The sequence below is a fragment of the Cucumis melo genome, chromosome 1 (genome assembly GCF_025177605.1).
Source record: "Cucumis melo cultivar AY chromosome 1, USDA_Cmelo_AY_1.0, whole genome shotgun sequence".
In the NCBI taxonomy this organism is placed as follows: domain Eukaryota; kingdom Viridiplantae; phylum Streptophyta; class Magnoliopsida; order Cucurbitales; family Cucurbitaceae; genus Cucumis; species Cucumis melo.
In genome coordinates, this window is record NC_066857.1 from 31,162,886 (window position 1) to 31,451,243 (window position 288,358).

General features: G+C 32.3%; 22 protein-coding genes and 1 non-coding gene across 38 annotated transcripts in view; 11 read left to right on the plus strand and 12 right to left on the minus strand.

Moving 5' to 3' along the window:
- The first annotated feature begins 3,981 nt into the window (after window positions 1-3,981).
- On the plus strand, window positions 3,982-6,074 carry LOC103492670 (probable inactive patatin-like protein 9). The gene is made up of 2 exons (XM_008453135.2): window positions 3,982-5,188; window positions 5,669-6,074. The coding sequence occupies exons 1-2, from the start codon at window positions 4,271-4,273 to the stop codon at window positions 5,873-5,875; spliced, it is 1,125 nt and encodes a 374-aa protein (XP_008451357.2). The 5' UTR covers window positions 3,982-4,270; the 3' UTR covers window positions 5,876-6,074.
- An 18,712-nt stretch (window positions 6,075-24,786) lies between these two features.
- Window positions 24,787-27,911, minus strand: LOC103492671 (cyclin-P3-1). Its single transcript, XM_008453136.3, has 3 exons — window positions 27,539-27,911; window positions 25,387-25,794; window positions 24,787-25,303 (listed from the first exon to the last, which is right to left on the minus strand). Exons 2-3 carry the CDS (start codon window positions 25,785-25,787, stop codon window positions 25,048-25,050), a joined length of 657 nt encoding a protein of 218 aa, XP_008451358.1. The 5' UTR covers window positions 25,788-25,794; window positions 27,539-27,911; the 3' UTR covers window positions 24,787-25,047.
- A 2,747-nt stretch (window positions 27,912-30,658) lies between these two features.
- On the minus strand, window positions 30,659-40,842 carry LOC103492673 (uncharacterized). 2 transcript variants are annotated; one of them, XM_008453138.3, is made up of 5 exons: window positions 40,500-40,842; window positions 37,951-38,340; window positions 37,796-37,879; window positions 37,615-37,686; window positions 30,659-31,126 (listed from the first exon to the last, which is right to left on the minus strand). In XM_008453138.3, exons 1-5 carry the CDS (start codon window positions 40,548-40,550, stop codon window positions 30,935-30,937), a joined length of 789 nt encoding a protein of 262 aa, XP_008451360.1. In that variant the 5' UTR covers window positions 40,551-40,842; the 3' UTR covers window positions 30,659-30,934. The 2 variants fall into 2 exon arrangements, with proteins under 2 accessions (XP_008451360.1, XP_008451361.1); XM_008453139.3 differs by lacking the exon at window positions 40,500-40,842 and adding an exon at window positions 39,644-39,737.
- Window positions 34,805-35,050, minus strand: MIR845 (microRNA MIR845). Its single transcript, NR_120703.1, has one exon. It is a non-coding gene; the product is annotated as a microRNA MIR845 (primary transcript).
- A 6,188-nt stretch (window positions 40,843-47,030) lies between the features above and the next one.
- Window positions 47,031-51,233, minus strand: LOC103492674 (probable glycosyltransferase At5g03795). Of its 3 annotated transcripts, none has more exons than XM_008453143.3 (5): window positions 50,817-51,233; window positions 48,774-49,763; window positions 48,546-48,676; window positions 48,119-48,467; window positions 47,031-47,907 (listed from the first exon to the last, which is right to left on the minus strand). In XM_008453143.3, the coding sequence occupies exons 2-5, from the start codon at window positions 49,665-49,667 to the stop codon at window positions 47,239-47,241; spliced, it is 2,043 nt and encodes a 680-aa protein (XP_008451365.1). In that variant the 5' UTR covers window positions 49,668-49,763; window positions 50,817-51,233; the 3' UTR covers window positions 47,031-47,238. The 3 variants fall into 3 exon arrangements, with proteins under 3 accessions (XP_008451365.1, XP_008451364.1, XP_008451363.1); XM_008453142.3 differs by having other exon boundaries at window positions 50,795-51,233; XM_008453141.3 differs by having other exon boundaries at window positions 50,771-51,233.
- A 10,195-nt stretch (window positions 51,234-61,428) lies between these two features.
- On the plus strand, window positions 61,429-62,898 carry LOC103492675 (protein FANTASTIC FOUR 3). Its single transcript, XM_008453144.3, has 2 exons — window positions 61,429-62,178; window positions 62,297-62,898. The coding sequence occupies exons 1-2, from the start codon at window positions 61,652-61,654 to the stop codon at window positions 62,628-62,630; spliced, it is 861 nt and encodes a 286-aa protein (XP_008451366.1). The 5' UTR covers window positions 61,429-61,651; the 3' UTR covers window positions 62,631-62,898.
- Window positions 62,899-76,591: 13,693 nt separating this feature from the next.
- LOC103492676 (mitochondrial Rho GTPase 2) lies at window positions 76,592-86,856 on the minus strand. Its single transcript, XM_008453145.3, has 13 exons — window positions 86,538-86,856; window positions 85,272-85,554; window positions 84,503-84,679; window positions 84,143-84,394; window positions 83,309-83,377; window positions 83,125-83,180; window positions 82,647-82,728; window positions 78,688-78,899; window positions 78,475-78,544; window positions 78,136-78,248; window positions 77,449-77,599; window positions 77,157-77,343; window positions 76,592-77,032 (listed from the first exon to the last, which is right to left on the minus strand). Exons 1-13 carry the CDS (start codon window positions 86,735-86,737, stop codon window positions 76,959-76,961), a joined length of 1,926 nt encoding a protein of 641 aa, XP_008451367.1. The 5' UTR covers window positions 86,738-86,856; the 3' UTR covers window positions 76,592-76,958.
- Window positions 86,857-87,527: 671 nt separating this feature from the next.
- On the plus strand, window positions 87,528-90,572 carry LOC103492678 (pentatricopeptide repeat-containing protein At4g02820, mitochondrial). The gene is made up of 2 exons (XM_008453146.3): window positions 87,528-87,871; window positions 88,746-90,572. The coding sequence occupies exons 1-2, from the start codon at window positions 87,569-87,571 to the stop codon at window positions 90,036-90,038; spliced, it is 1,596 nt and encodes a 531-aa protein (XP_008451368.1). The 5' UTR covers window positions 87,528-87,568; the 3' UTR covers window positions 90,039-90,572.
- A 4,843-nt stretch (window positions 90,573-95,415) lies between these two features.
- LOC103492679 (40S ribosomal protein S19-3-like) lies at window positions 95,416-97,273 on the plus strand. Its single transcript, XM_008453147.3, has 4 exons — window positions 95,416-95,630; window positions 96,471-96,561; window positions 96,698-96,881; window positions 97,065-97,273. Exons 1-4 carry the CDS (start codon window positions 95,547-95,549, stop codon window positions 97,135-97,137), a joined length of 432 nt encoding a protein of 143 aa, XP_008451369.1. The 5' UTR covers window positions 95,416-95,546; the 3' UTR covers window positions 97,138-97,273.
- Window positions 97,274-102,326: 5,053 nt separating this feature from the next.
- Window positions 102,327-105,932, plus strand: LOC103492680 (uncharacterized). The gene is made up of 5 exons (XM_008453148.3): window positions 102,327-102,491; window positions 102,644-102,757; window positions 102,869-103,061; window positions 104,791-104,880; window positions 105,603-105,932. Exons 1-5 carry the CDS (start codon window positions 102,411-102,413, stop codon window positions 105,758-105,760), a joined length of 636 nt encoding a protein of 211 aa, XP_008451370.1. The 5' UTR covers window positions 102,327-102,410; the 3' UTR covers window positions 105,761-105,932.
- A 1,980-nt stretch (window positions 105,933-107,912) lies between these two features.
- On the plus strand, window positions 107,913-111,192 carry LOC103492681 (uncharacterized). Of its 3 annotated transcripts, none has more exons than XR_538305.3 (7): window positions 107,913-108,088; window positions 109,143-109,200; window positions 109,282-109,587; window positions 109,657-109,705; window positions 109,792-109,886; window positions 110,364-110,490; window positions 110,775-110,797. XR_538305.3 is itself a non-coding variant. In XM_008453149.3 (7 exons), exons 1-7 carry the CDS (start codon window positions 107,952-107,954, stop codon window positions 110,830-110,832), a joined length of 834 nt encoding a protein of 277 aa, XP_008451371.1. In that variant the 5' UTR covers window positions 107,913-107,951; the 3' UTR covers window positions 110,833-111,192. The 3 variants fall into 3 exon arrangements, 2 of the variants coding, with proteins under 2 accessions (XP_008451371.1, XP_008451373.1); XM_008453149.3 differs by having other exon boundaries at window positions 110,360-110,490; window positions 110,775-111,192; XM_008453151.3 differs by lacking the exon at window positions 109,792-109,886 and having other exon boundaries at window positions 110,775-111,192.
- Window positions 111,193-112,676: 1,484 nt separating this feature from the next.
- Window positions 112,677-121,357, plus strand: LOC103492682 (general transcription and DNA repair factor IIH helicase subunit XPD). Of its 3 annotated transcripts, XR_007821961.1 has the most exons (13): window positions 112,677-113,418; window positions 113,858-114,138; window positions 114,376-114,458; window positions 114,552-114,955; window positions 115,676-115,869; window positions 116,029-116,209; window positions 116,303-116,427; window positions 119,215-119,304; window positions 119,600-119,678; window positions 119,755-119,831; window positions 119,964-120,258; window positions 120,565-120,673; window positions 120,913-120,953. XR_007821961.1 is itself a non-coding variant. In XM_017045611.2 (12 exons), exons 1-12 carry the CDS (start codon window positions 112,885-112,887, stop codon window positions 121,030-121,032), a joined length of 2,298 nt encoding a protein of 765 aa, XP_016901100.1. In that variant the 5' UTR covers window positions 112,677-112,884; the 3' UTR covers window positions 121,033-121,357. The 3 variants fall into 3 exon arrangements, 2 of the variants coding, with proteins under 2 accessions (XP_016901100.1, XP_008451374.1); XM_017045611.2 differs by lacking the exon at window positions 119,964-120,258 and having other exon boundaries at window positions 120,892-121,357; XM_008453152.3 differs by lacking the exon at window positions 119,964-120,258 and having other exon boundaries at window positions 112,679-113,418; window positions 120,913-121,357.
- Window positions 121,358-123,417: 2,060 nt separating this feature from the next.
- On the minus strand, window positions 123,418-124,875 carry LOC103492684 (probable aspartic proteinase GIP1). The gene has a single exon (XM_008453153.3). It carries the CDS (start codon window positions 124,873-124,875, stop codon window positions 123,466-123,468), a length of 1,410 nt encoding a protein of 469 aa, XP_008451375.3. The 3' UTR covers window positions 123,418-123,465.
- Window positions 124,876-141,394: 16,519 nt separating this feature from the next.
- LOC103492688 (uncharacterized) lies at window positions 141,395-146,234 on the minus strand. The gene is made up of 6 exons (XM_008453159.3): window positions 145,996-146,234; window positions 145,661-145,873; window positions 144,265-144,585; window positions 143,564-143,725; window positions 142,031-142,114; window positions 141,395-141,800 (listed from the first exon to the last, which is right to left on the minus strand). The coding sequence occupies exons 1-6, from the start codon at window positions 146,023-146,025 to the stop codon at window positions 141,693-141,695; spliced, it is 918 nt and encodes a 305-aa protein (XP_008451381.1). The 5' UTR covers window positions 146,026-146,234; the 3' UTR covers window positions 141,395-141,692.
- Window positions 146,235-149,872: 3,638 nt separating this feature from the next.
- Window positions 149,873-150,910, plus strand: LOC127148544 (serine/threonine-protein phosphatase 7 long form homolog). The gene is made up of 6 exons (XM_051082620.1): window positions 149,873-149,954; window positions 150,063-150,186; window positions 150,265-150,417; window positions 150,504-150,591; window positions 150,681-150,820; window positions 150,907-150,910. Exons 1-6 carry the CDS (start codon window positions 149,873-149,875, stop codon window positions 150,908-150,910), a joined length of 591 nt encoding a protein of 196 aa, XP_050938577.1.
- Window positions 150,911-156,642: 5,732 nt separating this feature from the next.
- LOC103492687 (uncharacterized) lies at window positions 156,643-164,416 on the minus strand. 2 transcript variants are annotated; one of them, XM_051086748.1, is made up of 6 exons: window positions 164,211-164,349; window positions 163,863-164,090; window positions 158,223-158,549; window positions 157,723-157,884; window positions 157,363-157,446; window positions 156,691-156,934 (listed from the first exon to the last, which is right to left on the minus strand). In XM_051086748.1, the coding sequence occupies exons 1-6, from the start codon at window positions 164,238-164,240 to the stop codon at window positions 156,827-156,829; spliced, it is 939 nt and encodes a 312-aa protein (XP_050942705.1). In that variant the 5' UTR covers window positions 164,241-164,349; the 3' UTR covers window positions 156,691-156,826. The 2 variants fall into 2 exon arrangements, with proteins under 2 accessions (XP_050942697.1, XP_050942705.1); XM_051086740.1 differs by lacking the exon at window positions 157,723-157,884 and having other exon boundaries at window positions 156,643-156,934; window positions 164,211-164,416.
- Window positions 164,417-165,708: 1,292 nt separating this feature from the next.
- On the minus strand, window positions 165,709-185,006 carry LOC103492685 (uncharacterized). 3 transcript variants are annotated; one of them, XM_051086727.1, is made up of 12 exons: window positions 183,937-184,384; window positions 183,739-183,806; window positions 183,000-183,108; window positions 182,139-182,221; window positions 181,843-182,001; window positions 181,510-181,611; window positions 175,404-175,616; window positions 174,406-174,587; window positions 168,754-168,892; window positions 167,392-167,556; window positions 166,942-167,025; window positions 165,709-166,193 (listed from the first exon to the last, which is right to left on the minus strand). In XM_051086727.1, exons 1-12 carry the CDS (start codon window positions 184,007-184,009, stop codon window positions 166,086-166,088), a joined length of 1,485 nt encoding a protein of 494 aa, XP_050942684.1. In that variant the 5' UTR covers window positions 184,010-184,384; the 3' UTR covers window positions 165,709-166,085. The 3 variants fall into 3 exon arrangements, with proteins under 3 accessions (XP_050942684.1, XP_050942679.1, XP_008451376.1); XM_051086722.1 differs by lacking the exons at window positions 181,510-181,611; window positions 181,843-182,001; window positions 182,139-182,221; ... (1 more) ...; window positions 183,739-183,806; window positions 183,937-184,384 and adding an exon at window positions 175,699-175,872; XM_008453154.3 differs by lacking the exons at window positions 165,709-166,193; window positions 166,942-167,025; window positions 167,392-167,556; ... (1 more) ...; window positions 174,406-174,587; window positions 175,404-175,616 and adding an exon at window positions 180,389-180,779 and having other exon boundaries at window positions 183,937-185,006.
- A 13,307-nt stretch (window positions 185,007-198,313) lies between these two features.
- On the plus strand, window positions 198,314-200,141 carry LOC103492689 (adenylate isopentenyltransferase 3, chloroplastic). The gene is made up of 2 exons (XM_008453160.3): window positions 198,314-198,573; window positions 198,729-200,141. Exon 2 carries the CDS (start codon window positions 198,737-198,739, stop codon window positions 199,727-199,729), a length of 993 nt encoding a protein of 330 aa, XP_008451382.1. The 5' UTR covers window positions 198,314-198,573; window positions 198,729-198,736; the 3' UTR covers window positions 199,730-200,141.
- A 9,635-nt stretch (window positions 200,142-209,776) lies between these two features.
- On the minus strand, window positions 209,777-210,877 carry LOC127148546 (uncharacterized). Its single transcript, XM_051082622.1, has 3 exons — window positions 210,328-210,877; window positions 210,122-210,252; window positions 209,777-209,789 (listed from the first exon to the last, which is right to left on the minus strand). Exons 1-3 carry the CDS (start codon window positions 210,508-210,510, stop codon window positions 209,777-209,779), a joined length of 327 nt encoding a protein of 108 aa, XP_050938579.1. The 5' UTR covers window positions 210,511-210,877.
- An 18,320-nt stretch (window positions 210,878-229,197) lies between these two features.
- LOC103492691 (protein WHAT'S THIS FACTOR 1 homolog, chloroplastic) lies at window positions 229,198-234,303 on the minus strand. 2 transcript variants are annotated; one of them, XM_008453162.3, is made up of 2 exons: window positions 232,949-234,303; window positions 229,198-230,157 (listed from the first exon to the last, which is right to left on the minus strand). In XM_008453162.3, the coding sequence occupies exon 1, from the start codon at window positions 234,186-234,188 to the stop codon at window positions 232,980-232,982; it is 1,209 nt and encodes a 402-aa protein (XP_008451384.1). In that variant the 5' UTR covers window positions 234,189-234,303; the 3' UTR covers window positions 229,198-230,157; window positions 232,949-232,979. The 2 variants fall into 2 exon arrangements, with proteins under 2 accessions (XP_008451384.1, XP_050942723.1); XM_051086766.1 differs by lacking the exon at window positions 229,198-230,157 and adding an exon at window positions 230,164-232,681.
- Window positions 234,304-235,240: 937 nt separating this feature from the next.
- On the plus strand, window positions 235,241-240,588 carry LOC103492692 (uncharacterized). 4 transcript variants are annotated; one of them, XM_051086778.1, is made up of 10 exons: window positions 235,241-235,532; window positions 235,870-235,934; window positions 236,085-236,244; window positions 236,621-236,913; window positions 237,004-237,273; window positions 238,046-238,219; window positions 238,309-238,425; window positions 239,215-239,394; window positions 239,590-239,636; window positions 239,887-240,588. In XM_051086778.1, the coding sequence occupies exons 2-10, from the start codon at window positions 235,887-235,889 to the stop codon at window positions 240,302-240,304; spliced, it is 1,707 nt and encodes a 568-aa protein (XP_050942735.1). In that variant the 5' UTR covers window positions 235,241-235,532; window positions 235,870-235,886; the 3' UTR covers window positions 240,305-240,588. The 4 variants fall into 4 exon arrangements, with proteins under 4 accessions (XP_050942735.1, XP_008451387.1, XP_008451388.1 ...); XM_051086776.1 differs by lacking the exon at window positions 235,241-235,532 and adding an exon at window positions 235,648-235,771; XM_008453165.3 differs by having other exon boundaries at window positions 235,307-235,532; window positions 236,621-237,273.
- Window positions 240,589-248,112: 7,524 nt separating this feature from the next.
- On the minus strand, window positions 248,113-272,607 carry LOC103492878 (protein HUA2-LIKE 2). The gene is made up of 17 exons (XM_008453424.3): window positions 272,149-272,607; window positions 271,432-271,508; window positions 258,734-260,848; window positions 257,631-258,030; window positions 255,715-255,823; window positions 255,502-255,614; window positions 255,218-255,405; window positions 254,661-255,120; window positions 254,069-254,567; window positions 253,762-253,938; window positions 253,360-253,456; window positions 250,611-250,710; window positions 250,385-250,461; window positions 250,217-250,278; window positions 249,233-249,351; window positions 248,549-248,716; window positions 248,113-248,448 (listed from the first exon to the last, which is right to left on the minus strand). The coding sequence occupies exons 1-17, from the start codon at window positions 272,269-272,271 to the stop codon at window positions 248,398-248,400; spliced, it is 4,935 nt and encodes a 1,644-aa protein (XP_008451646.1). The 5' UTR covers window positions 272,272-272,607; the 3' UTR covers window positions 248,113-248,397.
- An 11,577-nt stretch (window positions 272,608-284,184) lies between these two features.
- Window positions 284,185-288,358, plus strand: part of LOC103492693 (CSC1-like protein At4g02900) — a 9,515-nt gene continuing 5,341 nt past the window's right edge. For both annotated transcript variants that reach the window (XM_051086785.1, XM_017045549.2), the window contains exons 1-7: window positions 284,185-284,357; window positions 286,175-286,511; window positions 286,683-286,832; window positions 287,331-287,466; window positions 287,711-287,812; window positions 288,037-288,156; window positions 288,253-288,333. In XM_051086785.1, the coding sequence (XP_050942742.1) occupies window positions 286,201-286,511; window positions 286,683-286,832; window positions 287,331-287,466; window positions 287,711-287,812; window positions 288,037-288,156; window positions 288,253-288,333 (900 nt within the window). In that variant the 5' untranslated portion in view covers window positions 284,185-284,357; window positions 286,175-286,200. The remainder of the gene's footprint in view (window positions 284,358-286,174; window positions 286,512-286,682; window positions 286,833-287,330; window positions 287,467-287,710; window positions 287,813-288,036; window positions 288,157-288,252; window positions 288,334-288,358) is intronic.

Consider the following 288,358-nt stretch of genomic DNA (forward strand, 5'->3'; position numbering starts at 1 on the left):
CCTTTCCCCCCCCCCCCCCCCCCCCATTATTCACCTATAAAGCTAATCTTTCAATTAATATTATTATCCTCTCTCTTCATTTTTTGGGTTTTATTTATCTAATTAGGTAAATTTACCCTTTGAATTAGATTTTCGTTTAGTTGTTTAAACATGAAGGTCATGTTAGATACAATCAGCTAATAGTCTTAACTTATTGAATTTATCAAAATATACTTTTTTTAATCAATAGATCTCCTAAACAAGCAAAAATCTATATAATAATAAAATCATTTTTAACTTGGTGTGAATACTTGATTTTGATTTAACTAATCAATCAATACATTATTAACTCCACCTATAGTTCTTGCATGAATTTAAATTTTTGTATCCTCTGAATAGATGTGATAATCTAAAAGAAAATGTAAATCAAATCTATTGTAAAAAAAAAAAAAAAAAAAAAAGAAGTAAAAAGAAAAATTGACTTTGGAATAGAAATAAAAACGTTAAATTACCATTCCAATCCTAACGATAAAAGAGAAATTTAAAATTTGTTAGAATGTAGTGTTTATAATTTGATAAAACCTCGTCAATAGTTCACACTAGACTAAGTTTATAAATCACGGTATTTATACTAACTTTTAACTTTTTCCAAACCGTATTTATAATTTATTTCATGAGAAAAAGAGAATACCCATTTACCCAAGGGAAGAAAAAAAAGGGTAAAGAAGTGTAATAATATGATAAAATGTTATAGAGAGGAATTAGGTAGGTTAGGTTTAGTGTGTTTAGGCTATGATTGTAGCTAGATGCCCTGTTGTCTATATTGGGCAAATAAAAGAGTCAATATTGTTCAATGCTCAATGTGCATTATAATATTGTAATAAAAAAGAAGACACCCACATTCAATTGGCTGCATTATATAGCTCAAGGAAAGTGTTATATTTATGACCAAAACAAACTTTAATGGGCTTTTCTTTTGAGCAAAGGGATAACCCCCCAACCAAATTCAATCCTTTTTTGGGTCTTTTGCAACAACAACAAAGTGATGGCAAAGTTTTCTTTAGGATACTCTCAGAGTAGGTTTTTGTTAGATTACACATGTCTATAATCTAATTAACACGCCCAATGCATTCTCTTAATTTAATTGTAGGTTAGTAATTAAGAATTGTATTTATATTGAATTTGTAAAAGTGAAGATTTGAATTAATAGTTTGTTGAAAAAGTTACAAATGGCTTAACCTTTGAGTCAAAGTGAAATTTTAGAACGTTGGAAATGTAATCGGTAAAATGACGGATATTAATAATGAAAAGTAGATTTATTAAACCGATTAAAATTGACCATCGATATTCAGAAAGGGAAACAATTTTCTAAATACAATTACTCACACATCAAAATTAATTATGAAAGGAAAGGTTACCATTTTTGTTAGAGGGAAAGAAATGGGAAACTAAATAAAAGGATTTGAATGTTCTAACAAAAACTCTTATATGGGTTCTCTTTTAAAGCAAGAAAGTTGGATATCTAACAACTTTTTATGGAAACTTGATAAGTGTTTTTCGGATTTTGGTGGTTAAACTCAGTTATCATCTAGATCTTTTTTCTTATGCCGAACTGTATCTATTTTGCACGTTTACTTCAATCACATATTAACAATAGTTCGAAAATATTTTTAAAAAGAAGAAACAAGAGTTTAACCATATGATAAATATTATGGTTAAAGAATCCATTAAACCTCACAAGAATATATGTAGTCGAAGATTCATTAACTATTTTATAAACACAAAAAACGACCCTATTAAATGTTGTGTAGATTTCTTTTATATATAAAAAACAACCTACTAAATACAAAATTCAATAACCTACAAGACATAAACTAGTAAGTTTTTCTCTGTTATAAAGAGTTTAGTTCAACAAAAATTGATATATATTTGTTGTGAAGTCGAAAATTTATATATTCATTTATCATGTTTAATTTATTTGAGAAAACAATATGTTTTTTCTCACGTACTAACTCTATGTATATATACAATCTTTGGGACGACATAACCATAAATATTTATTAATGATAATAATCTTAGAATTTTCAATCTCAAATGAAATATACGAGTTAATTATGTTCCATCTTTAGAACGAATTTTTAAATGGAAGAAGATGAATATACGTATTTTAATGTAAACATTGAAAATTATATAATTTTGATCCATTTAAAATTGATAAAAGAGGGGGGAATTATTTACTTCATCTGCTCCCATTTGAGTCATTAATTGATTGTGTGATGGTATTTTGGTCCTTTTAATTGTTGAAATCTTAAATTTAAAGTTGGTTTTACAACTATCATCCATCTTTTTAATTAAACACAAATGGGTCATTCACATTAATGCCATTACATATATATAAATTTCATTTCTTAAAATAAAATTAATTTTAATACCCATAATGTCATTTAGGTTTGTTTCCAACTCTTTTTCTAATTCCATTTCCCCCAACCATATGCCTTCTTTACCACTTCATTGCTTTTCTTTAACATTTATTTGGAATTCATTTCCTTTCTCAATTTATTATTCACTTAATTATACCTTTCCCTTCCGTTTCCATTCCATAACGATAAATAATATTCAAATTTACTTATTCATCTTTCGAAAGAATTAGTAAAGATATTTTAACCACACACAGTTGTGTTCATATCGACACTTATTTCTACTCAAAATGGAATTTGGTAGAATGACAAAATAAAATGATTACTTGTGGAATAACATACTTTTATTTTTGTAGATCATACCCATGAAACATTTTTTACAGTTGTCTTATCTTTTTTTTTTTTTTTTTTTGACATACGTTTATGATCAATGCTATGTTATATATATCATTAAAGTTAATGATGTGTGACGTTAAAAATTAATTGATATAATCTAATGTGGTGCCATTCTAAAGGAACTATAATAATTTGTCGAAGTATACTACTTTAATATACCTACTTGGGAGTGTTCATATAGTAGAATAGAAAGCACACTTCTAATATTATTACTCTACACCACATCAACAACACCCTAAAGCAAAATTAACATAAAATTACAATTAAAGATTTTAAGGATAATTGTAAATAACAAAAAAAAAAATAAAAAAAAATTTAATAATGATAAAAACAAAAATATTCTTTAAAGATTAAAACATATAAAATTATAAGCTACTGCTCACTCCTCAAGTGGGCTGTTTGGCTGTTTCTTTGTTGTTTCTATTCCATTTAAATTATTCAATTAAAAAAAAAAACTATAAACAAAAGAAAAGAAAAAGGAAAAGAAAAAGAAAAAGAAAAAGAAAAAGAAAAATCAATAATCCATACCCATAAATTTTGAGAGTTATTCCGACTAAAACATTAAATGAACAATTATGCCGAAATTTATTTTACACATTCTTTTAAATTTCGTTAAACAAAGATTATATGAAACTTAGATTAATCAAATTCCTAATTTATCACAAACAAAACAACTTAAAATTAGATTACCTTCCAATTCATTATAATTTATCTTTAAAAAATAATCATCCTTACACTAATTTTGGGATGTATATAGATTATGACAAAATAAACAATTCTGAGAAGAAATTGAAGTAAAAATCTAAATTGTTTCAATATTGATATAAACATAAATAACTTGGGGAGTAATGAAGTTATTGATAGTTTAAATTGATTTCGAAGAAAATGAAGGAAATAAAATTGAAAATGTAGGTAATAAAAATGAGATATATATATATATATATATAAAAAAGAAGGAAGCGGGAGCCGAGCCGGCTAAAAAGCCGAGATTCTCGCGTAGTTAACTAAAACAAAACACACGCCGAACACCACGTTTTAAGCCACTCCCCACTCCCCACTGCCTCCCTTCCCTTCCCTTCCCTTCCCTTCCTATTATTATTATTATTATTATTATTATTATTATTAAATAAAAGAGAGAGTTAAAATATGTATATATAAATAGGCAATAAAAGGAAGAATATCCCGTCCTCCCCTCTTCTCCTCTCCTCTCTTTTTTAACTTTCATCTCTCTCTCTCTCTCTCTCTAAGAACCAATTAGGGCTTTTTTCTCTCTCTCTCTCTAAGAACCAATTAGGGCTTTTCTCTCTCTCTCTCTCTCTCTCTCTCTCTGTTACTAAAAAAACTCACACACCTTCTTCCTTCCTCCATTAATGGCTTCCACCTCCAAATCTTAAACCTCAATCCACCATTTCTTCTCAATTCCTCCCTTTCCTCTCACTAATTCCTCTCCATTTCTTCTCCTCTTCCCCTTCCCTATCATGGAGTTAAGCAAAGTCACCTTAGAGATCTTTACCAAGCTCGAACAGCAATGGCTCTCTCATCAATGCGACTCCGTCAAGAAGATTCGCATTCTCAGCATCGACGGAGGTGGAACCACTCCTACTGTTGCTGCTGCTTCACTTATTCACCTCGAAGACCAGATCCGCTTCAGGACTGGCGATCCTCACGCTCGCATTGCTGATTTCTTCGACCTCATTGCTGGTACTGGCATTGGAGCTATTCTCGCTTCCATGATTCTCGCGGATGATGGTTCTGGTCGTCCTCTGTTCTCTGCTAGGGATGCTGTCAGTGCGATTTCCTCTAGGAATTCGGAGATGTTTAGAGTCAAATTCGGTAGTGGAATTTGTCGACGGAGGAGGTTTTCTGGTAGGTCCATGGATGGAGTGTTGAAGGAACTTTTTAAGGATTTATCGCTGAAAGATACTTGCAAACCTCTTTTAGTTCCTTGTTTTGATCTCAAGAGTTCTGCTCCTTTTGTTTTCTCTCGTGCTGATGCTTCTGAATCGCCGAGTTTCAACTTCGAGCTTTGGAAAGTTTGTCGTGCTACGGCCGCGACGCCGAGTTCTTTTAAGCCGTTTCATCTTACTTCTGTTGATGGAAAGACCTCTTGTACCGCCGTTGATGGCGGCTTGGTTATGAACAATCCGACTGCCGCTGCCGTCACTCACGTGCTTCATAATAAACGCGATTTTCCGTCTGTCAATGGCGTTGAGGATTTGCTTGTTCTGTCGTTAGGTAATGGATCGGCTAGTGGTGGCAACGTTAAGGTCCGGCGCAACGGTGAGTGCTCGACGTCCGTCGTCGTCGGCATTGTGCTGGACGGTGTCTCCGATACCGTCGATCAAATGCTCGGAAATGCTTTTTGCTGGAATCGGACGGACTATGTGAGAATTCAGGTATATGATTTGAAATTGTTGTGGTCTTTTCTTTTTCTACTTTCTCCGACACGCAAAGATTTTGTTTGTTTGGTTGCTGAGAAAATCCAAGAAAATAGACCCCCAAAGTCAGGACCGGTGTTTACTTTTTTGACCTCTTAACTTTTTTTTTTTTTTCTTCAATCACCAAATCATTCTTTATATTTATTTCTCGATCCTTTTAACATCTTCAATTCACATTGAACTAGTTGTATTTAATCTCTAGGTTATTTATTGAGTATGTTTATAAAGTTTTATACATAATGAGGACTAAATTCGTAAGTATTGTAATAATAATATGTGAGATTTAACTAAATGGAAGCTTTTTTAAAAAGCTCAAACCATAGTAGAATGCACTTAAAAAATTAACTAAAAAGAAAACTATAATAACATAACACGGGAAATTGGTGAATTTATTTAATTGTTTGTTCTTACTATAACGGCGTTAAAATTAACGTGCAGGCAAACGGGTTAGTGGACGAAGAAGGGGAAGTGTTAAAGGAGAGAGGGGTCGAAACGTTGCCGTTTGGCGGGAAACGGTTACTAACGGAGAGTAACGGAGAGAGAATTGAGAGCTTCGTGCAACGGTTGGTGGCTTCAGGGCGGAGCAGCCTGCCGCCGAGTCCGTGCAAAAATCTTGCCGCCGTCAGCCCGCTTTCCGGCCGTTGAGTTTAAATGTTATGAATATATTTTTTTTTTCTTTTTTTGGAGGGGAAGGAAGAAATGTTGTTATTATTATTTATTCCATCTTTTTTTTTTTATTTTATTTTAAAATTTAACATGCAATGTAACCTATCTCAGGTTCACATTTTAACCCTTTTGTTCGGTTTGAGTTAGTTATGGGAGTTAAGCCGCTAATTGGAATTAACTGTGCTTTCTATTGTTAATTACTTTTCGTAATTATTAAAAACCCAATGTTTAATCTTTACTCCTCAACTTTTGCAAATTCAGTAACTTCTCTACATGGTTGGTTATACACTCTCAAACCAAATTTAGGTTAATTCCTTCAAACCACCCTTCCTTATTTCCAAAATAAAACAAACACAAACCATATTTCCCATTTTACTTTTAAAAATATATGTACACTAAATCAACTTTCTTTCCTTATGATTCAAGGAAATAAATGATTTGAATGTGAGATCTCTTGACCTATGTAACCATGGCTGGCTACAAATTTTAAATACCTACTAAATATTTACATTAAGATATTTAAAAAAGGAAAAAAAAAAAGAAAAAAAAAGGGGTTTATGGGAAAATAGAAAGAGAAGAATAAAAAGAGAAAATGTCGGTGGGGGATTGAAGTGTTTGAGTCGACAATTTGATTTGCCGGAGAAGTGGGATATGATACGAATTCCCACTTCCTCTTTCTCTCTCTCCCTTCTATTTTCCTTTTCATTTTTTCTTCAATTTAAAAGGTTAATTAAACTCATTTTTAACCTTTTAATTACGAAATTGTTCATGCACTATTTACAAAAACATAAATAAAAATTTAAGTAGAAAAGAAAGAGTATAATTTATTAATTATTTAAAATAGAAGTATAAAATTATACGACAGATTTTTTAAAAATAAACTTGGGTCTAAAAAGTAAATTTTAAAAATCTAAGAATTGAACAAATCTATTCTTATATGAGTTAAAAAAGACACATATTTAAAGTTTAGGGACTAAACACGCCTATTCTTCAAATATTTGATGTCTAAAAAGATAATTTTTTTTTTTGAAATTGTGTTTATTTAAGTTCTTAGACGATGGTTTGACCATTTAATATTCTTTTGTACACTTCTCTACTAAAATTATTACGTGAGACCTACACAATGATATGATAACGTTCACTTTTAGATATAAGTCTCGTAGCAACAGAAATAATCATCATCAATTTTATACTATATAAGCTTCTTCCTTTCTTCTAATGGTCATCAACTAAAACCAACTTTTTAATGGCAACTTTCAAGTTCTAATAATTGAATTAAAAAAAAATGAAATAGACACAGATATGGACCAAAATTAACACAGGGTTAGAAAATTGGATAACCAAAATAATATTGAAATGACAATTAAAAATAATTGAAACCATATGAAAAATGTCAATAAGAATATCATAGATTTCTTTATTAGAAAAAAAAAAAAAGAAGAAGAAAGAAAATAGGAATATATCACTAATACCCAATAATATATATTGAGAATTATTATTATGATATAAATGTATATATTTTGATAAAGACAATTATGAGATTTCACAACTTATTTAACATGTGCAATACATTTATTTTATTAATTGAAATACTTAATTATAATTGTGTCTAAGGCATGGATGGATACATACTTTTTTATGTTAATATCTATAATTATTTAGAGATTTGATATGCATAAATAATCAAAACATTGGTAAAATATTTAACTTATATTCAACCAAAAAAATTATAGTTTCTAATTATGATCATATCCCATGATCTTTTCCAAGTGTATATCAATTTTTTAATTTAGAAGGTTCAACATTATATTATATATTAAACATTGAAATTATTGTAGCATTATAATAAACTTTTACTTGTTTAAGTTTTCTTTACACTAATTACAAAATTTATTGATTGAAACTCCAACTATTAATAAAGAAATACATGTCCATTATTACCGTGTTGTTATCATTTATAAGTTTTGAAATGCAATTCGTTAAATAAAATTTCAATAAAGTAACTTATAGTAAAGTATCGATAGTTAAGATTTCTAATATTATATCATTAAAACAATCCTAATCTTCAAGTAAATTCCTAAAGAATCATCAAAACCAACTCAAAATTGAAAAATCCTTTCGTTAGTTAAATTATGTTTATTTTAGCAGATTTAACATATTTTAACGAATAATTAAAGATAACATGAAAAATTAAAAGGTAATGAAGATGTCTCACAACGCATTAATAAATATGATACGATATATTTTTTAAATAAAATAAATGATATGAATTTTTTTTTAAAAAAAAATTATGAGATCAATTTTTTTCCAAAAAAATATGGAAAAGAAGAAAAAGAATTATATAGAGAGAGGAAGATTTGATTTTGAATGATGGCCATCTTGTCCAATTTAATATAACCTTTTTATATCTCTTGAACAATATAATTGTGTCATTATTATTGATATTAATTTTAGATATATTCCAACAATTATACAACTTTCATTATACCATTTAATCATCTATCATCTCACATTGTTGGATCTAGAAAAGATGTTCAAATATTATAAATGTATTTATTAGCGTAGGTTCGAGATGAATCGATCATCAAGATATATAAATGAAAAGAATTACTTAAAAGCATTTTTATTTTCTTAAAAGGTGTCTCAAAATTCATCCTCCATCATCGCTAGATTTTTTTTTTTTTAATTTTCCAGATGACAATTACGCTAGATGCTACCCAACTTCCAATTATTTAACTCCATAACCAACTATAGAAAAAACATTTACTCCATATATTAAATGCATTTCATCTTTGTATAATTCTACGAACTTGTCAATTACATTTCGTTTATGTATAAATTTTATTGGTCCCTACCCAAATAAATGTTATTAAATTTAGCATAAGATTTACAAGTCTAGAAGATTTGATGAATATGTTATATTAATTTAGTCAACAATATTTTAATATCATATGCATGAAATTAAATTATAGAATGAAAGAGATATGTCACTCATATATACATGAAAAATATTTCAACCATGCATTTTGCACATAATAATAATAATTAATAATGTGACCTTAAATCAATTAAATGTTCATATTATAATTATTTGGCCACTTGATTCTCATATAATTTTCCCTCCTACTTTTAAATTGAAAAAAAAAAAGAAAAAGAAAAAAGAAAAGGAGAGATTTGGAAGCATTGGAACAAGTTGGTTAAATTTAAAATAATGAATTTGAATGTTAAATTTAAGTTGGAAGAAATATATATATATATGTATGTATATGTTTTTGAGTAAAGACAAGATTTTAAAACATTAAGAAAATGAATGTATCTTTCATGTGAGTCTCTATCACTGACCTTTGATTAATTATCCAACCTGGTTGATATGGACAACCTCTTGCAAAATCCTTTGTTACAAGAATCCTATGAGCATATATGTTTTCTACTTCTATATATATATATATATATATGTATATATGCATACAATCCTCTACATATACAATGTTGGTTTGGTTCCAATTTTGCATGCAGTAGTTAAATGTTATTAACGAGATAGTGAGTAATATTTTCATTTTCTTAATACAACAATTATAGAACAAAAATTAAAACTTGGGTTACATTGATTATCATTCATTTAAATGAGTTGGGTTTGACAATAATACCTTTGTTAATTTATATATGTAGATTTCAATCATATTCTTACTAAGATGAGAAATAAATCAATTTGATGATTTTTTAAAAATATATATATATATTAATTAGTTCACATGCATACATTTTACATAGAACATGGCATTGAAAAGGAATAATGTATTTTTAAAAAAAGAATATATATATATATATATAGGCATTTCTATATCTTCACATTATATTTTGCATATTGTTTCTTTTTTTAGGCATTACAATTGAGATGTTTTTGGCTTATTTTCCAATTTGCATTTTGTCATGTTTCTTAAATTTATATTAAAAAATTGATTGGTACTTTTATTATATATACCATGCTATTTTTACGATCATTGTGGTTAAATGTATAGTTTCATTCCTCATATTTTTCAACACCTAAAGTTCATTAGCTAATTAATGATATTGCACATTTACTTCATTTGTTAATAACTTATTGAAATTCAAACGATTTGTCACTGTCAACGTAAAATAGACTAGTACATTATTAAATTAAAATAATATTATTGTACTAACAACCACTTTCACATCCTTGAAGAAAAAAAAACATCGTTTTAATATGTAATTTGTTAAATGTATCATAGACTTCTATCATATTGTTACAAGATATACACACAAAATATCAAATTGAAACTTTGATGAAATTATAGACATAAGAAGAAGTAGTTGCTTTTTATTTACTTAAAATATTAAAGTGGGCTAAACATGATTAAAATATGTTAAACTAACTTTTAAATTTTATTCTAAAGTTGGCAAAATGAAAGCAATTCCCATAGAAATAAAAAAAAAAAAAAAAAAGGTAGATTCTATAGTTAGATAAAGCTCCAAGCTTTATTAAATTAATTAAGCTTAATGTAGGCTTTATCCTTGCTTGTTTTAAATAGAATAATAATTCCCTATAATGAATGGTAAAGTGGTCAATAAAGCAAACCTCAATAATATCAATTAGACCAAAGCAAGAAAAAAAAAATTAACATTTTTTAATTGTTTTCTTTTTTTTTCTTTTAATATATGGTAGTTGACATTTAATAGTGGATATTAAATTGTTTGCTTTTTACTTGTGAGACTCTGAATTTTGGATCTAATTTCTATTTCATTCTGTTTGATTTTGATTTACATATTTATGTATTTACGTTTCTAGAATATTCATAAATACATTTATGTTTTAATTTAAGGTAAAATATAGATTTAGTCATTTTATTTTGAAATTTGTTCAATTTTAATATTTTCGTATTAGATTTAGTTTGTTAGTTTTTTTTTTTTTTTTTGTTATTTTTTGACTTTTTTTATCTATCAATATTTTAATCAATTTTATTAATTTAATTAATTTATTCAATTTTTATTAATTTAATCAATTTCAATAAATTTTAATTTTGAGAAAATATATTTAAAATATGATATTTTTATGTATAGTAAAAAAATTAAAATTATTTACAAAATATAACAAAATCGATCTAATTCTACTAGGTAGTCCATTTAAATTATTTTGTTTGTACTAGTTTCATTTTTTTTTTTTTGTCTATAGAAATTTCTTTTCAAAATATAGGGATTGAAATGGTATTTTTAACTTTTTAGTCTTTGTATAGCATTATCTTTTTTTTTGTTTTCTAAAAATTAATATGTCTTTAACAATTAATATTTATTTGAGTGAACATTTCTGGAATGACTATATTATATTAAAATAAATATTTATAATTAAGAAAAAATAATAAAGATAACATTCTATATATTTGAACCATACAAATTAAAAAAAATAAATGACTGGAAAAATTTGCAAAAATTACTTGTAAAATATGATGGTAGTTGTAATTTTGCTTTTTAACTTTTAAAATAAAAAATCAAACCCTCCAATTTAAAATAAAAGCTTCAAAACTTACATAAATGGTATAAATTGTAATGATTATATAAGTTTGAAGATTCGATATTTATTATTTATAGGTTCAATTTTTAAATTTGAGAATCCAATTTTAATAATTTAAAAGTTTATTTGAAGTGTTGATTTGTTATTACTTTAGTGACAATATTTACGATTTATCTTAATAATTTGAAACGTGAGTTTGTTGTTATATTATATTCAAAGGACATATCAATACTGTGGGTAACGTTTATGGTAGGTGTAAATATTAAAGTTGTATTTATCTAAAAAAAAAAGAGTTTCTCATATAAAAATCAAAATTCAATATTCTCATGAAGACATTAGAAGCAAGAATAATTGGGTGAAAAAAAAAAAGAAGAAGAAGAGGAGAGAAATATTTGTGAGCCAAAAAGTGTTGTTCTTTTTCTCTAAAACAAGCATTAATAACATCATTTTATTTCTATTTATTGATCCCTTACTTGAAGAAGAAAAAAAAAAAAGAGTGATTAAATGGATCTATCAAATGAATTATAAGATAAAGTTTTAAGAGTATGATGGAATTTTATGTGTGTTTGTTTAAAGACAATACCTTTGAGTATGCTCAAATGCAAGAACCTATATATCTTACATTTCTCCTTTTTTAATTGTTGTTTTTCTTTCTTAGTTTTTAAGATTTGTTTGATAAAAATTTCAGTTTTCGATTTTTAAATTCTATTTTAAATTGTGTGTTTATTAAAAACAAAAGCCTATACGTTTTTGTAAGGGTTTCAAAAACAATTTTTTTTTTTTTTTTTTTTTTTTTTAAATACATTCTTATTTTTAGTTTTTCTTTATAATTTAAAACAAATTTCTTGTTTTTTCTTGTTTTACTTATAAATATGTATCAAACATACCTATTTTTTAAAAGTTAAAATGTAAAAAACTAAAAACAGTAAATGAATGGATTACCAAATCAGACTCTTTATTATTTGCTTTTTGTTTTTGAAAATTAAGCCTATAAACATTACCCTAATCTCTAAATTTCATTATATGTTTATCTATTTTTACCTATATTTTCTTGAAAAAAATTAAACAAAATTAAAAAAAAAAAACATAGTTTCTAAAATTTATAATTTGACTAAGGATTTAGCTGGGTACTTAAAAAAAAAGATACAAATAAAAATAAGAAATACATAAAATATATATATATATATATATATATATATATATATATATAATTTTGAATAAAAAGAGGAGTAAGGTTGTTTGTTTTCTCGAAGATGTTGGAAAAGTTTTTTCTTTGATACGAGTCTTTGTTGTTTCCAAATTGCAATATTAATGGTTATTCATTTATATACATATAATTATATAATATATTTTATGAAGTTTAGCTATGGCCTTTGTGTTTTAATGATTTGCACATTATTAGTTTATAATTAATAATATACACTATCGTTAATTGTGTCCACTACTACTTTGTCTAAACAATAAAATTTAAAATAGAATTACTCATATTTATACCAAACCCTTTACCCCAATAACAAATGTTCGGATAAATGTGTAAATCTCTCCGCTTAAACCATATTTGTGGTTCAATAAAATGAATTTAAATCGAGTGAATGATAGAATTTTTTAGATGAGAATTAAAATATCTCTTAACTAAAAAAATAAATAGAGCCTTTAATTTAGAAATTCAAAGTAGGTAAAGATTAAAAATGATATTTTACCACAAATCTATTTGTTTATTTATATCAAGTAAATTGATTTTCACACGGTTCAAAAGTAATTATTTTTCTAAAAATATATATTCATTCAAACTTCGAATAATGACCATTTCTTTTATAGATATTAATTATATCTTTTATGATACAAATACATCGTTACATTAGAGAATTTAGTTCAATCTTAATTGACTTGCACTTTTTTCGGTTGTTAATTCAAATCTCTAAACTAATTAAATCGTTAAATTGTTAACTACAACCCTAAATTATATTAGAGAAAGAAAGAAAAAAGTAGAGAATTAAAATAAAGATATTTGTAACAAGGAATCTAAATGGCTAAACTATTATTTAAAATAATGGTTAAAAATACAGTAAAATCCAAATAATTTAACATAATAAGAAAAAGAATAAGAAAGTTGAAGTCAATTAATCTAAAATAGCGTACCTATTGGTTAAAAGATAAAAATCCAAATAAATACTAAAATTATAGAGGTATTAAATTAGATTATCAAATTTAGAAGTCGAAATTGATTTGAAAACAATAAAAATTGAATACTAAAGTTTTGATAATTAGGTAAATTTGATGGTCTAGTTTTAACACAAATTTAAATGCTTTCACAGTATAATTTTGCAATATAATTAAAACGTAGAATGGAATTTTTCTTTTTTTACTTAGAGAAAAAGCTATGAGCATAAACACACGTGTGTGTCTGTTTCAAAGAGACACACACGTGCTTTCTCTCTCTCTCTCTCTCTCTCACATGTGTGTGTATATATATTATATATTTGTGAAAAGTAATATTATAAAATAAAGATTATGTAAAGATCCTGTCTGGTTTTGTATTTTTCTACTTGTTGTTCTTCATTTTCTCAAATCCCACTAATATATACTACACACACACACACTCACTCACTCACTCACTCACATGTCTTAGTGACTGACCATTATTTTATATATATATATATATATATATTATATGCATATAGCTATAGATTTATTTTCTTTTATTATCATCATATGACCCCTTCACACCTTGTAACCTTCCTCCTTTATTTCTCTATTCTAACATTAATTCTTACCATTAATTGCCCCACTAATTAATAACTTATACTTCAATTCTCATTTATATATACTTCAACACCACACAAATCTTAAATTTCAAATCTTCCCTCTCCAATTCAAACTAATATATATATATATATATATTAGTATTTACCTTTTTTTTTTTTTAATCTAATGTAATTAAGTTTAAGAGAATAAAGGGTTAACTAAACTAGGTTGATCACTTTTAATTTTAAATTGATATCTTTTTTAACTATTAATTATATATAAAGGACAAGGAGATGTATTGCCTCTATGGTCGAAGTTTAGAAACTCATTGAATAACAATTTTTGAAAAAACTCCTACATTTTTTGTAGTCTCAATATTAAAATGCTATACTTTTAATCCTTAAGTCTTGAGTTTGACATGGATTTAATTTATAAGTTTCAAAATTAGTACATTTAAATTAAAATAAAACTCAAACTTCTAGAAAAAATTGTTACCTTTTGAAACTTAGGAGCTCGATTAAAATTACTCTAAAAAACTTAAAAAATAAAATAAAAAATGCAACATTTTGAAACATGGACATCAAATAGAAACTATACTCAAAATCAAAAGGAAAAAAAAAAGATATTTCCATTTTATTATTTTTAGAATAATTATTTTAAATGACAAAATTTTTGGAAATGTTTTCATAAATCAATAATAGTTATCATTAGATATTATATTTGTTTTCACTCGACAACTTAATCTTTTGAGTTGAATAGAAGATTTAAGAATACAATGTCTATCATTGATAGATAAGAGTATTTAATATGTATATGTTAGGATAGTTGTAAATATTGGAGGAAGATGCAGGTGAGGGGGGTCACGTGCAGAGGGTTGAGAAAATTGAGTGATGTATGTGTGATGTGTGTGTACATTAGTGGTAAAAAGGGTTGAGAATATTGCATTGTACTTTTAATCACATCCCTCTTGGTCTTTTACTATTTTACCATTTCCACGTTCAAAATTACCTTTTTTATTTTTTTTTTCTCTCCATATTATTACCCCTTTTTGTACCTTCAACTCTAAACATTAACATTTCCTTCTACTCCACATAACCTAAATAAAATAATATGATACAAAGTTGTTTTTTTTTTTTTTTTTTTTATATATATATATAAAATATTAGAAGTGTAATTATCTTCTAGTCACGAGCTCTAGAGACTATAAGAAAAAGTTTATGTCTTTTGTTTCAAGTTGTTTCATAGTTAGAAATATTTTAGTCTTGATCTACTGACTTTAATTAAGTTTCTTTTGTATTATCTAGTTTGAAGTGGAAAAAGATGTATGAATAGTCAAAAGTTTTTTAGATAATATTATTGCAATTGGGTTGGATAGAAAATTATTCTTTGTAACGGTAGAAATTTTTATTTGTTTTTTCTTGGTTTGTGGTTAGATTTTTTTATTTTTTTTTTTGGTAAATTTGGGTGTTTTCATATTTTTTTCAGTTTTTTACTTCTTTAAATATAGTAATTTAGACAATGATTGTTTTTTAAACTTTTGAAAAACACAAAAAGTGATTATATTTTACCATTTTTAGAAACTACTTGTACCTAAATTTGGAATAAGTGATAGTAAGAGTAATGCAACTAAAATTGCTTTTGTGTAAAGTGTTTAATTATAATGTTTTATTTTCATTTGATTAAAAAGTGTTTCGATTTTAAGATTAACGCTTACTCTTTCTTTCTTTTTTTTCATTAGAATTCATTTTAGAATAATCAATTTATTAGAAAGGCATGATTAGTACAGAAAACTTGCGATTATATTTCGTTGTTACAAACTTTCTATGAGCTTTTTTGTTGACCTACTTTTCTTAGTCGAATTTTCATTTTTTAAGTTGATATGCTTATAGTTTCTTATATTATTGTGCTACAATGAGCATATCATATTTCGATGCCTAAGTTAGTATAAGAATTATATAGTTCAATTAATAATAAAAGTATAAAAAGTAGGGTTAAAACTCTTCTATGAAAATTGTTGGAAATGTGCCAAAGTCCAACATTGGTTAGATAAGAGAGGACGATTATCACAAGTATACAAGTGAGGACAATCATATCCAATTGATTGGGGTATTTTGAGGTGAAACCAAAAGCAAAGTTATGAAAGTGTATGTCTAAAGTGGACAATATCATACCACATTATGAAGATATTTTAAGGTTCGTCGTTCATAATAGATATTGCTTACTTTTTTTCCCTAAAATTTTAAATGTGGGTGTCTACAATAATACTCTTCCTATAAGTGACAATATATAACTTTAGTAATATTAGGTTATATGCATCATTTGGCTGCTAGGCACAGTCCAACACGATTATTTCTTAATTGATATTTATCAGTTTTTTCTTTACTTGGTCAACTAGAAAATTATATATATATATATATATATATATATTAGAGAGCATTAATTGTTATCACATAAAAATAAGAAGTATCTATTTGCAATATATAGATCTTTTTTTGTAAGACTTTGACTATTATTGTTATGACCAAAAACATTTCCCACTAAAAACTAAACCAACAAAAAGCTGTGTTTAAAAAAAAAAAAAATCAAAAGCATTTTAAAGTACTTTGACACTTAACTTTTCTCTCAAATACTTGATTCTAAAGTTATCAAAAGAATAATTCTTTAAAAAAAAAATAGAATCAACTATAAAAATGATTTAATATTATGCACTTCTCATTAAAGTGATTATATTCAAAGTTCTTTTTTTTTTTTTTTTCCCTAAAACTACTCCCAACACATTATTTATATAAGTAGGAAGTAGTGTTCATTCTCTCACTATAGTTTAAATAATAATAAAGTTAGATTATATAACATATGGAAAAAAGAAAATAAATGTAAAATTATTTAATTAAATATGTCACACATATTGGTTTCATGTAGATTTGAGAGTAGTACAAAACTATATTATTCTTAGAATGAAAATTTGGAGAATGAAAATTTAATTAACTAAGGGTTCAAATAACTATTTAAAATTAATTTGAGTTATTAATTCAAATTAGGAAGGTGCTAAGATCATTCTAAACTTCTATTTTGAATTTTTTTTTTCCTTTCTTGTAGTAGTAGTAGTGACATTTATTAATTTATTTATGTTTGCTTACGGATTGTACAATTGAGCCGACCACATTAAATTTGACAAGCAAAAAACATTATTAAAAAAATCTCCACGTACACTCTTTAATTAATTAAACTTGCGTACTCAAAAAGATAATTTTCTATTGTATTTTATTAAACCATTCACGAAATTTAAAAACGCTAGAATTTGAGGTTTTATCTCGAACTAATAATTCTTGAGTCTTCCAATTTTGGAGCTTTTTTAAAAAAGAAAAAAAAAAAGGATTTATTATTTTATTAAAAAATATACTCTTATGAAAAACTCTTAAAAATTATTCTATAAGTGAACCAATTTAATTTACATTCTTTCTTAAGATAGTGAAAAGGACAATTAGAATTGTTAGGATTTATAATCAAAGGTTTAGATTGATTTGTCTATGAATTTTTTTTCTTGTTTATAAAATTACTTATGAAAATCGAGAAGGGAAAAACGCGTGGCGAATGAATATGAAATGAAAGGGAAATTGTACGTAAGTATTAGTTTAAAACGACGTCGGTTCCGAGGGGTTATGGGTACGAACACGTGGCGTCCATGCGAAAAGATATAGCCCACGTGTGCATGTATTTAATAGTGGGATCCGACGGCTGAGATTCGGTTTTTGACTTTTTTTGTAAAACAAAAGAGACAACTGGCATTGGGTCAAACGCGTTTCCATGTAATCTAGAAATCGTAAAACTCAAAAACCATTTTTTTTTCATTACTTTAATTTCATTTCCCTATAAATCTAATTAATTAGCATTCATTAAAACTGATTCCCAACAAAATCATGCCTCTACTTTTTTAAACAATACAATAAAAATTAAATAAAAATGTTGCTTAAATTCATTTTTTTTAAAATAAAATTAAAAAAAAAAAAAAAAACTTCATGTTTAACAAAACATTGTCATCTATTTGGTTTAGTGTTGCTAAGTCAACTTATTAATAAATTTATTAAACAGTGAAATTGATTGATCTATAAATAATGGGTTATAATTTCAAACTTATTTGATTTAAAGCAACACTTTAATTGATTTACCCAACATTTTTCATTTATTTGATTTAGTGGTGAAGTACCTAAAATATGTATTTATATTCATATAAATGTAATTATTATTTCGATTAAAAGTTATATGACGAAATTATGGTGAATGATATATATATATATATATATATATATATATATATATATATATAATTGTGATTGTCTCTATTGTTTCAAATAACCAACTAAAATGATGATGCCATTTTAACCACAAAATTTGTCAAGTAGAAAGAAGAATCATAATTTCAAATATCTATAATAATATATATATATATATATATGTTAATAAGAGTGAGAGGAGGCCTCTTATTAAGATGGTGGGTAAGAGGGAGTGGCAGAGGTACACAGTAAGAACCCAGTGCATCACGTGGCCACTTCATTTTTCTCTTCCTTTTTTCCCTAATGCCAAATTCCTATGACGTGGAATTTTCTCATTTTATATATTATTAAACATTTCTCCATCCTTTTTCTTTTTCTTTTTTTAATTAATTAACATCTGATCTCGTGAAACTTTTGTTTGTTTCTTCTTCTTCTTCATTTTTCAATTACAATTTTTAATTAATCCATCTCTAATTTTAAAGCAAACAAACATTGTATATATATATATATATATATATATATATATTATAGATTTTGGTTGACTATAAAGTTCCCACCAACACCAAAACGTGCAAGGAAACCCAACACGTACCTTCTAAGTTCAAGATCTTTTCGTTTATTCAATCTAATTCCAAATTGTGTTTTTCTCAACTCCCTTTGTTTGTTTATTTATTTATCTATGAGTTCAAGTTGGATCTACTCTATCACATGAGTTAGTAGTTTAATTGGTGATTTAACAGTCAATTGAGTTATATGAGAGGCTTAATTAAATCACATTAATTATATCTTTATGCTTCATATACTACTACTCGAATTGAGTGAAAGGAATCGTCGTTTTTGATCTCGAAAGATAGTTGTCGAGGTGTTAGAATGATCTTTCCATACGATAATCAAGAAAACATGTGTTTATGTAACCTAGTACGTAAAAGTGCAAACACACACACGCACGCTTTACATGGTTGTGAAGATTTCTAAACATGTTATTATTTGTTTAAAGATTGAGTATTACTAAGTTTATTTGATTACTTTCTATCAATTAAGATGTAAGATACGATTATTTTCATCTTTTATAGAATATGAAAAAACTCGTGGATTGCACTTTTTGCTTTGCAACTATCGTTATTATGCACTTTAATTTAAGACTATGTATTCTTGTGTTAAAAGCCATCAACTTATTGTTTTGTCCAACTCTATAAATATATAAATATATCTTTACTTTAATTAAAAGCTTCAAATCAACTAATGCTTATATATATAACAAACACATCTTATATATAACTTAACCACATACAATCTAACTTAGTCCTTATAATTATGTAAATTTTGTACTCTCTTTTTTCTTTCTTTCATTATATATACATACTTTATTACTTATTAAAAAAAAAAAGAGAGAGAGAGAGAGAGAGAGAATAGTGAAATTAAATAAGAGCAATGAAAAGTGAACCTTGGATTCTTTAATTTTTACATTTTGGGTACATTTATGTTAAATAATGAAATAAGACAATTTAGTTTTGGTGTTTCTTGAGAAATGGGGTTAGGAGTGTTGGTCACTACAACACAACCAAACAACCAATAAAACGAAGTACAAAAACAAAAGGATATCCAATATAGACACACACACAATATCCATCAACCCAATTATTGAACTTCATAACTTCAATTATTTAGTTGCTATATTCCCCAAGCAAAATATTGCCAGATATATATCAATTATAAGTTTAAATACATTAATTTCATTCAATATTTGCATAACTCATTGATGGGTTTAATTCTTATTTATTTTGTTAATTTGTATTGAAAAATATTTAGTTATGTTTAATTTTGATTTGGTTTCTATCTAGAGATTTAGTCCATGCTTTCCCATGTATTTGTTTTTAGATATAATCTTATTTTGATAGATATGTATATAATTTTTGAAATAATTATCCAGCAAATAAAAGAATTATTCGATGTTAAAAATTAATTTTAGTCTATATAGAATGACAATCTAATTTTTAAACTTTACTTTATAACGATCCGGTTTTTATAAATTTAAATTTGTAACTATTTAATCCTTGAGTATAATAATTGAATGATTTGTAATGATTTAGTTCTTAGACATATAAATTAGTTTTTAAATTTAATGAGATTTGTTAAATAAATAAAATGGTAAATCAATTAAAGACTCAATATTTTTATAAAACATATAATTTATATCATAAAATAATAAAAAGTGACATCTAATTTCGTTACGAATTTTTTAAACTACAAGAATTAAAGTACATGAATTAAATAGTTGAAAAATACAAGAACAGTTTATAATTTAATAGTTGTTAATATAATTACATTTCAAACCTTCCCTAATTTTACATTCTTAATTTACTTTTTTTAAGAACCATTAAACTTAAACTTTTAATTCTTTTCATTATTATATATATATATATATATATATATATATATATATATATATATTTACAAAGTACATTATTGTATTTAAGGTTATACAATAATCAATCTTGGGTACGATCTTTCACTTTTTTCACCATCTTAATTTGGAAAACTAAAACATTCTTTTAAAATTAAGAATTATATAATAATAATAATAATAATACTTTTCATTTTAAGAAAAAGATTTAAGTTTTAATAGATCCTTATAGCTCAATGCTAAAAGAAGAAATTGTAAATTATTTATTTTTAGCTCAATTTTTAGAATATGTAATATTTATTTTGAATCCCCCTAGCTTGATTTTGTCTTATAATGACCACATTGCCCCTGAATACCAACTAAAAGCCCACTGAGTTTCAAAGCATTGGCCCAATTACTTGAGGCCTATTTCCAACTTTTCATTTCTTAACCACTCCTTTTAGGTTTATATTCAATAAATTCTAAACTACTTTTATTGTGGATTAAAAATCACAATTAGTTCGGTATTTTTCACAAAATGCAACAATTTGGTCTCTAGACTTTAAAAAAAAAAATGATATGTTAGTCTACATACGTTGAAAATGGTTATGATTTAATTCCTACAATTTTTAAAGTATAAAGACTAAAATGTTACTTTTAAAAGTTTAGGGATCAAATTGTTACTTTACGTGAAAAATACGTAACCAAATGTGATTTTAAACCTTGTGTTTTATCAAAAAAAAAAAAATACAAAACTATTCAAAACATGTCTATTTTAATTATTATATCTATGACACCATTATTTAATATTCATTTACCAAATACATGTGATCAATTTGTTCAAGTTATATATATGTGTGTGTATATTTTTTAGAGTAATTTTTTCTTAACTAAAAGAGTATGATTGCTTTGTAAAACAAAACAAATCAAATTTGGCTATTTTTAAAAAGTCTAATACTTAGTTTTGTTTTTGTTGGTTTTCCATTGCTTAATTATAATTAAAGTTAACCATATAAATCGAGTTTATAATTAAAAAATTCCAAATGATTTACATAAAAGAAAAGGGACATTGTCATTGTCTCATAAAGAATGAAAACGTTTAGTTATTCAATTAATTAATTAATTAATTAATTAAATTTTAATCTTAATCTTAATCAATTTTATTATTAAAACCAATCTAAACACACTCTTACAACTCATAAATACTTTTGACATATTATTCTCAAACCCACATTGTCGTACCTATTATTCAAACTGATATTTTTCTTCATCTTGGAAATTATTCTAATCAGGATACGAATTCGTTGGGTTTCAAATGAATTTTCAAATACTAGAAGAGTTTGAACTATTTCGAAGGAAAAAATTGTTTTAGACATTCGATCATATTTCGAACCATTCATATGAAATTAAAATTTATTTATTTATTTATTTTTACCTTGCTTGGGTATGACTTAAGACGGCGTATGGAGGAAAGAAATGAATAAGGAGGGAAAAGTTAAAGAAAAAGAAAGGGTTATGATAATCCTTGTTTGAGAAAAGAATATAACGGAAGATTATGTGGAAAGGATTATGGCAAAAAAAAATTCTTATTTCTTGTTTTTTAAATTCATACAAATGTATTTTTTTTAATTCTTATTGTAAATCAAATACACAAATATTCGTATTTTATTTACCGAAATTTGAAATTGTTATTGGAAAACATGTTCCATTAACTTTTGTAAATACGATGTCTATTTTGAACTTTTCGTATGCAAGCTTTTCATGCCAAAAAATTAATTGATGCGTTACATGCGAAAGAAATTATATTTATTTTCTTTAAATTGATGTTCTAAGTGCAATACCAGGAAATTGTGTACAATCGATTTAAAAAAACAACGATCAACATAATAGCATTAAAACAAAATTACATTTAATTTTCTGAATGCAGTTAAACGGTAAACGTCAATTACGTCGTATATCAAGATAATGCAAAATAATAATAATAATAAATAACTAAAAACAATAAAAACAATGAAAACAAAAACAAAAATAGGTCATGCAGCATATGGACAATCACTGGTTATCATGCAGAATAATCGCAGTAGATGAACTTTATTTTATACGATAGCTCTATTTTGAAATATAGTATTAAAATAGTAACAATAAATTTTTTATTTAATATATCAATTTTAGTATAAATTTGTTCGAAGATTTGTGCCAATTTGAAATTATATAAAGGCATGCATATCTTTTAGTGGAAAATGGCTTCAGCGTTACTCTATCATTGTTGTGTTGTTGTCTATGTCTTAATCTAATATTAATATTCTTAATTATAATATTCAATATTGTTTATTCTATTTAATTTATTCTTTTAATATTTTATATACAAATTAAAACTCGTATTATCATAATGTATTAATGTTTATTTGTTATTTACATTACAACATGTTCTAACCATTTTTTCTCTAAAAAAAAATTAATTAAGTTTCTTTAAAATTTATAGTATGAAAAAGGTAAAAATAAATTTATTTGTAAAAATGACTATGAATTTGGGGAAAAGAAATAGTTGATGTGATTGAAATTTAGGAGGAAAAGAAATAAAAATAGGTATTGTCATTTATAAATGGGCCTAAAATGTCGTTAAAGTAAAAAAGGAACGTGAGCCGTTCCCCTGCTGGCGAGCCGTTAACCAATCGAGAATCTGAGCCGCTAGCCGTACCCCTCGAGCCGCTAGTCGCGCCTCCTTCACTCCGAGCCGTAAGCCGTGCTCCTACTGCCGATCCCTGAGCCGTACCCCTTCGAGCCGCGCCACCTTCCTTCCGAGCCGTGAACTGCGCCCCTTCTTCCGAGACGTGAGCCACGCCACTTACGCCTGAGCCGTGAGCCGCACCACTTTCTCTGCCGGGGCGGTTTTCCGTTGCCCAGGCGAGCCAGGTGTTCCATTTCAATTGGTTTATTTGAGGCGTTTTTTAACTTCCTTTGAATTCGTTTCCTTTTAAATATTAAATATATATTTAATTTAATTTGTTGAGACATTTTCTTTTGTTTTCCGGCCATAACTCTATTTGTATTAAACATAAATGTCGAGTGAGAAATGAAGATACATTTGTTTAAATACTGTTTTTCTAAAAATTTATTATTTTAAAATGAGGTTGTTTTTCAACTTATTATAGATTTATTGTAGTTATTAAGGAGGAATTTTACAAACTCGTCCAGAGAATAATTAGAAAAATCTCTTGCCATCTCTCCTTAAGTCATAATTACAAACTCGTTCAAAAATAAACATTTTCTACCTTTTTTTTTTTTTTTTTTGTCTTATTTTCTCATTTATTTTCTACATTTCTCATATGCTTTCCAACTGTATTGATATTCAAATTTTAATTTACCTTTAATTATTTTTCAATTACTAGAAATACAACCGTAAATTTTCTTAAAAAAGATATCAATATATTATCTAGTATTTATTCTTATGCACTTTATCTATCCACACAAAACACTCAAATCAACATTTTTACTCAAATCGACATTTTAATTAAAAAATTAGCTTGGTGAAACAAATATCAATACATTTAGTAATATTTTACTTGACGTAGTATGAAATCCAAAACTACTTAGATAACACATTATTTACTTTAGGATAATTGTGATTTTAGATTTTTTTATTTTTATTTTTATTGTTCTTCTTTAATTTATTTAAGAAAATTTGGAAATTTTAAAAATAAATTGGTGTAAGATCAGATCAAATGTTTAACCTTCTGCCATCTAAAAAGCAAATTGATTTTTTTTAAACTGACACATGATCATATCAAACCTATTTATACCATTCATCACATATCAAAGTGTATCTAACAAATTGTTGCTAGAATGAATATTAAAAGAAAAGAAAAACAAGTTAGCAACTATCTAAAAAAAAACAAAACGAAATGGTCCTAAAAACTGGAAAAAGAAAAACAAATTAGAACCTTCTAAGAATAGGGGAAGAAAATTGAAAACAAGAAGAACAATGGACTGAGTGTTCAACACTAATTGCCCATTCAATTTATATAGAAAGAATATATTTTTTCAAACAGGTGTTCTTCTACTTCTCCCATGAACTCTCACCGATGCTTACATGAAGACAAAGTCACAAGAAAATGAAATTTTTAAAAAGAAAATCCATCGGAAAAAATGGCCAACTTTATCAACAATGCAAACTTTCTAAATGAATCATATATGATTTTACATACAGTGGTTTGTGGTAAAAAAATCATCTGGCTGTTGTGGAAGCACAAGATTTCTCATCTTTATTTGACCAGCTCTCCTTAATCCTACAGGCTCGAATCGACCGTTCAATCTGACGTGTTTCGGTGCCTTCTTTTTCCAACTGATAACAGTATCGACCGAATGTCTGTATATTCACCTGAAGTCTAAAGTCGATACTAAACAAAAACTTCATCTCCAGTTTGTTTAACTCCGCCGTGCTTACTCCCCCAACTTTCGCATAATAGGCATTGTTGAAGAACCTGCAAAATCGAGTAAATCAAGTTGACAAAGTATCACAAGATAGAAAAATCAGGAGTGCAAATTCTGTATGATTGGCACTTACGAGTCGTCAATGAACTTTGCAGCCAGCATTATGCTCGTTATCAGCAGTCGATGAACGTTGAGGGAAGTTAACTGAATCTCTGTGCACTTGAGGAATCGATCGACATAAATATTAGCAATGACAAAGCATGATGGACTGCAGCCAAAATACTTGAAGATGCGGTCCATGTAACATCGAATACTCAGGGTAGGAGCTCGTAGACCATGAAACATTGTGCGAGCATCTTTGACTTGTGTGGCCTCCATTAGTAATTCATTTTTTTTGACAGATCTTTCTAGAAGTGAAGAAAGAAGCGTAAGAACCCGAGGATTTTTCCGGATTCCTTTGTGCAATGACTTAAGGCCCAGGTTAACGTAGATATCCGAGCAAACATCTTCGACTTCGAGTTCTGAAGCTGCCATCTCCAATCTGCATAGTAAAAGTTTTGTTAAATTTAGTGATAAAAGTAAGCCAAAGACAGCAGTGCAAGTCCAGAAGCGAGTTCATTTATATACATTTGAATGATTATAAACAGAAGAAAGGCTAATCAAAGACAAGGACAGGGCAGATTGACGTTCAAGTTTTTGGTTTTCTAAACACAAGTGGCAGAAAAACTGCTAAAGTTATCGGTTAAACGCCTCAAGTATCCCACGATTTCAGGGCCTGGGTGAAATTTTTTTGCAAAGAGTTCACACAAGTTTCAGTAACCTTTTCAACTGAGAACGACTTGAAACTAAATAAACTGTCATATATTCGGTGTAAGCTCAAGTTAAAATGGAACAGGTTTCCTGGAATCACAGGAAAACTCGGTACATTCAAGAATCTAAGTAGATGACCCTTCTGTATACGAACTATTCATCAAAAGTAAATGATTTTCCTTTCAATCCCAATTTCCGGAACTCACTCCTTGCATTATGCTCATGCCCTACCCTTACTAATTTCACATGAAACTCCACCAACTCCAAATTCAACTTCTTTGATAATTCCTTCATTTATTGATAAGATGAGGCTAGGAAACATTGCAAAAGAAATTACAAAAGAAAAAAAGAACTTTTGCAATGGATAGATAGTAAGAGATTGTATGACTGTAGTAGCGAAAATAAAATGTGAATGTACAACATGAGAGAGTGATGTAAGTTAAGTATTAAGAAAAAGGAGGAAAAACTGTATCGTTGTTTTTGAATATAAGCCGAGTCCATTCGAACTATATGGACCAAAGGAAAGCTCTATATTCAGCTTCAAGACACAGCAAGCATATTAAGTAACTAAGTTCCCAACACAAAGGTCACATCCACCCTAAATCGACATTGAGAAACACCGAGGATGTTGTTAGTTCATTAAGGTCTTGTTTGATAAGAATTTCGTTTTTAGTTGTATGTTTTCTAAAATTTATGCTCATTTCCTTCCAATATCTTAATTATGGTCTTCACCTTCGTCAAGGAAACACTCGAAGTTCCTACTCAAATTCTAAAAACAAAAACAACCTTTTTTGAAACTATTATCTTTCGGCTTTCAAAACTTTGCTTAAACACTAGTAAATAGATGACGAAACATAAAAGATTAGGAGACTGAAGTGCCTATAAGCTTAATTTTCAAGAACCCAAAACTAAAAATAAATAGTTATCAGAAGGAGACTAAGTTTTTCAACCTAGAGGTTTCAAGTTCTTTTCTTTCATGTTCTCAAGTTTAGCCAACAGGAATTTCAGGTTCCTTCAAGTTTTAATCTGAGATATAATTTCACTTTCAATTCAACTTAGAATGACCAGAAATCCCAAGTTCTTATCCAAAAACACCCTAGAACAAGTCAAATCTAACCTCCATCATCAAGTATAATAACAAAAAAGAAAAACAGGGAAACAAATCATTTTCAGTATTCTCTCTAGTACTAGATGAGATTTGAATATTACAACACAACTCAAGTTCATAAAGTTAACAAGAACCAACATACAACTCAAGAAGCCAAAAGAAACAAACCCCAAATCCTAGTACCAACAGAGTAAGCTAATCCCTAAAAAGTTGAAAACAAGTTCAAATTTTCACCCAAATCCCAGATCCCGAAAACAGAAACTTCAATGAATCCAACAATTTCCAGTAAAACCCAAATCAAATATCAAAAACATAAGAAAAAAAGAAGAAGAAGAAGAAGAAGAAGAAGAAGAAAGAAGAAACTTACAGAAGAGGGAATAATAATGGGAGACAGTAAATGGGATGGTTGTTTGAGCTACATTAGAGGCAAAAAGGGGGAAGGAGAAGAGAATCTGAATGAGATGGAAGAAGAAGGATTAAGAAATTGTAATGAAGCTTGTTATGTGCTCTACCTTCCATGTTCCTTCCCCCTTTTGCTTTTTTTGCTCAAACTTTTGGATTTAGAGAAATATTGGGTTTTCAAGGATTCTTCTTCATCTTCTCTCTCTATATATCCTCACATGGGAACTTGGGAAGTTCTGAGAACAACTTTTTCTTAACTATTTTTTTTTTTTTTTTTTAAAAAAAAAGACAAACTTTATAGATTAGAAGGAAGATGAAAGAAATAATGCAAAGGGTCAAATTATGTCAAAAAGAAAATAAGAAAAAAAAAAAAGAGCAAAGGGCAATTATTTTAATTTTCTTGTCTTATCTCTTAGCGTAGAGGTGGTGGGAGGCGGAATTTAGTGGCCCCAACTATTTCTTCTAATATCCACGATGACATATTAAATATCACATTCCAACTTTACTCTCACAATTTCATTGATGAATCTGAGGACTTTCAATTTGATTGTGTTTAAGAACTATGTCCTATTCTTATCCTTATTGTACACTTTTATCATTTTTTACCATCCCTATTTCTAATAGTTAAGACAACGTCTGATTTATATTAAATTTTAAAACTTTTTTGGCTACTTAAATTTATGGTTAAGTTTTAAGTTACTTTTAAAAAATAGATCTTGAAGTTTAAACACATAAAATTCATTGCCAAAATAGAAAAAAAAAAATCATTCCTTAACAAACAAATTGATTTGTTACCAAATGCAGGTTAAGGTTTTTTTTTTTTTTTTTTTTTTTTTAATTGTTATTATTAACTATAATAAATAATAATCAATATTCCACTTCTTCAAAATGATTAATGTGATTTGGATAAATAAATGGTGGTCAACTCATTAATTAATAATTATTTATAGCTTTATTAATGAATTTTGGTTGATTCATATCACATCCAACTGATCTCTTTGTAATTTCTACATTTACTTTCATATTAAAGGAAAACCAATAAGTTATACTATATAGTTTCTTTTAAACATTCTTAACACAATTTATTCATAGGATAAATTATTTGTAAGACTAATAGCTTTTAATAAACAAGACAATAAAATAAACACCATTAGAAGCATACTATGTATCAATAATTATATTTACGATTATAGAACTCTATGTAGTTTAAATTATAAATTATAATATTTAGATAGTAATTTCATAATATTAAATTTCTATTGACACCTCGATACTTCCATCTATATTTCTACATTTGTATGAATTTGATATTGATACAAGGAACGAGTCGATATTTTAATAATATCTTGTAAAATTTTACGAAATACAAAAAATAAAACATTAAAATGTCATTGATATAAATATAATATAAACAAATGAAAAAGTAATAAAATGTTTATTTATAATTTAATCTTATTTCTTAAACTTCGTTTTTCCTAATTCATCAATCGAAACTAACATTCTCGTAAAAAAAACTTTGAAAAATTAATATTTAAATATCTCTATGGAGGTTGATATTTCAATGTAAAAAATGGTAAATTTGATAAAATATTTACAAAACATACATATCAATTCTATTAATGATAGATAATGATATAGTTTATTTTAATATTTTTCAAAAAGGAGAAAATGAGAAGTGGGGATGAGTTGTGATGATTACTAATACTAACTATGGTTGATTAAAATAAAATAAGTTACTAAATGTTTCCGCAACTTAGGCCACTATTACTGCCTCTCTTTTGCATTAACATTTGCTTCATAACCTAACTTTTATTTTGCTAAAGTTTCTTTTCCTTTTTCTTTTTGGAAAAACAAATAATTACTTTCACTTTTTCTTTTAATACTCACAATATAATTTTTATTGTCGAATTAATTAAAGAATTAGATTGAGACTGACATTGAGCCAACAATAAAGAAAACAAAAATCCACCCCATATAAATAATTATATTCTTTTTCTAATATATATGCAATTATTGTACAACAGCACTGATAATTATCCAGTGAGCCTTCTATTTAATAAATATATAAAAAAATTTGTCTTCAACAACCTCTTTTATTTAATCAATTGAGTAATATAAGGCACAAATTAAATAAGATTAACGTATACTCAATTTTAGTTCAATTAAATATGATACATACTTCGGTTTAAATCCTCACTCGTATGATGTTGAACAGAAAAAATGAATGAAGGATCTTTTTCCTTTTCCAATTTGTAAACATTAATTATATTTTCTTTTTTAAAAATAATGTCAACGTAGTTCTTCACGAACAAATGAATAATGTGACTTTTAATACGTTTATTGGTTTATTTTAGTTGATATAAGCTCATTTAAATAAATATTAGATGAGTGAATGAGTATTACTTATTAGGTCCGTAATGACTAAAAACATCATTTTCGTTATAAATAATAACACGTTATTAACATTAATGGATAAAGATAAAACAAGTTTATTACTCTTTTGATTTTTTATCTTTAAATTTGGTTTCTCTATTTAATTCTTAAATTTTTAAATTGACTTTTAATCCATGTTTAGAATTTGAAATTTATTTTTAACAAGTCAATTTATTGTATATAGCATATTAAAAAAACACATTATCAAAGTCTAATCAGCATATATTATAACAAATAAACTTTAGCTCTAGAAATACGTTAATTTTGGGGAAAAAAACTAAAAATTTAGGGTAAAAGTTACCAAATAAAATAGAAATATATGAAAAAAGAGTTGGACATAATGAACCAAAAGAAAATATAAAGAATGAAGAAAAAAAAAAAAAGAAAAAAAAGAAAAAAGAAAGTGAAGCCGCCACGGTGGCGGTAATAGTTATATAAAAGAAACCACTGTAGGCACAGCTGGCAAGTAGTGTCGGCACCGACACCACAACAACTAGGTGCCACCTCATTCATTTTGGCTCAATATCATTTTAGATTTGAAGATGCTTTAATAACTCATCTAGATTTTGAATTGGAATTTATCCTCCCCCTACATATACTTTGTATTTCTCAACTGTTCTTTAAGATTAGTCCATCATAGATACAAGTTTTTAACATGAAAGCAAAAAACCTATTTTTTCTTAAAATCTAATTTCCAAAATGATTATATACCTTTTAAGAAAAACTTCTCCCAATTCCAAATTTAACATTTTTCATTCACTTTTCATGGCTAATGAAAGGGCTTTCTGTACTGCTATGGTCTAACTCACCCCTCCAAAAAAAAAAAAAAAAAAAAAAAATCTACGAAAACTAATGAGCAAGTCTACTAACTAAAGAGCAACTAAGTCAGAGTTGCAACACCATAAGGAGTGAACCCACATATTCTACTTCAATTTTGTTTGTTGAGCTTCTTTCTCTTACTTGGAGGGGGAACACCACCGGGGTCGAGAGGTATAGTCTTGTCCAGTTCTGCTTGAGAAGTAGCTTGAATTGATTCCGAAACTCTCAAACCCTTCGGGATCACAATCACATCCTTTAACTTCTCCAACATTTCAAATGCATCATGATTCCCATTCTTGTACTGCACAATTTTAGAGCTAAATAAGTACTGTTATGTTGAGGTTAGGTGAGCAGGTTTGCTTACCTCCAAGCTATAAATTTGTTGAGCTCACATAAAAAAAAAAAAAAAATGAATAAAGATATTCTAACTCTATATGCCTTGTCATTTTCTTGCGTAATTTGAACGAATTATAATTGCGAGCCAAATACTCTCTTGGTAATAGTTTTCAAAAGTGGCCCTTGATGATTGGCACCTTTATAACCACTAAACAACACTTGCTTAAAGATAACAAAGTTCACAACTTAAAAAGTCAGGGACATGACATCATTTAGATATGGACATAACAAAACATAGACCATTAAAAATGGCAACAAATCATTTTCAGAAACTAATAAATGTATATTAACAACATAAAATGCTCGATCACATCATATTCTTGATAATATATTGACATATTAAGACCTATTTCAACAAATTATTTTGTTAATCACCATTTAGTTTTCTCACATCACATTTCCCATCTCCAGTTATGTCTTTGGACTTGATATATATAACCTAAGGAAACTGTTGTGTTCTTGTAGCAATCATTGCAACCTTAACATCTACTACTAACAAACATTTAAATCTTATCATTCCTGAGGTTTAATGGGTACCTTAAATAATGGCAATTCTTAAGCATTACTATTCTTCAAACTTTAGTAAGAATTGTGATGGAACCCGGTTCCAACACAAGTATGTGATAGAATGAAATCTGAATCTTTATTGATTATCAAATTACTTTGTTACGATCTCAGGAAAACCAAATTGAAGAATGCCTTCAATTCGCAAGAACAATATCTCTCCCTCACTAATATGTAACCTATCTCTCAAGGTTGAACAGAATTACCACTCAAAGGTTTCCTATCTCCTCTCCTCTATGAGTTCCCTATTTATAACTTCCTATTCTACCCTGTGGTCCCCCTCAATTCTTTTACATTTTCAACCGACTTCTCTAACTACCCCTATAACTACTTATTCTTTTTTCTTCTACTATATTGATGAGTTATTGGTGAACTATCATTGCATTCCCGCTCCAAATTCACCTTGAGCCAGGAAGACTGTTGAAAGTCATCATACTTCTCCCATGTTGCTTCCTGCCGTGGTAGTCCTTTCCAACTCATCAGAACTTCCCATTCTCCTTTGTCATTCTTTGTATAACCACAAGCTTCATCAGGTACGGCCACCCATTCATGATTTTCTGTCAAGTAAGGTACCACTTCTTGCTTTTCCTTGCATTCACCGAAGGCTCTTTTCAACTGAGAAATATGGAAAACAGGATGGATGGTGGCTGAGACCAGTAGTTCCAGTTTATAAGCCACAAATCCAATTCTTTTGAGAATGCAGTATGGGCCAAAGTACTCAGGAGATAGTTTTTCATTTCGCCTCTTCCTCATTGATACTTGTCTATATGGCTGGATTTCCAAGTATACCATCTCTCCTTCTTCAAACTCTATTTGTCCCCGCTTAATGTCAGCATAGCTTTTCATTTTCTCTTGAGCTACACGAAGATGATCTTTCAACGCTGCTAGAGCTATGTCTCTCTCCTTCAGTTGTTCATCTAGTGTTGAGTTTGGAGTTTCTCTATCTCCATAGTAAATAAGAGGCGGTGGTGATCTACCATTCACAGCTTTGAAAGGAGATACTCCTCGTGATCTTTGTTACGTAGTGTTGTATCAATATTCAACCCAATGGATCCAATTTAACCCATTCTTTCGGTCTTTCGCCACAAAAACAACGTAGGTAGATTTCCACTGATCTATTCACTACCTTCGTTTGGCCATCCGTTTGTGGATGGTATGCTGTACTTCTATTTAGTTTGGTTCCAACCAGGCGAAATAGTTTCTTCCAAAAGTAACTCAGGAAAATCTTATCTCTATCTAAGACAATGGATTGTGAGAATCCATGTAATCTTACTATTTCTTTAATGGAGGGATCTGCCACTGTTTTAGCATCAAATGGGTGTTTGAGCGTTAGGAAATGAGCATATTTGCTGAACCAATCTACCACTACTAAGATTACTTCATATCCGACTGATTTGGACAAACCTTCAATGAAATCCATCGAGATATCATTCCATATTCTATCTGGAATCTCCAATGGCATTAGTAAACCGGCAGGAGTTGGGGCTAAAGATTTATTTCTTTGACAAACCGTGCATTCTTCACAATACTTCTGAATGTCATGCTTCATTCCTTCCAAAAATATCTCTCCTGTCAATCTTTTATAGGTTCTTAAGAACCCTAAGTGCCCTCCAAAGACAGAGTCATGGTAAGTGTGCATTATCGTAGGTATCAAGGAGGAAGTCTTTGCAATCACTATCCTTCCCTTGTATCGAAGCATATCATGCTGTATAGAATAGTTCTTCACTTCTTCACCACACTGCAGCTTAGCAATCACTTCTTTCAATCGTTCATCTCTTTTCACTTCTTTTATGACCTTCAGATCAATCAATGTAGGGGCTGTTAAATTGTAAAGATGTAATGTGGGTGGCATTCGTGATAGGGCATCTGCTGCCTTGTTTTCTAACCTGGGTTTATACACCACTTCAAACGAGTATCCGAGTAGCTTGGCTATCCACTTTTGACACTATGGTTGTATTACTATTTGCTCAAGTAAGAACTTCAATGAAGTTGACTAAGAATTTCCTACCTAAAAGATAGGGTCTCCAATGTTGTACTGCTAACACCAACGCCAATGTAGAACTTTCCGAAAATGGCCTCCGATGTTGTGCCCAATAAATTGCTCTACTTTTTCTTGCACATTGATATTGAAGAACATGGAGAGAAATGGCATTCCTCATTGCCATGATACAAGGTACACTTAGAGAGGGACAATGGGTTCCTGCTTTGCATTTCATTAGCCATGTTAAACTCACTCAGCAGAAGAGTTAATATGAAAATCTTCACTTTCTAGATTTTAGCCTTCCAAACCAACTCCAGGTTTCCCTTAGAACAATGTTACTCGAAAAAAAAATATGTTGAAGCAATTTCCAGTGTATCGTGAACGATGTTACTCAAGAACTGTCCAGTTTCCAGTGTTGCTAAAGAGCCACTTCTCAGGTTTGTAATTCTCTTATCTGATGGGAAGAAAGTCATCAGCCCTTACATGTCCTGGTGGAAAAGGATGTCCATTGTCCTAGGATTTAGCAAGTTTCTTTAGCAACCTTATAGTAGGGTCTGCAGTTGTACCATGAACATTGTCGAGGTACATGCAAGTTTGGATACAGACAAAAAGAAGAGGAGCTAGATCCCTCTTCTAGTGTAACACTGAGGAAGAAGCTAGATTTCTATGTTGCAACAAAGAATGTTGTATTTTGGGAACAATTTGATAGACCACCAATAATTTAATATAGTAGAAGGAAAAAGAATAAGTAGTTATAGGGGTAGTTAGAGAAGTCAGTTGAAAATGTAACAGAGTTGAGGGGGACCACGGGGTAGAATAGGAAGTCATAAATAGGGAACTCATAGAGGAGAGGAGATAGGAAACCTTTGAGTGGTAATTCTGTTCAACCTTGAGAGATAGGTTACAGATTAGTGAGGGAGAGATACTGTTCTTATGAATTGAAGGCATTCTTCAATTCGGTTTCCTGAGATTGTAACAAAGTAATTCGATGATCAATAAAGATTCATATTTTCATTCTATCACAAACTTGTGTTAGAACCGGGTTCCATCATATTGGTATCAGAGCGAAAATCCTGGTAAAGCAGAAGAAGATGGCGAAGAAGCACGAAGAAAGATTTGAAGCACTATAACAGAAAGTTTCTGAGATGAAAGTGGATTTGCAGAAGCTACCATATCTTCGATAGTGAAAAACATAGAGCGATTGAGTATTCAAGCAGAAAAACAACAACAGCAACAAATGCTGATGAAGAATTTAGATCGTCTGAGTACGCAAAGTGATAAGCAGCAACATCAGGTACTAATGAAATATATCGAGATTCTAGTCAACGATAAGTCAACAACTACTTCCGATACAGAAGGATCAACTAGCAAATAAAAAACGAATGGGAGTAAGAAGGAAGAAAATGAAACAACAATCGACGAATCACTCGATGAGTCGAAGAAGAAAGCGAAGGCAGAACAAGCACAGGCTGCCAATCGGAGTAAATTTAAAAAGGTGGAGATGCCCGTTTTCAGTGGAACTGATACCGACTCTTGGTTATTCAGAGCAAATCAATATTTCCAAATCCACAAACTTAGTGATTCGGAGAAACTAACGGTATCCGTGATTAGTTTCGATGGGTCGGCACTCGACTAGTACCGGTCTCAAGAAGAAAGGAGAGAAATTTAAAGATTGGAGTGATTTGAAACGAAGATTGTTAGAGAGATTTTGCTCCAATGGAACAGGCTGCTGTGGATCAGGGCTGAGGTGGAATTCTCATAACCCATTGGGTTGGCACAAATGATGAGATTGGCCCAAAGAGCGGAAGTAAGGGAGATCATTTGAAGAGAGGCAAATTTGAGCAGATATTCATGTAACAAATATCCCTTATATCCACCAAATCCTAATAAAACTTACTCCTTAATTTCAAATGAAATGAAAGGGAGAACAACTTTTCCAATGAGGACGATTACCTTGAGAGGGGCATCAACGGGAGAAAATAAGAAGAAGGGCCGTCTAATAGACTCTCTGATGTAGAATTTCAAGCAAAGAGAGAAAAAGGATTATGCTTCAAGTGTGATGAAAAATATCACTCTGGCCATAAATGTAAGGAAAGAGAATTGAGAGAATTGTGGATGTTTGTGGTAAGACCCGATAATACAGAGGAAGAGATTGTTGAAGAAGATGATTATGGGCAGAAAGAGTTAAACACCATGGAATTGAGAGAAGAATTGGGAACAGTAGCCGAATTATGCATTAATTCAGTGGTTAGGCTGACCAATCTAGGCACAATGAAAGTGAGAGGAAAAATCCATGGAGAAGAAGTTGTCGTGCTCATTGATTATGGAGCAGCAACAATTTCGGAAAAGTTAGTTACCTCATTAAAGCTACACACAAAGGAAACCTCCAACTATGGAGTGATCCTTGGATTTGGTGCTGCTGTCAACGAAAAGGGTGTGTGTGAGAAGGTAGAAATCATGCTGAATGATTGGCTGGTTGTGGAAAATTTCCTACCATTGGAGCTAGGAGGAGTTGATGTAATACTAGGGATGCTATGGCTCTATTCATTAGGAGTCACAGAAATGGACTGGAATTCAGTCATGACCTTTTTCCACAACAGTAAGAAGATCGTAATTAAAGGAGATCCAAGTTTAACCAAGACTCAAGTCAGTTTGAAAAGTCTGGTATTGTTGGTGAAGAAAAAGGATGGTAGCCGGAGATTTTGTGTTGATTATAGAGCTCTCAACAACTTGACCATTCCAAATAAGTTTCCCATTCCCGTTATTGAAGAGCTTTTTGATGAACTGAATGGTGCAAACTTATTTTCTAAAATTGATCTAAAAGTTGGATATCATCAAATAAGAATGTGCAAATAAGATAGGAAAAACAGCATTTAGAAATTATGAAGGGCATTATGAATTCTAAGTTATGCCCTTTGGGTTGACCAACGCCCAGCAACATTTCAATCCTTGATGAATAATATTTTCCGCTCTTACTTAAGGAAGTTTGTCCTAGTTTTTTTTTATGATATCCTCATATATAGTAGGGGCTAGAAGAACATTTGCAGCATATAGAGTTAGTTTTGGAAGTGTTGAGGGAAAACAAACTCTAAGCTAACAAAAACAAGTGTAGTTTTGCCTACTCAAAAGTGGAATATCTAGGCCATATCTTGTCTAAAAGAGGAGTAGAGGTAGATCCGGAAAAAAATGGAGCAATCAAACAATGGCCAATTCCTACTAATGTGCGTGAGGTCAGAGGCTTCCTAGGATTAACCGGATATTTACAGACGTTTTGTACAACACTACGGATCCATGGCTGCCCCCTTAACCCAATTACTAAATTGGGAGCATTCATGTGGAATGAAGAAGCTGAGGAAGCCTTCCGAGAATTACAACACACCATGATGATATTACCTGTCCTTGCTTACCTAATTTCAACATATGATTTAAAGTGGAGACCGGAGCATCTAAGTATGGAATTGGGGCAGTTCTAATGCAGAACAAGAGACCTATAGCATTCTACAGCCATACATTGGCAATGAGAGATCGTGCCAAACCATAGAATTCCTTTTATAGCAAGGAGAGGTTGTTACTTTATTGGAAAGAGATAAGGATTTGAGTTCTAGAGCAAGTTTTTTTTATCCCTTCTTTTGTAGGCAGGTTATGAAATGATATCTTTCTAATTCTTATGACCAAGCTCAGGCGCTTTTTTACGAATTCTAGAGCTCTTTAGGAGATTTCTTATGTACATTTTTATTCTATCAACACAAAGCTTCTTTGTTTCCTTTCCAAAGGAAAAATGTAAAGAACAGAAACGTCCATGCAGACCTCATAGCTATGGCACCATAAGTGAAATTTGATATACATACTGCTTCGTATCGGTCAAGAGCATTCTCCAATTTCTGAGTAAGCACTCGATTTTCTTCAGCTAATTCTTCAATCTGCACATAAGCAATTAGTTGTCAAAATAAAACAGTTCTTTGATGAACTCAAGTTGGCCTTATAAAAGCTTGAAGAAAAGAATGAGAAGATGGAAATGACTTATATAACCTTCTTCTGGGATGCTATATACATGTTCTTGTAATTCATTTCAGGTGTAGGTATCGTTTCCATCGGGAAGGATCTTTTGATAACCTGTTGATTCACTAATTAATGAGCATGATCATTCCACTTAAAAACACAACAGAAAAACAAATGCTCTATACCTCAGTCTTTATTGAGTCTAAAGTCTGGCCATGTGCTTCAAATAGTTTCAAAATATAGTCAAGTTTCCCTTCAAATTTCCTTTCCTTCATCATTAACTCTGGGCGATCTTTCTCTTGTTTGAGAGGTGGCAAACTTTTCTCATGGTTAGTCGGCATCTCATTTTCTTCATCACTTTCACTAAGAGTAATCTCTTCAATGACATTCTGTATTTTGACGCTACGAGATGTAGAATTTTGGATACGTTCAGATCGACGGATAGAGAACCTATTCACTTTCTTTTTAGAAGTACTTTGGCTGTTCAATGGTGATTTTATCTTCTTCGAGGATATATTGGTACTTTCTGGTCTCTCAGAGGCAGTCATTGAGCTTTCTTGTGCTGCTTCTGTGATCTGCAAAAACAAATCATCTTTTCAGGCTTTGATTTTGAAGTGTACAACACCAGCAAATAGATTCAAAACTTATAATTCATTCTACCATTTCTACTGTTTCAAAATTTACTCGAAAGAAGGAAAGGTCACAAGACCACAAAAAAAGGAAAAGAAAAGAAAACTTGAAGCGAGCGCTAGAAAACATTAAGACTGCATGAACACATTGAACCTTTTTAACTCGATAGAATTTGATATCACGAATTGATCAGAAATAAAATGCTAATAAATTATCAATAAACAAAAATACATTAATTAAAGGCATTCTAGCAGCCTAGGTGACCACAAGTGATGAACAGAATATACATGAAGACGTCCCAATTAAACAGAAGTACGTAACAAGAGCACCAATCACAAACACAACCAACTCAGGGACTGGAAAAGGAAAATTATATAAACGAACTCCATTTTTTAGTGATAAAAAATGAAAGAAAATTTCCATAAGAGGAATTCGTCTCAAAAAGAAGAACTTAGCACAACTTCCTCTAGCATTGCCCACAAACTTGAGCATTGAGCAACAGAGACATCAAAACTCAAAAGTATGTCAAATACAACACTACACCTTAAAAGCATAGAAGTATAGCCACGACAGGCGGTCTAAATCCTCATAAGCAGGCTATTGATGCAACATGCTCGAACAAAGAATATCCATATAATGAAAATTTTGCATACTTCTAAGGGACAAGTTTTTCTTTTCTCAGAAAAAAAGGTTGAAGAAAAAATGGGCAAAGTGAGGAGCACTAGTGAGTCTATAATTAGTTATCGTGTTATATAGTTATCAACTTGGTAAAAGAGGTAAAATCTAGAAGAGGAAATTTTAATAATATGAGAAAATAAGAAAAATAGAAGGCTGCCTTTACTAGTTGACAAGGTGAACACCCTTAAAGGGTGTTTGCCATGGCCTGACAACATGTCTTCTCATTTGTAAATATACAAAAATGTGTCTTGTAAACCCAGCTGATAACCTGACATCAGTATCAATCTTTGCATTAAAGATAAGATGGGCTAACTTTGGTCCTCAACTTATTACTTATCGATTGATATTACGTTACATATGACCCTTTAGACTCGATGAATAGAAACACAGTTGAGATTGGCTTTTTCTTTTAGTGAATGAAATCTGTCTCTCAATGTGAGAGGAGAACTTTATTTATTGAGGAAAACTTAATACAAGTTAGTTATTTAGTAACTAACTAATCGATTTTAACAAACTATAACAGTAAAATAGTAAAACAGTAGCTTTAGTTGTTTAGGCTGTTTGAATTACATCGCTCAAGAATCAAGGAACATTCAGCAGAAATGTGATGCTTTCGTTGAAAAATGCTCCACTCAACCTTTGTTCCAATCTACACACAAAACACAAAATCCCCACATAAACAATTCAGTTTGGAGATACCTCTCCAAGGGTTTCAAGCTCTTGAATTTAACTTAGTGCTCATTTAATAACCCTTTGGTTTTTGGTTTTTGAAGGATAAGCCAACTCCCTCTCAATTTGTGACTGGATTCTTAGCCAAATTTTCAAAAGAAGAAAAAATAGTAATAAGCTACTTTTTTTAGTGTTCAAAATTTAAATTGGTTTTCGAAACATTAGTAAAAAAAATAGATAATAATGCAAGAAATTAAACTTAAATCCCTTATTCAACCTCAACGAGTAGAGGTAGGCAAAACCTCCTCATGATAAGTGAGATAGATAGCTAATAAGCATGATGCAATAGAAATTAGGAACGATGAAGCAAATAAGTGAACTATAAAAAAATATATATATGTTTGGAAGACGATCAAAGTCTTCCCATTGACTGCCAGATAAGAAGAAGACAACAGGTTTATAAACGAGGGGCAAATACAACTTAGATTTTAAAAGGAAGAGATCACGAGGAGATCATTACTTTCATATTATAATCCATCTTGAAATTTTCACCACTACAAGAATAATTTACCTAAAAAGCAAAAGATAACTATAAAATACTTATCTGAAGACCTAAAACTAGTAAAACAAGTTTTCTATTAACAACCTCAAATTTAAACAAGTACTTTTTTTTTTTTTAAAAAAAAAACAGATTAAGAGTTGGAAACAAAAAAGAATGCAAGAAACAGAACACGAATATGAGTTAAAATCACATTACCAATGCAGCATTTGCCTCAGATTTTGCAGCCTGAGATGGTTTCTTCCTCATTTTATGGACGTAAAGAGAAAACCCTTTTGAAAAAAAAAAAAAAAGAAAAAAAAAAGATCAAAACATAAAAAACTCCCACCAATGTTTACGTTTCAATCGAATGGGAACAACCCCATTTGAGAAATTGGGAAAAAGAAGGAGGGCTAATTTATTATGGAGGATTTAAAAAACCAATTTCGATTATGATCCAATTTATTACAGAAGAGAATAAAAAAGAGCGTCATTAAGAACCACTTTGCTGAAAATGGAATCTTTCAAATTTCAGAAGGTCTGAGCATTCGGAGTTCACAATTATGGTGCCTCCAACTCCATCAATATTATTCCCTTCAAAATTTTGGGTGGGTTTTTGTTTGAAGAAATAAATAGAAAAGGATTTTGTGATTAATTAAGAAAATTACTTAATGATTTTCAAAGTTACTAATTATGAATCATCAATGGCATAACCGTTCAAAAAAAAATTAATCAATGGGATAAATTTTGGAAACAGTAAGAAACGCTTTTTCATGTGAAAACTCTACTTCCTTTTTTTTCAGTCCATCTCGAACATTTACTTTTCCAACTTACTCACTGTTCTTAGGTAATCGAAAAAACTCAAACGTATAGAATCTCGATGTTATCTGTTTGGAGTTAACAACAAGATCTACATTGAATCTCTCCAAATTTTACACTAACTCTTACCTCTTCATGATTTTCTCCATGCAATATTTTTCAAATCTTATATGGAATCTTAGTTACAACCTATATTTACAATTACACTTAAAAGACGAATTTCTAAATTGATTTACTAATTATCTTTTCAAAATTTTGGTAATATTATTTTTTAATTTTGGAAAAATTACATGACATTTTGAACTTTTTGTTTAGTATGTAATATGGGTGAGATATATGTGAAAGGCCTAACATAAGATAAACTAGAAAAAATAATATTGATCTCCTAGAAAGAAGGAGAAAAAAAAGGCATTTGAGGGAATTTGTTTTCTTTTTTCTTTTTTTTTTTACAATTCCCACGTAAAAATACGCGTGTAATCTAAACTATCTTATATTCAAATCATAAAAATCAAATTTTCTTAAGATTGAAAAAAAAAATATTGATTCTTTCCTTGTTTCAATGTTGAATACATAGAAATACGAAATTACCTTACAAATATCGACATATCTAACAAAAATTTAATATTGTGAATATATTATAACAACAAGGATTTGATCATTAAGGAAATATATATTTTTAAGCCTTATTATAAAGATATTATCTTTTCTATCTATTAGGTTGAAAATAACTTTTGGTTTGTGATTCATTTTTGTGTTTGTTTTTTAAAAAACAAAAAAAATACAAAGAAAACAATTAAAGCGTGTTTCATATGCTTATTTTTAAAAATAAAACCCTCGAAATAGTTCATTTTAAGCCTTACTTTCTATGTTTCATGAATTTTCGGATGAAAATATGGATTCTCGAATTTAGTCGATAAGAAAAGATATATATATTCAAGCCTTACTATAAAGATATTATGAAAAAAAAAAAACTTTATTTTATGAAAATGTATGTCTTACTAGATACAAATAAGAAAATAGAATATTCAAATTAAGACCAAAGAAGAATTTATAAACTATGAAAAAGCATATGCTTTTAAAAAAAATGTTTTTCTAAAAATTCATTTTTGTTTGAATTTATTTGCGTAGAAATGGTGAATTTATTTTCGTGAAAATGGTTTAAAATATATCTAAAATAGTTTTGAGTACCTCTTAAATACTCTAATTTTGTTCACAATAATTTATTTTAATAATTAAACATTTGAAAGTATAATCCAAACATAGTGTTAGTATAAAACAATTTGATTTGTTCATTTCTTTTTTCTTTCATAGACTACTTTTGAAAATAAAGAAAACTTTTACGAAAATAAAATTTTGAAGTTGAAATTGTTCCACCAAGAAAAGCGTGCAACAAAATTATCATAAACTAACACAAATGAGATTTTGTTTAACAAAATCACATCATCTTTTTAAAAGTCAGTTCAAACAATTTTTTTCGGTTGCGAAATCGAGCGTTAAGATTTAGCTAAAATATTAAAGTTTTCCAAATAGAGTAGGATATTACACTAAAATTCTAACATATTTTCAAATCTTCCAAAATTTTATAATAAATTTTAGGGGTTTTAACAGCTATGACCTAAAATAGAATGACTTATTACAAGTTTGATCTATTATCAAATTTTTCATAAATATCTCAATGAAAGACCATCCAAAAATGAAAGAAGGAAAGTAGACCAAGATTTGCATTTATTAGATATCATAAGTAATTATGGTATGTAATTCTATTATGGTAAATATTATAATCAAAATTAACCCATAATTAATTTTTTTTTGTGATTTTGTTAAAAAATTATTCATCCTTTCATCTCTCTCCTTTCATCTCTCTCCTTCCATTATTTCTTATTCTGTTCATCTTCTTCAAATTTTTGGTGAATAAGGGTTTATGGTTATATACAAAATTTGTTAAAGTATATGAAAAATATATAGTATATTACGTAGTTCATACTTTCGAAATTTTATAGGGTATATGAAACATATAGTATATTATGTAATTCATGTTTCGAAAACTTTTTAGGGTATATGAAAAATATATAGCATATTATGTAGTTTCCAATCAACAAATTAGAGTATATGAAAAAATATATAATATATTACGAAAAATATATAGTATACTATGTAGGTATATGAAAAATATAAAACGTGGAAAGAAAATGTAAAAAAATTAAATGAAATTTTGAGATATTTATTTAAAATTTTCTTTAAAGTAGGTAATTTTTTTAAATATTTCTTAATCTTATTATTATTTTGTCATAATTAATTTTAAAACATAGAATAATTCTTCTTATTATTATTTCAACACAACCTCCATTCTCACCGTTTGATCTTCATTTCCGACCATGATCCCGAACGTCTCATCTCGAAAGGCGATAATAGAATTTCACTCGTTGATTTTGGCTTACGTGATAACTCCCACATTTACATCTTTTTCTGTCCCCTCGATGTCAATTGAAGCTCGTCGATTCTTCTTTACTTCTTCTTTTAGCGTCGGATGAAAATTGATGATGTTTTACGTGATGAAAATAATATTGATGATTTATTATATGTTAAACTTAATAATTATGATAGTTTATAATTATTCTAAAAATATACTAAATTCTAATAAATCCTAAACAAGGTAATAAATTTTATTTTAGGACGTTAATGAAATTTTCTAACCAAATTAGGTCTTTTTTCTAAATGTTTATAAATTTTAACTTTTTTTTAATACCATTTAGAAAACTTTTGAAAAATTGGTTAAAAATTTGAAAGACTTATATCAAACTTTCAAATTTGATTAGGTTAACTATAACTTTCTTGAATTTTTCTTCAAATTTTATATAATTTTTTAATAAAATTTCTCAAATCTTCATCCCAATTAATTTGTTTCATAATTGTATAAACTTTCAAATAAATTTGCGACAACATTTTTATATAAAATTTGGGAACATTATGGTAGAAAATTTAGCTATCGGTAAAAGATCTAGAAAGATCGTCTAATATTTGAAAAAAATATTGTATTCATTTTGTTTATCCCGACGAGATTAAAGTGAGGAAAATTCAAAATTATCAAAATTTTAAGTTTTCTCATATAATTTTACCCTAAACCAAACTCCATATAAACCTTTTTCCCCAAATATCGGTATCCCCATATAGTTTATAAAAAAAAAAAAAAAAAAAAACTAGTTAGGATTTGAGAAGATTTAAAATTTTGTAGAATTTCAATGTAATTTCCACGAAAAAGACCCAAAATAATTTGAAAAATTTTAATCTGTTAGCAAAATTTTATTCGTCAATCTCATATGAGATGTACTTCACACTACACTCATCCTATACATCCTCTTCAAGAAAAAGTATTAGAGAAAAATATATTTTAAAAAGAAAAAATAAAAACAAAATTTATAATGCCCAAGTTGTATTCGCACCACGGGGGAAACCAATCTTTTTATTTTGGTGAGGTCAAGTAACCTAATCATCATACTAAATTTGTCTAAAAGGCGCACAAAAGATAAGATTTAATTATCTCACCCTTCCGAACTCTTTCACCACTTAAATATTAGAGTATGTATAACAAACATCATACTAGCGTACAAGTTTTATCTTTTGCAAACTATGTTCTTTATTTGTTTATAAAGAGTTTGGTGTCACGTGAATGTCATATCTATTTGGTATCAACATAGTAAATCATTTAATGAGTTTCTAAATATTGAATTAAGGAGGATAGAGTTTAACATAATTGAAAATAAGTCAGTTAAACGATTTAAATCCCCTTGCTACGTTTTATATTGTTTATTAAAATAGTTAAAGAAAGTATTCCAAAAGCTTCTAGGAGTAGTTGGTGGCCATTTTGAAGAACACCCATAATATTATTCTCATTATTCCCAATTAATTCAATTCAAGAACACCCAAGATGGTTTCTAGGGGTAGTACATTAACATTATTGTCTTTTCTTAGGATTGTTTCAGAATCTTTAACATTATTCTTCTCTGGTGGCTAAATTCAATAACTAGGGTGGTTTTTCCTATTTAGGAAGAAAAAGGGCAAATTTCTTTTATGGAATATGGTTTCCATTCTTTTGCTACCATAAGAATTGCATAAGATAGACAAAAAGATCTAGAAAAAAACAGTTCATAACACTTTTTTTTTTTTTTTTTTTTCATATTGCGAATATGACGAATATGACAAATTAGACGGCTATCAGAAACTTATTGTAGGGCTATTAGAGAGTTATCTACTCCTAAATTTGTTATTTTTGCAATTAAGAAAATGTAGTGAAATGTGCTTTATTTTCGTAATTTCTTTTGGTATTTTTGCAAAACCCCATTTCTCTTTTGTTTATATTTTCTATATTTTTTAAAAAATTGTTATAATAAAATATTTAAATTAAACAAAAATTATAATGTTAAAATATAATTTGATATCCAATTTTCTTATAACAATATTAGATATAGAAAATCATAATATGTGATTTTATGATGAGTTAAATACTAAAAAATGACGTCTTACAGTTGACTTAAATAAAATATAATTTGAATACTAAAATATCATTCATTTTAAATATTAACTTTATAAACTAAACAACGTTTTTTTTTTATAATGTTATTTTAAAAATTATTGTAAAAAATGAGGTAAAAGTGAAACAATTGACAAAAAAAATAGTTAGAGAAGTCGTGGACACCGTCATGACTAGGCAAAGTCGTAGATGGGGTCTACGACTTCGCTGACGTGTCCACTAAAGTCGTGGACCACGGGTTCATGAGCCATTCTTTTTTTTTTTTGTCTCTTTATATATAATAAATCTCAACGTCCTAAAAATATCATTCCTTAATTATTAAATTAAAATATTTAATTATTTCCTTTCTAGAAATCTTAATGGTGAGTTTAAAAAATTTATTTAAAAATTTCCTTATTAAATTAAAATTTTAAATATTAAAAATAGAAAGAGAAAAAAATAGAAATTATAACTTATTGAAAAATAAATAGTATAATTATACTAAAATAAATATTAAATATCGTTGATATTTTTATCAAAATAAATACCTTATCGTTTGTTGATATTAAATAGTATAATTATACCAAAATAAATATTAGTATAATTATATTTATTTTGGTATAATTATACTGTTTATTTTTTAATAAGGTATAATTTCTATTCCTTTCTCTTTTTATTTTTAATATTTAATTTTTTTTATTGAATTATGGAAATATTTTAATTTTGAATTTGATTAATAAGGGATTTTGTTAATAATTCAATAAAGAAAATTTTAAATAATTTTTTTTTAAATTTATAATTAATATTTTTAGAAAGAAAATAATCAAATATTTTAATTTAATAATTAAGAAATAATATTTTTAGGAGGTTGAGATTTAATAATGGTACAATTTTAGAATGTTGAGACTTATATTTTTTGGAGGTTGAAATTTATTAAGGGTGATTATATATAAAGAAAATAAAAATAATAATAAAATAAGAGGACGTGGATGGGGTCCAGTGAGCGAAGTCGAGGACCCCGTCTACTACTTTGCCTAGTCGTGGATCGTGCACGACTTCCTTACCCTATTTTTGTTAATTGTTTCACTCGTATCTCATTTTTGACAATAAATAATATTATTAAAAAAGAAGTTCTAAACTAAATTCATATATGTTTAGATAAGCCATGTTAATCACATGACAAATTGACTATAATATTCCATTTATTTTCTGAGATAATTCAAAGCATTCTCGTGAGAAAAAAATTGATCCTCTATTAGCCATAATTAATGTGTATCAATTTAGTTGAGATTGGACGGCCAAAGTTTTACAAAAAAATATTGCTACAGTTCCAACAGCACTTACAATTTTTTATGTCAAATAATTAAAAAATAGCAACACTGAATTGATTTTTTTAACCCAAAAATCTAATGTATAAAAGCAAATAAAAAAGAAAAAAACTCATTGATTAAAACAAAAAAAAAATACAAGAATAAGGTATATATCTGTGTAGACAACTACAAATTAATAAAATAATACAGAACCTACCTCTATACAAAGAAACTTTGCTCACTAAAACCATTTTCAAAAAAATGAAATTATATTTAGACTAAAACTTCCCAACACCTTCTTAGAGAAGAATGAAAGAAAAAATCACATTTTTGGTGTTATTTGGTATAGTCTGTTGTACCAAATGGAGTGTAATATCATATGAAACATATCATACTTTTGAGGCTTTGCATGCCATAGAAAATGAGGCTGCAACTTCTTCACCCTCATTTGCATCTCCCTATACCTTTTCTCTGGTATTGAAAGGAGGATTTTCTTCAGATTCGGAATGTCTTTCTCTGCTACGAAAACCGCAAACGATTCCCAGTTAAGAACCTCAAACAGCGGAGGCACAAAGTTATCTGAAATGATCACGGGAACACATTCGTACAATATGGATTCAACGACTCGGGGGCTGTTCACTTCGTAACCTTTGGCACAGATGCAGTATTTGCTGTTCTTCATGTGCCACAGGTAGTTCTTGGAACCTTTGACCTTTGGCATCCGGCCAGAAATTTTCATGTCGGGATCTTTCCCTTCCCAATATTCTAGGAGAATTGACCGTAAGTAGCCGTGCATGCTTCCTGCAAAGAAGGCGAGGATTGGTCTCTTCGATGAAGGATTGCCACCAACATCTCTTAGAGGATTACGAGCAATGCGGACAAATGTTTCGGGAAGGGATACATCCTTGCCAAAAACGAAACCTTCTTTGACATCAGAGTTGCACAAAGCTCTTATGCACTTCGCCATGTATTTCCTGGTTTCTGCAGGCGCCTGAGGTCATCGCATATATACATTAGCAAATCAAATTAACAGTATTCTAATTCATGGTGATTGAGGGCTCCGAACACACATTACAAAAAAAATGCATAGCAGTCTTCTCTTGTCCTAGCATATGCAAAATTTAAAAACTGCAACATATGAAATGGAATTTGTGTTTAGGAAAGGATATGAGCGTAAATGACCAGAATGAAGAGGGAAGTACCCAATCGTGACATGCAACGAGAAAATGATCGGCTCCTCCGGTTCTGTTCCAGTAAGGATATTTTGCAGCAATGAAGTCCAAGTAGTTCTTGAGGTGTTGTATGAGGTTCTTATGGCTGTGTGAGTCGCGCACGTATAAGACCTCTTCCAATTGTCGAGAGCTGAACGGCAAGTAAAATAGATGAGCTTTTCTTGGGTTCTTTGTAACGAATTTTTTGTTCGATTCTAGTATCTTCATAAACCACCCCTCGGAAGCATAGATACTCTGGAGCGGACCCTGGTGAAATATTGGTCTCTCTCCTTCTCTATAAATATACACTTTGAGAGTACTCTCCATTAGTTCATAGCTCCTGCAAAATAGGATGCTACATAAATAAACAACATCTAGCTATTTGCAAAACTGAGTCCATGCAGGAATTATAGGGAACCTTTTGAAAAGAGAAATATTTCGAAACAGAGGAGCGTAAAGATTTGGGTCGTTTTCTATCACGGGTGCGTTCTCTATCTGTAATTTTGCTTGCAGCAGTTCTTGATCAGCAGTTGAAGACCAACTTGGTACCTGTAAATAATTAAAGTGGTACACCAGAGAATTGTTTAATCCGACCTCGATTTTGAGAGAGACATTCCATTAAGACAGAAAATGTTTCAGCACTTACAAGTGGACTGTTTGACCGACTTTCTACCAACAAATTGTCCATATCAGCTATTGTATATACTCCTGAGAAAGGTACTTTAGGCACTTTCTTCTCCTCAGAGACTGACTTGTTTTTCGATGTACTGCTATCACTGTGCAATTGCTCAGTTTTCACACTCTTATCAGGTTTATCAGAAGTGTTGGGAGCATTTGATCCAACAAACACGTCGTGGCTTGATGTATTCGAAGCAATATTACTTGTATTCTCCATTATCAATGAAGATGAACTAATTGGTGGAACTGCAGGCAATGCTGCAAAGTTATCGGCCCTCGATATATTCATAGCGATATTACTTGTATCCCTCACTATCCATGAAGACGAACTTGTTGGTGGAACTGCAGGTGAGGTTGCAAAGTTATCACCTGAGTGATTATTATACCCTAACGTTGAAACATAGCTTTCCGTCCCATCTATTCCCATTGAATCATTTCCTAAAGACTTGTCTTTCCCATCGAAGCTTTGATTATGTCCTTGCAAATCTCCATATATAGATTCCTCATCAACATGCTCCATTAAATCTCCGGATGAGGAAGTATTGTTACCATCACCATCTATGTCCAATTCTAACGACTCTTTCAGGGTATGATCTTGTTCTGGTACAAATTCATTATCTCTTTGTTCTTCAAGGGGGGAATCAGCAACAATCTCAGTCTTCAATTTTGGTTCACCAACAGGGGATTGAGAGCTGCCTTCTTCGATAACCGAAACCTTACCAGCAGAAAGTAAAGAAGACAGAGAAAACCCATATGGAAGCTCAAAATATTGGAAAGCCAAAATCATAGCAAACATAAGCCCCATCAGCCACAGCACTCTTTTTGTACCGATTCGTGACATCGAAAAGAGTTCTTGACCCATTTTGAAAAACTGTGTGATTGATCCTTTCAAGAGTTCTAATGACCATAATCAAACCTTGCAGATATTTTAAAACCCCAGACCAGGATGGAAAACACCCTGTCATAAATATTAAAAAGGAAAATTATAATATGATTCATTCCTCTGTTAATATACCAAGAATAAAGACAGCAACCACAAGCAATAATGGAAGGAAAGAAGAACAAAAACAAAGAGAGCTAAAAAATTGAAATTATAACAACATCATGCACTAAAAGTAAAAATACTGGCTGGCTCATTCAAGGTTTTCACATTGAATTCATTGCCATTAAAGTAAAACAGATCTACAAGATTTGTAAGATCTGTCTCACCAACATCAGGAAAATTTCTAACTTGATGAAACCAACTAAAAGAAAAGGATTCCTCCGTTATTATGATGAAAAATGAAACACCCAGACATAGATATGAAAAGGAAAAACTATAACATGACTCATTTCTTTGCTAATATACCAAGAACAAAAACAGCAAGATATACATTAATGGGGGAATAAATCAAATAAAGAAATAAGTTTTGAAATTGTAACTCCATCATGCTATAAAAGCATTATTAATGTTTCGATTAAGCACAATATAAAAGCTGATAATGGTAGAGTTACTAGATTTATAACATCCAATTTTTGTAAATTGTAAGTTGAAAGAAATTATTCACGAAAAAATTCCATCAATATTTTAAAATGCTGTTGAGCTGCATTTAATTTCTGCCATTTTTGAATTTGGGAAAGCATCAAGTTAATAAAAATCAACTCATACGGAGGTAATCTTCCATCTACAAGCAAGCAGAAATCCAAGATTTCAAATCTACAACAACAACAAAATCAAATTGAAAAAAGAAAAGAATCAAGACAAATTGAACCCATGATCTGGTGCATGCAAGAAAGCAAAACGCAAACAAAAAACCCACAAGAACCACATCCATTAACACAAAACACTGTGAAAAAAAATCTATCAATCGAATTCCTAAAACCCAGAGACGATCTCAAATAGCACATCAGAAAACACTTGATTCCTCTACAAACCAACAAAAAATTCCAAAGTAAATAAATTAAAAGAGAAAACAAGATTCAAACCTTCCGAAAAAGAAATGAACTCACGAAATGGTTTTCGAGCGGCGACCTTAAGAGTTGCGATTCAGAGTAGACTTTTAAATTTCTCTTCTGGGATCGATTCACGTGGTTCCTCAGGATTGAAACAAATAACGAAAATCGATTCGAATACTGAGGAGCTACGTGGCTTCTACAGGACTCAGGAAATGGTTGGAGAATGTGAAGAAATTGAATATGAAGTGTCGTTTTGCTACTTTGCTTGCTGCTTATGCTACTGATTTTGCTGCCTTTGTGTTTTGTGTTAACAAATTATATTTAATGGTTTTGGAAGAAGGACGGCCGGAAAAGAGAGGCCGTCGATTTGATGTTTTCCGTTGATGAGCGATCGCCGCCGCCGATTTGGTCAAAAGAGACGGCGGTATCGGTCGCCGTCATTTGGGCACAAACCAACGGTTTCATTTGTCTCGCTTTCTTACAAGCTGCCGAGGAAATCGCTTTCTAAATCTTTGTTTATGTTTTTTTAATAAATTTATTTGTAAATTCTTTAGTGCATTTGGTAATGTTTTTTATAAATAACTTAAATCACAATTTTTTTCTTACTATAATTAAATTATAAATTTGTTCCTTTTGATAATGAGACTTTGAATATTTGTTATCTTTTTGTTATCCTCCACTAATTTTAATTTCAACAACAATAGTATTCAATTTTTGTGGATGTTCTTATGAATTTGACATTAACTTAAGGGGTAAATTGATATTTTCTTTGTATATGGCTAAAAATCTAAAAAAACAAACAAACAAACACACACAAAAAATAAGCATAAAAATTATCTAATATAAATATACTATATTGTTTTGAAAACCTTTATTTACTATTCAAATTTATTTAATTCAAACCACAAGTATTTTAGGTAGTTTAATTTAATATTTTTTTTAAAAATCTCTTTCTTAGCTGGAAATGTTTTTTTTTTTTTGTTTGAAGTTTAAATTTGGGAATGGTATTTTCAAACTGTGGAAAATGGTCTCTTAATTTTGTCATAATTTTAATCAATTAATTAATTAGATATATTTAGAATTAGTTTGTTAATTTTATGTAAATGAATGCCCAATACTCTTCTCATTTATGGTATTTAATATGGCTCTTTACATCTTAGATTCTAATCAATTATTCTGACTGCTCTCCTAGGTCAACTTTTATGATTTAGAGTATCTATTTTTAGCCATTTATTAATTTCAATTCCAATATATATATATATTTTATATATATAAGAGAAATTTAAAACTTATATAGGCTATAAATAGTTTAATAATTTTTAAAATACTAAATTTCCACACTCTAATCCATGTCGTTTATTAAAGAAAAATTCTTATGATAGAAATTTATTGGTGTTTATCTAATAAACATTTATCTATCAAACTTTTTCAATATTTATCAATAATATATATGAAGTTTGCTATAATTTTATAATATTTTAATTTTTCTGTTTAGATTTTTTTTCCCGCTAGATTTGCAATCGGATCCTTAAGGGGGCGTTTGGGGTTAGGGTTAGTATTGTGGGTTTACGTTAGCCCAACCCTAACCCCTATTTGGGTCCAGTATTAAGGAAACCTATTTCCTTATCACAGTTTCATTCTCCCTAAACGACCGAAACCCTCCCCTGCCTCTTCACCTTCAATTCGTGTTTACCTTTTCTCCTCAATCCGTGTTCATTTGAAACCCTTTTCCCCTTCCTTCCTAATTCTCCCTCATCAAATCCCCTCAAATCTCCCTCTTTGGTTGTGTGTTCTTCCTCTTTCAGTGTGTTCTTTCTCTTTGGGTGTGTTCTCCCTATTTGGTTGTGTGTTCTCCCTCAAGAAATCGTTGAATCATTGTTTCGTCGTGTGTTCTCCCTCAATCCATCTTCATGCAAAAATGGTTTTCTATTCGTTCAATCCGTTTGTTTTGTTGTGTGTTTTCCCTATTTGGTTGAATCGTTGAATCATTTTTTTCTCCTTATTTCATTCTCTGTTCTTCCTCAATCCGTCTTCATGCAAATGGATTTTGGGTTTTGGGTTTCGCCGATTGGGGACGATTCGTATAGCCGAATCTCCATCTACATCTCTCTCATCCGTCTTTCTCACTCCCGAAAGGATCTGTCGTGTTTGTTGAAGCCGACCCTTCCACGGCGTTGGCTCCAAACACGATAACCTTTTGGTCATGGTTTTGCCTTCAAATACGTTTTGTTGAAGGCGACCCTAAAATAAAATCCTTGCCGCTCGAGGTTCCATTGTTGTGGTTGGGTGTTTCGCTTGCCATTTCGTCATCTGGATCTGATAAGACAGAAACTTTCACCATTTTCTGCCAATGGTTGCCGATCGAGCTTGGTAGGGAGGTATTGGACTCTTTTTCAATCCATCAATATATGTATGTAGCCCGATTTGTTGATTCTCTTCTGATTTAATCTGGCTATGTTGTAATGTATGTTGGGATTGCATTCTGTCTTCTTCCTTTATGTTGTACAAAATTTTGTTGGCCTTCCATTCTGTGTTATGTGCTTACTTTCTTTCAGTTTACTTTGGTTTACTTGTTGATTAGGTTTTGTTTGTGTCAGTTTAGTTTGGTTTACTTTGTTTCCCTTCAATTTTTTTTTTCCTTTCATTATGTATATTACGATTTTGAAAAAATCTCTTCATTTGTGTTGTCTCTTCAATTGTTTGTCTTATCTTTTCATGTGTACTTGGTTGCAGAATAGCTTCTAATATCTACTTTTGACTGTTGTTTGACTTATCTTGTAGCCTACTTTTGTAGAGATTCCCTTGCCTTTTCTTGGTTGGGTCATTTATTTGCATATTTAATCCTCATATCCTCTATATAAACTTCCTTTTATGCTTATGATTTACCACTTCCATTTCTCAATGCTTGGCTCTTTCCTTCATATTCTTCTTCTTTTTCGTAGGTAAATGGTTCTAAGTTTTTCATACTTCTTTCTCATCATACTTTCTGCCTTGTTGTCTCACGGTTTCTGTCCTAGTTTGTTTTCAATGTTTGTATGTCCACTATGTTTGTATGTCTTATTCTTTCACGATTTGTATGCCTATGTTTGTATGTCTTGTTCTCTCTCAGTTTCTGCGTTGTTCTCTCACCCTTTCAGCCCTCTTTTGTATGTCCAAAATGTTGTATGTTATGGACAGTTTTTTTACGTATGTTGGTGTCATATTTATCACCTACTTTCTGCCTATTTTTTTACATGTGTTTCTGCATTTATTGTTTGTTTTTTTATCCCTCTTAATTGATGTTTCAACCACTATGAAATCTGGTTCAAGTTATGAAATCTGGTTCAAGTTATTGAACTGATTTCTAAACTCTGAGGCTGCTTAATATTTGTTTTCAAATTTTATTTTTTGTTTTCAATGTTTTTTTTTCGTTTCAATATCGGGTTAGTGGTTCTCAATACAAGGTATGCATTTTCTGTTTTTTTTTCAATTATGTTGCATTTGAAAACGTGTATTGTTTTCGGCCTCACTTATATACTAATTTGTTCATTTTCTTTTTTCAGAACGTCCCCGATTATCCCACACTTATAAGAGGTATTATGGCTTAGGCATATGTACATTAAACTTCCATGTTGTATTTCTTCATTTTATTACATTATAGATTATGTGTGTGTGTATTTTTACAGATTATTTGTTTTGTAATAATTTATTTTCATGGACATTTCATTTATATAATCAATTAATATTATTTTTCTTTCCATTGTATGTTTTCAATATTTGTTTAAATTAAACTTTCACGTCCAACAAACGTCCTTTGAACAAATTTTCATACCAGTGTTTATAACTAAGACAAATAAAGCAAATAACTTAATAAATTAACATACCGATGTTTATAAGTTCACATTTTTTATGAAAAAAGTTTTCAAAGTTTTAACAATCCTTGTAAGTAAGACAAATAAAGCAATTAACTTAACATCGTATTATAGTTATAAGTTCACAATTTTTTTGTGAAAATAAAATTTTCAATGTTTTAATAATCCTTTTAAGTAACACAAATAAAGCAATTAACTTAAGACCATACTATAGTTTATAAGTTCACAAATTTTTTGAATAAAATTTTTTCAATGTTTGTACAATCCTTCTAAGTAACACAAATAAAGCAATTAACTTAACACCATACTACTTACAAACCAAAGACGTTCTTCTCTTACATACCAAAAAAAAAAGTTTGAAAATAATATTTTTATCATAACGTTCTTCTCTCACATATGATTTTTCTAATACCTATGACACGTTGTACTTACAATTTTCATACGGCCTTTAGAATGCAACCGGTATTTTAAAATAACGTTCAAAACAAGTTATTTGTTTTATATTAATACACAAACAAAGTAAGATTGAAACATTCGTACATATGTTATTTGTTTTTTGTACGTAAGTTTTAAGTAAAGTTACAACTTTTTGTACACAAGATGGAAACATTTCATACATGACATGTATTGCATATTAAATAGGGGGTTTAACAAATTACTAAGTTTAGGGTATTAGTAAGTGCGTAATAAGCTTTAATTAGGGATTTTTCACAATGTATATGAATATTGTACTAATTCACTTAGTACATATTTTTTAGGAAACTTTACATAGTTTGTAATGGATTAACAAACACTCATTGGCGTCCTAACTGCGTTCACGCTGGCCCAACGTCAGATGTTACTAACGTTGGAGCTACTAATGAATGACAATAGGCGTATCACACATACACCGTCCGATACACGCCATAGAATAAGGTAGCTTGCTTACTTTCACATGATACACGAGTCAGATTTTGTGTGTCGCCAAAGCACGCGAATGGACAGGCGAACATTCGCAATTCTATGTCATTTACTTTGGACTGTATCTGGTCTTTCGTCCACCGAGATTATCGACGTTGAGGAAATGGTAGCAATGTTCTTGCACGTTCTTGCCCATGACGTGAAGAACCGCGTCATTCAAAGGGAATTTGTACGGTCGGATGAGACAGTATCGTGACATTTTAACCTTGTACTGTTGTCTGTCGTCCGACTATACGAGGAGTTGATAAAGAGACCTGTTCCGGTGACAAACAACTGTAATGATCAACGTTGAAAGTGTTTTGAGGTGGAGTGTTTAATGGAGTTGGTGTCAATGGGGGGATGGAAATCGGATGATGGTACGTTCCGGCCAAGTTACCTGGCCTAGTTGGTACGCATGATGGCGGAGAAACTACCTGGATGTCAGGTCCGCGCAACGACTGTAATTGACTGTAGAATAAAGACACTGAAGTGGACATTCCAGGCCATCGCCGAAATGCGGAGGCCAACGTGCAGTGGCTTTAGGTGGAACGATGAAGAGAAATGTATCATTGCGGAGAAAGAATTATTTGATAATTGGGTTAGGGTAAGGAAAATAATATAAACGTCATACAACGTTTGCAATGTACATTTACTTCACAATTTTTCTATCAGTACTCATAAGTGATCTTTTTTTCTCTTCGCAGTCACATCCTGCAGCAAAGGGACTCCTAAACAAATTGTTTCCGTATTACGGCGAACTTACATATGTGTTTGGTCGCGATAGGACGACTGGTCGGTTCACTGAGACATTCATCGACGTGGGGTCTAACGAGCCTGGAGAGTATAACGGATTTGATATGGCAGATGGAAACGAGGAGTTCCGCCCGTGTAGAACTGGAGGATTGACCTGTCGCAGGACGATGTACGCGCATCACGACCTTCTCGCGCTTTAGAGGGTAGGACCGGATCGAGTGGATCCAAGAGGAAGAGGGGAAGTCAGCGAGAGGTGGATGTTGAAGGCATACATCTGGTGCTCGACCAAACAAACGAGCAACTCAGAATGATTGCAGAGTGACCTGCACGAGCCCTTGTCAATGACAACCATGTGCGCACGGAATTCTTCTGCATATTGCGTGAGATGCCGAAACTAACGAATTTGGATAGGACGCTATTGTAAAGACATCTTCTGTCTCGTATGGACGATCTCTGGGGTTTCGTACTCATACTTAAGGATGAGAGGGAGGGATTTTGTAGAGTTCTACGTGACATGACGAGATAGTTTATGTATGTACTGACCTGAGTTGCTTCTTATTTGCTTACTTGTTTTTTTCTGTATGATATTGACTGTTTATGTTTTTGCTATTGTAGACAACTATTTTTTTTCCTTCATAATGTTTATTTAAAATTAAGGAAAATAGTCACAATTTCACCCAAGCGTTATACCAGGTAATTTATATATGTTCAAAATAGGGGGACATCGCTATCGCCAATTATAAATAGGAAAGAATTAATTTGTCTTTCTAAAAAATGAATTTTAATAAATTTTTCACAATATATTCAGAAATTAATTCCAAATTTGGTCAATTGTCTTTACTAATTTAATAACATTACACATAAAATAAATTATTTGCAATAAGACGGGTTCGACACTTTCGTAAAAAAGTATGTAATAAGAATTTTTTTATAATCATATTTACAATCTCATTTAAAAAATATTATACTACATAAAAGAAATTTATTAACTCAATCCATATAACACTTTACCCAAATAAATTTTACCATAAATTTCACATAAACCTACTCACCTAACCCTTCCCCCAAACACATTTTATTCATAACACTACCATAATCCATCCCACATAATCCTTCCTCCAAACATCTCTTATCATAAAACTACATTTCTAAACCCTTTCCCAAACAAGAATTATGATAAAACTAACCTAGTTTTATCATAACACTAACCCTTCCATAAATGAAATGGATTAGGCTCCAATTTTCCATTTCTTTATGACTGCATGAATGCTTGGCCCAAAAGTAGGACCTGAGCGCAAAAGGGTTTTAGAATTGAATGGGCTTTAGGCCCAACATTGGGCTCTAGGTGGTCTATCATCCAAAATCGTTGTTAAGTGTAGGTTTTTTTTAGAATAGTTGTAAAATTTAAAGTTTCCAAGGCTTGCTTATGCCCATGAGAGGTTACAACCAAAAGGTTTATGCCGATGAAAATATTGAAGTGTCTCTTAACAAACAAAAGCAAGTTTATAATAGTTTCTATTATTATGTTAGTTTTGTCGATGCTTTTATGTGTGGGCAAAAAACGTGGGCCTATATATGTCCATCCATGGAGCTTCATAAGTTTCCTTAATTTCAAAATCTTAAATTAAAATCTAAATGTCTAATTAAACTTTCATCGCATCTCCCACTATGCAATTCTCTTTTAAATCCACAAAATATAATACGATAGTATTATTATACTTTTATGTTATCGTAATAATTAACTCTTTTCTCTTAACAAGTCAAAATGAATTTAGTTCAATAGTAATTGACATGCCTTCGCTATCTTCAAATTGAATATTTGATCTTGATCCATTTTCATAAATATTGTACTAAAAAACAACTATTATCTCACACAAATTCGACTGTTTTTAGCATATTCTCCCTACAAAAGTAGAAATTATTGATATTTAAGGAAAGACATCGACAAAACTATTCTTTGATAATGCGCGTAATTTTGGCACGCCGATAAAGGGTTTTCCAATGATAATATTCTAGCAGCAAACAAATTTCATCTAAATAATCTTAGTTGGATTGTGTTGTTTTTTTTTTTTCTTTCTAAAACCTTGTTGTTGTAGAGAGGTTCAAATGATTCACTCTCTACACATTGTTAAATTGAAAATAATTAATAATAAACTACTCAAGTATATTATCTTAATAAGAACTAAAAGACTAACCCGTATTTTTATTAATATCTTAAAAGATTATTAGAGACAACAAACCTTGTGATGTGTGTGTGTATATATATATATCTTTTATTTCACCAAAAAGGTCATATGTTTATATGATTAAACACTCGACTTTTAATAGAGGCCAACTTAAAGATTTTTATTTCAACCAGAGAGGAAACATAAGTGGATGAACTTTTGAGGTTACAGCATCTTCTTAGGGAGAGACAACATCATAACAAAAACCCTAAATTTACTCATTTTAATTCTTTACAATTTTAGCTAATTCATTTCTAAATGGTATAAAATGTCCTTTTAATTATTTGCAAATTGCAATATGTGAGGACACACTTGGCCTTTTCTTGGACAAAACATTATATAGGGGTGAAAAAAGAGAGAGGATATTTTTTAAATGTCTTAGCAATGTTGGGAAATTGGGAGGCTTAGTGAGTGTAGCTAGAGTTTGTTCTCTCGTTTTGAAAAGAATATATATACGTTTAGGTGTAACTCCATTTTATTGTTTAGCTATTTTTGGCTTCAACTTGCAATAACGACAAATAAAAGAAAAAAGCGGTCGGTCTCCCGAAGTTATTGTTATTGTATGTATATATATAATAAGAGATCTCTAAAAACTTAATCATAGCTCAAGACTAAGACTAATATATATATATATATATATATATATATGTTAGAGTAGAAAGCATCATCGACTATTCTAAAAACTTCTCGAAGTATCTTAGTAAATAGCTTAGGAGTAAGTATATAGGACATTTAATCAGTTTTCTAAAATATTGAAAATAAAGTACTATCTCAAAAGAAATATTCTAGAAACGTCTTTAAACGTTTTTTAAGATTTAAGGAATAATATTAGATTCTTTTGGATTAAGGATAAAGTCTCATAGAAATATCTAGGTTACTTTAGAGTTCTAAGAACAAAAAGATTATTGCATTATAAAGATCACATTCCCTTAAATAGACGTTATGTTCCAATTTTGTAAGTTAAGAGAAAAAAAGGGGTAAAGAAAGGAATGAAGAAAGAAAGAAAAGCTTTAGACAAACTTAAAACGAGAGAAACATGGGAATAATGGATGAGTATTTGAGAAAGTGGTCTCAAGAAGTGACCATATTTATATTTTCTTAGTAAAAGTTTCCCCCCTATGATAGCTTTAACTTTTTCTTTTTTATGCTAATTTCTCAAATAATATATTATCGACTAAGAGGTTGAAGATTCAAATTTTAACCGATTAAACCAAAAGAAAAAATTTAAAAGCCATGAAAAGAAAACATGGTGTTTGGTTATTTTGTATTGGTAAAATAAAATAGAAGAAATTAAAAGAGTAATAACATATTACAAAAAGTGGGGATGTCCTCTTTTTATTTGTGGAACCCATTCCATGACACTTACACCTTCCAATGCTTCTTTTGACTTCATTATATTATTTTAAACCAAATAATAATTTTTCTTTCAATAATGCACTTAATTAGACCACTAATTCCCAAACAAGAAGTCAAATCCCATTTCTTATTAAAAAGGTGTTCCTAATTTGACTTTTGGAAAGTTCTTTTTATCAAATGTATGAAGCTTTTAGGAGATTGGTTTACCATTACTTAACAACTCTATTTTATTAAAATAAAACTCATAATAATCATAAAAGTACAAAATAGAGAGTTTGATTTTTTTCTTATAGGTAGAATTTTGAAAGAAAAGAAAACAATATTATCATTGAATTATATATTCATCTCTATTCTATATGAATAGTAAAGAGTAATATTTAAATATCTACATAAATAAGTATATCATCATTCTAATCATATATATATAAAAAAAGTATGGTGATTAAATAATCGTAAGAAATAAGTATAAATAGAGGAATGGTAAAAAAATATCAAATTTGACATCAAAATTTCATATTCTATCACTAACAAGCATTTGATAGATACCGATATCCTTCTATCAGTGTCATTGATAGACAGTGTGATAGAATCTAAAAATTTTGTTATAGCTTCTAAATATTTTAATTTATTTTGCTATTTTAAAAAATGTTTAAAATAATAACTCTTTTTTAATTTTAATTTTTTTTTAGAGTTTCTCACCTTTTTCATGTGAGAAAAGAATTCAAGTTGAATTCTAAGTCCACCCACTTGCTTGTGTCCTAATTGCCACTATACAACAAACAATGTTTGGCTATATTTTCTTCTTCAATGCCCTTTAATTTTGTTTCTGTTTTTTTTTTCCATGTAGGAGAGACTAAACCTTTAATTATACTGTAAAAAAAATAACTCTAAATTAATTAGATATTGGAATATCTTTGAAATTGTTTTAAAAATAGCCTTGAAAATTTTCCTTTGAAATGATGAATAAAAAACGAAAAATATTATTGATGTATAAAAAATGGAACTCAAAACATGACAAAATTTACAAACATTTTAATGTAAATTAACAAGGTTTAATACATGGAAAATGATTTTTGTTAGTGATGTAAGTAAATGATGTCAACAACTTTGAAATGAAACGAAAGATAACAACTGAATTGTATCAAGCATTAAAGTATATCTTTCTATTTTTACACCATAAGTAATGACAAAACTCTCAAAAATATATTCGTAGAAATAAAAATAGAATTTTCCGAACTTTAGAGTTATAACCAAAAATGAAAATCGACATTTAGAATAAAAATAGGTGTAGAAATACATCGATAGAACATAATATAAAACGATTTAAGTGTAGATACTTCAATAGAATAGAATTGGAGAGTTTATACATGGTAAGTAACAAATTGAAATCATTTCAACCAAAACTTACCATAAAGTTTTTCAGGTATATTTTGTATGATTTAAATCAAAATTTGATAAACTGTTTTTTAAAATGAAAATAATAATAATAATAATAACAATAATAATTTCACAAACCCAACTTCACATTTTTTTCACCTATAAATTCCTGCGCTCAGCCACTTCTTTCTTCATCTTTTAACTCCCTTCTCTGTCCTCCACAAGCTAAGTATCTTCAATTCCAACCAAAACCCATCTCATTCTTTTTCTGTTCTAATTTCATACGAACTTCAAAGTTTCAATCTTTTTGGCCATTTCTTCATACCCAAATCTCACTCTTTTCATCTACTCTGTTTTTTTCTTCTTTGTTTTTAGAATTTCGAATCTCCAATTTGTTTACACCCAAAACAATGTCCTCCAGTATCTATCAAGGGTTGCAATCATGTCTTATGGAACCACGTGTTTTAAGGCTCAAATTGTCTCCCTCCCAATCCTATTCTTCCCCGTCGCCGGCCGAAGAACAAGATTCCGATCACTCTCTTACTCATTCTGACCCACAAATTCAAACCCATCTGAAAATGGACCAGAATCACACTGCCCACGCCAGTGCCGGAGATTCTCCCTCCGAAAACAGAGTCGCTGTGATTGGCCACGGGAATGGTGTTGGTGGGTGGAGCTTTCTCCAAGCTCCCTCGGGTGTGGATGGCCACCCTCCCGCAAAGCGATATGCTCCGACGATGGCTCTCAGTCCGAAGAGCCTCGAAATGTGTACTGAGAGTTTGGGCAGCGAGACCGGCAGCGATGGTGGCAGTGAAATTGGTAGCGACGAGAAAATGTCTCTGTTTTCGCCTGACGAAACAGAGACTTCTCCGTCGTTGGCCTCGGGCAGAAAGTCGGTTAAGTTATCGAGGCTAGCAAAGAAACTCGCCAAACCCAGGTAAAATTATAAATGTACTTAATAGATTAAGATTTAGTCCTGCCACTAAATTAAATTAAGTGACACAAATCTAACATTAATAAAAGTTTAATCATTTATTCATATTCTTAATCTCCAGCTATCCTCCACCGTTGACGACCATGAGTGGGTCAATGGGTGTGAAGGTGAAGCCTTATCGGGAAGGCGGGCGGCTAGTGCTGAAAGCGGTGTCGATTCCATCGACAAAGCCATGTTTTGAGGTGGAGCGCGGCGGGGGAAGGCTGAAGCTGAGGCTGTTGGAGCACTGTTTATTGTTGAATAGTTTACAAGAAGGAGAGGAAGAAGTAGAAGAGCGGGAGGAGGAGGAGGCCGTCGAGAGCGGCGGGCGACTGCGGAAGGGGAGGAGGTGCAAGGAAGGTGGGGGAGGAAGAAAAGAGTTGGTGAATTGGGAGCCATTTTTGGTCTCAACTTGAAGAACTTGACGATATCTATTATTTTTCTTTTTATAATCTTCTTTGTTTTCTGACCATGATGGCTATATATCATTATATATTTTGTACCTTTGATTTTGCAATATATATATATATATATATATATATATATATATATATATGCTAATTGCTAATGGCAGTTATTATGGTTACTCTCTCTCTCTCTCCTCAAAATGTTGTATTGTGAATTTACTATTTGAACTAGTGGTTAATATCTCAAAAAGTAATGAAGTTATGACAATTAAATCTTTATTGGCATGCAACTTGGTGGAGGACGAGCTTTTAACTTGCAACCTGTTCGATAAGTTTGAAAGTTTAATTGCAATCTTTTATGCATAATTTGAAAAATGATTTTTTTTAGTACAACAAATGAGAGGTGTAAAATGAACAATCGAATTCTTATGAAAAAGAGATCATGTCAATTCCTAATAAACTAAGTGAGACTTATCTTAAGCATCTGTTATATTATATCTTTCAAATTTTGTGTTTAAACATTATCTCAAATTAAAGGATAGTAGATAGGAAAAAAGTTTCAAATATTTTGTACCTTGACTATGTATACATATGAGCTCAAGGTAACTTGTAGTTAATCCATTTATTTTTTTAAGTACATAGGTTAATTGTGAGCTAGATTGGTTTTGAAAACTATTTGTTTACCCTTTAATTCATAATAAATATATAATTAAATTAAATTGAAAAGTAGCAAGCTTTAATTCGTAATAAATATATAATCAAACTAAATTAATAAATAGCAAACAGATGAAGGGCAACAATACAATTAATTAATGTCTTTTTCCATCCATTGATATTTATATGAAAAGATAGTTTCTTCATTTAAATTAAAGTGTCATTCTATTGTAAATATGTCTGTAACAAATAGTTGATATCAATAAGAATAAATCGTAAAGAAGAAACATATCCAAAATAATCATGTGAAAGAATAAAGCATAGATACAAAATACTATGTTATGTGGTATTTATTTATAGAGATACGGAGAGTAACATGTAATTGAATCACCTAACAAAATAGACACAAATACGACATCCTTTGAAATAATAATCTTCATTCAATTTATCGGTTGGTTGTTAGAGAGACAAAAACGTATAATACTATATATGTATAGTCTCAACGAAGTAGAGAAACCACGACATAACCAACAAAGAATCGTGTTGTAGAAGTGTGGCATGTGGGTATGTCTTAAACTTTCCTAAACTAAAATTTTTACAGAAAGACCCATAATGTTGGATCCCTTGATTGGAATGTTGAAAGGAAAAAAGGGTTAGTGTGGTCCAATTGGGAAGGTATATTGAGTTGGGGAAAAGCACATAAAGGAGTGTGCAAGTGCCAAGTTGTGAGGAAGAAGGACACATTATATATAAGAGAGGACAGAGAGTGAGTACAAGGCCTCTGTTAAGTTTCATATGGGTGTAGGACCATTATATATATATTTGAAGAGAGACCAAAATAGGAGTGAGTGATATCTCTGATCTCTCTCATCATCAACCATGTGCCCTTCCCCTCTTCTCTTTCTCATCTCTAACGAGGGTTTCTAACAACACATGATATCATATATACACCTAGGGCCCCCAATTCTCTATATGCAATCAAAATCAAATTTGAACTTATATTTGTATCGGGATAGATCGTTTTGTCTGATATTAATCAAAATGAAAAGACCTCTCCAACCAGTAGTATGAGAAATGAAGAGAGAGTTTAATATTGATCGAGAGATTCATATAGAAAATATACTATTCTAAACCGTAAACTCGTTCTTGTTCTTCTAAGCAAAGGCAATGAGGAAAAGAAGTCGATGAGTCTCTTTTTAACACAAATGATCAATTTGTACAAGAAAAGATAGAAATCACACATTCAAATATATTTGGGGTGAATAATGAAATGACTAAAAAAGATATTGAAAGAGTTGAGTGGAATGGAGAAAATGTAGTAAAATTGCACGTCAAAGTAGCCATTGATACTACAACAAATCATATTTAATTCAACCCTCAATTCAAAAGTTGGAAACAATATTCTTATTAAACTCCCATCTGTTCACATCTCAAATAACTAAATTATAAGTTTGGATTTCTTTTATTCATTAAATTACAAAATAAATTTAAACCCTAAATTTGTTCTTTTAAACTTAAATAAACATATATATGTAAAGAATATATGACTAATCATCCCAACTCAAAGTAGAGAGAGGTTTTGCTAAGAAGGGTTTTGTAGGGAAGGATTAGGGTTTAAGTTTTGTTAATTTCGATCCCTTGGGAAATAAATGGATGTGGTTGGTAAATTAATAAGGTGGATTTAGGGTTATTGCCCAATCCTGGAGTTATTAGGGCAACCCATAGGATGAAGGGTACAACTTTTTTGGGGAGTGGTTTCTTGGATAGGGAAAGAAATTGTCAACTAAAGCATAAATTGCATCATTGTGTCCCTAAAGTCATGTGCTTCAACAATTACTTCTTCCCCTTCCATATTTTCATGTCTCTATATTATATTGTTGTACTATATATATATATATATATATATATATATATATGTAGAGAGAGAGACAGAGAGAGAGAGAGAGAGAAAGAAAGAAAGAAAGAAGAGGACCTTTTTTCTCTCACAAAATCATGTCCCCATTAAACAAAAAAATCTTGAAATGTCATTTTCAGGTTTGTATGTACAAATTACTTGCACAAAGTTGTTGTTTGGAAAGGCACTATTGAGAGAATTAGGTGAAATTATGTGTGTATTTGAAAGTTTATGAATAATGAGAACAAAAAATATCTATAGAACTAATTAAGTGATTGGATCTTTATTATGAAATTGAATTGCTACAACTTCAAGTATTTTACTTTTTGAATGATAATTAAGATTATAGAAAGAAAAAAACTTTTGGTTTTAACAATTTTTACTAATGTTTTAAAAATGGAGAGATTCAAATTTTGAAGATGGAAGAAAAAGCACTTTTTACAATTTTTTTCGTTTTCTTAAGGAAAAAATTTAACTAGATTGTGTAAAAAAATGAAATCATAATAAAAAAAAATTGGAAAAAAACATATAAAAATTTTAAAAACAGAAAATTAAGGATGAAATTTAATGTTTATCGAAGATACCTTTACTTTTTCAAATTAATTAAGCTTATAACTATATTGTTTCTATATACATATAGTTTTCTTTTTTTTTTTTTTTTTCTTTTCCCACTTTCCTCCTTGGAGGAAACTAAAAAAAAGTAAAACTCAAAAGATTGATTAAAAATTTAAATTTAGTTTATAAATCAAAGTATTGTATTGTGAGAAAAGAAAAAGCTTAAAAGCTGGTAAAAAAAATAAAAAGAATATTTTAAATATAGTAAAATGAATTAACTTATTTATAAATATAATGAAACTTTAAGCTTTTTTCTATTTATGATAAATCATGTTTGATTCATATAGATCTCTATTATTCTATTGGTAATTACAAAAAAATGTTTAAAGTAAAGTTCATAAATATTTTTCAATCGCGTTGACAAATTAAAATAAAATTTTCTAATAGTAATCAAATGCAATCCACCAAATCCTTTCCTTGAGAGTACAGTAGTAATGTTTTGAGAATGGAGAAAATAAATACACAAATTAATTTAGAAGCATTTTTTAGTGCGTTTCTCCAAACAGCAAAGAAGGTAATATCAATTTTTTACCCTTTTCAATTTGCTAACGTTTATTCTTTTTACTGTACGCGACGTGAAGAAATCAAATTTCAGACTTCACACTTCTTACCATGATTTTTATTTCTTTTTTAAATATAATGGTTGAATTCTTAGTCAAATTTCAAAAACAAAAACAACTTTTTGAAATTTATGTTTTTATAGTTTTCAAATTTTGGCGGTAGAATATAAGATAACAAAAGAATAAAGTTGGAGGTGGAAATAGTGTACAAACAAAATAGTTATCAAATTGGTCATTTACAAAGCAAGTTGGTTGAGAATAAACACGTGAAATCAACTTTTAGAAAAATGACTTATTAAGTATTTAATTGTTAATTTCTCCCTAATTGGTATAGTTGTTAAAGTCACTAAAAGTCATTTACCTCACTTCTATACGTTGTTGTAGCAATCATCACCCCTGGCCGCCAATTCCAATGAACACCAACTTGGACTAGCACACTTTCGTCCAACTCCAATAATCGCTTTTGCCATCAACAATGACCAACTCTAACAACCACATCCACCAACTTTAACAGCGACCCATAACATTAACAACTATTATTAAAATTATATAAGTTCATTGTAGTTATAATTTATAGTAATTCAACATTAGTAGAAGAAAAATACTTTAATTTGTCGCATACATGTCTTTTTGTCGCATACAACTTTAGGTCAATCTAATTTGTTTATATCCCTTTCAATATTCTTTTTACTATAACTTTAATTCTCTTTTGACATTCTTTTTGAATAATTCAAAATTTCTTAGAATCATTAACAATCTCCGAAAAAAAATTAAAATCAACAAAACATGTTTACATATCAACTCAATTATATTTATAGTTAGAATTACCACTTTCTCTTTACTAATCTTGACATATTTGCACTCTATCAAACTTCTCACAAACATTATTATTTAACATTTGGATATGAAAATCACTCAATATATGAAGAATGAAGTGGAGAAAAACAAAATAATAATTAATTTACCCTTTAATTTTTTTTTTTAAAAAAAGTTATATAATTAAATCATGATCTACCATCATTTGTGGATCAATTTTGGTTAAAGACAAAAGCAACTAATATTCAAACCACTCTTTATGGAAAGTTTGGATTCTTAGTACAATATATATATATATATATATATATTCCCATGGACTTGGCTCATAAGTTTTGTAGCTTTTCAAGATGATCCTTTAAGTTTGTGTGGCAATAATTTGAGACACCTCTTAATATTTTTTGACCATTGGCATTGGCAACACTTGGACAAATTGTTTCCAATTGGTAGTATGAGTATCATTTTCATATATTCTGTGGGATTGTGGTACATCAATGCCTTATTCATCTCATTATTGGTTTATGATTCTATATAGAGATGTCTTTTTGTTTATTATCCAATATTTTTCTCTTATATATATCCACATACATGTATATTTAAAAAATAATGATTTTGATTCCAATACTTAATTTAATTTTGGTTCTTATACTTTAGGTCTAATTCCATCTAAAAGATAGGATTTAATTAGATTAACGACTATGTATATAAATACATACATACATGTTTATATTTGATTTTTCATTTTCTTTTAATTTGGTTTAAAGTGTTAGAAGTATTTTAAAATGTAATAATAAGAAGAAAAAAAAAGTTGTGAGTTCTTTGATAATCGTGGCTAACTCGGTTCATACACTTTAAAATTAATTTTAACTATTTAATCGTAAATTTTAACTACATAATTCTTCATTGGGTTGAAATCATGCATAGATTTGATAGGTATGAAAGTAAATTTAATGTCATATCATTTGTAGACTTGATATATGAATAAGACATTGTAGATGCTTGAACACAAAATTCTTTGGACAACCACATGTTCAAATATATCGTCTTCAAATTATTGTTTATTGATTAAAAAACTTAAGCTGATGAGTAAAGGTAAATTTGATGTTATATAATTGAAAATATATAAAATAGCTAAATGGATAACATTAGACACAAATATTGGTTAAACAAACACAGTGATTGTGTGAAACCCAAAAGAATAAAATAGTTCAAAAACCAAAACACCAAAAAAATGAGTTTAAACGACTCAGGTAGTAATTTACCTGTCATCCCTTATTTTAATTAAGTTGAAAGTTTGACACCTCGTCTCTATAATTGTTATACCAAAAAGCCGAAAAAAAAAGCCAAAATTTGTTGGATTGTACACATCATTTCCACATCAAACTAGAAAGAATATATATATACATAGACATATAGAGAGATAGAGAGAGACACTAAAGTTTTAAATTTTATTGTGAAGTTTATGTGATTTTCAATGCCCAAGTTGTCCTTGTCCTCTTCTCCCTTTGGATATGCCAATATTTACAAAAATGAGAATATATATATATATATATATATATATGATAAGGGCACCACAAATATAAAGCCAATTTGTGTTGTAGGATTAGGAAGCCATCTCTATTCACAAACACGCAAGAGAGAGATAGAGTTTATATATGTTGGAAGTTTTTATGTGGTGTCTTTTGTGTTACAAATTTTGTCCTACGTGCTCAACCCTAATGTTCTCCACATCTTATGTGTATAGTACGTGAGCATCCATGTCATCGACCTAATCTTCGAGTCTTTCATCCTCGTTCTTGATTCTTTTTGTTTGTCTGTTTTATTTCATCACGCAAGTGAAAACCAAGAGAAATCGTTGTTTGTTCATGAGAATGTAATCGCATATTTTGTCTCCAAATTCAATTTTAAACCTATTTTTGAAAACTCGAGAATTTAAAAGGCATATTTTGAAAACTCAAGGACTAAAAAAGTTACTTTTTTTTTACATTTTTAAAACACGTAAACCAAATGGACACATATTCTTATTCTATATTTTAGTTAGAAAGAGTGGATAATAATAATAATATGATAAGAAAATAATTGACATTGATTAGCTAAAACATAGAACAAGTAACTTTCAAGCTAAATTTTCAACCTTTAATTACGAGCTGGAACTTCAAGAGTCACTTGTATACCGATGGTTAGAATGAATCTAGAAATTCAAATTCGTTCATATATTCAATGCATTCTAGATTCATTCGCATCTTTAATATCTTATTTAAAATTATATATTTTCATTTATTAGAATAGTTGAAAATGCATAAAATTAAATGTTGTGTCTTTTCGTATAACATTTCCATTAGTATAATTAGGTTAGTTTCCACAGGTTTGAAAAGACAACTGAAATTAAAAAAAAAAGTAGTAAATAAAAAGTAAACCTATCTTTTTGGAAAACAAAAATTATTTTAAAAAAAAAATTGTCAAAAATATTTACAAAATATAATACAATTTCGTATTCGATTAAAATACAACAACATTTAAAATTCTATCCATTTATCAACATTTTAATTCCTTATATTTGAAAATAATCTTTCAAAAAATTGTATTAGAAAAAATGCTATCCATTAGACATTCCATTTTTTAAAAAAGGGAATATATTGCTTTTTTATAGTAGAAATTATACTTATGATGATGAAAGATTTAGAGAATCCAAGATAAGGGCCCCATCCAATTATTTAATATTAATATTTATTCCTTTTTATCATTTATTATTTTTCTTGTTTCTTTTTCAGAATCTAATTTCTTGTCTTCTTCCAACTTGCAATATCATTGCTATGTTTTCTTTAAAAGAAAAAAAAAAAAAAAAAACATATCTCCATGTAAGAATGCACTACAGAGGACAATAATATTATGTAAACAGGTCCAAAATTGGGCATCTAAAATGTGATGGTTAAGTTAATAGTTAATTGAAATTATCAAAGTAATCTTTTTTTTTAGTTAACTCGATTCGCAAACAAAATACCTATTTCTAAAGTGATATTATGTATCTTTATCCATTGAGTTGTGTTTCGATCGACTCAACAGATAAACATATAGTAATCTTGGTACGAGAATTTTTTATTCTCAACCATCTCATCTTTATATGTAAAAGATTCTTATCAATAATTTGTTACAAACCAAAATATGAATCTAACATATGCTTGCTTGAAAAAGTACTGCACTATATATTATCCATATAGAATCAAATACCAATGTATATATACTTTCACGTGTGTGAAAATGTTTGTCTTTAGGGCTCTATTAATTTAAGAATGGGGTTGCAAAAATAACATGAATGGGCTTAGAATTTACAAGTCTCACCATAGTCTTTGAAAATAATACTCATTTTTGTAATCAAAATCATTGCTAAAGAGTGATATATCAGTACTGAAAAGTACCCCTCATTAGATAATTCCCACTTTATTAATTACTTTTAGATAAGGAAATTAATGAACTTTCTTATTAAAAAAAATTGGGTTATTAGGGCTTTTGGTGAATCATAAATTTTTGATGGCATAAAATACTTATTCTTGAACTATATTCTTTCATTATTCAAGAAATTCTTGTCTCTGTATAACAATATTAGTCCAGTGTGCATGTGTATACTTATTCCTTGCTCAAAACATACTTATTAGATATTGTTATCGGTAAATTTGGACTTGACAAAATAGACTAAAAAGATGATAAATACAAGTCATACAATAAATTTATAATCTAATAAAATATAATCTTAACTTATTAGGATAAGAAATGAAGTATCTCAACATTACCTTAAGTGAAAAGGGTAGATTTCATCTTATATATTCTTTCTAAAAGCACTTCATATGGGTATCTTAATCTATGTGATAAGCTTTAACCTTGAACTAAAATCTTTAATTAAATTCTTCTGTATTTCACATTTTTTTATCATTGACTTTACCATCAGAACCATTTGTCTCTATATTTTGCAGGTTCAGACTCCTCAAAACTATAATTTTACAGGTGAAAATCAAATACAAAGTTTGACTTCAACAACTATGGGGTTACATGTAATAGTGGGTCTCATGATATTATATATTGTTATATTTAGATAAAGGTATCTCACTTCTAAAAGTGCTAATATTTTGAATGAGTAATGGACTTGACAGTATAGATTGGTTGAAAAGAAATTGTCACCAAAGAAGATAAATCATAGCCATCCAAGTTCCCTATCTGTCAGACAAATTTACCAAGAATTGGGGATATGCTCATCGGACGGTTCACACTTTGACAACAATTAGTAATCTGACGTGGATAGTCATGTTATATATATTATATTTATATATAAAAGATTATCTCCATACTCATTTTCTTCTTTCAGCTATAAGGGTACATTTAGAGCAATAACTGTGTAAGACTATATTAATAATCCCCTAAATACTATTTCAAAAATTTTTATTTGAATTTGCTACCATTTTTGTTATTTTACATATATACATAACTTTTTGCTATATTGTTTATCATTTTCTTCTCAAACTAAAATATTAAAATACATTATTATTATAATTCAAACTAAAATAATCTAAACTTCAAACGTAATTAAATCATTGTTTAACTCAACTATACTAACTCACTTTTTGTCTCAATTCACGAATGTATCTACTCTATTCACGAAACGTATAATAAATAGAAACTTCTAAAAAGAAAGAAAACCAAGCATTAGGTCTTATACAATAAAAATAGTTTAATTGGAATAAAGTATAAACTTGACCAAGAAGTAAAAAATTCTAATAATTCACCCTAAATATTATTATATTGTTGAAGTAGAAAAAACAAAAACGTGTATAGTCATATCACTGGAAATTCATATGACCTACTTTAAGGGTGATTTGGGGTGTTGTTATATATAAAGTTTGAAGTTGCTAATTAAGTTTGAGACTTCAGTTAAATAATTAGGGTTTTAGAGCGTGTAGAGTTGTTTAGTATGGAATTAGAAAGTTTTTAAATATATACGTTTGAGTTTGTTTTTTTCTCTTTTTATGCATAATATGAATATGCAATATAATAAGAGTTTTATCAAAAGTAGCATATTTTATTTCAATTTTTTCTACATTATTAATTTGTGCACCTTTTCATTTTCAATTTCACTCAATATTGATATGAGATTGAATATGGATGTATTAACTTAATTTAACATTAACTCTACACCGCTAGAATTTAAATTTTACATTTTTCTACAAATATTTGTTTCTATTTAAATTTTAGTTTAGGTTTGGAATTGAACGATAGAGTACATGAAATCGGATTGAAATTTAAAAAGAAATTGATCATGCATACTTTTTCAACACAATTTGTGAGGAGAGGAATTGAACCTCTAACTCAAGGTTAATAATACAATTTTCATATTAATCATTGAAAATAATAGAAGAACACGGAAAAAGAAAAGAGATAAAAAAAAAAAGAAAAGATGAAATTATTCAACAAATGTGTAGACTTCGTCAACGGTAAAAAAAAATAATATTGATATTAGTGTAGTAGAACTGTTAAGTATTGGATTTTAAAGTATGTGAATCAAACGTTTAGTGAGCCAAATAAACATTATCATTGTCTAAGTATTTTTTTTCAAGTACTCATTGCATGTATTTCATTCGTAATTTTGTATTACAAGATAGACAATAGGGTTGTGAATAAAGTATATATGTGGCTATAGATTCTAATTGAACTGTGGTTGTAGATGTAAATTTTATTTCAACAACAAATTAAAATGTTGGAAGAATTAGGGTTGACAATTAATGGACAAAACCCTAAGTAGGGCAGATGCATTATATTTATTTGTATATGTTTTTGTTTGTTATTTAAAAGCGTTGTCAATTGTCAAATATGTTGGCTATGCAATCTAAACCCTTAGGAAAAGAATTTAGATGAGAATCCATCTAAAAAGCATCACAAAAATGGCATTTATATTTACTCATAGCCATATCTTCTTGAAAGCTACGCTACAAACAAAGAAAGATATAAAAGAAATCTCCATTGCAGATCGGTACGGGGGGAGAGAGAGAGAGAGAGAGGATGGTGTGGGGAATGATGGTGAAGGTGAAATTTAATCCAAAGTTTGAAGGTTTAAAATATCGATGTTCATATAAATTTTGATAATACGACAATGTTAGTATTATAAAAATAGAATTAATTAAGTTGTCAATGTCACTCGACATCTTTTAAAAGATTATTTTTTAAAAAATTTAAATTAGCAAACAAACGTGCTAATTACCCTTCTTTTATACTCGATCTTAGTCGAAAGGTCGAAAAAAGATATTACATTTTACATTTTTTAATTAAGTTAAGAGGGTCACACATGGGTCAAGAGATAATTGACCTTTATACCTCTATTTCATAGATCTCTCCCCTACCTCCGTACATTGTATTAAGAAAACTAAGTCCAAGAAATGTTTGTAATTGATATTGTATTCATATTAGTAAGATTATTTGTGTTACTCTATATATCGATGTCAGATTCATAAACATGTGAAAATGTCGTGTGACATGTAGACATGTTGATAGAAGTTTTATGTTCCAACGCTTCAAATCTATTATCCAAAGCTTCGAAGAACCAAGAAAATGAGGGTATCATTGTGTTTTCTTTTTCCTATTTACCTTAATTATGATTTTGACCCTAAAATTTAAAAAAAAAAAAATGGGTTACATCGACTCTCTATCTTATCTCAAATATTCTTTTTAATAATAAACAATATTTCTCCTGTTCTAGATGTGTAACTAACATGTTGTTTGTGAACTATATAAATTTGTGTGTCAATTCTCTATTGCTTATGTTTTCTACTTACCACTTTATCTATCGATTTCAAAATATATTAAAATATCATATATCGTGGTCATATATAATAAAGGGTAAGTTGAAACTAAGGTGAGTGGGTAGTTTTAATATTTTTATTAAAAGTATATTATTAGAAAGACAAAATTTAAATGTTGTAAAAGAGGAATGTATGGATTAAAATTAAATGAGATGATTTGAGAAATATAGATAGGGCCAAAGTGTTAGGGTAGAATTGTTTGTTGAGTGTGGAGGCCAAAACGGATTCCCATAATCCAACAAAATATTTGAAATTCCTTCTCTTCTTGGCATTGGGATTTAATTGCACACAACAATCCAAAAACATCAATCATTCTCCCATTTTCGTGTCTTCTGGATTTTTGCTTTGTTTGTGGATTTTGTTAGTGTAATTTGTATCTTATTCTACTTTAGTGTTTGAACTTGTTAAAATATTTATTTTAGTTTTTTAAATTTTGATAAAAATTTTATTCCGATCCTTCCTTCTTATTAGGATTTGGTTAATTTTTAACAAAATAATAATGTAGCTTGTATATTCGATCGATTAGAATCTAGATTTATCATATACTTAAAATTGGTGAATAACAGATAAAAAAAATTGCTAATTTATTATCTTTTATGTCAACGTAAAAACATAATCAATACATTTATCAAATAAATCTAAAAAATAATTTTTTTTTTCCTCTAAAACTAAAATCTCTCGCATTTCCTTCTGGCTCTCCTACCCTTTACTTTTCTTTCTTTTTTTCCAATTGAAATCTTGAAGCAAATCAAACGAACATTTAGTAGAATGAAAAAAAGTGAAACAAACATGTTGGTGTAATCCATGACAAGGTAAGTAATACTAAAAAATAATAAGAAGTAAGTAAAACTCGTATAAGTAGAATGTCAATGCTTTAAAAATGGTGATGACCAAAATTTTGACAGCAAAGTGACATTTTTAAAATTCTCCGATAAAAAATCAATTTACCATATTGTCTCTAATTAAAAATTAAAACCTCAGAATTTTAAAAGTGATAAATCTTATTTTGCTTAACTATCCACATATAGAAGCCATATTATTATTATGTTAGAGAGCCAACGTAATTCGAACGAAAATAACCAAAATATGCTCTTTTCAAAAATTCTGAAATTAAAACAAAGGTTTTTGAAGCTTGGGACTAAAATAGAACCAAATTAGTTTAGGGACCAAAATAAGACTAATTTAGGAGGATTTTACGAAACAATAAGAACTATATTTGAGTGTTATACAATTATAGGAACTAAATTATAATTTTAAATTCTAACTAAATTTATAGGTTGTTTGATAATATAATTAATTAGTATACTTTTAAAAAATTTCTTAGTATTTCTATCGCATTAGTATATCGATTTCGGTGAGAATGTTGGAATTTCAATTTTAAAAATAATGTTGAAATTAGACAATCAATAAAATGAATGCTAATTGACATGGTTGAAAAATTATATAAATAAAAATAAGTCTTTCAATATTTTAAATAAATTAAAATTTCTTAATTATATATCTATTAGCAAATTATATTTTGTGTATACATATGTTGGTGGACATGTGAAAATGTGGACACATAGGCAGAAATTTAATACATACTTCATATCAATTATCAAGCATAGATAATAAGCATTACCTTTAATAGTGTCACATCATTAGTTAGAATTTTGTGGTTGCATTTTAAAAGGAGTAGCAACATTCTAGTGCCATGGTTATGTTTACATTTACATCAAAAGAGTATGATCCTCCTTACACTTTTTTCTGCTTTTCATAATTTGCCTTTAATTTTAAAAACTCTCCTCAAATAGACAACAAAACATAGAAAACAATGGATTGAAGGAATTTTTATAGGTTTAATTTTCAAAAACCAAAAACAAAAAATGAAAAATGGTTACCAAATAAGATATGGGTTGTCATCAAAATCTAATATAAGGTGAGTGTTATAAGTTTGATGTAAGAAATAGGGGGGTCCTACTCCAAACATACTCAAAATTCAATACAAGAAAATGATAAAGTTCTAAAGAAAGAAAGTGGCAATCCTTACTCGGGAGAAGTCTAGTAGTTGATAATTATTATTGACATGTTCTTCATTTTCTTATGAGAACAATTAAGTGAAGATCACTAATATAGAATCGTGAAGAAAAAGGACAAACTATTGACGACACCAACAGAGAAACTCAACATGAAAGAACTTGTAGATCCACACATATCAGATAAGAGGTAAGTAATTGATAAAATATTATAATCAAACACTATACAACCTTTTCCCTGAATGGTAAACTTTAAATTCATGAAAACGAAGGAAATAATTAAAGACACAAGAGGCAATACATATTATTTATATATATGGGTACAACAATGAAAATCAAAACTAGTTTTTTTTAGTAACTAAAGGTTGCCAAGAAGGAATAAGACATCCTCACTCATATTAGTAATAGTAATTACTTAAACAAGATACCATCATTAAGCCAACGGATGGAACCTAAACGTGAAGTAAAGGATTGTTCGGAATGACTGCCTGGGAGTCTAAAAAAGTGTTATTTGAGTCATTCAAAACCGACTCACCCACCCTAAAGTATGATAATAAAACAAAATAAACCATAAAAATGAGAGAGCAGTATCTATCTTTGCATTATTGTAATTGCTTTAAATAGCATCGGTTACATGGAGAACTGGTAGCCCCAACAAGCTCGTTGCGAAGTCCTCGTTGAATTCCTTCGGGTCCATAAATACAAGTTAGATAAATAATTTTAAACAAAGAACAAAAGTAGGATGAATGGTTTGGTGGTTACGAAAATTTAGAACCCAACTTGAAAGAAATACCAAAAGCATTCTTTCTATAAATAACCAAATGTACTTCTAGATTACACAAGAGGATCGATTAGACAAAGACAGAAACGTATTACTTAGCAAAGAAATTAAGGCAGTGTTATTGCGGTACTTAACAGCGACCACATAAGTTGATTTCTTGCAGTTAATTTGAGGTATTTTTCCTGGCAGCGTATGCGCGGCAAGCAGCTAATCCAATAACACCCACAGCAGCTCCAACTGTAATTTGCAAACAGAAGAGCAGTCAGCATAATGTTTGCTAGTTTTCTAACATTTGTAATATGTTTCTATTCTTCTCTGCTGTAAGGAGTTGGAAAAAGAAATGGATGAACCACAAACATACCTGAGACGAATATGAGAGAGCGGTTAAAGAGTTTGTAATACCGCTTACGGTTCCTCCCTCTCTCTGTTTCTGGAATGTTTGCATGAGGATGTTCTGCAGCGGTCAAAATTTTATTGAATATATGGCTCAAGTCACCTGATTTTGAGCTCACAGGTATAGGTGCTTCTATTCCCAATCCCTGACAAACCTAAAATAGTAGACTGAAGTTAAACAAATATTCTAGTGAATCATGTACAAAATAACGTTTGTAACCGTCAATGATGTAAAACCTAGCATGAAAGTTTGAACATACCCTCACTGAGTCTTGTACTGCAAGTGGAGATGGGTCAAGATCATCCTTGGCAGCAATAACAATGCAAGGAACTCCAAAGCCACTAACTTCTCCCTTTCTCGCAACCTCAACAAGTAGTTCTCTTGATCTATTCCATGAGTCTTCATCTGAACTGTGGAGAGTGAATCAACATCGACATGAAGCTTCATATTAGAGGAGGAAACATAATTGACAGTTCACACACAACGATCCACATTGATAGTGAATAATATATCCTCAACCAATTACATTTTAGCATTTAGTGATTCAGATTAATGTTTCTCATAATTTTTCTTTTTGAAATAATGTCTCATAATTAAGATGACTATGGAAATGAGACATTTGATACTCTGCATCAACTTATTAGAAGTTATCTAAACATCCTTAAATAACATACTTCTCTCTCTCTTTTTTTTTTTTTAAGAAAACCTTAAATAACATACATTTATGCCGAATACTAGCAAACAGAAATTCTTATTGAATAAGTAGCGCATTTAAGTAATAATGATATAGAGTTCACTTCTTGTTCAAATACAAGTGGCATATTTAAGCAACACAAACGGCCAATTTTCAACTCTTAAAGTTGCAGTTACCCCAAAGGAAATAATAGGAAACTTCATATTGGTCTGTCATGTTACCAAAAAAATCTAGTAAAAACTGTTATGTCACCTGTCATAGACAAAGACAGCAACATCACATCCTGCCAAACACTCTTCGTTTGAAAGAAATTTATGGACGCCATCTTCAGGAATTTCTCTCAATATAAGTGTCTTCTGACCTCCCTAATAATGCAAACAGTACAATAAACATGATCAAAAGGTCAAATAAGATTCAGATTTTCAAACTTAGGTCTTTGGTAAATATGTAAATTTCAATATTATGACTGCACTGAACTCGAGGTTTCAGTGTGTGTGAAACTTAAAAATATATGTAGATTGAACTTTGTTTTCCTTTTGAGGGAGGATGAGAAAAGGAGGACACGATCATATGAAAACACATTGTAGTCACCTGAACTCTTTCAAGCATATTCATGACGTAACCATCTTCAGTTGTTGAGCTATAGTTTTTAGAATAAGGCCTGAAATGAGAGTAAAGAAAAAAAAAGTAAAAAGCAATTTGAAGATAGTGATAATGAAGATATTATAAAAGGTTTTGCAATAAAGCTGGTAAGGCGAAGGTACTAGTAAAATCATCAATAAGTGATCGGTAAAGGCATGAGACCTTCGGATTAAGGTATTCAAAATAGCCGACTTTCCAGCCTTTTTAGGACCAAAGACAAAGCATTGAAACACGTTTCTTTCTGTCTTTTGCTTTTTGCGATCTACCAATCTTCTCCTAGTAACACGGAGTGCTTTAGCTGGATCACCACCATATCCAATGTATATTAAATTAGCCAAACTCCGTGGAGGATCCAATATCGTCATCAGTGCCCACTGCAATCATTTAATAGAGTTCTGTTGTCATGATAGATCAATATTTTTTATAAGAAACAAAATATCATTTCACTGAACAAATGAAGTTATTAATGAGAAACAATAATTTATTGGTGGATGAGATTACAAATGACCACGAAAGAAATCCAAAAATCTCCAACCTAAAGAAGCAACAACAAAGATTGTGCATATAAAATTGTCGAGTCATTTTTATTTTGTTTTTTCTTCTTTTGGAGGAAAAACAGTCAACTGGCAATAATAGAAATGTTACACGATAATTACAGAGGCATTGGATAGAGAACCCTAAAAAGAGGCCACAAAAGAATGATATCCTTCAAACTTTTGGAATGGTCTTTCATTGAACTTTTTTTTACGAGAAAAACAATTTTTATTGACAAAAAATGAAAGAATAAAAGCGCATACAAAAAAAACCAGTCCATAAAAACACCCCAACTAAAAGAAGGGGACCAACCAAGAAGAATGTCACCAATGAAATAATTACAAAAGGACTTCGAAATCGAAGCCCACAGGGACACATGAAATCTAATCAAAGACCAAACCTCACTATGATCTCTTTTCCTACCACGAAACACCCAATCATTCCTCTCCCCCCAAATGTCCCCCACAAAACAGCACATTCCCCAATGATTCATAAAAAGTCCCCCCACTCTCTAAAGTGCGGATGGCGGAAAAACTCCTTGATTGTCACACAAACACCCCTATGACCAGCATGGCTAACACCAAACTCCTACAAAAACAAACTCCACAAAGCACGAATATACTGGCAATCCTAGAAAAGGTAATCAAGGTCTTCCTCCACCCCCGACAAAGCAAGCAGCAAAAAGGCCCAACCAGAGTAGACCTCCTCCTCACAAGCTTATCCACAGTGTTAACCAAACCCAGTAGAACTTGCCAGATGAAGAACCTAACTTTCTTAGGAATCTTGGTCCTCCAAACCACATTAGAAACAAACTCCCTGGAGGAGGGATCCAACAACAAAATGGCCCAAGAGGCATTGAGCTGAAGAGTCCGCAGCTTACAAAGCTTTGACCAAGAAGGAGAAACAGTAAGGGTTTGGTACTTCTCAAAGCAAAGGGGATCTAAACACCAAAAAAGTTTAAGAAGCTTCCACCAAAGCTTTAGCACGTAGGTCAGATGAGTACAAGCTGATCAGCAACTCATCGCATTATTTTGTTATTTCATAGGTTCGAAAGAATCGAAGTAAAATTTAATAGAAAATGCTAATGATGTATGAAAGAAAAATTACAATATCCCAAAACTTTTGTAGGCTTAAATTCCCTAAAAACCATTCATCAAAATTGGCATGCTTATTAAACCCCCCCAAATCTATTGTATTTATAACCACGGTTCTAACCATTTATTTAGCTAGCAGGTAAGGGTAATATGCCCTGATACCTGATATTCAAACAATACTTGTAACATAGAATTTCTTCATTTAAGAATGGAAAACCAGGGCTAAGACAAGTGAAGAAAATGAAAGTGGGACTCTTAGAACATTGGTTCAAATCATATGGTGGCCACCAACCTAGAATATTAAAATCCAAAGAATTTTTTTGTCAAGCAATTGCCTCATAAGATTACTTGAGGTAGTCATACGCTAACACAAATGCTCAATTCATATATATAAAAAAGAGAAAACCAAGAGTATTTTAGACCTACGACAAGAGTACTTCCAACTGAACTATCCAATTGGTCTAGTTGCCATAAATGCAAACAATAATTTTATACCATGAAGTCTCAGCTCTCAATGGAATCTTCATAATCACTTGCCATATCCCAAAGGAAGAGAAACTGTACTCTAGTTTACGACAAGTGGCTGGCCATCTATTTCATTTCCAAGAACTTTCTTATTACACTACTAATCTTCTTGACGACTGAACAAGTAAAAATAAAGACTTCCAAGGAATAGAGTGGGAGAATTGCTTTAGCATGAGTGAGGCTCTCAGTTTCTTTACTAAGCCTGCTGGAAACCTTTTCCAACATAGGCCAATAGAACTTCTGGCTTTCAAGGCTACCTTAAAAGAGGACATAAACATTCAAGAGACAACTCCCCAAACTCTACTCCCTGGCTATATCTTCAAGAAAAACAAATCACTATCATGGTGAACAACGCCAGCAACCAAGGTCAAAGTTTCTAAACTAGTTGTGAAGAAGTTAACCACTTCAGTTTTATCCCCCTTTAGTTGCCCACTCTTTTGTTGTTTTGGGAAGTTCACTTCCAAGAATGTCCACTTTTTTGGGTGTTAGATTTTACATAACAGAATAAACACTTTGGACCATAGTACAAGATCTACGTTCTTTTTGAGATGGAGTATTCGATTTACTTTTTCAATGCAAAACCACTTTTTTAAGACCTTCAGTGTTTATTCAGGTCACCCTAGAGTTTGCAGTTCTATGCTTAAGGAGTTCCCTCTCCACTCTCCATTTCATGAGAAGAGGCCGGTTTTATGGCATGTTGGATAATGTTAAACCATCTATTGACCCAATAGCTTAAGTTAATAGACTGAGGTAAATTTAATATCATATCATCCAACACCTCCTCTCACTTGTGGGATCGAAATATGTAGAAGAGTCAACTAGTAGAATTCAATATTAATTAAGGAGGAAATAACATTGCAAGAGACCAAAGGTTTGAACAGAGAACCCTCTAAACCACCAACTCTGACACTGCTAAATCACTTGTTGGGTTTTTTACATGTTTCAAGCCCACAAGTGAGAGAGAGTGTTAGACGATATAATATTAAATTTACCTCCACTCAACAATTTAAGATTTTAGATCAATTGTGACTTAACATGGTATTAGAGCACGTCATCCAAGAGACCTTGTCTTCAAATCCCTGCAATATTATTTACTTCCCCATTATTAAGTCTTCTACATATTTCAAGGCCACAAATGAGAGGAGTGTTAAATAATATAGAATTAAGTTTGTCTTCACTTATCGGCTTAAACTTTTGGGTTAATTGGTGATTTAATAGCTTCTTTACGATTTTATCAGGGGCCTTGGGCTGAGAGGAATAAGAAGATTTTCGGAGGGTGGACAAGTTCTTGGGATAAGGTTTGATATGTTGCTACATTTCACACTTCTTTCGTGGGTATTAGTGTCCACCTCGGAGGTTTTATTCTCTTTTTAGTCTAGCTCCTCTTATTGAGATGCTTTTTGTGTATGTCAATCTCTCCTCTTTCTTCGGAATTTTTGTCCAAAAGAAAAAAGAAAAGCTAATTATAATAATTTACCAGTAGATGATGAATAAGGTGTCCCCAACAATACATCAATAATTTAGAGGAATAGAATCACTTCCAACCTGAAAGCCTTCATGAGACCTTTCCTCAAGTAGCCTAGCAACTAGCAGAGCGCAAAGAGGAAGGCAGCAAGGATTTTTCCTTGCCTCACTTCCATCTAATGAACAATCCTCCTTCTAGGTTTACTATTAATGATAATAGAAAAACCCAAAATGGATCGTTGTTAGGTATGTAAAATTTTGGTTCAAAACACAGGAGCATGAACAATCATTAATTGTAGCCATCCTTCATATTAATAGAGAAGATTGATGCAAACTGCACAGAAAGAAATCCAACCTCAATAATTTGTCACACTTCGTAACATACCTAAAGGGTTCCCAGGTTGTAACACTCTTACCATCAATTACATCCAAAACGACAGTACACATATTCACAAAACATATAGGAATGGTTAACGTAGCAAAAAATAGCTCTCATTAACATACCTTGGATAGAAACCCATTGAGAGTTAAATTTCCAAGAGCAGTTCTCTCTGCAGAATCCTTGTAAGGAGGCTCATCCCAAGGACTGGTTCAAACAAGCAGTGAGAAAAAATTAGTAAGAGCAGTTAAATATTACTGATATCGGCACATATTAGTTAAATATTTTTTTTCCAAGGAACTATACCCATAAGATCCATAAGCATCAAAGTAAAATTGATAATTGCTAAATGACTAGACAATTGAAATAAAATGTTTATTGAGAACAGTTTTGTGTACACATTCTTAAAAATATGAAAGTTTTAAATTCTAAGGTGGAACAAATATTCTGTTTAAAATAAAAGATAACAGTTACTCTCTATGTCCATAACGAATCTGCACAAAATTGAAGTCGAATGGAGGGCATGTCAATAAGTTAATCCGAGTAATGTTAAAATGAACGACATGTAACATGAGAAAAGGTTTCTAGAGTAACAAAGTCCACCTTTCTGGAGCAGTACTGAATAATTCCTCGAGCTCTGTTGGACGCAGAGCTCCATCCTAGCAACCAAATGCATTTTGAGGTTCAAAAGAAGGTAAACACCATTAAACAGCCTCAACTACTAAATACAACTACAGCAGGAAAAATAACAAAGCAAAAGGAAATCTCAGGGTAGGTGAATACACACATTATCTGTATCGAGCAATTGGAATACACCACGCAAGAAGTCCAAGGCTTCATTTGACAGCTCCATGCTCTAACAATAACATCCAGTAAGTATCTTATACACAAACATCTGTTCAGTAAATTGTAACATGGGATAAAAATTCATTGTTCATGGTAGTTACATACTGGAAAATTCAAAGGACATTATTGAATTGTAGATTAATTGCAACACTATGGACGGATCCTGTGTTTTCTTAGATATAACCAACTCATAAGTTGTGTTTCATTATTTTTTTGTACTAACTACTAATAGAAAACTGCAATTTTTTATGACAAACTATCACTCAATTGAGAAGAGGGAACAGAACTCAATGACCAGAGAGATAAAAGTGCCCCATTCCAAGGAAAAGATCCAAGAGGAACCACAATCTTTGTCCATGAAGAATGTACAGTAGTTATAAGAATCCATGCATCAGGCACTTCAACCAGAAGTTTTATTAAGAAAAGGTAGAAAAGCGGCGGCGTAAGGAGAGAAATCTCTCAAAAAGAAAAAGTGAATGGTTCACCTCTAAAGGATAAGGATCAATCCAAAAAGAGGCCTACAAAACTAAATCACCCAAAAATAACTATCCCACATTTCTGTAAATTACAAAGAAGAATGAATGAAATCTATAAAATCTAAGGACAAGGGCCAAAGAGATGAGTTACACCCCATAACCATATGACAGTGCCAATAGAACTTACAAACAAAGTCCCTTGGTTGGCATCTAGCCAACTATATTTGGCCTTTCATCTAAAAGAATAAACCAAATTTTGTTTTTTGAATGGGTGATCGGGTGAAGAAAATAGAAGTTACCTGATCAGGAGCTTGTTTAGATGGAACTGGAAGATAATCTCCACTCAAATTCAAATCATCATCATAGCCAAATTTCCTTAACACTGCCCAAGTAGTCTCAAGGCGGCCTTTTTCTATGAATAGAGCATGAAGGAATAGGAAACCAGGAAGGGTAAGACCACGATCATTAACTCCACTTGGTAAGTTCTCTTGCACAATTCTTTTAACACCCACTATTTCTGCTGGTTGCAATGGAGCATTGAAGCACTTAACCTGTTTAATAGTTGAAAGATGTTAGCTTCAAACGACTACAAAGAAAATCGCATAAAAAGACTGGTTGGCAAATGGGAAGGAAAAGAAGTTCCCACGAGGAAAGATCACCTGAAATTCATTCAGCTCTTCATCACTAAGGGCACCATCCATGTCACGATCACAAAGAGTAAATACCCTTCTCAAAGCATTTTTGCATCTGGGTTTCAAACTCTGTCTTTCTAAATCAAACAATGGTGCTGTTGGATGAAGCACTGCCCTTTGAGCATAATAAAAAACTTCCGGCACCTGTAAACAAGTAGTTTAGAGTTTCAAGATTCAAAATCACCTGGAACAAACCTGGAATGCATATAGAATTTTAATTGGCACTTGACAGAGAGATTAAAGCTCTATGAGATATTTTAAATTATACTACAATAAAAGCATATAGAAATGATAAGGAGCATCGTTTATGAGTTTCTTCGCCCTTCTTTCATGTCAACGCGTCTTAAAATTTTCGTGTATGAATTGTCTTTCACAAAATTGGGCATCTTACATCCAGTATATCAAATGACGTTGCAGCAACAATTGAGAAAAAAATGGAAGAAGGCATTCCATGGACTTCACTACAAAAAGCAATAGCATTAAGGTGCACCTTGCTACTACAAGTAAGTTAATGGCAGTTGAATCTAGGAACTACAAGAAAAGAAAACAAATGACCGTGCAACTTTAGTAAAGCTTTTTTTTTTTTTTATTTCAAGAGTTACAAAAACATTCAAGGGGTAATACGAACCCCTCGGCCTCAATACTAACTGAAGCTTATTTCTATATTAAGAACTAAATAAATCAAGTAAGCAAGAATAAATCAATAAGCTACAAAAATGAATGGCTTCTCAAATACCTGAAGTAGCGTAGCTGCAGAGCATTCTATACAAGTTTCAATCTCCCTGAACTGTTTCATGATGGGTGCAACGATATCCTCCATGCTCATTGGATGGTGTTCATCACGCAAATCTAACTTGCAACCAACCAGAATAACAGGTGCCTTCACCTCCAACTGGCGCAACTCATTGAGCCAGTATGAGGTTAAACGGTTAAGCGTCATCGGTTGATCACATGCATACGTTAGTAACACTGCATCCGCTCGCTTGAGTTCTTCAAAGAGCTTGGATTTGTTATCCATGCTATTTATAGATAGATCAAACGAAATTAATCACAAATTGAAATAGCAACAAGAAAAGGAATCACTGCATACTGGAGAAAAAATTAGAATAAACCCACTACCGTGAACTAAAATTTAGAGGAAGAAAACATGTTTGTCACTAAAGACTATCACAAAACTGAAACTAATAAACAGATCTATCAAATACGACATTTGAAGCAATCCTAAGATACATACAGTAGTAACATTTTTTTCTCATTTGACAGTGAAAAGGAACTTTTGAGGCAAGAAAAAAAGGCAGTTGTATTCAGCACTAGCACTTCCTACAACGAAAAAGATAAAGGAATCTCTATCAACTATGACACTCGAATCACTCAGAAATCACAAATGCTCGAGCATTCTTACAATGAACCCTTGAAAGAAAATATACTAGACGAAAGAAAAAAATGAAAGTTGTATTAAACACTGGCACTACCTAGGACGGAAATCACTAACGAATACATATCAAATGTCACATTCAAACCAATCGGAAATCACAAACACATAAACATTCTTTCATTGAACAGGATGAGATTTTGAAGGAAACGAAGAATAAACAGCTACATTAAACACTAGCACTCTCTAAAACTGAAAAACACAAACGGATCCATCAAGTATGACATTTGAGTCACTCAGATATCACAAACACAAAAACATTCTCTCATTGAAGCACTGAATGAAAATTATGCGGGAAAGAGAAAATGGAAGTTACATTAAGCACCAGCACTTCCTAAAAGTGAAAAAACACAAATAAAACCATATCAAGTGTGACATTCCAATCACCCAGAGATCACTACAAGCACTTTTTAACTGAACCGTCGAATGCAGTTTTATAAGACAGGAAAACTGGAAGTTACATGAAACACCAACACTGCATAAACCAGAAAAACATAAACGAATCCGTATCCAAAATGACATCCAAATCACTCGGAGATCACAGAAACAGAAACAGGAGCAGTAGCATACCTGGAAGAGGAATCAATAATGGTGAGCGGGACGCCATCAGCGTAGAAATCGGCGGGAAGATGAGTGGGAGGAAGTACAGAGGGAACGTTGTCGGGGAATGATTCGGTGGCGGCGGCAGCAATCAAACTGGATTTTCCGGTGCCTCGATCGCCGGCGACCACGATTCGAACGCTGGTACGGACGCCGGTCTTCGCTGCCATTGGAACAGCGAGAAACAGAGAAGAGAGAGAGAGAGACAGAGAGAGAGAGAGAAATTAGTTCGTTGGATACATACGATCGAAGGCCACTACGTGGGAAATATTGGACCGAGGGAGTTCAACTTGAACCCAACAATGAAAATTACCTTTTGTGCACACAAATTTCGTAAAGTAAAAATTTCTATATCACCAATCCATTTCTAAAAATTTATTGCAACTAACTATCTAAATTTACATTTTTACTCACTTATCTGTTCAAACCTTTTCTTTTCCTTTAAGATAGACTTGGTAGATGCACCAAAATTTTACAAAATCTACGTTTATCAAAAGTCGGTAAGAGATTTGTTATTGTCCACTTAAAACCACGTAATCATTTAGCTAAACTCAAAGATCGGCTCATATTAATTATGTGATCGCTTAGTCTCAAATGCACGATCACTTAGTATTTATTAAATGATCCCTTAGTTGTAAATGTTCGATCGTTTAGACTCAAATACCCAATAGCGCACATACTATTTAGTTGTCTAAATAACATGTGAAATATTGTCTAAAAAAGAGACGTAGTCTAAATATCTAATTAAGAGGTAATTGATTCAATCGATGGTGACTATCTACCTACTACTTTAACACCCAAATATTGACTGTTGATTGAGTTTATTTACTTTAGTTTGAGAAAAGTTGTTTGGAGTACGAAAGTTGTGGGTTTTGAAGGGGTGAATATTTAATTAATTATTTATTATTGTTATTATTTTAAATTTAAGTCGTGGTTTATATAATATACGAACCCCACCTAAGTCCGAAGTGCCTCACCCACATTTCAAAACCCGACTCACGATGTTTCGCTCCTTCCGCTCATCTTTAGCGACAGCTGCGGCGCGCCGATTTTCCGGGGAAGCCTGTGTGGCGGCGGCGGAGAACACATCAGTAGAAGGCGCTGCAGGCACCGGCGTTGTATCCCGCAAAGGTGGTGGTCGAGACACGCTTGGGCGAAGGCTCATGAGCCTCATTTTCCCCAAACGCAGCGCCGTGATTGCCATACGAAAATGGCAAGAAGAGGGCCACACTATTCGGAAGTACGAGCTCAATCACATCGTTCGGGAGCTTCGCAAGCTTAAGCGCTACAAGCACGCACTTGAGGTATTCAATTCCCTCTTCTTCTTCTTTTTTCTTGTTGCGTGAAAACTCATGTAATGTAATTAACGCTCGAGATCATGTATTGTACCATTTTGTGATCTGAATGAACTCATCGTCTACTTTTTCTGTGAGTTTGCACCCTTCACTCGATCAACACTTGAAGAGTTAGTGTTAATTCAGCTGATATTTTTGTAGTTGATTATTTCTAGCATCTGTTTAATTTAATCTCAATCAAGTGGACAGTGGACTAGTTTTGAAAAGGGTATTATGGTTGTACTATGTTTGCTTTTAGATTATTACGATGCCCAGAAGCTGGTCACTTTTAATTATGGTAAATTTAATAACACGTTCTTTAACACTTGGAGAGTTGGAAATTAACTCAAGATATTGTACATTTTCATCAGATAACATGTGTTACATCCCATAATTAAATTGACAATTAGAGGAATAACCCACAAAGATTGTGAGATCTCTTCATAATTTTTTTCAATGTGATGATGCCTCTTTTGTGATCACCATACATTAATTGAATCTCAATTTTTTTTTTACTGAAGGGACGTTTTATCTTAAACTAATTGACAATGAAATGAATAGCTAAGATTGTGATGTTTTAATTTTTCCCGAGGGATTTTCAACAGTATGAAACCAAATGATATTGCAGTGATTTGCTAATCACTACTCTAGTACTAGATTAAATCAAGACTATCCAAAAGGTTAGTTGGATACGTTAGGGTGAACCCAGATATGCTAAAATACAATTTCAATAAATAAGTAGACGAATAAAATGCTCTGGTACGGCCTTGAACCTTGTAGCTTGTATGATCTGAAGATGGCCTTGAGCCTCGAGTAATCTTTCTTGAGCTTTTCCACCATGCAGGTGTGTGAATGGATGACATTACAGAAAGATATGAAGCTGCTACCTGGTGACTATGCAGTTCAGCTGGATTTGATTGCAAAAATCCGAGGCCTGAATAGCGCAGAAAAATTTTTCGAGGATCTCCCTGATAAAATAAGAGAACAATCAGTCTGCACAGCTCTTCTTCACGCATACGTTCAAAAAAATCTATCTGAAAAGGCTGAGGCTTTAATGGAGAAAATGTCTGAATGTGGTTTCTTAAAAAGTCCTCTTTCTTTCAACCACATGCTATCTCTTCACATCTCAAACAAGCAACTTGAAAAGGTTCCTGCTCTGATTGAAGTATTAAAGAAGAACACCAAACCAGATGTGGTAACGTATAATCTTTTGTTGAATGTTTGCACTTTGCAAAACGACGCTGAAGCTGCCGAAAACATTTTCCTTGAGATGAAGAAGACAAAAGTTCAACCGGATTGGTTATCATTTAGCACGTTAGCTAATTTGTATTGCAAAAAACAACTTACTGAAAAAGCAGCGGCTACTTTGAAAGAGATGGAGAAAATGGCATTCAAAAGAAACAGACTCTCATTTTCATCTCTTCTTAGCTTGTATGCCAATTTAGGGGATAAGAATGAAGTTCATAGGATATGGAAAAAGTTGAAGTCATCCTTTCGCAAGATGAGTGATAGTGAGTATATGTGCATGGTATCCTCTCTTGTGAAACTTAATGAGCTTGAGGAAGCTGAGAAACTCTATACTGAGTGGGAGTCAGTATCCGGGACACGTGATACTCGGATTTCAAATGTAATGCTTGCAGCGTATATCAACAAAAACCAAATGGAACAAGCCGAGAGTTTCTACAATCGGATGTCGCTAAAAGGAATAGTTCCATCTTACACAACTTGGGAGCTCCTCACATGGGGCTATTTAAAAGAGAACCAGATGGAGAAAGTGCTGCATTTCTTCAAAAACGCTGTTGGCAGTGTGAAGAAATGGAATGCAGATGAGAGGTTGGTTAAAGGAGTTTGTAAGAAACTCGAGGAGCAAGGTAACATTGAAGGGGTGGAGCAGTTGTTGGTTATTCTTAGGAATGCTGGTCATGTGGATACTGAGATATACAATTCTCTATTGCGGACCTATGCAAAAGCTGGTAAAATGCCACTCATAGTTGCTGAAAGAATGGAAAAGGACAACGTCCAGTTGAACGATGAGACTCGAGAGCTTCTAAGGTTGACCAGCAAGATGTGTGTGAGTGAAGTTTCAAGCACTTTATATGATAAAACTGATCAAACGAACTCAGTTCAATCCGTTTGACTTTGAAGTGCACTCCTTAGGTTACTCCAGCTTTCTGAAGTATCAAATATCCAAAAGTTGGATGGTATAGTTTTTGCTGATTCGTTTAGGTTGCCTTCTTTCTTTTCATAGTCCTTAAACAGATATGTTGGTTAGATGTTTGCCGAAAATTCAACCCAGACCGACATTGGCGAGGTTGCAGAATACTGAGACCCATTTTCCCTGCTGCAAGTAGCAGTTCTATGTGCTGTTTTAGCTGTGCTTGCAAATGAATCATTCACAAACAGCTACTTTCAGAAGCTGCGTGTGGATGAAGCTACCGTGACAAAAAGTTTTGATGCGCACTGGTCAGTACAACATGTTAAATCTTTTCAAGTTACCTTGATGCTATATTATATCTCGATTACTTCCTAGGATTGAATGTAGACTATAGTTATTTATTAGCTATTTCAAAGAAGTTTGCTGGAAAAATGTTGGGTTTTATGTATTTGAGAGATTGATAACCACTTTTGGAGCACCTGTTTCTGTTATTTTATTAAATAGCTGTTGAGATCATGAATCAATGGTTAGGATACCGAACGTATTAAAAGCTGAAGGCATTATGAGAGAAGCAGAGTTTCCATTCTTTGATTTTTACAACCACAAGCTTGTCAGGTGATCTTGGAGGCTCTAAAAGTGATTATGTGGAAGTTTTAATGGTTTTTTAGTTTTTGTTAAGTTGGGGAACCGATTATTAATTAATGGGGAGAAATTTTCTTTTAAAATTAGGTTGGTTTGGAATATTTAATAGCTTTTGGGGTTGATTTCGATTCATTTGATGACTCTTTTAACTAGCCTTTAAAAATTTTCAGTTTAGTTTTGAATTTTACCAAAGAATTTTACCAAACTCTTTTTTCGAAAAGCGTGTATCTTTTTTATTTATTTTTAAAAAGAGAATTTCAAATTGAATATTGGAAAACTAGCTTGTTAGCTAAATAAGTGACTAAATTAACGGTCAAAATGAGCATAATTTAACGAGTAAGAGTTTAAGTGGTCATATTTCGACGTGTATAAAGCAATGTACAAATGATTAAAGTGTATGAGGTTTAAATCTCCTCGTTAGAGTAGATAAATTTGAGTTGAGTTTGGTCTATTCAATAGTTTTTATATATATATATATATATATATATATATATTTCGCCAAATTGTTGGACACTATTTTGTTACTTGAATAATAATTCTCTCGATTAATTAATGATCAATAAAATTTATGGATAGTTTAATGATGATTAAATTATAGAAAATATCAATATTTTTTAACTTTATATTTTCTCTAAAAAAATGTTATCGAGAAAATTTTCAACAATACTTTTAATTTATTTAAAAAGAAAGTTAGCAAATAACTGTTGCTAATTGAGAAGGGAGAGATTGTTAGCTTTTTGTTTGAGATACACCCTTGGACCGTAAAATATCATTGACAATAGCCTAAAGTTTAGTTTAAAAATACCTTTTGTCATTACAATACGGACGAAAACCGCTAATACCTCAAAAAAAAAATCTTTTTAACTTTCAAAAGTTGCAATAATTTCATAACATTTCGCAAACCGATCTTTTTAACCAAACGGATGAATTTAAATTACAAAAGAATCAACAAATTCTTCGTCACTACACTTTTGGTAGTACATGTGTTTATCTCTCTTTGTTCATGTTTTCTTTTTTCTGTCTCTAAAATTACAATTCAAATCTCAACGAGTCTTTTTTGTGTCTGTGCCAATAAACTCGTACGATACGTCAAACTTTTTCTTTTTAAGGTAAGAATACTAGTGCAACTTTTTTCTAAATAGACCTTATTGTGAAATTAATTCTAAAAACATAGTGAAAGTTCACTTTTTTTCGATTATCATAGTGCATTAGATTTTTTCGGATATCATATTTCCCTCCCATTATTTATTTCAATCACAAGTTCTTTTTAAATCAATGATCCTCCAATTGGGGTCCTAGACGCCTTCCTATTGCAAACTTATAATTGAGCTCTATGGCAAATATGAAAAGAAAAAAAAAATCCTAAGCCCCTAAAGAACATAAACACATGTAATATTAACAAATTCAAAACATCGAGCCTTTGGCTTTCTACTATTTCTTGATGAGTTAGATATCCTCGTCTCAATGAGTTTTGTAAGGTAGAGTGCTTAAAAATTTGGAAAAAATAGCTTTCATTGATTTTTAAGAAGAGCCCAACTCCATGATCAAGTAATCTTTACAAAAATCTCATTTTTAATATCAATTTTGTAATTTATATTGCCCTGGCTAAACCTATTGATGGTCGAGGTGAAATTACATCTTCTAACTCTCGGTTAATTGAATCCCCCTCTCCTGGTATTACTTCGAGACGTTTCGTATACGAGTCTCTTCAAACAGGACTTATTGCTATTGATACAATGATTCCTGTCGACGTGGTCAGCAATAATTAATTATTGGTGACAGGCAGACCGGTAAAACTGCAGTAGCCACTGATACGATTCTCAATCAACAAGGGCAAAATGTAATATGTGTTTATGTAGCTATTGATCAAAAAGCATCTTCTATGGCTCAAATAGTGACTACTTTACGGGAAAAGGGGTGCAATGGAATACACTGCCGAAACGATAGATTCTCCTTCTACATTACAATAACTTGCCCCTTATGCAATAGCAACTTTGGCTGAATATTTTATGTACAAAAAACAATACACTTCAATCATTTAGATGATCCCTCTAAACAAGCACAAGCTTATCGACAAATGTCTCTTCTTTTACAAAGATCGTTGGGCCGCAAAGCTTATCCAAGAGATATTTTTTATTTGCATTCACGCCTTTTAGAAAGAGCCGCTAAATTAAGTTATGCTTTAGGTGAAGGAAGTATGACTACTTTACCAATGGTTGAGTCCCAATCGGGAGATGTTTCAACTTATATTCCTACTAATGTAATTTCCATTACCGATAGACAAATATTCTTATATGTTGATCTATTCAATGCTGAAATCGGATCTACTATTAATGTGGGTATTTTCGTCTCCAGAGAAGGATCTGGCTCAAATTAAAGCCATGAAACAAGTAGCCGGCAAATTAAAATTGGAATTAGCTTAATTTGCCGAATTAGAAGCCTTTGCGCAATTGGCTTTCGATCTCGATACAGCTACTCATAATCAATTAGCAAGAGATCAACAATTACGTGAGTTGCTCAAACAATCTCAATCAACACCTATCACGGTAGACGAACCGATAATGACGGTTTATACTGAAACAATAGTTATCTTGATTCATTAGAAATTGGACAAGTAAGGAAATTTCTTGTTGAGTTACGTACGTAAAAACGAATAAACCTCAGCTTCAAGAAATAATCTCTTCTACGAAGACATTAACCAATGAAGCGGAAGTCCTCTTGAAAGAAGCTATTCAAATGGAATGCTTTCTACTTCGAGACCAAATATAAAAGAAAACAAGTATAAATCAATTTTATAACTTTAAAACGTTAAAATTGAAACATGAAATAATTTCATTCTTTTCGTTTATTAGGGGTTAGTAGGTATATATATATATATATATATAAATATATTAAAGAAAGTAGATAATATTTCTAGAAATATATATCAATATTAAAATGAAATGTAATACAATTAAGAAATTTTTTAATAAATATAGTTAGAGTGGAAATTAGATTATATTTCTAATAATATATTTAGAATATCATAAATATCTTAATATTTGGAATTTGAATATCCTTTCTACTAATATCTTATCTTCAAATAAAACATCTACATCAGCCTTTCATTTGAATGCATTCAAAAGGACCCGCTTCATACATGATCCCTATATAAGAGGAGATTATAACAATATTTACGGTTATTTATTTCGTTCTCTATTTCGATTTAATATAATCCTTAGGAAAAGTATTTTGCTTCCATCGAGCTAAAAAAATGATGTCGACGTCTCTAGTAAATCAAAGACATTGTTTAATAGCTATTTTGTTTTGCTTAATCGAAGATTTAGTTACGATTAGAAAAAATCCCACCTTTATTCATGGATCCCTTGTTCCTTCAATTGGAAGTATTGATCCAATTCAATAAAATTATGTTTTCGTAATTTCATGATCCAATTTTTTCAATTTAGAACAGATTTTTTTGATACAAATCACGAGAATTTTTATTTTTTCTTGAATCTTTCATCGAGAGGTAAGGGATGAAATCCTTTTTAAGAAATAAAGTTTTTGATCGGAATATGAATCAATCCGAAGGATCCCTTAACTATTAAGGGATTAATAGAACGAATCGCACTTTTACACTAAACTATATCCACTACAACGTAATTATTGTATATAAATGAACCTTTTGTCGAAGACGAAAATAAATCGTATTAATAAGTAATAAAAAGATTGGATAAGAAAATAATCATGAAAATTTGTTTCATCCAGTACACTAATGAGATTAGGAAAAAAGGGACTTGTTTTAATTAACTAATGAAACAAATTTTTTATTCTAGTAAAGTACTAAAAAATAATAATAAGGTTCTATTTCATATTTTTCTTGTATAAGTCTAGGTACTATCAGGCCATGGAACTAAAAATAAAAAGAAAAGTGCGATGAAATAAAATAAAAAAGTTACCTTCTTTTTATTTATAAATATTTTTGTGAATCATTAATATATTGATATTATTTATATATTAGGATTAAAGATATATCTTCTTTTGAGCCGTTGTTATCGAATCTTTTGTTTAGTATAATAATTACAAAATAGATGATTGAACCTTTAACTGCTAAGGGTGTGTTTGGGATGAGGTTTGGGAAAAAAGATTAGGAAATTGGGTCAAACCGTGTACTTTCTTATCTTATCTTCTCTATACTTTCTTACAATCCTACATTATCCTACCCAAATAACTCAATCTAAATTCTATTATTATTTTTTAAATTACTACAATCATAATCATTTCTCTAAACACATATTATGATAACACTCTTATCATAATCTCTCATCCAAACACATATTTTTATAATACTACGTTTTATATTATTTCCCCTAAACACATATTATCATAATACTATAATACTAGGATTATCATAATCCTACATTATCATAATCTCTCATCCAAACACATATTTTTATAATACTACATTTTATATTATTTCCCCTAGACACATATTATCATAATACTATAATACTAGGATTATCATAATCCTAAGATTATTATAATCCTTTTTCACCCAAAGTATTTTTGACGATTTAATATTTATCGTAAGCACGAAAATAACATTGATGGCCTAAGTATACATTAGAATAAGCTAAGGATTTAATTCTTTTAAGAAAGAATATGGCAAGAGGGGCAATTTTGGGAAGTACAAAAAGAAGAGGGTATAGTTGAAATATCACAAATCAAAGAGGTTGAAAACGAGAAATTTCCAAGTATAAATATAGGCCACTTATCACTTCTTCGAAAACCCTAGAGTTTGAGAAAGGCGGAAACCCTACTTCAGCAATCGGAGCTTTTCCCGGCCTTTGCTCACTTAATTCAACAGCCATGGCCACTGCTAGGACCGTCAAGGACGTCTCTCCTCACGAGTTTGTTAAGGCCTATGCCGCTCATCTCAAGCGATCCGGAAAGGTATCCTTTTTCTTTTCTAAATTCGCCTCTATCTCTCTTGTTGGATGAGACTAATTGATTTTCGATTCAAGGGAGCGTGTTTTAGGATGTTGGTTTCGAAAACGGAGTGAGTGAATGCTAAATTTGAAGTTGCAATGTTTCCGCCTCTGTTTGGGAGTGTGCTTTATTATGCATTGTTTCTCATCTTTATTTCTTTACCTTGGCTTGTGTTGTAGCTCGGCTTTTTTACTCAAACAAGAAGTTTCTAGTTTTAGGATGCAGATTTTTCGATTGATATGCTAATGATCATTGTTATTTTCTTTCACCTTAATGGCTTATAAAATTATCTGCTTGTGCTTTGAGTATGCCTCGTCTGTTGATTACGTTTGTGAGTTGGATGCAATTTGTCAGTTTGTTCCGCTCGTCGCACTTCGTCTGAGAAATCGTGATTTTTTAGTGAGTTTATACTTGCCATTGAATGTTTCTTTGTACTTATAAGTTTTGTGGATGTGTTATCAGTCTTAAGAAAATTTTAATATTCTACAGAGCCCTTATGTTCCTGGAATTTAAATGGTCTTGTGGGTTTCTTTGGCCAAATGGAAGAATTTCATGTACTTATCCATTGGTCAGGATTTGGTTTTTCTTTTAAAGAAACACTTCAGAAGGCTTTTGCCAATCTCCCTGGTTTGGATTATCTGATTGTTAGTACTGTTTTTTGTAGACACGCTGTTCTTGGATTTTGATTGGTTAGAACTTTCTACTTTATATTTTCCTTGTTTACTAATAATTTATAAGTTTAAACATTGATCTGTAACATATGTGATCTTAACTTATTTTTCCCTGTAAATAATTGATGAGCAGGTTGAACTTCCACCATGGGCGGATATTGTCAAAACTGCAAGATTCAAGGAGCTTGCTCCATATGATGCAGATTGGTACTACGTGAGAGCTGGTTAGTTTACCTTTTTTCTTCTTCTTTAATTTCCCTGTATTCATATAAAATAAATAAAACAAACTTAATTTTATTGCTGCCATTTTGTATGTTCTGATTGTGGTATTCTTACAATCGTCATTTCAAACTTATTCAGCATCCATGGCAAGGAAGATCTACTTGAGAGGAGGTCTTGGTGTTGGAGCATTCAAGCGGATTTACGGTGGAAGCAAGAGGAACGGAAGTCGCCCTCCACACTTCTGTGAAAGCAGTGGAGCCATCGCCCGCCACATTCTACAACAATTGCAGGAGATGAACATTGTTGATGTGGACCCAAAGGGGTGAGTACAAAGCTTATTGAGTTTATCATATTTTCTCCAATTATGCCCGACTTTCATTCGATTATGACCAATGATATTCAGCACAACCTTTTTTTGCTTGTGTTCAATTCCAGTTTTGTATTCATTTGTTCTTGCAACAATGTCAAGTCGGTTGATTTGTTCTTCTATCTGGATGTTTTGCAGTGGAAGGAGAATTACTTCAAGTGGTCGACGAGACCTCGATCAAGTTGCTGGCCGGATTGTTGTTGCCCCATGATTAATCAATTACCTCTATTGTTAAATTAGAGACTTATGTTTTGCTGATGAGAAACAATTTTCTTATGCGTCATTAAAATTTTGGATTTAGCTGTTGAAAGATTTTCCAGATGAAGATGCTTACTCTTGTTTTTTCACGGTCTAAAGTTCATTTACTCTCCCTTTTGTTTTATAATTTCTTTTTCTGGAATTTTTTTGGAAGAAACATGTTTTCACTTTTTTATCCACATCAACTTTGATGCTTGGCCTACATAAGTTTCGCATTTTGAGCTATATTTACTCTTATTCAATGAGATTCGATTTAAATGGTTAAATTATAATAATATCTTGGATTCATATTTATTTCTATGTATGTGTTAAAAGCTGTCAAGGGTTTTGAAACAAACTTTCAAATTTAGTAAGGTAGCTAATCTTATATATGGCTTGTCTATCTCTCAAGTATAATGATTGTTTGAATTTGATGAGAATACGAGTACAAACATGTATCGATGATTGATATTTAGTTCTATGTAGGTATTTTGGCATGTATATCTCTCTTGTGTCTTGCTTATGCCCTGATTGCAACAACTTCAGATGGGGAATCATCAAGGACCAAACTTTCAACTCTGGACATGGGATTACATTATTTACTAATTTGCCAAGTTTATTTTAGAAATTATATATAGTATTTGAGTCTGAAAAAACTTGTTAAAATCTCTGGGCTGGAGTGTCAGTGAGCTTTTGATTAATAGTCTCATATATTACGCTTAAAATTAAACATATACAAACGCTAAGAATTAATTCTAACATTTATGGAGTCCTCGGAAGAAAATAAACATCCTTGTCTATAACTTTAAAGCATAGTGATTAAGATATTAAAAAAACCCTTAATCCAATTAATCTCTTACATTGCTTATTAGGGAAAAAGAAACCTTCCAAACAAGTAATACAATTAAAACCTTCCAAATAAGGAATGCAAATTCTGGGGGAGAAGTAAGATCAAGAGAGGAATAGACAAAAATTTTGTTATTCTCTTTTTAGTATCAAATAATATAATACAATAAGATAAATTATTTGACCTTAAAGTCAATACACCAAAAGCTAAAAGAAAAGAAAATGCTAACAAATCACTAAAAATAACTTCTAAGACCCAACTTGAGAAGTTTGAGGTCCAACTACACTTATCACTTTTCGTAACACAAGAATCACAAAAGTCAACAAAATTAGCAACTCTATTATACACATAGGAACAAAGGAAGAAAGAGGTTAGACTCAACTACTTCACCCAAATCCCTCATTTCTACAAATGCATTCTCTGCTTTAGTAAAATCTTTCGAGCAAGTTAATCACCACCTCTCTCTGATCATCAAATTGAACCACGGAAGAAAATGGGAGTCGTAAGAGTTAAATGATCATTCTGATGTTTTCCCCTTATCCATTTAAACTCCAAAATTTGTTTTTGTTTATAAGGAAACGTCCAATGCCATTTGTTAAAAGGGTTGACCTACACCATTTTATTTGGTTTGGTTTTATAATTATTGGACTAAAAGGCCAACTAACATAATATATCTCAACCCCAAATTCTTATAAAATTTTGTCCTCAGCTGCAACTACATTGACCCTCATTCTTTTATAAAGTCAAACCAATTATAAAACCATGATTTCGTTTGAATTAACGAAAAAAAAATGTTTATAATATATTTCAAAAGTTATTTTAAGTGGTTTTTTTTTTTTCAAAACGACGTATTCTTTAAATTAAACATTTATACATTCTCTGTTCATCAAAGTTTCCAAAACGCAAAACATGTTAAAAGGAAGGAGATAACATCTTTCTACTTTCATAAACTACCACAAAAATTAAAATGTTTGATTTTATCCATTACTTTTATATTAGTTAAATGAATTTAAATTGCACCCTATTAAATTAAGATATTTCTCTTCTTAGAATAAACGATATGTATTAACGATCAAAAAGTTTTTAGCTTATCATACTAAAATTAAATTATATCACATGACCAGATTCTATGAAAAATGAATCCACTGTTACTTTATTTATTTATTTATTCTTGTATTGTTAGAAATTAAATTAAATAAATTGAAATTCCACTCTACTATATGTTTTATTTAGGTTCATCATTCATGCTCAATCCTCTTATTCTAATCTAGGTAACCTATAACTACTACAAGTTGCCACGTGTTATTTGATACCAAAAACACATATTAGTTGACCAAAAAAAAAAAAAAAAAGCTTCAACATCAACCTATGTTTTATTATAATATTTAACATATACCTCGACACTATACTATATAGGTGGAGATTCAAACTATCAATCTACAAATTCTTTTTAAAAAAATGTTTCATACAACAACTTAGGGGAAGAAGGAATTGAACGCAGGATTTCTTGTCCTCATAGACATATAGGTGTCAGTTAACCTGAACTCATGTTAGCTAAAACTATCAATCTATAAAATTATACTAACATTTTGGATTTGGAATCTCATATTTTCGAGATGGTGGTTTTGGATTTGGAGTCTCATATTTTTTAAATTGTGGTACTCTTCGAAATTTAACGTTAATTAATGTAATTATTTTTCTAAATAAATGGATTCATTAATCAATTATTGACTTACGATACTAATAAATACCAATGGATTAATTTAGCATTGTCTACTATGAAAGAAAATTACTTAATTCAGTTGATTTGTGTCTAAATTTTTATTTTATAACGTTATAAATTTTATTTTATTATTTTAATATATATTTTATGTCAATTAAACTTTTATATTTTTTAGTATAACAATTGTGTGAACGAAAGATTAAATATCTCATCTTTAAAATAAAGGTCGAAAAAAAGGATGATAGGTTTATTTATTTTTGTTAAGAATGGGTTGGGTGGGTGAGAATAAAGAGAGTTCTAATTAAAATTAAAAAAAGAAAGAAAAGAAAGAGAATTGGAAAATATTTGAAAGATAGAAATAAAAAGGATTGATAATTAATGTGGAGTAGCAACATGGCTTTACATGCACAAAAAAAGTGCAACCAACCAAAGTGAAAGCGCAAATGGAAGTTGGTTAGCCCAACCCAACCCAACCCAACCCAACTTTTCTACTTACTTCTTTCACCAAATTCCCTTTCTGCCCCCTTTCTCTTTTATTAATTACTCATTCTTCTTCCCACACATTTTCATTTGGGTACGTAACTTAATTAATTAAAAGTATCCACTAACATCTCGACATACACATCATCAATGGAACTCGATTAATATATTTAGTGTGTTGCTGCTATTTGTGATTCAAATCTTTCTATTTCGAATGTATTAAGAAACTCGACATACACATAGTTTCAGCAGTATTTGATATGTATTATTTTTTTTTTCGTAAGGTTGAAACCTTAAAAATTCATGTACATTTTGAACCTGGTTGTTATGATGTTTAAGTTGATCGATTTTAATACTTTTGACTAGCTAATGAGCGACATGACCACAACTGAACATAATTGATATATATTACCCCATTAGAGGTCGGTCATTCAACTACTCCATTTGGTTATACTAAAAGAAATATATGATTACTCATTTTATTTGAAAGTCGAGAGTTTAAATTTCTATACTCCATAATTTTTTATACCGAAAAACTAATAAGAATATTATTTTCGATTTAAAGGTTAAATAAAAAAAATGTTTTCGTTTTCATATGTTATTGTTTATACTTCTATTCTATACAAAATTTCATTTGAAAAATACGAGCAAGTAAATGAAGTTGATGAACCTTCTACAACATCAAATTATACAATTTGCCAATTTGGTACGATTTCATCTAACCTACAATTATCATCCTTAAATTAGTCCATCTGACAAGTCTAAGGAATGAAATCCTACTCTATAGTTTTTAATTAATATAGATAACAATCACTAATCAAATACAAAACTAAAAATTAAACTTAATCGAAATTAATTTCTAGAAGTTAAAGGTTCAAATGGACAAATCCATAAATTTACTAATTCATGGTGTAAATATTAAATATTATGGTTGATTATGAATAGATAATAAGTTGGTTGTTGAATTAAACCAAAAATCAATACACCTCAAAATTTAAGGGTAAGTTTGTAGTTTAGTATCTATATAAAACGTTTAGCACAAATTAAAGTGAATTATTCGCTCACCTTCATAAGTAAAACCACGACGTTTGGATGTATAGAAAGGAAAAGGTAACTGCTCTATTTATTTTATTTATTTGAGAATCAATTTTACTTTCTCTATATTTATTATAAACAAAGTTTGAAACAATATTTTATGTTATGTGAAAATTTTTGTTTGCATTGGGGGTGTAAATGTTAGATGTCATTTCTCTTTATTATTGAAAGAGATGAATTGAAATAAATTTAGTGCATATCTATTACTTTACATCAAATAGGGTAATAATAAGATGTTTTCAATTTTGTTTTTTCATCCATGTAAAAAAAAGTATTTGACATATTCTAAAAAAAATTGCCACGTTACAAGTTAGTCGAGAGCTACAGATGTTGTCAAGTATTTTTTTTCAAGAATTAATAGATTTAGGGTTTGTTCGGATTGTCTTAAAGAATTTTTTTCTCCAAAAACCCATTTTCTATTTAAAAATCTATTTTGAGTGGCTCCAAACATTTTAGTTTTTTCTAATAATTTTTTTTAAATTAAACATTTGAAAAATATAATCCAAACATACTATTAATCAATTTTATCTGTACGGAAGAAATTAGTTAAAAATTCATTTTAGTTTCTAAAATTTCAAAAAGGTAATAATTTAGTCCCTCAACATTTTTAGAGGTAATAATTTAGTCTCTATTATAAAAATTAGGTTAAAATTTAATAAGATTTGTGCGTAAACTAATTAGAGACTCATTATCTTTACAAAATACATAGTTTATGTCATAAAATAAAAAAAAAAACTTTGATATCTAATTTTGAAAATTTTGTTTAAGATACGAACTAAATTATAATATATTTAAGATTACAATGACTAAATCGTGACCGTTAAAGAGTTGAATAGTTAAGAAATTGAAAATTTAGAAAGTTTAGGGACCAAATTCATAATTTAAAAGCAAAAGTGTTTATATTTATATATATATATATATATTATATTATTTATTGAATTTAAAAATTTTATAATACGCATTTCCCTCTCCACGTAACTATATATTTAGTTAAGTTACAGGTAAGACATTGGAGCTCATCTCTCTCTCATCAATTCTCTCATTCCACACAGAGAGATACAGAAACCCGAAACCCAAATCTCTCTCTCTCTCTTTCACTTCCATGGCTGCCCACCAACTTCCTTTAGAAGAAGCAATGCCATGGCTTCCTTCTCAAGTTCTTGACGAAGCTTGCGATATCAAGGTTTCTCTCTACTTCCACTTCTCTTATTTTTCTCCCTTTTTCTCTTTCTTTCTCAACAAACCAAAATCTTCCGACAAAATTAGTTTTACATTCCTTGTTCTTTTTTTTTTTTTTTTTTTTTCTCTTTTTGATTGTTATTATCAATCAATCAGGTGTATATGAGGCAACGCCACCACTACCACCACATTCAACAACCCCCCTTCCTCCATCGCCAACGCCCTCACCATCGTCCTCTTTTATCGCCGTCCGATTTCGCTCTTTCGCTGGTACTGTATTGCTGCGCGCGCGTCATTTTGATTTCTTTCGTTTTCTCAAGCCCTAGGCCGTTTTTATTTATTACGTTACTGATTTTATTCGATTCGGTGAAATTGAATTAGAATGAGAAATCGAAGTACAGTAATATTTGTTCTCGGCCGAACCAGAAGCAAAAACCAGCTTCTAATTGGACAGCTGGAGGACAAGGAATGCAAGCGATTTTTCTCGATTCCGGCCGCCAATTAGGCGGTACCGGCGTTTTTCTTCCTCGAGGAACCGGCGGCTCCAGTAATTACCAACCAAACCAAAAGCCAGGTACGATCCGATTCCGATTCATTTTTTCAATTAATCAATCAAATTTTTCATTGAGAAATAAAAAAAAAATTAAAATTAAAATTAAATAAAAACGAAGAACTCTGTATTCGTGCGTACCTGTTTCTGCTTATTCAATTCATAGAACACGAAGAAGAAGAAACAGCAAGAGAAAATAATTTCGTTCATGATTTCTAATTATTAATTTAATAAATAAAACAAAAACATTATTCTCTCAAATTATATATATATATATATAAAATTTATAGAACTAACATTATAATTATTCTCTAATAATTGATGTTAAGGATTTATTTTCATCATTCGTGTGTCTAATTTTATCATTATTATAAATTTGAGTGTTTATTTTAACACTTTATTACATTATACATATTTTAAGAGTGGTTTTTTGCGATTTATATATTTAATTCGCTGTATTTCTGCTACTACATGATTAAGGAGAATATTGTCATACTATATATGTATATTTTAAAAATAAAATAAATGGGAGCTGGAATGACAATTACCATATATATATATATATACGTCAACTAACTCCTACCATATAAACTCGTATTATTTCTATATTTGATAGAGATTTAGGATACATTATTTTGGTTGATAGTGTGTGTATATTTTATATTGACATTGATTTTAGGCATGGTTATCGGAATAATAAAAGGATAATTCTATATTTAAGCCATTTTTTCTTTAGTTGAAATATACTGCTTAATTTAATATTTCTGTGAGTAACACATTTTTAAATTGAAAAAACTTATTCCAATAGTTATCTAATAGAAGTCTTTCTTAAATTACAATGATAACGAGAATGATAAAGTCTTTCTTTAATTACGATCATGCATGTTTTTAGACTTGGTCAATAAATGGTTTAAATATTTACTCTAATTATTGAAAATCGTCAAGTTTGTGAAATTAACGTTTGAAAAAAGGTCTAAAATTATTACGTGGATAATTTTTAAAAGTAATCGTGATAAAATGTTTAAATTGATGGTTTGGTAAAAAGATTTGGAATTAAATTGACTTTAGTTATGAGATTTACATACCATTGTTCAAATGAAACTTGAACTAATGTAAATTGATATCCTTATTTAAATTGATATAATTATTAGTTTAAGATATTAAAAATTGATATAATTATTAGTTTAAAATATTAATTAATACAATATTCAGAAGTTAAAAAGATATTAAATGATATTTATCTTAATAATAATAGAAAATCTAGGACTGTGCAGAGCAGTTGGACAATGAGATACTGCCACCCATTTTTTTTCTTTTTGAAAAATGATTTTCTATATTATTTTAACTCTTCATGCCAAGGAAAAGAAAATACGAATACATCGGAAAATCAATCGACCAAATCAAAGCAAGTCAGTCAAAGAAGGGGACGACCAAGTCAAAGCAAGTCAGTCAAAGAAGGGGAGGAATTAGTTGTTGTTGATTTGGAAAAATCGAAAGAAAAAAATATCTTTAAAATATTTGAAAACTAGAGTTCAATCGATGATCGATTTTCAGTCCTTGACACTCAAAGTCGGTTTGAACATTTATTGAATTGACTATAGATGATTTAGTAATGGTTAATTTGGTCATAAAACCGACTTCAGCTGATTACTCTACACCTTTAAATGTGATCCCTATTGATAATAAATAATTTAAAAGAATTTCCTGGTTGGATTCATTTTTTTTAGAACTAAAATAGTGAAATTATTTGCAGCTTGCTCGATGGTGCTTGTTCCTGCTCGAGTTGTTAAAGCTCTTAATCTCGATGTTCAAGCATTAGGATTGCAGATTTCCCCACGCAAAGGTATGGAAATATATTTAATATATAAGTTCAATAATGAAATTATCTCATCTCATAAAGTCTAAGACAAGTAATAAGAAAATAAAACAAAATAAAATAGAAAACAAAGGAAAAAAAAAGTAGACAATGGAGCTTAAAAAAATGAGTTTCTCTTGATTTCTTTTTTAATAAATTTAAGAAAAATTATTAAAAATAGAACATTTGATAAATTATTTTACCTTTCATAAAAAAATCGAATTTTGTTATTTTTGATTTACGAAGGGTAAATAATTTATCAATTTTTTCTATTTTCGAAAAAATGTTTTTATTTATTATATTAAAAAAAACCCTCAATTTTAGGCTTTAAAATTATTTTTTATATTGGAATTGACTAAATAATAATAAGATAATCTTTTTTAATGTAAAAAATTGAACATATAAATATTTTTTGAAATTTATAGCAAAATTATTATTTTTCTATTTGAAAAATTTATATGAAAAAACTAAATTTAAGATTTATAAAAAGTTTAACGTGAATATAATTAACTTAGCAAACAAAAGGAAAGAATATTTTAGAGATGCATAGGGTTACAAATTTTTTAAAAAAGAATTGTATAAATAAAATGGAAGTATTTTGACATCTATATACACACATGCACTTATTTTTTTCTCGTAATAATGCAAAACTTATATGAACAAAATAATAGTAATAAGAATAATAAAAATTTAGTTGTTATTTATTGCAGAGGCAAAAAACAACCAAAAGGGTAGAGAATGCAACAACTCAATAGTGAAAAACAAGAAGGGCAAAGATATAACATCCACACATTGCTCCTTCATGTCCCAAAATCAAACCAATTCATCCCAAGACATCATATTCCTTCCTAAAGAATGGACCTATTAACTACTTCTCCAAATTATTCATAATTTTACGATGTACGAAAAAATTCATAATTCAAGCAAAACTAGAGGCTAGCTGACTCTTTCTATCACTTTTCATTCTAATGTACATTTTAATAATACGAATTAGATTGTAACGTTCGATTCTACCAACAAATCAAATATCATTTCCGTCATTTCTGTTGTCACTACTACTAGAAAGTTGATCATAGCTTTTGAATAAATATTTAATAAACCCCACTTGAAGAGTGTTAAAATAGGTATTGTTGAGTATACTTAATTTTCAAAGATTTACTAGCCTTTGAAAATTATTTATTGAAAAAATTATTTTTATTTTTAAGTTGTATGGGGGTTGATAGTTGTCAAATTATTATAAATTCCTTAATATTGAGTATTTTACTAAAGGTGTGTTCGAAATACAAGCTTAAGTTTGATAAAAATAGATTTAATTTTTAACAAAATAGTTTATTGAAACCTTTTTTCTTTTTTACATTTTCTAATGTAATTCTTATATAGCTTTTAGGTTTTGAAATTGGTTTAAAATTTTAGAGAAATTGTCAAAAATGGAAAGATCAGCAAAATATTTATACACAATGATAAGATTGTGTGCATCATTTTCATATTGATATTTTATTACTTGTGTGATTTTTATTATATTTGAAAAGACATACTAAAATTATTTTGATTTGATTTTTGTTTCAAAATGATCACATACGTTAAGATTTTCACTTCTAACGTTATATTTTTTGATCAAATGCTAAGTTTCACTTACTAATATTACCATTAATGAGTCTAAAATAACTGTAATGTGAAATTCTGAACTAAAATTTAACAGTGACAAGAACAATGTGAAACTTAATTAATTATGAACATTAAAAACAAAAAATAGTATCTGTTCACACGAGATTTAAGGAGAAATCTAATTCGTGAAATTGAACTTTGTATGTTGATTGATATGATGTTGTGAATACAATTTCTAATATTTATTCATCTGATTTTTTCTCTCGAATACAAAAATAAAATTTAGAATTTCGTGGTCTTCGATCTTCGAGAAGTTGTAGTTGCAAGTTAATTCGAGCTTCAATCTTCTAGAATTCAAGGAAAGTTTGATCTTCAAAGTCTTCGATCTTTCAGAAAGATGATCTCGAAGTTGATGATAACTTGTACGTATTGAGAGTCTTCAGAAGTTTTTGTCAACAATTTTTTAGAGCTTTGATTCTTCTTTTTTCCCAAATATCATTAAATGAATGGTAGATGTCTCTATTTATAGAGAAATTTTATGGACTTTTGGTGGGCTTAGGCCCATTTGCTTGTTAGGCTTGGGCTTCATATGTATGTTGCTTTTGTTTGTTGGGCTTGGACTTGAACCCATTTCTAGCGGCTTGGACTTGTGCCTATTTTCTTGGTAGATTCGGACTCGGGCCCACTTGTTGACAAACTCGGGTCCATTATTTCTTGGCCTAATTTTTATATTTAAGGCTTAATTAGATTGAGTATGAGAAAACTTAATTATCCAAACTCAATTGAATTATAATTATCACAATGTTTAATGTGATGACGTGACGGGATTTAGTTGGCCGAAATTTCTTGCTCAACGGTATCAATCTTGAAATTTAGATTTAAAATAAAAATAAAAATAAAATTGAAATAAAACTTGGCTGTGATGTTAATGACGTGGATAGTGATACTTTTGAAGTTAAAACTGTTGTTTGCAATATTCTTTTGCTTCTTCCTCTTCTTTTGAAGATTTTAGCCTCTGTTCTATGGGGTGTTGATGTTCCTATTTGAATCTCCTTTGTTATTATTGAAAATTTGGTTTGTTGCTATTTAGATCTCCTCTGCTCCTCATTATCTTTTCTTCAACAACAACAATAATGTGAAATCTTTTAAAAGTAAAAACGAAATTAAGGATTAAACTATGAATATTAATATTGATATCAAGATTTTAATTTTAAACTATCAATATCTTTACAAAAGGTATTTAGATTATTAATTAAGTTGATTTCACTCAAAAACTAAATATTCATAAACATTAGTATGAATATTCAACCATTGAATTTAGGGATATATATCAACAAATATGAAGACGGTGACAATATTGTTCTTAAAGTGGGTTCCCTCTTCCCGCCTCTTTCTCATTTCAAATTAACAAACAAAACAAAACACAACACATACCCTCTCTCTTTCTCTTCGGAATGGAGGGAGAAGGTCGCTCAGAAATGGAGTACACGGAGATCGAATCCTCCGCCGATTGCTTCGACAGTTCCATACTCTTTAATATCATCAACGATGTCTCCGCCTTCGTCTTGTACATGCATCAACAACTCCCTTCGTAAGTTACTCTTTTTCCATTTCCATCGTATTTTTCGTTTCTTAACTTTGAATCATCCATTCAAATTTGATTCCTGATGCAAATTGTATTTCTGATTGTGAAACAATCGAATTGTTGATGTTAAAAGTCATTCGATTTATGCACGTGGTTCGATTTGATTACCTCAATCGCTCTGTTTGAAATTGTGGCTTGTAAATTTGAGGAAGGCAATTTGAGAATCGTATGAGCTGTGAGATTTTTTTTATTCTAAATTTATTGTGCCTTTCAATCTGTAAGATTTGGTAGACTTAGATGATCATTTTTGGTATGATGAATCCAATGGAATTGAATGTAAAAGTACTTCAGCGATTTCTTTCTAGGATTTGTATATTGCTGTGGTTGTGGTTTAAGGATGTGTTTAGGATGAAATCATATGTAGAAAAATGCCATTATGCCCTTCGGGTCGAGATTTAAATCTCCATGATTTCATCTGTTGTACTAAAATGATAAAATCGTCGGAATGTTTGTTTTTGCCTAATATTGCTTAATTCTTTCTTCATTTTATCCGTTTTGATGTGTCTTCTATGATTTTAGCATCAAGATTGTTTGACATCACATGTTATGCACCATTTGTTTGATTGTTCATTTCCTAGTACTACAATAAGCCCTTAAATGCCTTTGTAAATGGTAGATATTGTGGAGAAAAGGGACACCCATTAAATAAACGAACATAGCTAGCTTACTAGCTTTTCTTAGTTTGAGGCTAAAACTCAGTATGCGAGAATACCTTTTTAGTCTTGAAATGAAATCCGTGTAATCTTCAATTTTAGAGTCATGTTTGTAGAGCTAAAAATTTCTCTTTTCAATTTGAGTAGGCATTGGTTGTCTAATTCAATCTTCACCACTTATATCCAGGGAGCCCAAATATCGTAAATTGTATACAACCCCAACTCTGGCTCCCCTTTCATAATGCTATAAACTACAGAAATATGTGATAGATTTAACATTGTATGAGATATCTATATGGTAATGGTATGTTTTCCATAAGTACTGATATTTGGTGCCTAATGTGCAGAACCCTACAAGATATGAGCATTGAATTTGACACTTTGCATGAAGAATACAAAGAGCTGGTATGTTAAGAGCGGAGAATGATTTGTTTACTTTACACTTTTTTGCTTCAATATGAGAATGATAAGAATGATTAGTTTTAGGGAAGTGAACTGGCACAAAATGAACTAAAAGCATCGTCACGAAGAAAGCATACTGGCAGAATGAGGGAGGTCAGACAGGGAATTAAAAGAATGGAGAAGTTAATGAATTCAGTATCTGGTTTTCAAGTTGCCATCAAATCGTTGATTAGTGAGGCTCCTAACATCGAAGAAGTCTTATTAATTCTTGGAGCAACCCCACTACGACCTCAATATGTTTATGAGATGTGCTTTTCACATAAAAGATTTGGCCTGAGAGGTGCAGATAACTTCGTCAAACACAAAGCAGCAGAAGTTCTTTCAAGAAAGGTGGTTGTAAATGTATTATCTTTCCTCAACGTTTTCACTATTTGATACAAATTTCGTTGTTAACAACAGGCTATTCGAACATTAATCTCAAAGGACGCTGGGTCTGTCTCATATCCAGGTATACAGTTGTGCATATTAAAGTTGGGAGAAGAATTTTCGTCCTTCAAATTTCCCTCATTAAGAAATGATAACATATTCTTTTAGGCCCTACTAAGTTGTTTCTATTGGTGAAGGCCCCTTCTTCTTTCAATCTGCCCTTGCACTTTATTCCAAAACGTGAATTCCGATATAGCAGAAAGGTAAACGTTAGACGTGTTTGCTTTTATCATGCAAGGACATTAATATTAGATTATTTGGGAGATTTTGTGGTCTACCTCTCTTTTATTAAATGATGTAATCTTGTTTTCGGTAAAAGTTTACACCAATTATTAATGGTAAAGAGTATCTTCTTAATTTCAATTAGCTGATGGAAGAATGCCTATCAGTTATTTGACAAAAAGAACATAGGATATCCACGTGTGACAAAAATCTATTATTTCTCAACTATCAACAATATCCTGAATCTCCCAATCATAGTAGATTTTGTTTCATGATAATTTGACTGGTTTGATACACTTTACTGCATCACTTTTTGTTATCAATGTCGTTAGGCATTAGATCTTTCAATTTGATTCAAGCAAGCATAATCTGAGGTCAAGATAGGATGTTGATAATTTTGAGTGTCCAACTATGTCAATCAATTTGATATTGTCTAAAAAGGTCTTTGATGCAGATAGTTCCTTTCAAACTACGATTTAAGTGCAAAGCCCAAATCCAGCAAATGAAAAATCCTGGCCACGATCGTGAATCTCATGTTGGGAACTCTGATGACTTAACCAACTCTTCAGTAGAAGATCCAATCTGGTATAAAACGTTTAATCTTCAGTTATTATGGTGAGAGTTTATTAATTGTGACCAAAAGTAAAAAACATGAGATTTTATGTTCTAAATAGGCAATATCATAGAATGGTTGAGATAAGTGAAATGGGAATATGTTGTCCTAATAAATTACCATTCATTCTTGAAATAAAGATGATTAGTTAAGTAAATCACAATGTAGAGCTTCATGGCTGTTGATACTTTTATGCAACAATATCCAAATTTAAATTTAAATTCTAGCATTAAGGAACTTAGTTGATCATTTCCAGGTTTCAATGTCGACATGCAATCAAGGGGCTAGCATTCAATAGACCCGATGAAGATTGAAAATGCTCAATGTCAAAGATTCGACGCAAGTAAACACTAACCTACAAACTTGCAAATGAATTGCTTCTAACTGTATTTTGTAGACAAAAAGTCCTAGAACTTGGAGAATATAGCTCTTGATATGCAGCTTATCATCTGGAATAGGATTTAGATATATCCTTTTAGCTAATTTCAACCGAGGGGATTTAAGTAAATTTGAAAGCTTAAAGTCAGCTTCAATTTGTTCTCTTAGATAATTCAAATCTTAAAATAAGCTTATTTTATTTTAGTGATAAGATATGTTTTGTTCCTTAAGATCTTTTGTTCTCATGTTTGTTGTAAAAAACAAATATTAAAATATATGTATGAAAAGTTATGTTTTGTTTAGGAGAATTATAAAAAATAATAAAATTGACAAAATACTTAAAATATATTACAAAATTTTAAATTCTAACCCTAATAGACATTGGTATGTTTTTATCAATTACAGTAATAAAAATCTATTGATGTCTCATTAATAAAACAAAATTTTTTGTGTAAATATTTTAGTTTATTTTTTATAAATATAACAAAACATCAAACTATTTACGACCGTGTAACAAAATCTATAAAGTTAGTCATTTTTTAAATAAGGTTTGCCCTTTCGTTTTTATTCTCATCTTCGCTCGATCTCTCTCGTTGTCTTTCTTCTTTTCCTCCTTTTTTTGTTGCGATTTTTTTTCATGTCTTTCTTCTTTTGATATTTTCTTACGTCGTTTAATCATTCCATCGTTTTTCTTCTTTTTTTAAGTTATTTAGATTTAAACGTTAGAGTAGTCAAATGTGAATGATTATGTAAAAAAATTAAAAAAAAAACCCAAAATCTAAATGATCGTGAAACAAAAGAATTAAAAAAAAATCGTTTATCAAAATCTAAACAATGGTGTGAAAAATTTAAATCTAAACAAACCAAACAATGAGTGTGTACCAAATATATTAGGTGCGATGCATGGTTGACAACTTGACGGGGTATTTTGGATATTTTTAAAAAAAATTTCGTTTTCAAAATTGTATACAAATATTTTTCTAGAAAACACCACTTTATTTTACCATAATTTAAAATGTCCCATATGTTTAATAAACTATTTATAGAAAAATATTTTCACTAATATCACTTTCAAAACAAATGCTCCCACATTTCAACAAAATATAATTTTGAAAAATAACACAATTCAGACATAAACATTGTTTACATTACCCCTTGCAATTTTTGCCATCAAACTTTACTCCATTCACCATCTCATGTAGTTCTAACTAAAAACACACCTACAAAATTTTGAGTAATTTTAATATAACTAAAACTTAAAGCACACAATTGAATTCACTCAATTATTACTTATAATAAATCACTTCAAACTCAAAATTTAACCAAAAGAATAAAAACACATTAGTGTTATTTTCTTAAAAAGTGTCTTTTACATGTCATACAATGAACAAGAGTGTGGTATATATTTAGTAGATTATTTTCTTTTTTACTTAAGTATACTAAACACATTTTTTTTAAGTGACAAATATCTAATTTGTTGAAATGGTACCAAGAAAAAAAGTATTTTTTGTGACAAAGACAAACGAGAAACAACCTAACTAAAAAAACTATACTCCCACCTCATTGATGATAAAGAAGAAGAATACAAGAAAAATAAATATCTTTTCATAACCACGAACAACTCTAAAAGGATGCCAAAGTTGCAATCACAAAAGATGCAATATCTAATTTGTTGAAATTATTCCTAAGATCAATTTAATATTTTTTCCTTTAGATTTAAACGCAAAGAAATTAAATGTCGCAAAAAAAAAAAAAAAAAAAAAAAGAAAAAGAAAAAGAAAAAGAAAAAGAAAGTAAAGAAATTGGATTTCGAGAAAAGAAAAAGAATAAAAATGGGGTGAAAGAGACGGAGGATTTGCTCGGGCAAAGACTCTGTTCGCGTGAAGAACGAGCACCTCTAACCAGACCTCCGAAATCTCCTTGCCGCCACCGCCGCCGCCGCGGTTCTGGTTTTCCGCCGTTATCTCGTCACCGGCGGAGCAAGCGCCATGAAGTTTCAATTAGAGGATGTCACTGTCTACTTTCCTTACGATCACATTTACCCGGAGCAGTACGCTTACATGCTTGAGCTGAAGCGAGCTCTCGACGCCAAGGGACATTGTCTTCTCGAAATGCCCACCGGCACCGGAAAAACCATCGCCCTTCTTTCCCTTATCACCAGCTACGCCCTCTCCAAACCCCAAAACCCTGTCAAGCTCATCTACTGCACTCGGACTGTCCACGAAATGGAGAAGACCCTCGCTGAGCTCAGATTGCTCCATGATTACCAGGTTCAACAGCTTGGACCTCGTGCTCAGATCTTGGCTGTGGGGCTTTCGTCCAGGAAGAATCTGTGTGTCAATCCGAAGGTTTTGGCGTCGGAGAGTCGGGATTCTGTTGACGCTGGTTGTCGCAAGTTGACGGCGAGTTGGGTTAGGGCTATGGCGGCTGAGAATCCCAATGTGCCCACTTGTGAGTTCTTTGAGCAATATGAAAAGGCGGGCTCAAGTGCTGTGTTGCCGCCGGGGGTTTATACGTTGCAGGTACTGGTTGAATTGAAACTTGAAATTTCGTGAAATTGAGAATTCCCTAATCACCAACGGTGATTTGAATTGTGTAACGGATGCTGATGAACTAGAATAGAGGTTATTTCTGAATGATTTGGAATGGTATTTCTTTGGTTCCCTGAGATGTTGCCTCATGAAATTTAAAATTCCAGTTTCTTCTTCGGGTGTAGTTCTTGAAACAGTGTTGAGATTATAATTCAGTAGCATATTTAGTTTTTTGAGGATTGGCAGATAAAGCTTGAGTTTCATTTACGGCTTTACTTCTAGTATTATTGTCTAAAGATAAGTTGATTCAGAAATAATTTATATATATTCTAGGCTTTATTGACTAAATTATTCAAATATTGATTTCGATAGATGGAATCATCAGTTCCTTGACTGAATCATTCATATAATTTCCTCACTGAATTTATAGGATCTGAGAGCTTTTGGGACAAAGAAGGGCTGGTGTCCTTACTTCTTGGCACGGCATATGGTACAGTTTGCAAATGTGGTAGTATATAGTTATCAATACTTGCTTGATCCCAAAGTGGCTAGCATTATATCCAAGGAAATGCAGCGAGAATCTGTTGTAGTGTTTGATGAGGCACACAATATTGATAACGTGTGTATTGAAGCCCTTAGTGTTAGTGTGAGGAGGCAGACTATTGAAGGTGCCAGAAGAAATCTCAATAAGATGCGTCAGGAGATTGAGAGGTATAATCAGATCCTAAGTTGCTTTCTCGTATCTTCATACCATACTTTGAGAGGCCTTGGCTCATTTTTTCTAATGTTCTTCAGAGTTAACGTGAAAATGTCTCTTATTGTAAGATTTATCTAGGTTTCTTAAATTTCAATAAGATGCTCTAGGTGATTCTGTGCACTGTCTAGGTATTTAGTTTTTGTTTCTTTTAATTGAAATTTAATCAGTATTTTCCTTGATATGGTAGGAAGGTTCAAGGAAACTGATGCAGGTAGACTGCGTGCAGAATATAACAGGCTGGTGGAGGGTTTGGCACAAAGAGGAAACCTACCTAGTATGTTGTACATTATTGTAGTTGTATCAAGATTGCATGATTCTTTTCCTTGTATAATATAATATCCTAAATTTCTGTAATTTTTTGGTGCAGTTTCAGACACGTGGCTCTCAAACCCTGCTCTTCCAGATGATATTTTGAAGGAGGCTGTGCCTGGAAATATACGCCGAGCTGAACACTTTATACATGTATTGCGGAGATTGGTTCAGTATCTTGAAGGACGATTGGACACTGATAATGTTGAGAAGGAAGGGCTTGTAACTTTTGTTGGCTCTATTGGTTCTCAGGCTGGAATTGACCAAAAGACCTTGAAGTTTTGTTACGATCGTCTCCACTCTCTCATGCTGACACTTGAAATTACCGACACAGATGAGTTTTTGCACGTACAGACTATATGTGACTTTGCAACACTCGTTGGAACATATGCACGAGGTTTCTCAATTATAATTGAGCCTGTTGATGAGAGAATGCCGCATATTCCTGACCCGGTACTGCAGGTTAGTTCATCTACTTTATTTCTCTCTTACACATGTTCACATCATTCTTGAGAGCAGTACAGAATTTGAATGCTTAAAGTTATACTCTTAGGCTTAGATGAGCCCTCGATGGTGGAGAGGTGTTTAAGTGGACCCCTTCACCGATAGGTACATGGTTTTTGTATTTAGCTACCTTCTGATGTTAAAACGTAGAGGCTTCGTAGATTAGGAGAGTCCTCACAAAATCTTTCCAACTTCTTTTTTCTGGGATGGAGATTCTCTCTTCTTCTCATATTTCAACATTGAAATTTGAGGCTGTCCAGAAGATGTACTAATCAGAATAAGAAAATCCTAGAATCTTTCAAAACAAGCCACAATTTGGGTGATTGGGGGAGGTAAGGAACACAAGAATCTTTCTAAACAAGGAAAGATCCTCGGAGGAATTGCTTGATTCTCCTCATTTTTCATTCTCTATTGTTAGAGAAGTTTTTTGCTGTTCTTTATGGATGGTCTCCTCTTCTCTACCTTTCATTTAATCAATGAAATTGTTTCCCATGAAAAAAAGAAATTCCTAAAGAAGAAGTAAACATCTACCTCTGTTCTCTAGTTGCATAGCCTCTAGCTCATGCATGATACTATTTAGTATTTACTGAAGTTTAAACTTTATATTGTGTTTTCAATATTTATGTCCATTTTTTAAACAAGATTATATATATTAATATTTCCTTATTTTCTCCTCAGCTTAGCTGTCATGATGCCTCACTTGCTATTAAGCCTGTTTTTGAACGATTTCAATCAGTTGTGATTACGTCTGGTACTCTGAGCCCAATTGATCTATACCCTCGTTTGCTCAATTTTAATCCTGTGGTTAGCAGAAGTTTTACAATGTCCTTGACCAGAGACTGCATATGCCCAATGGTTCTCACTCGTGGCAGGTGTGTGGTTCTGTTGAAATACGTTATCCTTCAATTCTGTATATTATTATTGAAGTCCTTTTCAAAATTTTTATTTTCCTTATAAAAACAGTATTTTTGTTAAGTAATATGTAGGATCTTCTGTAATGAACAAAGTTCGTTTTTCTTTTTTGGTTCTAGCGACCAGCTTCCAGTTAGTACTAAATTTGATATGAGAAGCGATCTTGGTGTAGTAAGGAATTATGGGAGGCTCTTGCTCGAGATGGTCTCAACAGTCCCGGATGGGATAGTATGTTTCTTTGTCAGTTACTCATATATGGATGGCATTGTAAATAGTTGGAATGAAACTGGCATCCTAAAGGTGACGCAACTACTCCTGTTTGCTTGTTAACAGCTTATTAGTCGTAACATGATCTACCCTGATCATACTAAGTGGTTAAACTCGTTGCCTCAGGAAATAATGCAGCACAAACTTGTGTTCATTGAGACCCAAGATGTCGTGGAGACTACACTGGCTCTTGACAATTACCGGAAGGCTTGTGATTGTGGGAGAGGTGCTGTGTTTTTTTCCGTAGCCAGGTATCCCATTCTTCTGTCAATGGTTCTCCCCTTTTCCCTTCTTTCTAGTCAGCACAATATGTGGTTCAGATGGGTGTATTATCCTTTTCATACAAGTACAACAGATATATATGAATACAACTTGCACATCGCTGGATAGGTGGCTGATAATGAACAATGACTCCCAAGTCTGTGACTAGACTTGGACTAATAGTTGAGAGAAGTTGAATTTTCATTTTTGTTGCATCAAATATTCTGAACTATGGTTTATTTTTTTTCATTCCCAAATTAATGGCACCAAATGTCCTAATTTATCATGGTGGAATGGGAACGTAAAATATACACTATGAGGGTTTTGATTTCCTTGAGTTATTCTTGATTTTAGGTTACTCTTTTGCTCAGTTTTTGCAGTTTAAATGCCATGGTGATTTGAAATCATAAATTTTAATGAATTTCTTATTTAGAGATCTCTTCTGTAAATTCCAGTTTATGATTCAAAATTTAGTATAATGTTTCTATATCTATTGCATTGAAGTTTGCATTTTGTGTGCAATGCATATAATGTTTAACTAGTGTTTAAAATAATCGTCATCTTGTCTATTAGAAGAAAGCCCAATTTCCTGTTGATATGGGCGTTCTCAATATTGGGAATCCACTCAGAAACAGGTCTATTCTTGCCACATGGTTGTGACAATTCATTCTCACATTTACCACAACACTGCAAAGATACCTATTATTTCTGGATTTGGACACAAGACGAATAATTGAAGTTCCACTAGGTCTTCGATAAACTGGTGCAACTGGGCCTGCAGGCCCCTTTCTGCTTAAAATCTCATTAAAATTGGAACCCCTCACCGATACTTGAGACAAGAGAAGCCTCCCTCCTAGGCATTCTCCCTATGATATATCTCATTCACTACTGTCTTCTTCATCATATCCCTCTTTTTGGCGTTAGGGAAACGCCACTTGGAGATTTGGAATGGTAGAAATCAAGCTGTTGTATTACCTGCAAGGATAGTTTTGTGAAGGGCCGCTTTTCCTCTGATGCCCCTTAGCAAGCAAGTTTTGGGAGACCTTAGAAATTTCTGATTGGCAAGTGGCTTTCCCAAAGAGCATCAAAGGTTTTCCGGGAGTCCTCTGTTAGGACTTAATAGTGAGGGTTAGTATGGTAATTAGTACTGTCATAAAGTAGTGAAGCAATTGGCATAAATTAGGTAGATGAGGTATATAAGAAGGTAGAGGAGTTAATTATAATTTAATTAAAGATTTGTGATGGTTTAGCTTTTAAGTGTTCTTAAGAGGTGAGTGCCCAAGTTCCCCAAATTACTCTGTGGTTGTCTTTCATTCTTTCATTTATTTATTTTATATGAAACCGTGCTTCATAGAGAAATATGAAACATTGTCAAAGACATGAAGAAAAGTTTGCAAAAGGAGTTCAAACCTGACTATAGAAATAAACTCCAACCTAAAAGAATCAAGCTGAACTCATAATTACAAAAGGGCTGGGGTGACAAGATGAAGTGTTAAACCTAGCAACCTCCTGGACCTCCTCACGTGATCTCTAAACCCAGATTTTTTAATTCCTCTCAAACTGAGTTCTCCTCGACTGGACAAATATAAGCATGTCACTAAACTCTTTCATTGATCTTGAGAGGGAGGATTCAGGAGCACTTCTCACTTATGATACAACAATCCCTACACCGCACCGGGCATAATCCAAAATGAAACAATAATTCTAAAGGGACTGACAATACTCACACTCTACAGCACACTGTCAATATCCTCCTAATGTCTCTTGCATAGAATGCACCAATGCAGACACAATGGAAAGGAAGAATGCCTTTTTGGTCCAAGGTATTGACTCTTCGATGCAAAACCTGATAAGTAAAAAATTTGACCTTAGAAATTTTAATCTTTAAAAGAGAGGAGAAAGCCAAAGCCACGTGGGAGAGAAGGTTACATAAATATGAAAAAAGGCATTGCACGAGAAGCCCCAAAAGGACCGGGAGTCCAAACCTTAAAGCCCCTCCCCCATGGGCCACGATATGCATGAAGGCCACAAAGGATAGAGAGAAGGGTTGTTGCTTCCATTGTCTCTCTACGAGAAAGAGGGCGACAAAAGACCTAGGAAAGTGAAAAGGAGGAATCCGGGGTAGGCAAGATAGTAGTCACATGTAACTTCTTATATGAAAAGTGGTATTGACGTTGAAACAAAGGACAGGGGAGAAACCCCACACTATTCCTCTAAAAAAAATCTTTACCCCTTTCACTACAAAACATTTCATAAGTTGGGAGAACAAAGTGAATCCAGATTCCAGAAGAGATAGTTAAATAGAAGTTCTTTGTAGTTAATGATTTTGTAGTTTCTTCACTATCAATCTACTTTCTTTAAAGCATTTTTCTTGGACACCCTTTGAAAAACGAAATGAGTATGTTCCAGCTTCAATTTATTAGCTATTTATTGGAATTTTGGTTATGTGTGTAAAAAATAGATTCTTCAATGATATAGATATAGAAAAAGCCATAGATTTATTTTTTTGAACACGTAATTTTTGTTGGCCTTTTTAGTGCAAATATCATTCCCGCTTAATACCTATGATTTATCGAATCTCTGTACCTAATGAAAGAATTTTTATGATCTTTCTTTCATGGGAGGCTATCCTCTCCTTTTGGTGATTTCATACCATCTAATGAAATTATTGGATTCATTCAAAAGAAAAAAGATCACTTTTAGATAACTTCATAGTGATGCAGCTTAAAAGATGAGTGATCTGAATGTAATTTGGAACTAAATCTATGTTAATGCAGGGGAAAAGTTGCTGAAGGTATAGATTTTGATCGACATTACGGAAGATTGGTGATAATGTTCGGTGTTCCTTTTCAATACACATTAAGCAAGTGAGTTTCACATTGTGACTTTCTAATGATAACTTGTGGGACTAAATGACGATTAATCAATGTAATAAAGTATTTTTTTCATTGTTTAAATTGTCTTGTTCTTATCACATTTATGATTGTTAATCTAAGAACAAAATCCTGTGAGGTTGTGAATTCTTATTTTTTTAATTGAAAATTGAGTGTGTTCCTTTGTTTTTGGGTGGGTTGGCCAACCTAGGGTGAGGAGGATGATGGTGTGGTTGTTTTTGTTTGGACTTGGTTGTTCTGACTGCGTAGATAATGATTTTATTTTCAGAATTTTGCTTGCTCGGCTGGAGTATTTACGTGAGACATTTCAAATAAAGGAAGGGGACTTTCTAACTTTTGATGCTTTGGTATGGGAAATTTACTCTTCTATCTGTAGTGTTTTTGGTGTATGTTGGAACTAAATGGTTCTGACAATTTGAGCAGAGACAAGCTGCACAATGTGTTGGTCGAGTTATTCGATCGAAGGCTGATTACGGGATGATGATATTTGCTGACAAAAGGTTTGATTTTTTCTTTATTAATGTTACTGGTAGTTTCAATTAATTCCTTTATTACAGAACATATACCGAACAGATATAGACATGCGACATGCCTTTTTTCAAAAAAGTTAATGGCCACCCCTCTTTTCATAGATAATAGTCTTGTCTTCATGAACTTTTGATCATGGAGATCAAATGGCAACCATAGTGGGTGCCTTTTGAAGGTGCGCACCATGTTTAGATGGACCAATGTGGGAATCCTTGACATACACTTCCATGCACTTGAGCTTGCTACGGAAGCACATGTTGCCAGTGAATGTCACACTAGTTGGAAGGTGTAAAATCAGTTTACGAAGCTCCAAGGACATTGTGTTTCGCTTGTGCATCATGCAAGTTGATGCAATTACTAGAGAATAGAAGTTGAGAAGATTTTGAAATATGATGATTTGTAAGTCGAAATTTGTAGTACCTCTACCAGATGTGCTCTTATTATCGTCAGTAGTATCCTTTGAGCAATGTTGGCAGGATGTTATGTTGACATTTGACGATTACCATTTAGCATGAAATTATATTTTCAGTCGGTGATTTTACTTGAGATGTTTGAAAAGATGGTTTAATGGGAAACTACCATGTATTTAAAATACCATGCTATTTGCAATTTATTAGTACAAAATATATTGAAAATGTGACTTTTTCCGTTTCATGCATAGTCTTTGTAATCTTCTTGATTTGTTTTTTTTTCACCTCTATGCAGGTATAGTCGTCATGATAAACGCTCAAAATTGCCTGGATGGATTTTGTCACATTTACGTGATGCACACTTGAATTTGAGCACAGATATGGCTCTGCACATAGCTCGGGAGGTTTGTATTTGTTAACATCCTTATAGCCCAAGATATTGACATAAAGTATTGAATATTTGAAGTTCTTATCTCCCCTTTGAATTTGCAGTTGGAAGCAAAGTTTGGTTTTATTATCTTAATTGCATCTTCTATAAGATCTCTTCCGATGTTTAACTCCCAACTTATTAAGAATGTCTAAACATTTTTGTTTGTCCGTTACTGACAAAATAATTGAATAGAAACTAAATCCGTGGGTGCAGTTCCTTAGGAAGATGGCACAACCCTATGATAAGGCAGGGAGCACTGGTAGAAAGACCTTATTGTCCCAAGAAGACTTAGAAAAGATGTCTGAAGCCAACATGAATGAGATGTTGTATTAAGAATCTCAACACATCAAACGGACTCTTTCTTAGTCCAGAGTGCTGTTTTACATTCTTCTTGAATCCTACTTACCACATTCATCTGCTCGACAATTTGGTTTGATAGTTTGAAAAAGAAATTCCCTTCTGAGATTCTGCCGAAGAGGAAAGAACTCAAATCTAAATGCTGCCAGCTTGTGGAATCGAAAAGGGTTGTTGTTAACCTCTCTAAATGAAAAACCCCAAAAGGAAAATTTTGACAAGTAACTTTATAGTATATGTATATAAATACCTCTTGTTCCCTTTTTGACTTTAAAGTGTTGTTACTCATTTTTTTGGGGTTAAACACTCTTATCTTTCAAGTTTATGGTTGCTGCATTAGTTTACTATTAAAAACTCAACTGATTTTGGATGAGCTTGTTTTGTTAGGAATTGAATTGTTATTTATTTGATTGGATGGTTGATCTGTTTGTCCCTTTACCAGTGGAAATGATTAGAAAGAACTTAAAAAGAGATAAATTTACAAGATTTATGATTTTATATTATAATGAGTTTGGTTGGATTGGGTCAAACAAATTTAGAAAAATGAAACCTACTTAATCCAAATTAATTCTCAACCCGATATAAAAGTCAAATTTCTTTTGAATACTTTATATATATATATATATGTAAATAAGGTGGAGTGTGATAATTAAGCTCGCATGAGTTTGATGGTTACAATTGTATCAATCATGAATCAACTTTGACATTATACCTTTCGGCTGGGAAACTAAAGTCAAAGCCTTTATTTCTTATCCTTATAATAATATCACCACTTCCTTCCTCACTCATTCAATTCCAGCGCTGCCCTTTGAGAAAAGGACAAAAGAATCCAACCAAATTCATAGATATTGGTGGAGCTTTTGTGTAATTCACACTCTATAGACAGAAGGTTAAATCACTAGATTTCTCTACCAAGTTTCATGTTGTTTATATTTTATAGGTATTATTAGAGTTGAAGAAGTAAAGATTTTTCCTTTTCTTGAAATAAATTTGATAATTTACTCCAAGGTTGAGACTGTTTCAACTATGAAGTACAATCCTTTGTTGATGACATTCAAGTATTTTATCAAAGAGGCATTATCTTAGGTTTCTTTTTTTCATCCATGAATTTGTATTATCATTACTCACATTCTAGCATGTAATGCATAAACAAACTAATGTCTATAGCATTTGTAAGACCCCTCGTATAACCGTACTGTTGTGTCTAGTGCTCTTTATTGCCTTACTCTAAAAAAACTCTCTCAAAGATTTAATAATGTAAAAGCAACTATTGTGATGGACATCAAACACAATCTTATGCTATATATATATATATATATATATATATATATATATGAAAATAAAAGATTCAAATCTTTGATTTGTTGATTATGATCTAACCAATTAAGCTATACAATAGTTGATTGATTGTTAATCTAATATGACTTCATTTTTCAATATTTAATGTCTAAAGTTCTCATATACCCCTTTATAATAATTGATGTTAGCTCCCTTTTTTTAATAGATGATTTATAATTTGGATAATGCATGATAAGAGAAAATAGCAAAATGAAAGCTGAAAGACAATAAAATAAAAATAAAACAGAGATGAAAAAAAGAAGAAAAAACTAAGGTATACATGACTTTTAATTAAGGATATTTGAAAAAACAAAGAAGATTAAATCACACAAAATACCACAATTGAGTATTTAGATTATTAGAAGTTTTATTTTCTATGTTTGAATTTTGAAATGTGGAGAAAAATGTGAATATATATAAATGCATTGATTCCATTTTGTAAATCATTTGATAATAATTTAATTTTCGATCAAGAATGCATGAACTTAATGTGCCCCTAAATTATATAACATATTAATTTTAAAAACTACTTGGGTCAGTCTATTTTTTGGAACTTGTTCTATTTTATTTTCTTACTTTTAAATAGTCAACTTTTTAACACACATTGAATTTAAGCCTTAGCCTCAAAGAAAAAAAAAAAAAAGAAAAAAAGAAAAAAAGAAAAAAAATTACCATGTAATTCAAGATAATTGAAAATTATTTTGTTTGAAATGAGAAAGATTTACATTCTTATGTATAAATGGTAATTGTAAAAGAAAAGCAAATTTAGAACTTATTAAGCTTTATGGAAATGTTAATTGAAAATTAAATGAGACAAATTATCTAATTTATTTTTAGATTTTACAAAATTCGAGTATTTTTGATCAAAAAGGTTTTTTAGTAAGAGTAAGACTTGAGATCATTTTAGATTTTAAGATCTTCCACCTAATAAACAACGAAATTCATTTGAAATATGTTCTAAAAGTAGAAAATATCAAACTTTTCTTTGTATAGATTTAAAAAGTTAGAAATAGTGGGTAGGTAGACTAAAATGTAATCTTTAATTATGGAGATTAAAGTCTAATTTTATTGTAATCAACCAAATTTGAAATTTAACCCAAATTTTTCTCTAAAATTATTTAAAGGAAATTGTTGTTGATAGAATTGAAGTTGGAATTTTGAACATGAAGTTCCCTCCGTTAACGCCGAAGAACTAAATCCAAATCTGAACTTTTCAAGATCGAACTGCAACAAATGATCTTCCATTTGCAAACCTCCGATCACGATCGGCGTTCTTGGAAATTCTCCCCCATTGATGAATCCCAAGCACCAAGCATCCACTCCCTTCTTCTTAATCCTCACCATCGTATTCCTCCCCCCTAATTTCCACACCACTTTCCCTTTCTCCATAACCAGATCCACCACCGGAGCCTTCGCATGTCCTTCCGCCGTCACTCCCACGCTCTTTGCCGCGTAGCACACTCCGAACGGCTCTACCGCATTTATCAACTTGAAGTTGAGTACAGCCGCTTCCTTCATAAACACCGTTGCGAATGCTCTATAAATCGAACTCTGTAGCAACCCGTAATTGGTGGAGGTGCTGATCTTAGCCCCACCGCGACCGTGAATCGACTCAAACGGCAATAAAGAGGTGTTGAACGGTACCACCTTGCCGTTGATTCTAATGGCAGAGAGTCCAACGTAATACTCGTAAGACGGTAACCAATAGGTGTAAATCGAGCCGCTAACCGGATTGAAGACCAATGGAGTGTAAGTTAGGGATTTAGAAAGATCAACATTGGGAGAAAATCTGTACGGACCTTTAGATCCAAAGATAGCAACACCAGGTCCTGACCTCGCTCCTGGTAAACAAATGGCGAAAAACTTAGGACTATTGAATTTCGCGCTAATCACCGATGGAATCGACAAGTTGGAACGGCCGAGCGCCGCAAGGCCAATGACATTCTTAGCAAGACCTCGGAGGAAATTGGTCTTGACGCATGCGAAAGGAAATTCAGGAGTGCGACGGAGTAGACCGGATTTGGAGCCGTCTGGGGTGGAGAGAGCGAGAACATCAGTGATCAGACTCTCGGAATCGGTGAGCTCAGGGTGAAAATAATCAACAAATTGATCTCTTATGGATGGCTTTTCTGGATAACCGAAAGAGAAGATGGTATTGACGGTGTCGTTAGAGCACATGGAAGATGGAACTTCGACGCAGGTGCTGCCAATACCCTGGCCAAAGGAATCGGCGAGCGGGGTATTGTTAATGACGAATTGGTAAGAGGAAGAGTTGTAATTTTTGTAGCAGTCGATCCAGGAGAAGGCCCCGCCGAGGTCGAGGTGGAGGCTGGCCGGGCGGAGGGGAGTTTTGAGGTTGACGGAGATGGAGTAGAGGCGAGAGTTATGATCGTTGTAAATGGAAGCAATGAAAGCTGTTTGAAGGGAATACAAAGGAAATGAAGTAAGAAAGAAGAAGAAGAAAAAGAGGAGAGGTGTCGACATTTTTGTTTGTTGCATTCTTAGTTTGAAATGGAACTCCTCCCTTTTATACAGCAATAAACCATTTAAAAAAGGCTTCAACTTTATTTTTTTTAAGAAAAGAGAGAGAGAAAGAAAAACGTGCTCAATTTATAAATTAAAAAAATAAGAAATTGTAAAAAATAAATTGTTTGATAAAATATTTAGGGAGCCTTTGGTACAGTAGGATTAGTGCTATAATAATCCTAAGTATTATACAAATTTCATAAACTTATTTTATTAAATAATCTTACTACATCTATCGTGATGTTTCATTTTTTTTCATGCGTATATATTGCACATCAAATTAAAGAAGCTTTCTAAATTGAACGTTCATATTAATATTTTAAGTTGCGATCTTGTGTTTGCACTAATTTTCTTTTTCATGAATATATTTGTCATTAGATGCAATATTTTTCTTAAAATCAATTTTCCTTGAATTTCTTAATTACGATGTTCATTTAATAAATTATCATTATTTTCACCACTTTTTCTTTTTTGACGTACACATGTAATGGAAAACATGTAAACACAAACCACTATTATTAGAATTGCTTACATAAGATTCTTACTCTATTAAACTTTGACCTATCTCGACATAATGCTTACATTGGCATACTAGTTTAAGCATACATCGCTACTATTCTGGTAAAAAAGAAATGCAAAAGAAATTTCAAATATGCATTTCCATGTTGGTCATCTTCTTTGATTTATAGCTAAGACATTTTACTAAGAATGACTAAAAAATGTCTAGATCTAATCTTTTGTTCTAATAGTAAGTATTTTTAACCTTTAAAAAAGTTTAATCAGTATTAATGCAACTTAAAAAGTATTTTTAAACAAAATACAGCAAGTACTAACTTTTATAAAAAAAATAAAATCCAAGATATTTTTCTGTAGTTTAGTTAGAAAACAAGACCTTTATTAGCTAAAACTAAAATATCTGGATAAGATTTATAGGAACTTAAAGATTGGATGATATGCGGATTTTAGGTTTAAACTCAATTGAATAATTTAATGAAAAAAAAAGCTTTCTTAATTAAACATAATTCAATATCGAAATTTATTGAATATTTTCTTTCATATCCCCTGATTGTTGAAGTTGAACTAAAAGAAAAATATATTAAAACTGCATGTAATTTTAATTTATTCCTCTTTGCAAAAACTCTCCCTTATTATAGATTAATTTAATTGAAAAAGAAAAAAAAAAGAGTGATGAATTAAAGACTTTTTCAAATTTTTACTTTGTATGCGAATGAGTTGGAGGGATTACGAGAAGGGGTTTGTAGGGGTAAATGGGGTGTTACGGCATATTATGAGTAGAGGTTTGTTGGGAGGGTTATCGGGGATTATGGGTAAATGAGCTGTTTTCCATAACATGTGCCCCAAAAAAGGAGTGAATTATCATAACCTACTCTAATCCCCCATAACACCCACCCCAAATATTCCTTTACAATTTATAGAAAAATCAACTGTGTAATGAATTTTGTTAGTTTTGTTGGAGCGTAGATAGTTTGTCAAATTTTTTTTTGAAAAAATCTTTTAAAAAAACTCATTTTTGTAATTTCAACCTCACTCGTTTACTTTCATCTTCTTAGAAGCTTTATTAACACAAATGTTTCTTGAAGTCTTGTTTCATATTAAGGTGTCTTGGTTGAGTGGTTCAAGATAGTTTAGGACGTATTTATCTTATGAAGTTGGTCCCCCGGTGTATTGCCAAGCTTTCTGAAGCAATAACAATTTACTCTATACTAAAGAGTTTCTTATTTTATATATAAAATGTTATGGTTGAATCTGATTGTTTAGAAGTGATCTCTTTTATTAGTGAGGTTAACGCAAACAAGGTGGTGAGGTGAAAATTATTTTTCTCTTATGTTTGCCATAGTTAAAATGTATGAATAAATGCAAATATAGTAATTTGATTTAAAATATTAACATATATAACAACATTTTTAAAAAATTAGAAATATAGCAAAACTTGTCAAAATCTACCATTTGTAGACTATGTTGAAAATATTGATATATCATTGATAGACTATAAAAGTTTATAAGTCTATTATAACTGATAACTTTTGTTATATTTGCAATTTTTTTTAAAGGGTTGATATACACTTAATTATTATTCCTAAAATTGTTACAAATTATAATTGTCTTAAAACATTAAGATGTTCTATAGTTTACTTATGAATCATAATGTTGAATTTTGTTCTAGAAATTCAACCAGAATTTGTCAATACAATACCTATCGTAATTTAGATCACACAAGATTATTGCTTATAGAAAACATTAAATCCAATATCACGTGTACCTTTTTTTTTATGTTATTCTTTCATGATATAATATATTTAATTTCTTTTTTGTAGATGATATCTCGAGGGAGATTGTAATCATAATACGAAATAATTACTTTACTTTAAAAAGTTATTATATACATGTGGGGATACTACTAATACTATTTATGTGTTGTACAACGTGGGACGATAAAACTGATACTATTTTGTGTTCGTTCTACAATGTGGGATAAAACTAAATATTAATTATTTGTGTTATGCATGTGAGATAAAACTTATAATATTATTTGTGTTATCCATGTGGGACACAACGAATATTTATGGAAAAGTGTTGTTGACAGAAGTAAAGTTGAAGTTTGAACGTAAAGTTCAAATTTTCAAGATCTGCGACAGATGATCTTTCATTTGCGATCGGCGTTCTTGGAAATTCTTCACCGTCATTGAATCCTAAGCACCAAACATCCATTCCATTCTTCTTAATCCTCACCATCGTATTCCTCCGACCCCTTCAATTTCCACACAACCTGGGTGTTGCAAAGGACGAATTTGTAAGAGGAAGAGTCGTAATTATTGTAGCAGTCGATCCATGAGGAGGGGCCGCGGAGGTCGAAGTGGAGGAGCGGAGTTTTGAGGTTGGACGGGAATGGAGTAGGGGAGAGAGATATTGTCTTTGTAAATGGGAGCGATGAAAGCTGTTTGGAGAGAATACAAAGGAAATGAAATTAGGAAGAAGAAGAAGAAGAAGAAGAGAGGAGTCGCCGTTTTTTTAAAATGAACCATTTTATATAGAGAAAAATAACACTTAAATTTAAAACTTGCATTATTAACTTTTAAGTTTTTAACTTCTATTTACAAACTTTTATCATCTATTAGCTAGTGATTGATCAATATTTTCAATAGCATCATTTTGTCATAAATATTGTAAAGATTTTGCTATATTTGATTTTTTTTTTTTAAAATTTTTTTGTCTATATATTAATACTTTCAATCTAATTGCTACATTGACAACCGTATTTTAAAGTAAAAAATAATTTGGAATATAATGAAAAGTTGAAATTTATAATTTGACAGTGACTTCAAAGTCAAAATTTGGATAGTCATATTATTCTATCTAGATCATTTCAAGTTGTTTTAAATTTTCATTTCTATTAGAAATTTAAAAAGATGTTATTATTCCAATAATAGTTTTGAATTGTTTATGCAAGGTCATGAGTAATATTCAAAGTACTTAAATTCATGTAATAAAAAATCAAGGATAGATGCGAGTCTGTTTTGATTGAATAAAAAAAGATATTTACGCAAAAGTTAAAGTTTCTTTTACGATGATCATTGATAGACCATGTTGCAAAATTTGGTCTATTAATGGTAAATTATGAATATCAAACAATAAAAATCTACCATTGATAGACTTTGCTATATTTACAATTTTTTAAACGTGTTATCCTAAAACTGGTATTATTATAACTACATTTAATAAAATATACAAAGCCCATACATGGAATTAGGAGCAAATGCAGAATAGGCAGCCACGCCAAGAAAGAAACTTGGTAGACTTTCAAAGTCAGGATTATGATAGTGGGAAACCTTTTTTATGCTAATTTTGCAAATTTCCTATTTTACAAGTTTCACCAATAAAAAGTCGTTATAGATTAAGGGAAGTGGTGAACGAGTGTTGTAGAAAGGTGGAACAAAGAATGAAAGTAACTCTAGAACTCCCTCGATTACAACTTCTTTATTGCTCTATTTGTATAACTCTCTTGTGCTTATTCTTATTAATAAAGAAGTTTTGTCTCCTTTCAAAAAAAGAAAAATATAGTAATCTCTCTACAGATCCTAAAAGACAAACCTATGTTGAAGCAACAAAGCAAACATAGATAGGTGGTCATCATGCATGGAGCGACAACCTCATAATTCAGACCTACTTACAAAGCAAACATAGATAGGTGGCCATCATGCATGGAGCGACAACCTCAAAATTCAAACCTACTTACAAAGGCAAGATAAACATTTAACTTCTGCCAAACCAAAACTCAATATTGAAATTTATTCAAAGGATATCAATTATAGAGAATCATTCACAGAAAACAGGAATAAAATGGAGGAACTGATGCACTAATTATTTTTCCATAATGGCAATAGTGACTACTTATTCTACAGTCTAATCAGCTTTCCTGCGACTCCTTTTTATTATTGTAAAACACCATGCTTTCATTTATCAATATTAAGAAGATGCTAAGAAACTAGGCCAAGCAGTTGCCAAGCCAAACCAAAGCAAAAAGGTGCTCAAACCTACTACTCCAACATAAATTCGAATACGTCTTGACATTCTCATGAGTAGGATGATTTTTTTCTGCTCCATGGTTATGAATTGAAAGCATCTAAGAACACATACAAAAACCGTAAAGACATATGAAACCTTTACCGCTAGAATTACATCAAACTACTCAGGATACAATTGTACCACATCATCGACAAAAAGTACGACAATACCCCTGATCATAAACAACTCAAATGTGTTGAAAACCTATTAAGTTTTCTACAACCACCCTAAGGTCCAACCTGAACTCCCAAAGAAAAATGATGGGAGAAGAAAGAATCACCCAGTGTCTAAGAATTTCAGCTCACTCAGTGTTAGCCCTATGAAACCGAAACAAGACACTCTACTCAACTCGTCCAGTTGAGTTCCCTGCAAGCGTGGATGTCAAACTCAATAAACTCAAATCCAGTCATCTACTCAATATAGTCCCACGCTATTGAAGTTTACACTACGTACAAGGTCATCTTTTCTCAACTCAATGTCAAGCGACTCAAGCCCAAGGCACCACACGACCAAATCAAAATATGTGACGCTTTGCTCAAGTACCAGACGTGTAAATGTGTGCTTCTACATCCATATGATTTAGTCAAGCTCACTAAGCCTATTTGATTAGATTAAGCTTGAGTACTAGCAGTGGTAGAATTTGAATTAAATCTGTGTAGTTGTATCCTATATTTCTAACACTATAAAAGGTGGGCATAACACTCTAAAGACACAATTTTGAACCAAATCCTTTGCAAGCATAATCCAAGTCTTTGCAAAAAAAGTCTGCAAATTAGATGCAGAAATAAAATAAAAGGTGGGCAGTAGCTTGTCCAATATACTTTAACATTTATATGTCAAATTCCAAAATTTTAAAATACAGAAGCGAGAAAACGAAACAACAAGCAAAAAGAAGCACAATAGGAATAAAAAGAGAAAGAACCGGATGGAGGAGGGAGCAAGGAGAAGAACCGAACAGCAATAGACGGCGAACAAAGATGGCTAGAACTTGATTCAGACAGGTTGTAAGGTTGCGGCGTTTCGACGGCGACGACTGGAAAAAGATTCTAACGGCGTTGCGACGTTCCGAAGTTGGACTGCAGTGGTTAGAGAATTGACTCAATACGACGGCGGTGGCTGGAGGATGGACTCAATACAACTGTAGTTCGACGGCGTTGTACGGTTGCAGCCACAGTTCGACGGTAGCTGGAAGATTTATGCGGTGCAGCTGAGAGATTTCACATCAGATGTTACGCGGTGGAGTAAGGAATCGACGGTAAGGGTTTTTGGATGTTACGACTGTTGATGGCAGTGGGTAAGAGTAGAAGATGGCAGTGGATCAACGAGATGGGTATATCGCAGGATAGAGTTTCTTGGTTGCATAAAGTGCTTCACTTCAGAGAATGAAAATTGAGAGATAGGAAACAAAAGAGCGAGAGAGAAGGCGAGGAGGAGAGAGAGAGTTACCCGTTGAGAAGAAAGATGAGGAAGAAATTTGAAATGTGAGAAAAGCTATGAAGGGAGAAATGAAGAGTTATCCGTTTAGATGGACGAAGCTTTTCTTGAAATTTGAAATAGAGTAATTGTCATTATGTCGTACAAAAATTTAAACATAATTTAAAAGAAAGATTTAAACATAAATGAATTTAAATATTTTGTCATTTTTGGTTTAATAAATGTTTCGGGCCTTCTCCAAATTATATATTTTTATTTTTAATTCAGAATTTATAGGTATAAAAATAGAACTAATTTAAAACTGTTCTTAAACTTTTAAAAATATTCAAAAACGCTCTTACGGTTAGTTTTAGATGCAAATCGGTTAAATTTTGTTTCAGGAATACCTTTAGCTTAAAAAGAGTTCAAGAATACTTTGATTAATCTAAATTTTATAACAATTTTTTCATTAACTAAAATAAAAACTTAAAATTTAAATTTTAAGTTAAAATCATAGTCTTAAGTTCATTTAACTATCAACACACAGTGATTGATCACAAACACAACCAATTTTTATAGTTACACTACTACAATAACAGACTCTCTTGACGTTTTTAAACTGTCAAGAATTATTATTCTTGACAATTTTAAAACCGTCATTGAAACCAATGTCAACAAAGTCGAAGTTCTTGACGATTGATAAAAACGTCAAGAATAGTGAACGTTGACATTCTATAAACGTCAAGTATACAAATTTCGATGACAGTTTAAAACCGTCAAGAATATGAGTATCCATGACAAAAACCGTCAAGAATATGTATATTTATAACATTTAATAATCGTCAAGAAAGGGATTGATTATGACATTGAAAACCGTCAAGAATGCACTTGTTTATAACATTTTAAAACCGTCAAGCATTTTTCGAATTTTTTTAAATTGTAATTCAATTATACTTATGTTCCTGTTTTATGCTCCCATTGTGTTGTATAGTGGTCTAGCAATTGCATAAATACATATAAATGACAGTATTCATCAAATATAGTTTCAAAACTCGAACATATATAAATATATAAAACCTTTCACCATATCATTTCCAAAACTTTACATATATATGAATATTGCAGATCATTTACAAGACCAATATAAATAATTCCATCATATTGCCAAAAATTCAACTCAACATCCTCTAATTAACTAACTTAGCCCAAAAGTATATCAATCTATAATAAATATAATCTCAAAAGTATACCAATCACCCCCTTCCATATGAACGATTCAAATAATTCACCTATATTATCTATATACATAAAGTTTCAGAATGACAACCACAACAAAAAAAATTTCCTACTTCAGAATCATAAATAAGTAGCAATCATATGTCCAAACCCAAAAAATCAGCTAACTCAACTCGCACCTCGTCTAACTCAGCCTGTAAGTATGATTTTCGTGTATCAATCTGTAAACATGCAAAATAAATGAATTAGTATTAATAAAAATTAGACTTAGTACAAAAACCTCGTATGTCGTTCGAAACCCAGAGTCAACTGCCATGTGTAACCTCGAAACATCTTATGGATATGTCACCAATAAAGATAAAAAGTGGTTAATAACAAACAATATAAGTCAGCCAGAGATCAAAATTGAAAATTCATAATCTGAATCCTTTCTTCTTCTTCTTCTTCTTCTTTATTTTTTTATTTTTTTATTTTTATTATAAGACAGCAATTTTTTTAGTCTGAAAATCTTCAAGGATGAGAATTGAATTGAATTGAAGAGTATGAAAATTACATGCTTTCACTAGGCTAACGTTATAACATAAAAAGATAAATTGCTCTCTTGAAAATTTAAAAGTAGAAAACAAACAAAACTAACAAATTAGATGTGGATGTCATGCCAGCACAAGCACCAGCAGCGAGTCTCCCAATCGAAGAAAGTTCTCCATCTTTCCCCGAAACCGCCCCTAGCCTGAAACTCAACCCGAAAACCCCTCCTTTTATTTATATATTTATTTAATTATTGTCGTTCCCTGACTTGGTTTCTTCTTGTGAGTAGATGGAGAAAAGTGAAATTGCTCGTCCAATTAGCACAATTCTTGATGGCTCTAATTATATTACATGGACAAATCAAATAAAAAGCTTCTTAATTGGACGAAAATTATGGCGTATTGTCACGGGTGATATTACCAAACCGACCAAACAAGACAAGGAAGATGATGGCAAATTTATCGAACGCCTTGAAGAATGGGACAGCAAAAATCATCAGATTATCACCTGGCTTAGTAACACATCAATTCCTGCTATCCATACACAATTTGATGCTTTTGAAAATTCTAAGGAGTTATGTGATTTTCTGTCTACACGATTTAAGTCCGTTGGATTAGCGCATTACTATCAGTTGCACAATAATCTTGTTAATCTTAATCAAGAAGCTGGTCAATCGGTCAATGAGTATCTAACCGTGCTTCAACCTATCTGGACTCAACTTGATCAAGCTAAAATCAGTAAAGATCATCTTCGTCTTATTAAAGTCCTTATGGGACTTCGTCCAGAATATGAATCTGTTAGGGCTGTCTTGTTACACCACAGTCCTTTGCCCTCATTGGATGCTGCTATCCAAGAAATATTATTTGAAGAAAAACGTCTTGGCATCAATCTCTCTAAACATTCTGATGTTGTTCTTGTCAGCACTTATTCACCACTTGGAGCATCAAGCACATTTTGAAAGAATTGTAAGCTCACTAGTCATAAATTTATTGATTGTCCTAAAATAGAATCCAGGTACTGCCATAAACCAAGTCATATTCTGGATAATTGTCCCATAAAACCACCTCGACCTCGAAGCTATTCTACAAGAGCAAAGAACTTCACTAAACCCAGGAACTCCTCTATTGTTGCTGCTACTTCAGATAATCCTACCACCCCTAGTTTCAGATAAGTGATCTCCAAAGTTTGCTAAATCAGTTAATTTCATCATCTTCCTCTGCACTTGTCGTCTCACCAGATAATTGATGGCTTATTGACTCTGCCTGTTGCAATCATATGACATCTAATTATTCTCTTATGAACACTCCTAGTCCTACTAAATCTTTACCTCCCATTTATGCTGCTGATGACAATTGTATGAATATCACCCACATTGGCACCGTTAATACTCCCAGTTTGAATCTTCCTCATACTTACTGTGTCCCAAACTTAACCTTTAATCTGATATCTGTTGGTCAATTGTGCGACCTTGGCTTAACTGTCTCTTTTTCTCCCAATGGTTGTCAGGTTCAGGATCCGCAGACGGGATAGACGATTGGCACGGGTCGCAAAGTGGGAAGATTGTTTGAGCTCCTATCACTTCAGGTCCCTTCTCCTTCCTCCATCTCTGCCCCTGTCACTGACTCTGATACATATCAGTGGCATCTTCATTTTGGTCATGCCTCTCCAGAAAAGTTGCGTCATTTAATTTCTATTAACCATTTAAACAGTACTACCAAGTTTGTCCCTTTTAATTGTTTAAATTGCAAACTTGCTAAGCAACCTGCTTTGTCTTTTTCTACATCCACTTCTATATCTGATAAACCTTTTGATTTAATCCATTCTGACATTTGGGGCCCTGCCCTTACCTCCACTGTCCATGGTTATCGCTATTATGTTTTATTTATTGATGACTTCTCTCGATTTACATGGATTTACTTTCTCAAACACCGCTCTGAATTATCTCACACTTATATTGAGTTTGCTAATATGATTCACACCCAATTCTCTTGTCCCATCAAAACCTTTGCACCGACAATGTCTTGGAGTATAAAGACTCCACTCTTCTATCTTTTCTCTCCCAACAGGGCACTCTTGTTCAGTGCTCCTGCCCCCACACTTCTCAACAAAATGGACGTGTTGAGCGCAAACATCGCCACATTCTTGACTCAGTTCGTGCCTTCCTTCTTTCTACTTCATGCCCTGAGAAATTTTAGGGTGAAGCAGCTCTTACATTCGTCTATACTATCAATCGTCTTCCTTTCTCCGTTCTTCAGAACATCTCTTCATTCGAAAAACTATATGGTACTCCTCCCAACTATTCTAATCTTAAAACCTTCGGTTGTGCTTGCTTTGTTCTTCTGCATCCTCATGAACACACTAAACTTGAACCACGTGCCCACCTCTATTGCTTTCTTGGCTATGGCACAGAACATAAAGGTTTTCGTTGTTGGGATCCCCTTTCCAATAGACTTCGTATATCTCGCCATGTCACATTTTGGGAGCACACTAAGTTCTCTCGTTTGTCCTCCTTCCACACCTCTTTCTCTAGTCCTCAACCTTTCTTCACTGACACATCTATTGACCTTTTTCCTCTCTCTGAGTCCCCTCTTGGTAATGAGCTTGCTCAATCTGCACCTACTACGACAACCTTGGACCAATCGTCCATCTCTGATGATAGTCCTAAACCTACTCCAGACACCCCTCATCGTCGTTCTACTCGGGTAAGGGAACCTTCTATTCATCTCCAAGATTATCACTGTTTTTCCACTATTATTTTCCTTGTTGAACCTACCTCTTATCAAGAGGCTAGTATTGACCCTTTATGGCAGAAAGCAATGAATGATGAATTACAGGCTCTTGAAAAGACGCATACTTGGGACTATGTTGACTTACCTCCTGGTAAAAGACCCATTGGCTGTAAGTGGATCTACAAAATCAAGACTCACTCTGATGGTACTAATGAGCGTTATAAGGCTCGTCTTGTAGCAAAAGGGTATTTCTAAGAATATGGTATTGACTATGAAGAAACATTTGCTCCTGTAGCTCGGATGACGTCTGTTTGCAGTTTATGAGTTGTTGCTGCTGCCAAGCAGTGGCCTCTTCTTCATATGGATGTTAAAAATGCTTTTCTTAATGGGACTCTTTCTGAAGAAGTCTATATGAAGCCACCTCCTAGTACTTCTCCTCCTCCTCACAAGGTGTGTCTCTTGCGTCGCGCACTATATGGCCTCAAACAGGCTCCACGAGCTTGGTTTGCCACATTTAGCTCTACCATCACTCAACTTGGTTTTACTTCTAGTCCTTATGACACTGCGCTCTTTACTCGCCACACACCCCAGGGTATTGTTCTCCTTCTTCTCTATGTTGATGACATGATTATCACTGGTAATAATCCACAGGCCATATCCGATCTTCAACATTACCTTGGTCAACATTTTGAAATGAAAGACCTTGGATCTCTCAACTACTTTCTTGGCCTTGAAGTCTCTCGACGCTCAAACGAGTATTTATTGTCCCAAGCTAAATATGCCTCTGATCTTTTAACTCGCTCAGGAATCACTGACTCTAACACCGCTTCAACGCTGTTAGATCCCAATGTTCATTTGACCCCTTATGATGGTGTTCCTCTTAAAGATGTCAGTCTGTATCGGCAACTAGTTGGCAGTCTCATCTATCTAACAGTGACTCGCCCAGACATTGCACATGTTGTTCACATTGTTAGCCAATTTATGGCTGCTCCTCGAACCATCCATTTTACTGCCGTACTACGTATCCTTCGCTATATCAAGGGGACTTTGGGGCATGGACTTCAGTTTTCTTCTCAATCCTCTCTTGTATTATCTGGCTATTCTGATGCAGATTGGGCTGGGGATCCCACTGATCGGCCTTTTACAACAGGCTACTGCTTCTACTTAGGCGATTCTCTCATTTCTTGGCTTAGTAAGAAACAAAGTGTTGTCTCTCGTTCTAGTACTGAATCAGAATATCGTGCTCTTGCTAGTACTACCACTGAACTGTTATGGCTTTGTTGGCTTCTTGCTGATATGGGTGTTCCCCAGCAGGGTCCCACTCTCCTTCATTGTGATAATCGTAGTGTCATCCAAATTGCCCACAATGATGTTTTCCATGAGCGTACAAAGCACATCGAAAATGATTGTCACTTTATTCGTCATCATCTCTTGAGTAACACACTTCTTTTGCAACCTGTCTCCACCATTGAGCAACCAGCTGATATCTTCACCAAAGCCTTACCATCTACTCGCTTCAATCAATTGCGTACCAAACTCAAGCTGACAGCTACTCTACCACCTTGAGTTTGAGGGAGGGTATTAATGTATACATATTCTATTGTAATTAAGAAGATATTATCTTGAAGATATTATCTTATTTTGTATTATTTGTTGCCTTTCTTACCTCATAGAACTTGTATTTATCTCCCCTTCTCCTTGATGTAAATATACAAGAGAAAATATTCAATAATAACTTTACACTCATTAATCCTCATTACGTTACTTCTCCTCATCACACTATATCGTCAACAACGCACAGGCCCACAATAAAAAAAAAAACAAATTCATTTCTACCATCCTTTTCTTTCCTGTCTCTAACATAAATATTTGCCACATTTTCGACTTAACAAAGCGGTAAGATAGTTACATTATATAGAACAATTTCGAAAACAAAAGAAACCCACAGGCCCACAATAAAAAATAGCAAAAATGTCCCGTCAACCATGTCGTCAACAACACACGTAATATATTTGATACATGATCGTTTAGATTTGGCTATTGTTTGTTACACGATTGTTTAGATTTGGTCATTTAGATTTGGATAGTTAAATTTAAACAATTTATTTTTTCAATTCTATCGTTTAATTTGGTTACACGATCGTTTATATGTGGTCATTTAGATTTAGCTATAGGATCGTTTAGATTTGGCTACCCCAAATCTAAACAATTTGTTTTTCAAAATTTGGTACGCGATCGTTTAGATTTGGCTAAATGAAAATTTTCAAGATTCTTTTAGTACACAATCGTTTATTTTTCAGGATCCATTAGTACACAATCGTTTATATTTGGCTAAACGATTTTTTTTAATTCTTTTGGTGCATGATCGTTTATTTTTTTACACGATCGTTTAGATTTGACTATTTCAATCTAAACGATTTTTTTAAAATTCTTTATATGCGATCTTTTAGATTTGATTACCTTAATCTAAACGACGTAAGAAAAGAGGAGGAAAGAAGAAAAATGATGGAAAAAAATCGCAGCGAAAAAAAAAGAGAAAAAGAAGAAAAATGATAGAAATAAATCATAACCAAATCTAAACGACGTAGAAAAAAAGAAGAGGAAAGGAAGAAAGACAATAGAAAAAATCGCAGCAAAGAAGAGAAGAAAGATGGAAAGACAAACTTGAAATATTTAAAAAATGACTAACTTTATGGGCTTTGTTACACGAACCATAAATATTTTAATAGTTTGTTATATTTATGAAAATTTACCATAAATAAATATTTTATTATTTTCAAATAAGTAAACATGTTTATTATTTATATTATATTTACATTATATTTATATTAGTATCATTTGATGCTTATTTCATGTGGTCGTGGATTTGTTTAGGATGTATTGAAAATATCAACTCACCCCTTCTATTGGTATCAAATCCATGGGAATGTGAAAATATCGATAGAAATATCGACATATCAATGGAAATTTAAAAGTATGGTTTTTATTATAAGTGTAAAAATTGAATTAATGAAAATATTTTTAATATTTTTTTAAGCTTAAAGAATATTTATGGAACTTTTCAATAATTCATGAGCCTTTTTTAAACAAAACTTTTATAGTTCAAGAGTAGTTTTTAAACAAAATTTTAGCAACTTTCATCCCAAACTAAAGGCAATAGTATTTTTGAATCGCTTTTTAAAGTTTAAGGGTATCTTTCAAATTTTAAAAGTTTAGAGACATGTCGAACACAAACCACTAGGGATATTTTACCACTGACAACACGAACAACCCAGACTACCCATCCCAAATTTCTAGTATCATTACAAAATACATTTTTAACTTATATATATGTTGAATTTTGATATTGTGAAATTTTAGTAATTACTATGTGTTGTAAACAAACTTAGGTATTTAAGTTGATCAAGACTACACTCCATTTACAAGGAGTTCGAATAGATATTAGTTGTGTTTGAAAAATCATGAAATGATTAACTATATAAATTGACCGCTACTACACGACCGATTATTGCTTCCACAGAAATGATAATTATAAATAATCAATTTTAACAATTTCCATCTAATCTTTCATATAACTTTGGTAAAAGAATTAACAAAATAACACCACCCAAAAAATCAGTCAAATTTAGAGTATCTCCTCCTGCTCCTTTATAAACTAAATTCATTTGAGAAATTGGACTTTTTGTTTCTCTTTAAATAGCTGAATTTACTATTAAATTCTTCAAAACGTGCAGCATACAATGTACATGTATTTCAACTAAAATTAAGATTTGTCACTCGAGAGGGTGTGGTTGAATTAAGATTTAAGAATTAGTCATAAATTTTTGAACAATAGAACAAAGTCCTTTTCTAAAAAAAAAGTACAATCAAGTGAAATGTTACATAAACTTCAAAACATAGTTAATACGATAACACAATATTACAAGATATTGTTTACACATATACAACACATACCAGTGATTAAAAGTAAAATTAGATTTGAATGTAAATTTAACCTAAAGTTATTCTATTTAACTAGAGTAATAAAATAACTAAAGAGCTCAATGGAACAACAAATGTGTTAGTACTTTGGCACTTGAAGCTCAAACCATTTGAAAGAAGGTTCCAAAACTACTGATAAAAGGAAGCATACTAAAACACAAGGAAAACAAGAGGATATATTTTTATTGTCTTCCCTTATCTAAAGGAGAATGCAAACAAAGCAATGCAACCCTTCAAAACACCTAACTGATTTATACAAAGTGTAAACAAGACACCAATACAATGCTAAACATTTTTCAAAACATGATGCAACATACCGTTCATTAATGCATAGTGGATGCTATGAGGGCTAAAGTATCAGACTCCATTGGCCATTAAGCTTTACTATTAATGGTCATTGGTACTGCCTCTTGCTTTCCACAGAAATTCTGCAAAATCCATAATTACAATGTCTTGATTTCAAAAGGATTTGCTTCAGAATATAATAAGATTGAGAAATTAGCTATTTGATTTTGTAACTGACAAGAGACTTTAGCTATTTGATTTTGTAACTGACAAGAGACTTAGCATGCTCCAACCTGTTCATTTTTGCAAAAGTGTTGTCATAAAATTATGCATCTCTCTTGTTGTATTCCCTCACCTTCTCTTTCAATTGCTTGTATCAATCTTCACATCCTTGCATTGACAGTATTATAATGATAAACAACATTGTGTTAGACCTCTAATTGTGTTGCAATACAGTAGAAGAAAGAAGAAAGGTAGTGCACATGTTATTGAGGATGAAGGCACACTATGTGTTAGCGGGAGTGAGGGCAATACGAGTGGGGATCATAGTAGTGTTAGGGACCATAGATAGTTAAATATGCCGAGTTTGGGAGAGAAGGGGGATGGTTTGTGGGTAGTTTTTTGGCACTCTTCCTCGAGAGGGAGGATACATAGTAGGGGTGTAAACAGGTTGGTTTGGGTTAGGTTTAGAGACATTCTCAACCCAACCCATATTGTCAACCCGAATTAAGTTTTCAACCCAATCCATAAAATATGGGTTGGGTTGGATTGTCGGGTTGTATTATTATTATTTTTTTTCATTTCTAAATTTTAATGTTTGTAATGGAAATCATCAAGCATAAATCAAATATGTTTAGCATCAAGTTAAGGAAAAAAATTCTAGGAACTCATAAGATTATTTAACTTTTATTAAAAATAAATAATTATAAAATTATATATATATATATATATATATATATATATATATATATACTTCTTTACTCGATATTAGAGGTTCAAATTCACATACTACACCATTCCCAACTTGAAAACATGACTTCCCTATTATTTTAAGCAATTCAGAAAATGATCACTATGTCCACTTTGATATTATATACACACTGAGAGCATTATAGATAATTTAGAAAATTACCACAATATCCACTTTAATATTTTCTTTCCATTTTCTTGGTTTCTTTTTGTTAAGACAGCATTTTTTGTTGGATGCATTACAAAGGATAATAATTGGAAAGTTTTAGTTGAAAAGTGGGCCAAAATGAAACCATTGTCAACTTACTCCAACAAATTAGTCAAATTATGAATATATATATATATATATATATAACTATTTATTTCTTTTTTTAATAAAAAGAAATGTGTGGAAGTTCTTCACAATTTTTTATATCATAGTTATCAATTTTTAAGTAAACATTCCAACTTTTGCTGAATTTTAAAAATGAAACCAATTTGCTGTTTAATATTTTAAGTAAACATTTTATATCTTGTCAAAAAATATATTTGTTTTTAGAAGTTTCAATAATCAAGTTAAACTTCTAAAATAAGTTCAAAAAAAATTTTACCGTTAGTTTTATTTGGTCAAATTTGAATTTATTTGGTACTTTGAATCCCTAGAGTACAAAAAATTTAAAAGATTACATGAATACAAAAAAAAATAAAAATAAAATAATAATAATAATAAAAAAAAACTTAAAGCACTAAATTATCTTTCAAGATGAACTTAATTAATGATAATTCATATGCAGTTTCTCCTTTGGATGGGAGGTTGGATCTCTTATTCACATAACTGTTTTGTTACACAAAAGAAAAAAAAGAAAAGAAAAGAAAATAAAATAATTGTCTTTCACTGTTTACTAAAGATTACAATATATATCCTCCAAATTCCAAAGACAAATCCAATGGCTGAATAAAGTAAAACAAAGTAAAACAGTACATGATAATAACAACTTGATGAGTAACACTTACTCAAAGTTCTCACGCGAATGAGAAGATTTAGCAATGGTTGAAACATGAAATTTTTTTTTAAACCAAAACAACACCTTCCATCATAGTAATAGCTTTCCCTCGCAAGAGTACTCTTTGTTCTTGTTCATCCATATGAATGTGCAATATTCCACTTCTAGGTGATGCCTATTCAAAAAGGGAACAAAAAAAGGGGCAGTTTTAGATACTTACTTTGGATATCATATATTTACTTTACAGGATTTGTAGCTTCTCTTAAATTTACAAAAAGTTTCAACAATGTCTCTATCTATTTTAAGTCTAGTTTTATTCAATAATTTCTTACATATTTTCCCCCTAAAAACTTTGAAAACTAGTTTTTCATAGCATATAAAGATTGTTCGGAAGAGAGAAAGTACCATGAAAGCAACAAAATCAGATTTGCCCAACTTTTGAGCCCAGTAGACTGCCAAGGCACAATGTGCACTACCACATACAGGATCCTGAATATGCAACAAACAACAAACATTTGAGATATTTGTAAAGAGCATAGAGGCTGAACTAGTTGGAAATAACATCCTTGAGATTTCCAATACCTCCATTTTCTCCCTAGTTTTGATACCCAAACTCACACAACAAGTTAGGCTAAAAAATATTTTTCACCCCTAAGTTTTAATGAGGTTATAGTTTACTCTTGTACTTTGATTTGTAACGATTCAATCCTTATGCTTACAATTTTGTAACAATTTAGTCCTTGCACCGTAGGATGTAATAATTTTGTCTTTTTTCTTACAAATTTATAACAATTCCGTACAAAATTCCATCAAAATCAAATATTGATTTTAGTTATTTAAAGATTTGGACTTTATGGCCAATAAACATCTTATGTCTCTAATTAGTTTATTGATTTGCTTATTAAGAGATTCAGACGCCATTAACTTAACAATAACTTTTTATTATAAAAACTAAAGGTGTGTTTGAGAGTGATTTTGAGATGATAAAAATCACTTTTTCTATTGTCAAAATCATTTTTCTTCCAAATAATGGTGTTTTGCATAAAGTAAAATTGATCGTAGAAAAATATAAAATCATTTCAAATTGATTTTGGAAGAATTAGGTGATAGGTGATTTTTTGGCTATTCCCATCCATCACTCCCAAAATGGATATCTAGTTTTCAGTTTTTGTGTAAAATATTGTTGGTTAGCCATTTGTGATTTAAAAAAAAAAAAAATTAGAACAAAAGATGACAAACATTGCTTGTTATTAAATTGTTAATAAAACAACAAATTACATATCTTATGAATTTTATTTCAATATCTATATAGAAACATCTATCAACAATGCACATAAGAATTTAACACTAAAATAAATAAAAATAGGGTAAATAGTTTGGCAAGGGAATTGCCATAAAATGTAAATAGTTTGTATTTACCATAATTATTTCTCAAATCAAAAGTACAATTACTAATTGGATAACTCTAAACTAACTTTTGGAAACAGAGAGTAATGATTGAAAATCAATTCTAAATATATGAAAATCACTTTTAAGTTTGATAGCAAACATAAATTTGATTATTTAAAAATCAGCTGTATCTATTTCTAAAATCAATACATCCGCTATCATTTTCAAACACATTCATTGTTACAAATTTTAAACACACTCATCGTTACAAATTTTAAAATATACGAATCACATTCTAACCTACTAAAATTTAGAGACTTGAATTATTAAAAAGATTAAAAGTGAAAAAACTAAATTATTACAAATTAAAGTCCAATAAGTTTCTAAAAAAGTTTAGCTACCAATAATGGTTTTTTTCCTAATAACTTACAAATAATGAAGAGATGCTTAGTCCGGTTAATTCCATGTATTGCCTTCACCTCATGCATAAACAATCTAAAATTCTCAATATTATAACATTTAGAGGAAGATTGAGCATTTAATATATACCTCATAGATCCCAAATTTGGGGCAGAAGTACCGAGTATAAAAGTCAAAATCCGACTCAGCAGAGGAAGCTCCGGTTATGATTAACCCAGTTCCAGGCAACTTTCGTATCTCATCATAGTTGGGTTGAAAATCCACTACTTCTCTATCTGAAGGAAGAACAACCTGAAAAGAAAAGTGTGCAATTAGTTACTAGAATAACTTGAGATACCCACATACCACAAGTGTTACATGAACACTCTACTTTCTGCCTTGGTTCCTCTGCGAACCACATCATAGAGAAAACCGCTTGGATATCATATGTAAGTCCCAAACCCAAGATTTAAACTAGGATTGAAATCTGAATTCACCACCGAACGACTCCGGGTGTTTCATAATGACTTTCTCTAGACATAGAAAGTATCCATTAGGCCTTGTTCTTTTGGATTTGAGCCATTATTTCCTTTTAAGCTAAGTGACGTTTGGTTTGGCTGGCTACTCCATTTTCGAAGGGGCTCCCATACGTTGGCCCCATTTTTTCACATTCTTTCCATAGGTAGCAGATTCGTACACAATTTTAGAGAGAGAAAAAAAAAAAAAAGGAAATTCACTTGAAAACATATAAAATCTCAATGTCCAGAAGAACCAACTAATTTTCTTATTTTATAAGAATGAAAAGCAGAGTTGTCAACGAAACATCAAAGACAAATGAAGGGGTAACTTACCAAGAGATTATTGAATTTCACATTGCACAACTTAATGTCAACTATAGACGCAACATTCAAGGCTTTGGAGATTGAAGAAACATCAGCAGCAGAGTCGAGATCAACAGTTTGTATAGCTGGGAGATCCAATTCAATGAAGTAACTGTCTTGTGATTCACCATTATTATGAACATTTGAAACCTCAAGAAGCTTGACATCTGGAACCTTTTTAGCAGTTAGAATTCCTGAACGTGTGGAAAACTCGATAATGTTCGAATTTACTAAACCAGCTGAGAAAAGTATGTGTGCAGCTGCCAATGTTGCATGACCACAAAGCTCTACCTGTAAAAAGAATTGTCTTAATCAAAAACTATAAGAATTACTATACAAATAATTGTATTACCTTCATTCAGTTGTACAGACAAGTAGGGAGTATTCACGGGACAGGGACGACATCTAAGTTAAGTCTAGTTCCTATAGTTTAGAAAGTTAAAATTTAATTCTTACGATTTGTGAATAATTCATGATTAATTTTTATGGTGGTTTGATAAAATTCTCATAGAGACTATTTATGGATAATTTATAAAACTATATATATGGACTGAATTCTACCTTTCTTCAATTCAATTGAAATTAGAAATTTAACCTAACTTTTTTTTTGTTCCCACCAAAAATTTCACTTAATTTCGTAAGGATCCTACGAAGACCCTTTAGTTTTTTTTTTTAAATAGAAATAAAATATAATGATATTTTTATTAGAAAATGACCATTTTAATAATGGTTAATTACAGTGAAAAAGGTTTAGAAGTTTTTGAACAAATAATACTTTTGTTACAAAAATATATTACATCATAATCTTGAACTGGAAATTATTTTAAAGAACAAAACCCTCTGCTAATATTTAAAAATATAGACCACAATAATAAATCACTATTTGCATCTATCATGATCATGATCTCTTATGGTTCTATGGTATTTTGTTATTACCGTATCATCAAAATTGATTTTGTAGTTCCATCGGGCAAAGAGAATATTTAGACAGAGAAAAAAAAAAACAATGAAAAAAATGGAAAATATAGCAACTGGAATTTGCTCGGTAGCAAAGAAAGAAACTAAAGCTAGTAATTGGGCTCCATTTGATGACTCTTACGTTTGGGTTTGGTTTTTGAAAAATAAGCCTACAAACACAGTTATCTATACATAAATTCATGCCAAATTTCGAGAACTAAAAAGTTGATTTGTTTTTCGTAATTTGACTTGGAATTCGAATCACACATTTTTAGAAAGCTAAATTAAAAAAAAAAAAAAATCAAATGATTATCAATAGCCACAACTGGTTCATTCATAACTTTAATCAAAAACAATCAGAGCATTCATTCAAAACGGTAAAAGAAAAAAAAAAAGAAAAAAAAAAAACCTCCGCAACAGGAGTGAACCATCTGAGACTAAACTTGGGGGGTTTGATCGAATCACCAGTTTGTTGTTTGTTGTTTAATGGAATCAAGTAACAGGTTTGGGAGATATTGAACTCAGCCGCCAAATCTTTGAGCCATTTCTCATCCCTTTCTTCCTCTAATAGACAAACAGCCGCTGGATTTCCCTTGAACGCCGATTCAGTGAATGCATCCACCTGTTTGATTCACTCAAAAAAGATAAAAAAAAAAAAAAAAATCGGAATCTAAAGTTGTCAAATTTTCAAAATCAGAATCCTAATGTAAGATAGGCGAAAGAGGTTAGGTTGAAGTAAAATACCACGAAATACTTCACTGGTTTCTTAGCCATTGTTGAGAGACAGAGAGAAGAAGCGTGAGAATCGTCGTTTCAGCCAAGAAGAAGAAGAAAAGGAAAAGCCGCCTCCCTCCATTGCGTCTATGCTGACGAAATTTCAATAAACGGACTTCTTTTCTATTCTAAAGAACAAAAATCATAAAAAAAAAATAGAACGCGATTTTTTTTTGTTTTTTTGTCAATTTTTTTGTTTTAATTTTTAAGAACCCTTTCAAAATTGTAATTGAAATTCCACAACAAAGAGAAATAGGTGTTATATCCTTACCTCATGCCTTACATCACCAATTTTCAAATTTATATTAAAATAGAAAAAAAAAATTACTTTGAATTAGAAGACCAAAAAACCAAACCAACAAATTTTGTCAAACGTGCTCTGGTCGGAGATAGGGTCTTTCGGTATCGTTTTAAGAAAATCCAAATCGACAACATTTTTTAAAAGTAAACCAAGCAATGACCAATTTGTACTCCTTCATGGTCAGAATCGACTTAAAAATTTACTAAATCGACTATACTCAGTTTGATGGAGTTTGGTCGAAAAATCGATTCCGACCGATTGATGCTCACCCCAACTTGAATATATTTAATATTGTGCAACTCATTGAGATATATATAGTCTTAATTTGTCACGTAGTAAACTCTTTCCTTCCTTCTTTTTAAATGTCATTTTTTTTTGTTTTATGTTTTATGATAGAAAGGATTAACCAACATTAAACAGAAAAAAAAAATCAAATTGTATGTCTTATTATTTTTCTATTTTTATCTACCTATTTAAGAAGACTTGCATGGTAATTATGTTCTATAGATTGATTTACTTACAAAAATTTAGGATTTGAATTAATGGAGACTTTTTTTTCCTTAGAATTTTATTCTAGTTTGATTTTACTTTATTGATATATACTCTAAAATCTAAGGCATAACTCAACGTTAAAATACACCGTAGAAATCAATTAGGTCAATTAGGTCTCTCCCAAATTTATCTTAATTTATATATCGTAATTTGTGACTATACTTATTTTAGTCAATTAATTCAAATGTTTATAAAATATAATAAAAAATTTCAAATCATATCAATGATAAATAAAATATCTATAGCATATAAAATTGGGCAGATTTGTCATTTACATAAATTTTCTTATTTTACTTAAAATAAAGGTGAGTCAATATTCCTTTTGATTTAGGATTTCAGCATGACCAAATAAAGTTGCCTAAGATTTATCACATGCCAACCAAAGTAGTATGAAATTTCTGTAGGCATGAGTGGTCAATATTCCTTACACCCAAATATCTTATTTCTTTCCTATTTTATATTATATTTTCATGTATTTTTTAATGAAATTGACAATATGGAGTTGGGTATTCTTGTTTGACCCAAATTAAATTCAAGAACCTAAATAAACTCAATAAGCTTATAACTTAGAATATTTACAAAGAAATAAGAAACGAGAAAAACGAGAAATAGAAATAGAAAACAGAAAACGAGGAAACAAAAAACATGAAATAAGAAACAAGAAACGAGAAATAGGAAATATGAACATAAGAAATGAGAAACAGAAAACGAGAAACAAGAAAAGAAAATAGAAAACAGAAACAAGGAAACACAGAAAACGTGAAAAAGGAAATAGAAAAAAGAAAACAAAATAAGAAACAGAAAAATGAAACAAAAGACGAAAAACAGAAAATAGAAAACAAGAAACAGAAAACGACAAATAGGAAACAATAAACAGAAAACAGGACAAAGGAAACCGAAAACAGAAAAAAAAAAGAAGAAGAAGAAGAAAGAGGAAATAGAAAAGAGAAAACAGGAAATAAAAAAGTTGTTATTTTATTCCCTCTCTTGTAAAAACTTGTTGAATGATAATTTTGGAATAAATTAAAAGTTATACATTAACACACGTATCTATTACTCAAATGGAAGATAAAAGATTTGGTGGTTAATAATAATAAAAAGTTTTTTAAGTGTAGTTTAGGTTACATATATCTCCTGCTCTCTACCACACAACAAAGTATTTAAATTTTTCATTTTTCTTTTCAATTGATTGGGAGAGAGATGGTGAGAAATGGCGACACAGCTGGATAAATTATGAGAATAATGCTTTTTTTCAAACATATTACCAAAATAATGTTCTTTCAAAACTTATTACGAAAATGTTGTTGTTTTTCTTTTTTTTTTTTAATTTTTTAATAGGGCGAGTCTTCCCTTCTATATTTTTTTTTTATAAAAAAGACAGAGGGCGAGTCTTAGACTCGCCCTCATTATTCAAAAAGAAAAAATAGAAATGAGGGCGAGTCTCGCCCTCATTCATTTTTTTTTAAAAAAAAGAGTGCATGCAACCCGTGACCAAAGCGGCAGGAAAAGCATGTCACGCCACGCCCTATGTAAGAGAACACTGAGAAAAAAGAGAAAAGCATGCAGGAAAATGAAGGGTTGAAAACCAAAGTGGCAGGAAAAGCATGTCATGCAACCCGTCACCTGAAAAAGGAGGAAAAGAAGGAGAAAAATGAAGGGTTGAGATTGGATGGTGGCAGAAAATCGTATGGTGTAGAGGATTTTGCTAACCATTTAAATCTACCATTCTTCTTCTTCTTCACATATCCTCCCTTCTTCTTCTCCTCTCAACCTCCTCTCGGGTGTTGTAAAAAAGACTTGATCTTATCACATATCCTCCATTCTTTTTCTCCATCACAAATATATTTCCTCTTCTACAAATCTAAGTATGAAATTTATTTGTAAATGTAATTTTTATTTGAATATGTTATTGTATTATATTATCAGATTTTTTGTTATTGTCGAATTTATTTAATATGTATGTTTAGTTTACAAAAATCATTAGCTTGATATTTTTATCCCCTAAAACAAAAGCAAGCATTAATCAAATACGGTGGCACGTAGACTAAAATTAAATAAATTAGGATTACCCTTCTATGTTATTATTTTTAATTCATTTTAAAATGCATTTAGTTATGTAGAAATCAAACTTTCAAGTATAAAAGTTAAATGTAAAAAAAAAATTACAAGCAAAAAAAACTTTTTAAAAAGATTGATAGTTATTATTTATGGGCAAATAAAATGAAATATATTCTATAAATATGAGGAGTAATCGAAACAATCTTTGCTATAAAATAAAGATATTGATATTTTAGAAATTTATTTATCATTTAAAGCATGTCTCATTTAAATTTATTTTCATGAAAAAAACGAACAAACATATAATATATTGATTTTTACACTTTATATTTTAATTTCTTATGCATATGACTATGATTTTATTTCATGATATGAATCTTTCAAATTAAATAATATTGATAATCAAAAAAGAAAATCTTGGATATCAAATAAAATCATATTAAAAATATTTATTTTCTCCATGATACAATTGAAGGCTCTCACTTTTTACCACTAATTAAAGTTTAATATCTACCACGGTGAGAAATTTAATTATATTTTGACGATGTAAATAAAAGGAATGGGATGATATTATATAGGTATAGATACATGTAGAATTATAGGAATGATTGAAATAAGGTTAGAGAAAAAGGGAGAACCAAGAAATGGTGTTTTGACATTTTGAACAACAATTTGTTCTCTTTTAGTTTAATTGTTTAATTGATAAAAAGAAAGACAACATAACTTAGAGAGAAGATGCCAAAATAAATAAAATTCTTAATGTGCCTTAATTAATTAAATTATGTTATTCAAAAAAATATTATTTTTTGCTTGATAAAAAAAACAAAAAAGAAAAAACAAATATTATCTTTTGCTAGATTGGGGTTCATCCAGTTAGACTGGCATCTGATCACTGCACTTTTGGAGAGATGGAGACCGGAGACACATACATTTCACATGCCAGTTGGAGAGTGCACAATTACGTTACAGGATGTGGAAGTTTTGGTGGGATTACCGACTGATGGCGAGCCCGTTATCGGTCAGATGCATGATGATTGGTTGCATGTTTGCTAAGAGTTACTTGGTGTGATCCCACCTCCTGAACAAATTAGGGGGCAAAGATTGAGTTTAACATGGTTGGGGGCAGAGTTTCATGAATTGGCTAACGATGCCGATGAGGAAACTATCACACGTTATGCATGGGCATATATTTTACAGTTGATGGGTGGGAGTATTTTTGCCGATAAATCAACTCGTTATATGCACCTAATGTTTCTACCATTCTTAGCTAATCTGCACCACACGGGGCGATATTCTTGAGGTGGAGCCTATTTGGCATGGTTGCATAGACAATTATGCAAGGCATCCAAACAAGGTGTTCGTGAAATAGCTGGGCCACTAATATTGTTACAAATATGGGCTTGGGAACGATTCCCAATAGTGGCTCCGCAACTCCTACATGTCAATGCTAATCAATTACACGGTCGAGCTTATGGTTCAAGGTATACTATTTCAATTTAATTTAGATTAACAGTAACTTTTTATATATAGTTCAATTAAAATCTAAAATATTACTTCAACAATACAGATGGAGAGATCAATTTTGTGTGACAAGATCGGCTACACATGTAGTCTCTCAGTATAGGTACATGTTTGATCTTCTTCAACCTAGTCAGGTACGTCATGCTGAACTTCAATTTCAAGTTCCATATTTTTTTAAGTTCTCAGTATAGGTACGCTATTTGTTTCATACAATTTGTTTCAGATTGTCTGGGAGCCATACAAAACTGTCATAGATAGCTTGCCACATTTTTGTACAAACGGACACAACATATGGCGGACGATTAGTCCTCTCATATGTTTCTACATTGGTGAGTGGCATCATCCTGATAGAGTACTTAGACAGTTCGGTATTCAACAAGTTGTTCCACGTGACTGTAATACTGAACCACTGTTGCACAACATTGACCTGAGGACTGCTGATTGGTCAGATAGAGTTGCTCATTTAGTAATGCGATGGCATAATCGCAAAAGGTTTACTGCTACGGGACCTCCAATTGAGCAGTTTGATATGGATGTAACTCAAGAATACATCCATTGGTACAAAAACATTAGCAAGCTCTATATCACCCAACCGGGAGCTGCTATGAGTCATCTGGTATACATTTAAAAATTGTATAGTTGTTTTTAGTGTTAATTTATTTTCAATGATTTCTAATTCATTTTAATATTTTACAGAGATCAAACAATATTAGACTTCGGAATGTTGCAGATGATCCACAACAGGTTCTAAATATATGCAACGATAACGAGCAGTACATGGAGAACATCCACTATATGTACGATGTCCCTATTGTACCTACTCCTGTTCAGAGGAGACGTCCTCTAGTGCAAGAGCCCGATCAATTGGAAGAAGTTGACCAACACGGGGAAGAAGTGCCTCCAATGACACAGACACAAAGCGAGCATAATTACGTTAGTCCAGTAATGATGATGCCAACATTTGGAACGACATATTATGATTCAGGAGTCGGTCAATCGTCAGACTTTGGAAGAGGATATTACAATTCAGAGGTAGGTCAATCATCAACGGACTTTGGGCAACAATACTATGATTTAGGGAGCGATCCATCGTCTTCATACAAGCATGGTCACGGGCGTGGTTGTGGAGAACATAATGAATATTTGTACTACGAAGTGCCTGCAGCGGTACCCGAGCAATCAGATGAGCTACAGCAACAAGAGAATGCAGCAGTACCCGGGCAATCGGATGGGCAACAACAACAAGAGAATCAGGAGGAAATACAACAACAGAGAGTTCAAAGTCGACGACGACAACTAGCTAGAAATCGTCGACGTCCAGGTTGTAGAACACATTGATTTTTTTTCTTTGAATGAAAATTGTTAAATTATTGTATTAAACATTTTGATTCATATTTAATTATTTTACAATCAAAAGTACTTACTACAAATTTACGGCCTCCAATTAATAGAAAAATATATTTTAATTTTTTGTATGGTAAAGAGATGCATGGAGAGTATACCAGATCATCTAAGTTTATAATACGAAATCCAAAACGAGCCAAAAAAGAATTATAAATTTTCAAGGTTTTGATTAAATCCTAATTCTTCAAGATTTTCATTCACATATTGAACGACAAATATATATTTTTCTATTGGATATATACATATATAAGATTCAATTAATAATGATTTATAATTTTGACTTAATTGAATGGGCTAAATAATAGACACAACCCACTTGTTGAATAGCAAAATAAAAAGTTCTATTTATTCATTACAATCTTCCAAATATTAATTCCTAACATACATACCAAATTTTCTACATTTTTTTAGTCGAGTCTTGTGCAATTTTTTTTTTAGACTCGCCCTACTTGATTTTTTTAAAAAAAAATATAGAAGGGCGAGTCTCAAGACTCGCCCTATGTAAACCCTTAATTCTAAAACAACAAGGGCGAGTCTTCCTATTAAAAAAAATTTAAAAAAAAAGGGCAACAATTTGGTAATAAGTTTGCAAACAACCATATTTTGATAATAAGTTTGCAAAATAACATTATTTTGGTTAATCCTCCCACACAGCTAGCAATTGATAAATAATAATAATAATAAAAAAGGTTAGCTATAATGGGTTTGAGCTTGGGGAATTTTGTAATTAGACAACTATTTTCTTGTTTGATTTTTTGAATAAAAAATTGACTATTCAAAACAAAGAGACTAATATTCTAAACAAATTCAATAAGAATGGTTGAAAATATATAATGAAGAAAATGTAAAATTAAGTGAAAAAGAAAATAAAATAAAAGACGTGATGGGTAAAAAAAAGAAAAGAAAAAAAGAGAGATACAAAAAGGAGAGAAGAGATGTGTGAAAAAGGAACTTTTGAGAGAAATATAAAACTAAATGAAAAAAAGAAAAGACGTCGAAGGTGAAGAGTACGGAAGGGTGCAAGTGTGAAGACCAAAGCATCTTTTGTTGAAAAAGTTGTGACCAAAAGAAAAGTTAAAATCTCTCTCTTACCCCATTTTAATATCTAAACATAGATAATTTGAGTGATAGAGTTTCATTCATAAATTGTATGTATTATTTACTTAAATGTAATTAAAAATTGACATGTGTTTCAAATTATAATTAAAAATAAATTGGTCAGATGACAATTTGATCAAATTAGTTATTATTTTGGTTCAATTAAATATTATTTGCTTTAAATTCAATTAAGAAAAAAAAAACCTAATTTAACAAATATGATCCAAACCCATACGATTAAATCCATAAGTCTGGCCCATGGACCAATTAGGTCCATAAGAGAACTCTTCTCCTTATTTGTAAAGGTTGAAAATTTGTTACTTTAAAGCCTATAGAAAAGATCTAAGATTATTTGAAAATACAAAGTTAAAAAACATCACGTGTTTCGCTTCTTCAAATCAAGCGTAAGGATTTTCAGTCATAAGAGAATAAAAAAATCAAATCTTAAAGATCAAACCACATCGCATCAAATCAACGTAAATACAACATTAACGCAAGTTCAACTCCACCAATCAAATTTTTCCAAAGATATTAGGTGAACAATTACATCCTTTCCGGTTTACAATGAAAGTAAAAAGTTGCATTTAAGTTTAGTAGAGAAAATTAAGAAAAACAAGTTTGATTATTTATGGAACAAAAATTTCAGATGAGGCTTCATAGCTTTCGGATGGTTACAAAACTTATGGGTTGCTCATTAAAATCTTGGAATTTCATATTTATGATTTTTGTTAAATGTATTTTTCAGTTTTAGGTCTATTCATGTGACATTTACATTATGGCTCATCGTGGCCATAAATTGTGAGAGTTCCAACCCTTGAAATGCCTCACTAAAAAGATATATGGTCTTGTTTTGAGGCTATAATAAGCTACATAATTGAATTTAGTGAGAGCTTGTACGCTTTGATCTGGTTTGTTTTTGTGTGGTAAAATATGTGAATATTTGGATCATTCAAATAAAGATCGATTGATCTATCTTGCTTGAAGAGTTACCTACCTTGAGGATCAGGCGTTGATGATAGTTTCAAGCTTTATCTGATCTTATTCATTAGATCACTTAAGTGTGGTTATAATTGGTTGCAATTTTTAAAATAATTATTAAGTATGTAGCAGTATTTTTAAAAAAAAATTGCAAATATACAAAGTTTATCAGTGATAGATTTCTACCGTTGATAAACTATTATGGTTTATTCGTGATAGACCAACATTTGTTACATGGTCTATCAGAGACTCCTATCTTTGAAAGATTTTACAGATTTTGCTATATTTGTATTTTTTTTAAAATGTTGGTATATACTTGATTATTTTAAATATAATTGATATATTTGCGATTATCCCTTTTAAGTAATATGTAATCTTGGATTTTAAAACTATTTGGCAAATGAAGCTGTGGATTTTTTGAAGGTGAAGAAGATTAAGGGCTTTATTTTGAAGCTTGACATTGAAAAGGCTTTTGACAATTTAAATTGGGATTTCATCGATTTTGTCCTGGAGAAAAAGAATTTTCCTAACCTTTGGAGAAAATGGATAAGAGGATGCATAAGCAATGTCACTTACTCTGTTATTGTCAACGGAAGACCCCAAGGTCGTATTAAAGCCAACAGAGGACTTAGACAAGGTGACCCCCTTTCCCCTTTTCTGTTTTTTATTGCTATGGATTACCTTAGTCGTCTTTTATCCCATCTGGAAAATTCTGGTGCAATTAAAGGGGTATCTCTCAGTAGTAATTGTAACATCTCCCATATCCTCTTCGCTGATGATATTCTTCTTTTCATAGAAGATAATGATTTTTTCCTGAATAACCTTCGAATGGCTTTATCTCTGTTTGAAAGAGCTTCGGGTCTCAAAATAAACTTATTGAAATCAGCTCTGGTGCCAATGAATGTGTCCGAGATTAGAGCTAAAGAATGTGCTTCGTTTTGGGGTATATCCTGCCATTCTCTCCCCCTCTCCTACTTGGGAGTTCCTCTTGGTGGCAACCCAAAATCCAGACTTTTTTGGAGCAATGTTGAAGAGAAGATCCAAAAAAAGCTCAATAATTGGAAATATGCTCAGATATCAAAAGGAGGAAGACTCACTTTAATAAAGTCTACCCTTAGCAGTCTTCCTATATATCAACTATCTGTTTTCCAAGCTCCTTCCTTGACGTGCAAAAACATTGAAAAATTCTTGAGAAATTTCCTTTGGAAAGGTAATAAAAAATCAGAAGGGTCTCACTTAATCAACTGGACTAAAGTCACTAAATCTAAAGAGGAGGGTGGTCTGGGTATCTCAAGGCTTCATGTGACTAATAAAGCCCTCTTAACTAAGTGGCTCTGGCGTTATCTCTCGAAACCTAATGCCCTTTGGAGGAGACTGATTCAATGCAAATATAAAGGCAAATATCCACGAGATATTCCATCAAACATCTCTTCTAGCACTTCTAAAGCCCCATGGAGATCTATCATTGACAACATTGATTGGTTCAAAAGTAACCAAAGTTGGGATCTAAATAATGGAGATCAAATCTCCTTCTGGTACTCTAATTGGTCTCTAGAAGGTCGTCTCTTAACTGCCTATCCGAGACTTTTTGCTCTTTCGCTTGACAAAGAAATCTCAGTTAAAGATGCGTGGAACACACTCGATAACCAATGGAACATAAGTTTCAGAAGAGAGCTGAACGATAGAGAAAGAAGCAAATGGGCAAAAATTTTAGAGATTCTCCCTACTCCGAGGTATAATAGAGGATCAAGCAAGCCTACCTGGACCCCAGACAGCAATAACTCTTTTTCCATTGCATCTGCAAAAGTCTTGATCTCTCGGCAGCTGGATCAATCTCCAGGGGACCCTCGATCAAAACTTCTTGAGATTATATGGAAGTCCACCATTCCAATGAAGATCAAATTTTTCATGTGGTGCCTGATACAAAGAAGAATAAATACGATGGAGGTTGTTCAGCAAAGAATGCCCAATATTCCCCTCAACCCAACTGGTGTGTACTCTGTAAGAAGGATAGTGAATCAGGAACCCACCTCTTTCTTCGTTGCGAAGCTGTGAAACCATTATGGTCCTTTCTCCAGAATTCTTTCAATTTGGTTCTCAGCACCGACGATCTGGAGGATGTGTTCTCCTTCTTCCGGTCCCTAAATTGCTCCAGCCCGAAACACAAGGTTGTTTTTTGTGGAATCATAGCCTTATTTTGGGAAATTTGGTGTGAAAGGAATCTTAGAATTTTTGGAACCCCTAGCTCTCATAAAACAGCTGCCAATATGTGGGAGGATTGTAAAATCCTTATAGGCAATTGGTGCAGTAGGGACTCTTACTTTAAAAATTATTCGGCTGCTACAATTGCTTTAAATCTTAGCAACTTCTGTAATTAACTCTTGGGCTTTTCTCTAGCCCCTCATAAATAAATTTTTGTGTCTAGTGTGGTCTTAGGTTCATCCCTAAGTCCTATCTAGCGGTTTCCTTTAAAAAAAAAAAAAAACTATTTGAGTTGAGTTCTTATATTATAAGGTTGTTCAAATTGATCAATTCTTTGAGTCTTATTGTTAAACGTTGTTCTTTGATCCAATACAAATTTCTTAGCATGGTATCAAAGCTGCTTTAATTCCATATTTCAATATCACAAAAAATAACAACATCCAAATTTCAAACGTAAAACCAAGGGCTAAATAAACTCATGTGCTGGATGAGACAAATAACCATTTGATCAATCAATAGCACTTATCAAATAAACGTAGGAGTGGAGAGAATTGAACTCAAGATCTCTTGTTCACAGGTTCATACAAGTGTCAATTGAACTAAGCTCATGTTAAATAACACTTATTTAAGGTTCACAATAAAAAAAACAAAAAAGAAAGAAGATTGAATTATGGTTGAAAGATAATTTCAAACCAACACAATACCTTCCGCCATAATAATAGCTTTCCCTCGCAACAAAACCCTTTGTTTCTGGTCATCCAGATGGACGTGCAATACTCCACTTCTAGGTGATGCCTAACCAAAAAAAATTCAAACAACCCGATTGCTCAAATTATAGATTGAATTGAATTGAGCTATGTTAAGTTTGTTTGAGTTTGGTCGGCTCTAAGTTCTAATGTTAGTTTGAATTGAATCATTTTAAGTCTATTTCATTCGATATATATACATATATATATATTATATAGATATTACATATATGTATACATATATATACATATATGTATACATATATATATATATATATATATATATATATAGCTTCCTTCATACTTTTCCCTCCTCAATGCTTTGAAAACTACTTTGAAGTCCTCAAGAGTACTTTTTCATAGTATATAAAGACTGTTCATCAGTTATAATTTTGATTTAATGTTTGAAAATAAGTAACAGATAAGGGTATCCATGAGCATGTTGGAAAATAAGTTGATAGGTAGGAGAGAGAGTACCATATAAGCAACAAAATCAGATTTGCCCAACTTTTTGGCCCAGAAGACTGGCAAGGCACAATGTGCACTACCACATACAGGATCCTGAATATGCAACAAATATTTAAGAAATATCCTAAATCAACTCTTAATATATAATGTTTAGAAACTGAACTTCTTGGAAGAACATTATCATTATTAACATTTGAAATTTGTGAACCATCTGATCACTAAAGTTTAGGGACAAAAAAAAAAAGAAAAGAAAAAAAAAACCAAATAACTAATAAACATGGAGGGTTTTGGTCGTGCAAGCTAATGCCATGTCTTAGGCTTCACCTCAAGCATATACGACACACTTAATAGAAGATTGAGATTGTGTACCTCGTCGATCCCTAATTTGGGGGCGAAGTGTCGAGTATAAAAGTCAAAATTCGACTCAGCAGGGGCTACTCCAGTTATGATTAACCCAGCTCCAGGACACTTTCGTATCTCGTCATAATTAGGTTGAAAATCTACTACATCTTTTTCCGATGGAAGAACAACCTGCAAAATGTGGGTTTAGAGCAGTGCCACCTCAATATATATATATTTTCTTGTATTTTAAGATTGTTCTCTCCTCTCTTCTTTGACATTACGCTTTATTTCTTTTGCTTTTTTCTTTTATATTCTCGAGTATCCGAGCTAGCTTAAACACTTCTGGCTAATCTGATGTGAAAAACATGTACTGAACTCATGACCTACTTAATTGTTACTTTATTTCTCCTGTTTTTCTCACCAGAGACTAAACCATGGATGGTTTACGCTTTCTTTGTTCTTCAATCTTATAAGTATATAAGTAGGGGTGTGAACAAAACATTAAAGATAAACAAGGGCTTACTTACCAAGAGTCTATTGGGATTCATGTTACACATCTTAATGTCAACTATAGAAGCAACATTCAAAGCTTTGGAGATTGAAGAAACAACAACAGCAGAATCGAGTTCAACAGTAGAAAAAACTGGGAAGTCCAATTCAATGAAGTAACTGTCTTGTGATTCACCATTACTAATAACATTTGAATTAACCTCAAGAAGATTGACATGATCTGGAAACTTTTTAGCAGTTAGAATTTCTGAAAGTGTGGAAAACTCAATGATGTTTGAATTTACCAAACCAGTTGAGAAAAGTACGTGTGCAGCTGCCAATGTTGCATGACCACAAAGCTCTATCTGTAAAAAAAAGTTATCTTAATCAGAAACCACAAGATTTACATCAACCACAATGTTATGTTACACTTCATTTAGTTGCGAATACAAGTAGGGAAAGTGTTCACGAAGGAGGACTTTCTATACCATTGAAAACATATAATTTTAAGGGTAGAAGGAATGATCATATGATTAAGAGTAGAACAAATAAAGAAGCTAAGAGCCTTTTGATAACAGTTATTACTAATAGTTTCCATTTTATTTTATTTTATTCTATTTCTATTATTTCTTAAAATTTGGTTAATCGGCAGAGAGACATTCTATATTCACTTTTAGACTAAAGGTCTCGGGTTCCATTTCCAACTTTGATGATTTTTAATCTTTTGATAAAACTCATTACAAAAATATATTGATTTTTCTATGAAGCGTGAATATTTTGTTAAATCTTCTATTTTTTACAATTTTTCTTTTATTATTTCTGAGTTTACTTCGTTTTTTTTCTTTCTTATTAATCTTTCATATATATTGTAACGCCCCGAATTTTCGAGGTAAACTTTTAACGTTTTGCGTAAATTTTTCGAAAATTTTAAATTTTTGAGTAATTTCTGAAATTCCTAAATTAATATTTGTAAATTTATATAATAATAATATAATATTAATTATATTATTATTATTATTATTTATTTTAATCTTTATATATAATTTAATATTAATATTATTATTATTATTATTATTATTAGTATTATTATTATTATTATTATTATTTATAATTATTATAAGTTAATATATATATATATATAATAATTTTTTTTTAAAATAAACCCTAAGGCGCGCGCGAGACACCCCCCTTTTTTTCATCCATTTACGTTTTCTCTTCCTTGCGCCGCCGCCCCTGCCTTCTCTTTCGATTTCTCCTTCTTCTTCTTCTTCTTCCTTCATCGTCCGCCGCCGCTGTTTTCTTTTCTTTTACCTTCCGTTTGCGTGCGTCCCCATCTCTCCGTCTCTGTCCTCTGTCCCCGTCTCCATCTCCGTCGGCGTTCTTAGCTTCACCGTTCGTTCGCCGCAGCCACCATTCGCGCGTTGCGCCGTCTGCCGTCCATCTACAGCCGACGTCTCCCTCTCTCTTCGTTTCTGCCACCGCCGGCGGCCTCTCCCTTCTCATCTCGTGTTCCCGACGCAGACAGAACACCGACGCCGTCGTTGCCGGAATGAGGAAGGAATACACCGAGCCGCGGAGTGAAGCCGACCTGAGCCACGAATCCGAGTTGAGTCGAACCGCGAGCCGAGCCGAAAACCGAGCCGAGGACCGAGTCGAGCCGAGCCGAGGACCGAGCCGAGCCGTAAACTGATCCAAGCCGAGCCAAGCTGCGAGCTGGCCAACCCAAGCCACGAGCCAAGCCGAGCCGAGCCGAACACCTCCAAGCCAAGCCGAGCTCCCTGTTCACCGAGCCACCTAAGCCTTCCTCCCTCCACTTCGGGTCACGGTGAGTCTTCGGTAAGGATTATTTTGATGAACTTCCTAATGTTGCTACGTCCGATTCGAATTTGAATATTGGAATAAGATTTGGTCCCACCTTTTCTCCCTTGAAGGTATTAAGGAGTTGACGTTTAAGTTCTCAGGTTCCGCGGCAGGCTTGTTTGGAGATAGCTTTCCTTTCCTTGGGTAAGTCAACAGATGTTGCTTAGGACCATTTAAAATGACTTCTACTAGTATCATCGATTAAAACCTTCGTGTTTTCGTTTAGGTGGATCCGTTGAGCGTGGATTCGATCGAGGGGCATAACCAAGTTTCAGGTAAGGGTTTTCCTACTACTGGACCTCGGAGCGAGGCTGGAAACGTAGTAATCCACAGGGGATTACACGTTAGTAACTGTACCGAATAAATATATGTGTGTTTGACTTTTAAGCATTTTTATTATACTCTTGTCTGATGTAAAGGTAACGCGACCGCTAGTTGTAGCTTGTGTGCTATCGGGTATAAGGAGTTACTTGCTAGTAGGCCCCGATGCTGGATGTTCGGTATAGTGTGGTTATGTTAATGGGCTACGTTGTAGATTGGAATAGTATGTCGATGGACCCTGAAGTTACGGTTAAGTACGTGGTAGTCATTGGTCTGGACATTGATCATGGAGTTTGGACGGGGAAGGACAGTGAGTCCGAGTTTGATTTGATTAGTTGATTGGGTCTAGGGGTTACCATAATGGTGTGCGAATTGGAAACGCGTATAGCAACTGAGGGTGTAGTTGTTTAAACCTATACTATCTGACTGGCAAAGCCTATGGCGAAACTGTAATATGAGTGTTGATGGAGTATGACTGTGGTAGACGGTTTAGTATGGACTGAGGGGAACGGTTAGCTTCATCTATGGGGTAGTGTACCTTACGGACATGTGCATCCTGCGGGAGCACTAGACTGATATGTGCATCCTTCGGGAGCACTAGACTAATAGGTGTATCCTTCGGGATCACGAGACTGATATGTGCGTTCTACGGAACCACTAGACTGTTATGTAGGGCACCCTTGAATAGGAAGTTAACTGTTGATCCCTAACGGGCCCAGTAGTGGGTCCCTTACTGGGTATGTTTATACTCACCCTTTTCTCTTCTTAAACTTTTCAGGTAAGGGCACAGCTAGGGGCAGACCGACGAGAGGCAGGAAGGATGCGTGAAGGCCATATGGACGCGTCTGATTTTCTTATTGCTTCCGCTGATGTATTTTGTTAGAATAGTTGGTTTTGTGATTTTGAGTTGATGACCCGAGTTTTTATTTGAAACTTTTGTGACCGTGATTTAAAATAGGGCCCGATACCGTTTTTGTAATATTTCTAACGTTTTAAGAAATCGTAACCGGTCCGTTATGAATTTTGTTTTGTGTGGTCGAGTCTTAGTACTGAGTAGTGACCTCAGCTTAGTCCGGAAAGTTTGGGTCGTTACATATATGTTTAATATTTTTTAATTTGTTTTTTTTCTCTTAATTTTTCATAATTATATGTTAAATTAATTTTAAATTTTAACAACATATGATTAATTTAAAAAATTATGTATTATAGTTTTTTAAAAAAATGGGTCAGTAGGTGCACCCGAGAATTTCCGGTAGGTAGACACCCCCTTAGCACCTGGGCATCTCCAGTAGTGCTTAATATTTCGCTACTGTTGCTGAGGTAAAGCTTCGTGCCCATGCAACATTGGCAACTGCACACATACTTTTCTCAATTATTAGTAAAAAGCATGTGTGCTTGACACGTATAATGCGTAGCTTTAGATTATAGTAAACATTGCATGTATATGTTTAGATTGTGCTAAGTTTAAAGATACGAAATTCAAAATATAACATAATTTAATGTACATGGGAAAAAGTTAGAATAAGTAGATTTAAATGTAAGATTTGCATATATAAAAAAAAATGATTTCTTCATAATCAATAATTTTTTTTATAAATTGAATGTAATTTACTGTCACCTATGGACTTGATCCAAACTTTTGTTGTTTTCACTAAAATTCCTCTTGATGGTGCAACATAAAGTTGTTCATGAGAAAACACGTTTTTCAAGAATATATATTCAACATTAAGAATTGTTTGCCCTTGTGCTTTGTTAATTATCATTGCAAAACATGAATGAATGGAGAATTGTTTTCTCCTGAACTTGAATGGATATTCATTGTCATTTGGTGGGTTTAATGGTATTCAAGGAAGAAACACTTGTTTTACTGCCTGATCACCCATTGTTATTTTAGAATGTATAATATTTTTGCTAAATGATCAGCATACCAATTTTGTCCGATTACACAATCTATTGGATTGATCCAAATTTCTCAATAACAACGTTGGTAGAAAAAAAAAAATCAAAGAAGCATTTTATAAAGTATTTTTCAACTTTCAAGTCTTTAAATTTGTATTGTTAATTAGAATTAATAAGATATTTAATTTGTAACTGATTTATAAAATGTAAATGAAAAACTATTTGCATTCCAACTCTTCACATCCTATGCTTTAATTTCACTAAACTTAAGTATGTAGATGAAAAACCATTTGTATTCAATTTTTTACATTGTACATACTTTAATTCCGCTAAACTTAAGTATAATAAATTCAAAAAGTAGTGGAAGAGGGGTGTGTCTTTTATAGTTATAAAAAAAATAAAAATAAATTTACCATAAAACCAAAGAGTGGTTTGGAACATATAACTAAACTCAAGGATATAATGGAGAGAAAAAAGTTTCTCCACATCGAGATTTTTATATATAGTATAGATATAGATATAGATAGATTATATTATAGTCATTAGATTTATGTGTATTTTATAATATTTTTTTCACATTTTAATGAAGTCTATATATTTTTTACTTTTTACATAATTAAATTATAGTTTAAACTAAAAAAAAAAAGTGAGCGAAAATGTCAAGAAAAATAACACAAGAAACAAGAAACAAAAAATAATTGTCAAACAATTTTTTGTTTATGTTCCCTTTTTTTAAGAAACGGTAACAAAATAATTATCAAACATAGTCATATTTCTTGTTCTAAAAAAACAAGGAACGAGAAACAAAAAACAAGGAAAAAACAAAAAACAGGAAACAAAAACAGAAAACATGAAAACGAAAAAAGAAACGAGAAATAGAAAAAAGAAATCAAAAAAGGAAAAAGAAAAAAGGAAATAAGAAACAGGAAACAGGAAACGGGAAACAGAAAACAAGAAACATGAAACATAAAACAAAAAACGAGAAAATTAAAATAAGAAACGGGAAACATGAAACATGAAATTAAATAGGAAAAAGGTAAAAGGAAGCAGTAATAGTTATTAAACATAGTATCATTGCTTATTCTAAAAAAAGAAGAAACATGTAACGAGAAACACAAAACAGGAAATAGTAACAAAAAATAGGAAACAAAAAAAAGGGACATGAAACATGAATAGTTATCAACGTAGTTTTGTTTCTTGTTCTAAAACAAGAAGAAATGGGAAATGACAACCAGGAATATTTATCGAACATAATCTCGTTTCTTGTTCTAAAAAAACAACAAACAACAAGAAACGAGGAACAATAATCAAGAATATTTATAATAAAACATAGTCTCGTTCTTTTTTTTTAAAAAAAAAAGAAACAAAAAATAGAAAAAAGAAAAATAATTATCAAATATAGTTCACACTTTTAGAAAAAATAAAGAAACTAGTAAACGATTGAATGAATGTTCAATCAACTCAATCAAAACCAACCCACCATTTGTAAAAATGGCGATTAAACCGTAGGATGTTTGGTTCGGAACTTTAATCAAACAAAAACAGACCATTCAATTCATTCAAAACAATAATCAAATTGATCAGTAAAAGAGAAAAGCCTCAGCTTCAGGATTGAACCATCTGAGGCTAAACTTGGGCGGACTGATCGAATGATCATCTTCTTCTTCTTCTTCTTCTTCGTCTTCGTTTATGGGAATCAAATAACAGGTCAGGCAAATATTGAACTCAGCCGCTAAATTTTTCAGCCATTTCTCATCCCTTTCTTCCTCTAATAAACAAATAGCCGCTGGATTTCCCTTGAATGCCGTGTCAGTGAATGCATCCACCTGTTTAGATTCATTTACAAAAATCAAAATTAATCAGAATATATACTTCTCAAAATTTCTAAACCAAAATATCCGAATATAAGATAGGCAAAAGAGATTGATTAGGTTAAAGTAAAATACCACGAAATACTTCACTGGTTTCCTAGCCATTGTTGAGAAACAAACACAAGAACTGTGATCAGAGTCGTCCTTTCTGTCAAGAAGAAGAAGGGCCAACTCCCTCTAATTTACAAAATAGTTGTTTTTTATTCCACTTTTATGAATAGGTTTTTTGTTCCACTTTTATTAAAGAGTTGTGTTTTCAATTCCATTGGTCAAAAGGTGTTGAATGAAGAGTTTGGAATAAATTAAAGATTATACTTTAATATTTGTATCTGTTAGTAAAACGGAAGACGTATTAAGTGAAATAATTAGGTGGAGTCTAGGTTACACATATTTAGTTGGTGCTCTTTACCATACAACGAAATATTTAAAAGAATTATTTTTTAAATGATGGGGGGAGAGATGGTGAGAAATGGCTAGGCAGCTATTGATAAATAAAAAAATATAAATGGTTGAAATATATCTATAATAGGTTTGAGTTTGTGGAATTTTGTAACTTAGACAACTATTTTCTTGTTTTATTTTTTGAATAAAAATTGACTATTCAAAACAAAGAATTGTTGAATAAGAAGTGTTGAAAGTATATAATGAAAAAATTGTAAAAATAAATGAAAAAGAAAAGATGTGAAAGGTAAAAAGGAAGCAGAGATACAAAAAGGATGTGAATTTTTGAGAGAAATAATAGTAAAAGAGAAATGTAAAATTGATCCTGCTTTTAGATTACATTTTCAAGTGTTTATTTTAAAAAATAAATTATTTTGAAACAAATAAGAGTATTTAGAAGCCATTTAAATTAGTTTTTTAAATGTATTTTAAACAATTTTTATAAAAATGAGTTTGTTGATAAAAATTTTTTTCTCAAGTCAATCCAAACGGATCCTAAATGAAAAACGAAAAGACGTGAAAAGTAAAGAGCATGGAAGGAGGGTAGAGAGCCAGGAGTCTTTATTGAAAAAATTACAAGCAAAAAAGGGAGTTGAAAAATTCTCTCATAACCTTTTCTAATAGAGCATAGATATAGATATGGATAGATAATGTGAGTGAGAGAGTTTCATAGATTATTCCCATGCAAATCTTGAAGATGAGAATTGAGAATAATAAACATTATTACATCATTTCCAATTTACGATGAAATATAAAAAGTTGCATTTAAGTTTATTAGAGAAAATTAAGAAAAATAAGTTCGATTATTTATGGAACAAAATTTTCAGATGAGGCTTCATAGCTTTTGGAAGGTTACAAAATTTATGGGTTGCTCATTAAAATCTTGGAATTTCAGATTTATGATTTTTGTTAAATGTATTTTTCATTTTTAAGTCCATTTATGTGACATTTACCTTATGGCTCATCATGGCCATTGAAATGCCTCCTAAAAGAATATATGTGGTCTTTGAAGTTATATAAAGCTACATATGATATATGCTTTGATCTGGCGGTAAAATATGTGAATATTTGGATCATTCAAGTAAGGATTATTTATCTTACTTGTAAAGCTACCGTGAGGATCAAGCATCGATGATAGTTTCAAGTTTTGTGTAATCTAGAGATTTTACAGCTGTTCGAGTTGAGTTCTTATATTACAAGACTTTTCAAGTTGAGTTCTTTTGAGCTTTATCCTTAAACATGGTCCTTAGATCCTACAAGTTTCTTAGCATTTTGGTACCAAAGTTGCTTTAATTCCATATTACAACATCACAAAAGATAACATCTAAATTTCAAATGCAAATCCAAGGGCTAAATAAAGTCATGTGCTGGATGAGAATAACCATTCAATAGCACTTAATAAGGTTATTATTATTAAAAAAAAAAAAAAAAAAAAAAAAAAAAAGAAGAAGAAGAAGAAGAAGAAGAAAGTGGGAGAGAGAGGATTGAACAATGGTTGAAAATGAAATTTCAAACCAATACAACACCTTCCATCGTAGTAATGGCTTTCCCTCGCAGTAGAACCCTTTGTTTCTGCTCATCCAGATGGACGTACAATACTCCACTTCTAGGTGATGCCTAACCAAAAAAAATCCAAACCACCCAATTCAATTTATATCCATCGAGTTGAGTTAAGCTAGGTCAAATTTATTTGAGTTTGGTCAACTATAAGTTCTAATGTTAGTTTAAATTGAACCAAAACGTTATTCACTTTTTTCAAGAAACAATATCTAATAAACCCAATTCTAATCATAACAGTTATTCTGATGCTTATGCGAGCTGGGAATTTTTTTATAATTAAAAAAAATAATGTGAAAAAAACAAATGTAAATAGTGGAGCTTGAACTTAGGTCTGGAAGACAAATTTACCATTGGACTAGCTAATATAATTCGTACTATATAGGTTTTTTTTACATATATTAAATAAATACCGCAAAGTTGAGGGAGCGAGAGCTCCAGTCCTCTGGACCTACACTAAGTCCATCAGTGAGTTCAAATAAGGTGAGACTGATCGATTCATATGTTCTTAAAAAAGAACATTCCACAATTACTATTTCATTAAAGAAAAATTATTTGCTTAGTGTAGAATTTCATACACATCTATATCCATTTTAAGTCTATTTCATTCAATAAAGTTTCCTTCACATTTTTTCCTTCTTCAGTGCTTTCAAAACTGCTTTTTAAGTCCTCAAAGGTACTTTTTCATAGTATATAAAGACTGTTCATCAGTTATAGTTTTGATTTAATGTTTGAAAATAAGTAACAGATAATTAAGGCTATGAATGAGCATGTTGGAAAATAAGTTGATAGGGAAGAGAGAGAGTACCATATAAGCAACAAAATCAGATTTGCCCAACTTTTTGGCCCAGTAGACCGCCAAAGCACAATGTGCACTACCAGTTACAGGATCCTGAATAGGCAACAAACACCAAAAATTTAAGATGTTTGTAAAGAACATAGAAATTGAACTACTTAGAAGAACATCATTGAGATTCCCAATGCCTCCATAGTTGATTTGATGTCCAATTCGCCTAACTATCTAACAACCAGTTTTGGTCCCTAAACTTTCATGAAGGTAACAATCAATAAAGCTCAGAGACAAAATTGTTACAAACTTGAATGTCAAAGTAAAATAACTAAATTGCTACTTTTATCGAAGTTCAAGATCTAAAGACTAAAAGTGGCTTTTAACCTAATTGCTCATAAACATGGAAGGATGGACTAAACTCTATTATCAATATTATAACATTTTAGAGGAAGATTGAGCATTCAATACCTCGTTGATCCCAAAGTTGGGACAGAAATAACGACTATAAAAATCAAATTTCGACTCAGCAGGGGATGCTCCAGTTATGATTACCCCTCCATTTCCGGGTAACTTTCTAATCTCATCAATGTTAGGTTGAAAATCTACTACGTCTTTTTCTGAAGGAAGAACAACCTGCAAAATGTTGCCTTAGTTAACAGATTAAATCGAGATGCCAACACACTACTTAACTGAAACATGAGCCCCTTAGTCTAGTTTACAAAGCCTAGTTGATTAGTAGAATTTGGGATCTTTTAGGCCCCAAATTAACTTTCGTTGCGCAAGATGGAGCAAAGAAAGAAATTCACCCTCGACCAAGTCGTTACACGCCTCAACCAAATAGTTAGACAAATCGGAAAGATGTAAGGAGAGAATGTTGAGTAGATATGTTAGGGAAATAGTATACAAATGCTTATGATTTTGGCGTGATAGATGGTAACAGGAGAAGGGAGAGAATACCAGCCCTCTCTAAAGTATTTATATTTATATCACTTCCGGGCAACTTTATTTTTTTTTTTCTTTTTGAGAGGGAAACGAGACTTCTTGAGTGTGCTATGATAGGGATTAGGTAATGTTGCTTTATGATATTGATGGAGGAGGATATCCATTCAAGGATGAGGGTAGTGTTATTTCAAATGCTAGTTTTCTTTTTGCTGCATTATGGTCATCGAGTATCATGATTAAGAGTAACAATAAAATCTTTTGGCGTCAAGAGGTCTTTGAAGGAGACTGAATTCCTAGCTAGATTAGATGGCTCTCTTTGGAGGCGTGTCTCAAGAGACTTTGAAAGTATTTGTTAGGCCTTGTTCTTTTGAATTTGAGCCTTTCTTTTTCTTACTTATTAGGTCAAATTTGGCTCCTCCATTTTTGTAGGCCAGCCTTTTGTCTTCCCTTTCGCATTCTTTCATTTCTATCAAAGAAATCATCATTTCGTGGAATCCTCGAAGCACATAAAAGTTTGTCTGAGTGGAATACATTTTGAAATGATAACGGGTGGAAAAAATAGTCAGAGGAACAGGGAAACAATAGAAGGCAGGTAGTTGATTTCCACGCAAGTTTAGGCTGAGAGATTTGTCAAAGGAGCAGAGTCTAGGTTTCTCCAAAGAGCTTTTTTAATTGTAAATGTAGATGACAGATGTGAATAATTCTCAATGCGGAAATCTTTCCTTTTTTAAGAGTACAACAATGGAGATGAGTGATTGGCTGAACTCTGCTCACTCGGGCACAAAAAAGAAACTCATGATGTAAAAGTATCTACCAATATTCTCATCTTATAGAATGAAAAGTAGAGTTAGTAACAAAACATCAATGATAAATGAGGGGCTTACTTACCAATAGATCACTGAAATCGACGTTACACATCTTTATGTCAACTATAGAAGAAACATTCAAGACTTTGGAGATTAAAGAAACATCAGCAGCAGAATTGAGTTCTAGCGTCCGGATAGCTGGAAAATCCAATTCAATAAAGCAACTTGCTAGACCCCCAATTTTATTTACCTATACAGAAGGAAGAAAGACAAGGGGACACGTGGAAATGGTGAGGAAAGCAAGGAGGGGGGACCGCAAGTTAGTTAGTAGTGGAACGGAAAGAGGGAGCAGGCAGAGCAGAAAGGACAAATGTCGGGTAAAAGGTGGGAGCAGACTGAAGAAGAGAGCAGAAGACCGTTGAAGCAGGCAGGCTGGACTTATAAATAAGCCCTTTCGTGGGTAATAGGGGGATGTTTTCATTCTGAGTTTTTGTGTGGTGTAGTAGGGCAGTAATAGAGAGCTTATTGCTGTGAGTTTTTTTTTTGTGTTTTGTTCTGTGTATTCTCCTTAGAGGAAGATCAGTCTTAGTAGTTTGGGCTGTAAGTTTCTTGATATTTTGGCAAGTTAAATCAAAGTGTTCTTAAGGATTTCTGGAGTCCTAACATTTTGGTATCAGAGCACTATTACCTGGGAAAACCTACCACGATGACGAGAAGCACCGAAGAAAGACTGGACATGGTGGAACAAGGAATCTTGAGGCTACCTTTGCTGGAGGAAAACGTTTCCCTTCTGTCAAAAACGATTACGGAGATGAATGCTCAGATTGACAAGCAATACCAACAACAGCAAGTGATATTGAAATACTTAGAAGGCATCCTACGAGATGACTCACCCGGTAAGCAGGTGGTTGAAGGTTCCTCGAGCAAAACCCAGATGGAAGAAACGACCATAACCGCCATTTCCAATGACCCGAAAATTGAAGGAAAGACCGAGGAAGGACCGGCGATGGACCGGAGCAAGTTTAAAAAAGTGGAAATGCCGATTTTCACGGGGACCGACCCTGATTCGTGGCTATTCCGGGCCGACAGGTACTTCAAAATACACAACCTATCTGACTCAGAGAAGCTAACCGTGGCGATCATCAGTTTCGACGGGCCGACGTTGGACTGGTACAGGTCACAAGAAGAAAGAGAAGCGTTTAAAGGATGGCAAGACTTGAAACAGAAAATGTTGGTGAGATTCCGATCTATACGCGACGGCACATTGGTAGGGCGTTTCCTTACCATTAAGCAGGAGACGACAGTGGAGGAGTATAGGAATCGGTTTGACAAATTCCTGGCGCCAGTGGCATTCCTACAGCCGGTGGTATTAGAAGAGACCTTCATGAATGGCTTGAGCCCATGGTTAAAGTCAGAAGTAGAAACGTGGGAGCCCGTTGGGCTGGCCCAAATGATGAAGATGGCCCTAAAGATAGAAAACAGAGAGATGGTCCGGAAGGAATGCGGGTTGAGCAGCGCCTACGATAGTAAGGCGGCCCAGCGGACAGCCAATACGCGGAATGTACACTCTTCACCAACGAATGAAAACACAACTGCAGGCGGCTGGCCAATGAGAACCATCACGCTGAGAGAAGTCGCGACTGGGGAAAATCGACGGGAAGGACCAACAAAGAGACTAACGGATGCCGAATTTCAAGCCCGCTGGGAGAAGGGGCTGTGTTTCCGATGTGGGGAGAAATACTACGCAGGGCACAGGTGCAAAGCTAAAGACAACAAGGAGCTGCGTATGTTACTAGTAAAATAGAATGGAGAGGAGTTAGAGATCATCGAGGAAGAGTTTTTTGATGCCGAGACAGAGATAAAGCCACCAGAAGAAAAGAACGTGGAAAACTTGAACATAGAATTATCTATCAACTCAGTGGTGGGCCTAACGAACCCAGGGACAATGAAGGTAAAAGGGAGGTTGGGAAAGGAAGAAGTAGTTGTCCTGATCGATTGTGGGGCTACCCACAACTTCATTGCTGAGAAGTTGGTGGAGAAGTTACAGCTGCCAATGAAGGAAACACCCAACTATGGGGTGATACTGGGGTCGGGTACATCTATAAAAGGGAAGGGTGTGTGTGATAAGGTGGAACTGTGGCTAGGAAATTGCAAGGTCACAGATAGCTTCTTGCCTTTGGAGTTGGGAGGAGTTGACGCCATTTTGGGAATGCAATGGCTGCATTCGATAGGAACCACCGAGGTTGATTGGAAGAATCTGATACTCACTTTCTTCGAACAGGGCAACAAGATAACCATCAAAGGGGATCCGAGTCTTACGAAAACACAAATCAGCCTCAAAGGGATGATAAAGAGCTGGGATACGGAGGATCAGGGGTACCTGGTGGAGTGTCGAGCCTTGGAAAAAGAGGGCAGGGAAGACCGGGAGGCAAACACCCAATTCACAGAAACAGAGGAAGGAAGGATGACGACAATTATCAATAAGTTCAGAGATGTGTTCGAACGACCAAACAGACTCCCACCCCAACGAGGAATAGAGCATCATATATACCTAAAACAAGGAGCCGATCCAGTCAATGTTAGACCATACCGGCACGCACACCAACAGAAAGAGGAGATGGAGAGATTGGTGGACAAGATGCTCACTTCGGGAATTATCAGGCCAAGCACCAGCCCATACTCCAGCCCAGTGTTGTTAGTAAGAAAGAAGGATGGAAGTTGGAGATTCTGTGTGGACTACCGGGCATTGAATAATGTGACAGTACCGGACAAATTCCCAATTCCAGTCGTGGAGGAGCTCTTTGATGAATTGAATGGGGCAGATGTCTTTTCAAAGATTGACCTCAAAGCTGGGTACCACCAAATTCGGATGCACCCCAAAGATATCGAGAAGACAGCTTTCCGAACCCACGAGGGGCATTATGAGTTCATGGTAATGCCGTTCGGCCTCACCAACGCCCCATCAACCTTTCAAGCTTTGATGAATCAGGTATTCAAGCCTTTCTTAAGACGATTTGTACTTGTTTTCTTCGACGATATACTGATTTACAGCAAGGGAATGGAGGAGCACGGACAACACCTTGAAGTGGTGTTGGAAATCTTAAGAGAAAGCGAGTTATATGCCAACTTCGACAAATGTCATTTTGCCAAGTCAAGGATCAGCTACCTGGGGCATTACATTTCGAAGAAGGGTATTGAGGTGGATCCCGAAAAGATTCGCGCGGTAAAGGAGTGGCCAGCACCTGCGAATGTAAGGGAGTTGAGAGGATTCCTGGGGCTTACCGGCTACTACCGCCGCTTTGTGCAAAACTATGGAAGTATATCTGCACCACTAACACAGCTGTTGAAATCAGGGGCGTATAAGTGGACAGAGGAAACAGAGGTAGCATTCGAAAAACTCAAGAAAGCCATGATGACGCTACCGGTATTGGCAATGCCTGACTTCAATTTGCCCTTCGAAATCGAATCTGATGCCTCCGGATTTGGGGTAGGGGCAGTACTGGTTCAAGACAAGAGACCGGTAGCATACTTCAGCAAAGTCTTAAGCACGCGGGATCGGGCTAGACCAGTGTATGAGCGTGAACTGATGGTCGTGGTGTGGGCTGTCCAGCGATGGCGACCCTACTTGTTGGGGAGAAAGTTCACAGTGAAAACGGATCAGAGATCACTTAAGTTTCTGTTAGAACAAAGAGTAATACAGCCACAATACCAGCAATGGATTGCTACGCTACTTGGTTATTCGTTTGAAGTACTTTACAAGCCCGGATTGGAGAACAAAGCCGCAGATGCCTTGTCCAGAATAGGACCCACGGCGCACTTGAACCAAATTACAGCACCGGCTTTGTTGGATGTGGAATTGATTCAGAAAGAAGTTAGAAAGGACCCAGCCCTGCAAGAAATCCTCTCAATGATCGAAGAACAGGGCATAGAAATTCCACATTACACTTGCCATGAAGGAATACTGAAGTTCAAGGGAAGATTGGTTCTATCTAGGACATCTACACTAATTCCCACTATTATGCAGACCTATCATGACTCGGTGTTTGGAGGGCACTCGGGGTTTCTTAGAACCTATAAAAGAATGGCCGGAGAATTGTATTGGAAGGGAATGAAGAAGGATGTTCAAAAATACTGCGATGAATGCGTGATTTGCCAGAGAAATAAATCATCTGCTCTATCTCCCGCAGGATTGCTGCTACCCCTTGAAATGCCAGACGCCATCTGGAGTGACATCTCCATGGATTTCATCGAAGGGCTGCCCAAATCATACGGGTGGGAAGTGATTCTAGTAGTTGTGGATCGGCTAAGTAAGTATGCACATTTCCTCACTCTAAAACATCCATACACTGCTAAGACTGTGGCTGAAGTGTTTGTTAAAGAAGTGGTAAGACTGCACGGATTTCCCAAGTTCATAGTTTCAGACCGAGATAAAATCTTTCTCAGTCATTTTTGGTCCGAAATGTTTAAGCTGGCCGGTACCAAATTAAACCGAAGCTCCTCCTATCATCCTCAAACAGATGGACAAACCGAAGTAGTTAACAAAAGCGTAGAAGCTTACCTCAGATGCTTTTGTGGAGAGAAACCAAGAGATTGGAGCCAATGGCTGCACTGGGCCGAATATTGGTACAACACAACCTACCATGGATCCATTGGTATCACCCCCTTCCAAGCAGTCTACGGGAGACTTCCACCACCATTGATCCAATACGGAGAGATGGAAACACCTAATTCCACGTTGGACCAGCAACTAAGAGACCGAGATGTTGTATTGGGAGCACTGAAGGAACACTTACGGGTGGCCCAGGAAAGGATGAAGAAATTCGCAGACTTAAAAAGGAGGGATGTGGAATTTCAAACCGGGGATTTTGTGTTCCTCAAACTGAGACCATACCGGCAGGCGTCCCTTTGAAAGAAACGTAATGAAAAACTATCTCCCAAGTACTTCGGACCATACAAAATCTTAGAAAGAATTGGGACCGTGGCATACAAGCTGGAACTACCGAGCAATGCAGCCATTCATCCGGTGTTCCATGTCTCTCAGCTTAAGAAAGCAATAGGGAACATCAAGGAAGTCCAATCCCTTGATCCATTTATCAACGAAAGTCATGAGTGGATCACTCAACCGGAGGAAATCTATGCTTACCGAAGGAACCAGGCTACAAAGGAATGGGAAGCGCTAGTCCAATGGAAGGGACTACCCCCGCACGAAGCCACCTGGGAAAATTATGCTGATTTGAAAGTACAATTTCCTGAGTTCCACCTTGAGGACAAGGTGGATTTAGAGGAGGAGAGTGATGCTAGACCCCCAATTTTATTTACCTATAACAGAATGAAGAAAGACAAGGGGACACGTGGAAATGGTGAGGAAAGCAAGGAGGGGGGACCGCAAGTTAGTTAGTAGTGGAACGGAAAGAGGGAGCAGGCAGAGCAGAAAGGACAAATGTCGGGTAAAAGGTGGGAGCAGACTGAAGAAGAGAGCAGAAGACCGTTGAAGCAGGCAGGCTGGACTTATAAATAAGCCCTTTCGTGGGTAATAGGGGGATGTTTTCATTCTGAGTTTTTGTGTGGTGTAGTAGGGCAGTAATAGAGAGCTTATTGCTGTGAGTTTTTTTTTGTGTTTTGTTCTGTGTATTCTCCTTAGAGGAAGATCAGTCTTAGTAGTTTGGGCTGTAAGTTTCTTGATATTTTGGCAAGTTAAATCAAAGTGTTCTTAAGGATTTCTGGAGTCCTAACACAACTATCTTGTGATTTACCATTATTATGAACATTTGAAAACTCAAGTTGCTTGACATCTGGAACCTTTTTAGCAGTTAGAATTCCTGAACGTGTGGAAAACTCAATCATGTTTGAATTTACTAAACCAGTTGAGAAAAGTATGTGTGCAGCTGCCAATGTTGCATGACCACAAAGCTTTACCTGTAAAAAAAGTTGTCTTAATCAGAAACAACAAGATTCAACCAAACTATTGTAGGTTGAATTATAATAAGTTTCCTTAAACTTCTTCATTTGCTTAAAAAATATCCCTATACTTTCAAAAAAGTTACAATATTACCCACGAACTTTCACTAACGTCTCAAAATTACCTTACAGTACAATTACTTAATAGTTTTGTACGCAAGGAGATATGAAATGGTGTAGCAGTGACGAATGAATGATTGGGCCACCACACAATCTTAATTCTCGTTTTCTATTTGAAATTCTGAAGAATTCTAAATTCTACTTCCCCATGGTATATGGAACTTGTGTTATAATCACACAAAAAAAAATTATCTACACCCAAATCACTCTCTCAAAGCTTGTATACTACTTACAACATTTTTCCACTCTCAAACTAATGAATACAAAAGGTAAGTTAACAAGACTTAGCACAACTGGGACAACTTTTTGAAACCAAAAGCATAAGCTCCTTATATAATGTTTGGAGCTTTTGAATTTTTCCAATGTGAAACATCTGCGATTCTAATATTTTACCAAAAACCCAACAAGTTGAGGGGTAATACTGCTACTTTTGAGAAGATGAGGATATTTTCAGAAACAAAGGGTAAAGTTAAAGGGTGTTTCGTATTCACTATAATTTAGCAACATCAATCATATTACCTTCATTTAGTTGCACAGACGAGCAAGGATTGTAATAAAGAAGAAACTAAAAGGTAGTTGACAAAATAATAGGCCAAAGTACGTTGTTTCAGAACTTTAATCAAACACAATCAGAGAATTCGTTTAAGGAAAAACCTCAGCAACAGTAGTGAACCATCTAAGGCTAAACATGGGGGGCTTGAGCGAATCACCAGTCCCCTCTTCATCGTTTATGCGAATCAAATAACAGGTTTCGGAGATATTGAACTCAGCCGCCAAATCTTGGAGCCATGTCTCATCCCTTTCATTCTCCAAAAGACAAACAGCAGTTGGATTTCCCTTGAACGCCGAATCGGTGAAAGCATCGACCTATTTCATTTGAATTAATCAGAATAATTCTCAAATCAGAATACGAATGTAAGATAGATAGAGATGAAGTAAAGTAAAATACCACGAAATACTTGACTGGTTTGCTAGCCATTGTAAAGAAAGTGAGGAGTGTGAGAATGGTGGCTACTGCCAGGAAGAAGAAGAAGAAGAAGAAACAAAGCAGCCTCCTCCCTCCATAATTCAGTCAACGACAACGATAATATAAGAAAAATGGATATATTTATACAAATTATTGTAGATAACTCTATCAATAATAAACGATTAATAGACACATATATCTAATATGCTCAACGGTTGAGTTTTTTTTTTTTTTTTCCTGATAAGGATACTTTGTTATGGTGTTTTTAAGCAACCATAACAGGATTTCATTAAAACCGAATTTAATAGAAGTTACATGGGCTGGAGAGTAGCCTGGTAACAAAGTAATTAGTTAGAGAATACGTTGAGATTGAGAGCTACCGTGCTTTGAGAATAGTTTTTGAAGAGGGAGCTCCTTGTTGCCCACGTTCCAATCAGAGTGAGTATGTATTCCCATGTATTCCGGTAAGTGGAAACTTTTTCTTTGAAGATTTGGTTGTTTCTATCCAGCCAAATTGTCCATAAAGTTGCCGCTATTGCATTGAAGCGAATGATTTCTTTCATGTTGCTGTTTTTTAGAGCACATAGATATGAGCATAAGTCTTTGATGCTTGGTAGAGGGATTGCAAAGTTCATCTCATTTTGCATCTTTATTCATAGTTGTGTAGCATTGGGGCATGACAGAAAGAGGTGATTGATGTCTTCGTTTGCGCTTTTACATCTGACACACCAATTTGGGTTGAGATAGCAGGAAGGAATTTTCTTTTGAATGGCCTCCATGGTACTAATTTTCTCGTATAGAATTGTCCAAATAAAGAACTTACATTTCGGAGGCATGGTGGAACCCCAGAGATTTTTGTAGCCTAGACTTTGTGTTGATTGAGGGAGTTGAAAGTGTTGAGCTTCTTCCAAGAATGCTTTTTTTGCTGATCTAGTCGTGTAAGTGTCATTGCTCTCTTCGTTCCAAACTGGTCTGTCATCCGTAGAATTTTGTGTTATGGTGGGTAGGGAATTTTTTAGTAATTGCCAAGCATTGGATTCCCTTTCATTGAGTGGCCTTCTTGGTTTAAAGTTCCAATCGTTTATCCCCGAGTCCCAAACTTCTTTGACAATGGCTTCTTTACAGCTTGATAATGCGTAAAGTCTTGGGGCTTTTTGGTTTAGAGATATATTGTTTGTCCTGCAGTTGCTGTGTCAAAAAGAATATGATCCTCCACAGTTTATTTTTCAGGTAATTTTTGAATTGAACTAGTCTTTTCCTTTTATGATGGAGCGCCAAGGAGCATTTGAGCTTGAGTACTTTCCAAAATCTGGAATACCTCCAGTGAATGTTTTGCTATATTTGGCATCAATTATCGACTTCCAAAGAACTTCTGGTTCCCTATGGTAGCGCCAAAGCCACTTTGTTAAGAGTGCAAAGTTTGAGGCTTTCACCCTTGTGATACCCAGGCCACCTTTGTCTTTTGGCAATGTGCAAATACCCCAGTTAATAAGGTGAGGGTTATTTGAATTTGTGGTGCCTCCCCAAAGGAAATTCCTCCAAATTTTCTCAATATCTTTATAGATCTGATTTGGAGCTTTGAAGATCGAAAGCTGATAAGTTGAATTATTTTTTAGGGATGATCTGATTAATGACAGTTTTCCTCCTTTGGAGATATGGTTGTATTTCCAACTGCTCAATTTTTTATGGATGTTTTTAATAATTTGAGACTAGAAAACTCTTGAGTTAGGTTTGCCTCCTAAGGGAACTCCCAAGTAATTGATGGGGAGGAATTGTTGAGTGAAGCCAAGTATACTTGCAACTTTGGAAGCTCTATCATTTGAAATGTTTACCAGACTTATAGTAGATTTGAGAAGGTTTATATTCAGTCCAGATGCTAATTCAAATAGCACGAGAGCTGTTTGGAGATTTTGGATTGAAACATCATCATCCTCCACGAATATCAGAATGTCGTATGCAAAGAGGAGGTGTGTTATACTGCAACTGTTGTTTATTTTAGCTCCTTTGATAGCTTGCCTTTTCTCTAGGTGATTTAGCAGTCTGCTAAGGTAATCCATCGCGAGTACAAAAATAAAGGGGGATATGGGGTCGCCTTGCCTGATGCCTTTTTGAGCTTTTATCCTCCCTCTTGGTTTTCCATTGACGAGAACAGAATAATTCACATTTGATATACATGCTTTAATCCATTTTCTCAATCTTTCTGGGTAATTTTTTTTTTATTTAGCATGTATTCAATGAATCTCCAACTTATCTTGTCAAAGGCTTTCTCCACATCCAACTTTAGGATAAAGCCTTTTTCCTTTTTTGATTTCCAATAACCGATCACTTCATTAGCAATGAGGATAGTATCTGTTATCTATCTACCTTTGACAAAAGCCATTTGATTTTTCGCCACAGTGTCAGGTAGAGTTTCTTTGATCCTGTTTGCCAAAGCTTTTGCCATGATCTTGTACAGCGAGGTAGTTAGGCTGATTGGTTTGAAGTCTGTTGGTTTAGAACAAAGATTCTTCTTGCCAGTGAGAGCAATGTAGGTGTTGTTAACACATTTGTTGATGACACAATTGCCATGGAACTCTTTGAAGACTTCAATCAGATCCTTTTTAAGGATATGCCAGTGTGTTTTATAGAACGGTATGGGGAAACCATCCGGACCAGGTGCTTTGTCGTTGCTTAAAGACCAAATGGTTCTTTTTATCTTAGCCTCATCAAAGGTCTTGCAGAGATTAGATTGATGAATGTCATTTAAAGGATTCCACTCCATGTTTGATATGAGTATTTCTCTGCTTTCTTTCTTTTTAAAAAGACCTTTGAAGTGATTTATGATGACATTTGAGATTCCATCTGTTGTGTCATAAACTTGGTCATTTGAGTCAGTGATTCCTTTGATCATATTCTTCCTTTATTTGGAGGAGCAAATCCTGTGGAAGAAGGTCGAGTTTTCGTCACCATACTTGATCCATTTCTGTCTAGCTTTTTGTCTCCATATTTGAGCTTCTTTAAGTTCTATGTCATGGAGATCAGAAGATTTTGAAATTCAAGCTTGTCAATGGCTTCTATTTCCTTTGTAAAGGAGTCTTTTTCTAGTTTGTAACTCAAAACTTTTTGCTTTTACCAGTCTTTAATTCGAGTAGCCAAGATTTTGAGCCTCTGTATGAAGGAGTAACCAGGGTGTCCTTCTATTTTGGTGTTCTCCCACCAAGTAGGAAAAATTTTTGTGAAGTCTTTTTCATTGAGGGATGCATTGTTAAGCCTGAAAGGACATGGTCCCCACGTGATGTGATGTGATTCCAGAGTAATAGGGAAGTGATCAGAGACCGTTCTTTGCATGGTTTTTTAGTGATGAACTTTGAAAGTACTTTCCCAATCCTTTGTGTATAAGAATCGGCCAAGTCTAGAATAAATCGGATTAGTTCTGAGATTGGACCAAGTGTAGGAGTTGTTGGAAAGAGGGGGTCGACGAGTCCAAAGTCTTGAATTATGTTGTTGAAGATGGACATATTCTTTTTGTCTAGACTCTTTGCATTGGTTTCGGATGGCCATCGAACAATGTTGAAATCTCCTGCTAGCATCCAAATTGGGGAACAAAGGGAGTGAAGAATCTTGAGTTCATTCCAAAACCCATCCCTGTCTTTACACTTTGTGGAACCATAGACAGATGTTAGCCACCGATCCTTTCCATTTGTTTCTCTGATATTGACAGTGAATGTGTATCTCTGCTTCATCATTTTTTCTACTTTGAAAGAGGCACTATTCCACATAAGAAGGATTCCACCTAAGCAGCCTTGAGCTTCAAGAGATTGCCAATTTTGCCAATTTGCAATTGGTTTGTTCCAGAGGGATTTAATGTTGAAATAATTTAGAGTGTGAATTTTGGTTTCTGTTAGGATGATGAAATCAGGATCATAAGACATAATTAAACTTTTTATTTGGACTCTTTTTGAAGGAGAGCCTAGCCCTCTAATATTCCAACATAGAAACTTCATTTGAAACGATGATCCCCCATTGGCTCATTGCCTGAAAAATCATTTGGTCACTTTCCCTCGTTTACATTTGTGTTAGCATTGCTATAAATAACTAAGAGATGTTTAGGAGACAGCTTAAGTTCGTTGTCTTTCAGCCAGACCACAAGTCTTTCCTTAACCGTTGAGTTTTATATTTTATAAATATTTTAACTTATTTTATTATATTTGAAAGTGGTATGTGAATAAATTATAAATATAAATATATACACTATAAATATTTTAAAATATTTTTTTAAGTATAGCTCGATTCTTGTCCTAAAAAAGATAGATGCATAGACAATAGATATATAAATATTAAATATAAAATTGATAAATTTTAAAAATAAAACATTTGATAAAATATTTATCTTTAAAAAAAATCAGATATAATTAAATATAAATTGTAAATAAATTGTTAAGTTTTTATTTAAAAAAAACAAAAAATAAACGAATCTCAAGCACATGTTTATCAAAACTAAACCAATATAAGACTATATGTAAAATTTTGTCGGCCTTCAAAATAATCACTCAAAAAATGGGCTTCATCTCCTCTCTTCTAAATTAGTTACAATCTTTCGTTACAAAAAATTGACAATCATTTGCCCACAATTTCACATAACTATGATCAACATCATAACAATCCAATGAAACTTAGAAGAGGAAGGCATGTGTTGAATAATGGAAGCAAGGCATTTCCTTGTTCAAATGATATGAATGGTACGATTGGTGCCAAGAGAAAGAGAGAATAATTTACAATACACATCGGTCCAGTAGCAGGATAGCAACAACTGTACAGTACGAACCTACAGTCTAAATATTACACCCTAACATTGAATCTTTAATATTATTGTAACAAACATCAATGCAATAATAAGGTTCTATCAAGTTTCTTCATCTAATCAATTGAGACTACCATGTTCCTTCTTTGGACATTTTAAGGAAATGGGTCAGAGTTATATTTGGGACCTCAACCATGGCCTTCTTCTTCCTTGTTATCCGAGTCATCTTCGTAGAGCCCTTGTTCTTTGACTCCAGAACGGTCACAGAATCCAAATTGTAGAACTACCCACAAAACAATTTGTATGATGTAAAAAGAAATCAGCCAAATAGTACACAGCCTATTCGAGTTAAATGTAATCTAGTCTTTCAAAATTTAAGTTTTTCAATTCATCTCTATTCTTGTTAAGAATTTCATATATTTAATTGGTTTTGGTCCTTATACTTTAACACTTTTTCAATATTTAAGTTTTTCAATTCATCTCTATTCTTGTGAAAGATAAGAATTTCATATATTTAATTGGTTTTGGTCCTTATACTTTAACCCTTTTTGTACTTCAGTCCAAGGTCTTTAAATGTCCAAATCTAATCCTCATACTTTGAACAAATCTTGAAATTAGTTAAAACCGTTAAGTTTATCAGCAACGTTTCTCAAACCCATTTATTCTCTATTAGTTTCCCTTCTACACATTAGGGAAATATAGTCACATTCTCTTAACAATTATTGTTATTATTGTTACTATTTTACCAGTTTGACAAAAAAACCTTCAAACCAACTATAAGGCCTAATACTAGGACTTATAGCGACTGCAGTGGTAAATCTAGATATCCAGAAGTAGAAAGAACTAAAAGAGAACGAGTCCCTAAAAACACAAAAGTAAAGTGATATTTCAACTTACCAAATTTTAAATTGTATGTTCTTTAATGTATTGATCCATATTATAGCAGCTTGTGTAAATTTGGAAGTTTATTATTGAGCCAGTTTATTTCCTTAAATTCAACCAGGAGGAAATACCTCACAAACTCCATGTAGCAATAATCTGTGGAATGGATCTTGAACTCGCATGATTAAGACATCTTCTTTACAAGTGTCTGAAATAAATGATCTTATGCTCTCCTGAAAAGACACAAATAAAAAGAAACTTATTAGCAAGTTTATAAGTTGAGTTGATTGATGCCCTTGCAGTTGCCACTCTTCAACTAACATTCAGCTTTGTGATGGAGAAAAGGCTTAACTTACCATGTTAATCATCCAGTAAATGTGAAAAGAGACATTCGAGACTTTTAATTAACCCATTTAGGAAATGAAATGAATGAAACAAATCTGAATTATTCTACACATTCATACCTCATAACCTTCAACAAGCTCCGCACGAAAACTACGGCGAAGAGCCTCCCTTGTTCGACATTCAATTCTACGCCAGGCATTCAAGAAAGCCATTTTATCTGCATCAATATGACCCTTTCTCTTAGAAGATGAGTTCTCGAAGACTCCAATGATCTTAGCCTAACAAGAAAATTACATATTTGGATTAAGTTCTTAAATAGGACATCTGCTTTGCCATTCTTTAATTTATGCAACAGTCTGCTGTTTTGAAGTTCAAAAAATGAAAATGGTAACATTAAAGTGAAAAGTAGAAAGACCTCTTTATCCATGTCAATACTCCTGAACTTGTCCCAGTCTTCTGCATTAGTCATGGAGAATGTTGTGGGCCGTACATCATCACCTGCAAATTAAACTCAAACCATGATGAATCCTTTTCACCAGTGTGAGGAATTTCTGGGCTCGGGTAAAAGGATCAATAAACATTGGGATGGGAGAGATTTGCAGATATAGCCATTCCCTCTAAGAATTAACAGTCAAGCCACTAGATGCGACAAAGAAAATCTTGCACAAACAGAATGATCATGGCCATAATAACACTAAAAATAAATTAATTTAAAACAGCATATGGCTTGGAAAATGTGATCCTAAACAAATCGAACAAGCTACCAATTCTAACTGATGCTATGTTTAATAACCGATTAACTACAAATTTACAGAAAACTCCTAGGTTCAGATATCATAGTCTAGATCACTTTCCCGTATCCAATCATCTTAAAAAAATAAACATCATTGTTCTAAAATAAATCAAAACCAAATCCCCCTTCTTCTTCTTCTTTTTCTTCTTCATTCCTTCCCCTAATTACTCCTTCTCTTTCCTTACTCTTTCCCGGGTTCCGCCCCTACAGACGTCTGCACCCCACCACCAAACTAACTAATTACAAAAGCAACCTCCACTCTCTTCCCTCATATTCCTTTTCTCATAGACATACTTAGGGGCCTTATCAGAATAATAGCTACCTCGATGTCTTACCTCGAACCATATAGCACAATATAACAAAAGATGATGAAAGCAAGAAGGCTCTACCTTCTAAAATATCTAGCATCTATGTTACTCAGAAATAACTCTCATCAAAGATTTAATAATTAAGAAAAGGACAGAGTTTTTAGATGTATCACACCCCAAGGTGGTGGAGCAAACAGCCCTCTAATTTCTTCAGCATTCAAGCGAGGAACAAGCTCCATCAAAAGACGATCGTTTAACCATCTGCGGGACTTCCTATTGGTAACCTGAGAAGAGTAAGGGGGAAAAATTAAGAGTTAACAAAAAAGAGAAGTTTCGTGAACAAAGATTGTCAAAATTTAAACAGGAAAGTACAGTATCAATTTAACTTTGGGGAAAAGTTAGTTTTCTTAAACTGAAGCCTTTTTGTAAAATTTTGGGGAAATGATAGGAATATGAACACTGGCACTTCATATAATAAGAGAGTTGCCATTGGTATCACTCAAATAACACATTTAAGCATTGAGATGCACCTTCATTTCTCAATGTAATTCCAATTTCCTTTAGAGAATAAATAGTAAATGCTAGACAACCTTACCACATGAAAAATACTCCTAATAATATTGAAAAAAGGAGAACTGAAAAAAATGACCAGATGGTTACTAGTTTTCCTTCAAAATGAAGCCAATGATATGATGCAAAACGAAACAAAAAACCTAGATTAGAATCCAAATATTATGTAACTATTCCTCATCAGGTAACCAAGTTAAACTTCCATTTTATCAAAAGCACATTGCAAAAGCATCGTATCAACAGAACTACAATTAATACAAGAAACTTAAGCAAGCAGTTCACAGAGCAGTCCAGATGGAATGACGATCCAAGAAGAAAACTTCTAACATTTACAATCACCCCACCTTCCCAGTCAAGCTCTCCAAGAATTCTATCTTCTTCTCGATTGACATACCCCGAGAATCCGTATCACCTGTGGAAATCAAGAAATATGAATCCCAGAGAAACTTTCAAAATTTTATAACAGAAACAGCAAAATCACTCAAATTGGTATTATTAAATGTAAACAGCAGATACGATTAACAAAAGAGAAGAAGAAGTACCATTGAGTGGATCGTTAGGAAGGGAAAAAGGGAAAGGATTCGCTTCTCGTTTAAGAACATCAGTGGAAGCCATGATTAGAGAGGAAAAAAGAGAATCCGATTGAAGCCCAAGTGGTGGTTTTGCCCTGTTGTGGATGGGATTGAAAATCTTGTAGGGAAGGTGATTTTTTGAGGTTGGATGAGAAGACGGAAAGGGGAGAATCGGCGAAAGATGAAGATGAGGGAGATGGAGATGGGAAAGTTAGGGCAAGATCGAATCAAAGGATTGAAAAAGAAGGAAGAAACAGAGCCTTAGAAATTGGGAAGAGGAACAGAGAGAAGGATTAGATTCGGAAGAATATTCTGTTTCAGATGAGATTGAGAAGACGACGTCTTTCTCCGCCGCACACCGCCACCGAGACCGACTCCTCATATGGCAAAAGTCAAAGCTACCCTCGATACGCGACCCGACCCACCTTCAACAAATTTTGTTTTATTTTATTTTATTTTATTTTCTTTTCTTGTGTAAGCCCATTCTCAAAACTAAATATCCAGACTATTTATAAAATATAACAAAATTTGTTAATAATTTTATTTCTTTAATGATATTTTCTGTATCTAAAAAAATGTTAGCAAGTGAACTTTCGACCAACTACAAGTTGTTGGTTGACTAGTTGAAAGAACTTATCAGCAGATCGATCTCCCAATGAGCATAAAGCAATTGTAGATTAGTCAAAAAAGAATTGTCGAAAGATTGGTCTTCCATCGAGCATAAAACAGTTGTAGATTAGTCGAAAAAGATCTGTCGGAAGATTGGTCTCCCAACGAACATAAAGCAACTGTCAGGAGTGGTCAAGAACTCCCAATACCATTCATATGTCTCGAGAGATGGTCTCTTCATATGACATATAGACATCGTCAGGAGTTCATGACAATTTCTCGCGACTGCCTTTTGCCCATCAAGAGTTCTTTGCATAAAAAAATTTGTAACAAATTTTCCAACGACGTGTGCCCATCGAAAAATAGAGCTAACTCTTAATGACATAAAGAAAGCCGTCGGGAGTTTCTTGAATCAAAACTTTTCTTAACCAATCTTTCGAAGATGTTGGTCATAAGAAGATATAGGAATAAAAAAATCGTTGGGAGACTTTTCTTCAAATTCTTTTTGTTTTTATTCAAAAATCAATAATAATAAAAAACAAAGAATTCAAGTCTAAGTATTCTGACACACATGGATAAATTGTCTTAAGCTATGTAATCGCATCACAATTGTATGATTTGGGAGAACAACTCCTATTTAACCTCGTTTTCAAGTACTTAAAAGCCTAAGTAATCAATCTTATTGTGTGTGTGTGTCTTTTATATATATGTGTGTAAATTACGTCTTAGATAATTTCATATTACAATCTCTTGGTTCTACAATGTCTTTTTTTATGGTCCCCTTGACATATTCATTTATATATATTTTAACATTCTCAACGTTAAAATTCAACAAACATGCTAATTTAAAGTGATTGGTTCAAAATAAGAATATAAAATAAATAATAAAAACCAAGAGTGAGGCACTACATGGTTGCATTAACTAATTAGTCATGTTATCCTTAGGTTCTAGTCTGAATCTAAGGTTTTAATTGATTCATAGGGTCTTAACAAGATAATTCCTATCAATAATAAAGAAAACAAGAGTAAAGTGGCATTACATACAAATCAAAGAAAAAAAAAAGGTAAATAGAACATTCAAGAGGCCCCTAACGATCAATATAACTACGAATGAGCCGACTTGATATTTGGGCATTATAACTACAAAGAAGACTTTTTGGATTTTGATTCTTTCGTATTTTGATACAAAAAATTGAATCATAGCATTAAGAAGTTTGAAAATTTTTAGTACACGTATCAGTTACGAGCGGTATTTGGGTGTTTCTGTTTGAGCCGTACGAGACGAAATTCTCATATACGGTTCTTAGAGGGGGGTCCCCTTGGTTTACCTATCTCAATAAAGTGTATGATTGGTTCGAAGAACGTCTTGAAATTCAGGCGATTGTAGATGATATAACTAGTAAATACGTTCCTCCTCATGTCAACATATTTTATTGTCCATGAGGAATTACGCTTACTTGTTTTTTTAGTACAAGTAGCTATGGGTTTGCTATGACTTTTTACTACCATTCGACCGTTACTGAGGCTTTTGCTTCTGTTCAATATATAATGATGAAAGCAAATTTTGGTTGGTTAATCCGATCAGTTCATAGATGGTCGGCAAGTATGATGGTCTTAATGATGATCATGTGCGTATTTCGCGTGTATCTTACTGGTGGATTTAAAAAACCTTGTGAATTGACTTGGGTTACAGGTGTGGTTCTGGCTGTATTGACCGCATCCTTTGGTGTAACTAGTTATTCCTTACCTCAGGACCAAATTGGTTATTGGGCAGTCAAAATTGTAACAGGTGTATCGGAAGCTATTCCAGTAATAGGGTCGCCTTTGGTAGAGTTATTACGCGGAAGTGCTAGTGTGGGACAGTCTACCTTGACTCGTTTTTATAGTTTACACACTTTTGTATTACCCCTTCTTACTGTCGTATTTATGTTAATGCACTTCCCAATGATACGTAAGCAAGACGTTTCTGGTCCTTTATAGAGAATAAAAATCATATATTTGTAATTTAGTTATTTGTGATTACTCAGGGGGAGGAAGAGTATTTCATTGTTGCAAATATGGATTATTGAAAAATAAGACATGTATTTGGATATTTCCCTTCAACTCCACGAAAATGTATTCGTTATTTTTCAATAATAGTTGAAGGGAATTCTTCGAAGAGAAAATGGATTATGGAAGTGTGTGACTTGAACTATTGATTGGACCATGTAGATATATGTCTTTTTATCTGCCACATTGGGATTCACAACAAAACGTGTCTTTATTCCAACCACCGCGAAAGCTCCATACAGAGGGTAGGCTGGTTCGCTTGAAGAGAATCTTTTCCATGATCAGACTTGACCATGTCGTGCATGACCAGGCTCCGTAAGATCCAGTAAAATAAGTGATATATATGACATAATACAGATTATGTTTTATCTATTTCACTTACTTAATAGTATGAAAAAACATTCATTTCCTCTGCATTGACTCGATTTATAATACTATCGGAGTGAAACAAGGGATCTAAAGAAGCACATAGGCTAGACTCTATTAGTAACAAGTAAATCCTTTGGATGTAAAAAGTATCAATATTATAAATCGAGTCAATGACTCATATACCTATAGTTAACTTATATATATTAACTAAATTAGGACTTTTCCAAGGCTTTAACAACAAACATTATACCCAATTCTTACGTGAATTAACCAAAATTTAAAGACAGAATAAAAAAAGAAAATGCAAATATATAACACTCACTATAGCATAGCCTGCATGGTGGATGTATGTTGAAACCCTTTCAAACTAATGTCATATGCAATTTGAGATCTCTTCTTGTTCATAGCCCACATGTATTATTTATCCATGAAATGTCCAAAGCCCAAATGATTATACAAAATTTTTGTTCCAACATGCAACTTAATTAGTCCCATCGTAACCATCTCCACTTGTTGATGACATGATTTAATATACTAAATATTTAATCAGTGTTGCATCGTACCATTAGGAGTGTTCATAAAAAATCTACTCAATTGAATCCAAATCGTTTTTTGTTTTAACGAAAGTTTTAGTTCGGTTAAGTTATAAAAACTACAAAAATACTAAATTTTTCTTAGTTCACTTTGGTTATGAATTGAAATACTGAGTTCAAATAAACTCAGCTATATTTATATTAATTAATTAAAAAATCAAATTAGACTAAACTGTTTATATATTATATATGTTTTTTAATATTATACATCTTTGCATTATATATATCTTATAAGATCGAGTATATTATTTATGTTAGTTAAAACCAAATCGAATAGAGAAGTGCTTATACATACACTACTATATACGTTTTAAAAATATTTATTACATAAAACAAAAAAAAATTGAATTGTAGATATTCAATTTGGTTTAGTTCAGGTTTGAAAAAACAATCGATTTAGTTCGGTTCAATTTGGTTTGTATTTTAAATTGAAACTTTTAATTTAGTTTGACTATCGAACCAAATGTTTAATTTAGATTTAACTATCGAACCATAAAGACATCTTTGTCGAGATAAAAGTGTCGTTGAAATTTATGAGAAAACAATATTATAAATATGAAATATTCTATTCCATTAATTAGTTTCATATGTTAACAATGAGCTCTCCCTCGTTGAGCTAATTGGAAGACACTACACGATATATTTTAAATGTAACATAATATAACATATCTTGAAAATTTGTTAGACAAACATTATTTTAATTAAATGAATTATTCCATTCAATGTTCTATACTATATTCCTAATATTTTAATTAAGTGAAATATATTCCTTTTCAATGTTTTTTATTCCTAAAACTTAAATATATTTTTCTCTCATTAAATTTAGATTTAATTAGAGGTGTGCATTTAGTTTAACCATTTTATTTAAATTATCTCGTCTCCAAATTTTGAGTATCGTTTTTTAGACTACTTGTTCTTATACCATTTTAAATAATCAAGTAACTAAAAAACGAAGGTTGATAGAGGATGACAAATTTAATATTATATTATTCACCATCTTTGAATCAAAAAAAAAATTGTAGATTTGATGGTGAGGTAATGTCTAATTAAAATTTGGCTTTATTTTTAGAATATATTTTAAAATTTATGCATTAAAAAAAACCATTTTATTACGTAAATTGTTTAGAGAAATGAAACCTTATACATGTGTACGACTCAATTCATTTAACTAATACATAAGTTTAGTATGACTAATAAGGATAAAGAATTAATAAGTTCGATCTATGGTGACCATGTACCATTTAGAATTTAATATCTTATATGAGTTTGTAAGTTGGTATGAATATTCATGGTCACATATATATATATAACATACACAATTAAGTTTAGTACAGTAACTATGGGATGAGGATCGAACTTTAAAGTGATAAGTCATGTTTGTTATTGTTAAGCTAAACTCATCTTGATGCCTAATATTGAAAAAATAAAAATTCTAAAGTCAAATATATATAATAAACCGAATTTTAAGTTTCTAAACAAATTTAATATTAACATGAACAAAGATTAGTGATGATGGACATATACTTGTTCTTGAGATTATAAATCCAAGTTCTCATAGTTAATTAGACTGAAGATAGAAATGTTGAGCTCCTGACAAAAGTTATCTTAATTAATTAATGCTAGTTTAGTTAGATCACTATTATTTATCATTTTTAGACGTTACAATTTGTATAAAATAAGACAACATTTAGATTTAGATATATATTGTGATATCTCTCTAAATGTTTATGTGTGAATACAAATTTTAAAACGTAAGAAAAAGTAGATATAAAATAATATAGTTTTAGAAATATTTTAAATATGATAAATGGAAAAATGGAAGTTTTGATACAATAAAAAATAACTAGCATTAATTTAAGGTGAGATGGTAAAAAAATTTAATGAATGAAAAGTTTAAATGAAGTTATAAATAAATACAATTTCATTCGAAATTAATGTAAACGATAAAATGAACCAAAATATTTACAAATTATTCCGATTCTATTAGAGGTGTACATAAACATAGATTAGACAGGAACTATTGTTTAAATATTTTGATTTATTTTATTATATCGCAAATGATTAATGATATTTTTGTTTTGTTTTTATTTTTGTTTTTGTTCTTTTTTCTTCGGTTTGATGAGTATTAACGATGAAATAATGTTAAAGTAATATGTTGAAAGTATTTATGAAAGAGTAGATTTCTTTGAAAGGCATATTCAAATTTTCTTTAATGATACAGTCTTCATTGCTTTTTGCAAAGATAGGGATTTCACATTAAAATAAAGTTTGCCATTATAAATAAAGAGAGCTTTCTCTACTTAACTTTTAATTTATTAATTCCTACTATATCTAAATATATGTTTTTCTTACTATTATCATAAATCTCTGTTTTGTGTATGAACACAGTAGTTAGCATATGCTATCAAATTTTGAGTTCAACGTTAAGTTGAATCATTATTTCTATTATTATCTTCCAGAAAGATCGAAATGTTTAAAATATTGATGTTGATGAAAATATTAATATCTTAATTTTTGATAAAATATTCAATAAAATTTCACCAATTTTAATAGATATTTTTAAAAAATTATAAAAACAAGAATTCAAAAACTAAATTTAGATTAGTAAATAAACCTTCTACAATTTTAGAAGAGATTAACGTATCTGTTGTTTATATTATATTTATTTTAATGTTGCTTAATTAGTAATTTTTTATAATGAATTTCTTAATCATTCTTATTTATTGATATTTTCATTAGCTTTTCTATACGATTGGTACATTGACAATTTCACCCACATGCATATTTCAAAAAAATTAGATTTTTTTTTTTAATTTTATGTTAGTAATGGGAGCATTTTCAAATATAGTAAGATTACTCAAAATATTCACGAAATATAGTAAAATCTCATATCTATCATTCTATTAGTGTCTACCAGTGATATTGATAGACACTGATAAAAGTCTATCGATATCTATTATTCATAAAATGATAGATCTGGAAATTTATTATATTTTGTAAATATTTTTAATTTACGATCTATTTCTTAAACATTAATGAGGTAAAAATAATATAACATCTATTAGAAGTGATTATGAATCAATGGATATTTTTTATCATTTCAATCGATTTTAGTTTCTTTTGTGACCATTGACAAAATGATGGGAAAAAGACAAAATATATAAGAAAGGAGAGAAGGTAGAAGAAAGGGATAAAGAAAAGAGTGGAGAAGAAAGAATAAAAGGATATGAAAAGAATGAAGGAGGAAAAAGTAAAGAGAAGAAAAGATGAGAGGGGAGAAGAAAGGGTGAGAGAAAAGCTAAATAGAAAAGAAAATTAAGTGCAACATATATGAGATTTTGAATTATTGTCTATTTAGTTAATTCTTGAAGTTTTAAAATAATTAACTATTTTTAGTTTCTGAAGTTTGAAAAAAAATGTTCTGAATAGTCATTAATAATCTGTTTGGAATGATTTAAAAAAAAAAAAGTTGTTTTCTTAAGTTTGAAAATTGTTTGTGGAGATTTTGATAGAAGTTCGACAACGATCATGAAGGATGTTGGTTTTGAGGTGGTTGGGAAAAGTTACTCTAAAATGATAATCAGAGGTTGAAGGTAGTTGTCATTGGAAGTCAAACGACGATAATCACACAAAAAAAAAAAGTTGTATGCAGTTGGTCAATAACAATCATACAAAAACGATTGACAAAGTTGACCGATAATGGTTACCATAAAACAATTGACAAAAATAAGCCAACAAAGATCATCGAAAAATGACCAACAAAAGTTGATAGGCAACGACCACAAAGAAACAATGAAAGAAAGTTGGCTGACAATAGTTGACAGAGATTGTTGTCGAATGTTAGTTGGTAAGGATAGTTGAAGGTGTCATTGTTTCATACAAATTAAGGAGATTAACCATTAAACACACAATTTATTTTTTAAAAAAATTGGTTTTAGGTGTTTATCCTAAACGACATTATTTTATAAATTCATTTTGTCAAAATTTATTTAGGCGGTTGTCAAAACACATTATTTTTTTTTCCAAAACAACTTACTTTTTAATTTAATCACTTGAAAATGGAATCCAAACACATCCCAAGTTGATTAGACAATCATTTCCCTTATTCTCTCCCGCCTAAGCAAGGTTTCAAAACAAGAGACAAAAAGAGTAACGTTTATCAAGAGGAGAAATCTCAAGTTTAAGAGGAGCCTAGGTTAGTACATCAAGGGAAAGAGTCTCAAGTTTAGGAGGCGTTTAAACTCTTGGTTAGGAGTAAACTCTTTAGAAGTTACGATAGTTGAGTTCTATCACGTACTTAAGTATTTCTTTGCAATCGTTAAACAAATCATTTGTCTCATTCTAGGTCATTTGTCTCGTTTTTTCAATTTCCTATAAATCAATTTAGTCCAAATCAAGCTTAAATTAACCTAACAAAGACATGTGTATCTTCAATTTTACAATACGGCAGATGTCAATTTATAAATACTCCAAAATTCAACAATTCACATCTCTCCTTCAATACGTTTCGTTCAAATTTTCACGTTTTCAAATTCTCCTCCCATGATACTTTCTTCGATGAGAGAACATAATCTACATCTACATGTATAAAAGTTTGTTTTATTTCCATCCACATGATCACATCTATAATGACATTTTGTCTTTCTTTTTCTTTCTTTTTATATTTTGTTTTTCATAAACAACATTTGGAAAAAAAAAGAAAAAAAAAAGGTCAAATGAATTAAGTAGGGTTTTCTTTAACTTTATCAACTCATTATTTATATATATGAACACGCTAATTAGGTAAAAAAATCTACTAATTGATTAGGAAATTAATTTTCTTCATTCATAAAGTTTATGAAACTTTACTTTCAATATACATTTGTAAATATTTGTCCTTTGCTCATATCATTGCAATGGTAATCATTGCATTCAAGAATATAGAAAGATACAATACATCATGATCAAACAACATAAACTAAAAAAAAATGTACCAAAATAACACCTACATTTAATTAATTGAGATTGAATAGGACGCTATATATTATCTAATCAAACAAAATTGAGAGAGATTCTGATAAAATAAAATACATAGATTATTGAACTTTCAATTTCTTAAAAAAGAATACGTGTCTATTAAGATTAACTTAAATTCAAGAGAAATTAGTGTGATTTTTTTCTTATCCACATTCAACTTAAACAACGAGTGATTTTGCAGCCAAATTTATAAATTGAAAAAGAGACTATAGTAGCTAGTACTAGGTACTCATTGAATATCAAACTTTTGAGCCTATCTTGTCAACAATATACTTCACTTCTTTTTAAGATGTGAAAGGCTATCCTAGATGTAATCTATATTAGTTTATAGCTATTGTGAGAAATGCCAATTGAATAATTAAAGTTCACATTTAGCTACAATAATTCTAATCTCTTATAATCTAGGTGTATCTTTCTAACAAAAGAAAAAAAAAAGGCTAAAAGGGACATCTCTATTTTAATTTTAGATCTTCCTATGATCACACATCTATAATTTTATATTTAGTAATTAAAATCACATAAAAAAATATTTTATATAGTGCTAATAATAGTAAAGTATAGTCATCACTTGAATGAACGATGACTCTTTAAAACTAAATTATTGAAATATTGTTTCTAAAACCATTCAAAATAATATCGTATGTGAAATTTGAGATGTGTTATAAGAAAATAAATTCAAACTCTCTCTCAAACATCCAACAATACAAAATCGTCCATCACATTGTTCTAACCTCCTCAAATGAATTTGAGCGTAGGGTTAAGATTAAAATAAAAATGTTTTTTTCCATAAAATTATGATTTCAGTTTTTACATTTTTAATTGTCCAATTTCTATGCATATACTCAATTAATTGTAAGTTTAGTCCCTTCAAAATTAATTTTGAGTAAATAGTAATAATAATTTAATTCAGGTAAGGAAATATAATATATGAACATGTTTTCAAAGTCTATAATGAAAATACTAATAAGTACCATAAAATATTTTTTTTAATATAAAAACCAGCAATTGAAATTAAATTTAAGATTTGTCGAGAGTACATAGTTTAAAATTAAACATTTAAAATTAAAAAAAGTAAAATAAAACAAACCTACACTTTAACCAAATTAAGAGACATTTATACCTACCATATGAAAAATGATTTTAAGAAAGAATCACTTTGATCCCTACTCCAAAAGAAAGAAGGGCTAAAAACCCAATCCATATTATATATAGTCATGATTACTTTCTCCATACCCACTCCTCTTTCAACGTTGTGGGTATGCCAAAGGCTCTCTTTGTAGGCATTTTTTGGTCAATTTGTTCCCATTAATTTTTGTGATGATCATAAGCTATATATTATCATATTTGACACTTTTCTTTGGATAATGATATATTGATTTGGAAAACCAATGCCAACCAAGGTTTTTAATATTTTATTTATTATTCAAAATGGAAAGATTGCCTCATCTTCCTTTTTTAAAAAAAAAAAAAATAATTAATCATTAAATAATATAATTGATCTCCAATCTCTTTAATTAAAAGGACTCCACAATTAATTAATTTTAGATAATTGGTTTTGCAATCATTTGGCGTATGATTTTTCTTTTTGCAGCTTCCAAGTGTTTTAAATGCCCATAAGAGGTAGCTAAGCTAAGATTTTGATTGAAAAGTTGTGAATGATAATCCAAAGGAAAGTAGGTATGTATGAATAATTGTGATAGATTATATTGGAAAACCACTCATTTCTAAAGAGGATAAATTTAAGATCTTGTGATCTCTATCTTTCCCCACTCTAATTAATTGCTTATCTACAGCTATAGAACCTTCTGTTCTGTACCATTTTGTGTTGTGATTTTTTAGGGTTGTGTACTCACAATTCTATTTTACAAAAAAAAAAAAAAAAATCATATTTTTTCTCTAATTTTTGAAAAATAATATGTGTTTTTAGTCTCCAAAATATATATATAAAATATTAGTCATCAACTTTTATAAAAGATGCATTTGGTTCTTGAAATTTTCGAAGATAAATTTTTAGATCCTAAGGAATCATTTGGGACAAAATTTATCTAGCACTATGATAATCACCTACCGTAAATACTATTTAAAAGTCTTTAATTAGCTATCGTAAACATTATTTTAAAACTCTCGATTTGCTACAACATTTACTATTTGTTACCGCTTTCATTATTTGACATTCTTTTTTTTACTACAATGTTTACTTTTTCCTCGTCAAACTAAAAAAGTTTACACGCAAAACACATATTATTATAACTATAACTAAAATAATCTACAACCTGACACAAATTATATTCTAATCAAACTACAATAACCCGAAGGTGTTTGGGAAAAATATTAAGCAAGACTATAATAACCACCTCTAGCTATAACAAGCACTATTTAAAAATATCTCATTAACTACCGTAAACACTATTTCAAAACTACTCCTTTGCTACGGTTTTTACTATTTGACATTTATCATTTTTTTATTCTTTGCTATGTACGGTGATTATTATTTCCTTCTTAAACAAAAATAAACTACAACACAAACACATACTATTCTAATCTAAATTAAAATAATCTACACCCCAAAAACAAAGTATTATAACTCAACTATAATAACACTCATGACAATAAACTCACTTCCTATCCTAAATACCTCTAAAGTTTTAAAAATGGTCAATAAAAAGTCCTTCAAATAGTTTTTTAAAATTAGACAATTGCTATTTTTAAAATAATTTTTCTATTTTAAAATGTAATATAACTGTTGAAAATAATAATAATAAATTATTGGAATAACATTTTAAACCATTTTAAAAATTTCATGACTAAAAACGTATGTTTTGGAAAATTAGAATTTAAACTAAATGCACATAATATTTTTGTAAAAAAGATTGGAGATTAAAAAAAAAGTACATTTTGAAAATTTAGTAACAAAAATAAGCAATTCCTTCCAAATTTATGAACTAAAGAGATAATTTCCTAAAAAAAGTTCTATTTCAATTTTATTTGAAGGGAAGTGAAACTTTGGCCTATTGCAAAGCAAGTTAATTGATTCAAATTCATTAATTAATCATAATTATATTTATGTTTATTCCAAGAATTAATTAGTTAAAGAGGTTAATTGCATTATTAAAAAAAGAAAAACTTGAGGTTGCATACTTTTCCTTAATCTAAATTGAATATGGTGGGAATTTTTTTTTGGAAAGTGAAACTTTTTCCCATTTTTTTATAAGCCAAAATAGTTATCTCCTAATCCTATGTAACTTCTTTTTATTTTTCTTTAATTTAAACCAAATCAAATCCAATTTTAAGATATGTGTTTTTTATAATTTAAACCGAATCAAATCAACAACTAAATTCAATTTACTTGATTAAAGTTGAAAAAAAAATCATAACTAAGTCAAATAAAAATTTTAATATCAACGTAAACATAATTCAATTGATATAAAGGTTACGGTACTGAATATTGTCAGATATTCGATTCCCTCGCATTATCATGTGACCAATCAAATGCATACACGTGTATGCACTAGTTCGATGCGGGTTGCCGCATCAAGAAACGAACTTTTAGGTTAAAGAATTGCATATAACTTTAGTCATTTTATTATTAGAGAAATAATTTGAAAACTATGCTCCTTTTCAATATAACTTTAGACTTTCCTTTTGAATATATATATAAATATTTATATAGAACCATATCTAAGACTAGACATATCATGGGTTCTGTCAAAATAACAACTTGGAGAAGAGAATCAAATGGTGTTTTCCTCTTATAAAAAGAGAATAGAAAAAAAGAAAAAAGTTCCATTTGAGGGTCTATATCCCACTTACTACAATCACAATTGGCCATTTATGAACTTAAGAATCTCTTAGAAACACACATTGAACTAAAATGAAAAGATTGTCACACACAAATAATAAGTTAATAACCTTATACTTCATCTAAAAATATTCAAGCACAAAGTGTTTGTACGTTGAAAGGACTAAAAATTTTCTCCATTATCACGATTATGTGGTTAAAATCATCCGATTTTGATTTTGATGTACGTTTCATATCATATTGTTACACACTCACACCTTTCCTAAAAGAATGAAGTGACTTTTGCTTATGATCGTTTGATCCTAAGCATATCGAAATCAAATATAATTACTTTTTGTACTTTTTAGTGTGTTATAGCTGTTGTAGGTTAGTGTACATATCAACATAGTAGATGACAGAAGAGAAAACTTTAAGACCCTATTTGGTAGGGGTGAGCATGATAGAAAGAAAAATTGAGCTGATCGACAAAACCGAAGTTGGTCGGTTGGAAAACGATAAGGACCGGTTAATTTCGAAAAGTTCCAAATCAAGAATTTCCAAAAATTATTTGTAAGTGTTAAACCGACCCGACAAAAACCGACCGACCCTTACTCATCGATGTCGAGGTCGATTTGACACTTTACTTAACCGAATATGATTGGCTCGGGATCAATTTTGTCAAAAAAACGAACTCTGATCGACCAATGATCATCGCTACTATTTGGTAACCGTTCCATTTTTTTTCTTAAACTAAACATATTTCCTCTCCACTTCTTATCATGGTTTTGTATATTTCTGTAGCAAAGTAATTGAATTAATAGTCAAATTCTAAAAAATAAAACAAAATAAAAATCAAATTTGATGAGGATTTTTTGAAACATTGGTAAAAAATAATTAAATAAAATGATATTTACATGGTTAATTTTCAAAAACTTAAAATAAAATAGTTATCGGAGTTAAAATAAATATTTCAATTACAAAAGTTTGATTTTCTTTTTCTTTTTTTAAGATAGTATTAGTCAATGAGTTTTAAAAGTTTTTAATAAGTCCAAAAAAATTACTTTTAATTCTAATAAAATAATAAGTATATTGGACATTTTTAAAATTAACAAACTTATTAAATTATTATATCTTTTTGTCATTTAAAAACTCAATATTCTCAACTTAGTGAAGGCCCAAAAAGTCATATATTCTTGAGCAATTTGCTAGTACTCTACCACATAGCAATATCAAATCAATCACACCCAAAGAACCTTTATTTTCAACCCATTTTCTATTTTCCCCATTATTTTTATATATCCTATTTTTAGATTATATATTTATTTCCAATAAATCTTAAATTTAATATTTATAAAATAATTAATCATCCTAAATTGACCTAATCGTAAAAAAATAAAACATAGTCCTAATATCAAACTAATTTCCTACTATAACACTCACGAATACCAGAATATAATTAATAATAATGATGATTTTTGTGAAGAAAAAAAATACAAAATGTGGATATATTTTTCAAAATTTGTAATGAAAATGTTATTTGATAAATGATAACAAACCTTTTCTTTTTTAGGAGAATGAACAATGAGTCAACGGTAGAGTTTAAATTCAAGATTTGTTGTAAATACAGAAAAACTAAAAATTGAAGATGTCAAAGTATAGGAACAAAATGATATTTTAACCTTCTTCTTTTTACTATTATTTGTTTAATTTTGCTAAATCATACTTTAACCTAAAAATTTAAGTTAGGTTACAATAATTTTAATTATATCACTAATTTAATACTCTCATCATGTGTAGACTTGCAAACTTACATGTAAGACAAATTGAGGAGGTAATAATGCTATGTAGATTCAAATACGAAACGTTTAAGTCTTGATACCATATTAAATAAAGTAAATATTAAAATTAAAAATCTTGTACAAGATATGAAAGTTTTAAAGTAAGCAAAAGAATATCATTTAGAGAGAGAGAGAGGAGAGAGATATTGACTCAGATTTAAGAAATGAAGCCTATAAAAAGCCATAACCACTCATTGATATCCTTCAGACATTTGCAATTCTATTCATTTTCAAAACTTTGAAGAAAAAAGAGAGATTTATCAGACAATTTTTTTTTCTTCTTTCACATTTCATCACCAAAAAGACTCGACAAATTCAAAGTTATTTCATTTAATTTTCTAAATCCTCTCAAAAGGTGGGTCTTCTCTCTCTCTCTCTCTCTCTCTTTCTCTCTCTCTCTCTCTCTCTCTCTCTCTCTCTCTCTCTTCATATATTATTCTTTGTTTTTTTTTAATGTATTATTGGCTAATTTGGGTTTAATTTATGTATTTTTCATGATCAAATTATTAGACTTCAGCATGAATGTGTCCTCCATGTTCATGAGCGAGATCACCACTCAACAACCATTGATAAATCTTCCACCAGGAAGACTAAACACCAACCACTTCTCCAACCTAAGAAAATTGCAAAAAGAGAAGGTCGTGTTCGTGATTGGTGCCACCGGAACGGGAAAATCTCGGTTGTCGATTGACATCGCCACCCAATTCCCATCGGAAGTCATAAATTCCGACAAGATGCAAGTCTACCATGGCCTCGACATAGTAACAAATAAGATCACAAAGCAAGAACAATGTGGTGTGCCTCATCACTTGCTTGGAATTATCAATCCCTTCTTGGATTTCTCCGCTTCCAACTTCTCAGATATGGCCATGCTTTCCTTGGATGCTATTTCTAGCCACGACCGGTTACCGATCATCGCTGGTGGCTCGAATTCTTATATCGAAGCCTTAATCGACTCAAATTTTCGATTGAAATATGAATGTTGCTTTCTTTGGGTAGATGTGTCAATGCAAGTATTGCAATCGTTTGTATCTGAACGAGTAGACAAGATGGTAGCGAATGGAATGGTTGACGAGGCTGAAAAGTTCTTCGATCCCGCTAGAGATTATTCTCGAGGGATCAAAAGGGCAATTGGAGTTCCCGAATTCGACTCGTATTTTCGATGCAGGTCATTGTTGGATGAGGAAGCTCAAGAAAAACTTTTGGAGGAATCCATAGCAAAAGTGAAGGAGCACACATGTAAGCTAGCATTAAAGCAATTGGGAAAAATCCAACGGCTGAGAAACATCAAAGGATGGAACATACATAGATTAGATGCTACAGAGGCCTTTACAAAGCAAGGGAAAGAAGCAGAGGAAGCATGGAACAAGCTCGTCACCATACCGAGCACGACGATAATCGACCAGTTTCTTCACCCAAACGCCGTTGCCACAAAATTCCCGACGAATTTAGCATCCCTTATCGGCGTGCCCCGGAAAAGAAGTGCAGCCATGGCAGCTGCAACTCCTTGAACAAGAACAAAAAGCATTGCCTATAGATATTTGAGATGATACATGATCAAATATTAGAGGGTAACAAATTCAAACAAGCATAGTTTTGAGTGGAAAAAAAAAATTACAAGAGGGAATATATATATAACAATATATAAATATATATACATTACAAAATTAAGACTACAAATAATAAAGACAATTTGATAAAAGTGCCATTTCCAATCTGTTTAGTGATGTAAAATTGAGGTCTTTTTGGGGATCTTCAATTGGATCATTTAGTAAAACCAAATAATTTAGATTAAGGTGTGATTATGGGAAATGGTCATTATAACCATTTAGATATGGTTTATTCTACATATAATGTGTGTATTTATTTATTTCTTTTTCTTACATACATACATACATATATATAATGAAATTTTGTTCTTGAGTGTTGGTTTGATGATTTTTTTCTCTCAATTTCATACCAAAATTATTTAATGTCACAATGATATATATGATGTAGAAATTGATTCCCAATTATTGTATATATCAAGATATTAAACAATATTATAATGTTAACAATAAATATATATTTGTTTCATTTTCTTAATAGAATATATTGAGTAACCTATTTTTTATATTCAAATTAATTTTTGAAAATGTCTTAAAGATCCATTAACCTTTTTTTTTTCCTATTGCATATTTTAATGTCATGTCATTTCTTTAATTACTATCTTTCATTTTTTTTTTCATCTATAATAATTGTTGCAATAATGAAGAAACTATTGATTATATTAAGAAAGAAAAGGGAAAAAAAAACCTCTCCTTCACATCTAATCTATATTTATTAAATGATATTCTCAAGAATCTTGTCTTGATTAATATATATATATATATATATATATTGTATGATCGACATATGACTAATCCCTAATTTACTCATTTTTTACTAAGTGATTAGACATGTCTTTAAGACCTACTTAATTTATGAACTCTCTTACTTCCTACACATCATGAAGAATTAATCATTGTCAATGAGAAAAAAAAGAAAGAAAAAACAACCATCAAGTGTAATTGTTTGATTTACCTTGCAAGAATTTTTTTTACTCTAATAACATATACTTTAAGATTCTAGAATAATCAAATCGTTGATCGCATATTATTGTTTCTAAACTCGAAAATTTGTTTTTATGTTTGAACTTTATGTTGAATAAAAAATAACATTTCACACTCGAACAAAATAGAAAAGTAAGTTGATGGACTAGTAAATACAAAAAGTTAGTGAAAATCAAAGAATAATGTTGAACTACCTAACAGATTAGGTCATGTCTAATCATTTTCGAAATTAACAAATATGAACTATGTTTAATTCATATTGTAAACGTAATCTATTAATGGTAATTTAAACATATGGGCTATATTTATCCACGTCTCTTATCATTTATCAATGTTATATGATCATAATGAAATGTGTGCTTCACCACGAAATCTGTAATTTGCGAAAGTGAGGGTCATCAATCCAATTACGTTTAATTATTACGTGGGATCTAATATCTTTACTGTTATTATCATTATAACCACATAAATTATTGTCATTAGATTTTTTTTACTGAAAAATTTTCTATATTTACTGTTACTTTTACTATTATCCTTCATCACCCTTAAACTCAAATAGAATGTGAAAGATTCATATTTCTAAGTAATTAAACATGATCAAAAACAATCTAATTACATATGGACCCATTAAGAATAATTCATCAATAAAATTTTTTATTATAATTTCACTAATTTTCATTATAACCCTTTTAAAAAAACGTTCGAATTTAAATAATAATGATAATAAATGTTTACATGACTCATTCACTTGGTAGTACAAATCCTTCATCTCTAATGGTCTTTAATCACAAGAAAAAGAAAAAAGGTGTCCGTGGTACTATCATAATTATTGATTTAGACACCTATGTGTCTCTCTAATATATAATCCTCCACATATATATAATTTTGTTTCTATTGTACAAAATTAAGGAAGCAATTGAAGTGATATATATATATATATATATATATATATATATATATATATATATATATATATATATTTAAAAGTGATCTTGTTCTCTTATAGGAGTCTAGTGATATCAATATATATATAGATAGAATTTATCAATTATTGCATCTAATTTTGGGACAAAAGTTGTAAATGCATCTTATTGTATTGTATAGATATCATACTCACTTTGTAAAAAAAGAAAGAGTCATATCACTGATTAATAATAGGTGAGATGTTTTTTTAAAAGATGAAAGCTCCACTTATGCTAAGATAAAGTTAATTTTTAGCCATAATTTTTTATGTTAAGATGTAGTTTTTTTAGAAATATATATATATATATATATATATATATATAAGAATTAGATGGATTTTTAAAAAATAAAATAAAAGAAGTTATCGTACTCATGTTAATAATAATAAATAAGCAAACATCTCTTCAAAATCAATTTGGATAAATTCACTTGACTACATATTGATCTAATATGAATAAAGTTTCAATTTCCTCTCAATCGATTAATATAGAATTAACTCCTAGATTTTTTTTTTATATGTATGAATCTATTCATAACACATCGTCTCATCATCTATCACAAACTCAGCCTCAAAAGTAGAACTACAACCTAGTCTAGTGAAATTGTTAACTTATATATATGGCTTTCTAATTTCAAAATCTAATCAATCCAAACTTTTTAATGTATCTATTAAAAGATAGGTCAATTTTGTATAGTCTCCGAAATTTTGTCACCATATTATTTGTTTGTTTGTTTATTTTCCCTACTCACTTTTATTTTATGTACATTGAATCATATGATTACTCTTAAGTTTCTTAATTGTAACGTTCATGTCAAAGTCATTATTCAACCATCAAAGGTATATTATATGTATACGTATTTACATGTACTTACATGGATACCAAATTAAAGAGATAAAATCTTAATCTTTTTGTTTATAGTGCTTTTTAGGTATGGACATTAAAACTTATTCAATTTTAGTCATATAGTTTCAAACGTTTATTTTTCGTTATTCTATTTTTTAATAATCTTAAATTTGATATGTTGATTCTTTTAAAAAAGTTTATTATTTATTATTAATATTTTTACTATAAATTCTGGAATCTTATATTCTTGGAATGAAATTTATTATTATTTAGTTCATTTCTTTAATTTTGATTGACTAAATCTATGGCACGGGAATTATAAAAATAGCAAATTTAACAAACTATTTACATTTGTAATTATTATCCTAAAAAAAATCTAAGTCTTTCTCCTCTTTAGTCTTTACTAATTAGTCAAAAGATGTGTCGAATTCAAAATCAAAAATTCAAAAACATATTATTAACTAGAGGTGTTCATTAAAATCAATTACACGGGACCGACTGCAAACTCGAAACGAACAAAATCGAAAAGATTTTGTTTTTAATGAGTGTTAATTTAATTCAATCTCGAATCATAAGAAAATCGAATATTTGTGATTCCATGCGATGCGGTTTGATTTAAAATAAAAAAAATAATAATTCGGTTTGAATTTAGTATATATTTTAAGTTAAAATATTTGGGTTCAATTCAATAGATGTTAAGGACCTAAAGCATCTTGCAGTCTAACTAAAGAAAAAAAGAACACAAAACATGAGAAAGAAAAGGAAATCAAAATTGGTGTTAAAGAAATAGGAGGAAAGGAGATCCAAAATGTTAATAATAATAATAATAATAATAATAAGGGGGAAAAAGGGATTCTTAGACAAGAAGTAGAATATATATGAAGGTTGGTATATGGTGCGTGGCGTGCGGCGGTGCGGGGGGAGGGGGGAGAAGGGTTGAGTCAAACACGACATGAGACATGACGCACCGCGCATGGCTCGGAGGAGACCTGACTTCATCGCTAATCCAGTGGGCGGCGCTGTTTTCAGTTGACGGTTTAAGTGCTCAGATTCTCATAACCAATTTCAGATTTTATTTCTTTTTTTTTTAATAGTTTTATATATATATATATTATATTGAACGTTTTGAGTGCGTACTATAATACTCATCTGTTCCAATAGTGTTTAGTTTTATGTGTTACAATCTAACGTTTCATCTTCTTTGTTGATTATTCACGTTTTCTAATATTTCTATAATTTTTATTACATTTCATTTCTTAAAAGACATTTTAAGTTTTAAGTTTAATTTCAATTTTATCTTTTTTTTATATATATTTGAGTTTTGTTTCTAGGTGTCAAAATATTGAGTACTGTTCACGCGAGATAAAATGTAATTTGTGGAATTGAATTTTGTATTGGTTTATATATTGTGGATACAATCTCTAGTATTTACTCATTTGATTCTTTCTCTGGCATGCGATTTAAACTTAGAACTTTGTAGTCTTCGATTTTCAAGAAGTTGTATTTGCACGAATCTTTCAAAAGGATGATCTCGAGATTGATAAGAACTCACATGTCTTGAGAGCTTTTAGAAGTTTGAGTTTTCAATTATTTAGAGTTTCGGTTCTTCCTTTAATTCAAAAATCCTAAAATGAATGGCAAATGTCTCTATTTATAAAGAATTCCCACGGGTTATAGGTGGGGTTGGGCTCGAGCCAATTTGACCGTTGAGCTTGGGCTTTGGCACATTTGACTGTTGAGCTTGAGCTTGGACCCATTTACTTGTTGGGCTTGGGCTTGAGCCTATGCGCCTGTCGGGCTCGGGTCCACTTGTTTGGTGGGTTTGGATCCAGTATGTCTCTGACCCAAATTTTCATCAAGGCTTGAATTGGGTTGGATATGAGAAAATTTTATTAACCAAATCTAATCAAATTATAATCATCATAATTTTGGTGTAATGATGTGGCACGATTTAATTGGCCAAAATGTCTTGTATGAATGTTTATCAATTAATTCATAATAATTACAAAGTGAAATTCTTGCTTTGAAATTTAAAGGCGATGGAAAATAGTGAAACTTAATTAATTATAATTCTTTTAATTATTTTAAATTAATTTATGGATGCAAGTGAGTAATTAGTGAAAATTCGAGTTTAAATGTGTAAATCTTGAAATATAATGATCAACTTGAAACAAAATCCAAAATTTCAAAGACGAAAAGTTAACGTTTTGAAATTTAGAAACTAAGTTCAAGTCGAACTCAAAACTCAAAAGCAAGTGTTACCTTTTAAAATCTATGGACCAAATAAAAACTATAGTCAAAATCTAGATATTAAAAAGTATTTTTATTCTTTTTATAAGAAAATAGGTAGTTTCAAATATAGTATATTGAATCATATTTTTTATAAAATACACCAAAATTTATGAGATAGAATTTGAATTTGCTAAAGATTTTGAACGGTTTGTTTTTCTCCATCATTTTTCAAAAAGAAAAAAAGAAAGAACTACTCAATGTTTCTTCAGAAAAGTTTAATTTTGCTTTCTATGCGTAGTAGAAGATTAGGAACGACACCTTTTTCTTTTCTATGGTTTCGATTTGAATGGGGCATAGAATCTCCATTTTGGATAGAGTATAATAAGATAAGAGTTTCTTATTTTAACTTCGGGAAGAAATAAGGATTTCAACTCCTTGTTTTTTAATATATAAAAGTTAATAGTTATAAAAATTGGAGTCAAAAGTCAAATCCTGAATAGCTTAATTATATCGAAATGTGTTAATAACTATGTAGTAATTGATTACATCTCCATCTTCGGTTGTACTAAAAGTACGTTGGAGTTAAAAAAAATAGTTTCTTTCTTTTGCTCTAACAATGTGTCTCAACCTTTACATGGTTTAACTATTTTAAAGTTTTGGTAAATTTTAATCATGTCATGTGCTTCAAAATCAACCATAACAATGTATATGAATAGAAAATAATTTCACGAAAAGCCCAACCTTATGTATATTTTGGTCTCCTTTCGAAATTTTGTAGAAATAATAAAGAATGTTTCAAGGGAATGATGAGGATGACTTTCTTATATTAATACTCTTAAGTTTTGGCCAAATATTAGAAAAGTGGTTATCTCGCGTCTAAAAGGTCTAAAATAGCGATGAACTTCAACATTATGAAAGGGGCTTATGTCTTTAGTTTCAAGTTATCTCTATTTGAAAACGCACTTTGGACTTGGCATACTAGCTTAGTTGTTAACATGTTGGGTAATTGTTTTAAATGGAAAGAATATTGGAAATATTTTTAAATATTTGCAAAATGTCTTTGTGTTTTATTACAGATGAAATTTTGTTATATTTGCGAATAATTTTGTTTATTTTATTGTATTTGAAAACATCCTTATGTTTTGAAGGAGTGTTCTTATAATTGGAGACCACGGAAAGATTTACGTGTAGTCGTATTAAAGTTTCTTTTTTGTGTGTGATTTTTTCTTCATATAGATCTTTTCCATGTAATTTTTTTCTAATTTTGTTTTTTTTCTTAATTTTCTCTATTATTTTTTATTTATTTTTGTTATAGTAGTAGGAGAATTTTTTTTCATATTAGACAAAATTGAATAGCAAAAATATTATGTGACCATCAAGAATTGATGGTGTCAAACCAAAACATATAATAACTGTTTTGTAATTTGAACTCTTTTAGACGGGAAAGTTTGATCAAATGTCATTTCTTTTGTCTCATAGAATGGGAATTTGAGTTTTTAGATAGTTTATTTAAGAAGCAATATTGAGTTTTTAAATTGAATTGGGGTAAAGTGGATATTTACTATTTAAAAAAGAAATAATTTGCTTTGGTCACATCACTAGAAATGTTAATAACACTAAAGACAAGTAGAATGGATTAACTTTTGTTTTATGTGATTTAAAGTCTAAAATTTGAGAGTCCTACAAACCTATACTAAAGGTAATGCAATTGCTCACTTAATTGGAATCATGGCTATGTAAACTATAGAAGCACTCTTGGATTCAACCTTCTTCTTACATGTTTTATTTAGGACTGATTTAAAAAAATTTTACATAACTTTTTCTAACGTTCAGAAATCAAATTAATATAAGTTTTACTTTTAATTAGATGCAACCTTTCGTGTTATCAAAATTAACTACGAATAGTCAAATACATGTTTTGCAACGAATTCAAGATGACGAACGTGATTTTAATTATTCTAAAATCACTTTAAAACACGTTCTTAGTCGATGAACTTACATGTAAATAGAGTGAAGCAATTCCATCGTGATTTTGTTGCATCATTTAATTTGTATTTAGTTGTTATCTTATCGTCCGTTATCTTTAAATATCACATTTATAATTTATAAAAGACATTATTAATATTTTGAGCAGAAAATAAAATGAAAAAAAATGTCAAAAACCAACTTAATCATCTTGAACTTTAGTAAATATATCAAGTTACATTCTCTACTACATATTCTATTTGAAATAACCTCCAATTTTTGTGAATCAATCAATCAAGACTCTTAGACAAAATCTTTTGTAAAAGTAGTCCATGCATTTACCCTAATCATCTATTTTGTTAAACCCACATTTGAAGAAATCTATACAAGTTTAAAATCAATGTATAGATAAATTTCAATGATAACCATATGAGGCATCTAAATTGATAGCCAAATGAATCAATTTATGTTTATAGGCCGAATTTTCTTTGAAAATCATCTAGAATTTACTATATTCATCTTCAAATCATAAGTTTCACACAATAATCTTAGTTAAACAATATACAAGGAAATATATAAATTTAGGGATATTTTTAAAAATAACAAAACAAATTAAAATATTTACAAACTATAACAAAATTTTTAGATTCTATCAATGCTAGAAACTAATAGATTTCTATCACTGTCTAACACCGATGGAAAAACATCAATATAAAATCTGAAATTTTGTTTTTAAATTAATATAATTATTAGTCAATTTTAGAAGATAACGTCAAAAAAAAATCATTTAATAATTAACTAATAAAATGAAGAAAAGATAAAATAAAATATAAATATGTGGATGTAGAGCGAGGAACGTGGCCTTCTTTGGTTTGTAATTGTAAAAAAAATGGATTGCTTTTATGTGGGAAAAGATTGAAGCATTTAAAAATAAAGAAATAAACAAATAATCATTATAAATAAATAAACAAATAAATAATTTCCTCTTTTGTCATTATTGTGAGACATATCTTAAATGCTAATTTCTAGTTGATTTTGAGGTAATGCAACTATATAAGAAAATAAGTGAATTGAGATTCTTTTTCAATAATTATATATATATATATATATATATATATATAAATACTTAAAGAGTTGATTTTTTATTTATTTATTTCCTCTCATTTTACTTTGTCAACGTTTTATGCAAATTATTAAACTTTGTCAACTAAATCACAATTATTTTTGTTAAGAGATTTTATTTAATTATAAAATTAGTTGGAATTAGCCGAGTTTGACCATAATGATTTACATTAGGATGATCATTTTACATTGTATCTATAAAGTTATAAACATTTATAAATTTGTTAATATTGTGTAGGTTGAGTTGATTTTCCATTTTATTGAATAATATTTATAAAAATTAAAATAAAATAAAAGGAAAATATGTTGATGTTATGAATGTTATGATAATTAAGAGTTATTGGAAAATTGGACAATATTCACTAAAATGAAATGTGGGTTAAAGCATTTACTTTTCTCATTCATGCTTGCACTATAGATAGAGATTTCTAATGCATTAATTTCTTTCAATCAATCAAACATCTTTCAAAGTGTCCCATCATATTTTACACTCTCTCTTCTGGTATTCCCTAACTTTTATCTCTTAAAAAAATGTTAAAATAATTATGCTTCTAAATTATAATATCTAAATTGCTAACATCTCGCCACAGTTGTAGAACTTATACCATCGACTGTGTAATTATATAGGTAGTTAAATCAGATGCTCACTGCAGATTTTTTTCGGCCATTTTTTGTACATCAATTGTAGTCCGTCTATTTCTCTAATTTCACATTTGAAAAGGTTTGTACATGAGTATAGACGATTTTCAAATGTACTCTAAAGTATAGAAGTGTAAATAATTTTTTTTATGTTCATCCTATATATTTCGTTTCATTTTAATTTTATTATTTGCACTAGATTAAAATTATACGGTTTTTTTTTTCAAGATGGTTTAAATAATAGTAATAACATCGATATATGAAAATAATAATCTAATGTAATTATATCTTTAAAATTCACATTGAGAAAATATTAACAATAACTTTTGTTTATATCCTTATATATTATAGCACTACAAGAGACGGGGTACTCCCGATGCACAAATACGTCGGCGAAAATGAAAAGTTCGTCGGGAAAGGATATCTCGACGTACAAAACGGCGTCGGGAAGAACATCGGGAGAAATGCGTCGCGAGAGGCTTTCCGGACGCCATACCAACACGGCGTCGGGAAAGGTTTTCTCGACGCCGAGATATGCGTCGGCATAGACGGCATCGGGAAAACCTTATTCCCGACGCCGTCTTTGCCGACGCATACCTCGGCGTCGGAAAAACCTTTTTTCCGACGTTTTTTCCCAACGTAAAGAACGTCGGAAAATCTTTTTTTTTATATTTTTTTAAATATTTTATTTTTACTTTTTTCCTTATAATATTTTGCTCAAACATTCACAATGATGTTCGGATTGCTCAAAAAAATTTCGCGACGTTTTGGATTAAATTAAAACAAATTAAATATAAATTAAAATAAATTAATAAATATAAAAACACAAATTAAAAAAATAGAATTAAAATTAATAATACGAATAAGTTGACTACAACAAAATATAGTTCTCAAAATGGAAAAAACATAAACATAATGAAAAGTCTCCCAACGAGGTGCGTATACGCGTCATTCTACACCTTCGGTCCTAAAAATGGTATAAAAATAACTAAGTTTAATACATAATCATATATTGCAAAAACTTAAGAATAATAGAGACATATACGTACCGCAGAGCTAGGGATCATGTGGTGGTCCCTGTTGTGCACGAGTTAGTTCTTCTATCATCTTTTTCATAGCTTCCACTTGTGAAGCTAATGCTTGGTGATTTCTATCTTGTACTTCAATCCGTTCCAAAGCTTCATGAAGTTTAGCTTGTAATTCAATCTCTTTTTCTGTGGATTGCGAACAAGATGTCAACGAATTGCTTGCACTTGCCGTTCTGCGGGCCTTCGGCTTGGGTCCCTAACCAAGGCCTTTTGAGTAGCATGGTCGTCTACCCAACACCTGATCGCATATCTCATCCTCAGAGAGTGGCTGACTACCCTTTGGGGTAGGCTGGGATTGGAGTTCTAGCATTTGATTCTGCAACAAATTTAAAAATTATGTTAGGTAACGCGCAAAAATATATAATGAAAGTGGATAATTAATAAGGGTATAACTTACATGCGCATCCTCGGCGGCCTGCGACACGAATGTCCCAGCTCGAACGTGTGTTTCCCGAAACAATTCCACACGATCGACCGATTGCCCTATTCTTTCAGCGAGCTCATACTGTCGTTGTAGAAACGACTTGGACCCGCTACTATGATTGTAAGGCTGCTTCTGTCTAGCAGCCTTGTTCGTCCGTGATTGCTCCTGCATTAAATCAATTATATTGTTTATTTCTTATACATATTAAAACTTGTTATCATAATTAATCATGACAAATACCTGGAATGCACGACTGATATAATGGTTGCAGAGGAAGTGCCAATCCTCATCACGTCCAACCAATGCGTTTGGTGGGTTGGCACGAGCCTCCTCCAGGTCGCTGTACTTTTTGAAATGTCTATGACAGTCGGCCCGGAACTCTTTAAAGGTCGTGAGCATCTGATGCTCAACAAACCTGTTCATTGCTTGATCATTGAAATCAAACACAAACAATCGCTACACATTACAAACATAACACATTAGATTGGTTAAAGTTAGATATGTTTCAAATGAAATCATATATAAATGTGTAGTGCATTTAATTACCTGGAGGTCGCCCTTGACGACCTCAATGTATTCTCTCCCAACGTCCGCCCACTTAAGACAGCGGACGGTAAATGTCTTTCACACGCACACGCCTATCGCCTGGCTGAAGCGAACGACGTGTGGAGAAATAGGCTTCTCCGCTCCAGGGGCGATCGTCATTGAAATGCGTCCATTTATTGCAATGTGGCGCTCTAACTCCAAGAGTCGAGACTGCGCACGTCTCCTAGGAGTCGGAGTCATTTGTTGAGAAAACATCCTGCTCAACAAATAGACAATAACATATAAAGTTAGAAACCCCTACATGAAATATTTGTAAGTTAAAATGAAGAAAATTCTTAGACTCACCCGTATTATCGCCCACAGATGACGACCCTCCCGCAATGTTATCTAAATCATCCTCAAACTGGAGGAATATATCGTCCGTCTCCATAAAATTTGATCGTCGATATGACATAATGACTATGGACATAGAAAACAAACATTCAATAACCAAATACGAACACATAGCTAGAATCAAAATATATAAACTAGATATAAATATGTGCATACGTGGTTTAATTTGTCACTATAATTCCTCATCGCTTGCATGTGACAAGTGTTCATCCAACTCGTCGATGAAGTCGTCAGTGACATGACGCACAACTGGTCTTTCAACGATTGTGGGATCAACGTCATTTCTGCATAGAGTGTCATCTTCGATGTGGTCATCCACTTGGTGGCTTACAACAACTTCTAGTATATTAATATGGTCATTCTGAACATCCTCCACTTCTGGCACGTCCCTTCGATGTTCAATAACGTACCAACCAAATTGTCACAAACATTCTTCTCAATGTGCATTACATCAAGTTTGTGACGTAACAAAAGTCTCGACCAATAAGGAAGATCAAAAAAATACTTTTTTTCGTCCAATTAAGAGCTTTCTTTCTTTTCTTATCATGTATTGAAGGATGTTTACTCATAACTGGAAACTCCAATTGATCTAGTTGTTCTAATATTTCATGCCCATCCATCACCACAGGAGGAGCCTTACGCTCTACCTTTCCATCGTGTAGCCTACTTCTACGCCACACGTGATTCTATAGAAGATAGCGTCTATGTCCCATGAAAGATATTCTACCTCGTATCTTGAAGGACGATCTATCACCCATGCATATAGGACATGCCTGATACCCCTTCGTACTTCACCCTGATAGGTCACCATACGCCGGGAAGTCATTAATCGTCCACAACAAGACTGCGTATAGCTGAAAGAATTGACCTGTAAGAGAGTCATACGTACGCACCCCAAAAGTCCATAACTCTTTCAATTCCTCAATCAATGGTTGGAGATACACATCAATTTTCCTACCAGGAGATTTAGGACCGGGTATGAGCAGTGACATAAAGAAATTTGTCTCTTTCATGCATTTCCATGGTGGCAAATTGTAAGGAAGTAACACAACAGGCTACATACTGTACGAGGTACTCATTTGACCAAATGGGTTAAACCCATCTGAAGCCAAGCCCAAACGCACGTTTCGTGGATCAGAAGCAAAATCAAGAAATTCAGAACAAAGTGCTTCCACCCCTCTGCATCAGCTGGATGTCTCAAGACATCATCTGTTTCAACACGTTTGTCCCTATGCCATCTCATGTCAGCAGACCCTTCCTGCGATACAAACAAGCGCTGTAATCTAGGTACCAAAAGAAAGTGGCGCAATACCTTATGCGGAATTTTTTTTCCCTCTATTATGATTAACCTTGTACCTAGCCTCGCCACATGTAGGACAATGTTGCAAATCAGCAAACTCTTTCCAATACAATACACAGTCATACTTGCATGCGTGAATAGTCTCGTATCCCAAGCCCAAGTCACGAAGTTTTTATTTTGCTTCATAAAATGAACTAGGAATAGTACTATTACACATTGGAAACGTTTTTCTTAAGAGTTCTAACAACATGTCGAACAACTTGTTACTCCAACTATTTAGAACTTTCACATGCATCAACTTAACCAAAAAATTCAACGACAAAAATTCAGAACAACCGGGGTACAACTCATTACATGCTTGATTCAATAAGTCCTGAAATATATTATTTGTTGTATCTTCATCTATATTTACCCAAACATTCATTGGCATTTCATCTTCCAAACGAAATTCCTCTATTTCCTCTTCATGTTCAATAGGGACTTGTAAATCATTTAGCATACCAAAGATATCACCTTCTTCATTAAATTGTGTACTACTAGTTCCTTCATTAAAAGGATTACTACTAGTTCCTTCCTCAAAGTTTTCTGTACCTCTATAGCTTAATGACTCTCCATGATACACCCATTCTGTGTAGTAGAGGGATATTCTAATAGTCAACAGATGTCGTTCCACACCCTCTAATGAGCTCCAATTTAAATTCAAACATCTCTTGCATGGACACCTTAATCGTCTGTAAGCATCAACGTGAAATTTGGCAAATTCTAAAAATTGGGTCACTTCATGTCTATACTCAAGGGTGTGTTTGGGGGAAGGGTTGATTTAGGGAAGAGTTAGTGTTAAAGATAAAACTAGTGTTAAGTTAAACCTAGTTTTATCATAACCCTTGTTTGGGGGAAGGGTTTAAAAAGGTAGTTTTATGATAATATGTGTTTGGGGGAAGGGTTAGGTGGGAAGAGTTAATGGGGATTTTATGATAAAATGTGTTTGGGGGAAGGGTTAGGTGGGGAGGATTAATGGGAATTTTATGATAAAATGTGTTTGGGGGAAGGGTTAGGTGGGTAGGTTTATGTGGATTTTGTGGTAAATTTTATTTGGGGAAATTGTTAAATGGGTTGGGTTAATTAATTTTTTATGTGGTATAATATTTTTAAATTAAATTGTAAATATCATAAAAAAATTATTGCATACTTTTTTACGAAACCCTCGAATCCGTCTTATTCTCCTATTTTATTTGTTGTATGTGTAATGTTATTAAATTAATACATAAAGTTGCCCAAATTAAAATAAATTTGTGAATATATTGTGAGAAATTTATTACAATTAATTTTTTAGAAAGATAAAAAAATTATTCAATATTTCTAATCGGCGATAGCGAAGTCATCCAATTTTAAACCTATATAAATAGCCGTTATAACGCTTTTGGAAAATTGTGACTATTTTCCTTAATTTAAAATAAACATTACCAAGGAGGAAAATAAGTTCTTGACAACAGATAATGCATAAATAGTCAACATCATACAGAAAAAAACGTAAGGAAATAATAAGCAACCCAGATCAGTAGAAACATAAACTCTCTCTATGTCTCGTAGGAGGACTCTACAGAATCCCTCCCTCTCATCCTCAGGCATGAGTACGAAACCCCGAAGGTCGTCCATACGAGACAAAAGATGCCTTTTCAATAACACCCTATCCAAACTCGTAAGTTCTGGCATCTCACGCAATATGCGGAAAAATTCCGTGCGCACGTGGTTGTCATTTGCAAGGTTGCGTGCTGGCCATTCCGCAATCTGCCTGAGTTGCTCGTTTATTTGGTCGAGCGCCAGATGTATCGCTTCAAGCTCGAAGTCTCGCTGACTTCCCCTCTTCCTCTTCGATCCACTTGATCCGGTCCTACCCTCTGAAGCGCGAGAAGGTCGGGATGCATGTACATCGTCCTGCGAGAGGTCAATTCCCTGGCTGTACACGGGCAGGAAGTCCTCGTTTCCATCCCCCATATCAAATCTATCATATCTGCCACCAGGCTCGTTAGACCCCACGTCCGCGAATGTCTCAGCGAACCGACTGGTCGCCCTATCGCGACCGAATACATATGTAAGTTCGTCGTAATACGGGAATGGTTTGTTCAGGAGTCCCTTCGCTGCAGGATGCGACTGCGGGCACAAAAAAAATCACGTATGAGTACTAATTGAAAAATTGTTAACTAAATGTACATTGTGAACGTTGTGTCACGTTTAAATTATATTCCATACCCTAACCCAATTATCAAATAATTCATTCTCCGCAACGATACATTTCTCTTCATCATTCCACCCAAAGCCACTGCATGCTGAGCCCCGCATTTCGGCAATGGCCTAGAACGTTTGCTTCAGTGTCTTGATCCTACAATCAATTACAGTTGTTGCTCGTACCTGACATCCAGGTAGTTTCTCCGCCATCATGCGTACCAACTGCGCAAGGTATCCTGGGCGGAACGTACCATTATCTGATTTCCATCCCCCCATTGACACTAGCTCCATTAAACATTCCACAAGAGTTCCCTCCTCCTCCTTCGTCCAAACATGTCTCGGGGCACGATTTGAGGTTGACATACTGAGAATGAGAAATTAGAAAAAATACATGGAGTTAGGGGTGAGCATGGTGGGCCGAAAAACCGAAACGACCGACCGAAACCGAACGAACCGATGTCGGACGGGCGGAAAATAATATGGGCAGTCGGGTTTCGGGTTTTGTAATTTGAAATCCGACTTCGGTTCGGTCGGTTCAAGCTATGCGGTCGGTCGGTCTAGTAAACCGACCGAATCGACCCACTATTTAAAAAAAAAAATATATATATATATATATATATATATATATATATATATATATATATATATATATATATATATATATATATATATATATTATATTTAGGTTTTTTCTTTCGTCCTCAGCCCAACCGATCTCTCTCATTTTCTTTCACAAGTTGTTTTCGTTTCGCACAGATCTCTCTCCTTTTCCCCCTCTTCGTCGTAATCGCCGTCGTCACGCCTCGCCATTAGCCGCAGTCCGCAATCGCCGTCAGTCGTTCCCCCTCAGTCGCCGTCCGCAATCGCCGTCACGCCTCGCCCATCCCGCCGTAGGTATTTTTTTTCTTTTCTTTCTGAATATATGCTGTATCATTTGTATCAGTTGAGGTAAGAGATGCAATAAGTGTTAAAATGCTGTGATAAAAGTCTTGGTTTGCCCATCAACCTCAAATTTCGCATCTCCTTCTCCTTTGGTCATTCTCTTCTTCGCCATTTTTCTTTCATTGAAGGTTTTATGACTTGGTCCCTCTGTTTCACTCTGTTTCTTTCATTATTCTACTCATACTTATCTCAGTATTATTTTCACTTGTTACAATTTTGGTTTTCCTTCTTCCCATCTCAATCCAATCAACTAATTTTCTGACATGTCTTATTAATTGTTTTGGTTTTCTCAAGCTTTTTTGATGCTTGGTAGCACCAAGATTCTACTGTTTTTTAAATTTTATTTTTTTTTTTTTCATTTCAAAAAAATTGTTTAGAACTTTCTAAATCTTACACCAAAATTGTATCGAGAATGTCTAAAAGAACTGATAATTTTACATTTACACCCCAATCCACAAAATTCTAATCGGTCTAACTTTACCATGTTTTTCTAAATTTATGATTTCTTGCTAAATGGATTGAAAGAGGTTGATGTTGAATAAAGATTTGAGATTGACACTTTTTCAAATCTTAATCAACATTTTATCCTTAAAATTATCAATTTTGTGAGGCTTTCTCACTACAATTTTGGTTGGATTATCGAACTTTGTAGAGGTACAATTATACCAAGGAAGATACATAATTTTTTCTTAAAAGGATAAAAAAAATTAATTAAGATTATGTATAAGATTTTGAGAATATTTGAATAACTTTTTTGGAAAAATAAAAGAGTTAAATAAGATTTAAAAATATTTAAAACGATTTTACAAGTTTTAAAAAACGGCTAACTAAAAGTGTGAGACTTTTATCAATTTTTCAAATTCATCTCTTACCTCATTTTATCAATTTGTTGTCTCATGTTAATTACTTTGTCTCAGATGGATTCAACGGATATGGAGTTAGAGTGTGATGGGAGTTGTGCGCTTCAAAAATCGTAAGGGACGAAGATACGGATGGCAAGCGTAAAACCATTGATGTTGATCTTGATTCATATGGGAGAGAAGATGTTCCAAATCCCCCAAAAATAAGGAAGAATATCAAACAATCAATGGTTTGGGACCACTTTGAGAGGCTTAAAGGCGATCCTAATGACCCTTGTGCTAAATGTAAATATTGTGGAGTTGTTTATGCATGTCATTCTAAACGTAATGGTATTGGAACTATGAAACATCATTTAGAAAATTGCAAAAAGTACCCTTACCAAAAAAAGAGAGACCAAACTCAAATGACATTAGCTTTTAAACCTAAAGACAAAGTTGGAGATAATTCTTCACAACTTGTATGTGAATCATTTAGTTTAGATGGTTGTCGGGATGCTTTGGTTGAGATGATAATAGTTGATGAATTGCCCTTTAAGTTTGTGGAGGGTAAGGGATTTAAGAAGTTTGTGGATAAATTAACATGTGGAAATCATACTAGATTTGTTGTTCCATCTCGATTTACTATGGCTAGAGATGTGCTTAAGTTGTATGTTAATGAGAAGAATCGTTTGAGAGACATGTTTGTAAAAAATAAGTATAGAGTTTCTCTCACCACTGATTGTTGGACATCGGGACAAAATATTAATTACATGGTCCTAACAGCCCATTTCATTGATTCTGATTGGAAATTACATAAGAGAATACTTAGTTTTTCTCCAATTGAGAATCATAAAGGTGATACTATCGGTAAAACCATTGAAAAGAACTTGAAGGATTGAGGCATTGAGAGGGTAATGACTTTGACAGTTGATATGCAAGTTTGAATGACATTGCTGTTGCTTATCTTTTAAAGAGATTCGATAAAGGATTATTGTTTGGTGGGGAATTTCTGCATGTTCGTTGTTGTGCCTATATATTGAATCTTATAGTAACTAATGCTTTTAAGGAACATAATGATTGTATTGATAGGATTCGATATGCTGTGCGATTTATAAGGTCTTCTCCTACTCGTTTTTTGAAATTTAAAAAGTGTATTGAACTTGAAAAAATTGCTTGTAAGAGTTATGTGTGTCTTGATGTTTCTACAAGATGGAACTCCACATATATGATGCTTGAAGCTGCTGTTAAGTTTGAAAAAGCTTTTGATAGATTAGAAGATGAAGATGCCTCGTATAGACATGATATGTCACTGAATAAGGAATATTGGACAAATGCTAGGATGTTAATACGATTTTTAAAAGTATTTTATGATGTCACATTAAAGATTTCGGGTTCTTTGTATACTACTTCGAACTTGGTTTTCCATCAGATTATAGTGGTTCAGAATTGTATACGTTTGAATGCGGGTAGTGCAAATGCATTGTTAGTTGGAATGGCTAATAACATGAAGGCAAAATTCAAGAAATATTGGGGAAACAATGAAAAAAATAATTTGTTGTTGTATGTTGCTATTGTGTTGGATCCTCGAAAGAAATTAAGATTTGTATCTTTTTGTTTGAAAACTTTTTTGGTCTAGAGGTTGCTGAATCCATGGGAAATGTGGTGGAACAATGTTGTAGACGTCTCTTTCATGAGTATAGTACTACTCGAAGTGGGAGTAGACAAGGATGTAGTAGTACTAGTACAACTAGTACACAAACTGTTTCAGGCTTGGATGCTAATATTGATTTTGATTCGAATGAAAATGTGGGTGAAGATTTTGTCTACGACACGATTGTTGAGGAATTTGAAGATGATTCTACTACACCTTTCGAACAGGGATCATCGGAGATTGATATCTATTTGTTGGAAGCCAATGTTAGGACCGAAGGTGATTTTGACATACTACAGTGGTGGAAGATGAACAGTGATCGATTTGAGGTTCTTGGTCAAATGGCTAGAGATATTTTGGCTATTCCAGTTTCTACTGTAGCGTCTGAGTCGGCTTTTAGTACTGGAGGACGTGTTGTTGACTCATCACGCTGCTCATTGGCTCCTAAAACAGTGGAGGCTCTCATATGTACTCAAAATTGGCTAAATTCTGATCCAATACATCTTCAATTTCAACATGAATTGGAAGAGGTTTCAAAATTTGAAGAAGGTATTTTCAAATCTTTACATGATATCTTTTGTAGTTGTAATGTGTAACTTTAGTGAAATCTTAAATTATTTAGTAAATTCATCATATTGATTATGTAGATTTTGGGTGGTTATGGAGAATGAAAAGGAGCATGAAGACCTTCCAGGTTTTGATAAGTTGTCAATTACCGATTATTAACTAATTCTGATCCAAGACTTGTAATATTTCTATTGACTAGATTATCATAGTGTTTTTGTTTTATACTTTGGTTGTATTTGTGACTATTAATAGTAATGTGGTGAACGGAATTGAACTTGGATGTTTCTAACCCTATAATATTTGATATATATTTCATTTTGGTAGTATGTTTAGATTCTTATTTTTATGTTGTTTATTTTATTAATTTGTGTAATACCTATGAACTAAGCATTGAAATTAATAGAACTTGATTTTATTTTTTAATCACAATTATATGATTTTAAGACAATATAGAATATATATCGTAGACTTTTTTTATTGAAATTAAAAAGTGAAATAAAACATAATAACGTCATTCTTAGTTTTTAAAATCGTTTGTTTATAAAAAAAGAAAGCAAGGAACATAGAAAAGGAAGGAGGAGGAGGAGAAGAAACAGGAAGGAAGGAAGGAAGGAAGGAAGGAAGAAAGAAAGAAAAAAAACCGACCGACCCGACCCGAACCGACTGCCGGTTGGACCGGCCGGTTTGGTTAGAACCGGCGGTCGAGGCCGGTTTTCATACTTCTGTGTCGACTTGTAGTCGGTTCGGGGCGGTTTGGTCGAAAAATCGACCTCGACCGTCCGATGCTCACCCTTACATGGAGTACGTAAGTAATTTCACCATTAAACTCCAAAATAAAATTATGGCACGCGCACAATTCATATGCAACATCCCATATTAGTTTTTACAGTACATGTTAGACACGATAGAATTGCGACGAAGTCATCGAAAACTTGTTATGTAAATTTGTCTTAGCTAAGCGTTACGCAACTGCCATTCGGTGAACATCGATTCGGCTAGGTCGTCGCGCCACTGAGACCACTCGTTTGTTGTCTCAATGTACTGAATGTCTTCTAAAGCGGTGGTCATCGCGTACGTGGAGTCCCCCTCGTCCTCGTCCTCAACGTCGTCGCAATATGTCATTTCCCTGTTGATCAAATTTTGAAGCAAGGCACATGCTAGAATGGTGCGACACTGGACTTGCAGGGGATAGTACGACTTTCCACGAAGAATGGCCCAATGACCCTTTAGAACACCGAACGCGCGTTCAATAACATTCCTTGCGGAGGAGTGCTTCATGTTGAAGTACTCCTTTGCATTTGTTGGCGCATTTGCAGCACCACGCCACTCTTGCAAATGGTACCGCTGGCCTCTGTACGAGGCGAGAAACCCCTCCGCATTTGGATATCCCGCATCGCACAGATAATAATATCCTGTTATTAAATGGTTTGTTTATGAACTTTAAATAGGTAAGTAGGAAGCGACGGTGTTTTATTATAAAGAAGATATACCCTTTGGCACTTGTAGTCCATTTTCTCGTGAAATCGCATCACGTAGGATCCGCGAGTCTGCTGCGGATCCTTCCCAACCAGCGAGGACATAAACGAAATCCCCTTTCGTGTCACAGACCCTCAGAACGTTTGTGGCAATTTCCCTCTTAGGCGTTCTGAATGTAGGCTGATCTCCTGCGGGGACGTTGACCTTTATGTACGTCCCGTCTAACGCGCCAAGGCAGTTCTTCAGATTGAAGCAAACACGTTGAATTAAGTGCGATGTACGTAAATGTCAATTATAGTCAACTTCTATGATGCCCACCTCGAAACACTTCCAACGTTGATCATTGCAGTTGTTACCGGAACAGGTCTCTTTATCAACTCCTCGTACAGTCGAAGAACAGCCAACAATACGATGTTGAAATGTCGAGATACTGTCTCACCGGACCGTACAAATTCCCGTTGGATGACGCGGTTCTTCATGTCATGAGCGAGGACGTGCAAGAACATTGCTACCATTTTCTCAACATCGACAATTTCAGTTGAAGAAAGACCAGCCACATTTCTGAGTAAATGGCATAGAATTACGAATGTTCCCTAAAAAATATGTACTAATTAAATTAGTACAATATCGATATATTGTGAAAAGATCTATAAACTTAGTAATATCCGTATTTACTAAAACCATAAACATAGAACAAAAAAAAATAGATTATGAGTGACGAGAACATTGAAAATTATACATAAATTTAAATAAGTTGCAAATGGAAGTTTATCCTATTTTCCTAATATTTTTCAACTCAATTCCTTTTAACTAATTTTCCTTTATGTTTTTTTTCTTAAAACACCCCTAATTTTTCAGACTATTTTTTTTGAAAACCGAACAATAGTTTGGAATTTGTAATTTGGAATTTTGACTTATAATTTTATTTTATTTTCAACAAATTTTACAATGTATTTTAGTTCTAAAATAAGTATTTTAAAATAGAAATAAAATTGGTTGAAAATAAAAAAAAAAAAGAATTTAAACAAAACATAGAAAAGGTTAAAAGAAAAGAAAAATATAAGAAAAAAGAAAAATAAAGTTTATGAAGAAGTTTATGAAGAAGTTTGAATAAGTTTGAACAAGTATTTATTGAAGAAGTTTGAAGAAGTTTCTTTTTTTAAAAACCGAAGAAAATTTATCATGGAAAAAAAATTATTTTTTTTCCTTTTTTTTTGAGAAATTGATATCATTTTGATTTAATAATATATAATTGAGTGGAGTTCAAAGAAATATATGCAACTAATTAAGTATATATATTGCTGAATGATATGAGTGTGGTGTAAGGGCTCCACTTCCTCAACATGAATGACTGCCGATGAAAAGGCTATTGGGACATACATCAAAAACCAAAAAAAAAAAAAAAAATAGTTGTTTTTTGATATCAATCCTCTTTCTCTTCCAATATACATTTTTCTTTAAGAAACTTCTTTTAAAAAAATTATTGTTATCTATGGTTGGCTAAAACATCTTAATAAGTTTTTGGGTAAAATATAATTTGTATTTGGATTGTGTGTTGAAAAAAATTAAACCCAATAGAAAAAAAATTGTTATTACTATATAGAAAAAAAATTGTTAAAAAACAGAAAATTAATAGGATACAATATGTAACAAAATTAAACCGAATGTTCTATATACATATTATAAACCGAAACAAAATGTTAATTATAAAATTATACAAAATCAAAAAAAATAAATAAAAATAAAATACATTATCGAAAGCCTACAAACGGCCATTACAAGAGTACCTCTTGAAATATTTTCCAACTCGTTCGTCGCAACGTCCTACATAAGACAAGAAGATGATTATTATTTGTACATAACACACAATATAAAACGTATGAAAAAAAATACATATACATACCTTTTATGACGAAAAATGTTACTCCAAATGAAGATTAAATCGGGAAACCGAAAGAATATGTTTATTTTTAATTTAGTAGCCTCAGAGTTTTGATTCCATTCAAAATAATGAATGGAATTCCATCATAGTTATAGAAAAAAAAAATAAAGGACAGAAAGGTATACAAAACATATCACAAAAACATAACAGAAAAGGACAGCAACCTAAAAGGAAAATTACAACATACATGCTAACAGTAAAGAAAAAGAAAAAGAGAACTTACAAAAGATAAGTTAGAACCACAGAGAGGATACAAAGAGGGACAAGAATGCAGTGAATCAAAAGAGGAAACGTGGTAATATATAGGGGAAAGATGGGGCAAGTTGAGAGGACTTGAAGGGAGGTAAACCAAAATATAAAGACCAAAGTAATGGACTGCAACATATCTATCAATAAAAGACAGGGAATCTCTCTGCTACAACTGACATAAAGCATAGCAAAGTCCAAAGAGTCAAAGGCTATATACTGAAACCTATACCAAAACCATACACTAAAAAGACATGGAAGAGACAACACTGGACAGAAAGGAAGAAGAGACAACACTGGACAGAAAGGAAGACAAATTGAAAGTAAATGAACAATGTAACAATACAGAGATATAAGAATAGAAGGATTGTAATAAATTTTGTAAGCAAATGTGAAGTCAAAACCATACAATAAAAACAGATGGAAGAGACAACACTGGAAGGTTAAAGCAATAAAGACATGGCAACAATATAGAGAGATAAGAATACACTATGAAAATAATAGAACAATCTAACAATACAGAGAAATAAGAATAGAAGAAATATAACAAATTTTTTAAGGAAATAATATGTAACAAAAGAATACAGAGAAGACATACAACAATTGTACAGAGAGCTAAGAATAGAAGAATTGTAAAAAAATACAACAATTGTAATAAAATTGGTAAGAATACAGAGAAGACATAACACAATTGTAACAGAATTGTAACATGGTCGGAGAAATTTAACCAATAACACAGAACACATAGGTGCAAGAATACAGAACACATGGCCGGATAAATTTAACCAATAACACAGAATACATGGGTGGCAAAGGTAAAGCAACGACATGGCCGGAATAATACAGAACACAACTACATACATTACAAAAGAATTCAGTTTTACACAAATTCGAACTCATCATCGGCTTTAAAAAAAAAAGTGGATTGAAAACTCCAATACCTCCCTACCAAGCTCCAATGGCAGAGTGAAGTATTTGTCTTATTGCCAAGCGAAAGACCGGACAACATAATCGAACCACAAGCGGCAAGGAGTAAAGAAGGAGCCAAAACCCACGATTCCAAAAAGGAAATCGTGTTCGGAGTCAACGAAATCGTCGGCTTCAACAAACACAGAAGTCCTTTCGGGAGTGAGAGAGACGGATGAGAGAGATGTAGAGAGAGATTCGGCGTAATGAAATCCGGTTTCATCGCGAAAACGAAATGGCAGAATGGATTAAAGGATGAAGACGAAACCCTAGATTCGTTGAGGGAGAAGACGAAAGAAAACAACTATCTCTCGATTCGTTGAGGGAGATGAAACAAATGGACAAAACGATACAAAAGGAAGGAATGGATTAAAGGATGAAGACGAAAAAAACCAAATCGACCGGACAACACAGAACCAACACAAACCCTACATTCGTTGAGGGAGAAGACGAAACGAAACATCCATTCGTTGAGGGAGAAGACGAAACGAAACATCGATTCGTTGAGGGAGATGACAGAAAGAAGAGAAAAACGAAAAAAATTTCGGTGAAGAAGGGTTGAGGAGAAGATTGAAATCGGTTTGAAGGAGGAAATGGAACACGGATTGAGGGGAACGACGAAACCGGATTCACGAAAACGGGGGAACACGCGAATCGCCGTTGGAAGGGGCAGACGAAAACGTGTTAAGGAAACCCTAAAACTAGGGTTTCCTTAACCTTGGGCCCAAATGGGGGTTAGGGTTGGGCTAACCTAAGCCCACAGTCCCAACCCTAACCCCAAACAGGCCCCAAGGGATAACTTATTTCTAAGTTTCATCCAACCCTTATCCATCGTTTAAGTCCCTAAAGCATAAATAGGTTTGATTAGAAACATATGTCTCTCACTCTCTCACATCCATAACTTACTCCCCTGAATTTTCATCATTTTTCAATAACTAACTTCAAACTATAGAGGCTGCCATAACTGCAGGATAGCCAACACAACCTAATTATTAACAACAAAATACTTGAAAATATCTTCGAATCCTACAAACCCCTCCAAACTACAAAGGCTACCATAACTGTAGGATAGCCAACACAACCTAATTATTAACAACAAAATACTTCAAGCTATCTTACTACCACCCCTTGAAACCAGCAAATTCAAAACAAAAAAGGCTAACTGCAGGATAGCCATCCCAAACATAAACAAATTCAAAATAAAAAAGCTACCATAACTGCAGGATAGCCAAAACAAATCTTAACACATATATTACATTCCCAATTCAATTTAACTATTAACTCCCCCCCCCCCCCTCCAATTTCAATTTTCAATTCAACTATAAATCCCCCCCCCCCCCCCAATTTCAATTTTCAATTTAACTTAAACCCCCTCCCTCCAATTCAATTTTAAATTTAACTATACATCCCTCCCCCCAATTCAATTTAACTATTAACCCCCGCTCCCCTCCAATTTCAATTTTCAATTCAAATATTAACCCCCCTCCCAATTCAATTTTCAATTTAACAATAAACCCCCTCCCCCAATTCAACCCCCATTCAATTTTCATTTAACTATAAAATCCCCCCTCAATTCAATTTTCTAAAAAACCCTAAACCCTAAACCATTCAAATTTCAATTCAACCACAAATTACACACATTCTATACAAAAATACATTTAACAAACAAAAATCTATTCCAAGAGAAAATCCTAAACTAATTTTCATCAAAAAAACCCTAAAACATAAATTTAAACTAAATAAATTTTCATTTTCCACTTACCTAAAGTGGCAGACGGCGGTGAGGGACAACGGCAAGGGAGGGCGGCGACGGACGGCGGCGGAACAGCGACTGAAGGGCGACGAAAATCGCAACGACGATCTCGGCTTCTCCTTTCTTTTCCCCTCTCGGTTTCGGTTGTATAAAATACAGAAGTGAAACAATTTTAGAGGAGATTTTCCGACGCAGTGACGTGACGTCGGGAAAAGGGGAATTCCCGACGCTCATTAAACGTTTTTCCCGACGTTTGACATTACGTCGGAAAAAATCCCTATTCCCGACGCCGCTCCCGACGTCGTGAACAGTGCGTCGGGAATAGTTCGTTTTTTAAAATTAATTTACCCTTTTTCTGACGTATACTTGCCGACGCCTTCGTGGTGCGTCGGGAAAGATTGTTTTCCTGACGCATCTCCCGACGCGTTGTTGATGGCGTCGGGAAAGCCCTTATTCCCGACGTTCTTTATGCCGACGTCCTTTTCGGCGTTGGGAATGCTCCATTTTCTTGTAGTGTAGGTTGAAAAAAAAATTCATAACCCTATACTAAGTAGAATCTCGTGGATTAAAATCACATTTTTAAAAAAATAATCGATCATGTGTATATAGTAATGTTTAAAAAAGAATTACTAGTACAACAAAATCTACGGGCGATAAAATATATCATCAATAAGCTTTTCTTACTAAAAAAAACTCCATCAAGATAGACTTCTATTAGCAACATGGTTTATCACCGATTGCTCTATAAGAGTTGAGATAAATTTTTCTGTATTTAAATCTTTTGTTTTGTGATATATCAAAAAATATTTTGGGTTCGGTACTTTATAACTCTCCTTAAAATCAACTCAAAATTACCTAAGCAAATTTATTTTTCACCTACCAAAAAGTACGCCCCAACAAAAGTATAATACAACTAAATCTAAATTAGCAATGAAAAGGGAAATTGTCTTAAATATTGGCAAAATTGCTGAAAATATTAACAAATGTAATAAAATTTCATAGTCTATCGGTCGTAAACAGTCATCGACAATAATAGACATCTGTATTTATTGTAACTGACATTCTGCTATATTTGTATTGATTTCTTTTGTTATATTTAAAAATTGTCTCAATATTGTGTTATATTTCAAATATAACAAGGTTAAAAGATGTTTATATTAATTGAAAATAGCTACTATCAAAGCCATTCTAACATTTTGTAATATTAAGTTATTTATTATATTTAAAGAATACTTTTTATATACATGTAAGAGTTATACTACATAACAAGTTTAAAAAGAAAACCCTAAGGGCTTGAATTGATTTGCTAATATAATATCAATATTGAATATCTCCAAAATCTTAATCGATATATATGGTTATGAATTAATTTGGATTAAAGGACAAAATGAACATTTTTGTACAAGATAATAAGTTTAAGATCAAAATGAAAGGAAAACCAACATCGAAACAAAACCCGAGAAGAAAAAGTGACATGAATTGAGAGCTCACACCACTCCGCTCGCCCTCCAACCCAAGTCGAAGTCAAGTCTAAGGAAAAACCTCGAAAATCTTCTCCACCTCGATCCAAATCAAGGTCGACCTCGAAGAAATTCCAAAAGAAGCCCATATTGTCTTGCTTGTCCCCGTCAAAATTCAGGTCAAGTCAAAAGAAATCCTAAAGAATTTCTAAGTAAAGAAGGAATAGTATACTTCCACTCCTAGAAGAATTGGGAGAGAGAAAGGTTGGACAGAAAACTCGTGGTAAGAGCACAAAAGAAGGGTAACTAAAAAGTTATGATTTCTTTTCTACTTTAGAGTTAATCTCTTAATGACTTTGACATCGAAACCATTTGACAAGTATCATTATACCGAGTCAAAATTAGACATCAATCATTTGACAAGTATCACTATACCAAATCAAAATTAGACATCAACGTATATCATCAAACCAACTAACTTTAAGAAGATGGAACGAACCAAAAAAAAAGCCGCAAATCATGAGAAGGATTTGAGGCTTATTTGACAAATATCATTATACCAATTCCACTCCTATCATGCAGAAAATAATGATAATATTTTGTATGTATCTATATTTTTTAATGGGAGCTTGTCAACATCCAACAATCATTGGAAAATTCTTTTGGGATATACATTATAGATTTGGTTATATGCTCAATCAATTATTTTGATTGTGATTTTTATTTTCTTTATTTTATTATTTGGTCATGAGTTTAATACAGAACATATATGAAAAAATAATTAAGATTTTTCTCTTATTCAACTTGAGTATGGCATTCATGACATGACAATAAAAATACATAAATAAATGAATAAGGTTGGGTTTGGTTGGTTATATCAATTTTTTTATACTGATTTTTCCATTTTTTGAATTCTCATTTAAAATTTTTCCATTAAAAAGAAAAGTCATATAAGTTTGATAATTGATTTTGGTTTTGTTTTTTAAAAGCAAAAAATGAAAAACAAGCTTATTGTTTAGAAAACTAAAAAGTGAATTAGTTATTTTTAAAAATTAATTCTAAAAAACAAAAAACAAATTAGTTATTAAACGGATCTTAAATAAATTATAAAAAAATTAAATAATTTGGATATAGTTTAACTTATTGAAACATATAATTTGAAACATATATTAGAAATGTGCATCCTCATTCCCATTCAACTAGAAAGATTAATAAATTAATAGAATCAATCTCATTAAAAGTTGTCTTAAAAACAGCATAAATTTCCTTTTAACAACAAAAAGTTAATAATTACTTTGTTTTATCTTAAATCTTCCTTAAAATATTTTTGAATTATTAGTTAAAATTCAAAAATAAAACCAATTAAAATGCTGCTACTATTTTAAATAAATAAGTATATGATTTGAAAAGAAAATACAGACAAATTCCCTTCATCAATACATTGAAAAAAATAGTGAAAGAAATTATGGAATTGAGTTATACATGGAGAAAAGTTAAAATTAAAGAAAAGCAAAATTTTGGATTGTCAAATGGAGGTAAGGCCTTAAAAACCAAATTGGAAAATTCTCTCTTTTTGTTTATGTATGGTAGATTGCCCTTATCACTTCAATACATTTTCTAATTTTTGTTTTTTTTTATGAAAATTAAAGTTGAACGTTAGGTTTGAGGGGGATGAAAAGAAAATTGTGGTCGTTAGAAGAACATCAATATGACAAGTGACATGTCTTATCATCACAAATGAAGCAACGGTCAAAAAATAAAATTTCTTTTTCAAGAAAAAAATTAACTCCCTACGTAAATCTTGGTTACACCAGAGATTAAAATGTCCACATCAATATCAATATCGAGATTTCAATTTTCTAAATATATAAACAAATAGACTATCAATATTGACATATATTTTTGTACATCACGTAATTTATAAAATTTATTTAGATTAATAAAGAAGTAGTTTTTACTTCAAAACTATTGGTATTAGTGCTCAGATTCTGTTCATATTGGACCAAAAGATAGACAATTTTATGTTTTTCCACGCATTTATAAAAGATGTTGGAGACATCTAGTACTATTTAATATCGATATTGAAACCTTCAATTTATAAATATTTCAACAAATATATCGACATATCTAAAGATATTTTCATCCTCACTTAGAAATACCATAAAGAATAGTGATGGAAAATGATTACAATTGTGATTATAATTATTTTTCTCTAAGAATTGAAGGATCATATGAATTTTATGGAGGATCCTATCAACTTCCACCATCCAATGCAAAGTCCTAAAGTTGATAAATAAATAAATAAGGTGAAATGACATCAAGGATTTCCAAAGTGTTCAAAGAGTGAAGTCAAAAGAATGATACAAAGCATATGTATCTGCATAAAGTCCTTATAAGATCATCATGGCACTAGTGGAGCATTATGACCTAAAGTCAACACAAGCAGATATAAAGACAATATTCTAAATTAGCATTGATAAAATCATTTCGTCTCTGTAGTTGTTTTGTGAGAACGATCATGGTGAGAATAATGCACAAATCTAATAAAAGGTCAAGTGCTCATATAATAAATTTGAAAGTATAAACATGATTGAATTTTCTTCCATCCATTTTGTATGATTGTCCAAGAGCTTCTAAATACCATTATGAAACTGTTTTGTAAGTATAAACATGATTGAATTTTCTTCCTTTGATTTTGTATGATTGTCCAAGAGCTTCTAAAGACCATTTGTGAAACTGTTTTAATTCATATTTCGAAGTACTTTTATACCATAATCCATAAAAAAAAAACAACATAAGAGAATTGGAAAGATGAAGAGTTTTTAAACCCAGGTAGTTAATAATCATATAACATCCATTCAGCACAGACAGGAAAATCCAACACTAAGAAAGATAGATAGTGCCTGAATCACACTTTTAACTCAAGAATGACAAGAAGAATGTTGCTTTAGATTTTCATTCCTCCGCACGAGTATGTAGCATTACATGAGAGTGAGCCACCTATGATAACGGAAAAGTTATGTATAGGCCTCTTTAGGAAAGCAGGCAATCGGGACAACAGCTCGCATACACATTCACTATCGACCTGCTGCACCCACTTGCAACAATTCTCCTCTATTGGCGATAGAGGGATCTTATGGTGGTGTCTGTGATGGTGTCCGTGATGGTGTGTGTGGACAGGAGAGCCTTGGCTATCATGGTTACTAGAGAGTGATGATGATGGGGGCGGAGGTGGCAGGAGTTTGGAGTAAGGCAATGTTGCACAAGCATAGTTTGCTAGCGCAATCTGGGAGGCACAGAGTGGTCGAGGAGCAACAGCCGGTGGCTGCCATTGACCCCCTGTGTCAGTAATCAGAGCCAAGAAAAACACTACTGAAAATATAAGGATCTTGAATCTCCCCATTCGAGCAGGCTATCTAGCTATTCCTTGTCAAAGCAAGAATAAAGGAACCCAGGAAGGCTTTCTGGCTGTTGCTGAATGAAAGCTATGGTATTTATAGATACCATAAGTCATAAGATCCTTGGGTCAGTATTTGTTTGCAACTTCTTTTATCTTTGTTTTTCTGTGGGAGAGAAGTAAGTTTTGGAAGAATGAGGTTTTAGGTTCTGTTTGGTTGGTATTTTGTTATGGCCTCATTCACTGTTCGGTTGGTATTTTGTTATGGCCTCATTCATTTTGAAACCAGTTTGTTAGGTGGCGCACAAGAGTTGAATTAGACCTCATGAGTGAATAAACTTCATCACATTCTTGTTGAGTTTGTTCCTGCAATATATGAAATAAGAAAAATGAACTCTCAAAGAAATTTATTTTAATGCTTCAAAATATGTCTCTATCTTACGTGGTTGGAGATATAATTTAAGAAATTTTCTTCTTAGAACTCAAGATGAAAAGATTTTCCATCCAGTGAAAACTTCAACCCTTTTCCCCCTTGCAACATGCGTAACAGGAACAGCACTAGATTATTTTGAATACAATGATGCAAAGTTCACCTGAAGTGTTCAGCTCATCAAGAAGGATATACAACATGCAAAGGATGTGAAAAGGTCATTCCAAAGATGGATATTATTTGGTAGACTAAACCCTACCGATAGATTGAGTACTTCACATATTGTCAATTATGTCATAAATAATAGGCATGATGAGATCATTCTGAATCTATCATTCACAAAACTATGTATACAGGCCCAAACATAGATACAATGGTCTACACCACCTTCCATGATGAATGGTTAAGGTGCTGCAAGATTCAACCTGATTTCCATAGGCATTTCAGCTTCATGAATTTGGGAACCATTGAAGTAATTTTGCGTAAAACAGAGAAGCCATTTCTAAATGTAGTTTGAATGATAATACATGTCTAATGCTGGGTACGAGGTGAGTAACAGGGGTTTGACAAGTGAAATAAGGATAACGAATTTCAATTTTTAACCTGGGTAATGCAAGGTCATCTGCTGCTTACTTGCTTGAAGGCTAATTTTTTGAACATTCCACTGCTAGAACACGAGACCAACAGGCAACAATTAGGTACCAATATCCAAGAAGGGGTAAGAAAACACATTCACAGGGAACCGTTAGTGGAGCATCAAGTTGAGGAGCATAGTATTGGTGAGGATGAGAATCGAGAGGTCTAAGAAGGGTTTTGCTGAAGAAGGAAGGTGAGATTGTTTTTGGAGTGAGTAGCAACACCAAAGCAGAGAAATAGGCTCCCTCAAATAGCTTAAGGTTATTGTTTCCTTTGTACTTGTCCTTCATTTTGTTCTTCGTTTACCTAGTAATTGTGTGAACTTGTTGTGGCCACCGTGAATGCCAAGGGAACTCGTAGGATATTAAATCCTAGGTAGGTGGCCATTGTGTATTAAACCTATTTCCTCTATGTAAAGTCCTAGGTGCAAGATTCGAAGTCTAGATTCGACACTTGATGGCCCCGATATTCCTCTAAACCCGTAGCAACTTGGTAACACCATCCTTGCTTGTCTTGAACTACTTCTAAGAGTGAAGACTACTATATCCGGAAACCAATATATGTCTTTTTAAGATGTTTTGTTCTCATTCACATGCATCCTAGAAAAATTTTAAGGAGGTCACCTAATATAGGATTGCTCCAAGCTAAGCATGTTTGTTTAACTTTGGAATTCCTATGTCGAGCCACCAAAAAGGGACACCTTGTTTCTATGGGTAGTAACTATCAATTCTTAGAAGTCACTATTTTTTTATTTGAATTCTTCTAAGTCTTTTCTTAATCATACTTTGATATCCTCTGGATCCCTCTCATTTAGATGTGATCTCGGTTCATTCATATCCCCTCTGAAACTCAGGATGTTACACTAAAATCCTTTATTAAACTTATGACCTTTATTGACCACTAAGTCAATCCATGATAGTTCCACTTATACTCTTAAGCTATGGGATTATATCAATTTAGACCTTGAACTAATAATTGCATCAGTTTAAACCCTAAACTTTGGGGGTTGTACCAATTTAAACCCCAAACTCATAGTTGTATAGATTTAAATCCTAATGGACGGATTGAATGGTGGCAACTTTCATGGAAAAGGAAAAAATTTGTGGAGTTTTGCCACTCATGCTCTTTTGTGGCAGCTCTGGAATGAAAGGAATAGCGGGGTATTTGCAAATAAGTTTAGTTCTTTTGATTCTTTTTGGACTCTTGTTCAGCATACGGCCTCTTGGTGGTTAACAAATTACACAAAATTATTTTGTAATTACAGCATTCTCATGAAATTGCTTTTTTTGGGGCATCATTTCTTATGAAAAAAAACTCAATTTAAACCCTTAACTTTCATAAATGTATCCATATAAAATATAATGAAGGGGTTTAGTTTGGCAGAGAAAGAAATTCAAGAGCACCTACATCAGCTGTTGATTTGCCACTAAATACCTATTACAGTTGGTATACTAATTTTCCCAAAACCAAAGTTCTCCTCGGCTCTGAAAGGCATACTTAGATGGTTCGTGTCATAACTTTGTAATTTTACTTCACCAGAGCTTTATTTTGGGGGACATTTTGGTCAGAGAAACAACAGGTTTTTTCTTTTTAGGAAAAGAAAAACAAAGATTTAAAAGGAACATCCTATCTCTATTGCTATGCTTTCATCCAAACTAGTACAGCTCTTCTGTTTTACCTCAAATTATTCTAATTCGAAAATAATAATAATCCAAAATTTCCTCGACTTTGGTTGAGTTGGGGAAGCATGACTTTGGTTGAGTTGAACTTCCACAGAGCTATGAAAATGGTCAAAATCATAAAGGTTGAATCTACAACCTTAATCTGTCCAACCAATCAGACATAGTCATAATTAGGATAAACATTTTGGCTATGTTTTACAAGGCAAAGTTACTGATCCGAATTTGTTAAGCTTGAGCAGAACTAAGAGGTTCCCTCCTTTTTTTTCTTCTTTTTTCAGTATAATACAACATATGAACTAAAAAAAACATTAATTTCGCAACTTATTCAAGTTAATAATTCGACTCGACCAAATTAAAACTTAAGACATAAATATGGTTAGAAAAGAAGATTTTCCCAAAATCTATTTACCCGGCACGGTCAGTCATCCTCATCGCAAAACTCAGTCCTTCAAGTGAACAGCCCTTGCACCCATGAATTCCATGTCCTTCCTGCGCTCATTTGCCTGTTCCCTTCGCTGCTCAGCTCTTTCCCTCCATCCTTGTTCCAACAACTCCACGAACTTATTTTTTATTTCAAGCAATGGGTCACAATCAATCAACTGGTCACCTTGATATGCCTCTCGAAGCATCGCAGTTTCAATCCCACCTTTCAAAGACAAATAGAATATCCCAGAATGCCTTGTGAACACACTGGAAAATGCATTTGAAAACCTGTACTCATCACCAAATTTCCCCAATATTGGTACTGGAATCCTCTTGAGCAATGAAAGTGACAGCAACTCGTGAAAAACTCCTACTGTTCTCTTCTCCATCTCCGGTGAAGATTGTTCCAAATAGGACACATCCTCGTATGGCGATATGTAATCTAATTCTAACCAATCTCTAACCCATTCTCTCATTTCCTTTCTCAAAATGAATCCAGGAGGAAGCTTGTAGTCGAAATTAGGCCGCATACGAATGCCAGTCGATCTGGATTCATCCTCAGCTCTTCTCTCAATCACTGATTTAGCAAAATCAGGGTTTCGAGTAACCAATTGGAGAAACGATTTTCCCTCTCCCGGACTCCCAACAATCTGAAAATATTCAGGGTATTTCGGCACTAAATTGACTAAAAAATCGTTCGGAAACCCGAAATCCCTCTTAACATGCAGTAATTTATCAACACTAAGCATTTTATCCTTCGACATCATCAATAACTTACACAATTTCGAAACGATCAACTCTTCATTTTCCATCATAATCCTCTTCTCTTCTTCAAGAAACCCCCTAAGTCGATCACTCGCGCGTAAGAACAAAACGGGTTCAGATTTAGGTTTGATTCTATCATAATAAGTATCCAACAAACCTGGATTGAAACCCAAAAACGCCTTGACTGACACATTGAGGCGCAATCTCTCTCGCCGTTTTTCAAGATATCGAAGAGGAATTACCTGCCCTGGTTCGTTGAGAACTTCTCTTACAACGCGCGCGCATAGCTTGTACCGCTTGTCGTTCTCGATGGCTTCGTCCAATCTGTAATCTTTGCGCCAAACTACCTTCAAACTCGAAATGGGTCTGAACTGAACGATGATTTCCTGGGATAGGAAAGAGGGGTGAGGAGATTTGATGCGGCGGAGATATGAGATGAGTGAATGGGGAGTGGAGAACATTACCCACGACGAGGGAGCGATCAGTGGTTATTGGGTTGCCGACGGCTAGCTTTAGCAAACTAGCGAAGGGGTTTCTTAGAGTATGTTGACTCAAATTTGAAATGTAGCTTCATTAGCATTTTCATTAATAATGATATATGACCTTTTGTTTTAAAAATTTGTTCTACTGACTTTAACTTTTGATTATGTTTTGAGTCTTTTGACTTAGTTTTAAAATTTTAAAATTTGTCATTTCTTCCAACTAAATAACAACAGACCATTCCACCTCTGAGAACGAAGATTATATCAATTATCATAAACTCACTTTAATAATTATTTTTCATTTTTTTTATGTTAGAGTTAGTAATGGAGTGGGAGTAAGGTCGGAGATACACTCCTCATCCCCATAACTTTCTCTCAACTCTATGTTCTCTCTTAGCAATATTGCTCTTAACATTATTAAAATCCAAAACTAGGCCTAGATTTTTTTTTCCATTTTTTTCCGTGACTTTCATAAGATGTTGAATAAAAATTAGATCTTTTGTCCTATTTGATGAAGGAATAATGTCTTAACAAAATTGAGCTATGTTAAGTTGTCCAACTATACTTATATGAAAATCGTAGTTTTTAATTAGTTATCACATTATATTATAGAATTAATTTAGGTACAGAAATTATTACTTTGAAACAATTTTAAAATCAGAATATCAAAGTAAAACTTGTGTAATGACAACTGAAACTAAACCTTGTCAAAATTACAATCTTTCTTCTCAGATTGATTTTCTTTTTTTTTCATATTTTATACTTTTAACTTTAATGTTACACTAATTTTGTTTTATGATTAAATAATTATTTTTAGTTTTTTTTATTAATGTCTATTAATTTAGTAAAAATTTGATATCAACGACGTAAATCTTAAATTTCAAAAGTAACAAATTGAAAGAAGAAGCCAAATCTGAAGCTCAAAATTGAAACTTTTGAAATATAGAAACTATACGAAGATTTAGAAATTAACCTAAAATTACATTATTTAAAAAAGCTCTCTTTTAACTTCCTTTTTCTTTTATTGTGTAATGAGATAAAGATAGTATATCTTGTGATTCTCCCAACTGTTACTCCAAAATTTAGGGATCAAGATGACTTTTCCTCCTAAATTCTATCAACTGCTCAAATTAACTATCAATACTTTTTTTTTAACTAAATTTCTTTGATCAACTCGAAAATTCTTGTATTAGAAGAAATCAATTACATGGTGAACCAGATTGACGATAATGCCCCATTCCTTGCCTGCTAAGTAGCCCCGCTTCGTTAAACTCAATTGATCATCAATTTCCATTTTCCCACTTTTCCGATTCTCTATCACTGGTTAGTCTTCGTCCCTTTTTCTTCCATTTTCTGTTTGATTGCTGATTAATTTGAAAACCCAAATGAGTTTTTGTCTTGTTATTCCTTTTTCATACCTCTTTTCTTATCTGTCTTTTGAAATTTCTTCATTTGGGGTTGCGTTATTAGCTTCAATTTACCCCTTTTTCTTGTTTTGTGTCGTTGTTTTGTGTACTCTATTGCTTGGAGAATGCGTTAGTTATCGCCATAATTGAATAAATGTGTGAAATTTAACTCTTGTTTGGGGTTTTGTTGTTGTAAACTTTTTGGGTGGTTTTGTTGGTTGACAAGGCAGTGTTTCTTTGTTTCTTTCCTGCAGATTAGTCTATTGGGGGAATGGATTTTGATAGTGTTTACAAGTCTCTGAAGGAACTCTTTCCGGAGGTATTGCGTTGATTTAATTTTGATCTTTTTGCCTTTGCTTGTTTTTAGTTGTTGTCTATGTTATAAGCGAAATTTATGAAAATTTTGCTATTGATTTGTTCATATATGGTGAGGTTTTAAGTTCCCTGGTGAAAATATGTTCATTATCAGGTTGACCATCGGATACTAAGGGCTGTAGCCCTTGAAAATCCTAAGGATGTTCATCTAGCTGTTAATGATATTCTCACCGAGGTTATCCCTCGGTGTCATCCAGAATTTAAATCACCCCTGCAAGATCATTGTGTGGAGTTTGCATCTAAAATAGAAGAAGGTACCCCATCTGAATTGTATTGTCTTCTTGGATCATTTTTCAATTTCTCGGTGAGGTTGATGACCTTGTTTTGTTTCTAATTTCTAACTGTGTGTTTTGTTTTTAAGGGTTCACTTATTGTATGAACACGTTTGAATGAAAATTAGTAAAATGCTTCTTCTAAATACTTTTTATTAGCTTTTAGAATTTCTTAAACCACTATTGATTATTGAAAATTGTAAAAGGTGTTTCCTAATGGTTTAAAACACTTCTTAGCACTTTTTAAAATTTTAGTTCAACACTACCTATTCTTTAAAAAAGCGCTGTAGAAGGCATGCCGAACACCCTGTCCGTATCTTGTATTATTTATTATTTTGTTTGGGTTCTTCGGAATCAGGTACTGTTGGTGATGAAGCATGTAATGGTACTTCCTACAAGAGTTGCGTGGCACATCTAGATGGAACATTGAATCAATCTGTCTCTGTAAATAGTTATGTCGCTAGTGATGATTGTGAACGACATGAGAATACTGAAACTACAAGCCTCTCTGTACCAGCCAACATACAAGAAGACCGCAGTGAAGTAGAAATGAATCGTGTAGCACCTGAAAAATCAAATGGTTTGATTCAAGAAGATAGTGGACATAATGATCATGAACAAAGTCCTCAAATTACCAAAACCTGGACCCAGGTTACTGAGGATATCAAACAGAATAAGACATTGCTTGATGGAGTCCATCATTCTCTTAACGTTTGTGATTTGGACTCCTTACTTGTGCAGGAATTACTCCATGATGATCGACCCATCCCTGTGGATGAGAATTCTGATAGTCAGACTGCCAATCCATCTTTTGAAAATCATTCAGAATCTGACTACAAGAAATCAAATGCAAATGGCACTTCAAATCCTGAGCCCAAGCAAGAGAGTTCTACCGGTGAAATGACTACCATTGAAGATAGGTTGATGGGGCCTTCCATACTCACTCGGTCAGGCCAACCATGTAGTATTGATCATCTTGACGAGATCATTGAGAATGCTAAAAGCAACAAGGTAAATACTAACTTGATATTGGATAATCTCATATCAAAAATTTTAAATATGGTAATGTTCAATGTTTTGGATCATTTGCACAATAGAGCCTTCTCTATATTCCTTTAGTTTTAGTTTTCTTGGTTCCGTTCATTTATGAGGTTTAAATAAAACTACTATTGGTGTGTCATTTTTGTTTGGATCGTTTTTAGCCATCTGTCAGGGAGAATTTGCTACTTTAAATGGGGTGCTCAAACACATAAGTGGATATACGTTTTCCAAGGTGAAATTATACCATGCTGCAGTGTGTTAGCTGTTTCATTTTGAAAAATTTGTACTAATCTTAGCAACATTATCAATTCACCAAATTGCAATGGGATATGAAGGTACTTGCTTGTTGGTTACTCTGTCCAATTGCTTTTTCTGTCTGTCTTGTGTGAACTTTACTGACTAACCTTCGGAGAACTGTAGAAGTTAGATGCCAACAAGAAAGAAGTTATGAATTTGAATTGCCATGTCTATGTCCTGGATTTTCAGAAATTACATGCACTCTGTCGTATCATTACAATATCCATGCTACTGAGTATCTTTGCAAATATGAAGTATCACTTTGTTATTAATTTGATTATCCATGTCGTAAGATTTGGATTCTTGTATGAAATGAAATTGAAATGTAAGAAGCTCTGATTAAGGTTAGGCTTGGTAGAAGACCACACTCCAAGGGCTCATATGATGCATAGGATTAGTGATATGAGCTTATTTATTGTGTTCTAAGCAATTAACCTTTCTGCAGATAACATTATTCTCAGCAATGCAATCAGTTACCAATAAGATGAAGGAATTGGAAGATATGGAGAAGTATTTTGAAAAAGTCAAAGAAGACACTGCCAATTCAGAGTCAGAAATTCTGGCCAAAGTAGAGGAAATGAAACAGACAGTAGCACGTACTAAGGAAGCAAATGATATGGTGAAAACATTATTTTTTTTAGATCCTGTAGGCACTGTATGGATTATACTTGTATTTTTAATTAACGAGTGAAATTTCTTCTTCTACAGCATGCTGGAGAAGTTTATGGAGAGAAGGCGATTTTAGCGACGGAAACAAGAGAACTCCAATCTCGTCTCCTCAGCTTGTCGGATGAAAGAGACAGTTCTCTATCAATTCTTGATGAGGTGTTTCTCTACTTCAATGATACATTGTTGGTTACCATCTTATCTGAAACCTTTTGGCCATTGGCTATTGTTTGTTTATAAGATTAAGGACCCTTGTCTTGGGAAATATTTGGTCTGTGTGGGATTATATATACATGTTAACAAATTAATATTGGGTTTTCAAATTCTAATCAACTGGAATTCTTTGCATGTAGTAGAAGTCTTTTTACACATCTTTCTTTAATTAAAACATGTTAAACTATTTGATTTTTGCAGGTGTCTTTCAAAATTATTTTGATTTTTCATTTTCATTTTTCATATTTCAAGTTTAAAATAACTTTGTTCAGTTTTTAGTTTTAAAGTTTCGCTAAATAATGTTTGTAAGAAAATGTTAAAGCCACATCTCTTAAACATATTTGTTGGTTTTTCAAAATCTTACTCTCTTTTTTACCCTTTATGAACACCTTATAGTCATACCCATAACCTCTCTGTCTTTTTGTCTCTATTTCTATCAGGTCTCCTTATCCTACATGTTTCTGTTGAACTTTTTTCCTCCTTTACTTAGAGAGATCTCGTAGTTATATTTATTCTCTCTTACATATATAAATATAAATATAATGATAAAGGTTGAAAGGTATACTGATTAAAAAAAACAAGACTAAATTAGTTTCCAAACACATATGTTTAGTTTCATTTTTTAAGGTCAGAAAACCAAAGGTAACTCAAGATTGAGTTATTCCTAGCCATGAGAATCTTTGTCTACGAAAGATTACTAGTTGAAGAATAACTGGTAAAAGTTCTGTCATCCAGATGCATACCACTCTTAAATCTAGAATGGCTTCATTAGAAGCTACGCTGAAAGCATTAGAGGAAGAGAAGTTGGCTAAGGAAGAACATGCACGAAAGGCTCTTGCTGAGCAGGAGGCCCTCATGGAGAAGGTAGTCCAGGAATCAAAGATACTACAACATGAAGCAAATGAGAATGCCAAGGTAACTAACCATAGTTGTATATATGTAGAGGTGGAACCAAAATATTATCATTTCTGAAAAAGAAAACTACGCAACTTTTAGAATACCCAAGACAAATCATGTGACGACTTCATTGCACCGTCCTGTGTGTAATGCGCATCCTTCAGAGGGGAAGTTGATTATTGACTACTGATATTAATAATTTTTTCAATGCAGTTGCGGGAGTTCCTAATCGAACGTGGGCAATTAGTTGACGTGTTGCAGTAAGTTTCAATCTTCTATAATCTTGGACAACCAAGTGGGATTGTAGACTTTGTTCTGGTATTTGTTGTACACGTGAAAAACAAAGAACCCTGCATGCTAATGATAAGTATTTGCATAATGAATACGAACTCGTGCCGTTAATTGTTCCTTTGTAATAAATTCTCTGTCAAAATATCGGTAACTGCTTTAAGATGTTGGAACTTCTATCTCAGTATGAAAAAATGAGAACACTACATTGTGTACTTGCAGGGGAGAAATTTCTGTTATTTGTCAAGACGTGAGGCATCTGAAAGAGAAGTTTGACTTGGAAGTGCCACTAAGCAAATCTCTTTCCTCTAGTCAAACAAGCTTCATTCTAGCTTCATCAGGTTCATCTCTAAAAACCGCAACTAGCGATTTGACTCATTTTTCCTCCATACTAATGGACACAGTAGCTCATCTGGATGCCGAGAAAGGCACATCATTAAATCTTGGAAAGGAAGGAAACCAAGCATCCTCGGTCAGTAGCTCTAGCTTGTCGTCAAACAATCTTAAAGAAGAAGGATCAGAAAGAAACCATTTCAAATCATCATTTTCAGATGACGGGTGGGATGTATTTGACAAAGATGCTGAGTTCTCTGAGGCTTCATATTTTGTGGATGCAAAAGAAAGCTTGAAGGAGTTTTGAGGAGAGCCCAGAATTGAAGATTTATTAGGTTGGCCCTATACTTTCTGCTTCAGTTTTATGTAGATTTGGGTAGTTAGGGCCAAATCAACTTCAATCTCTTGTACATATAGATGGATTTGGAACTTTCTGAATGGGTTCAGATATTTCTCATGTTGGTTTTGGTTCAGTATGCAATACAATGGATTGGATATTAGATGTTCTTTTGTGATCATAAATGTAACACTTTGGATTGTTCTGTCCTGACATTTTGTTCAATTTCAGCTACCTTATTGAGTTGGGACTGAGTTGGAATATTTTGATATCTTATAGAGTAAATTTAAATACTCTACTTAAATTTAACTCAACGATAATTTAGAGGTTTGATCCTCCATGTCATGATACGAATTTACAATGAATTGTTATTTTTTCAATACTTTTGGTTACATTTTCTATAATTTCGTAAATTAACATTTTCATTATACAGTAGAAATCGAAATAAGCAATAAAATGTCGCAAAGGTTATTTCAATCTAACATGTTTGGTTGTAAACAAATATCGGTGAGATTTTGAGAATGGTGAAAGAAATACTCTAAAAACATTATATAATCGAACAACAAATAATGAAAGGAAAAAAAGTTGGCTTAAATATGGAAACAAAAGAAATCCCTTGGATGTTCAATTAATATAAGGGTTAATTTGACCTTTTCTTTTCAAATCAACTCCTTTTACGATATTCATATCAAATCTAACAAGCTTTTTAAAAGAAGTTTTATAGTTTTTTATTTTTGTTTGTCATTACAAATACGAAATGTAATTTTGAGATCGACTTTGTTATATACTTATATCGATACTCAATTCCGACTATTCATTACTAACTTTTTTAGAATTTTCTTTTCTTTTTTTATGAGTTCATTAATTTGTTTTTCCTTTCCTCTTTCTCTATTTTCTTTTCTTAAATTCTCATAACTCACTACTCATTCTCATGACTAACTAATCGATATATTCAAAAGATAATAAGAGTCAAATATGAACAAACATGCACAATGGATCACTTCTCAACTTATAATGACCGCATGTAAAAGATTATAAAATTTTAAAATGTAAGTGGGTCATGGATGCAATTATTTACAATAAAGTTGAAATAAAGTCAACAAAAGTAATAAAATAAGAACAAGAAATATTGTGGTGGACAAACTGATTTAAATTCCAAATGAGAAATGTCCAAAGCTTTTAGCTAACCGACATATGTGATAATGCCCAATCATATCTTTTGTAATGCAAAATCTTTATACATTTTCCCCTTCATTTCTTTATATCTATTTCATATTTTAATATTTTATGATTGTGATTCTTTTATTGTCATTTTAATTTATTTCCAAACATGTCTAAATTTAAAGACAAAACTACTTTTCTTTTTTAATAAAGTTGATAACTTTTTAAAGAAATTAAACACAATTCAATCAAAAAAAATCTCAAATATGACATAATGAATCAAAATATTTACAAAATATAACATAGCATCAAAGTCTATCTACGATGGATTGCGATAGATCAAGATAGATTACTAAATGTGTCTATTTATGATGTTAATAGTCTATTCTTGATCTATTGTGATTACAGATAAATTGTGATATTTTACTATATTTGTAGATATTTTTTAAAAAAAAATCATTTAAAATTATTTTCCTTCTTTATAACTATTTAATTTTTAAAATTTTATGATTGCCATGGTTTTCTTGTTGTCTAAATTTATTTCCAAAATAAATATGGATAAATATCAAAAAGAAAAAGAAAAAACTACTTATTTTTTAATAAAGTTAACAACTTTTTTTTTAATGAAATTAATTCAATAAAAAAGTTGTATTTTATAGTTTGGTATAAAGTGTTTTACACATACACCTTCTATTCAATCTTCTTAATTATCCTAAAAAATATATCACGGAAGAATTCTTCTCCTAATTATCACTTAATGATATTTAAGAATATTTTTTTACACAAATTTTGTTTTCTGATATTCAATGATTTGGTTTTATATATGAAATCATTTTCCTATAACATAAAGTTCAATGAAGAGTTTGGAGATGAAGGTCTTGCACCCAAAAATTCATTTTTTACTAATTACTAATTTAAAAATATTAATCTTGTACAAAAGATCCATTTGAGTTCAGTGTGGCCATAAATTCATTTTTCACTAATTACTAACTTAAAAATATTTGGATTTAAGACATATATTCTATTTCTCATCCAAAATTTCCATAATAACCAATATATATATATATATATATATATATATTAGTAGACTACAGTAATTTTGACTTTAAATACATCATATAATCAGTATGATACACAAATTACAAACTAATCCGTCATCGTATTGTGTGTCATCATATGATAAGATGACGAATGGTCTTTGATAGTTCTAAATTGTCATCAAAACTTTTGGCAACATATAGATACAGTAACGATTGTTTATAACGACAATTTTAAACATATATCATATTCCATATCAACATTTGACGACGGTTATCTATAATGTATTATGAAGAGAAAATGGAGCTTAATTATTAATTATAAGTTTTATAACTTATTTATAAAGGGAAAAAACCTTAATTATTAATTTAGATAATTTTTATAAAGTATTTGATTCACGCAAATGTGCTTTGGTATCAATATTTTGTCGCATAGAGTTGAAGCTTGATATCAATATCGTGTCCAAAACCAATCTAATACTCCATCCTTTTTTTCTTTTTTCTTTTTTCTTTTTCTTTCTTTTTTTTTTTTTTTTTGTTTTGTTTGAAGTTTTGAGTTCAAATGTTGGAGTGATGTGATTGGACCATTAAACTTCCATCTTTGGATGGATAATTTGGTTTCTTTATCTATTGGATTATGTTTAGATTGACAATTTAACTCTTCAACGAACAGAAAAACATAATAGTTAATTATCAATAATGAATTGTAGTCCAACCAAATAAAAAAAGCTAATAAGTCCCAAAAGTCATCAAATAGAAGTAGAATTTACCTTGTGTGTTAAATTAAATCAAGTGAGACATAGTCACTTTGGTTCCAGTGGGTTTGTAACGTGAAGAAGCTATAAAAAGCATAAAAACGAATATTTATAGTGAAATTCATCCTAATTGAGCAAGAATACAGGGTACAAAATAAGTCATCACCTAACCAATAGAACTATAAATCACTAAACCTAAATGGTGAGTAGCCCGGACACCTTAATGTATTAAAATAAGCATGGGGTCCTATTAAGATCACCTTCGAAGTTTGTCATCATACCTAGGCATTACAATATGACCAGCTAGTGGTTTGTCATCGTACTATCTTTATTCTATCACATTTGGTCACAAAATCAACATATCCTATGCAAGTTATCAATGTGTTATTCATTGAGAAATGTCAACACTAGTAAAGATCAACAGCTAAAGTAACTATCTTTTGGCAACACATGTTGTTTTTGCATCGATATAATCCTTTCCTTTTCTTAACCAAACTTTTTCATTGGAATAACTTATCTCCTGCACCTTTTTCTTTCACACTTTCTTAAACTTTTTGGCCTAAAAAAGGACCGAAATTCTAGTAACATATCTATGAGAATATATATAGAGAAAAGAATATATGACATTATTTCTAGTTTAAATAAACTCTTCAATCTACATGAATTTAAGTAACGAAAGGCATTCAATGAAAAAAATGAAAGAAAACTCAACTCATACAATTACTTCACAATAATTCCATATATGTACAAAAGAAAAGGAAAGAAAGAAAGCAAAGAAAATAAAAAATTATATAAGTAGTTTATTAAACTCCTACTACTTCAAAGATCTAAGCTTAAATTTCCACTCTCCACCTTCTGATTTGCCAACAAGAACTAGAACACTTTTTGTTGAGAGATTTGGATACATATTTATATACATAATGTATATATTATATTGGCTAATCACTCCAAGAAAGAAGAATAATTGCACATTTCCATATGATATAAAGCCTTCCTTTGTGTTGTTTCAAGTGCTTTGAGACTTGGCCCCATGAACAGCTCTTTGACTGTTTTTGCTGATCTTTCTTTGCTGCGGCCATTGGTGATGAAATGATCAAATAATGAAACCCTCAATTTCTCAGTTTGAGTGATGTGTCTGTGATGGGATTTTAGGGTTCAAATATATAGTGCTTTTATAGCTTTTATTTTATTCATTTTTTTAATGCTTATACTTTCCATGTCACAAATCGAAAATTGACATCCGTCACAATATCATCCAATTAAATCTTTTATTGAAATATCGACTTTTTGATAACACAAGAGTCACAAGATTTCGATATTTTAATATGATCAAATGAATGTTGAACCACATAAAAAAATATAAAATTTGATCAATTAACAAAGAAAAATAATCAATTTGTAAATAATGTAAATTAATCAAATATATATTCAACCAATCAAAACGACATTATATATGGTTGGCTTGATATCTATCGTAACGTATCTTTCGCACTTGTCTGGTATCAAAATCTCTTGTGACGTCCCTCATTCAAGTATAGCTTTTACATATCATCCTTTAAAGTTGTAATATCTTCCTTTTCAATCTATTTAAGAAAGCAAAGTAGCTTTATATATCAAAATCAAAACAAATATGCAACATCGAACTTTACAATTTATTTGAGATACTCTTTTCCTTTAGATCTAAAGTTGCTCTAGACTATCAAACTTATACAAAATAAATCTTTAATATGTTCTTTATCCTCTTCAAGAATAGTTGTAAGTATATCAAACTTGTTGAAAGTATATCAAACTTATTGTACAACATTTGATTGACAACTGATTTAGAGATCGATTTCACTAAAGTTGATAGCTTTGAGTAAATTGTGCTGGTGTAACATCATCTAATTGTCGTTTAAATAATCTCTAAACTTAAATTTATTTTACAAAAATGAAAATATAGAATAATCATAATGCAAAATTGAATTCATTTCTCTTAAATAGTGTACATATTAAAATTCTAGTTTAAATAATCAATTAGTGAGACATACAATTAATTAGGATCGAAGATAATCAATCTTACTTATATAATTAAATTACTTACAAATATGGATCCATCTCTTTAGTTGGCATTCACAACTTATTTTTATGATTATATGTGTTAATTATTACTTCTCCTTTTACTATTAAGACTATTTTTCACCTATAGCAAAATTATCAACTTATTTATAAATATAACAAAGTAGAAAAAAAGTACTATTTTTGTAATTTAGTATATATATCGTATAAGATGTTAAAACATATTTAATAATCGATCATTATTAATTAACACATGAATGAGACTCAAAATGTCCTTTTTTTCATTTTTACATAATATGAAAAATCAAATCTCTAATCTCGTACCGATAATGCTCGCTTAATACAAGTTCAAATTTGGTAGGAAAATCTTAATGTTGTATATTTATAGTTGTTACTTTAATAAAAATATTATTAATAGTTTTTACTTGATGTAAGTTTTAATTTGCAAATATCGTAAATGATAACTAAATTGTTGAAGTTTTAGAAATAAAATAGACTACTATATCCTATCTAAATACACTAAAATTTATATCTTGAGGGGGAAATTATCAATACTTTATAATTTAATATTGACCACTATCTTAATTTTTCAAATTATCTATAAGTTACAGTTATAGTTAAAAATATTGTTATGCTCATTTTCAAATGTAATCAAAACCATTAAAAAAAATGATCATTTCTAAACATAACCTTTAATCATTAACATCTAATTTAATATTATTTGGTTTTATGTTTTAATTTTATAATGCAATTTACGATTTAATTTGATTTTTGAATGAACAAAGAACTGCAAAGAAGTGATAATTTGAACCCAACTATTCAAAATCCCTCTCGGTATACTTTTTGTAAGTCATATTATTACACTTGAAATATCTCTCACACACACTTTTTTACTACTAAATATCTATGCTAAAGATGTGGTCATCTCAAAGAAAATTGATAAATATATTAATTCTTACAATACCACAAAAATAACAAACAACAATAATAATAACAATACTGTAATCTAGTGGTGTTGGAAAAGATTTTAAAAAGTTTTTTTAACTCTTAATGTATGGTGGTTGAGAGAATGTTGGTTGTTCAATATGGATAACAAGGTAGACAAAGTTGTCTCCTTGACAAAGCTTACATGAGAGTGACATTTCATTAGCCACTGTGATCTCCAATTGATGGATGTTCATTAATTCTTCTATAAATGCATCTAATAATGTACCTTTGTAGCCTAGTCATTCATCCCCTTGGGTCAACATGTTGGGCACTTATGGCATGGATTTGTAGGTCTGACTATATTCGATTTTCTAATATTTTATTGGTGCAAAGTAATTGTTAATCAAGTCGATTCGAGCATCTTTTTTAAATTGGGAGAAGTAACCTTTAAGAATGAATTTTTAAAAGTATGATTGTATATATTTGGTCTCATGCAACTCTAGCTAGTAAAAGCTAGCTTACTCCCTTTTTCTTACAGGTCACAATACAAAGTTTAATTTCTCTTGAAAAATATTGTAAATGTATGTTGTGAAACATTTCATTTTTTCTAGCATATTATGGTTAATGTATTCAATTTTAGGGCTATCTTGATTTATATAGTTAGTTATATTATTCAAATTGTTTTTTTATAGACTTTACAACTTCACATTCTGCACGTCGACAGATTTAGCACAGGCTTCGGAGAGGCTCGATCCCTTCAACTTTATGCACGCTATATAATATATATAAAACAAGAAAAAACTAATAAAAACTTTAATAGTTGTAATTAGTCTAGCTGTAACTCCATGCATACATATAGATATCAATAATACAAGATCACGTAAATGATGTTATGAGAATCCAATGTCTCGTGAAGGTTGTTATTTTATGATATGGTAGTATCTTATTCTATGAAAGTGAGATTGATATTCATATTATGAAATTCTTAGAGATAGTGTTGTTGATTGAAGCGAGTTCATGTAGCATTATGAGTCAAAATGGATAGGTTGTATGGCTATTCAAAATAGCCAACATGCACTTTGTAAATTAAATCTAAGGAAATCTTCAAATTTGTATACGAAAAATCTATAAATTTTCAATTTTGTATCTAATTTCTAATATATTAAATTTTAAAAAAACAAAATAGTAAAATAATTTGATTATCAGTCTGAAACAAAATTGAAAGTAGGTCAAATAGTTCAATATAAAAAATTGAATAATTAGACACAAATTGAAATTTTAAGAATCTATTTCACTTTTAAAGTTCAAAAGTTTATTAGACATGAAATTAAAAAATTAAAAACTCAAACCCATAATTGAAAATTCGAGAGTTTATTAAATACTTTCGAAAGTTTAAGGACCAAAATATAGAAAGAAACTTAAACATCAATTCACCATAATATTAATGTCTAACCCTCTGATTCAGATATATGATCGTGTTTAAGTACAACACAATAAATATGAAAATGGGAATTGAACCTCTAATCTCATGAGAGGTAATACATATCATCTACCACTTTGCTCACTTTGGCTTCATAGATCAGAAAGTGTTGATTTAATCACAAATGAGATTTCATCTCTTTGAAAGTCTGTGCTTCGTTCTTCAAGATACCCTGGCTTGTATTTCTTTTCTTTTCTTTTTTTTTTTTTTTGAACATGGTCAATTTAATTATTTTCATGTGCTTTGTATTATTCACTCATATATTCAAACCCCTTTTTCTCATCTTAAAAGTGACAATATTAGATCACATGTAGCGTGGAGAGAACTTTTTTCTAATGACTTGGCCGTCCATAATAATGCATCTCCAAAAGGCTAATACCAATTAAATAAATATACATACCAAATAACAGTCTCCAATAATATTACACAACCCAAAGAACAGCTACTACTTACATTCCCTCCAAATTCAAGAGAAAAAGAACACGCGCACACACACCCCTTGGATTATTACTGTTTATACAATAATCACAGCCAAAGAACATATTCACCATTTTTTTTTCCTTTTTTGAAAGGATCTTTACCATTTTAGTTATATTCTATTGATGTATTCAATTAATTTAATTCATGAACTTACATTAGAGTACAAGGTCAAAGATCAGCTGGAACTGAAGCAATTCCCAACGCTTTTTTGACGTCAACCTGAGTTCAGTAGTTAAGAGAGAAATAACAACTACAATCAACAACTAATCAGTTTCATTTTCAAGGAAATAGGCTTTATGGAGCTGCTTGGACAACATACCTCAATTGCCAATGGATTGGTGGTTGGACCGTAGCGGTTGATGACAACCCCTTCCTTATCTACCAAGAACTTGGTGAAATTCCACTTTATCCGGGAGCCTAAGAACCCATTGCTAGTTGCTTTGAGGAACTTATAAACAGGCACCGTGTCTGGACCATTCACTCGTACCTAAATGACGATAAAAAGAAGGTATATGATTGTGGACTCTCAATAGAGAACTATCTTGTGGAAATATTGTGGAAATATTGTTATGATTGTGGACTCTCAATAGAGAACTATCTTTTTAAGAAGCTTGTGGAAATATTGTTACGTTGCTTTAGTTTTCAAGGTGGGAAATACCTAAATACCGAATTCATATGCCGTTGAAAAGAAAGTAAATCTAATCATTCATACTCTATATGAATTCTATCTATTGTGATAGTTTAAATCGTAGGAACTCCATGAAGCTGCTCAAATAACAATGACATCAAACCGTATGTGGGATTGTAGGAAGTATACGGAAAAAGGTGATACTTTATTATCATGTATCCAAAATCTTCATGCCAAACATAAGAACAGAAACTCAGCGTTGAAATTTTGAATATAACCGAGTTAATGGACACATAATCAGAAATATGATTCTTAACATTCAGTGAAAACCAAAAACAAGGCTTCTCTTTGTAACATTTAGAAAAGCAGTGTTACCTTTTGGAAGATTGGATATTCTGCCTTATACCTTGTACAAGCAAATTCTTGAGCATCCTCGCTCGTTCCAGGCTCTTGCTTCAGAAACTGATTGCATGGAAATGCCAGTATTTCAAAATCTGAGGACAGCAAATAAAAACCAAAAGAAGATAAAGTAAGATTTAATACCATAATCTAGGTTCCAAAGAAGAGGGGGAACCCAGGGATATATCCACATATCATACAATTTTGAGATTTTTATTTTTACTTTTACAATTCAATGAAAAGTCAAAACCTACTTTCCTCCTACAGTGTCAGACAACTGCCAACACTACCAAATATCTCACAAAATATTAAATCCTAAGTAGGTGTCCAATATGAGATCAACCCATTCTCTCTAGGCCGGTTAATTATTCTTATCAACCATTTGGTAATCCATGGTGGTTCAAGGTCTTTTAATTTAGAATCAACAGTGATACCGAGCAGAATGGAAAAACAAAAGGCACCCCCACACAGAACACCTTTTTAAAAAACTAAAGAGACAACAGAGAACGGTTTATGTAGAAAGTTCTTGTCTCCAAAAATGAGAAATTTCGTTTCCTTCTCTCCCGTTCAGAAAAGTTGTTATTTTTCAATTCCTTCAATTGACCACACCATTCGTGAGAAAGCTTAACTGCACGTGAAGTTGTTGTTTCTTGCTAGAAGAGTGACAAAGAAATAAGGTCTGTCTTTTCTCAAGACAGGGCTCAGACACGCACCAAAATCAAAGGAATAATGCCAGTCTTTCCTCTCTTTCCCTTTCATTGTTTCCTTTTTAATTGTTAAGTGCGGTTCACAAAACCCTTTAGATATTTTCTTCGAACAATATGCCTAAAAAAGTTTATCCATATGCGTATGCCGTTAAAAACATATTCATTACTCTGTATCACATGGGTATTAAATTCAATTCATCAAGCAGCAGGAAAAGCTATGAAAAATTTGACAACAAAAAGGAAGAAATAAAACCTTGATCCTTGTATCGATTGTAAAGCTCAGTCAACTGTGTGTAATTCGAATCCGTAAACCCACTGTTCAAATGCCAGAAAAACACAAAAGAAGTAAGAACATAAGCAATAAAGCCAAACATCAAAGACCCACAAAGAAACAATCAACAAAAGAAAGCAATAAACAAACCATTTAGACGCAACATTAACCACAAGAAGAACTTTCCCCTTATAGACATTGAGGTTTACGTCTTTGCCTCTAAAATCCTGCACCCCATAAGCACAATCTCATTAAGCAAATAAAAAGAGTGGAGGTCCCAATAAGGAAAGAGACGAAACAGAGATCGTGACAAAGAAAAAGGAAGAGAGAAAAAAATAGGAAATAGGGTTTTTGGGGAAAAGAGGAAAATTAAAACCTTGACAGTGAACTCATGGATGGATTTCTCGGAAACTGATTGAGACGCCCCCATTCCTTTTAGATTTTGAAGAAGAAGAAGAAAAAAGAAGATTGGGGTTTACTTCAAATTTGATCGTGAATGAGGACTTGGAATCGATCCTTTAATGGAACCCTAGAAATTCCCAGCTGGATTCCTATTTGCTTCAATGGTTAAAGACGTTACATGTTATCGATCGCATTGTCTGTCGATTGATATCTATGTCAGTTATGTAAAAGAATATAAAAAAGATGAACCAACAATTTATCTATAATTAACAACCAACATTAATATAAACTACTATATATCTACTTTCTTTTATAAAATATGACTAAATTGCAAATTTGATCCATATAATTCAAAAAAGAAGTTCACATTTAGTTATTATTATAATTTAGAATTAAAAATTAGTTCATTTTAGTGTCCATGGCATGCAAATTATTTATTCTGGTCAAATTTTTTTATCTTTAACTCATTTTGCATTGAGCCTCTCCTTACCGTCAAGCCACTTTCTCAATTCCTATGGAGCATCCCTCCTTTTGAGTCTTTTGGGTGATTATTGAGGCCAAGAGTATTCCAAAAAAAGGCTGTTAAATAGACATTTGTTTGACTCTTTTTTATCGACATATAAATCCTATTTAGGTGATTTTATCAAATCATAATATTGAAATTCTCCGAATTCTAGCTTTTAGCTTAACCTTCCTTATTGGGGAAGAAAATTTGTACCATTTTTCTGCAATGCATGTAGTGGAAGCATTGAAAATTTAAAGATCAATTGTACAAGATTTTTTACAAAATAAAATATCAATTAAAATTCTAGGACGTTGAGCGATTGTGTTAGATTTCATAAAGATTATGTAACAAATTAGTTTTTTGTTGATTGGGTGGAAGCTTGAACCAAAGCGATGTTGTTACAAGGAAGTTTTAGGTTTTTCTTGTTCTAGCTTTTTCTTGTTCTTCTAAATTCAACAAATGTAGGGTGAGATATAGAGATAAGCAGTTAATCTTTGACTTTGGCATACTAATAAGTTTTTCATCTATTGAATTATCCTTGACTTAGAAAGTAAGTTTTGAGGATAAATAGAATCAAGTAATGATTTTTTTTATTATTATTAAGAGAAACAGAAACTAAACTACAAACCTCTTGTTAATAATGTCAATTGAGCTGTATTCAATTTAAAAAGTAAAAATAGTTTTAAAAAAATTCAATAAAAGAATAAATTATTACATTTCTTTATGAAATTCTATTTGAGTTCAAAATCGCCTCAACCTCGCTACAATTGAATTACAAAAGAGAGTTGAAATTTCAAAATCGACAAGTAATTTTCCACCGAAGCATGTCATTAGTTCTCAGCTAAGGTAGCTAACAAAAACTAATGTCACACTACTCTTGTTGAAGTTTTTTTTTTTTTCTATATCTTTGAAAATAGAAAACTTTGTTCATACATGTCATTGCTTTAGCCTTGAACTCACATAGTATCACACATGGTTGCAGACGGCAGGAGGTTCAAGAAAGTCTGCAATAAATACTACTTACAACATTTTATTTGCGTATAAGAAACAAAAACAATATATATATATATATATATATATATATATATATATATCATGGCTTTCTATTCTAAGCAATCATGCAAACTTCTTCCTGGTTTTCTGTGTTGTTTCGTACTTCATCCTCAAAACTGGATTTTCAGATTCATGCCCTCAAGAAATGTCTTTAAACTATTCTTTTATACTAATTGGTATGGAAGGACTTCAAAACATAGATCATAATTAATCTTTTTAGTACAAAGGGAAGGTAAGGCGGACCATTTTGATCCTCAACAGTGTGTTGCGTTGCCAATTGAGATAAGCTTTTGTTAGACAAAATATAGAGCACAATTAATAATTAATAATAGTAACAAACAGCAAACAATGAACTAGAACTCCAAAAGTTCGTTTCAAAACCCATCCACACAAACAAGCCACAAAAATATACACAAACCATAAACAGAAAACAGTATCCTAATTATTATACAAAAAGAACTGCAAACAGGACAATCCTAACCAATTCTTTGAATGAAATTCTATAGAACTAATCTTGTCAATATGTGATGCTAGCATATCTATTATAGATCAAGATGCTGAGAAAGCCACCATTAACCCCATTCAAGAAAATTCTTACACAACAAGATAACCACCAGATTACTGCGCACGAAGAGGAAGATCTATATATAAATGAATATACAAAAGTTTATGACGGAGAACACCGCCATGTATTTCTAATGTCGAACAAGAAGTAGCTGCTAACATAAGTACCTTACATCATGTTGAGTAATTGAAAATTTCAAATGGAGGAGAAAGAGGAGCCAGGGTGTTGTAAAGAAGCATCGTTAATGGATGAATTTGCCATTACTTTTGCTTCAGAGGAAGCAAGAGGCAAAAGATACAATCTCAGTTTTTCCTTCCATAACTAAGGCATGGGGTTGGGGAGATGAGAGTTACTGAGGAGGTAAAGAGGTAAGAATCCTTTTTAACAACTCTACCCTTGTATATTGATAAACTACCCAGTGAAGGGCTTTCCAAGTGATAAATTATGCTAAAAAAATTGGATACTCGAAGAGTTCTAAATAAAAAGAAAATTGGAAAAACTGCATAAACAGCCTACATAATTACAGTTCTCAAACCATCTCTACAGTGGATCCGGCCTACCCGCCCAGCATCTGCATGAGAGGAGAGGTTGATATATTACCTATGTACACTATTGGCACACATGGATTCTGATACCGTTTGCACCTTTGTAGAACCGTGCCAACGTCTCAAGGAGTAAGCTAAAAAATCATTTCTACCTGCAATTCCCCAGATGGTTTCACATTTAGCGCAAATTTTCATAAGTAAATAATAGTAACAGTGAACTTTATAACAATTAGTTACCATTTCTAGTAATTAGATCGTGTTACTTCATCTTGGTCGCCAAAAGCTAGGACCTGAATTACAAAGAATAAATGAACAAACTGTCTAAGCCAAGCAGCCTACACTTGTAGAAGAGTGCTTTATACATCAGAAGTGACATCATTGATGTCATACGACATCATACTTATTCTTTTATTAATATATATAGATGAAAAGAATTGTTATAAATTTAGACAGTTACCTCGATTTGAAACACGTACGGGGCCTTCATAAGGTTGTCTATACGGCATGGAGTTTCTACTGTTCATATCTCGAGAGGGAAATCTCCACCTCTGGCTATGTGATGTTGGTTCACATGGAGTTCCACCACAAGAAACAGGGCCATAGGATGTTCTACCTCTATCATGATACCGAGAACCTATATGAAAATAGAAACAAGGTACCCACATTAAAATATTATAAACAAAATTAGAAGAGACACAGATACCCAAAACTACAAAATTTAAATATCTCTCATATTGATCTATCAAAAATGCTATAAACTTTACCGTAGAAAGGTCGTGGAACCCTCCAGTTATCATGAGGTTCATAGGAGTAATGTCTCATTCTTTCATGGTCATTGTAGAAGCATTCACCATCTGGGTCGTCTGCATAACGGAATCTACTTGAATAAGAAGCAGGTGGGTCCTCCCACCGAGGCTTCATACGATGGTCTCCATGGACATAAGTAAAATGATCTTGTGGTGGAGGAGGATGGGGTGGTCTTAAGGGGTATCCTTTATTGTGCAATGCAGTAGAATCATCACGCTGGCCATTGTTCAATACTCTACCAGGCATATTACTGTAAGAACGGGAAGTAGATTCTGGCATCTGCATCTGAAGATCCCGACGTTCTGAAGCAGGGTACTGCCCAGCATCACTTGTTCTTTGAGTAATCCCAGATGCATTCGATGAAGCAGGGTAATGTACTGTGTCAGCTGTTCTTTGAGTAGTCCCAGATGCATTTGACGATTGAGCCACCGGTTGCATCAAATTATCTTGAACACTCTGCAATATATAACAACACATAGGAGAAAGAGTTAGAAAATTTAAAGTAGAATTAAAAGAAAGGACAAATTAAGCAAAAGAACAGGTACTAACGTTTGTCTCCCTAAAGGAGCGGTCCAACTCAAAATCACTGACACATGAATCACTCCTGGAGAATGATGGGGGCAAAGGTGGAGGCTGGGGAGGAGGGGATGATGGAAGTGGTGGGCACGATGGTGGCACATCCTGAGGTAGTGGAGGAGCCATGGGCGGAGGAAAATGTTGCTCAAACTTATTATCCACAGCCTCAATAGCATTAACAACTACGGAATTAGATGAACTAATTTCAACTTCACAAGGGGGAGCAACATCTTCCATTTCAAGCTCACCATCAACATCTTCCAGAATATGCCTACGTTTCTCCATAACGGGAACAGACTCAAATTCTTCACAAGCTTGAGATGTGTGCTCAGGAGTAACAGCCTCAAAACTCCCTCCATCAGAATCACTTCCCTCATCTTCGTCCTTAAGCATTCGAGGCATGGAGAAACCAGGGATTTGAAAACTCGAATTGCTGCCAGTGTAAAAGTTATAAATGGATACATTCTAGCAGTTACAGATTACTTTTAAAAAAAGACTAATTCTAGGAAAAATTGACAATATATTCAAACCTTCCATATTCATCCACAAGCATCCCTTCCATTTCCCTGAGAGGATCGTCTAATGACCTTTCTGTTCTGGATGAACGCCGAGAGTAGGCACCAACGGATGATGAGCCACTGAGTGACTCCAGTTCTCGCATATGATGACGAACTATTGGTTCTGGAAGGACCCCTCTCTGTGACCAAAGCCTTAAAACCTGTAGAAGACAATGAAGAGTGAGAAAGCAAAAACATGGATATTGAAAGAAGAGATTGAACGAAACATTATTTCGAGTACTTAAGATTATTGAGACCTTGATGCACTGTTTACGATTTTCCTGTGCATTGCTTCCTGGAGGAGCAACAGCAGCCAGGAGTCGTGAGAGCACCAACTGGATGGCTGGTGGGTAAATGTCAGCAACATTGCCTAGAGCATCAACAAACATCTTCATATGAAGTTTACAAAGAAAAAAATCTTCATTGGATCATAACATTAATACTGCAATAGTTAAGGTCAAATGACTTACCTTTTAGGTTCTGAGAGCTCTGAGTGATTGAATCAATAAGAAAGAACAGATCCAACTTTTTATGTAAGCTTGATTCCGTGTCTAGAGTTCGAGTGAGGACTTCGACCACCTAAAAAGAATTGATTCAAATTTCCAACGTAGTTTGACAAAATTCTTAGAAATTTAATAACCAAAAGTTGAGAGAAAAACGAAAAAAAAAAAAAAAAAAAGATATTATTGAATAGTCCCCTATGGCGCAGCATCTGAAATTTCCAACGTAGTTTGACAAAATTCTTAGAAATTTATTGTGCAAGAAAGAAAATTTAAGTCCTATTTCATGACAAGCAGTATGCTCTTATTCTTACTTTTTTAGCATTCTAGCGGCACAGGAACATAAAAGGTTATTATAACAGGTAATCACAATATTTAATATACATTCGTCTTTCTCCGTTTTCTGATATCACTTCAAAGACTTTTCATCAAAACTAAAAACAGATCTCTCTTCATGGACTAAAATTAGCTATTATCCATAACAGGAAGTATTTGTTTCTTCCCACAACATAGCTTAGTGGGCAGAGATAACTTTGGCAGTATGGACTATTAACCTAGAGAACCTGCAAAAGAACCGTGGAAGATTCTATAACTGAATCCATTCTAAGGGTGTGTAATGGTATAATCATATGCTAACTTGTTATAGTGCTTAATGCAGTTTCCTATTTTGTCTCAGCATTTTTTTATAAATTGAAATATTGAAAATTTCACCGAAGGTTTAAGATAAAACATGCCATTTTCACAATCAAATTCAAAAAACAGACACTATTTTGCGCACAGCATTTGTGTTGGACATGTGAAGTTCTCAAACAAAACTAAAATATGAATGGATGTCACTACATAAAACTTACACGATATGATGCTCAAGATCGAAGTTCATTTCTAGCTAGAAAGACTTCAAAAGACTAGACTTGATTCCATCTTGTTGCCATCCAAAGAATATTATTTTGGAACGACTCATGGCCAAATAATTATTCTCTGAAGCTTAGTTATACTTGCTGTTTACAATTTATTTCAATTCCAATGAATAGGTGACATCTCGTTAGCACGCAACTCTCTCTTGGCATATTACTAAACAGATTATTAATTACTTTGCAGACTGTCAAAGGATGGGGAGCTTGCTTATATACAGAATGTTTTACGTAAACTCTCACCAGTACATATCGGATCTAATGAGACATCAAAGATGGTCACTTGATTCGAGTATTTTCTATGTAAAACCTTCCAACTCATCATATGCTAATGGAGAAAAGATCCTTACTGTTTTTTTATATACGTTAGTGTCCGAACCAGCTTACGCATACCTCAATAGATCTCACGAGACGACCAGCTTGACAATACAACATTTGAGTGTGGAAATTAAATCCTAGATAGGTGGCTACCATGGATTGAAGCCATGCCCATTACTATTTATCGAGACTCTCCTTTTTTTTACCATTAGACCAGCCTATGATGGTTGAAAATATGCTTACATGTCAATGGAAAAGCCTAAATGTCACAAGAAAACTATATAAGAAATAAAATAAAATAAAAACTAATATCCTCTGGTGGATTATGCTTAATCTTAATGAAAGCCATAAAAGTTTAGATGTTTTGCAACGAAAACGTCTTCAACTACATTATACTCTCGGTTTTCACAAAATGATTTTAGGGATAACCTTCTAGATCTCACGATCTCCCTCCCCTAAAACCAAAGGCAAATATTTTATGGATGTGCATAGTTAAAGCTATCTTTTCAGAAATATGGATGGAAAGAAATAAAAGAATTTTTCACAGCAGCAACTCTCTTGGAAGTCGGATAAACTCTCTCCCTTGCAAATTACAATCAATAATGAAAAGGAAACAACTAGTGAAGCAACAATAATTCAGAAAAGAAACTGTATTACCTTAGGGCCAAAACCAAACTTCGCACATTCAATAGCTACGCGTGTCGCTCGACCAATGCTATCTTTTGTTCTAGTCAAGTTCCCAAGCATAGCTTCAAAGGATGAAAGAGCAGCACGCGCTTCAACATCCTTGGGTTTTAATTTTAGAGACACCGGAGATTCAAGTTTAACTTCCTCCAAAAGGGTACCCAAACTTTTCTTATGAAAATTAGGACTAAAACTGATATTATTTTGTAGAAGACTACGCCTATCTGAAATAGAAACAGGATCAACTGAATCCATTGTAAGAGAATCGTCTGTGCCTGCAACAGACAGACTGCACCGTACTTCTGACACATCTTTCTGAATAATATGCTCAACAGAAAAGGGAGATCTACCATTCACCTCTTTCACATCAAGACTGGGACAGAAGAATAAAATAAGTATTCAGAAAAGGCTGGGCAGAAGAATCGTCCAATTTAATTTATGTTTATATATATATATATATTGAAAACTAAGTTGTTTGACCAAACAGTCACTAAAGAACTCTTGTTATCATATTTGACTTTCCTCCATATGAAAAGTGATGAATCTCAGATTTACATAAGAATCAGCACTATATGTCTGACATAAGACTAACTAGAAAGTCACTAAAAATGGTTCAGAAGAGGTTGCAATGAACAAAAGTGCTGCGTGAAAAGCTTTTCAATCTACGACAGGAAAGGACTTTATGTGAAGAAACATAAAATTAAATCTTTAGATTTTTTTGGATAAACACAACAAATGAATGAAGACAAACCTGTCAATACACAAATATTCAACATTATCTTTCTTCCAGATATACTGGCTTGTATATATCAAGAAATTTGCATCCTCTACATCTTATACATGCTAAACATACATGCAAAAAATTGTTATATGAAGAAGAAAACTTCCAATAGGAATGGGCACAGGGGAAATTTAAAATGTCTTTTAATCTTTAAACCAGAGACAGTAGGGGGGAAGAAGCATGAAAAGTCAAAGCAATTCATAGGTATAGCAAAGAGGGATAGATTGTGAATTTCAAGATTAATTCTAGTAAAATTCCTCAAAACAAGGAAATATAAAACAATAATTATGCTTACATGTTCTCTTCACAATTTTCAGCAACTGCAGGCTTCGGGGACTTAGCAATCATGATGTCATCTGCACAACCCTTCACTTCATCAGATCCATTCTGATGTGAAAGCTTACCAATATCATGGGAACCAGCAACAAGTTCACAGTCCATCCTACTGTTCTCTGAACATTCCAAATCTTTGTCAGGATTTGCAGATACAACAATAAGTGGACCAGCAATATCAGTGTTGCTTTTGCCTTCCAAAGGAAGTAACTGATCCATTTCACCACAAATAGATCTAATATCAGCCAATTCTCTAGGAGACTCCTTTTTCACACTGTTCATATGAACTACCGTTCTATCTGAATGACAACCTAATTGAGAATCAATATGATCTGCAACAACAATATGCTTTCCTCCACCTTCCAATATAACATCATCCTTGAAATCATGTTGTTGATTCTGTGAATTTTGATCTGCTTGATGATCAAAGTCTACTATTAGAGGTGTTTTTCCATTTTCCTCAGTGATCGTTTGATTCACATTGGTAGAGAATCGCTCATCTTTCAATTCAGAGGGATCGTCATGAAAAGTTCTGCCCTGCAGCCCTAAGCAATTGCCATCTTTGATTTCTATTTGGACATGAGACGAACTACATGTAGAACTTATGGGGCACCCGTTCGTAGAAGTTCGTGTTGATACAGCAGTTTCAGCAGCGGCCTGATCTTCTTCAGCCACATTAGCTGACATAGCCTCCAAAGCACGGTGGAGGCGTTTTGATGGTGGTAAAACAGATTCTCCATCAACTGAGCAACAAAACGATTGGTCTTTCTTATAATTACAAAGCTGAGACCAATTTGCAGAGAATTGAGTGCAAACCTTAGAAGGTGATGTGTAATTGGGAACACCATTTGCTGTATCCAAGACTCTATCATTACTACCATCAGCAGAGTTTGAATAACAGCTGACTTTTCCAGAAAGATTGAAAGGTACTGCTTTCTTTTGATTCTGTTCTTCTGTATCTGAATGTCTTTTACAGTCTTCTGAAGATGATACTTCACTCATCCGAACTCTTGCTCGTTTCACTAATGGAAGATGTTCATCACCATTTTCTTTGGAACATCTTTCTGTCTTATTTTCACAACCATTTTGTAAACATTGATTTGAGTTATCCACAACAGCTTCTAAAATCTCCTCCTTGTCTTGAGCACCTCCATTATCCTCAGATGCATCATTGATCACTCGTTTTCTCATTGGCTTCCTTTTCTTCTTGATGACAACAGCCTTTATGTGAAGATCAAGTCCTTTGCCAAACTCCACATCTCTCTCCAAACACTCCACAGCTGTCTCAGAGTGTTCAAATTTACACCCAGAATCAATAGTGCTGCATTCATTAAGGCTATATGTATCAGAGTCAGCTGTAACAATCTCAGAAGCATTGTCTTCAATGCTAACATTTGAAATTAAAGCTTCTGAAGTTGCATCATCACAGTCAGATCCATCAGGTGATTTTCTGTTTCGCTTATTCCGTCTCAATAACACTTCAGGAATGTTATTGGCCACTATGTCTCCACTACTAAATGGGATTGCCAAGTGTTGTAACCTGCGTGATTCCATCCTAGATGAGCTTCTAGATCTTTGAACAGATACATTTCTCTTTGTGACAGAGCTTTTTAATCTTGTTCCGCCTGACCTTTTCCTTGAGGACGTACAAGCAGGAAAGGGTTGCTCAGAAGCATCGGCATCAGTAGATTGATCCCGTCGAGCCATGTTATCAAGCAAAGAATTACCTTGTGCACCAGCCAAAACAAATTTTAAAGGAAGAGCTGGTTCACTCGTGTCTCTAGAAGAAAGTGAATTATTTGACTGCAGATTGTCATTATTTGCTACAGGAGCTTCTGTTTCATCTTTTGATCCCACGTTGGCAGATGAATCTACAACACTGCCCCCATTTACTCGAGCTAAATCATCAGATGAGATTATCTCATCATTATTATCACATTCTTTTAACTTCTCATGACAATCAATGATTTCCTGTACGGCACGAACAAAATCAGCTCCCTTTCCTTGACGTTTAACCAAAAGAGATTGCTTCTTTTCTTCAGTAAATGCCTCAACATCAGCAGGATTACAAAAAGCTCTGCAAGAAATAATGATGAGAATAACATAAATTTTCTGTCTCGTTTTTTCAGATTCAACTTGTAGGAGCAACCAAGGAAAAGGGAAAAAAAAAAGAAAACCCAAAATATATTGATACTGTAATTCCAAAAAAGAGAATAACGTCGCTACCATAAGTCCATGAAGGCTAAGCTAAAGGCTAACTTAAAGAGGCTTGGGAATATGTGGGGTAATCAGTTCTTGACCCATAAGTCCTTATAGAATATGATACATTTACATTTAAATGAAAAAATACAAGGGCAAGAAAAATCAAACTCCCAAAACTCCTCTAAAGAAAAAGTTTCCAACTAGGTAAGATACAACTTAGAGGACAGTTACACAAAAGTCTTCGAAATCGAGACCCAAAGAGAAATATAAATCGAGACCCAAAGAGAAATATGAAACATCACCAAGGTCCCTCTCCACACCTCTAAATACTATGTTGTTCCTCTCCCCAAAACATCCCACAATATAACACACACCCCAACAAAACATAAATTCCACCTCTCTTTGAGAGATGGACAGAGAAGGTACTCCTCGAACCTCTCTTTGCCGAGCTAACTCAAGATCATACCTTTGAAAGAAAGAGGTACACATGGATCTCAAAAACTGACAGCTCCAAAGAAGGTGATCCAAGACTTCCTCCACCTTTGGAGGAAGAATACCAAAGAAGGGGTTGTCGCTAAAAGAGAAATTTGTGCTCTATTTTTTTGAGGGAAACGAGTCTCTTTTATTAATGATAATAATGAGACAAAAGCACAAATTACAAGAGAATTATATAATGAGCAAAAGATCCTAGGGATCCGTAAATGCACCGGAACGTCTCAACTAGGTTGACACCCCTTAGCATCCTCATCATATTCGTGCAAACTAGTAAATACTTTAAAACTAAGGCCAAACAAACGGCCCCTACAACATAAATAAGAATGTATGAAAATCCAAGGAAACAAACCCAAATACACAAAATATCCCATCTGTCTGGTAACAGAATTAAGTGAAATAGAAGACCAATTATCCCTAAACCCTGGTTAGTTTGCTGAAATGAAGGCACTCCAATCCAAGTTTAGTCAGAAATGTAGTACATATCAAACTCCTTAGATAGAATGCACCACGATGAAGCGTTTCTATGAGCAACTTCAACGATCTATCCAACCAAGAGATTTGTTTTGAAAGTCCTTTGGTTTCTTTCAAACCATAAATTTGCCAATAATGCTTTGACCACATTCCACCATAAAATCTGAGTGGTCTTATTAAAATAAGGCCCTCCTAGTAGTTGTCTAACCAATTCTCTACACTCCTTATAAACACCATGACATGTTAAAAATGGAGAACAATTTATCCCAACGTTTGGCTGAATGTGAGCAAAGGAAAAAGAGATGAGACAGATCGTTTGAATTTGGCCAAAATGCGATTCGGCTTCCATTTCCCAGTTTGAATTTGGCCAAAGCTTCCACTTTCAACCCAAGGATTTTAAACCTACCTCGAGGACAAATGTTTTTGAAGAGCTGGGTAATGTTAGATACCTAGAGCAGGAGTATAAAGGTAAATTAGATGTGGTGGTTAGATGGTTATAAATAGGAAATTGGGGAGTGAGGAGAGACCATGAAGATTTTAGTAAAGTCAAGGGACTGTCATACTCCTTGAGAGAGGGGAAACAAAAGGCCAGGTGCTTTTGTTCTAGTCAATTCATATTGTAATTTCATATCAGATATCAATAAAGATAAATATTATATCAGTGTTCTATAAAATTGGTATCAGAGCAGTGAATCTTGGGAAGGAAATCAACAATGGAGCAAAAGCAGATTGAAGAAAAACCGGAAGCCTTTGAACAAGAAGTGATTGGGATGAAGAAAGAATTAAGCAAAATTCCGACAATTGAAAAAAATCTGAGATTCTTAACAAAGAGACTCCAGCGGTTAAGAATTCAAACCGAGGAAAATTAACAGTTGTTTTTACAATGCATTGAAACCATGGTGAAGGAAAAATCGACAAGTGAGTGAAAGAATCACAACGAATCTACCAGTGATGAAGAGTATAGTTGAAGGAGGAAGTACATCTACGAAAAGAATCGAGAACGAAGAACAAAGGAAGGAAATAGAAACTGAAGAGAAGGTTAGCAAACAAACGGAGAAAATAGAAACTGAAGAGAAGGTGAGCGAAGAACAAAAGGAGAAAATAGAAACTGAAGAGAAGGTGAGCGAAGAACAACGGAGAAAACAGAAATTGAAGAGAAGGTGAGCAATCGAAATAAGTTCGAATAGTCAGTATTTAGCGTAACTTCAGGTTGTTATCGATCACCGGAGGAACACGATCCATTAAAGAACTAGTTGGAATTAAAACAGAGGTTGATATTTAGTTTCCGATCACTAAGGGAAGAACTTAGCCGTGGACAATTTTAGCAAACAAGCCGAAATTCATGGAAGATCGGCGAGAATTACCGACGAGACCCGAAACGAAAATCCGAGTGAAGAAAAAGTTGTTCAAAGAAGCTGAAATTGATTGGCTGTGGTGGAGAAGGAAGACGTCGGAAGTTGACTAGTTTAGATGGAAAAAGAAGACGCCAACAGTCGTGTGGATAATGAGGAGGAAGAAAACGCCAGCAAATCGTGGTTGTCCAAGAAGACGATATGGAAAGCGAGAAAGTTGCATAGAGAGGAAGATGTTGTCATGATGCTGTCAATGACGTGGCAGAAAGGGATAGAAAAGGAGGTTAGAAGAAAGAAAACTAAACCCTAAAATCTATTCAAATGGGCTGCAACTTATCTTAAATAATACAATGGAGGCCCACCATTAAGTAGGTGGAGTGGCATTTGACAAAACAAATTGATTATGGGCCTAGCCCACTGGAGGAGAAGAGCTGAAAATAATGGAAAAAGAAAAAAATACGAAGCTGATGGAGGATTTTTTTTCTTTTGAAGGGCAGATTACTGAAAATTGTTGGTAATTTAGAAAAAGAAGAGAAAGAAGAAAGTTGTAAACACACCTTGAGGACAAGGTGTTTTTGAAGAGCCGGGTAATGTTAGATACCTAGATTAGTATAGAGCAGGGGTATAAAGGTAAATTAGATATGTGGTGGTTAGATGGTTATAAATAGGAAGTTGGGGAGTGAGAGAGGGCATGAAGATTTTAGTAAAGTCAAGGGACTGCTAATACTCCTTGAGAGAGAGGGAAAGCAAAAGGCCAAGTGCTTTTGTTCTAGTAAATTCATATTGTAATTTCATATTAGATATCAATAAAGAGAAATATTATATCAGTGTTCTATCAGATTTCTTAAGCTCATTCCATCATTTCCAGCTGAACATATCATTTCCATGAATGTTTCACACCACCATATGCCACAACGAGTCTTCTTTCTCAAAATACCACCATCCCCACTTAGCAAGAAGGGCCAAGTTTTTAACTTTGAAGCCACCTAGCCCGAGGCCGCCATCCTCAAAAGAGTTACCGACTGTTTTCCACTTAACTAAGTGATTACCTTTATGCCATTATGTCCTTCCCAGAAAAAATTCCTCAAAATTCTTTCTAGAGAAGATATGACCCCTTCGGGCATTAGAAAAGAAGAAATGAAGTATGTTGGAAGGCTAGATAGGACCGACTTACAGAGTGTGGCTCTTCCCCTCTTGAAAGATTGAACATCTGGTTGCCAAAAGGATACTTGTCTTGGATAACCCCCCAACGAAAGTCCCAAATACAAGTTGCAGCCATGGGCGTGCATGGGAAAAACCTCTATATTAATACCACATATTGCTGATTTTTCCCAACTCACCTTCTGTCCTAAGCACCATCCATAAAACTCTATCACTTGTTTTAACTTGTAAAACATTGGGCTGTCATATTTGCAAAACAAGAATGTGTCATATGCATACTGGAGAATAGAAACGTGGACTTTTTCTTTTCCGACAATAATCCTTAGTAGTCCATTCCGATGAAGTATGTCTACAAGCCCCCCAATACTTCAATCACCAGAAGGAAAAGAAAAGGTGAAAGTGGATCACCTTGTCGTATCCCCCAAGGAGCCAAAATTCTCCCTCTTGGTCTTCCATTGATGAAGATGGAGTATCTTGGATTTTTTTACCTCCCATTATCCATTTAATCCAAGTGTACTCGAACTGTTTATTCTGTATAATTTTCTCTAAGAAGTCCCACTCAACACGATCAAATGCTTTCTCAAGGTCAAGTTGAAGAATCCACCCTTTCTTCCTTTTAGCCCGATACTCCTCTCCAATATTTGTCTTCCTCCTATGAAAGCACTCTGAGACTCGGCAATAGTATATGAACCTTCTTAAGTCTCTCAGCTAAAACCTCGGCAATGACCGTGTAAGACAAGGTAGTTAAATTAATAGGTCTGAAATCTTTAACTGCGACTGCTAGCTCCTTTTTCTGAATTAAACAAATGAAATTCTCTTGGACGCAAGCATTTAACCTTCCATCCTTATAGAAATCTTCGAAAAGAGCTAGGATGTTTGGCTTCATATATCCCAAAATTATAAAAGAAAGTCTGTTGTAAATCCATCTGGATAGGGGGCTTTATTCTTGCCAAGCATCTTGATGGCTGCCATTATCTCCAACTCTGAAAAAGGTACTGTGAATGTTGAATTCTACCTTGGAGAGAAACCATTCCAATCAAAATTCAAAGGGAGATGTCTCAAACCCGAGCTTCTGGAGTAAAGTTGTCCGTAAAAATTCAGAATTGGACCTTCAATTTCTCTGAATGAATTGGTTAACCCACCCATATCCTAACTTTGACCAATTAATTCATCTTTCTCCTAAACATGAGACAATAAAAGAGTGGAGATTTCTTCCAGCATATCTCTAAGCCAAATTTCAGCTACAACTTGGCCTCAAAGCTTACATTTCACAGAAGATATGCGACATAAATACAACTACAAATCCAAGAACCCCCTTTCAGTCAAAATCTTTCTATTTTAAAGTTTAAAGAAAAATAAAAAATAAAAGAAAAGAAAGTCAGAATAAACCTTATGTAGCCCTTGTTCAAATTTATCACAAGCCCACCAGTATTTTATAGAGCTCAAGGCACACTAAAGCACATTAGCCCAAGAAAGCTTAAGTCCAAGACGAAAAAATAAAAAATAAAGACCACGAGGCTTTTTTTTGGCGAGGTACACGATGTATTAAAATGTAAAATATAGCTACATGCATATATATCTTTGGAAGGAGTGAGCAAAGAAGGCTGAAAAACTAAGCCCACCAACAAAACCAACTTCGACAATCAGTTTTTCGATCAAGGTCACTTTATATGGCAATATATCCTTAGAAAAAAACCCACAAGTCTCTAACAAAACCCTCACGTATCTAACACTATCTAGACAAGAAGAAAAGATAAAGGATACCTCTCTAGAAAAACTGAATAAGGGTAGATCTTTTCCTTTAAAGATAAAAGGAGAAAAAACCTATTCTCCCAAAAAAAACTAGATACTTATGAATGCTTCCCACAACTGGATCCCAAAACAAACCACTTGGCATATCATGGCCAAGAGAAAAATAGCCTACTTTGACCCCACCAATGACACCCACCTATTCAACTTAGTAGAATCACAATTAAGGCCAAAAATAAGACTTTTACTTCTATTAATCTTCAACCCAATTATCACAGAACGAAAGAACATGGTTTAGGTAAACCAACTTGAGAATGTTGCCCTCCATCCCAAGACAAACAAACTTGAGATATCAATTATCCACAACCGGCAAGAAAAAGAAAAGAAAAATGAAAACCTCATCTCAAACCTATTGAAGCTCCAAGTAAACTCCTCGCTTGCCATTAACAAGAATGCAGTTGATAAATATCCTTGTACAACTCTAAATTCAAGACTCCATTTAAAACCAAAGAGTTGTTCCCCCAATCTTATCTAGAAAGTCCCAATTCACGTCATCATAAACATTTTCAAAATCAACCTTATAGGGCAATTTTTTGTATGCCTATGAACTCTCCTCTTGTGTAAGTTTTCATTTTCCTCAAACTGAGTTTCTCGTCAAATAAAGAAATTAAGAATCCCCGCACAATGTTGCAATTTAAACCACCAAGAAAAAATTGAAAGACCAAGTCCTCCTTCGATGGAACTTCATCAAAGATACACTTCTTTTTCAAATTCCAGAGACTACATTTTCATAAAGTTCTATGGAAGCATTCAAAAATACCGACAGGAAAAACACAGGATGGAAGTCTAAACAACGATAGACTTAAAAGGCAAAACAAGCACCAATCTAAAGAATAATAGTGGAAGCTAATTACCTAAATTCCTAAGTACAGACCCAAAGAGAGGCCCTACACTTGGCCCCACACTTCTTAAAAGAATACCTGGTAAAAAAATCATTTTTTAGATAAAAAAACTACTTTCTTTGAGAAAAAATGAAAGAATACAAGGTCATAAAAAGAACCACAACCAGAAAAGCGGAGCTTCCCCTACAAAAGGTGGTTCGTTCCAAGTATGCAAAATAGTGTCAATAGAAATATTACAAAAGGGCTTTGAAATCTAAGCCCAGAGTTTCACTGGAACCTACGAGATCAAACTGACCCTAGCAAGCCACAAAAAGGTGACCCTTCTACTGAAGATGCGAATGGAGGGGGAACTCCCCAATCATGTCACTAGTATCCATGTGTCGAGCATGCAAAAAACCAACATCTGGAAAATAAAAATCAGGCAGGTCTTGCAAACTCACAACATCAAAGAATATGTTCTTTGGTCCAGATTTTCCCCTACCTTCTATTAAAGAATACTACAAAATGAGCCCACTAACAAAGGCAACTTCCTCACAAGCCAATCCTTCTGCCTAGCCAAATACTCCATTAAACAACAAAATGACTACTGCGCTTGAGAACACGACCTTTATCACCAAAAAAATAGATAAATGAGACACAACATTCTCCATCTTAAGACAATGATCAGTATTATAAGCCAAACAAACACCAAAAGTTTCAAAACATGATTTTCATATAACACGAGTAAACTGTCACTCTGACAGATGTGACCTAGATCCACATATGCTTCCAAATAAAGAATCCAACATGACAACCCAACAAGAAGATCAAATGTCTCTGCATAACCCAAAATGCAAAGAGAACAACAAGAGAATATGGGGGGAATGAGACCAAAAATGCCCACTATGAATTCAAGGACATAGTAGTAAAACCTATAGAACAAATCTGGTTCAAGTAAAGATCATATGAGTATCCCTAATATGAAAATTAAAAAAATTAAGAAGAAAGTTGTGTTTTTATTCCTTGCTTTCTCATATCTATGAGCATTTGGATTAGTTTACATGCACTGCAACTAGATCAAAAGACCACCATCTAACCATATTGCATTTAATTCCCAAGAAAACTCCTAGGAATTTAAATCCTGCGTAGGTGGTCACCATAGTTTGAACACGTTCCTTATGATTTACACCAATAATCCAGATATCTTCTTATGTGGTTTGAGTTTTATGCAAGCAAGTTTCTAGATATCGGTCATCTCTAAAGATGGTGTAAACCAAAAGTCTAATTTTTTTTAATCAAATGATTATTCACTCAAGAGAGGAGAGAAATGTTGTATTTATGGAGAAATATGAGTAAAAGGTCCAAACTACACTTCTAACTAACTTTCTTAACTAACATTTCTTTTCTATTACAATTAACTCTCTTTCTCACTCCTGGGTACACCATATTCCACCCCCCTAAAAATAAACTCATCCGGAGGTCTTCTAAGTTGATAATTGGAACTCATCCAGAGCAAAATAGGTCTTCAAATCAACAATATCGAATGGGTCAAACTGTCTATCCTTCAACTTATTGTAGATTCCCACAGGATATCTATTCTTCCTTAGATGAATCATCACAAGATCTCCCTTTTAAAACTGAACTTCTCTTGTAGTCTTTAGCTTCCTTGCAAAATTGAGTTGTCTTCTTGATCATCATTGCTTGAGAATCTGAATCTTGGAATTTTTGGAGCATTTCTTGAATATTTAGTTGCCTTCTTGGATTTTCTTCGACTTTTCTTTTAATTCTTCGAAGCCTTTCTTGAAGTACTTCTTGTTGAATTCTTCCATTTCTCACTGCAACCCCAACTCTCCATCCTCTTCCAGCCCATTCTTGCTCATATAGTCGACCATTCTCTTGGTTTTGATGAGCTGCCGCCACCACTTCCATCCTTCTAGTGACCGCATCAATGCTTTCTTAAAGATCAGTGTCACATAAATTCCATCCAATGAGAATTCAACGGACAACAAGTGTCGGGTTGATGTTCTTGGAGGGAGGGTGGGGTTTTCTTCCACCTCTTGTTCTTCCACATGGTTGTCCTCCACATTCGGTTGACTAGCTCTTCTTCAGGCCATCAGTCCCAAATCTTGGAGTTGCTCAAAGTCTATTTTTTTGTCAAATGATTATTCTCCCAAATGAGGATGTATTTATAGAGAAATATGAGTACAAGTCCAAACTACCCTTCTGACTGACTTTCTTAACTAACATCTCAAAACTACCCTCCTAACTAACTTTCTTAACTGGCATTTGTTTTCTATTACAATTAACTCTTTTTCTCACTCTTGGGTACACCAAAAGGTGACATTGTGTTTCTAGTTTTCTCTTCCTTAAAGTTGCTTGAAAGATGGAAGAGTATTCTTAAACATGCCTATATATAGGTGTAGGAATCTAACTTAATTTTAGACATAATAGAGTTCACATAGACATGTCAACTACCAACTTCAAAAAACTATGGCAGAATCATGTAGTATAGATCGTTTAGCTTTCTAAACGAAAGAACTTCTCAACAAATCTAGAAACTTTGATGAGAAGATTTAAGGTCATTGTTCTGAAATATGTTTGTCTAACTTAATCTTATGATAAGAAACAGATTTGTTACTAAACCTCTAGGCCTTTTAACATATAATTCATAAAAGTAAAGTAAGCACATAAAAATAGGTCAAGTGGCCTGGAAATCATACAATACACCTTGTGACATTTTCATTTTTCTAGATTGTTATGGTGTTGTTCTTGCACATAAAAACATGAAAAAGAAGCGAAAAAAAGTGTTGTTTGCATGTTCTAGACTGCAGGTATAACGTACTAGAAGTGTACAAGCTGTTTTTAATTAGAAAATGATTTTTTTCTATAAAAGCTCATATTAATTGAGTAAAAATGAAAGAAAACACAAGCATAAAAAAAATAATAATAACCTCCACAAAAGGGAGCACCCAAAGAAAGGATCTTTAATCTAACAAAATAAGACCTAGAGTATGGTGAATAATTACCTAAAGAACTTGTCATTCACACCTAGGAGAAACATTGCAGGGTTCTTTGGAGAGTTGGAATGAAATCATTGAATAATTACCTAAAGAACTTGTCATTGACACCTAGGAGAAACATTGCGGGGTTGTTTGGAGAGATGAAATGAAATAAAGATTACTGGAAATCAAAGGGGTATCAATTGAGGGGAGAACAAAAATGGGATTGTGAAGCATGAAAATATTGGAAAAGTGGGTTGGATTGAAAATTGTGGGAACGAAATGAGTTTAGTATTATAACTCGAGCCCAAAACGCTCAATCGAACCATGGGTTTTCCATTACATAACATTACATTTCTATTCCATTATAGTCCAACAAACACCCCCTAAGTTTACAAGGGACCATACATCAAGAAGGTCCCTCAATCCCTCTAAAAATTTTATTATTTCTTTCGTCCTAAATACACCGAAACAACTACTACAAACACCTCAGTAGTTTTTTTCTTTTTTAACAAGGAACTAATGGGAGGTAGCAAACACCTAAACAAATTTGGCTAAATAACATTCTATTATCCTGAACAATGTTGAGAATGCCAATGAACTATAGTCTTAACTTAAGACTAAGCACCTCTTTAATCTCTTTCAAAGTGAAAGGAGTCGAGATCTAGTACCCTACATCACCCTAATGCAACAGGCTACCTATCTAACAGGCCACTCTAAACAGTCGATGAACGGCCTGTGAATGCATAAAGAAGAAAAAGAATATCATCACTCACTCCATCTCTCTATTCCCAACAATACGTTCCATCATCTGTAACAAGAAACAAGATACAGTTCAACATACTCCTGAAAATAAACACCCCATAAAATAACTTCCTACAAATGGAAATCTCCTTCTTCAAGACCTTACTTCACTCCAAACTTCCTCCAATTCTTCTCAGCTTCATCAACTACCAACTCATATTCCCCTTGAGCCTAATATGTCATTCCCTCAACCTTTATAACATATGCTTGTTTTGTTTCATTCAATATTTGACACATAGGTTCAACCGTATTAATATGTGATGGGTTCCACATCAAAAAAAAGTGAAGGGTCAACGTAAATTATTTCATGGTGAACAAATAAAAAATGATCGCTAATAAGAACTTGTACCAATAAGAATAGCAATAGAACGGAAAACCATAAATGGTGAGGCCAACAAGCAAACACAAAGATTCAACAAATCCCCCCCCCCCCCCAAAAAAAATTGATTTCAAATGATAGCAAAGTTGGAAGGAATTTTTCTGATATCAAACTAACGTTCCAAATAAGTTCAAGTTAGAAGCACTGAAAATGAATCGAGTACTCACATCTGCTGGGTTCCAAAGAAATAGACAAGAACTTTCTTCCAATCGGTTGAATAACCCCATTTCTCTGGCTCGCTCACCTGTCATCAAAATCAGCTTGCACGTGAAATCAGAAAATTACAGTCTTTCCTAACTTAACCTAAACTTCCAAAAATGGAAAGAAATATTAGAAAACATTTAATCCAGAATTATAGACAAAAAATAATGAAATTGGGTGGCATGTGATTGTTCCAGTTCCAATATTTTCCAGAAATTTGTTGCCTTGATGATGTATTTTAAGTCGCCGCAACTATCAGTACATCTACTAATTTCCAACCGCAAAAAGATTAAAGTCAACAAGAAGAACAAAGAAGAAAAACTGAAATTTCTAAATTTTGTAGATTCCATTCAGTTCCATAATCGTTAGCACGCTTCCCAACAACCCATCCAAATAAATATAGTCCACAAAACCATCGTATCCCCAAACCTGTGAACTAAAATTCCAAAAGCTCCCAAATTGTGCAATGAAAACCCATCAGATATCCATAAAGTTAAAACCTTTTCTCAATCAGAACCACCACAATCTTGCTAAACTATCTCCAACACCTTCCCATACCACTAAACACCCCAAAACCCAAATACCCCTAAAAACATGCAATCCAAAACCCTTACTAAGCACAAAAGAAAACACTACCCCATCCAAAAAAAACCACACACAAAGCTCAATAAACTAAACCATACCGTAGCAGGCCAAGCAGGGAATCCTTTCACTTTAGCCAGTACAAGATCCCCAACTTTCCACTGCCGGCGCGAGGCGGCAGCAATAGCGGCTTTACCGGCACCTTTTCTTCGACTCGGTGCCATAGCCACAAGCACAAAGGGCTTCGATGAACAAAGAAACCCCACTATTTCAACTCAATTGAAAGCACAAAACCACCAATCAGCAGAAATAGCCCGAAGAACTGGAAGTTGTTGCACCGACAAAAGAACTTCAAGTAATTAACAGACATTGGAAAGCAAAACCCGTCAGAAAAAAAAAAGGTTGAAGTGATGGGAGGAGGAAGTAGAAGAGTGAGAAGACCCCAAAAAAACCCTAAAATTCCACGGCAAGAGAGAGAAAGAGGAGAAAGAGAAGGCGAAGGAAAAAACAGACTGTAGAGCTTTTTTTTTTTTTTGTTCGTGGAAGGAGCGCTTTCACACAGAGAGATATGAGTTGGTTAGGTGGGCGAGATGCTAAAATACGCTATTTGTATAATAAGAAATAATTTCATTGATTACTCTATTGTGCGCTTTTTTGTGTGAATTAATATCTTGCTTTTGGGTACTGTGTAAATAACACGTGACCCACCAAATCAATCATTCGCTTCCGGCTCGGCCCATTTCTCCGGGATTTCGGGTGGGCCGGAATATGCTTAAGGATTTTATGGCCCACATGGATTTTCGATTGAGAATTTGAATGGGAAACAAACCAATTCTTAAAAATTATCTTTTTAATCTTGAGGTTTTAACGGATAAGTCTGGTCGAAATTTGGTCATACATTCATGATAGTTTTGTTTTTTTAAGAAAAATAGTTAGAAACCGGTAAGAAATAATCAAATAAGTGTTGATATACCAAGGATCACATTCATCTTAATTCATATAGTCTCAATTTGTCTACCCTATTTATAATTTTATGGATTAAATTTCTTAATAATTGTATTTAGCCTGAACCAACCAGCATGATGGATATTACCACTAATCCTACAATTTGAGTTGGTAGATAATTTTACCACTTAACAACTTCTACGATTATATTATTTTAGTTTTTTTTGTATATTTGTAATATAAAGAGCATAAGGTTGAGGGCGCATGCCCCCCTGTGCTTATACTAAATATGTTGATGCCAATGCCCACGTACGAAAAAAGATATCTCTCGAAACCTTCAGCATTGGTCGTTGTCATGGCTCAAGGCTCAAAATCTTCGTATGGCATTAGATTTTTGTTCGCTAGTCGTTGTCATCCTTAAGCTGATTTGCGTCATATATTGTTATGGTCATTCGATGTGGGTTGTTTGAAGTGTGTCCGTATGTCATTTGTGACCAATTCTGGCATTGTGGCATCTAGTGTGGGTATTTGTTATCGTTTGGGCTTGATGTATCCGACGTATGGTGTGTGATCATTTGTTGTTTGTGTTTCATTTAGGTTGTTCGACAAGGGTGAGGGTTGTTCAACTTGAAGGGACTATTTTCACAGGGTTAATGGTGAAGTTATCTTTTGACTACATGTTTTGAAATCATTTTGTAGCTTCCGCCCAAGGTTTGTGTTTGTGGTTACTTTTGATGTGCGTCGGGATTGACAATGAAGAAAAAAACAGTCTTCATATAGTTCCAAGTAGAACCTCCTCATCAATCGAATGTTTATATAGGATCAATCGTGTTTTAGCAATTTTGACTCGAATCGCAATTTTGATTTTTTAGAGTTTTTTGTATATGGTAGTTAGTTCACTTGGATTAATACCCAAATTGGAGTTGGTTTAGTTCAACTAAGTTGATCTTTAGGGTTTTATATATGTGAGACTTTTGACCAGTCGTTTGTTGTAATGTTCTATATAAATGTACTTGGAGAAGTATTGAAATTGTTTACGTGTGTGGTCACCTTATTTCATCGATCATAACCAATTTGTATTTTTTAAAAGCCCCAATAATACAATGGACAATATTCTTTGTTGGTGGAGGGTTATCATAATAATGTTGCTCATGGTTGGTTTTGTGTTAAAAGGTAGATCTTCATAAGGTTTATGGCTCTATTAATAACTCCTTGAAAATATGACAAAAATAAGGTGGATCGTCGATTCCTTTTTTATTATTATTGATGGGTTGCTTGAAAATATTTTATTTGGGTGGATATGACTTAGATGTAAGGAAACCCGCCTTTGTCATATTTCTTTATGACTATCGTGAAAATGTTTTCTTATCTATTGAATTTTCATCCTCATTTTTTTTCATTTCCATCGCCATTGTGGTTAGATTTAACTCACTCATTTGTGTTTTTGCTAATAACTTGATGCATCTCTAGTATTGCAGACCACAAGTATTTAGTTTTTATGCATGTTATTTTGAGATGAGATTTAAGGGTTTCAGCATTCATAAGATTCTTATTTGCTTCTCTCCCACCTTGTTGTCTTGGTTTCCTTCTTATTTCAAGAACGATATCATATAAAATATTGAATTTTTTCTTTGTTGGAGAGAGTACTACTTTTGTGATGAGCTAGGTTGCTAACGCTTTTTCTTATTCAAGTCGATTAAACTTATTTGATTTGTTTTACAAAGCTCTCAAGTATAGTGTTCGTTTTGCCTGCTATAGTTATTAAGATTATGTTAACTTGCCTTGTTTCTTCATTTGGAGAGGAATAATGGATGGTGTTGGGGTGCAAAGGTTGTTTAGCACGACTGTTTGCCTTTCGTATTACAAGGGTGGTTGTTGTCTATACCACATTTCTTCTTGGGGTGTTGCTGCTTGTTGAAGAAATTGAAACTAAATAAAGAGACACTCACTTGGAAGAAAGAAAGTTTTATTAAGACAATTTACAAATGATGGACACCTTTAGAGAGAACACTCACTCACTTTCACTCAAAGTTTCTAACTCTCTTTCTCTCTTCCTCACTTTGCTTACTTGCTTTGATTTTGCTTGGTCCACAAATGAGGATCACACCTCTATTTATAGGCATGAATTCCTTGGAGCCCAAGGCAAAAAGAGGTCTCTAGAGTTCTACCTATTCTAGATATTTATCTATATAATTCTAGATATTTCTCTCTTATTCTTATCTAAAAGAATTCTCTAAAAATTTTTATTCTAAAAAATATAAGATATTTCTAGATTTTCTCTTTAATTTACATAATTCTAGAATTTTAATCTACTCATTTAATATCTCTAGAAGATTCTAGTTAGTGTTGCTATATACTTTAACACTCCCCCTTAACACTAACTATCCTTGGTCTTTCAATCATCCCGAGTTGATGCAGAAACTTCATATGCTTGGTTGCGGGTAGACCTTTCGTGAAAATATTTGCAATTTGATCTTCAGTCTTTATTGGCTTCATTTCAATTTCCTCTTGAAGTACATTTTCTCTTATAAAGTGATAATGTACCTCCACATGCTTGGTCCTTGCATGGAAGACTGGATTCTCAGCTAAGCGAACTGCAGATAGGTTGTCACAATATAAAGTTGTTGCATGATTAATCTCTTGGCACAAATCCTTCATTAGTTGCTTTATACACATATTCTCTTGTGCTGCCATGGCTGCTGCTCTATACTCTGCCTCTGTGGTAGATAAGGCAACTGTTGGTTGTCTCTTGCTACATTAAGAAACTGCTCCACAACCAAGTTTAAACAAGTACCCAGTAGTTGATCGTCGTGTATCATGATCTCCTGCATAATCAGCATCATAGAAGCCTTCAAACTTGCAATCTTACTCTTTCTTATATAAAAGGCCATATTCAATTGTTCCTCTTATATATCTTTCTCCGAACTGCTTCAAGATGGGGTTTCTTCGGTTTTTGCATGTAACGACTTATAACTCCGACAGAGTATGAGATATCAGGTCTTGTTAAAGTAAGGTAGATCAAACTACCTACCAACTAACAATACATTGTTGGATCTGCAAGATCTTTGCCTTCATGCATGCATAACTTTTTGTTAACCTCCATTGGTGTGGATATTGGCTTGCAGTCACTCATATCATACTTTTGTAAAAGATCCTTCACATATTTTTGTTGTCTAAGAAACAATCCTTTTTCGGAGCACTCCATCTCTAGTCTAAGAAAGTGCTTTAGTTCTTCAAGTTCCTTCATTTCAAAACGGACTAGTAGGTTCTGCTTTATTTTTCAAACTTTAATTGTGACCTTTGAGTCTTGAGCTTTGACAAATAAACTAGAATCTGCTGAAGCTACTGTAAAGCCACTTTCAACAAGGAATCCTACAATCTTTCCGTACCAGGCTCTTAGTGCTTGCTTCAAGCCATATAAAGTCTTTCTTAGCTTGCAGACATAGTCATGATGAATTTTATCCTCAAATCCTTTTGATTGCTCTATATATATATCTCGATCCAACTCTCCATTTAAGAAGGCATTCTTAACATCCATTTGCCATAGCTTCTAGTCCTTACTAGCAGCCAGTCCTAATAAGACTCGAACAGTGGTGAGCTTTGCTACTGGACTGAATGTCTCATCATAGTCTAGACCATACTGTTGAGAAAACCCTCAAGCAACCAATCGAGCTTTGTATCTCTCGATTGTTCCATCTGCTCGTGTTTTAACTTTGTAAACCCATTTACATGATTTGAGTTTAACATCCTTAGGCTTCGGTACCAAATCCCACGTATGATTCTTTTTTAATGCATCAACTTCTTCTTCCATGGCTTTTCTCCATTAGATGTTTTGTGACGCTTCTTCGTATGTTGTTGGCTCTTCAAATGTTGTTAATGTTGCATCTACATACTTAGAATTTGGTTTTCTTATTCTGTTTGACCTCTGCAATTATGGTTCTTGATTATGTATTCCACTTTGCCAAGGACTTTGTGTTCTTATCTATTCTTCTTCATCTTTGTCGTTTTTTTCTTCATCTTTTGTTGGAGCCTGTTGTACCTGACTTATCTCTTCTTTTGATCCTTCTTTGAAAGACTTATCATCCTTGGTTGACTTTTCTAATTTGGGTGTCCACCACGATGATGCCTCATCAAATATAACATTTCTTGATGTGTAGCATCGTCCACTAATAGGATCCACGTACCTCCACCCTTTTCTTTGGTTGTCATATCTAACAAAGATACATCTGATTGCTTACTTATCAAACTTGCTTCTCAAATGATCTGGTACGGATACATAGTATACACAACAAAAGATTCGTAAGTGTCCAACTGTTGGCTTGATATTCAACAAGTTTTCATAAGGTGATTTGAATTCAAGCCTTTGTTGAGGAAGTCTGTTAACCACATGGGTCGCTGTTCTCATACACTCAGCCCAAAATCTTCCTGGAACATTAACATGCTACGACATACTTCTGCAAGATGTCTATTTTTTATTTCTGCCACTCCATTTTATTGTGGAGTGTTTGGACACGTTAGCTAATGATATATCTTATACTTTTGCAAATTTTGAGAGAATTAATTAGAGATATATTCTCCCCCGTTATCTAAACGTAAACATTGAATTCTCTTTCCTAACTCATTTTCAACTTGTTCTTTGAATTCTTTAAATTTTGTAATTGTTTCTGACTTTTCTTTCATAAAGAACATCCAAACATACCTGGAGAAGTCATCAATAAAGGTCACCATGTAGTGCATTCCACCAATTAAAGATTGCTTGACAGGACCAAATACATCTGAATACACCAACTCCAATGGTTGTTTTGCTCTGAATTTGGACTTCTTGAATGGTAGTTGATGTGCTTTCCCATACTGGCAACCAACACATACCATGTCTTTTCTGATATCAAGTTGTGGCAACCCCTTCAACATGGACTTGTTTATTGTTGTCTTTAATTTGTTGTAGCTAACATGACTAAGTCTTGTATGCCACAAATCTGCTATTTCATTCTTCTGCATCTTGTTCACGTAGGCGGTCTCTGCTGACATAACGTAGATGGAGTCCATCCTTCGTCCTTCCATCAACGGTGTACCACTTACTTTAAGATTATGATACACCTTGACATTGTCAAGTCCAAATACGACGAAGTTGCCTGCTAAAGTCAATTAAGATACTGACACCAAATTCTTCTTCATTCTAGGCACATAAAATACATTATCTAATTTCACTTGATTGGAATTAGAACGAGGCACTATCATAGTTTTGCCAACGTGAGTTATTGGCAACTTTGAGTTGTTTGCAGTTACAACAACTCGGCTTCCTTTGTACTCTAATGTGTTTTATAGCTTCTTCTTATCTCCTGTCATATGGTTAGAACATCCTGGATCAACAATCCAATCATTTTCACAATTTACCACTTCTGCATGGAGAGCTAACACTTCATTTTCCACCACATTGGATGTCGACTGGGGGTTGGGATCTGTGGTTGCACAACATGCTTCTGCATCCCATTATTCTTCACTAATGCTCTCGGCCTGGGAGGTGACTCCATTGCTTTCTGATATCTTCTTCTTGCAGTGACATTCTCTCGCATAGTGGCCTATCTTTCCACAGTTGTAACATTCACCCTTCTTTCTATGATCGTGTAGACGATCATTTTTACTAGCTCCCCCTACTTGAGAGCCCTTTGGAGTCTCTTCAACTCCTTTTGACCCTACTTTCTTTTCAAACTTTGAATAACCTCTCCTTTGGCCACTAAAGAGCGCTTCTTCATATTACTCTTTATTGTGACTTTCGGCATTTGCTTAGCCAATGCTTCTTGACTGGCAAGCATACTCTCTAGGTCAATGAAAGAAGGTTGAACCACCCAACCTTGAATAACAACAATAAAACTTCTATATTCTAATTTAAGACCATGAATAATAATTCTTCTAATTTTTTATTCTGAAATGGCTGAAGTAGGATCTAATTCAGAGATTTCACGGCATAGAGATTTTACCTTGGTGAAATATTGGTTGATAGTCATCTCCCTTTGAGTAATTGACAGGAGCTCGTTCTCTAAAAACTGCAACCTTGCATCATTCTTCTTTGAGAAGAGTGAGGCGGATGTGTTCTACTTTCTTTGGTGTCTCCATAATACTAATGTGCTCCAACATTTCTTCATCAATTGTAGTTTTAATTGCAAACATGGCCTTACTTGCCTTGATATTCCATTTCTTCAAATCAGTAGCATCCTCGGTGGATTAACTCCAGTGCCTCCTACAACATCCCACAAGTCTTGCCCTTGGAGATATGACTTCATGCATGTGAAGGGATAAAAAGCCTTTTAGAGCGGAAGAATTACAGAGACCAACCCAATTTTAAATTAACCTAAAAATATCAATACATTACAAAATAATTATAAAAATAATTTCTATGGCTAAGCATGCTTTCAAGAAAATAAGAACTTACGCTCGTTGACGAATGTACCAAACACTAATTTGGGACACCACCACTTGGAAACCTTCATAGATTTATAGATTTGAGATGGTTTGTGGGAACCAAATTGGATTAGTGTCCATTCAAAATCACATAACTCCCTTTGTTTTAGTTACACAAAAAATTCTCTGTTCTTTGGACGAAAGAAGTGGAAAGTTGAGAGAATAAATGGGAACTTGGGAAAACCACCCACATTCCCTTTTAGTTTAATAAATTAATATATATTAAAATAAATAATTAATTAAATTAAGTAATTAATTAATTTAATAATTAATTAAATCATATTTAATTAATATTTTCATTTAAATCAAATTTAAATGAATATCTCTCGCATAACATATAATTTTCATTTAATTAGTTTAATAAAATCAAATTAAACTAAACTATTAATTAATTCTCTAATTAATTAATTTCTAAATTAAATATCTTATATTTAATTTAATCCAAAATTTGAATCATATTTAAATATAAATTTCTCTCGTAACCTATAGGTTTAATATGTATTACATACACATTAAATTTTAACCTATAGTTTTAATATGAATCTAATTCACATTAAATTAATATTTGAACTCATTCAAATATTTTATTTCCTCGTAATATAATTTTGAATCATATCCAAAATTAAATTTATATAATAAAGTCTAATTAAAATATAAACTCTATATTATAATGTATCAACATACATTATATTAATTCCCAAAGTAAATTTGAACATTTCAAATTACAACAAATATAAATTTATCTCATTACTCTCTATGAGCTAGGAAAGGGACCTAATGGACCTACAGATCAGAAGCTACAATTAATTGGCTAAACTCATTAACCACATTAATCAATATTCGTTAACTGTGTGTACACTTCATTAAAGGCTCACAGCTGAACTCTTCTCACCGTAGATATATTTCTATGTCCACAGATATAGACCAATACCATTAAGTCAGTCCTTCACAAGTGTTCATAACACCAGTGGGGTCAAATTACCGTTTTACCCCTGAGTTACTTATAGTCCAAATACCAGTGTTCCTCTAATGAACAACCTGTTTATGGTCCAACCACTAAATAGAAACCCCTCTCATGTCACAAAGAGGATAGAACCCTTTGTTCAAGTTCTGGAGACACCATTTAAGAAAACACTTATCTACTTACCCTAAAGGTGGGAATGAGTGAATTCCATCTTGTATGATTATGTTCCCAGCTCCCCATTCGGTCTTGTCCAGAAAATGATAAGTACATTGAGTCGACAATCTGGCCACTCTCACCCGTACAAATCAAAGGACAATCCCTCGCAAACAGGAGTTCATAATACATTCAGGATTAAGATTAAGTTACCTAGGTCATCCTAATGAAATAGAAACCTAACTAGTAAACGGAGTTACATTTAGTGATTACTATTTCGTGGTCCAATCTTATACAAACTCATTGTATAGGATACCCTCACTCGCATGTCGCATACATGAACGCATTGGATCAATGTGTTTGTATCAAATACAAAGTGAGCTGTATCCATAGTGTTAACAGGATAAGGTACCCAACCTTAACCCTATACTATAGACCCTTTAAGCTGATTTTGAACATTGATCCCCGTATGTCTCTACATACTGTTCAAGTTTCATTAAACATGTTAAGATGTTAGTTTATTGGATTTAGGTTATTAAGACAAAACTAATAATACAGTCAATAACACTTGTTGAAACTATAATAATAAAACATTTTATTAATAACGATACGAGTTTTAGGACATAAAACCCAACAACATGTTGACCATGTTTTGTAATTCTGAGTGTTAAGCTTTTTGATTCCTCAAACAACTTGAAGGTCTTCCATCATCATGTAATGGTGAATGCTCCACAACCAGTTGTGTCCCAGACAACAAGCTTCACAGTCCCATACTGTACTTGATTTGCAAGAGCTTTAACACTGCATGCTAAGCTAACCTTGCTCTGATACCACTTGTTGAAGAAATTGGAACTAAATAAAGAGACACTCACTTGGAAGAAAGAAAGTTCTATTAAGACAATTTACAAATGATGGACACCTTCACTCAAAGTTTCTTACTAACTCTCTTCTCTCTTCCTCACTTTGCTTACTTGCTTTGATTTTGCTTGGTCCACAAATGAGGATCACACCTCTATTTATAGGCATGAATTCCTTGGATTCCAAGCCAAAAAGAGGTCTCTAGAGTTCTACCTATTCTAGATATTTATTTACATAATTCTAGATATTTCTCTCTTATCCTTATCTAAGAGATTTCTCTATAATTCTTTGTCCTAAAAAATCTAAGATATTTGTGGGTTTCTTCTTTAATTTACGTAATTCTAGAATTTTAATCTACTCATTTAATATCTCTAGAAGATTCTAGTTGGTGTTGCTATATACTTTAACACTACTATCATGAAGTTATTGTGACTTATTCTGAGTAGGTGTATATCCCTATAGATTGCATAGGCGGAGGTGTATAATTTGATGGATCAAAGTATTTAGGTGGTTAGGGATTTTATGCCTTCGTCTTGGTGCTAGATGTTTATTCATAGAGTTTGAGATGATTTGAAGTCCTTAGTTCAATTTTATATTAGTAACAAACATCATTGTTTGGTTTGGTACGATGACCTCATCATTTGATGGTTTAGTACCATGGATATCTTTTATGCAAACATTTTTCTTTCACATTAAGGTGACCAATTTCCTATGTTCGAATAGGACTTGAAACTTGTCATCTACCTATAAGGATCTCATTTACCTTTTCGTATAGGTGTCGTTAATTAGTGTCAAGGTAAGGTAGGAGTAGAGTGTAACTTGCCTCCATTATCGTTGTGGTATGTTTTCGGTTGCTAATGCTTTAGAATCATCATCTTTAGACATTATGTGGTGCCTTGAGCTAGAATTCTTTGGTTTAGGAGGAATATACTCAAACATGCTTCCATTTCTTACCTTACTATTCATAATACGTTGCATACACTGATTGAGTTAGATGATGGTATTATGATATCTCGAGTGATTGTGTTCTGTGCATTAGTATAGTTGATTTACATATCATATATTTTTGTAAAGTGTTTTTCAGTAAAGCTATATGAGTGGACAATCTTTTTGTGGGGTTGGTGTTCCCATAGGAACATGATATATCTTATAATTGTCATTTTAGCAAGGAAATCAACATAGGCATAAAGTTCGAAGAATTATTTGGTGCGTTGTTATTTACCAGTTTAGTGTGAGCATTGTTGGCATGTTAATGGTGAGTCTTTAAGTCCTCCTCAAGGTGAATAATTGGATATGTGATGTGAGTTTTTTATATGTAGTTTAAAGTGGTTGGGGATTTTTACTTTAGGAACCAAGGGAACTTTTCTCCTTATGAGACATTTTTCTTCGAGCTGTGGGTGGATATAGTCTTTTTATGGATTCGTTTGTCAAGTAGTTATGTTGTTTTATATTGTTGTGCTTTGGCTGTGTCATGATCTTAGATTGGAAGTCTCTATATCTTTGTAATAATATATTTCATTTTGTAAAAAAAAAAACTATACATTGATATATTACTTATTTTAAAATAAAATTTTTAACAAACTACTTGAGTAACCCCAACCTGCCAACCCATGCTTTTTCATGGTTGGGTGAGGTAAAATTCATTATTTATCAACAATTTTTTTTCCTGTTGGATTGAATAAATTAATAATCCAAACAATTGGGTTGGGTAGTGCTTCGACCCAACCCACAAACATCCTTAATAAAGAACAACTTCCAGGGCAAGGCACTTGGAATGGGTTTCAGCTCATTTCTAGCCTTTTTATTGGTTTTTCTATCGAGCCATAAACATCACGTTAAGTTTCAATCACCTTCCTTTGACAATTTTATTATCTACCTAGCTTTTTAGGATGATTTTGTCCTTATATCTAAAAGTACCCACAATGAATGTATTTCATCTAGACTTTTTAAAACATATCCTCTTTAGTATTAAAGCTTAAAATAGCTATCGAGTTTCATAAATTTCCAAAAATATACTCTATTAGTTATTAAGTCTTGAACGATAGATTTAAAAGTTATTTAAGTTATTGTTTTTTAACTTAAATAATTTGATGACATTTTAAACAAGAAGTTCTCACCTATAACCTTGATTTTACTGACCCAAATATACTTTACAACGATAGTTTGAATCAAATATTATACTAAATTATAAAAAAAATGTCACCGAACCTTGTCTTTAGTATAAAAAATACTCAAAACTTCAAAAAATAGTTTGAAAATACCAAACAAACTAGTTTGATGAAGAAAAGATAGAGGAAAAAATGGAAAAGAGAGAAGTCATTCAACATTAACCATTCATATTCATACAACAATAACTAATTTACTTTTTACTTTAAGGATAATTTTGAAAGCTTCAAAAGTTTATGATACATCGACAACAAACCTAAAAAACCCAAAAAGAATATCTTTTTCCTAAAATAAATCATCATTTACAATCTACATTTTTAGTAAAACATAATTCATAATCGGTTATCATTGATTTGATTAGAAATTTTATTATCACATTGATTATCAAGCAATCAATCGTAGAAATACAATCACTAAAATAGAAAAAAATAATAAAGTTCATATAGAAATGGAAATAATAATAACAATAATAAAGTGCGAATAAGGGCAAAATGGTAATATAGGCAATTCGAATCAATATACATTAGTCACGTCCATAACGGTTATAATATAAATAGCGCGAGCTTAACGATTTCATGCGGACGCACTCTGATCCGATTCCGAGCTGTTGATTTGAAGCCATTATAACCGCTCTTCGGATTTCGAGCTGATTTCTGTCCCAAAAAACAATTCCTCAATTTCATCGTTTTGATTCTTCGTAGCTCCCCCCCGAATTGATCGAGCTCCTTCAGAATATCAATTAATATTCTACTTCAACGCTGGAAGGTTTGTTTTCGGCATTTTTTTCTTCCTGTTTTTGTATTCGTTTTAGCCAATTTTTTTTTCGTTTTTTTCTTGAGAAAATGTTTGGAAGGACTGGAATATCGATGTTTAATTTTATGAAAGTTGGACGAGAAGACCGATAGTGTTGTTTGGTTTGGTTCTCAGTGTTGAAATGTGGACGTGAATGTGTGGGGATGTGTAAATTTCTTTTTCTAATTTTCGCATTTGGTTTAGCCAAATATTTCTGTTTGTTTACCGAGAAAATGTATGGAAGGATTGGGATTTTGCTGTTAATTGCATGGAGGTTGGATGAGAAGACTGATACTGTTGTTTCGTTAAGGTTCTAGTATTGAAATGTAGTCGTGATTGTGCAGGCTATGCAAATCCTTATTTTCTTTTCTCAGTCTCGTTTTAGCCATATATTTCAGTTTGTTTCCCGAGAAATTTTTTGGAAGGATTGAAATACTGCTGTTTAATTGCATGAAAGTTGGATGAGAAGACCGATACTATTATGGTTAAGGTTCTTAGAATTAAAATGTAGGAATTGAATGTGCAGGGCTATGTAAATTCTAAATTTTTTTTGCATTCATTTTTGCCAAATATTTCCGTTCCCCGAGAAAATGCTTGGAGGGATTGGAATATTGCTGTTGTACATGAAAGTTGGATGAGAAGACTGATACCGTTGTTTGGTTAGGTTCTTAGTACTGAAATGTAGAAGTGAATGTTGAATGTTATGTAAATCCTAAATTTATTTTCTCATTTTCGCATTTGTTTTAGCCAAATATTTCTTTTTTTTTCCCTAGAAAATGCCTGAAAGGATTGGAATATTCCTGTTTAATTGAATGGAAGTTGGATGAGAAGACAGATATTGTTGTTTCCAGTGGCGGATCTAGAAAATATATTGACGGGGGCTGGAAGAAAAATATGAAAAATAAATTACATAGGTAAGATTTGAACCTGGGTGGAAGGGGGACTAACAATCATAGTAACCACTAAGCTAAAAGTAAATATTGAAATTAAGTAGCTTTCTTTATATATATTATATAATAGCAATAAAGTTGAGGGGGGGCTCGAGCCCCCCTGGGCCTATGCTAGATCCGCCAGTGGTTGTTTGTTTAGGTTCTGGAATTGAAATGCAGACGTGAATATACTGGGATTTGTAAATCTTAATTTTTTTTCTCTTTTTCCTGTTCATTTTACCCAAATATTGTCGTTTTTTTTTGCCTGAAAAGATGTTTGGAAGGATTGGAATACTGCTGCTTAGTTGCATGGAGGTTGGATGGGAGAAGACGTAAAAGTGCTGGATGAGAAGACAAAATGTATGGAGGGACTGTTTTGTTAGGCTCTAGTAGTGAAATGTAGACTTGAATGTGCTGGGATATGTAAATCCTAATTTTTCTCTCTTTTTCTAGGAGCTGTTATTTTTTCCTTTTTCTTGTTGAAAGACCATTAGAACTTGGAACTAATTTTCTTTCCCCATTTGGGCTTGTGTCAATTGAACTGACCACTACTTCTCACCATCATTCTTGTGATAACAAACTTGAAATGATGTTTATGATATCTTTTTTCCTGCGTATTCTTTATTATCTGAGATTAAAAGGCGTGGAGATGTGTGTAAAACTAAAAAATCACTGGAACTTGGTTTAGGGTGTAGGGCAATTTTTAATCTGGTTTGCTGAATTAGAAACAACTGATGGGACAGGATGTCTTTGAACTGTACATTGCACGACATTTTGTTTCTCCACTCTGAATAATTTTATAAACTAGCATCAGAACTATCAAACTAAATCTTGTCATGTTTTTCTGGTAAAAACAATCAGGAGATCAACGATCAAGGGGATAAATAATGGCCAATCTTCAAGACATTGGTGTTTCTGCAACAATCAACCTTCTCTCCGCACTGGCATTTCTGGTGGCATTTGCACTATTACGGCTTCAACCAATCAATGATCGAGTGTACTTTCCCAAATGGTATCTTAAGGGAATAAGGGGCAGTCCAAGACGTTCGGGACATGTGCACGATGTTGTCAACTTGGACTTCAATATGTATATTAGGTTTCTCAATTGGATGCCTGCAGCATTGAAAATGCCAGAACCTGAGCTCGTCGAACATGCGGGGCTTGATTCTGCTGTGTTTGTTCGAATTTATCTTCTTGGGTGAGTAGAATTGCAGTCTGTGCATTAAGTAGACTATAAAGTTTAAGTATATTCTGATATTTATTTATAGATCATTTCAGGATCTTATATGCGATCTAGTTTGTAACTGCATGTTATATATCACATTTCACATTGTGGAAGGATAATGAATTTCGCAAAACATATATGCAGCTTGAAGATATTTGTTCCCATAACTTTTCTAGCTTTTGCTGTTCTGGTGCCTGTCAATTGGACTGGAGAAACTTTGGAACATGAAAAAGGCTTGGCATACAGTGATATTGACAAGCTCTCATTATCCAACATTCCTCCTGCATCAAAAAGGTTTTCCTCTTCTTTTCTGTGACATATATGTTTCCACTTCCCTTTTTCCGTTGCTGCAAGAGAAAAATCATCATTTTCTGAAGTGCTAAATGAGCTAAGTTGTAAGAATAACTGTGAATAGTCCCAAGTATCGTTATTAATCCCCATAATCACTTTTCTTGAATTCTTTACATCAACTTTAAGACAAATCGAAAATTTTATTTGTCCTGAAGACAAAACTGTCATTTTTTGTTATGGAACAACCGAGAACCTTACCCGTTATTTTAAATTAAAAATCCATTGAGAAAATTGATTTTCCATCTCCTATAGAGTAAGTTCCTTGAATTTATTTTCAGTTTTAAACTCTAGCTTATAGTAGTTCTTTGTCATAGTATTGGCAGTATCTTTGTGATGCTAAATTAATATTTTGTAGTTGCAGTTTTTTGAAGTGTATTTATAAATCGTTGAATGAAGTCCTTGGTGTAAGTTTTCTCACTCTTACACAACGTTCTCTTCCAGATTTTGGGCGCACATAGTCATGTTTTATGTCTTCTCATTTTGGACGTATTACATTCTGTACAAGGAGTACAAGATTATAGCTTCCATGAGGCTACGGTTTTTAGCATCTCAAAAACGACGTCCAGATCAGTTTTCAGTGAGTTCAGATTATAAGCTTTTCTATATTTGTTATGTCCTTTTTTCTCAACGTTATACCACGAGAGGTGTTGGACCTCCAAACCAGAAGGTTTATACAAGAAAGGCAAAGGGAATTATGACTGTTTCTAGCCTTTAAAACTATCAGTTTCAAATTTCAACTCATTTAAAATTATTATGTTTGTTTTTAAATAGTAATTTGATTACTTTTATTGTTGATAACTTAGTTTCAAGCTCCTTTACAGGTCCTTCTGAGGAATGTTCCTCTAGATCCTGATGAGTCGATCAGTGAGCACATTGAGCATTTCTTTTGTGTAAATCACCCTGATCGCTATCTGACACATCAGGTTTGAAAACTTTTACCGAGATAAATAGAATGTAAATTTCCAATCAATTTTTTATGTTGCAAAGGAAATAATTTTATGATGTTGCAATACCAATGTAGAAAGAACTATATTAGTCATATTAGATGGGTGGTCGTGTCTGGATCTAAGAAATATGATTGTCTCTCATCCGAGGTTTCAAGTGGCAAAGCAACTTTGTTTGTTTATTTATTTATTCTTTACTGTAGCTTGTTTATAACGCAAACCATCTTGCGAAGCTGGTTGAAAAGAAAAAGGGTCTACAGAATTGGCTCGTATACTATGAGAACAAGTATGAGAGAAATCCTTCACAAAGGCCCACTACAAAGGTATTTTTCTTTACACGAGAAACTTAAGTCTCTTGCCTTTCTGAATTTTTTCATCGAGACATTCAATAACCTGTAAGAATTGAATTGCATTCATAGACAGGTTTCTGGGGACTTTGGGGAAGCACGGTGGATGCAATTGACTATTATACTACTGAGGTGGAAAAGATAAGTACAGAAGTGAGTAAACAAATAGATTACTTTT

What these genes read in the sequence shown, in the direction of transcription:
- LOC103492670 (XM_008453135.2), top strand. Translation starts at nt 4,271, where the DNA reads ATGGAGTTAAGCAAAGTCACCTTAGAGATCTTTACCAAGCTCGAACAG. An exon ending in CGGACTATGTGAGAATTCAG is followed by an intron (nt 5,189 to 5,668) that starts GTATATGATTTG and finishes ATTAACGTGCAG; the next exon opens with GCAAACGGGTTAGTGGACGA.
- LOC103492671 (XM_008453136.3), bottom strand. Translation starts at nt 25,787, where the DNA reads ATGGCAGCTTCAGAACTCGAAGTCGAAGATGTTTGCTCGGATATCTAC. An exon ending in GCAAAGTTCATTGACGACTC is followed by an intron (nt 25,304 to 25,386) that starts GTAAGTGCCAAT and finishes TCGATTTTGCAG; the next exon opens with GTTCTTCAACAATGCCTATT.
- LOC103492673 (XM_008453138.3), bottom strand. Translation starts at nt 40,550, where the DNA reads ATGAGGAAGAAACCATCTCAGGCTGCAAAATCTGAGGCAAATGCTGCA. An exon ending in TAGACTCAATAAAGACTGAG is followed by an intron (nt 37,880 to 37,950) that starts GTATAGAGCATT and finishes GTGAATCAACAG; the next exon opens with GTTATCAAAAGATCCTTCCC. An exon ending in ATATAGCATCCCAGAAGAAG is followed by an intron (nt 37,687 to 37,795) that starts GTTATATAAGTC and finishes GCTTATGTGCAG; the next exon opens with ATTGAAGAATTAGCTGAAGA.
- LOC103492674 (XM_008453143.3), bottom strand. Translation starts at nt 49,667, where the DNA reads ATGGGTCAAGAACTCTTTTCGATGTCACGAATCGGTACAAAAAGAGTG. An exon ending in AATATTTCTCTTTTCAAAAG is followed by an intron (nt 48,468 to 48,545) that starts GTTCCCTATAAT and finishes CCTATTTTGCAG; the next exon opens with GAGCTATGAACTAATGGAGA. An exon ending in TCGTTGCATGTCACGATTGG is followed by an intron (nt 47,908 to 48,118) that starts GTACTTCCCTCT and finishes CGATGACCTCAG; the next exon opens with GCGCCTGCAGAAACCAGGAA.
- LOC103492675 (XM_008453144.3), top strand. Translation starts at nt 61,652, where the DNA reads ATGTCCTCCAGTATCTATCAAGGGTTGCAATCATGTCTTATGGAACCA. An exon ending in AAGAAACTCGCCAAACCCAG is followed by an intron (nt 62,179 to 62,296) that starts GTAAAATTATAA and finishes CTTAATCTCCAG; the next exon opens with CTATCCTCCACCGTTGACGA.
- LOC103492676 (XM_008453145.3), bottom strand. Translation starts at nt 86,737, where the DNA reads ATGGCAGCGAAGACCGGCGTCCGTACCAGCGTTCGAATCGTGGTCGCC. An exon ending in AAGAGCTGAATGAATTTCAG is followed by an intron (nt 84,395 to 84,502) that starts GTGATCTTTCCT and finishes ACTATTAAACAG; the next exon opens with GTTAAGTGCTTCAATGCTCC. An exon ending in CTAAACAAGCTCCTGATCAG is followed by an intron (nt 83,378 to 84,142) that starts GTAACTTCTATT and finishes TGTTATTGTTAG; the next exon opens with AGCATGGAGCTGTCAAATGA.
- LOC103492678 (XM_008453146.3), top strand. Translation starts at nt 87,569, where the DNA reads ATGTTTCGCTCCTTCCGCTCATCTTTAGCGACAGCTGCGGCGCGCCGA. An exon ending in GCTACAAGCACGCACTTGAG is followed by an intron (nt 87,872 to 88,745) that starts GTATTCAATTCC and finishes TCCACCATGCAG; the next exon opens with GTGTGTGAATGGATGACATT.
- LOC103492679 (XM_008453147.3), top strand. Translation starts at nt 95,547, where the DNA reads ATGGCCACTGCTAGGACCGTCAAGGACGTCTCTCCTCACGAGTTTGTT. An exon ending in ATCTCAAGCGATCCGGAAAG is followed by an intron (nt 95,631 to 96,470) that starts GTATCCTTTTTC and finishes ATTGATGAGCAG; the next exon opens with GTTGAACTTCCACCATGGGC. An exon ending in TTGGTACTACGTGAGAGCTG is followed by an intron (nt 96,562 to 96,697) that starts GTTAGTTTACCT and finishes AAACTTATTCAG; the next exon opens with CATCCATGGCAAGGAAGATC.
- LOC103492680 (XM_008453148.3), top strand. Translation starts at nt 102,411, where the DNA reads ATGGCTGCCCACCAACTTCCTTTAGAAGAAGCAATGCCATGGCTTCCT. An exon ending in CCGATTTCGCTCTTTCGCTG is followed by an intron (nt 102,758 to 102,868) that starts GTACTGTATTGC and finishes AAATTGAATTAG; the next exon opens with AATGAGAAATCGAAGTACAG. An exon ending in GCAGATTTCCCCACGCAAAG is followed by an intron (nt 104,881 to 105,602) that starts GTATGGAAATAT and finishes TATTTATTGCAG; the next exon opens with AGGCAAAAAACAACCAAAAG.
- LOC103492681 (XM_008453149.3), top strand. Translation starts at nt 107,952, where the DNA reads ATGGAGGGAGAAGGTCGCTCAGAAATGGAGTACACGGAGATCGAATCC. An exon ending in TGGGTCTGTCTCATATCCAG is followed by an intron (nt 109,706 to 109,791) that starts GTATACAGTTGT and finishes ATATTCTTTTAG; the next exon opens with GCCCTACTAAGTTGTTTCTA. An exon ending in TCAGTAGAAGATCCAATCTG is followed by an intron (nt 110,491 to 110,774) that starts GTATAAAACGTT and finishes GATCATTTCCAG; the next exon opens with GTTTCAATGTCGACATGCAA.
- LOC103492682 (XM_017045611.2), top strand. Translation starts at nt 112,885, where the DNA reads ATGAAGTTTCAATTAGAGGATGTCACTGTCTACTTTCCTTACGATCAC. An exon ending in TTCCTGACCCGGTACTGCAG is followed by an intron (nt 114,956 to 115,675) that starts GTTAGTTCATCT and finishes TTTTCTCCTCAG; the next exon opens with CTTAGCTGTCATGATGCCTC. An exon ending in TTCTAACTTTTGATGCTTTG is followed by an intron (nt 119,679 to 119,754) that starts GTATGGGAAATT and finishes CAATTTGAGCAG; the next exon opens with AGACAAGCTGCACAATGTGT.
- LOC103492684 (XM_008453153.3), bottom strand. Translation starts at nt 124,875, where the DNA reads ATGTCGACACCTCTCCTCTTTTTCTTCTTCTTCTTTCTTACTTCATTT.
- LOC103492688 (XM_008453159.3), bottom strand. Translation starts at nt 146,025, where the DNA reads ATGGCTAAGAAACCAGTGAAGTATTTCGTG. An exon ending in GGTTCACTCCTGTTGCGGAG is followed by an intron (nt 144,586 to 145,660) that starts GTTTTTTTTTTT and finishes TTCTTTTTACAG; the next exon opens with GTAGAGCTTTGTGGTCATGC. An exon ending in CCAAATTTGGGATCTATGAG is followed by an intron (nt 142,115 to 143,563) that starts GTATATATTAAA and finishes TTGCATATTCAG; the next exon opens with GATCCTGTATGTGGTAGTGC.
- LOC127148544 (XM_051082620.1), top strand. Translation starts at nt 149,873, where the DNA reads ATGCCAGTTGGAGAGTGCACAATTACGTTACAGGATGTGGAAGTTTTG. An exon ending in TGATGGCGAGCCCGTTATCG is followed by an intron (nt 149,955 to 150,062) that starts GTCAGATGCATG and finishes GGTTGGGGGCAG; the next exon opens with AGTTTCATGAATTGGCTAAC. An exon ending in GGTCGAGCTTATGGTTCAAG is followed by an intron (nt 150,418 to 150,503) that starts GTATACTATTTC and finishes TCAACAATACAG; the next exon opens with ATGGAGAGATCAATTTTGTG.
- LOC103492687 (XM_051086748.1), bottom strand. Translation starts at nt 164,240, where the DNA reads ATGGCTAGGAAACCAGTGAAGTATTTCGTG. An exon ending in AACCAGTGAAGTATTTCGTG is followed by an intron (nt 164,091 to 164,210) that starts GTATTTTACTTT and finishes GAATCTAAACAG; the next exon opens with GTGGATGCATTCACTGACAC. An exon ending in GGTTCAATCCTGAAGCTGAG is followed by an intron (nt 158,550 to 163,862) that starts GCTTTTCTCTTT and finishes TTTTTTTTACAG; the next exon opens with ATAGAGCTTTGTGGTCATGC.
- LOC103492685 (XM_051086727.1), bottom strand. Translation starts at nt 184,009, where the DNA reads ATGGCTTCCACTGATGTTCTTAAACGAGAAGCGAATCCTTTCCCTTTT. An exon ending in TGGAGAGCTTGACTGGGAAG is followed by an intron (nt 183,109 to 183,738) that starts GTGGGGTGATTG and finishes TACTCTTCTCAG; the next exon opens with GTTACCAATAGGAAGTCCCG. An exon ending in GGTTCACTACTGTTGCTGAG is followed by an intron (nt 174,588 to 175,403) that starts GTTTTTCCTTAA and finishes CTTTTTTTACAG; the next exon opens with GTAAAGCTTTGTGGTCATGC.
- LOC103492689 (XM_008453160.3), top strand. Translation starts at nt 198,737, where the DNA reads ATGAATGTGTCCTCCATGTTCATGAGCGAGATCACCACTCAACAACCA.
- LOC127148546 (XM_051082622.1), bottom strand. Translation starts at nt 210,510, where the DNA reads ATGAACAGGTTTGTTGAGCATCAGATGCTCACGACCTTTAAAGAGTTC. An exon ending in ATATCAGTCGTGCATTCCAG is followed by an intron (nt 210,253 to 210,327) that starts GTATTTGTCATG and finishes GATTTAATGCAG; the next exon opens with GAGCAATCACGGACGAACAA.
- LOC103492691 (XM_008453162.3), bottom strand. Translation starts at nt 234,188, where the DNA reads ATGTTCTCCACTCCCCATTCACTCATCTCATATCTCCGCCGCATCAAA.
- LOC103492692 (XM_008453165.3), top strand. Translation starts at nt 235,887, where the DNA reads ATGGATTTTGATAGTGTTTACAAGTCTCTGAAGGAACTCTTTCCGGAG. An exon ending in TGCATCTAAAATAGAAGAAG is followed by an intron (nt 236,245 to 236,620) that starts GTACCCCATCTG and finishes CTTCGGAATCAG; the next exon opens with GTACTGTTGGTGATGAAGCA. An exon ending in CTAAGGAAGCAAATGATATG is followed by an intron (nt 238,220 to 238,308) that starts GTGAAAACATTA and finishes CTTCTTCTACAG; the next exon opens with CATGCTGGAGAAGTTTATGG.
- LOC103492878 (XM_008453424.3), bottom strand. Translation starts at nt 272,271, where the DNA reads ATGGCACCGAGTCGAAGAAAAGGTGCCGGTAAAGCCGCTATTGCTGCC. An exon ending in CGTACGTGTTTCAAATCGAG is followed by an intron (nt 253,457 to 253,761) that starts GTAACTGTCTAA and finishes GGGGAATTGCAG; the next exon opens with GTAGAAATGATTTTTTAGCT. An exon ending in AATATCCAATCTTCCAAAAG is followed by an intron (nt 248,717 to 249,232) that starts GTAACACTGCTT and finishes ATCGTCATTTAG; the next exon opens with GTACGAGTGAATGGTCCAGA.